Genomic DNA, 272,594 nt, shown 5'->3' on the forward strand with positions numbered 1-272,594 from the left:
AAGATGTTAGTAGCATACAACAGGTGTGTCTTTCAAGCAGTTCAATGAACAAATGGAAATCACTTCAGCCTAATATTTAGATGAACTTTAAATTAAGCTTGTGTAAAGTCAAACGCTTTAATGACTTGTTTATTATCCCTAAGATGGTATAATATTATTATTTAATTTTTTTCGTATATATTTTTGGTTTAGTGGAGAGAGTGGCTCTGGTAAAACTGAGGCGACAAAACTAGTCCTTCGTTACCTAGCAGCAATTCAGCACACGAGCAATGTTGCACAACAGGTATGTACATGTTGACTTTTACATTATAAACATTGTTATACTTAGCTTAATATATTTAACCTACAAAAAACATTTAAACTTGTATCTTATTTTTAACTTGTTTTTCACCTGACTCATCAAAGATTGAGGTAGTGTGGCCCCATTGCATGACTTGTGCTTCTCCACTTGTAATTAGTAGAGCTGTAGCTGTTTATAGTGGTTGATTGCTTTGCTTGTAATTTTTTGTTATTGTTTTTTGTTTGCTTTAAAAATTTATCATTAGTCACTTTCAGAATTTATAGCTTTATTCTTTTTTTTCCCTTTTTGGAGTGGTTGTCTTTTAAGTAACATGTAGCAGTAAATCTTTTATGATTCTTTGAAGTGTTATTTTCTCCTTTTCCCTTGAAGATACTTGAGGCAGCTCCTCTGATGGAATCTTTTGGAAATGCCAAAACTGTGCGAAATGATAATTCAAGTCGCTTTGGAAAATACATTGAAGTGTTTTTAGAAAAGTAAGTGTAATAAAACACATGTTTACAGTTTTTTTCCCACTAACCTTATATTTTATATATTCTTTATTTTATTTAAGCGGAGTGATCAGTGGTGCCATAACCTCCCAGTATCTGCTGGAGAAGTCTCGTATTGTCTTTCAGGTAACATACTTTGTCTGGGGCTTACCTAAGTAACTTTATGCTGTGTGTCATTTATTCATGTTGAAGTGATGTACTTGTTCTTCAAGGCCAAAGATGAGAGGAACTATCACATCTTTTACGAGATGCTGGCAGGTCTTCCATCACAACAAAAGCGAGCTTTCTATCTACAGGGTGCTGAGACGTACTATTACCTCAATCAGGTACACCTAGACACATCTACAGTTTACAAAGTTTAGGAACAACTGTCTGAAATGTATCGTGTTGCTTCTTGTAAAGGGAGGGGATTGTGGGATTACAGGAAAAAATGATGCAGAAGATTACCGTCGACTTGTAGCTGCCATGGAAATCCTTCACTTTGCTCCTGAGGACCAGTCTTCCATCTTCAGAGTTCTCGCTTCTATTCTGCACCTGGGCAACATCTTCTTTCAAAGACATGACGTAAGTATGTCTATTTGGTTTGTCATACTATTTAATGCTGCCTCTTGTGTTTAAATGGCACATCTGTTTACTGGTGCATTGTAGGCTGATGGCCAGGAGGTGGCGACAGTGATCAGTGCCCAAGAGATCAGAGTGGTGTCTGAGCTTCTACAAATCTCCCCTGAAGGGCTGCAGAAAGCCATCACATACAAAGTCACGGTCTGTATGCCAGTGGTCCATTTTTGTTAGTTCTTGTACTACACATGATGTCAGATTGTTTGAATCATGTTCTTTTTGCACATTTCAGGACACTATGAGGGATAGGATTTTCACACCACTTACTGTAGAGAGTGCTATTGATGCCAGGTAAAAAAGAACACATTTGGACAGCTTCAGGTGGTGCTATCATTAGCCATTTGAGCTTTAGTCCGTTTCTTTGGTCTCAGAGATGCAGTTGCCAAGATCCTGTACTCACTGCTCTTCCACTGGATAACTGAGAAGATTAACTCTCAGGTGTACCCCCATCAACACACACTCTCCATCTCTATCCTGGACATTTATGGCTTTGAGGTACGACTTAATACAGTTTAAAAATGTCATTATTATTTGTGTGTGCGTGTGTGCCTTTAAATTTCAATCTAATAAATATTTAAAACAGGACTTGGCCTTCAACAGTTTTGAGCAGTTATGTATCAACTATGCAAATGAGTACCTGCAATTTTTCTTCAATCGGATCATTTTCAGAGAAGAACAGGTAATAAAACAAGTTATTGCATGCATATCTGATTTTCTTTTACGCAAAAGGGCCCATATTACACACCATGTTGTTTCTTCATCAAAGACACATCTGGAGTATTGTTTCATTCACACTTGTTTAACATACAAACCCTACATATTTAGGATGAGATCTTCTTTCAGACAGAAAACACAGTTCCACCTTGTGATGTTTTGTGGTAATATAGGAAGGGCTCCACTGTGTTTATAAATGCCATATGTGGTCACTCAAATGATTTTGTCAATTTTAGTCCTGGTAAAGGTAAAAGGAGCTGTTAACTTGAAAACTGTTACTACATGATGTGACAGAACATTTTGAGCTTTGGAGATGTAGACACACTAATAATGAAGGATTACTGAAATATGTGTGAATGAAACAAAACTCATGGTATGTTTTTGAGAAGCTAACACCATTATAACATGAATAATTTAGCAAAACTGTGCTTTAATGAGTTTTTGTTTTTATTTTCAGGAAGAATATAGCAGGGAACAAGTCCCTTGGCAAGACATTCCTTTCAGTGACAACCAACCCTGCATTGACCTTATTGCTGCAAAGCCTCATGGGATATTGAGAATATTAGATGATCAAAGCTGTTTTCCACAGGTAGAGAGAAAAAAATATAAACTTAAGAAAATTTATTTTTTTATTTCATACTAATAATATTTAATTGAAATTGCTTGTCAGGCAACAGACCACACCTTTCTACAAAAATGTCATTATCACCACGTCCACAACCCACTGTACATTAAGCCAAAAATGCCCACTCCTGAGTTTAGTATCAAACATTACGCTGGCCGGGTCACTTATCAGGTAGTAGTCACATCGTATTCATTCATCTTTTTGAGGTTGAGGTATATTAAATATTTTTTGTTTGTAATTTTCTCTGTTCTTGATTCAGGTTCATAAGTTTCTTGATAAGAACTATGACCAGGTCCGGCAAGATGTTCTTGATCTGTTCATTCAAAGCAAGAACAAGGTAAATCTAAGGTTAACATGTGTACAGTGCATAACTCAAATGTAACTGGGTCATATAAATGTGTGATACCTGTGTGTAGATGGTGTCCAACATCTTTGTGGCACACCAGGAGCTCATAGGCCAACAAAAGGGTCACAAGAGGAAGAGCAGCACAGTCACACGAAAATACCAAGCTTCCACAGTCAGCAGCAAGTTCCAGCAATCCCTCCTGGAGCTGGTGGAGAAGATGGAGAGGTAGGGGACATTTATTTAACAATTTAGAATTTAGTTTGAAGTTTGTTTGAAGTGTACATTTCTTTATTGTTGCTTTTTATTGTTCAGGTGCAATCCTTTTTTTGTGCGCTGTATTAAGCCAAATAATCTGAAGGTAGTGTATTGGATCATTATATATTGTTTAATTTACTTTTTATTTGCGAGTTCACCAGCTTTTTTTATAGGAACCAAGTGTGTTTGAAGATGAACTGGTCAGTCACCAGCTTAGACATTCTGGTATCCTAGAGACAATTAGGATCCGGAGAGAGGGATATCCTATCAGAATGCAATTTGATGTGTTTCTCTTTAGGTATTATGCATATATGTGGAATTATTCACAACTCTCTCTCTCCCTTTTTTTAAAATCTAATCCTATGTTTCTGGTTATTGTGAAGGTACAAGTCTCTGGTGGGGGTGCATCAGATTCCTGCAGCCAGTGGAGAGAACTGTGTGCTAATGTTGAGTAAACTGTGCCCTCTCCGACCGGGTTTATACCATGTGGGGGTCACAAAGGCAAGTCTTATTTTTCATTTACACGAGGAAATACATGTGTGTGGGGGGTTTTATTTAAATCTAATATTTGCTGGACTTGTGCCTCTAATCTCTAGATCTTTCTGAAAGAAGACATTTATCAGTTGTTGGAGTGTAAGCGAGAGCGCTCCCGTCACCTCGCTGCTCTCACTCTGCAGCGCTACACTCGCATGTTCTTCGTCCGAAAACGCTACAAAGAGTTCCGCAACAAAATGATCCGGCTCCAGGCCCGCTGCAGAGGCTATCTCGCCAGGTACTTCACTGCTTATTATTGCTTCACTATAAAGTAACATGTTTGTGTGCAGATGTGAATGTAAATGATGATTGGTTTTCCAGGAAGCGCTATATGAAAATGAGAGAAAGTCTGGTTCGTTTCCGATCCTTGATCCATATGTATGTGAATCGCAAACAATACATCAAGGTACATGAAGAAATATCATTTCTGATGATAATTCACAAATCAGACACATTTTTAATGTGTTATATTTGAATTAACGTTGCTTTATTTTATGTATTTGCAGAGAAGGTTTGAGGCAAAAAGGAGGGCACAAGAGGAAAGACGGAAAAGAGAATTGGTAAAAAAAAAAAAAAGGGACATTGGAAAACAGTGAATAGTCAATAACAGTCAATAATATTTTTGATTTCTTTAGGAGCTGACCAAACGGGAGGTGGTTAATGTCACACACCTGGTGATCCCTGCAGAGCTTGGCGCGCTGCTGCAGACAGCAGGAGGTTAATGTAGATGCATATGTCTCATTATAAAAGAATTTGTGATAAATTAGACTGATACAGCTATTGGATATATTTAACAGAACAGTACATGTTACAGAACTATTTTTCAAATCCAATGGTTTTTTAACATCCTGTACCATTTTATTTTTGTTTGTCTCCAGCCAGAAGGGAGCTGCACTCGGACTGTCTGGCTCTCCTTCAGGCTCCTCATATTCAGGAACAAACTCAACTCACTCTGCCTTTGGACATCAATAATTTCACTTTCTATCGCTATGTACAGATTCACTTCAAGGTAACTTTTTGTTTAAATATTCTTGTGAACCAAGCTTTACACACTTTGTATCACATGCTGCTATATATATTTTATGTTTCTTTCTAGCAACCAAAGTTTGGTATGTTGATGGCCCCTTTGGAGACTCCTTTAACCCGAGTGGAAGAGGATCTTAAAGAAGAAGCTCTCCAGCTCTTTATTATGGTAATGTGTGGTCTGCACTATAGAATTTAAATGCTCTCCTCTTTTTGTTTATTATCTCCTCTTAATCTTGCATTTGCAAGGTATTACGCTTCATGGGGGACCCTCATTTGAATGGAGCCCAGGAGAATATGTTTGGGAATTACATCATCCAGAGAGGAATTGTCTCACCAGGTGTTCGCGATGAGATCTTTGCTCAGGTGGTCAACCAGGTTTGGAGAAACATCAACCCTGACAACGCTGAGAGAGGCTGGCTGCTGCTGCTGGGATGTGTGTGCAGCTTTACCCCTTCTGCCAAGATGGACAAATATCTGCTCAAGTAGGAGATTTCATATGTTTAAAAGAAAATTGTCCTTTATGGATTTTTGCTAATACAGCTTTTTCCCGCCAGGTTTGTGTCTGACCATGCCCCTGCTGGTTACCAGGCCATGCTGCAGCACAGGTTGATCCAGGGTGGTCAGAAGACTCAGTTCAGCTCTGGAGATGGCACAGAGACCGCCCGCACTTACCCGCTGTCCCTGCTGGAGTGGACGGCCAATAGAAAGAAGGCCAACATGGCGCTACACGTGCACTGCTTTGACGGTGAGCCACGCAAGCAGTATGGAAACCACGTTATAATTTATGCTCTTTTAAAAGGTGTTCTGAGTCTCACTTACTATCCAAGAACAATGCAGGTGTCTTGTTAAACGTATTTTGTCATATCATATTTAGTAAACAGTCTTTTCCAACTCCAGTACTCGGTTTGCCACAAGCACTTATGCGGGTATCAGTTACTCCACAAAGTCATTGATTATTTATTGCCTGTCAGGATCAGGTGATATCGGCTCTCTGCTTTTAAACTCCACATGTCAAAACATTTCAAATTTAACTACTATACAGAAATATTGTTTTGTTTTTTTCAGGTGGGTCATTCTTATGTCCGGTTCACTCATGGACCAGTGGGGAGGACTTGGCGGGAGATATTTTGAGACACAGGTGCCAAGACAGTTTTGAAAAAGCAATTTGGGCACATGCAGTTACTATTATTTGTAAATGACTTTTGAATGACATGTTATTATAGGGGTGTGTCTGACTGGTGGAAGGGGAGCTCAGTGTTGATGAAGGAGCATGGTCAGTGGGTTGAGCTGGCTGGACACGATTATGTGATGGACCTAATTGCAGACCTGGAGCTTCCCTCTCACTTTCCCAAACAGAAGAGTTACTTCATAATCAGCACAGACGACCCAACAAAAATCAGAGCTAATGCTGGCCTGTAAGAGCTACACAATATAAAAATTACCTACAAAGAAATGCATGTAAATGTTTAAAAATAATATACATTTGTTTGCCTTTCAGTGCAATGGTTGGCAGTGGCTTTGACTCAGATGAAGAAATTTCTCCTTTCTCAGCCCCAGGTGGGAGTAGACCAGCTCGTAGCCTGCCGGACTCTGATGGTTACTACAGTCATGGTGCATACTTTGCAAATACATTTCTAAGTTAAACAATATAAAGTAGCTAGTGTGTTTTAAAATTAGCAGTATTTTTCAATATATATATATATGTGTTTTTGGCAACAGAATCTGACGGCTTCAGTGATGGTCAAACTCAGAGAGGCATGGACCGCTATTTGGACTCTCTGTTTGACCCGGTTCTGTCCGATAGTAGTGCAGTAAGTACACCTACTATAGACTATTGAGGTTTTTCCTCCTTTGTAAATTTTATGCTGCCCCAAACCTCTTCTTTTCATTTTTAAGAAGCAGATGTTATATTTTTAATATTTGCAACATAGAGTGCCTCATCAAGTTTTGTATCATAATAAGTTGTAAACTCAAATTTAAAGTTCAGAGACAATTTAAGCGATATGTTATTCTAAGTATCATGCCACTTATTTGAGGCCTACATTTGTATTATTACTTTTCCTACCAATTTTATTTACATGCTTCCTTTGCACACATTATTTTCATGTCCCCTGAAAAACAAAACAAAACAAAAAAACATAAAACAAACACGTTTTAGAGAGGCCAGGTGCTCATTAGGACCACAATGGGAAAACTTCACTTATAAACATTAAAAAGAAAAAAATCAGGCACTCCAACTAGCCAACGTGTTTCGGCAGTGTGGGCCTTCTTCAGACCATATCTACACAATCGGAATGCCTCAGATGTTTTCTTTTTAATAAAACAAACTTATAATGTTTTCAATACTATGCCATTTTAGCTGTACTGGCCTAGTGTTATGTTACTGAAGTAGCTATAGGTATCACCGATGGCAGATAGTATAACAGTAATCTGGCAAGTATTTAGATGTGTGTTTGTCCAGTCCAGTTAAGCTCCCTGTATGTGAATGGAGTAAAGAGATGATAGACGGGTTAGTCACGTGACCTTGCCTGTGTAGGTGTATGAATGGAACAGACTTTATCACCCGGTTAGAAGGATGATTGGGTTACCAAGCCTCATACCGTATCTGACTTGTACAGCAGGCAGAGTACATGAGCAAGTGTTTTAAACTGAAGAAGTATGAACCACACAAGGAACAGTGGCTTTTTGTGGATATATTTTTGAGGACCTTTGATATGAAATGACATCAAATTTAGACATACGTTTTGTAAGTAAGTGAGTTATTCTGTTTGGTGTGATCGATTTGTCATCTGATTAATTAGGAGGATAAGTTTCACAAATGGAACAAATGTTTTTAAACCCAGCCAGCACTCACAGGGTTTAGTTTTCGAAAATATGTTATTTAATGTGAAAAGTAATCTTAACCAATGCAGCTTACTGCAAAAAAACTGGTAATTTGTAAATTTTATGAAAGGCAAGTTTATTTGTAAAGCACAATTTGTACACAAACTAATTCAATGTGCTTTTTAATAAAAACAATTAAAACTAAAATTAAACATAATATTTATTATAAGAGAATAGTGCAGCTAAATTCCTCCCAGTCGTTCTGTGTTATGTAATGAAATATATGTGTGCACTTCAGGAGATGGAAAGATCTTTGTCAGCCAGAATGAAAGGAGGAGGTGGTATTGGCATCACAGAGGAGGAGAGAGGAAACAGAGCACCCACTCGGCCGTACCCACCAGGAATACACCCCGGAGGTAAACGCGTAGGATTGTTTTTCTTCTGCACTAAAATATTTAGCTTGCTCAATGAATTGTAAAACCACAAGTTTACACCGAATTTGTCATTAATTTCACAAAGTTATTGGTTGTTCAACTTAATCCATGTAATGTGTTTTGTTACTGATGATACTCAACAGGCAGCACAGTGTAAGGTGTAAAGGGCCAGTTATACAGCTGGCCAAACTTAATCTGTTGCTTAGAGGCTGTAATGAGCAGTCTGGCTACATCCATAATGTATGGGCAGTCATTCACTGTAACCACAGATGACTCATTTAACCTTGGCTCATAGGGATCTATCATTGTCTGTCTCCTTCTTTCTCTTCTGACTCTTCTTTGAAGCAAGTGATCCAGTAGTTTGAAACCTGGCTAACTAATTTGTTCATTTTGTAGCATTTTGTGCACTAGAGAGATCATTTCAGATAGCTTTTTTGGTATATTCCAAACAATGTCTACAGGAGAAAGACATAATTTTTTTGTATATTGTAAACATACTATGCATATCATACTGTTTCATATACAATTCCTTTATTTTTTAATTATGTTTATGATCTTGATGATATCAACTTGAAAAGGCAGGGACCAGACCAATTAAAATCTGATAAAAGTTTTAAAGCTTAGAAGCTTAATTGATCACTAATACTGAGTTGTTACCTGTGGGTCCTCAAGCTGTGCCAGTGCTCCCAGTAGCAGGAGGAATGATGCCACCCATTCCCACCATGCCAATCCCCTCCCACCACCACCACCATGAACAATACCATCAACAGCAACAGCAGCCGCCACCGGAGCCAGAGCCGCCCCAGTACCACCAGTACAACAGACCACAGCCTTCCCGCCAGAGGACTCTCACTTCTGACACCCCTCCCTCTCATGTCTCTCCCTCCTCATCACCCACCCGAGCACGCCCCTCTGCGGCAGCTCAGGTCCTGGACACTGATGTCAGTAGTGTGCCTGGGCTGTCAGGAATGGGTGCCCTCCCCTCCTCGTCTGTAGTCCCTGGGTTACCTGTGATGTCAGGTGTGCCAGGTACAAACCCAGGTTGTCCTGCATGTTTGGCCTGAAGGCGTGGTGACGTGCTCTTCACAAAATGATTTAATTGAATGAACAGTGTTTTGTATGTGTGATCGTTTTTAAATACACTGGCAAGATAATGTTTGTTAAACCTTTAAAACTGTGTGTCTTTGGGTTAACTAAAATCTGAGATCCCATCTTTGCTTAATTTATGTCTGCCTTGACCAGTATCTATATCATTACTGAATACACTGATGAACATTTAATTCCAACCCTATTAATCAATGCTTAACCCTCTTCAGCAGCCATCCCAAACACATTTTTCCTAAAGCAATGCATCAGATTTTCTTATTCTTCAGACATTTCTGTGCCCATATACCACATTTTATTTCAGATAACATGAAATGGTTTCAATAATTATTTAATTCTATTCATCAGACTGAGTTTGCAATTAACTTTCTTGTATAAAATCAAATAAGGCAGATATTTTTTATATTACCCTTATATAGAACCCTTCTCAGAACACAATTTATAGAACTCATATTTTTTTCGCCTCACTCATATTTTTTGTCATAAATGTGTTTTGTCTGCATCAGAACAAACAGTGCTGACACAACAGCAGCAAGCCATCATCAACCAGCAAGCTATAATCTTGGTATGTTACTATCTTCAAATGGTGAATAACGAGGATTATTATTTACTTATTTGTTCTAAAAAATATTCATGCTATGATTTTGTTGTAGGCTCAGCAGATGACTATGCAGGCCATGGCAATTCAGCAGCAGATGTTGTCATCCTTTCCTCCTGCTACACCAGCTCCTCAGTCACCTCCCACTCACCATCACACGTACTCTCCACAGCGCTCCTACACAGCCAGCCCTGTCAGTAAACAATATTCAACCATATTACACTGACTGCTCTTATGACAGTCTGACCATTTCACACTTTGATGTTTGCAGACAAAAGACAGTGAAGGGTCACCTACCAGGAGGACAAGTATGCTAGAGAAAAATTGCTTATTTTTGTTGTTTTCTGAACATTTTCAAACCATGTATTAATCTTTGTCCAGGTCCAACACGCGGTCCTCCTCCTGAGGATGTGGTGCGCTCTAGTCCTAATAACACGCAGCGCATGGAGCCCAGCCATGACATCAAAGACATCATCAAACAGCATCAGCCAGCGGGCTCAACCACCTCCGCTGGGTCAGCTACGCAAAAGATCTACTGATACTTTGCAGTAACATCACGCTGGGGGTGTTATACATCTATCTCTAATGTTGGAATGTTGCCATGGCCACACATCAGTAAACACAGCCTGATGAGGTTTAAGATACAGAAAATACAAAGTGGATTTAAATAACATATTTTCAGCAGCCTCTAATCAATACAAGCGATCATGTTCTTTTGTTTTGATTTTCAACAAAAAGTTGAGTGTGACTAATTGAAAAACTGTTGGCTAATGCTAGGGTAGCGTGCTTATGTTCCCTCATTTCTAAGTTTTTTTTTTTTCCTTCCAAAATTAGGCTCTAAATTCCCACATTTCCTTCATCATCAATTTGGATCAGAATTTATCCCCATTTCTCCCAATTTGGTCGTCAATTACTCCCAAACTATTGTCCAGTATTGTAATGTAGAGGTCACGGTGCAAAGGATCCTAGGTTGAAATAGCTCTGAATCATCCCTGTAAATGCAGTATAAAAATAAAAATGACTTGATTTAGAGTTTAATTTTGAGAAAAATCTTAGAAATAAGGGAACATAGGGCTGATCCCAGTGCTAGGTAGCTTGTGACTGTAATGTTATTTGAGAGGGAATTAACACACATATCAGATCACCCCTTGCATTTCCCGCTAAATTAGTTTTTTTTGGTCAGATTATGTGGAAAAAAAACATCAGATTAAAGCCTAACAACGCCTCTGACAAAGTAGTGTCTACAGTCAGCGTCACACTCCCAGGAAATGTTAATGACATCAGCTGCAAAGTATTAATACAATCACTCGTACAAAGGAGTTTTGTAAAGCTTAATGTTTTTGTGATTTTTTTTTTTATTTTAGAAAAGGTGATGGGAAGGGTTTCACAAAAAAGCCAGACCCTCACGATGAAGCAATGGAGATCCTCAAAGACCAGATGGCAAACCCACCACAACCGGTATATATAACATTTTTTCTTTCATTTATTGTTTGCTTATTTACATACATTAAATAAAGGGGTTTAGAACATTGCAGTCAAATCAGATAATACAATTTGTCTAACTATCACACAGTCATGTTACTGGACATTTGCCTACCACAAAAAATACACAATATTATTAACAAATATTCCAATTATCACTATTTTACTCCTATTTACTGTACATATGCACAAAGCACAGCAAGCCTAAAATAGTTTTTCTTATAGACTCCAAGAAAACCATCACCCACTCAACAAAAAGAAGATGGATTAAAAGTCACAAAACCAACCAAGGCACAATCTAATGGCATCACTACTGTACCTGTCAGCCCCGCCCCTCCTCCAGGTGAGCTCATGTTAACTGTGTGGGAGATTAGCAAAAACAAGCAAAATCTGCACTATTCTTCTGTTTATCCAGTCTCCAGAGAGCTGCCTATTGAAGACGAGGCCGTTCAGACTCAACTCCACAGTCGGACCAGTGAGGATTATTACACTTACACCAATGTGCCGTGGAAACTCTACATGAGGAAAGAGGTATTGCTTCTGATCTAGTTTTGAATTTATATATTATGTTAAAAGTTCTTGAACAAGTTACCATTATTAATTTAAAATTTTGTCTGCAGGTGTTTTATCCTAAAGAGACATTCAACAACCCCCTGGTTTTGGATATGTTATTTAAACAGGTGATAATTCTGTTTTTGATTTATTATATATGTAGTTAATGATATGATTAACTGAGATTCAGGAGCAGGACCACGCCTCAGCCACCCTCTCCTCTCACCAGCGAACCACAACTCAACTCTAATTTCCCAGAAGCCTATATGTAGCAGCCTTTCCCATCATCCCAGTTTGTCTCGGCTAACTCGACCCCACCTTCCCATCCCCTATTTTGTTCATCTTTCAGTCATAAGACCTGTACAAGGGGGTCCCGTTCCGACTGGGCCAATTGCAGATTGAGACGGAGCCCCCACCCATAGTCTCAACCCAGCCATCTCTGCCCCACTTCGTACATTATCAATAAACTTCTTCACACTATGTTGTTGTTGGCGTGGTCCTAGCTAGTGAATCAGTGTTCTATGGCAGATAATATGGCCCGCAATATAATTATACTTGGCCCGTGAGCTCATATCAAATATGTATTAGAGGTGGCCTGCCGGCTACCGTGCCAGTATAGTGCATGCACCGTTAATACTACTACTAATACTACTACTTTGATGAACTTTTATTTAAGAAGAGATGTCAAGTATTTGTATCTACTTTGGACACATGTGCATCCGAGTAAATCATAGTCTAGCAAACTGAGCTTGGATGAATGTTTTCTTTATGACTTTTGACTGTTCATAGTTGAAAGATTGAATTTTCATTGAAGCAAGTTGTTATTTTTGACTGGTTGTTGCCTTTTGAAAAAATAAATAAATAAATAAATAAATAAAAGGAGTTCAAAAGCTACAGGTAGGCTATAGAGACATTGTTTATTTAAAATGTTATTATTATTTTATATTATTCTTGTTTTGGATTCAATGTTTAAGCAAAACTATTATGAAACATTTATTTTAATAAGATAAGGTTTAACATTACATATCTTGAAAGAAGAGAAAACATGCAGATGTTGGAAATTTTTCAATAAATATTTCGTTTGGCGCACGACTTAGTCCCAGTTTTTAATTTTGGCCTCTGTGGATTTGAGTTTGACACCCCTGTTCTATGGTGATTAATGGTTTTGCTTCCATATTTATCTTTGCATAGGTTGTGCATGATACTCAATCAGAGGCCTGTATTCGTATCACTCAAGAGGAGAGACAGAAGATGAGAGATCTTTTTGGTATAATCAGTTCCTTTCTTGGCTCAGTTTAAAAAAAAAAAAAGCAAAAAAACTTTCCTTTATTATTGTAATTTTTCCCACAACAGCTCAACACAAAATAGATCAACCATCGGAAAAGCATGACGACAATGTGAAGAAGAAAGTGGTTACGATGGCGAAAGATTCATGGGAGATTTATTTTTCTAGACTGTTCCCAGCTTCTGTGAGTTTATCATTACATTTGCTAAACAAACCATACGCTTTAAACTTAAATACGTGTGCATGTTTTCAGGGAAGTGTAGGAACAGGGGTACAAGTGCTCTCCGTCTCTCATAAAGGCATCAAACTGTTGAAGATGGTGAGGAGCAGCTCTAATGCCCCAGACTACTTCAGAGTACTACGACCGTACAGGTGACTGACCCTCGGGTGACCAAATGTTTTGAACTTTGATCTCTTTGTCTCACATCCTTCCTGTTTTTGTGCCTCACTTCCTCTGCAGTTACTCGGACATCCTGTTTGTATCCATTCCGTCTAATAATATGTTGGAGTTCAACTTGACCAACGAGAAGCTGATCCTGTTCTCTGCCAAAGCCCCACAAGTCAAACACATGATTGACTATTTCCTCACAGAGCTTAAGAAGGTCAGATAAGTTTTAAATGTGAACAATTAAAAACATAATTTATTAAACAAAACAATAATAGATGGAATAATTGAAATATTAGCTGTGGCTTCAGATTACCTCACCTCACTGTATATAGGGCCTATATTTTTATGTGAGTAAGCTTACTATTATTGACTATCATTGTACTGTCTGCATTTTTTGTAAGAGTGTGTTCAGTTGCCTTATCAGTATAAAAGTTTAGGTTCAATGTTTATTGATTTTCCTTTTAGACATAATCATGTAACCAATAAGAAAAAACTGCCTTGTGTCCCCAATCTGGGAGTCATTTTCACCTTCACAATCACAATCGTATAAGTCACCAAAACAATATTTTTTTATGAATGTGATTTGGTTATGTGATTATGGTTGGTATTAGGGATGTAACAATAACTGAAATATTGTGATATTGTATCATCAAAGTTCTCACAATAATATCGTGGACCCTCACAATATATTGAATTACAAGTCTCTTTGCTTAAATTAAGAATTATGGTGCAGCAATAGAGCAAAAGACAGAGGGAACTACATAGACCATAATCCTTTGCTTCATTTCAGTGCAGACTACATGAAGAAATGGTTCTGTTCTAAGTACTTTTAAGTCTTAGTTTTTTGGGTTAAGTTTTGTCAAGGCATTTTCAGAGGAAAAAGTTGCATATTAACAGTTTTGTTCGCAGCTTCCACAAAATATCACAATAAATATCGTACCTTGAGATATATATTGTGAAAATATCGTACCGAGATATTTAGATATTGTTACATCCCTAATTGTGAGCCTCCCCTCTATATCGTGAGCTTTCCCACGATATTGCAATAAATATCGTACCGTGAGGTTCATACCATTTGATTTTACTGTTTTGTCATTTCCAAGTTTTTAAATAATCTTGTTTTTTCAGGATTCCGAGTATGTAGTAGCTGTAAGAAACTACATCACTGAAGACAGGAATCTCCTCAGCTTCCACAAAGGAGACATCATCAAACTCCAGAACATGAACGGCCTTGACGCTGGTGAGACACACGTTTCTTATTGGTGCTTGTCCAATGCTTCTCTTTGCTTAACGCTCTGCTTCTGTCACTGTCTGTTCAGGCAAGTCTTACGGCTGCATAGTAAGAAAAAAGGTCATGCTTCTAGAGGAGTTAAAGAGGGACACTCCAGAGTTTGGTGGGTTTGTGTTTGTGTGCTTTTAGGGCTGTGTCGGCTTTGCTGTGCTGTGCTTTTCTCCTCGGTTTTGCTCACATTCTATGCTTTTTAATAAGCTATTGAAATGTATGTTTGCTTTAAAAACATTTTATTTAAACCCTTATTACAAACATGAAATGAGTAAGAATGGATAAAAAAGGAACCTGACTGGTACTTACTATTAGTTCCATTACCCCAAATATCCATTATAGGAAATCTTTATGACTGTAACCTCGGGCTTTGATGTTAATATATGAGGACCACCACTAATTATAGCAGTGACACCTGTGGGAAATATGTACAAAATGTTTGCAAAATAAATCAGTAATTATTTGGACATTTCATGCAGTAAATCTTTAGTTGTTCAACAACTTCTCTGTGCTGGCTTATAGGATGGAGATTTGGAGCTGTTTTTGGGAAGTCAGGAGTGTTCCCCAGTGAATATGTGCGTCCTGTGGCTGCCCCAGACTTTCTGGTGCTGCCTCCAGAGAGAGTGGAACCTCGGGACAGACAGGGGCGGGTCGCTGCATCTGCTGCTGTTGCTGTGGCGTTGGGTTCAGCAGTAGCAGCTCATGAGCTTGACATCTCCACTGAGGTCCATAACATTTTTTACTCATGAACACAGTATTATGATGTACAGTATGTTGGCTTTCTACATAACAAATTTCACGTTAATAAATATAAACTTGATCTACTTAGGCGGAGATGTTTGTAGAAAGCAGTGACCTGGATGATCTGCCTGTGCACAGCAGTCAGTATAACATGTCTGAGTTTGCCAAGAAGTACTTCAGAGAGGCGCAGAGGAACAGGTCAGATGCAAATGCACCTGCTTCAACAACATATGTCACTAAATCACAACTAAACTGTTTTATGAATTGCCCACAGTGATCAGAAAGCCAAGAAAGGAAAGGAGATTAGAGACCCAGCAGATATGGTCAAATTCTCAAAGGTAAACGAGACTTTTTACACATACTGAATATGCCTCTTATAATCTGTGTTAATGTTGCCCTTATTTTATTAGTCCCCAATACATGAATCCCTGATCGACTTCTCTGACAGTGGAATGAACCGAGTGGCTACAGATATCTTTTTAGGTGAGTGAAGTGTATTAAAAATAGAAATTCAATGAATACAGCTGAATAGAATTTTAAACAGTGTTCAATGTTCAGCCATAATGAAGTTTATGGGAGATTATCCACTAAAAGGCCTGACAGAACAGGAGGTCGTTACCACTATTCTGAAGGTAATTGGTAATTATAAAATCTATTCTAATTCTAATTATATACTTATAATTCACAAAATAATTAATAAATTGTCACCAGCTAAGTGGGGACCATGGCCTGATAAAGGATGAAGCATATTGCCAAGTGATGAAGCAAGTTACTGCCAACACCAGCTCCAAACCGTAAGAACAACAACTCATTACAATATCTGACCTCAAAACACAAGAAAAATGTGCATTCTGAAGATTTTTGTTTTGTATTTGTGGGTTTAGGGAAAGCTGTCAGAAGGGGTGGAGGCTGCTGTACATTCTGACAGCTTTTCATCGCTGCTCTGACGTCATGAAGCCTTTCCTCATGAAGTTTCTATTGGATGCATGTTCTGGTCCTGGTGTTCAGTACCAAGGTACAACAAAAACAAACAGAAATTGAAATAGGATAGGGGCAGATTCTTAAAGTACAGTGATTACTATGTGTTTGTTATAGGTATTGCAAAGGCTTGTGAGCAGAATCTGCGGAGAACTTTCCAGTATGGTGGACGTATCCAATATCCAAACAACATGGAAATCAAAGCTATGCTGGTATGTCCGCTTTTTTGTTTTTTTTCCCTCTCAAGTCATTTCTAATTTATTTCCTTTTTGTTTTGTGGGTTTGCAGGCAGGGAGGAGCTCCAAGAGGCAACTTTTCCTGCTGCCTGGGGGGATTGAGAGACACCTAAAAATCAAGACATGCTCTGTATGATACATGATCCACATTCTGATATAAATAATAAATGATTTTTGATGAATACCTTAATTATTTAACGGAACTTGTTTTAGGTTGCTTTGGATGTCATTGAAGAGCTTTGTTTTGAGATGGAGCTGCACAGGGAGGAAGCTTTGGATGAATATGCTGTTTTTTTAGTCACGCACAAAGGTATAAAAGACAAACAAATGAATCATTGATGTTCTGATGTTTAATATTGCACTCCATTGCGTTATATAGGTCAGAATGTGCGGCCCCTAAACAAGCGCGAGTACATCCTTGATATTACTACCGAAGGAGAGACGGTGGATGCCAACTACAGTCTGTGGTTCAGAAGAGTCATATGGAGTTTACCGCTAAAGCTGGACAATGAGCTTTATGTCATGATGCATTACAACCAGGTACGTGCTATAAATGTTTACGTTGGAATACTTTCTGTTGCATTGTCTTGATTTTTTATTTATTTTTTTGCTGTTTTAGGTGTTGCCAGACTACTTGAAAGCTTTGTTAAGTGTGGTCCCTCAAAGTAATGTGACTGATCAGCATCTTCAGCAGATAGCAAGATTATCAGCCCTACAGCATCGTGCCAAAGATACCATCTACCTGCCAACTCTGTAAGCACATATTTTAAACATGTAAAACCCTTGACCAGTGGTTTTTAAACTTTTCACGTCAAGTATGACCCAAGAAAAGCACAATTCGATCAAAAGCAATGGCAGTTTCTCATTTAAATAGCTCAACTAGGTGAAAAATGATCATGATGACAGTGAGGACTAACCCAAATGTGAATATAAATATGAACTTGCACTATGTAACTTTACTCCTTGGAGATGCTTTACCTGGAATGTTCCGCAGTATGGAATTAAACATGTATATTTGGAATTTGCTCATTCACAGGAGTCTTATTACTCAGAAATACCTTGAAAATCATGCCTTCTTACTGTACGTGGACATGCCTCTGACTTGTAACAAAGCCTGGTGGTATAATAATGTATAATAATGCCATAATGTGGTATTCCAGGCAAACCAACAAGATCTTTGTAGCGGACCAAACAGAAAGGCAAAGACAAGGTATAAAAATTTGTTTGAATTTAATAAATTCAAAATCAAATGTAATTTAACAAAGGCTCAAATTAGGTAAATCATTAACAAAAAAAACAGGCCCAACTGGAGAAATATAAATCACACTGAACAGAACGAAACTAACCCAACCAGACAAAGAACAGTGGTGTTTAAATACATGAGGCCCAACTAAAACTGAACACAAGAGGGGGGAATTACACTAAATAATTAATTAAAACTACTAACTTAATCAAAGTAACAAGAAGGCAAACAAGTATAATACAGAAAATAAGTGATAATAAAGTGACCTTAAAACAAACTAGACAAACAAACTTAGTAAAACTAAATTAAACAGTGCTCCCCCCTTTGTTTGGCGTTGATGGTCTGCCAAAGGTCCTCCGTCTAACCACTCGAACAAAACGAAAAATAACAAGTGTAAGTATATAATTCAGATTTATATTAACTAAAATGTGTGCACCCAAATTAGAGTATAAGTCTAAATAAATGAATTAAATTATGTACCTGAAATAAAATGAAATGAAATAATACTGACACTGTGGAGTTGTGGCAGAGGTATCCACCACAATCCTAATGGTGACAAGCAGGTGGCGGACCCTTTAACAGAAATGTCACACAGTGCTGCTATAAATTAAACCAAACTGTACCACGGTTTGAGAACCACTGTTAAAGTTAAAAATTTGTGCCTACTCTTATTCCTGGTTTTGTGTTTTTTACTGTAATTGGATTTTTCTGCAGCCGCGACGTGCAGGAGTCTGTCCCCCCACAGTTTTACTCGAAACAAGGTTCACAGCCTTGGTTGAACATGGTGACTCAGCACATGCAGCATGTCCAGCCATTAACCCCACACCAGGCCAGAGCTCAATTTTTGGGTAAATGTCTTTTTCTTTTGAGTCAGAAAGTGGAGATACAGACTAATACAAATGCTATACTTTTTCCTCCACCAATTTCATGTTATCTTTCTTTTTCTGCCATAATTCCCATTTTGTCCACATGACCTGATCCACTGATTTCTTATCCAGCTGTACTTTCTGTCATTTCTTTCACCCCATTGTTTCTTACCTATACAATATTAGTTGAATTTTATATACTGATTAGTTAAATGTATAATCCCTATAGCAGTAAGGATTGTGAACTGTATGAACTTCATCATATCATTTCTTTTTCTTTATCCTCAGGCCTGGTCAGTGCCTTCCCGATGTTTGGCTCCTCGTTTTTCTACATTCAGAGTTCCAGCTCTGCTTCTGTCCAAGCCCCTTGCATCCTGGCGGTAAATCTGAACGGACTGCACTTCCTCCACAAAGATACTCACGTAAGAAAACTTTTAGCACAGTATATAAAATATTACATAGAAGTTCGTATATATTTTAGGTCAGGAATTTGGCACCCCCTGTTGGACTTATGATGACCATCTACAACTCTTCATAAGAAAAATTCAGGACAAAACTGGACAAAATTTACAGAATTACACAGGGATTACACAGACATCCTTAGTTTGGATACTAATACATGCATGCAACATTTTCGTTTTTTACACCTCTTCTTTTGACTTTATTACATTTAAAAAATCATATTGTAACTCTTTTAAAACTAGGAGGCTATGGTGCGTTTCCCTCTGAAAGAAGTCCAATCAACCCGGACCCAGAGACCCACTTCTGGCTCCAGTTTTCCGTATGTCGATATCCTGATTGGAGACCTGTTAAATCAGAGGATCACACAGCTGCAGCTAGAGCAGGTACATGTTTTAATGTAGAAGTATTGTTCCTTTTAGTGTTCATTCAGGTCTACTACATTTGTTACTTTTTTCATCTAGGGCTTGGAGTTATGTCGAGTCATTGCAATGCACATGGAAAACCTGCTGTCAGTGAGAGAAAAGAGACTTACCCTGCCCCCGAGTGAGATCACCCTGCTGTAGCACATCTCTTGCATATCTACCTCTAAACTAGACTCATATTTTAAAAGTGCATTATCATTCACAAAATTTGCCTCTGGTTTATATGTATGAAGGAGAGGAGTTATTGCATTCACTAATTCACTAAATTAGATTATTTTGCACAGGTTAGTTAACTTAAAGTGTATTTAATCTGTAAATATGATTTGGAAAAAGGCTGTATATAAAAATGTGTATCTAGGGTAAAATGTAAAATGAATTTTATAGTGCCTTGTTTACTTGTTATTGTTTCTCCTAAATGTATATTTCTGTATTTTACTACAAAATGTTCATATTAAAATACATTCGTTTCATTATATGCAGCGGAACACCCGTTTGTAGGCTCACGTTTATTTTCTTGTATCAAAGGGTGTGTGCGTTTAGTCGGTGTACCCCGCGCTTCAAATCGAGCACCCCTCGAGTTGCTCTCTGTGTGTGGGTGTTTCTGAATAATTGGGAGCAGATTTCTTCACACTCATTGGTTCACAATGACGGGGTCCGTGTGAACCGAGTGGAAGGGGGCTGTGGTCAAACCCACTGCGACCCAAGCAGCTTTAGAAGGGGAAAGAGGAGGGCAAAGAGGAAGGCAGTGAGTCGATCCGAGCCGAGCCGCAGCCCCGAACAGCAGCAGCAGCAGCAGCGTCTCCGCAGCAGCAGCAGCAGCAGCTCCCCAGCCCCGCTCCAGCTGCATGGGCTAGTCTGTTAGCAGCTTAGCATCGCCCTCCAGAGCACCACAGCCTTTTCAGTCACCGAGAAGCCCGGACTATCTCACCCGGGTGGTCCTCTCTTTCACCCGCAGCTGTATTTTCCTGCCCCGGCCTCAAAATGATGAAGTTTAGGTTTCGTCGGCAGGGCACAGACCCGCAGAGAGAGAAGATAAAACAGGAGCTTTTCGCCTTCAACAAGGTAAAGTAACGGGACAGCACCGGGGAGAGGGGCTCTAACTCCACTCCTCTGCCCCTTTAACTCAAACAAGGCCTATTATTGTGTCATACAGTACAATAAGTTATGTTAGAGGCAACTTTACTGAGCAGGTAAATGCCTCCTCTCCACTTCAGAACTCAAATTAGCATTAAGTGGCTAAATGGGCATGCATGTGTTTTGTGGATATGTTCGTATGGTCCATTGGTTTTCACGGTGTGTTAATGACCCCAAATGGGCAGCAGAAGAAGAGCACATTTATGCAATCTGAGCTAACTAGCATTAGATTGTGTTATGAGGGGATTACCAAACCTCACATTTGCAGGATTAGGTCCTCAGAGCGTTTCAGCGGTTTGATGCCTCATTGATATCATGACCTAAATCCCACACATTAGTTAAAATGGCTGTCAATCTGAGGTTCACTCGCACTGACCACTGCTGACCCTGACTCTAGACATCATATTATCCACATGTACTTCATTGTCCAGGTTGTTCTGTGCTGATTCCCTGAGCACTATCACAGCCTGCATGTTGATACCTGCTGCTAAACTGGTTTGGGGAACACAAAGGTCATTGACAAAACTCATTGTTGGTTGTGGGGGTGTATTGGTATCTGTGTATCGCATTACAGTTGCTGGTGAAAGGATGTGCTGCCAACTATATCTACTGAGGTGACCGGTGGCCTTGACCTTAGGTGAGGCCACTGTCTGTCTGCACTCTGTGTCACCGTGTAGAAAGTGGAGCACTGTGTTACAGCATAGAGATGTGTCAAAGTTAAGTACACTTCTACATCTGCATCGGTAATGCAAACTGTATCATTAACAATATGTTTTCAATGACTGGACAAGCATATTTTCAACATGGTGCACTAAGCAGACTGAAATTTCATTTGGAAAACTAATCTCATTCATTTTATAACACTTTTTGAAGTCTAAACTACAAGGTTAGCAGTTTTCTCTTTATTTAGACAGAATATTTTATTGTTTTCAGTGAATAATTGAAGCTTTTTTGACCCATTTTAATTTTGATCTTGCAGTCCTTTTATTTTTATCCAAAGTTGCTCTGCATGGGTGTACATTCTCTTTCTAAAATAAACAATTTGGGATAGTAAATTGAGCTTCTTTGCCTTTTGGTTTACTGCTGTCCATTCTTGGTGCAGTTATGTGTTGCAATGTGCTGGGTCACACACACAGTTTAGGGTCTGACACCAGCTGCCACAACTATCAGAGGTGGTCTCTCAGCAGGAGTGCTACTTTGATGTCACTTTATCGGTCTCTGCTAATGTGCATGTGAACGCTCCAGTCTAGACTTAAAAGAGGAAAGGGTTAATGTTTTATGTCCATCTCTAATTTTTCAACCCCAAATGGTCCCAAAGCTCTGTGAGGGGTCTAAGAAGTTTTAAGAAACCCTCTCACATTCTAGGTTGAGTGAGTGTTGCATTTTAGTAAGTATTCTGATTGTGATGAGATTTGGTTTTCATGTTTTTTTTCTGCTTATTTACTCAATCAAAGTTCTATTCAAAGTGATTCATGTTTGAGTAATTTTGAGTAATCTCCTGCAATCAAGACGCCATTGCTCCATTGTGCCTCCGATGGATAGCTACAGATCATTCTAGTGAGCAGCAGCATTTTTTTTTCCATGTGTACCAAAATGTCAATGTGATGCTGCTGAATCCAATCCATACCAACAATTAACAAAATGAAATTGGAGAATGAAGTAAGTACAGAGCAGTGGGTGTGTAATGATGGTGGTGAACACTGGCAATATGGTGTCTTGAAAATAAGTGATTAAAGATTGCTCAAAGATTGCTCAAACATTCATGAATCATTTCAATTACAACTTGTGGGTAAATGGTGTGGGGAGACCACTATAACATGATTAAAACCTCTGAAAAATCAATTTTGCATAATAGGTCTGCTTTAAAAATCTGCTGCTTGCTTCCAGAATAATTTCATGTACTTGTCTTACATCAATATTGCAATTTTTAAAATGCTGAGAATATTTAGTGACCCATGTCTTCTTTAAAAGCAAAGTTCAGTTCCCAGAGCACATTTAAACACATCCTGGAGCGTTAACTTTTGAGGGAAGGCTGAAATATTAATTGGTTAACCAAGACTGGAATCCCATTTACATGCATATTTAGGGTTATCTGGTTGTATACACCACATTAAGGCAAAATAGACAATAGTTACTTTTTTGTTGTTGTTTTTTTTGTGCAAAGAATCAAATTGCAGTTGAATTCTGAGTGCAAAATACTGCAGTTGAAGCCCTACTTGTGGAGTTTATTCCTGTTATTTTTAGATTTGTACACATTCTCCAGCTGGTTTTCTCTCTCTTAAAACAAACCCAAGCAAAAGTCGTGAATTTATGTTAATCCCATTTTACAAGGTCATGCGTCTGCCATCAGAGCTTTTAGGAACTTTCCTCCAACTTTACTTCAAGAATCCTCCCATTGAGACGCCTCGCTGGTTAAATAGTCTGACAGCACAGGGCACAAACGCACGCACACAGGGACATCTTAGTAGGAATGCAAAGATGTCCAAATCTGATGGTACAATATGCATCTCACAGTATGATATTTATTGTGATATTTTGGCCACTTTAAGAGAAACGCAGATTTTTCCTTTCAAAATACCTTCAATTTTGTATGTTAAATTGTCCAAATCCAAAGGTTATTTCATCATGCTGTCTGCACTGAAACCGAGCAAAGGATTATGGTCTACGCAGTTTCCACAGTTTGTTTTAAAGGGCCCATATTACGTTGTTTTCTGATCTCATCAAAAACACGACCTGCAGCTGTGTTTTGTTTTATTCACACATGTTTAACACACAAACCCTCCAAACAAAACACAACTCCAGGTATGTTTCTGATGAGGTAACAACATTATAACATGGCTAAAAACTCACAAGTGGCAATTTTGTGTAATATAGGACCTTTCAACTGCTACAACAAAACAAAGCAGCTTGTAATTTAGTATATTTTGACAGCCCCACGATATTATTATGATTTTTGGGCGAGAGCAAAACGATATCACAACATTTCGGTTATTCTTACATCCTTACATCTTAGCAAAGTAAAAATATATTGCACTTTTATGTAGGGGTGTAACGATATCCAAGTCTCATGATACGATATCGTCACAGTATGAACCTCACGGTACTATATTTATTGCGATATCAAGGGAAAGCTCACGATATGGTGGCGAGGCTCACAATTAGGAATGTAACAATATCTAAATCTCTCCATACGATATTTTCACGATACACATCTCACAGTACGATATTTATTGCGGTATTTTGATTTAATCCAAAAAACTAAGACTTAAAAATGCTTAGAACTGTTATTTCTTCTTGTAGTCTACGCTGAAATGGTGCAAAGGATCATGGTCTATGTAGTTCCCTCTGTCTGTTTTTTAGCTATTGCTGCACCGTAACTCTTTAATTTAAGCAAAGAGACTTCACAAGAGAGATCACAATATATTGTGATGGCCCACGATATTATTATGAGAACTTTTGCGATACGATATCACGATATTTCGGTTATTGTTACATCCCTACTTTTACCCTACTTTTATGCATTGAACTGTCTCTCATGTGTCTTGTTTGTCTCTCCTGCAGACAGTGGAGCATGGATTCCCTCACCAGCCCAGCGCTTTGGCTTTTGACCCCAAGCTGCAACTCATGGCCATCGGTACCAAGTCAGGAGCCATCAAAGTGTATCCTTCTGGTTTGTCATCAACTTTTGCATCTGTTCTGCTGTTTGAAGAGCTAATACATATGGGCCTTTATGGACTGTGACTGAATCCACTTGAGTTTGTTAGTCTATACTCAGGCATCGGCTGAATACTAGTTGGTAGTGACAGACAGTACCAATTAAATGTGTGCAATGAGCAAGCTGCACTGTAATTTTAACCCATCAGAAAGCATAGGCACACCTTAGACCTCAGGGTTTAGCTTGGTAAACTGTAGTAAAGTAAATATTAATTGTTTTATACATTTATTTCTATGGGCATGTTCAGAAGTTACCATGAAGACACAACGCACTGTCAAAAATGTTTTAACATTATCTGAAAACTCAAGAAAATATACAAAATAGATTCAAACAACACTTTTTCAGTGATCAATATGAGCATTCTTGGTTGTGTTGAGGAGTTGTCTAAAGCTGAGCAATTAATTGAATTTTGATTGTAATTTTGATTTGTGTGTTTTGTTTGGACGATCTCCAAACTCATATAATAGAGTTGGAATGATTAACAAAGTTTATTTTGGGATATTTTTATAGGTATAGTTATTTTATTTTTTTGTTATAGAGATTGTAGAACAGCTAGATATAGTTTATTTATGTTTTTCTATGCCTTATTTCATATTCAACCAGGATTAAATCCAGGACGAGAACTGTACTAAAAGAAGACTAAACCAGAACTAAACTAGGACTGGAACAAGACTAAACCAGGACTAGACTAGGACTAGACTAGGACTAAACAAGGACTAAACCAAGATTTAAACCCAGAAATGAACCCAGGGCTAAACCCAGGGCTAAACCCAGGGCTAAACCCAGGGCTAAACCCAGGATTAAACCAGTATGGTATATTTTATCCATTTTATGGTTTATTCACTGCAAAACTGCTCTAAGGTACATATTTGTAGCCTATATTTATTTTCAATTTGAAAGTTTTGCATAAATTATCAATAACAAAGTGTTTTGGTTTTTTTTTTAGAGAGAGAAATGCTGAATAAATGCATCGCGTAACAAAAAATAATAATTTGAATAATTGTGATTTCAATATTGACCCAAATAATCACAATAATGATTTTTTTTTCTATAATCGAGGAGCCCTATGTCCAGCTATCTTGACATTGTTGGCTCAGTGTTAAGACATTTGCCTGAAAACCTATAGGCTGGAGGTTCAGTGAACTCCAACCAGCTGTTGTTGTTGTTGTGTCCTTGGGCAAGACTTGTCAATCCCCTGGCTAATTTATGATTTTAATATGTAGTAGTGTATAGTAAGTGGTGGTAATAGATTTGGCAGTCAGATTTGGTCAGTTAGTGCCAGGGCAGCTGTGGCTTCAGAAGTATAGAGACTATGAACAATACATGGAATTGTATATTAATGTATTGAGTATCTGGAAAAGTGCTTTTTAAGACTAATTATTATTAGGTGTGTAACAATAACCAAAATATCGTGATATCTTTCAATAATATTGTGGACCATTACAATATATCGAATCACAAGTTTCTTTGCTTAAATTCTTTGTTATGGCTCAGCAATTGCTAAAAAAACAGAGTGAACTACATCGATAATATGATAATTTGCTCCGTTTTGGTGCAAACTACACGAAGAAATGGCAGTTATAAGCACTTTTAGTCACTCTTAGTTTCTTGAATTAAGTAGCATATTTGCAATTTTGTTAGCCTCCACAAAATATCTTAATAAATACTGCACAGTGAGATGTATATCGTGAAAATATACCGTGAGATTTGTATACTGTTGCATCCCTAATTATTATTATTAACTATGCCAGTGCTAATTATAACTACTCTTATCAAACCACTACATGCTTTGATTTGGGATCATTACAAAAAAAAAATTAATTAGACTCTTCACTTCCTGTTATTGATTCATGCAGGAACTTTTTATGGCCATGTGAAATCCAACATCCGAACTAAACCTCACATATCTGCTCGATTATCACAAATGCATTATGACTTTGTGGCCAGACCAGTTGGAATGTTCCCCCAGCCCCCATGGTAAGACTGCGCCTTTAAAGAAGAACACAGGATGGAACATTGGGTAACAGTTAGTGCGCGGAGATGAGTGCTAGTTTGGCCTCTGCGGTAAACCATCATTTGGCCCGGCGTGTCACTTGTGTCAAAAATTCCAGAAAGTTAGATGAGCTCATGCCCTGTCCACGCCACATACGCCTGGTGACATTATTGATCGGCTGGCTCCATTAGTTTCTCGGGGGATGGTTCAAACGCTGTGGCATCAAAATATGGTTAAAAATGCCAGATTTGATCACTTTGTTTACATATTACAATAACAATATCTTTTTATATGTTCATTTTTTAATTGTGATTTTTCAGACAAGCCTTGCGATTGCGATTAGATTTTCAATTTGTGTTTTATTAATAATGTTCTGTTTTAAAGTTCACATTTTAATCGCATGCAAGATAAGTGACAATCTAATACTGGAAACACATGTACTTTAGAACACGTTTGTACAAATCTAAACTACAGGTTCAGCACTAGAACAAGACAGGATATTTTGTTGTTTGTGAGGGAAATTATGGTAGTTACAACAAATTGCACTCTACATGATTCAAATTGCTATTTTAATTCAATTTTTCTGAATCTTGTCTTCAGGTTTAATTCAAAACAAAACAAAAAAATCCCCAAATTACTTAGTTTAGTGTCAAGATAGAAACTTAAAGGAGCCATATTCTGATAAATCAATATTCAGCATCTTTAATTTATTAGTTTATTGCGAGTTGTTTGATTCATGCATGTTCAAATAATCCTGTATTGTGCTCGGAAAATGTCTGTCTCTACCCATTGTTGTGTATTTATTTGTTTACTATACAGTTTTGAGTGCAGTAAGTCAATATACCAACCTATTTCTATTCTTAAACTCTTTTGGAACAATATTGCAGATTACAATTAACTAAATTTAATAGCGTAATATGTCAGTGAACAGTGGCTAAACTAAAACCAAAACAAGCCTAACTTCACAGCTACAAAATTAAGAAAATAAACGTTGAACCGTAGCTTTATTTAGCTTCTTGCTGTATGCTTAATGCGTTACCTAAGAGCTTGATAGCATTCATTTGCAGTATATTGTGCTTCTGCCATACTGGAATGCTTTGTCGATTATGAGGTGAAACGATGCATGCTTTAAGGTGAAATTGTGGTATTTGGAGATCCTTTTGAGGTTCTAGCGTTGTGCTCGGCTCACATGGTTCAGGTTTGTCTCGCGTGTCTGACTTGGGGAATGTGTTAAGTGCAGAGTGCGTAGTTGGAATGAATGCCACAGACCTCTCCGTGTTTTTAAATGCACGTTCAAAACAACAGCGTGCATTCTGGAGAGGGTACATGTTTATCTGTGCTACATGCTGGTAATGCATTAGTCTGGAGAATGGACTCTCTTTCCCTCGCTTTCCCACTCGCTTTCTCACAGACAGACGGAGGGAGAGAGCCAGGCCGTACCAGGCACTTGGGAAGCAGCCGGAGGAGGAGGAGGAGGTGGTGGAGGAGGAGGGCAGATAAACAGTGGCACTGAAGAGCAGGGAGTGTGAAAAGATGGAGGAGGCTAAAGTACATCCATGCTACTCTGCCTGCTCTACGCTTTGACTGATAACTTGGAGCAGTTAGTTAGTCTACTCTTTACCTCACTCACATCTGCTGCTGGAATTTCGAAAAAGAATGTCGGAATGTACTATATCCTCAGGGAATATACATACTGAACAAATTCATATTTTTTTTTAGTCTACTAGAGCTGTAGGGGTTTAGTCGATAAATCCGTTGATGGACATTTAGTTGATCAATCGGTAAATGTTTTATTAGTTGACTGACTGCTAATTATTTTATTGGGATTATAAAGTTTTTATAAACCCAATAACAGAAAGAAGAAGTGAGTTTTGGGTTGAATCAAGTGTTTAATTAGCCAGGCTGGTGCTACCTAGTGCCTCCGCTCAATTTCATTTCTCTCCAGCAACTAGGTCAGGAATCAAAATACAATAGATGCAAAAACCCCGCAAGTGCAAGTTCGGGCATCAGCCTTTCAGTGAAGAGCCATATATTCAGTGTTGTCAACAATTGCCGAGACTGGGGATTTAAAGCTGGAAGAAAGAGAATGTTTGGTGAATTTCATCAAGGTGAAATACGTTATTGCCCTTCTTCCTACGGGATTTGAGAAAAGCTTAATATACCAGTTAGCCCCTTTAGCGGCGCATTATATATGTCACGACCAAATAGCAGCAATTGGTTAAATAAAAAAAGTACTTGCCTACCGTCGAGCGAATGAATTCTAACACGGCGAGGTCAGACAGTTTCTACGAAGTGAAACAAAGTGAAACTGGATGATGAATCAGGCTAGTGTTTAATAGGGATTTGCAAAAATATTGATAATATCGTTCAATGTGATGATGTAGTATCGATATCGATGTATCCCCAAGAGTATTTTTTGGTATATTTTACAAAATTATTTTGTTACAACCACAGTTTTGTTGCTTGTTTAGAGGAAGAAACTAATTTCTGCAATACATTTGACATTTTCACTGTTATGATAATTAAAACGTGTGTGTTTCATATTCACTTTGCACAAGAAGTGATTTAACAATGACTTTTAGTATCACAGCAATCATTCAGCCTTGATTTTTTTATTGAACTGTATCAAGTCAATTAGAAATATATCGTATCAAATCGAAAGTGCACTGTATTGAGATATGTATCGTATTGCGACCTATGTATCGTATCGGCAACTTCTTAATAATACCCAGCCCTCGTGTTTAATCTCCATTTTTGCACCTGAAGACACTGTTTACTTGTATCTTTCTGTGCGCATAGTTATTGCTGTGTTTTGTAAGTGCAGTTTCAGATCTTAGAGATGCAAGAGAATTTTTGTAAACCTTGCCCGACTGACTAATTGATGCACAGAGCCTCTTCACCCGACAGTAGTAAAAAGTTAATGCAAATTGCACTGAAATGCATTGCCTGGAAAGACGATTTAAGCAGCCATCTGATATTCTAATGCTATCACGTCATGACTTTTATGTGCGTAATTTGCAGTGGTTTATTAATAAACTAGATCATTATTTATTTTATAGCTCATACAAAAACAATAATTGACCAAAGTGCTGAACAAGCTAAACACAAATTACACCATCAGAACATGATAAGCAATGTTCAAACTAGTACTAACATGTCGATTAATTAAAGATTATTGCTTGCTTGTGGTGAACCTCAGGTGAAAATTAAGAAATGGTTTATGGCTTTTTTCGTTTATTAGCACTAGTTTTTACATTAAAATATTTTAGCACCATGTTGTAATGGTATTTTGTTGGTAATTTTTGCAAGCATAGACCTGATGATGGCATAATTTTGTTTGATAGATACATTTTGTTCAAGATGAGTAGCAACTAGCAAGACAGAAAAAACTCTAAAGGTGTAATTTCTTGAGAGATGGGCTGTTACCATAATGAAAGGACTTTTGGGTTATCAAGCTTAGAAATGCTCAAAATTGTACAGCAGTGTGGCAGCTTGCGTATAGTTCCATATACCGTACATTTACTGACAGTTTTGTGACCATAAGTGCTGGCTTGGGTTTTGCCTCTACACTTCATCGGTACTGTACTCCGAAAAGGGTTTGACCGAGACTTTTATTGACACAGTTACAAAGAGTCTGGAACATTTTTCAACATCCGTGGTCTTTCTTTGACTCAAATCCTGGCCCGCTTTCATGCTCTTGTTCACATGAGATTTGTTTTTCGATTTTTTGCTAACTTAAGTTTCTTCCCCCTATTCTTTTCTTTACATGTTCTTTCAGTGTTTACAAAGTCAGCGTCATGTTACACCATGAGAGTTTTGGCCCAGACCACAGAGGGGGGTCAGTAGAGAGGATGGGGACAATGTGGAGTTTTGGGTGTTGTTGTGGAGAGACGGCTGGAGGGGGGTTTTGGAGAAGGAGAGAGATAGAGTGGATGGAGGGGGGAGAGAAAGAGAGGAGGGGGTTGTTCTTGAGGAGTCTGTCTCTGGTGGAATGCATGTTGCGCTGCCCTGGGTTAACCCTCCCCATGCGTCGCGATGTGCAGATTGAGTGAGTAAGGGCTTTGTTGCGGAGTCTAGTCTTAATAAAGAAGGCCTTTGAGTTGCTCGTTTCCATGGCAACCACCGCATTCGCCTGGGATGAGAGACGCTTGTAGACATGAAGATTTTGAAACTAAAAAACGAGAACTCTTACGATAAAAATTTGACGTTTTGTCTTAATTTTGGTCAAGTTAAGTGTTGGTTTTCGGGCATTTTTAACTCATGATGTGTGGTTAGAACTGACGGCAAAAACTATGGTTCATGTACAAAAAAAATTATAATATTGACTAGAGGTAACTTTTCACAATGCTTACCTGAATGTTATGCAACTGTTATTCATTCAGTTTGCTACGGAAAAGCTTTGCACAAACAGAGACTGAAAGCTTATGCTATTGCAATGGTTTTATTGATCTTTAGGCAATATCCTGGAAATTGGGACTTGGTATTTTGAAGTGTTTTTGAATAGCATTACTGGAATTAGTGCTTCTATCCCTATACCATTTATCTTGTGAGAAAGTTGGCCTGTGCCTTCTCCACAAAATTAATGACATTGCTACAGTACCAATAATTGTTTTTTGATGCTTACCTCAGACTAAATTTTTAGATAAAGTATATGGACCTTTTGTAAGATCTGGATATTCACATTATTCCGGAAGTTACCTTGGAAGACCTGCTTGAACATCACCCTGGCTTGAAAGTCCCAGCTCGTGTGTCCCATTCTCTCAGCGGGAAGGACAATATGACAATAAATAATGAATATAATCTGGAGACATCCACCTGTGATGGGGAGTGTATGAGATAGACACTGGTCTGCTGCGTAATGGGAGGCAAATGAAATGAGGCGCAGAGAAAACGTGTGATAAAACCGGATGAGACTCCAGGTCTAAATCAGCCAGCAAATAGTCAGTTTCTATTCTATTATTACATCCAATTAAAGGCCCAACCAAAGAGCTGTTGTGTACAGAGTGATGGTGCTTTGGAACACGCTCCCCCAAACCTTAACTGTTCACAAGCATCAACCAAGTTTTAAAGAAAAATTAAAAGAAATTTAAAGAAATATATTGGAAATTGTACATAATTATATTTAGTCACTACTTATGCATTGTAATTTATTGGATATAGTTGTAGTAGTGTAGTGTAGTGTAGTGTAGTATACTATGGAACAGGACTGTATGAACTTATGTGTGAACTTTTTTGTTATTATAATGGAACATTTTATTGTAAATTATGCCAACTTAAACCCAGGAAGAATAGTCTTTACCCCAGTAAAGACTAATGGGGATGCAGTAAATAAATAAATACATAATTAGAGGCAAAAGTGGACTTTTCCCATAGACTTTACTAAAAATGTTCATTTTAAAAGTTTGAAATCTTGCTCAGTAAGGATGTAACAATAATTGAAAGTTCTCACAATAATATCGTGGGCCATCACAATATATTGAAGTAGAAGTCTCTTTGCTTAAATTAAGAGTTATGGTGCAGAAAGAAAGAGCGAACTACATAGACTATGGTCCTTTGCTTCATTTCAGTTTAGATTACAAGAAGAAATAACACGTCTAAGCACTTTTAAGTCTTAGTTCTTTGGATTAAGTCTTGTCAAGGCATTTTAATAGTAAAAAGGAGCATATTAACAGTTTTAGCTGTTTATCCTCCACAAAATATCACAATAAATATCATACCGTGAGATGAATTTTGTGAAAATATTGTACAGAGAGATTTGGATATTGTTACATCCATACATGAGCCTACCTCCATATCGTGAGCTTTCCCACGATATCGCATAAATATCGTACCGTAAGGTTCATACCGTGATGATATGTATCGTGACACTTGGATAATGTTACACCCCTATTGCTAAGGCCTAATTGATAAACTGCTGTAATCAACACATTTTGCAGAATGGTACCAAATTGCTAACTATTTAGAATGTATTATTACCATTTATATTTTTTCTCTTTGTTATTATATTATATTGTGATGTGTGAGCTACTGTGTCCAAATAATTTCCCTTGTGAATCAATAAAGTTTGTCTGAATCTAAGTCTAATTAACGTCCAACATGCTCTTGATATTAGAATTTTTTTGAAAAGTCTACAAGAAAAATGAATGGGGAAAGCGAATAGAAAATTGACTTTGAAGTGGGTGGGACTGCTGAGCTCCTTGTACTCATGATGGATGTTCTAGTCTTTTCTTTTCCCCCCTAAGAGCCTTATTACATATAAACACTTCACAAACAGGTCCCACTTGTACAAAATAATCCTTGCCTTGTCATGTCCAGTAAATCAGTACGTGCTGAATCACACCAAAACCATGGCGACCTCGGGGCTAGTATCATGATTTCTCCACACTGCTAATATTTGCACACAGAGCGTACGTGTATTGCTCACACTGTCTGTCTCCTGTCGGCTACAAACCGATCTTAGTCTCTGTCACATTGTGGATAAATCTGGACTTTTGCACCATGACTCACAATGACCTCAAAAATATCTAAAATGACACCACCCTCCAATATGGCCAGCTGAAATTTCCATTGTTTTAGTCTTCAGGGTTTTTATAGAACACTTTTATTGCTTGTTTGGCCTAATTTTTTTCAGTTGTAATTAAATGACTTTGTGTTGTTCGTGTCACGTTTGGCAGTGTATTTTTATATTGCTTCACATTAATTTGTTTGGAGACTGCGGGTTGTTCTGCAGACTTCATTAGTTTTAAGTGGATGTTACATTTATATTGTAGCATTTAAGGATGAGCTATATATCTGTTTTGGTTCTGGTATATTGAAAATTTTGCCAATATTTGCCACCTTTATTTTGTATTTCCTCATAGTATGTATTGTTAAATAAGTAGGTTGAATGTATTGATGCTTTACTGTAGGCTTTGCTCTGTCTGAGACTTTATTAGACTTCAATCTGTGTTTTATTTTAACACAATCTGACCATAAAGAACTGACTTGCTGGAACTACGACAAGTGAGCTGTCAAACAAGTCTCTCTCAAATAAAATTACATTCACAAGCTAGCTCGTGTTATCCAGCAGTTTTTGAGTTATTCACTATTGTGGCTCAAAATCAAACTCAAGTCAAACAGGACCGTAAACTCTCGAATTGATGACAGGCTCCTAAAAATGTGTAATTTTTTTCTTCAGTTTTTTACACTTTTTTCACAGTGTTTGCTAATGTGTGCATTGTGCAGGGTTCCCACAGTCATGGAAATCCTGGAAAAGTCATGGATATTGAAAATGTAATTTTCCAGACCTGGAAAAGTCATGGAATTTAAGGCTACGTTTATATGATGACAGTCTGAACAGAAGATGCAAAAGTGGCGTCGCGTCTTCACGTTTTATTCCGCGTTTAGACGAGGAAATCTGCGTGATTACGGTGGCAAAGTGTGTGGAATTTGATTGGGTATGCATGCCAGGCGGCGAGGTGGTGATGCAGGTGAGCAGATCTGACCAGAGTTTTGCTTCTTGGGCAGTGTAGACGGAAACGCTACGGCAGAGCGGATTCAACTTTTCCACCCTGGAGGCTGGTTTCAGATTTTTGCGTTTTTAAGCATCAAAAACACCATTACTGTCTAAACTACCGTTACTTCTGATAAAATATTTTGACGTTTTTACCCGCAAGCATTCTCGTGTAAACAGGCTTTTAGTATCTGTTTCACGCAACTACAGCGTTCTGTTAAGTTATCATTAGACTATTATGAATGTGAATGAATATTCTGAATGTGTGCGCCTTTTGTTAAAAAGAGACGACAATAAATGCACTGACAGTATTTTCAATGTTAATAAACTATAATACAAAACCATAAGGTGAGTGGAAAGGGTTAACATTTCATATTCAGCCCTAAAAGTATGATCAATTCATGTAGGGTGCCATAAAGTCATGGAAAAGTTTAGAAATTTTGTCAGTAAAAAAGAGTGGGAACCCTGATTGTGTCACCGTGGTAACCCCTGAACATTCCACCATTAGAGATGCACGCAGAACTCCCCCTGCACAATGTCTCTGCAAAGTATCAGTAGAAAGTGTGGAGTGGGTGTATGTGGGAGGTGCCATCTCAAGAGCATGTAAATGAGCTGGTATTGTTTCTTCAGTGGGTGGGTGGAGATGTTTAGTTTATTTTGGGTTGAAGAGGTTTAAATTGCACCCATGCAGGACAAGAAGAATTTGGATAAAAGGATTAGAAATTAATGCGTAAACCAACACAAATCAAATGCTTTTCAAAGAGTGATTTAGAATTCCCAAACTGCCGGATTAGACTGTTTATTTACAAGAGAAATTTATTGATCTCACAGTGGAGACATGAACTTGCCAGGGCTTCCCCTTTTCCCTTCTGCTGCTAGGTCACGACCCCCACGTTAAAGACCCCTGATTTAAAGTCCACTATTTATCTGCGCTGTGCAAACTTGAACTTCTCCCTGGCTGCACTGGTCTGACTTTGTGTGTGGTCATCTCCTGCTCTCATCCCCATCTTCCTGTCCACTGTGCACGTTTTATCTTCACGAGCACCTCATAGATTTATGTATGTGTGCGCGTGTGCATGTGTGTGTGCGAGGGAGGCGGGCTGGCTGCTGCCGACGTGTCCCTGGGAGGACAATGCCTTCTGTTAGTCCGTATTCAGACCGTGAAATCGCTTTATCCTGGCTAACGCTCGCTCTCTCTGCCTCAGCGGGCAATCATTCTCGCACTAGTGTGTATGTGGAGGGAGGAGACATTGATTCAGTGATTACAAGTTACTGTAGGCTTCTTTTGTCTGAGTTTCAGCCTCTTCTTGGGAGTGCTGCTGCGTCATATCTTTGCATATCACTCCCTCAGAACAGTTTGTGTGTACAGAAGACTTGGCTGAATGAATCCGCTACTACCTTTCCGTGTTTTTGGTTCTTCTTGTTCGAGCATGCAAAAGATACTGGCTTTTGATGTTATGAAAGCCGCTTTTGATTGGGAGATTGGATCTTTTTGCCAGGCACTGACCCAACTGCCTGTAGGGTCTGGCGTTCCTGAATTATGGTTATAGCTGTTTCTGGCAAAGCGTCCTGAGAATTTGCACCCTTTGCTGTCATCTTTTATAAAAATTTTTCCCTTTATCGTTAGAATTTGTGATTTGTTTAATGCTTTTCCTCCCACAATACTTATTTTACAGCACATATGTGGTATGTGATTTGTAAAAGACTCACTGCAGAATACATCATTGTCATTTTTGCCCTACATTTTTACTCAATGAGTTAGTCAGTCCTTTTTGATCTATTTTTATTCATTGTTAAGTGATGCAATACTCGTTGCCAATGTAGAAAATAATAAATAAAATTAAATGGTAATAACTTAAAAAGCAACAACAATTAGGCACTATCTGATTTTTATTGTCTAAAAAAAAAAAAAATCCTTTTAAATGGTTTGCAGTGGTCCACAGTTATTCCTCGCTTGTCTTATCCATTCCGATCATCCTACACAGTAATTATTCATGGCAATGGATTTATAAGTGCTTTTCACAACTTTCAGGGACCAGAGCAGAGTTGGCTTTCACAGCAAAGCTAACTACAACTAGCATGCTAACAGCACACTTCCTGATTATTGGACGATAAAACTCTCTCTAATTTGATGCAAACAGTCATTTTGACATCAAGAGCTGCTTATTCAATATATCTGCGCTGGGAAAAGACACATTTTGCTCAAATACAAGGAAAAGAAATCTGACACTAGCCAGGCTGGTGCCACCTAGTGCCTCCACTCAATTCATTTCTACTCAGTGACTAGGTCAGGAATCGGAATACACTAGACGGTTTACAAGAACCTCGGAAGTGTGAGTCCGGGCACCAGCCAATCAGCAACAAGCCATACATTCTGTGTTGGCAATGATTCCCGAGATCGAGGATTTAAAGTCGAAACAAAGAGAATGTTTGCTGAATTTTATCAAGGGGAAAGACGTTATTGCTCTTCTTCCGACGGGATTTGGGAAAAGCTTAATATACCAGTTAGCCCTGTTAGCGGCGCATTACATACTTCACGACCAAATAGCGATTGGTTAAATAAAAAAGTACCCGCCTACCGTCGAGCGAACAAATTCTAATGCTGCGAGGTCAGACAGTTTCCACGAAGTGAAACCAGCTGATGAATCAGGCTAATCCGATACAGGCCCTTTAACAGAACTTATAATAGGCAGTCTGAGTATATAAAGAAACTCAGTAAGGGCACTAATATGTTTGTCCAATACAGTTCACAGTGCGGACTTGGTAAGCCCCTGTGGCCTGGCGAGGATTTGACTGAGCTTTGCAGTTTACAGTGAGAACCCAGGGGGACTCCAGGTGACATCACAACTGGGAAATCCCTCAACAGCTGCGGTGAGGTCTGACATCACCAACAGGAAGTGTCCCAAAATGTGCTCCCGAGTTTGTATTTCCTCTAAATGTAAAGACTGTTCCTGCAATACCCCCTGTCAGCTACTTTGCAGTCTTATGGAAATAGTCTGAAACCCGAGAAGCTAATGATGTGATTGCAGTCGGGACCAAGCCAAATGTCAAGGCTCCCCTGACAAAGACCTAAATAGTTATTAGTGGTCTTTTTTACTCCAGATTGTGACAGCTCCTCTACCATGCTTTTACACTAAAGACCAGTGTGTGTAGTTTGGTGATGACTGAGCAGCGGTGGTTGCTACATAGCTGTAGTGCACTCACAAACCACTGTTGTCTGCGCCGAGTTAAATGCACTGCATTGTTTCTTTGCCACAATCAAGAGGTCAGATTTGTGAGTCGAGGTTTTTGCTTCAGAACAGTCTTGTCACAATATAAACATTTCAAATAGGGGTCGACCCAAATGTTTAATCCAGAGCACTAATAGCCGATCAGCTCTGCCGATATTTTTGGGCTGATGTGTAGTGCGTAGTGCCCCCCCCCAACACGCACGCACACACACACGGACACACACACAAATTATGTAATTTAAATTTACTAAAAACTCAACAAAAGCTCTTTTTTCACCACAAACCAATAAGAGAGCAGTGTAGTCACGTTTTCTTTACTTATCTATTTTCACAAAAGTTTTACTAAAGCTTTATGAGTATTTTTAAGCTGCAGGTCACCCAAAACAAAATATCGGTCTGTGCTGGAGATTTAAGGCTGATGGCAAATATGTTAAAAAGTCAAAATATTGTCCCGATATATAATTCTTAACATAAACTTGTAGTACTTTATTTTATATCACCATTTAGTCTTATGTTTGTGTAATCCCTCAGTGGTCCATGAGCGTATAATAGTCTATGTGGTCTTATACTTAATTCAGTTCAAAATCATTTAAAAGCTATAGGAAAGGTTAATTTCTGCCCTGTGAATGTGACATTTTTAGTACTGATACCAGCTTAAATGAGCATCTAGTTTTGATGTTTTAATAGCGATTATTATCTGATTTTCAATACTAAACAACCCTAAGGCAATATACACAATATGCTAATTTTCTATAGCTCTAGAACAACAGTGTACTGTGAGTTTGTAGGCGTAGTTTCGAAGTTTGTTGTGTTTAGCTTGCCCTGTCAAGTCGGTAGAATGTCACTACTTGTGGCATTTAGATTTAAATTTCTGTCTCAACTTTCTGAACATATTGCTGGTTCGTGACCTTTGAGCGAATGTGTTCCTCGCACCTCCACCCCAGCTGTCTGTGCCATGTTTTACTGCAGTGAATAAAACCTGCCTATGGGAAGTGACAGTGCTCAGGAATTTTACTATAAACATATCAGTGGCCTCAAGGGAGCACTTAACTCTTTATCCATCAAATCTAGTTGAAATTTAACCAGTTTTAATGCTGGAATGTATTTATCAAAAACTATTGTTGCACCTCTTTGCAACATACTGTTTTGGCATTTTTATCTGCATTTTTATCCACATTCCTGTAGCCTAATGTAAGCAGCGCAGGGGTGGAAGGTAACAAAGTACAAAAGTTAAAGTACTCTACCGAAGTTTTTTTTTTTTTTTTTTTTGATATCTGCACTTTTAAATTTCACAGTGGATACCTTTTTACTTTTACTTCACTATATTTGAAAGCAGGTATCTGTACTTTATACTCCATTACTTTTTTTTAACTGGACTACTACCGGTTTGAGGGACTATTTTATTTGTGACTGTATCTCTATAAATAAAAATTACAAGACAAATTATGAAATCAATTTGAGTCGCTTCTTTGGAACAAAAATTGGCACAAAAATTGGCACAGTTCTTCATTAAATAGCTTTAGAGTTCCAAAATCAGTGTGGAATACTTGTACTTTTTTTTTACTTTTAAACAGCTACTTCAATACCTTTACTTTATTTGTATAGAACTTGTACTTCAGTTTTCATGTGATACTTTTACTCAAGTCCTTTTTTGCTACTGTGAGTACTTTTTCCACCACTTAGCAGCGTACCAAAGTGTGTCTTCTGACAGTGTGTGGTTGTGCATAGCTGACATTTTATCCAAACATTATCTAATCATGTAAATACTATCTCTATATTGTTTTTAGTCAAACAGTTAAGCTTGATTTAGTAAGCTAACAAAAGAGAGGGCCCGTAATGAATATGCACATACGCAGCAGTGGTTTGGCCAACTGCGTCATCTGCTGCTGGTAATTACCCAGGGCTTATTTGCAGCGTTCTAATTTCTCCCCCTTTTATGACTCTCAAGCTCTATTCACTTTGTTTATAGCTAGAAATCAACACTTTTAATAGGCTCACTCCCATTTTCTATGTCTGCTTTTAACTGGGTATCTTCACTGACTGTAATGTCTCAGATACAAAATATTTATTTAAACCAGTTTTTAGTTTTCAGAGTTTATTCAAGCACTATTCATTTTGTTTATAGCTACAAATTAACGCTTTTAAATGTCTCCCTCCCATTTTCGGCTTTTAACTGGTTATCTTGTGTGCTTCTTACTGTATTTAACATCTAAAATACTAAATATTTGGGAAAACCACTTTGTTTTTAGATTTCATTCAAGCACTATTCGCTGTTTATAGCTAGAAATAAACACTTTTAATAGGCTCACTCCAATTTTCGGCTTTTAACTAGTTATCTTGTGTGCTCCTTACTGAAATCTTAAGTACAAAATATTTATTCAAACCACTATCTTTTTAGATTTGATTCAAGCACTGTTCACTTTGTTCACTTTTAATTGGGTGTCTTGTGTGCTAAATGGAAAAAAAAAATCAAGATGACAAATTATTTATGCCAGATTTGAGGATCTCCAAACTCAAGTTGTTGCTAGTTCAATATAGATCAAATTCTTAAGATTATACGGTAAAAAAGCAATTGGTCCATGCCCTTAACCACATTCCTATAGATATGGAGCCCCAGGTGTGGAGTTCACCGGTCTGCACAAAGATACCACTGCTGTTACTCAAATTCACTTTCTGCCCGGGCAGGTAAGCGCTTTCACATAGCTGTTTTAAATGCATTGAAAAAGCTTAATAAAAAATTACTTGACTCTGTTTCAATTTGTCAGGGTCGTCTGCTGTCCCTGCTGGATGACAACACCATCCACCTGTGGGAGCTTGCAGCAGGAGCGTCTAAAGAAATGGGCGGGGTTAAACGACAGGGCGTGGTTTGTTTGCAGGAAGTTGGAAGCTACATGCTCCCAGGGCGGCCGGGCATCGAGAGTTGCAGGTGAGGAAATGGTCACGCTTGGAAATGGAAACACAACGTGGTCACTATCCAGAGAAAAACCCTCTAAATCTTCCAAATTGTTTTCTTTGTCCCTTCAGTGCCACCCGGGTGACGGTCCTGCTGCTGTTGAGGACATGTGACTTGCTGTGTGTCGGTACAGAGGGAGGCGGCGTTTATGTTCTGGAGGTTCCCAGTCTCATACTAAAGGAAAGCCAGACGTTACCACAGGATCAGGTGGTACATAGGTGAGAAATACTGTATTTTATTCTTTTTCTTTTCACAAAATATCAGTTTCTGCTGTTAATAATGGTGTGGTCAACAAATTTGAGCTCCTTATATCTGTTCACATACACAAAGTTACAAAGGTTTAGAACACCACACTTTTTCCAGTTTTTTACTGCTGACTAAAACGTACTCTAAACTTTTGATTCATGAAAGTAGCCACCTTTGGCAGATATTTGGCAGATTTGGCAGAGATTTGGCAGCTGAACGCACTCGTGACATTCTTTTTATAATAGAAATCAAATATTCTTCAGAAAGTTCTTCCCAAGTCTGTTGCAGAAGTTCCCATAAATGTGTGGCACTTTTTCAAGCTTACCATCTTTCTCTTTTTTTCCTGAGGTAGTTTTGGCAGAGCTTGGACTTGTATTTTGTTATCTTTTATATTTTTTTAACCTCTGGCTGTTCAGTACTTACCTTTGTAACATTTCAAGCTCTTCATTGGACTGGAATGACTTGAATTGCAGTAAATAACTGGAAAAATTAGGGTGTTCTAAAACTTTTGACCAGTAGTGTATTTATATTGTATTTATTGACACTGTGTTGCTAATAGTACTACAAAATAACACACAAGCATTCTTTGGTGTCTTTGTTGCACCTCATTTTAATGTGAGCTTATGATTTGCTCATTTAGTTTCACTTTGTCGACAGCAGTTGGGCTTGATTCCCACATGGAGTGCATTTGCTTCATGTCTTTTCTAATCTCTCCTCTCTAGCGTACTTATAGGATAAATTTATGCTTGTGAGCTTTAAGCCATGTTCTAATGTTATTTATTACCTCATATAAAACATACCTCGAGATCTGTTTTCTTTCTTTCACACATGTTTGAATAACCCAGCTCCAGAGCTCAAAATACTTTCTTCCACTTTGTGATGTCATGTAATGGTACTTTTAAAGTTAGCAGCCACCTTTTTATCTTTTGTTTAGTAATTGGAAAGGCTGAAATCATCCAAATGATTCTAGTGAAGGTGTATGGAGTTTGAAAACACAGTGGAGCCAATCCTGTATTATCACAGGGTACAACGCAGTATTTTCTGTTTGAGAGAAGAACATGTTAAACTTGTGAAGGAAACAAAACAAAATTTCAGGTATGTTTGTGATAAGGAAACAACGTTATAACATAGATCAGAAAATAACATAATGTAAGCCTTTTTAAAAGCACAAAACCCTGAAAGAAAACTGAAACAAAATGGAAGAAATCGCCCACCATTAATAGATCGAGCTCCAGTTAAAACAGCCTTAAAACCTTTTATTAACCTAGTAAATGTCTCTTACATCAGAGCAGAGCAGAATAGTGTAGCTGAAACCACTATTCTTGGTCTGTCTGTCAGAGTGTCTTCCTTTTTGTAAACACTAATTTCCTCCTTTGACCTCTCCAGCTGAGCAGGTCATGCTCATGTTTAAGTTCAAAGACTGAAAGCATTTGACCTGTAACTGCTCAGGTCCACGTGAATTTATTGCACAAACATGATAAAAGCCTTTGCTATTTCAAAGTGATTACATTAAATCAACTTTCAATTGTCAGTTCTTGCACAATAACTGGCAGCATATCAGACATCAGCTGTGTTATTTTTTCTCCCCCTTTTCCCCAAACCTCTCATTAACTCGGCTTGTGGTGAAGGCGGGCAGAACAGAGGGTTAATGAGCACCCTGATAACGCCTTGTGTGCAAATCGATGAGGAGGACACTGTGGCTTTGTACCATTTGCCAAAAAACGCAATGTTCCGGTGGAGGAAGTGTCGGACTTGAATCTCCAATGTACACACACACATTCAGACGCACTGGCCGGGGCTCATCACCAGAGCGATGCGGCAGGATGCAGGATTCCCTAAAAATACTTGAGGGACAGAGACAATGGAGGGCTTTGTTGGGAATGTTTCAGCCTCTGTGCTTCCGGAGAGATTGAACCCGGGCAGGGCAGTCAGACATCAGTGTGTATATGTATATGTGTGTGTGTGTTAGAATCCCATTTAAATGTCCAACAAAGTGCAATCTTCACTTGTTTGTGCGAAGGCTCGACAATCATAATTTTCCTGTCCATCTGAGTGGATCCTCTGGGCGTGTCTCTCTCCACATTCTTCCTCTGCCTCAGAGGAATGTCTCGTTCACATTCTCCAGGAGTTCATGTTGTTGCTTTTTGTTATCCTTTCATATCTATCTGCACATGGTTGGAAACCCAAGTCCCTCCGCAGGAAGCTTCGTCCTATCAGTGGTTTTATTTACCCCTCCCTCTTTCCCAGCCCGTGTATCTTTTATAATGGACAGATGTTTTGTCAGAATGCACGTAGGCAAAGGATGAAAAAATACTCTCATAGATTGATCTATTAGTTAGCAATTATAGTTTGAAGTATTATACAAATTTTTGTGCAATGTGGCACAAATGTTAGCCTAATTCATCAGTCACTTTCACTTTGTGGAAACCATTTGACCTCGCAGCATTAGGATTTGTTCGCTCGACGGTAGGCGGGTACTTTTTTTATTTAACCAATCGCTGCTATTTGGTCGTGACGTATGTAATGTGCCAAATCCTGTAGGAAGAAGGACAATAACGTCTTTACCTTTGATAAGATTCACCAAACATTCTCTTTGTTCCGGCTTTAAATCCTCAACCTTGGGAATCGTTGCCAACACAGAATGTATGGCTTCGTATACATCCATCTCAACCACTTTGTTTACTGTTGTGCTGTACCACAAAAGGGACCCAGACAGGCGCTTGAGTTTGACGTCATTGCTTCACAGCTCTTCACTGATTGGCCGGTGCACCCTCTACAAAATCTGGGGTTCTTGCAAAACTGTCTAGTGTATTCCTGATCTAGTCACTGAAGAGAAATGAAATTGAATGGAGGCAATAGATGGTGCAAGCCTGGCTACACAAATGCCAATTTGTCACAAACGAATAGTCTGTATTACCATTAAAATGGGCTGAGGTTCGTATATCAGGGTTGCCAGGTGGGTGTTTGCTTTGGTTTGTTTGGGAGCTTCACCTCTTGGCTTCTGCTCAAAACTCAATGCTGCTCTGTCATTGGTCTGCCAGCTACTTTGTAAAATATTGTTCCATCTAACGCTACTTTACTCTGCCTATACTACTTTTTGACTTTTAAAACTCCCTCATGGACTACCACTGTTTTTCTGCACTATAAAGCATAAAATAATTGTTTAGAAAAGTTCTATACAAATAAAGCTTATTATTACTACCACTGGATGACCTCATGCAGTGAAACCATGTGGAACAACATATGATTTGCAGTGTAGACTCAGTTTAACATGATCCCAGAGTTTGTCATGTTTCCTTAATTTACAGATTAAAAACGGGTATTAATTGTGTTTTTGTCTGTGTTTTTTAGTCTTCCAGAGGACTACAGATGTGGAAAGTCATTGGGGCCTGTTGAGTCTCTTCAGGAACATCCTCAGCATCCAGAGAAGATCCTGATTGGCTACAGCCGTGGCCTGGTCGTGCTATGGGACCTGAGCGAGCGCAAAATAGAGCAGCTGTTTTTGGGGAATAAGGTATTTCTTTTAGATATAGCACATAGTCAAAGACAGACACACAACTCAACTCATATTTGTGATGGGTAAATGTGTCTGGGATGCGCAGACAATTCAAATATGCCCTGTCAGGAGAACTGCTTTTTAATAGTTTGTGTGCTTGTCTCTGCAGCAATTGGAGAGTCTAGTGTGGGAACGCTCGGGTAACTTGTTTGTCAGTTCACATAACGATGGAAGTTACTCTGTTTGGCCTGTTACCAACGGCAACACCTGCAGCCAGCAGCCGGTCTCCTCCACAACGCCGTACGGTGAGAACTCTGACATAAAGCGGAAAGGAGTTAATTATGCTTTCTGTAATAGCTGCAGCTCATTCACAATTAATGCGTCTGGGCCTGACAATGATAAAGAACCAGACCAGGAATAGTGAAGTCACACATTAATAATAACCACATTATGCCAGGTTTAAAATCTTTTTTTGCAATGTAATATTTTTTAAGGCTATTTAGATTCTCACTGTGTTTTGTTGTCACTTTAGGGCCATTTCCCTGCAAAGCTATTAACAAGATTTTATGGAGGACAACACAGACGGGGTAAGCCAATTTTCCAAAGCTTTGATTTCTATTGGATCTATTTCTACTGTTTGGGAGCCTGTAATCTGCTTTGCTCCATGGTGATGTTGTTGCTTTGCCTGGAATGTTACACAGTATGGCATTAAATTTAAACTTTAGAAAAAATCATCTTAGTCTTTTTGTTATTAAAAAACACTTGTAGTTTGATAAATGCAAGATGCCATAAAGTTGAATATTCCAGGTAGACATCTGTGCGGGACAGAATTTTCAGTCCTGCTCCCGCCTGCACCCACAAAGAATTGTGATTTTCAGTTCCACTCCTGCCTGGATCTGCGATATTTTTTCCTGCTCCTGCCCGCAAAACCTGCAAGATGGGGACATTCGCTTTCTTAAACTCGGAGAAGCGGAAAGGAATTGTCTAAAAAGTGTGAAATGTGTTTTTACCACATATGCAAATTTAGGCTGCTTAAAATGCTTTTTATTAATGCCAAATAAAATATGCAGCAGAAATGATGTATGATAGGTATACATTCATCATTTGTATATTTTACTTGACACTCATTTAGTTTGCGGGACTCGCGGGTCCTGCATCCCGCCTCCGCCTGCAATGAGCTTTTAAAATGTGTCCCGTGCTGCACTGTTTTGCGTCGGGAGTGCAGGGCTCTAATTTCAGGCAAAGCAACATCTAACATCTCCAAGGCATGTGGCACACCCTCTACCCGAAAAGTTATATTGTGCACCGTTTAAAATCGCAGTTATATGTAAATTCTGATCAGCAGTTAACATGTGCTATGCTGATGCAGGTCCCCAGTGTTGTTGTACAGTGGAGGGATGCCTCGAGCCAGCTACGGCGATCGCCACTGTTTGACCATTCAGCAAGACAAAGAACACGTCACACTGGACTTCACATCTAGAGTCATTGATTTCTTCACCGTTCACAGTACAGAGCCAGAGAATGGTAAGAATATAGAGTATTTTAGTGAAAATTAGGGCTGTAGCCAGTTAAAGAAATTATTGGTTGACTATAGACATGTCCTGACAATCAATTAGTCAACTAAAAAGGGGCGTGACAAAAGCTCTTAAAGCCATTATCCATCTTTATGTATCAGTAACTGTGCTAACAAGGATACAGTTCCTGCAAAAACAGCGATTAATGCTGAAAGTACAAGGAGCAATGTATTTATATAAAGACAGATTCAACTTGTGAATCATAAGTTGAATCTTCCTTTTTCCATATAAATACCAAAAAAAGATCTTTATTTAGTTAACTCAATCACAGACTAACTTCTCCTTTCTGCTTTTGTACCAAATAAATCCTAAATAAAACGATAATTCAACTATTAAAAATTTAGTTCGACTAAGACTCCCTCAATATTAAGAAATCATGAAATACAAAATATTAGGGGTGTGCAAAAATATCAGAATTTCGATATATCGTATAGTTTAATGTGAAGATAAAGTATAAATATTGGGGGCTGCTGTATTGCTATATCACCAAGAGTATTTTTTGGTAAATTTTACTAAATTATTTTGTTACAGAGCTAGAGTTTTGTTGCTTGTTTAGAGAAAGGAATCTTGTTTATGCAACACATTTGACACATTCACTGTTTTGATGATTAAAACCTGTGTGTTTCATATTAACTTTGCACAAAATGTGGATTAACAAAGACTTTTAGTATCACAGCCATGATTTAGTCTTTATTTTTTATTGAACTGTATCAAATCGATTTGAAATTTACTGTATTGAATCAAAAATGCACTGTATCGAGGTATGTATCATATCAGCAACTTCTTAATGATACCCAGCCCTACTAAGTATATATTTTATTGTCTTGTCAGAATTCGATGACCCTACAGCGCTGGTAGTGTTACTAGAAGAGGAGCTGGTTGTCATAGACCTTCAGACGCCCGGCTGGCCCACCCTCCCCACGCCGTACCTGGCCCCCCTGCACTCCTCCGCCATCACCTGCTCCTGTCACATTGCAAATGTGCCCCCCAAACTCTGGGAGAGGCTGCTCAATGCGGGCAAAGCACAACAGAGCCGCCAGCAGACGACCAAGGTGGGAACAAGATTTGGTTTTGACTGCCCAGTTAGATTTATACAACTTGCATTACTCATGTATTACTTGGTGTTTATATTTGGCTTCGTAGAGCTTAGACGTGCTTAGAAGTTACTGTACTCCCACATAGACTACATACATTATTCTTTATACTGTTACTAGAGGTGGGGAATATTTCAAAATATCAATAATATTCTGAATGTTGTTTTGAAGATGAGTTAAATCTGGATATCAAGTATAGTGTTTGTAATTAAAAAAAATCTGCAAAAAGAGCTTATCAAAAACAAAAATTAAAAAGATATGTTGTAATTGTCTAATAAGGCTATAAAGTGATATTTCAGCACATTTGTGGGGGGTAAGTTTTGGGGTAATTTCTTTGCGTCATTTTACATTTATCTGATACTTAAACCTTAAAAATATGCATTAGTTAGTGTTATATCGACATAAAAATATCTGAATATTGTCAAAAAATAAAGTCAGCCCTGTTACTGTAAACCTTGCAAGTTTAATAAAAGCTCTGATTGTGTTAATATTACTTTGCAACATAATATGCAGTGTTGAATTTCTATTTTGTATGTCTCTACTGGTCCATGAGCCCAGCATGAATATTTCATACTGTTTTGTTTATGCTTTATGGATATATCAGATAACTATTCAGCTTAACATGAGAAGGACACCTTACCCACTGTATGGCCAGTAGCCTGATATGAAATATGATAATGGCCCTTGTACTGGCTGTGTCCTGTGCATTAAGTAGATTGTTTTGGTTGTGAATGTAGTGCTGTATGAGCTTGCCAACTGGAAATGTTTCAACTATGAAGAGCCTAGTCTAATCGTCAGTGCATGGATAATGTGTTAAGTGTAGGAGCAGGTGAGGGCAGTTATCTGCTTTGCACATCCGTGTTTTAATTATCCAATATTCAAGTCTGGTGGCAGTGGTACTATGGATTCAATTGTAGCCATGCCTTTGTGCTCCTATGGCTTCTGTGAATGAACGTGCTGTGACTTGTCAATATCCAACTATAAATTATTTGCAGACATGGGTAGTACTCAGATTTACATCTTTTTAAAGAAACGTTGCTTCTCAAAATACTTTTCTTGTGGCATACTTTTTCTCCTACTAGTAATATTTTTTGTTGAAGGAACAGTACTCTTACTTGAGTTAAAATTTTTGGTTACTCGTCCCACTGTGAGCAAGTCGACAAGTGAAATAAACTTCATGTAGTAGTAGTACTTTTATTTGGTCATTTTGCAGCACTACAAAACAAAACATAACATAGGCTACAATCCTATAGATCATGACTGAAAGGGTTTAGGCCGAAGTAAAATGTACTTATAATGCCTGCACCTATTAAACAATGACAGAATTCCAAGAAAAAAAACAGTGTATGAACAGCAAGTTAACATTTACAGTTTCACTTATGACTTACTGTATATAGACAGTAGACAAATATAATTGAAAGCAAACACAATTAAATGCAGAATTCATTCATTCGGAAGCTCTATATCTTTCAAAACATAATACTTTATACTCTTTTAAAGGCTTCTACAGTGTTCGATTTTTTATAATCATCACTCAGGTTATTCCATAAACTAATCTCTCTAACAGAAATGCAGTCACTTTTTTTCCTAGTTCATTTTTTTACCTGTTCCTCTAAGGTTATACTGACTCTCTCAGCTCAAATAACTCCTGTAAACAAGGAGGAAGCAGATGATTATAGGCCTTGTACGTCACTACAGCTGTACTCAGGTCAACAGGATGAAAAAATCTAAGTCATTTTTACTTTTTTGTGATTTGAACATTTGTGTTTTTTTGTTTTTTTTTATCTTTGTGTAGCTTTGGAAAACTTTAAATGCACATAAACGTCAGATTATCAATCAAATGTTATGGCCTGGCAGTTACGCGACTAGTAGTTTTCACAAATATTTTTTACTCTTACTTGATCAATTTCTTGGACCACAACTTTGTACTTCTGCTTGAGTAATATTATTATGTTGAAATCAGTCTTACTTGAGTACAATTTTTGGCTACTCTATCCACCTTTGAGTATTTATTGGCATAGAAAATTAGGTATGACAGACCAAGGTTATAGATCTTTGAAAAAACACCATCTGATCTCTTGTGTGAAACTACTCAAGTCAAGTCTAATATGTGTAATGTTTCTATTTCACTCCTTATTTTCCCAAAGGTATGGCATTCTATAGCTTGTTTACATATGTGTGAAATGTTCTATTCTTGTAGAGCTGGCCCATATGCGGAGGGAAAAACCTGGCACCCCTGCCTAAGCAACAAGAGCTGCTATTGACCGGGTATGTGGATACAAAAAAAGCAGGTGGAATTATTTCAGTGTGCGCAGATCTGGCACACATTTGATTCTAGTTAGAAAGTGGAAGTGACTAAACGCATTTGATTAAACCCACATGAATCTTCTTTGCAACCCCTAATCTACTTTAGGAATTGCTTTAAACGAGATGCAACTAGCAGGAATAAACACGTAATCGATTAGCTAATGTTTCCAAGCTTATATTATCTTCTCTTCTCCACAGTCACGAGGATGGTACGGTGAGGTTTTGGGATGCTTCTGGCGTGGCCCTCACCCCTCTGTACAAACTGAGCACAGCAAACGTCTTCCACACAGACTGCGACCCCTGTGACGACCCCCATGACCCCTGCGACGACCCCGACATGCAGCAAGAGGAGGAGTGGCCCCCCTTCAGAAAGGTACTGAAAACTCCACAAATAAATGCAAATGGGTAGATTTTACTTGGACACGGTTGATTTTTGTGTGGAAATCCTTGAGGCAAGTAGTGTCAAGTTAGATTTGACTTTTCCCAAAACCAGATGCTATTTTGATTGAATTGCATGTGTTTTCACAACAACACATTTTCAGCCAAGTTATTTACAATTAGGGATGTGCAAAAATATAGATATATCGTATTGCTTAATGTGATGACTAGAGATGTAACAATAACCGAAATATCGTGATATCGTATCGTCAAAGTTCTCACAATAATATCATGGACCATCACAATATATGGAATTACAAGTCTCTTTGCTTAAATTAAGAGTTATGGTGCAGGAATAGCTAAAAAACGACAGAGGGAACTACATAGACCATGATCCTTTGCTCCATTTTAGAAATAACAGTTCTAAGTTTTAGTTTTTTGGATTAAGTCTTGTCAAGGCATTTTAAGAGGAAAAAGTAGCATATTAACAGTTTGTTAGACTCCACAAAATATCGCAATAAATGTTGTACCGTGAGATGTATATCTTGAAAATATCAAGAGATTTGAATATTGTTGCATCCCTAATCATGAGCCTCCCCACCATATCGTGAGCTTTCCTACGATATCGCAATAAATATTGTACCGTGAGGGTCATACCGTGACGATATTGTATTGTGAGACTGGGAAATTGTTACACCCCTAGTGATAATACAGTATCAATATCGGAGAGTGTTGTACTGATATATCGTTAAGTATTTTTTGGTATAATTTAGTAAATTATTTAGTTACGGCGCTACAGTTTTGTTGCTTGTTTAGAGGAATGAAACTTGTTTATGCAACACATTTGACACATTTTCACATTTTGATGATTAAAATATTTGTGTTTCATCTGAACTTTGCACAAGAAGTGGTTTAACAACGATTTTTAGAATCACAGCCATCATTCAGCCTTTATTTTTTATTGAATCGTGTCAAATTGATTTGAAATACATCGTATCGAATCAAAAGTGCACTGTATCGAGATATGTATTGTATCCTGGCCTATGTATCGAGGTATGAATCGTATTGGCAACTTCTTAATGATACCCAGCCCTATTTACAATGTCACAAAGTTCTAATGTTTAGGTAGAGGTCCATATTCCTCCAAATGGCCTAGAAGTAGATTGATCCCTGATGTAGCTTGATCAGGAGTACTTGGCAAGAGGATTTTGTGCATGAGTACTTGATAGTGTTGTCACGATACTAAAATTTCGAACACGATTTCGATACTAAGGAATAGACTCTATACTCAATGCCAATTTCAATACCACGATGAAAATTAAAACACTCTCTTTAGACAATAGAATTTGCAGAAAGTTCCACGACAGATTTCAAAACGCGTTGTAGGTCAACTTTAGGAAGAGGGTCTTTTTCATTACAAACTGGAGAATGAAAACAATATGGAACAGTGACTCCAGTACATCTGTGGCCTGGTTTTCTCCCATCTGTTCTGGAGAGCGCCGCAGACAAACCCGCCCCTCACATTTCACATTCTGCTTTCCTGGCCCACTTTTCCGTGCACAACTGCAGCTAAGCGATGCCCATCAAGAAGCAAAAAACTATAAGTGTAAGCAGTCTGTCTGAGCTGGAGGCTACAAAATGATGAGTCAGGAAGCAAGACACTTTGAATATGAACAAGTAGCGTCTCTTGTGTTGTGTTCGCTTCAGGTAATTCTGTGTAACTGTTTTGCTAACAAGTTTGGTTTTCATGTACATACCAGTTTCGCTAACTTGCGGTTCAGTCCTGTTGTGGCTTCCCCCCACCTTTTCCCATGTATTCTGCGGTTACCGAGCTACATGTTCAGGAATGCGGCCCTCGTATGGGATAAAGAACTTTTCCCTTTTTTCCGTTCTTCATAATGAAAACCAGACCCATCATCCCACTCTTTTCTGACCAGCCTCTCTCTCCTTCTCTCCCAAGTACGAGCAGGAATCTCGGCTGTGTGCGAGAGACAGATTGATGCACGTGTTTTGCTGAGGTTTTATTATCGCGAGTCAAGAGGCTGCCCCGGAGTTTGGAGGAGAATGAAAGCAGTGTAAGAGAAGGGAGGAGTGTCAGGAAGATGTTAGCTTGGCGCAATAAAATTGTGCCAAAGGAAAAATAAACAATCTTTGCATACCTGTCAAACGTCCATAAGTCTTCCTGTTTTTTTTTTTTTGTGGTAAATCTCTTGTCTTCCACCCTGAAGTCATTTGCTTAAAGCTTTGGTATGTTTTGTGTTAGTAGATTTCCCCTTGATGTGAGCCAAGTTTAGAAATGAACTTCAGTGATTATGTAAACGTCAAATAAACATGTTCAAGTTTATTCAAATTAATTTAAAGGTACAGTATTTAACTTTTGGGAGGTAGGAGGTGGGTGAAGTTAAAACCATACGTTTGGCAAAATATTTATACTGTGGCTTTAAATTACCTATATTGCGCTATTTTCTTGTCAAATTTATATCAATGATCTGCTTGAATTGTGTAAAAGCATGTGGTTTGGAGCAGAGGTCAGATTTTGGAGAAAGAAAAGTAAAACATTGTGTTAGATGGAATTGATTTAAGAGTCTATTGTTAATGTTCACTGTTGAGGAAAAAGCCAAAGTGGAAAGATATGAAACATGACCTTCTGATTATACATACATTCACTTTAGTCCGGAGGTTTCCATCAGCACTGCCATTGTCGTTCAGGTTGTATTATTTTGCACTAGGCTTCTGATCTTGATGGAAAATGTGGACTACAAAGCTGTTTTAAAACTTCCCATAGAATCGGTGCATTTGACCTGTTGGTGCACACAAACACTGTACATTTTATGTCAATCAACCTACTTAAATCATACTTTAACAGCAAAAGTTTTCTCAAATTCTCCATTGAAATGATTAGGGTTTCCACTTAACTTAAAGAGAGCGCAGTTTAGTAGCATTTGGAAGCAAAAGTGGGCAGGGAGGAATAAGGTCAATTAGTCAGGCTGGCACCACCTAGTGTCTTCGCTCAATTTCATTTCTCTCCAGCAACTAGGTCAGGAATCAAAATACAATAGACGGTTTGCATGAACCCCGGCCATGTGAGTCCGGGCACCAGCCAATCAGCGAAGAGCCATACATTCTGTGTTGGCAACGATTCCCGAGATCGAGGATTTAAAGCCGGAACAAAGAGAATGTTTGGTGAATTTTATCAAGGAGAAAGATGTTATTGCCCTTCTTCCCACGGGATTTGGGAAAAGCTTAATTTACCAGTTAGTCCCGTTTGCGGCGCATTACATACGTCACAACCAAATAGCAGCAATTGGTAAAATTAAAAAAGTACCCGCCTACCGTTGAGCGAACGAATCCTAATGCTGCAAGGTACAGCCAACAAGATGAATCAGGCTAAAGGTCAATAGCACTAAAAAGAAAATATATTTTTGTTGTTGGTTGACCTGTCATTTCATTACTTGAAGTCATTGCAGAGTGGGTTTACTTTTAATATTTCTTGAGCACAATGGAAAAAAGGAAGAAGCCATGTGAGTCAGAAGTTTAGACATCAGTTTCTGTTGAATTTATGGAGTTTGTTCTGGAAATGACTGTGACGGATGTTTTTGAAACCGCCTTAACAACAGATCATCTTTTGGTCATTTCATTATACGTAATGTCACATTCTCTTGACTTTAAATTCAAAATGTTAGATCCTCTCAGTGTGTAATGCAGTTTAAGACTACACTGAAAACTCACCTCTTCTCCCTGGCATTTAGTTTTTATTGTAGTTTTCACATGTTATCTATATATGTGTATGTAACTGTTTCTTCTATTTTGTTGACTTGTATGTGAAGCACTATGTTCAGCTGAAGTTGTTTTAAATGTGCTATATAAAATAAACTTGAATTGAATTGAAAATGTACCTGTACTATTTATGCAGGTCGGCTGTTTTGACCCATACAGCGATGACCCCAGACTCGGCATCCAGAAGATCAGTCTGTGCAAGTACAGCAACAAACTTGTGGTGGCTGGCACTGCTGGACAGGTAAGAAGTTTGTCTAATTTAAGAGCTATTTATGTGCATTTGTTATATGTTATAATGTTGTTTCCTCATTAAAAAAACACACCCAGAGTTGTGTTTTGTTTCATTCACACACGTTATACACACAATTCTTGCATAGTTAGGCAATTTAAAACTACAATAAGTGCTCCACTGTGTTTTTCAACTCCATGCACCTTCACTCGAATTATTTGGATAAATACAACCCTTGAATTTTCAATCTCTAATCTAAACAAAATGTGAAATATTGCTGTTAACTTCTGTTTTAAGCTTTGGAGATGTAGACTACTAATAAATGATTACGCAAACATGTGTGAATGAAACAAAACACAACTCCAGGTATAGGTTTTGGATTAAGTAACGACTTTCTAACATGATTTAAAGCTCATAAGAGTTTTGTGCAATATAATTTAATTTAGACAAATGTTACAGAAGTACAAATGTTTTTACAGGTGATAGTTCTGGGGCTGAGTGACGAGCGCTCGGATCACCTGGTGGACGTGGCTGTAGTGGACTTGCTTCAGGATAGGGAGGGCTTCACGTGGAAAGGACATGACCGGTTGGACCCACGGCTCAAACCTCCTCCCTTCCCTCCCGGGTTTCAGCCTCTTGGTGCTGGTGCAGTGTATGCCCCCAGCCTCTGTCACTGCGGTGGCTCTACACGCAGAGTGGAACCTCATCGCCTTTGGGACAAGCCACGGGTTCGGCCTCTTCGACTACCAGAGAAGGAACGCAGTGCTGGCCAGGTGAGCACAGAATATCTTCAATACATTTTTTTTACAGCGCCTATTTTGGACTTTTTTTAATCTGTGTTATAATTTCCTCATCATAAACATACCTAGAAGTGTGTTTTGTTTCATTCACACATGTTTAACACAAACCCTGCATATTAAGGCTGAGTTCTTCTCTGAAAAGAAAACACTCAGTGATGTCATGTGGTAATACAGGAATATTTATGTAAATTATTGTGTGGGAGGATGGGTGATGCAGGCTTGTTGGCTGTACATTGGACAGAATCATACTGACAACTGTAAGGAGGTTCAATTACATGCATGGATGACATTTAAAATCTCTTCAGGCTTGTTTTTGATGAGGGAACAATGTTATAACATGAAAGCCAGAAAGTCAATTTTGCATAATACTCTCTTTAACATGTCCTATCTCAGCATAAATTAACTAAGTGATCGCATTATTCTGTCAAAAAGCACAGAATTTTTAACCATATGATGAAAAAATAGCTTGTAAATCTACTATTAAAAAAACAGAATTAATTTGCCCTTAAAATTATTTAGCCCTCTGTCTGCTATAATATTCTGCAGTCGTTTCCACAACAAATCGCCAAACATCACTGTTGTGTTCCAGGTGTACACTTCATCCAAACGACTCCCTGGCCATGGAAGGTCCCCTCTCCAGAGTCAAGTCTTTAAAGAAATCCTTACGACAGAGCTTCAGGCGCATCCGCAAGAGTCGGGTCTCCGGAAAGAAACGTGCCATCACCACACCAACAAGCAAGGTAAAGAATGGTTGCTTTAGTGTTATATATTCGAAAGATTCTGTTAAAAAAAAAGTTTGAAAGTGTAATTGTAACACTTTCAAACTTTTTTAACAGAATTATTATAAAAAATGTTTTGTTTAGAATGGACAAAGTTTATAATATAATCATCTTTTTATTGTTAAGGTTCAAGAGGCCAATGCAGCTTTAGCAGAGCAGGAGGATGTGGCTCCGATCCAGAGGAGAATCGAACCGCGCTCAGCAGACGACTCTCTCACAGGAGTGGTCCGCTGTCTTTGCTTTGCAGACACTTTCCTACGAGACGGTACAGCAAACTCAGTCAGACAGAACAAAAGCTTTTGACTAGAGTAGTTTGTCTTGTTTTATAATTGAACTGGGACCTAACAAACTGAAATGCTGCTGATGCTTTTTCAGTAATATCCAAGAAATAATTTTTGGCATATTTTGTCAATTATGATTTGGAATCTATTTGTACGTTTGGATTAGTGGCAATGGCATTTTCTTTTCTAGACAACAGACAACAAGTCTACACAGTCAGAAGCATATTAATATGGATTGAATTTCAGCAGAAAAAGCATCCATCATTTTAAGTCTTGTTCTCTTGTCTTGTCCCAGGCACGCACCACGGCCCTACCCTGTGGGCGGGCACTAACTCGGGCAGCGTGTACGCCTATGCCCTGGAGGTCCCTGGGGTGGGAGTGGCACGAGTGGGTGAGAGGGGAGGGCCCAGCGATAATAACGCGTGTGTGGAGGCCGTGCTCGGAAAAGAGATCCAGCTGATGCACCGCGCCCCTGTGGTCTCCATCAGTGTTCTGGACGGGAGGGGCAAGCCTCTACCAGACCCGTACGAGGCCTCCCAGGACCTGGCCATAGCTCCAGACATGACCAACGCTCACTCTGTCCTCATCGCCTCAGAGGAGCAGCTCAAGGTAGCACTTGTTGAAGCACTTATAACTCTTTTCCATCAACAACACAATGTCCTTTTCTAATGTTTTTGCCTACTTTGAAATGCCATATTTGTTTTATTCAGACTGACAAGATAATGCATCATACATTCATTTTTCCTTTAATTTGGTTTAGTGAAAAGCAAAGAAATGCTCTCTATTGGAAATGCGTGCAACAATATCTATATGTCATATTTCAAATCTGACAGTAACTTTAGAAAAATAACCAACTTTTTTCAAATAACAATATTGTTAAATGTTGGTTAGCCTGAAACACAGACCTGTTCTCAGAAAACAATAAATTTTATGCCCTGGTGTTAACAGTTCATCCGATTAGGGCTGCACAGTATTGGGAAATTGGTTGTAAAAGACTATAAATTATTTTATTATATCTTTTTGAGTTTAATAAAACAAAAAATGCTTCAATTTACTAATGATACTCTGTCCGAAGACAAAACAAGGATGAACCAAAGCTATTTTTGAACTACTAGTAAATAAATACAACTGATCTTTATTAATGATTGTTGTTAACATATTCTTTAAAAAAAAAAAAAGCAGTGTATTTTTGTCAGAGGAAGAACTTTGGTGGTGTCACTATATGTTAAGTATGTTGCGATATTCATTATTGCATCTGTCAAAATCACAATTGATACTTGTTGAGTAGAAACAAAGTTGGCAGACTTGGTCTTCATCAGCGCTGATGGAGTGAGCAGCAGGTGTGGCCATTTATAAGGTTCATGAACAGAGACACGTGATGATTAAAACTAAATATCCAAAAATACTACACATGCTGAATCCAAGTATATTGACAACGTACCATTCATAACACAACAGATAAAAAAAAACACTGTTCTGTATAAGTTGGCGTATAGTCAATGATGCATATATCCCTTACATAGCACACTTCAAGAATTGTATTCAATCAACATCATCACAAGTAGAAAGCAGAAATTTTATAAGAAAGGTTATTAAAAATACACGGGTATTTGGTCACCAATTGTCAAGACATTGAAACTTGTCATTTCTTGACAATTGGCAGTAATTAAGAAAGCATATGTGTAGAAGCTTAATAGTTCCAATAGTTGTGGAAGCAGCTTTATAGTTCAGATAGTTTGTGTGAGCAGCTTTGTAGTTCAAAAAGTTCAAATAGTTTATATAGTTCAAATCGATTAAATGGTTCATATAGTTCATAGGGACAATCAATACTTTTGCATTATATTGTGCAGCCCTAATTCTGACCAATTCTTAACAGTTACTAACAAACAGCATATTAAAACAATTCTCTGCTTTCTCCAGGTGTTCTCTCTGCCCAAAGTCAGTGCTAAGACGAAGTTCAAGCTGACGGCGCATGAGGGCTGTCGGGTGAGGAAGGTGGCCCTGGTTGTGTTCAGCTCCACGGCTCAGGAGGACTACAGTGAACACACCCTGGTCTGCCTCACCAACCTGGGAGACATGCACCTTTTCAACATCCCAGCCCTCCGACCGCAGGTACCACGCGGCAAGCATCTAACACGGCTGATTCTGGTGCTGCTTTCAGTTTGTAATTTACGTTTATAAATGTGTTTGTAGGTGCGCTACGACTGCATACGTAAGGAAGACATCAGTGGAATTGCGTCTTGTGTGTTTACAAAGAACGGGCAAGGTGAGTTATGACTTTTTACTCATCCATCCATGCATGATGTAGTCACATTAAAAGTACACTATGTAACTTTTCTAGTGAAGGTCGGCTATCTGTTTATTGTTTCTGGGATGTTTGGAATGCTCCATAATATGGTAATTAATGTTCAATCCAATCCAACTTTATTTGTATAGCACATTTTATAAACAAGACAGGTTTCGAAAGTGCTTCTCATAGCAATTTAAAACAATTTACTTTCAAAAAAATCAACAGAATTATGTTTCTACCATGAAGAAACTAATAGAATCAATCAATAAAATAATAATAAAATCAATGAACAAAAATAATAAAATCAATGCAAAAAGCAGTACTAAAAATAAAATGAAATGGATAAAAACAATAAATAAAATAAATAAAACTCACGCGGTGTTAAAAGCCAGAGAATAAAAGTGGGTCTTAAGACGAGACTTAAAACACTCCACTGTTGGCTCTGTTTGGACGTGGAGTTTGTAGTTTCTATTTTTTCAGTTTTAGGCAAGAATTACATGGCAAAAAAATATAAAAAATTCTGATTTTGATTGAGTCACTTCTCCACAGATCTGATCTCTAACTTGGCCTCCCTGTGTCATCTGCTTGTCTCCCTGGAAATAGATTTGTTTAAATTTTCTAGGCAAAGCAATAAAACATCTGCCAGAAAAGTTACGCTGTACACCTTTTAAAAGTTATAATTGATTAAATTTCTTTTCAATTTCTCTTCCCAGGTTTCTACTTGATCTCGCCGTCAGAGTATGAGAGATTTTCCCTTTCAGCTAAAGTTATCACAGAACCACTCTGCTCGATTCATCTGGACCGACCACTAGAGCTCACCCACAACAGGTCAGAACCATTATCAACATTTACTTTTAAAGGGGTCGTACTCATTTGTTTCATAAAAGAAAGTACAATTTGTGCCCCAGTACTGATTTATCGTCACAATAAGACGGCTATGGGCTCTGTATGTCTAATTCTAAAGCATTTTTAACATTTGGATACTAGTGCACTGTTGGCATGCTTGCAGGATTGTTTAAAATTGCTGTCTTCAAATATTTAAGGCAGTAAAAAGTGGTTTCAGAGCCTTTAAATGACAATGTGGAAATTACTTTTCTGTGCAAATCCCCATGACTACCCTTGGGCAATTTACATGGTGAGGTTTAGCTACGGTTACTGCGGGTACCCAGAGTTGTACTACACATTTCTCTTGACATGATAACAAGTAAATAGATACTTGTTCTCTTGATGTTGTATTTTCTATGTGGGTTTTAAAATAAATCTTGGTTTTGTACGTCTCTGCAGGGACGGTAAACTGAAGGCCAATGGAACCCACAAGAACCAGCTGGGACAGGCTGAGGGTGGGTACACTCCACATTCCTCTGCTCTTAGTTGGTACCACTTCATCAATTTTCTCTCTTTCTGACCCCCTCCAGCCCCACCAGCCTTTGTAGGGTTCCCCCACGGTCTCCATGACAACCATTCAGCATGACCCAGTTGCCTCTGGCCCAGCCGCTCCGTCCTGGCGGGGGATAATGGTTGTTGTGGAGACCGAAGCAGATTGAATTTGTGTCCAGTCACCAACAGTGTGACTCGTCCGTGCATGTAGACTTTGTGTGATTTTTACTGTTGGGACACTTTCTGAATCATCAGTAAAGTAGAATTCTATGTGCAATAACAGAAAAGGAAAACTAAATATAACATTCTAAGCCAAGAGACCGATAATTTACATTGAGTGGGCAGTGTTTTAACCTGGGAGCACATCCAGAAAAGTAGCTGATCCAAACACCTGACTTTTTGGCTGATGGTTGCTTCTAAAAAAAGAGACTCATCTTTATCAATCACTGTAGGAACTTGCAGTGGAATGGAGCCTGGTCTGAAAAAGCCCTAGTACACTTTAGTTAATGGGACAAGTCTGATCAGTAATTGCTTTTTGGTAAGCTAGATATTGGCCTACTGCTTTGGTTGCTTTGGCAACATTTTCAGCCCAGTGGTTTATAAGTGCAAACAAACTGGGTTTTTAGTATCTGTATGTAGGGCACGGTCATGTGGCCAATTTTATATATATATATATACACGCACGCACGCACTATATGTAACTGACAATATACTTTAGGCTGCTTAACGGTGGCCTTTATACTGAAAAAATACTTAAATGATGCTCAACAGTGAGCATCTGCTCCTGTTCTGGAAGTCAATTTTCTACAAATTTTTCCCAGAGACTTAAAAAAATGTATATATATTGAGAGTTCAAAGACATCGCTGAAGCTGACCATCTACGTGTTAACTAATCTCTATAACATGGTTATAGGTTTAGTACAAAAAGCACATAAAACACAGGATTTGGGGAAATGCCTTAACTTTATAATAGTTTATCAAGTTTCAGAAATAGATTTTAAATAAAATGGTAGGTCTGGTGGTCATTAGTTAACACATATCTGATTAGCCAAGTACAAGCTTTCAAAATTTTAATCTTTTTTTGGGAAAGTCTATGGAAAAATGAATGAGAAATTTACTTCCAGATACAGGGGGCGTGAGGTCACTGTTGAACTATAAAAGTATCATTTATTAGTGCTTGATTTGAAGCAGTATTTGTCTTGATTTGTGTATATTCTGACTGTCTTAAAACAAGATTTACCAGTACAACAAGTACTAGTACATGTTCCTTATTTCATGTCCATCTGCTATGCTATGATGCCATGGCATCTGTCTCCTTATTGCAAGAGAGAAAATGCTTGTCATTTTGTTATTTCAAGTAAAACAAGACATTTTAAGCTTGTTCTACTGGCCAATCTTTATTTTAAGACAGTCAAAATGTACTCAAATGAAGATAAATACTAGATGAGTTGAACACATTAACTTCTTTATCTTGTTTAAGATTGTATGTTATGTAGTACTTTTTTTTATGGGCAAATTAAGTTAAAGTAGGTTCTGTTTTTATTCCTCATGTCTCATCTCTTTCATTAGATTTCATATTCCCAAATATATCACAATGTTTCACTAGTGATAAGATATAGAACAGTCCTGTCTGCATGAAACAAAAACTTCCATTCAGTCGCACTGGCATCACTTTTATCATATTTAAATGCCATAAGACAAAAAATAAATTGTCCAGCATATATAGATTTTCTGTTTGGATATTTCTTTCAAGCAAGTGAAGCTTTCTGATACCTTTTTAGCTCCTCTCCTAAGATTGTAACATTGTGAAATCAAACCCACCCTTTTGTGCCTCTTCTAGGACAAACAGTGGAGCCTCTGAGTGGCCTGTCCTCTCCGGTGCTGGACACTCCTCTGGACTCTCCCCTGAGCTGTGCTGACCTCACCCTGGACACCACCGGGGATCTGACAGCAGAGGACGTCAGAGACTTCCTCACGTATGACCAAATAATAATAACCTTACCTTCAAATAAACAACAAATACTATAGGCATGAGATAAGAAAGCAGTGCTATCATTACAACAAAAATATATAAAAAATACATAAATTGAAATTGAAGTGCCCAGCCTTTTCCTCATAAATAAGTAATATTTTTTTCCCTCCCAGAAAGTGTATTATAAAAGCAGAAATCAGACTGGCAGACGCTGTCCTCATCCAATTAGAAAACATTTTCTTTATTGCAAAGTTTATCCATGTGAGTCACTCGCTGTATGAGGCTGATTCACTGTGCAGGGCTGGTCCATCCTGTTTCACTTTCTGTCTGAAAAAGCAGTTCTAAAGCTGTGCTAGTTCAGAAATAATTCTTGCTGACGTGGTTTGTGAGAGCTATGGACTTCTTGGATAGATGTACATACATCTTCATTTTTTCATCATTTGAAAATCAGGTTCCATCTTTAAACAAAAATGTATAGATTAAAATTATGAACTCAGTCTCACACTTGAATCACTATAAATTATGTCTTAAGTCTTGTCTCGTCTTGTTCTCATGGACTCAATCTCATGTCTCGTCCTGTGGGAATTGTGTCTCACTTCATCTTAATGTACAACACTGGCTAATGGCCAGGTAGATAATGCACACCATAAATCTGATTGTTATCGGATTTCTGGAGATTATTGCAATGTCATGTAAACAGATGTAGAGTAATCTGATTTCTTTGGTTTTGATTGTTCACACCTGTGGAATAAAGGGCAAGATAATGTGGGAAAAACAGAAATGAAAGCGAAAATGTTAAAGTTTCTGTATGTCAAACACACCAAAAATCAGATCTAATATTGGGTTATGTGATTATTCTAGTAATCAGATTTTTGGTGTCACGTAAACATACACGGTGACTAATTCTAACGTCTGTTTTCAGGACGGTGGACGAGGCCGAGCATAATCTGAAGAACATCACAGAAGAGGATGGGCGATCTCCTGGTATCCTCATTAACTGAACAGGTGATGAAGTGGACTTAAAAACACATCATCTTTTATAGAGGGCTGTACCTGCGCAGAAGAACACCGTAACACGCACGGCACATGTCTCCAGCACCTGTTTCTAATGGAGCCGATCCAGAACACACTTCAAAGCCTCCGCTGTCTGTCTGCTCTCTGCATTCCTACTCTTTGTCTTTTAAGAACTACCTTGGAAAAAACATTAAGTAATCAAGCGTAGTTTAATTTTGTGTTTCACATAATCATAATCATATTTAAGTGCTAAAAACTGACGTAGCTTTCCCTAGTTTGACAATTTCAATGAAGTGTAACATTTTACTTCCTGGTTGGACATTGGCAGCAGATGTGACATGCATAAAGATATTTCATAACTTCTGCCTACAACGAGACTGTAAACAAGGGCTAAAGGCTGCCACACACTGCAGGAGAATTTGCCCAATTTTGGCTGCAATTTGCTTCTTCCCGAGTGCAATTTTGAAACTCCTGCGCTCCTTGTGTGTGGTGTCAGTGTGACTCTGAGCGGCTCTGTCAGATTGTAACCACCAGACCACGGTAACAGCCAATAAAACAGAGCGTCAGGGGCAGAGGAGTGACAGACACAGATGCACATGATACAAACTTGTACACAAAAGTGCAGCATCTCATCCACATTACCCATTTGCAAATAATGACATCCAGTCCACAAAACCGTGCTATTAATTCAGTTTGAGGTGTTATTTAAAAGTAAAAAGTCAAGAGTAGTTCCTCAGGTGTGTCTGTTTACATCTATACAGCGCACAGATCGAGCTGAAACTGCAGATTCTACTTCCTGTGTACTTTATCGCCAATCTTTTATGCTTTAAAAATCCATTATCTGAAGTTTTGCACCACATTTCACAAATAATAATTACACAGTTTTGACTTGTATCTAAACTAAAAGTGCAGTGCTCTGATCTTTTGAACACTTCAAAGTGAGTCATTTTGCTGTAGACAGGAAACAGCAGGTCACAACTTTATATCCTGTGGTCCGCAGACAGATCCCGCTGCAGTCTTTGCGTTTTGGAGATTTTAAGTCTCTTAATATTCTCCTCGTGTCTGTGGTGTGCACTTTTTGATGCTCATTTAAAAATCGTTTAAGACCGAAAAATCCTGTAGTGTGTGGCGGCCTTTAATCTTGTCTAGAATTTTCAGAATTTAATTTTTTTGTTATGTGAAGACATTTATGTGAATTGTCCCTGCATTTTGGACAGAACTGTGTTTATCAGTGACTAGAGGTGTAACGATATCCAAGTCTCATGATACGATATCGTCACAGTATGAACGCTACGATACGGTACGATATTTATTGCGATATCATGTGAAAGCTCACGATTAGGGATGTAACAATATCCAAATCTCTCGGTACGATATTTTCACGACATACATCTCACGGTACGATATTTATTGCAATATTTTGTGGAGCTAACAATAGTGTTAATATGCTACTTTTTCCTCGTAAAATGAACTTGACAAGACTTAATCCAAAGAACTAAGACTTAAAAGTGCTTAGAACTGTTATTTCTTCTTGTAGTCTGCACTGAAATGGAGCAAAGGATCATGGTCTATGTAGTTCCCTCTGTCTTTTTTTTTTAGCTATTGCTGCACCATAACTCTTAATTTAAGCAAAGAGACTTGTAATTCGATATATAATTCGATATATTGTGATGGTCCACGATATTATTGTGAGAACTTTGACGATATGATATCACGATATTGCGGTTATTGTTTGATAGACACATTCCTTTGTACAGTTAAGAGCTACAGTATTTTTTTTATTTACTTTTCTTTTTTTTTTTCCTTTCAACTTTTTTTTTTTTATACAAACTTACCACTTGACCACTGTAAAAATATCCCACTAAACAAAGTACTAATTATAAAAACATGAAAACCTGTCATATGCACTTTATTGCAATTCAGAAAGGAATTTGAATGTTTACATAATAATAACACGGTGTTTAAAATTCCTGTCTGGTTCTGCAGTGGGATGAATAAGGACAGATAAAGTGTGTAAAGTTCTATCTGAGTTGAGTTCGACTTCAACAATCGAGCTTTATGTTGAGGCTGCACAAAGTATTCTGTGTGTCTGTGTGGAAGATGGAAAGTGCCTTGTGTGTTGGAATCCAGAGCGTCTCTTTTACTTATTCATTCATTCAGACGTGTTTACGCTCTGTCATAAATCAGGAGTGATGCAGTGTTTGCTGACACCATTATATATACTATTCTCTTTGTGTACATTCTTCTTCTGCTACTCTTTCGCCCTCTGCTGGTTTCACACGGGAAATGCAGGCCGCTTTGAATTGTGATACTTTTTTTATCTGACATACTACTACTACTGCTACTGCTACTATTACTATTACTATTACTACTACTACTACTATTATTACTACTATTACTATTACTACTACTACTACTACTACTACTACTACTACTACTACTACTACTACTACTACTACTACTACTACTACTACTACTACTACTACTACTACTACTATTACTACTATTACTACTACTACTACTGACCACTACTACTACTACTACTATTACTACTATTACTACTATTACTACTACTACGACCACTACTACTACTACTACCAATACTACTACCACCATCACTTCTACTACTACAACTCTTACCGCTACTACTACTACTACTACTACTACTACTACTACTACTACTACTACTACTACTACTACTACTACTACTACTACTACTACTACTACTACTGCCAGTACTACTACTGCCAGTACTACTACTACTACTACTACTACTACTACTACTACTACTACTACTACTGCCAGTACTACTACTACTACTACTACTACTACTACTACTACTACTACTGCCAGTACTACTACTACTACTACTACTACTGCCAGTACTACTACTACTACTACTACTACTGCCAGTACTACTACTACTACTACTACTACTACTGCCAGTACTACTACTACTACTACTACTGCCAGTACTACTACTACTACTACTACTGCCAGTACTACTACTACTACTACTACTACTACTACTGCCAGTACTACTACTACTACTACTACTACTACTACTACTACTGCCAGTACTACTACTACTACTACTACTGCCAGTACTACTACTACTACTACTGCCAGTACTACTACTGCTACTATCACTGCTACTACTACCACTAGCAGTACTGCGTATGCTGCTGCTACTACTACTACTAGTACTATTACTACTACTACTATTGCTATTTCTAGTGATAATAACACATTGGATTTATCACCCAAATCACATTATTCATTCACGCCGTAGTCAGTGGTGGAAAAATACAACCACAGCTGTCCGGTGGTTGACTGATGGACTACTACTACTACTACTACTACTACTGCTGCTACTATTGGTACTAATCTTAATACTACTGCTACAATACTATTACTACTGCTTACTACTACTGTATTCTCTTGAATTAATATACCTATCGATACAAATCAGAAACAATCAAGAAAGACATACTGTGAGTTAAAGACAAAGTGTTTTAACCTGTGCTTTCTTTTTTTTTTTTTTTTTTTTTTTGTTTCAGTATTGCGTGTGGAGTGATCTGACCGGACTGAACGTGTGCTGGATTTCCCATCAGCCCACTGTGAACGCCACTGCACTGGGACACACCGAACACAACGCGGCGCCTTTTCAAACGAACACACGTCACCACACTGAGGCGTAGGCACTCACAGCTGCAGACGAACTGGATCATGGGAATTGTAGTCCGCTGTACCACTGACTGGAACATAAACCCCCCGCTGTGGACTACATTTCAGCTTCCGAGACTGAACTTCCCGTGTTTTTGTCCAGGGTTTTACGGTGCACACTCACGCGCGGTTGTGACGGACTCTGGTGCACGCTGCTTACACATCACCACCGCTCGATAAAAAAATAAGGGAGGAGGACTGATCCAAGTATTACATATTGTAGCATCTCCCTTATCTGTGCCAATATGAATATTATCTATTGCCTTACCCAGTCTGTAATGGGCCCCACTTAAAAAACAAAAAACAAAAACAACTCATTTGGTGTTGACACGTTGCCAAACCTGCTTGATAAAACTGTCGAACCACGATTAATGCATTATGTTTTGTATAGCTTTCTTGGGAATGTAGACGTATATTTTATTAACGCAGATGTCTTTAAAAAAAAAAAAAAAAAAAATCCACCGGGTGAATACAAAGGTACTGTTAGGCTGGTTCTCACAGGCTTTGAGAAGTTGGGAAATTATCGCAAATTTGAGTGTGAAACGCAATTTAAACTCAATATTAAGGCCAGTCCTGAAGCTTTTTTAAATATAGTTTAATCTTGCGTACGATGGTTTGGTACTTAAGGCATGGTCAGCGCAGAGAATTATAACGGGACTCAGGGAAGTGTGAAAGAGGAAGCAGTCATCAAGCATTCTGTGTAATATGATCAGCATTCACCCATGTTTTTATATAAAGAAAAGTTTTACTATGTGTTAATGGGATACACAATTATATATTATAGGTTATTCGCAATGAAAAAGACAGGTTAAAGACCAAGCCGACGATAGTTAAGTTAGTCGAATTAAAGCTTTTAATCATAAAATGAGCAAAGGGACCTCACTACTAACTGATGTAGCTCAATGTTTACTTGGTGTTAACACAGAGTATTATATTAACATGCTTATTCTGATCATGCTATAACTGGCACAATGATGTTTTTTGTTTTTTTTTAAATTCCACAATACAATGACTTTGTTTCTACTTTGTCATTCAGTTTGTAGGATTTTAATGGTGTTTATTTAGCTTTTTGGCTGAACAATTGTGAATGTTAATAAAATTATTTACTCTGACAGGAGTGTTTTGTGTTTTCATTATTATTATTTGGCAGTACTTGAGGTACTCGAAATACACAATTATCATAAATGCAATAGTTCCAGAGCCACAAAACTTTTCGAAGTGCAGTATATAATCTAATTGAATTTTTAAATGAAATTGGTTCTTTTTTCTGTAAAAAACCCAGAATGGACTGGCTACTGACAAATTATTGAAAAACAAAAAAAACAGTACCACCTATTTTAAATAATTGAAAATAATATACTGATTGATACTAAACCTAGTATTGAAGCCAGATACTAATTGAAGCAAGTATCAATGCTAAAATTACCCATTCATAGGACATAAATGGACCTTTCCTGAATAGCTTTAGAATGATCTTGAGCTTTATCAGAAGTATAAAACTGTAGTATAAACTACAGGGTTCCCACTGGCGCAGATTGGCAGCCTCACTTCTGTCAGTCTGCCCCAGGGCAGCAGTGGCTACAACAGTTGTTTAACACCACCGGGTGTGGAGTGAATGAATATTGCTCTGTTAAGTGTCTTTGAGTGTCCAAAAAAACGCTATATAATACTTATGCAATATTATTTTCACTGACAAATTTCATTTAAAAATTTTTCCATGATTTTTCATGACCTAAAGTGAATTTTCCATGACTTTACAGCATTCTATATGTGTAGAATTGATCATGCTTATAGTGCTAAATATGAAACGTTAACTCTTGCCACTCACCTTATGGTTTTGTATTATAGTTTTTTTTAACATTCATGATACTGTCAGTGCATTTATTGTTGTCTTTTAAATAAAAGGCACATACGTTCGGAAATAAACATAATAGCCTAATGATAACTTAACAGAACGCTGTAATGAAAGATGCTAAAATTCCATGACTTTTCCAAAACTTTCATTGAGTTTTCACTTTCCATGACTTTTCCAGGATTTCCATGATCGTGAGAGCCCTGAAACTAGTAAACGCCCATAGACCTCTATGGAACCTACCTGGACAACTGAGGGGTTACACAGATATAAGGCCACAGGATAATATAAAAGCATTGATTTGTGTCGTGTTGTAAATCAGATTCTACTGCCTATAAAGAAATATACCGGAATTTCTCATGTGATAGCATTTAATATAAAATACATAAATAAAGCATCTGCAGGTGTCACCAGGAGCATGTGCACATTTCTGTATACATCTGTATGAGCAGTCCACGCACTCAAGCATCGAGTCACCAAAAATAGACTTTTGAAAATACACAAGTAACCATTCAGGACGAGTACTGTGTGGGCTGACCACAAGGGGGCTGTATTCCCAACAACGGAGGTTCGGTTCATGCCATGTAAAAGAAAACAAAATACGCTTATACGCTGATAAAAAGTCTCCCAGAATTACATGACAATTTACAGAACTTGAAGCATTTTGGTTTGGAAAAAATATCTGGCCTTGAATGATTGCACATAATGATTTCCCTACAATCATAAAACAGGATGTCTTACAATCTCACATTTAAAGGTGCAATGTGTAACTTTTCTAGTGGAGAGCTGTTGACCTGCCGTTTCCATGGAGATGTTAAAGCTTTGTAGCACAATACGACATGCTCCGTCTCGCCTGTATCCAACTTCGAGTGTTTTTATTGCAGCAAAAAACATTATAAACGAGTAACATCACCATGGAGACAAGTAGGTGGCAGCCCCTCGATCAGAAAGTTCCATAGTGCATCTTTAAATTCAAAGTCGAATAAGGTGAGAAGAGCAACGAGACGAGAGAAGGCCACGAGACAAAACATGAACACAACAGAGAAATTAGACTCAATTAGACAAGACACATTCATTAGAAAAAATATAGTGCCGCTTTGTAACCCACGACTCTCTGACGGAGGAAAACCGCACGACCGGTGGCTTCGTATTTGTTCTGCTGCACACAATGGCACAAAAAACATTAGCGGTGAGCAGTAAGCCACTTTCAAATTAAACATTATTATTAAAGCGATCACTCAGCGAAGGCAAAGATCGATATGTTCAAAGATTCTGGTAACACTACAAAAATACACTATAATTAGTCTTAATAAAGCTAGTTTGTTAAAGGGACAGTTCGGAATTTTGGACAATTTTGGACATTTCCTAGTTATTCCATGCGACCTCTGTAAAGACAAGGACTGGATGGAATATTTTAAAAAAGTGTCTCCACACGTCTCCAACATTCTGACTAACTCGGAAATGAGGTCCTACGTCCAAAATTCCGAATTGTTCCTTTAAGAATGATTCAGGTTTAATAAGTACTTAATTAATACTTTAACTTCTAACTCCTTAAAAATAAATATAAAATAGTTACTACGCCTGAATTAGGGCTGTGCCAAAATACTGATACACTACTACTACATTACTAGTATCACCAAATTTAGTATCACAATGGTTATCTTGGGCCACTGCATCAAAATCCCTTTTTTTTTGTATATTTCAGAAAATTATTGTATGACATTGGTACAGTTTTGTTGCTTGTTTAGAAAAAGTTTCAATTATTCAATGTTTTAACGAATAAGATGGGTGTATTTTAACTTTGCGCAGGTAAATATAAATGAAATATATCGATTACTTCATGTGTCGTCATATCAAAATGATCGTAAAGTGAGTTTAGTATCAAGCATCACATGGAATCTTGAGGGACCATGTGATTCCTGTGCCTGAATCATTCTTAAACCATTTGTTTATTATAATTATTTATGCTTTTAAGGCTAATTAAGCTGTAGTTATTATAACATGATACCAAGAATCTGCTCCCATCGTGTCCGTACGGCGTAGGTACACATTAGACCCATCTCAGCAGTACAGCGTGGTTCCCCATAGACATCATCTTCAGTAAAAACAGCATGGCAGCCAGAATCTGTGTGTTTGTTGTGATGGAAGTGTTCTTGTGCATCTGTGAGCGATATGTTGTTGTTGTTGTTGTTGTTGATAAAGTGTGTTTATGCCAGAGGGGTCTTGAACGCTCCCCAGGCGTGGAAGCAGCGCGTGAAGCAGTGAGGCTCGTTCCCCTTCCGCACCAGGCGCAGCTTCCTCGGGTGCTCCGTGTCCTTGGAGCGCATGTGCTGGATGTAGACCTAAGGAGGAAAAGAAAGATATGGGTTAGTTCAGCGTTTCTCATTTATCGGCAAAAGTCAAGCGGCTTATCAGCGTGAGAGGCGTGTAATGTCTTTTAGCAATGCCGTAATTTATTTGGCTTTATGTTGTCCGCTGCCAACATTTTTAGACACTCTCACAGTCCTGCACTGAGTCGCGTACCCGGCTGAAACAGGTGGGATTTAACGTTATGGAATTTTACGGGCGAGTATGCGGGCGGGTAGTGATTACCCACAGGCGGGTCAGGACTAAATCAGGACTACACCAGGTCTAAACCAGGACTACACCAGGACTACACCAGGTCTAAACCAGGTCTAAACCAGGACTACACCAGGACTACACCAGGACTAACACCAGGTCTAAACCAGGTCTAAACCAGGACTAAACCAGGACTACACCAGGACTACACCAGGACTACTCCAGGACTACACAAGGACTACACAAGGACTACACAAGGACTACACCAGGACTACGCCAGGTCTACGCCAGGTCTACGCCAGGTCTACGCCAGGTCTACGCCAGGACTACGCCAGGTCTACGCCAGGACTACGCCAGGACTACGCCAGGACTACGCCAGGACTACGCCAGGACTACGCCAGGACTAAACCAGGACTAAACCAGGACTACACCAGGACTAAACCAGGACTACACCAGGACTACACCAGGATTAATCTTGAATTTAAGAGAGAGAGAACCCCGAGGCCGCACAGCAGGGTGTCCACAGCGCGATTGGGCGACGGCTAGCGTTTAGTACCGTGGGGCGTGGTTCTCTGTACCGTTCCTTTTGCCCGCGGTCACCCAACAGTCTATGCGGGCGCACCTCTGAGCCCGTCCCAACAGTGACTCCTGGTTCAGTCCTGGTTCAGTCTGTGGCGTGTGCGGTGCAAAAGTGCAGCATCTCGATCAATGTTTCTTCTGCTCAGTAAATAATGCCTGTGAAGTGATGACAGTCGAGTCGCGTATTCGTAATGAAGAAATGAAGAAATCGTAACCGTTTCATTTCATTTCGTGATTGTAATTCCTGAAGACGTAACTTTTCAATTCGTGTTCTGATGGATGCTTCAATTAGAATGATTTTAATTTGTGTGTGATTTATAACAGGCATGGGCAGGTAACGGGTGGAATGTTAACGGGTGCGGGCGGGTGCGGTGCTGTTCTGCGTGGGTGCGGGCGGGTGCGGCTCTCCAAAAATGGACCAATGCAGGACTCTGACTGGTCTTTCCTCGTTTCCCACCATAGTCACAGTGAAGCCGAGTGCTACATACACTTAAGAAAAAAAAATAAAAATAGAAACGTCTCACCTGGCAAGCTTTGAGACTGAGTTTGATCTCCACTTGGCTTGTCTGTGTACCGACCCACATGTATACCTAAAAAACAAATAAAAAAACACAAAGTATAAGCCCCATAGTGTAAAATACATACTGCAGTGTTTCCCATTAATATAAACTCTGTCAACACTTGCCATTTTACCTAGTGACAATACTTTTTACAGTAAATAACTTAAATGTTTAATCTGTCAGAAAGTTGCTTCCTTCACATAAATACTTCCTGAATTTTAATAGAATTTTGGGTCATGACGACATAGATAAAGGAAGTCCGTTTTACAAGTGATACTTCCTGTAATTTTGACAACTATATTACCACATGCACTATGTTCCACTGTGATAAGTTATAAAAGCTTTATGGTTGACAGGATGAAACAATTTGAACCTTTGTGCACTTCCTCCTCAGACAGAATTTAGTTTTTCTCATTTTTTGGGTCTATTCTTTGAACATACCAGATTTTATTCATTGTTTAATGTTTAATCCTTCCAATTACATTCAAACGTCAAATTATAAATAACAATTACACGTGAAGTTAATCTTACTCGTGTAGTAGTTTTCTCAAATCCTTTGTTGGTAATTTATTGGACCATTACCTTATACTTAAGTAAGAGTAACGTTACTTCAAAATAAAATTGCTCTAGTTAAAGTATATTTTTGGCTGCTCTACCCATCTCTTCTTCCAGGATTAAATAGCAACATAAATGCTGAACAACTTGTCTGAGATAAAACTACTAAAATGAAAGTTCTTGCCACAAAGAACTGAAATAGGCTCAAACTATTTCAGTACCTCTTTCCCGTTGTCCAGCAGCATGATGTCATCGTCTGCCAAGTCGTCCTGACAGAAATCTGAACACTTCTCAGATACAGAGAAATAACCCTTTTCATTGGAGCACCTGGAAGATCATAGTAATGTTAAAGCTATGAGTCAATTTAGAGTTTTTTTTTGTGAGGAAATCGCTGGAGTGAGAGCTCACCTAAAGAGTCTGGCGTATTTCATATAATCTGCGTCTTCGTCGTATTCCTTCTGGGATCCGATGCCGACCCAGAAGAAGTTCTCGGGTTCCTCCCCTTCATTGATTACCTTACAAAGACATTAAAAAGGTCAAATTAGCTGGCATAATAACTCACTCTAACATGTACACACAAAGGAATAATCTTTATTCCTTTTAAAAATATGTATCAAACATGTAAAGTAACCAAAAATTAAAGAAAATAAAAAGAAAATGATCATTAACAGAAACTTCAAGGTGGGAAATTGATTCATTTTGGAGGGAAACTTAAACATCACAAAACGTATCAGTCCATTTAAGCATATTTATGATGGATTGCTGAAATATTGTCTGGATATTGCCATCAGAGTAATGCTAAAAATCTATTCAAACGTTTGTCAATATCGCCCACCTCTAATCAAAACTATATCTTAGCGTACCTGTTTACTGTACGTATCGTCAAACATGCTGTTCATGATGTCCTCTGCCAGTTTAGCCTCGTCTGGGTCTGCAGCTCTGCCCACCCACGTGTAAACAATACCCTGATTGTCTGTGCTCTCAAATGGTACCTGCACACAGCAACAAAGCATTTATCAAACAAATATACAACATGAAACATTCAGCCTTTCACGAGAATTACTATATTAGCTTATCTTTCAGTATTAACACTTGATGCATCAGCAAACACTGCCAAAAAAGTTTTAGATAGTCTGAAAACTCAAGAAAAAATACAAAATGAATTTAAACAACAGATTTTCAGGAGCCTGTGAACAATGCGAGTGTTTGCGGTCCTGTTCAGGTCTTTGATTTTCAACAAAAAAGGTGAGTGACTTGAGCGAGAGAGACTTGTTTAACACTATAATCATCTCACCTTCCCGTTATAGTTCCAACTAAGTCACTTCTTTATGGTCAGATTGTGTTGAAATAAAGCTCAGATTAAAGTCTCTAAAGCTTCAGACAAAGCAGAACCTACAGTAAGCATCACACCCCAGGGAATGTTAATGACTTCAGCTGCACAATATTTATCATCAGTACTTTTTCTTTGTACTAAAGGGGGATATTTGTTATTTTTCTATGCTACAATAAGATTTGAGCTGGAGTGGGTTGGACAAATAACTTCTATGACTCATTTTAAAGGCAAATTAACTAGAGCAGGGATCTCCAGCCTTTTTTCCTCCAGTGAGCTACTTTATAGATCAAAAAAGGTCAGAGAGCTACTAATTTTAGTGCTTGCAAGAAATTTAGTACATATAAGAGCCAAAGCAAGCCTTGGATGGCGAACAGTTAAATGTCTGTAAAATATAAACTATTATCCACGTATTAATGCACAAAGTCAGGCATCAAAATAACACATTTAGAACAATAATTAATTGAATTTTAGTTTTTCAACGAAATACACATATTGTAAATCATAAAGCCCTTGGCAAGCTACTTTGAAGGGGAGAGGGGAGAGCTACAGGCTGGAGACTCCTGAACTAGTGTGAGTGTTTCATTTTGCTATGTATTTATTGCAGCTCATGTTTTATGTACAAGTAGAATACAGGGTTCCCAGAGTCATGGAAATCCTGGAAACGTCATGGAAATCGAAAATGCCATCGTTAAGTTATTATTAGGCTATTATGATTATTTCTGAATGTTTGCGCCTTTTGTTTAAAAGAGATGACAATAAATGCACTGACAGGATTTTTAATGTTAAAAAAACTATAATACCAAACCATAAGGTGAGAGGAAAGGGTTAACATTTCATATTTAGCCCTAAAAGTATCATCAATTCTATGCATGAAGGTGAAAAATTCATGGAAAAGTTTTGAAATTCTGGCAGTGAAAAGGCGTGGGAACTCTGAGAATATTTATTTTGTGCCTAGTTCTGCTTTAGGGTGGTTGTGTCAGAGGCATAAATTAGTTTCAGTCTTATCATTTATGGTCTACATTTCCTTCAACAATATATGGCACAGGAAAATTTGTGATCGTGACAGGCCTATTAATAATAAAATAACGATGTGTGTGAAGTCCAACCTTGAGAATGAAGCAAAACTCTGAGTTGAGATTACTTGAGTCTGTCCCAATCTGAATAGTTCTAGAAAAGTAGAAAAAAAAAAGATTCATTTGAACTTTACTCTGTTAATGATGCTTTGTGATAGTGTGCATTGGTAAAAACTATAATCTAACCTGGTGCAAAGTGCGCTGCCGTTGGTGCGGATGTGGTACAGAGAAGGCTGAGCCGAGTCGATCTTCTGTTTCCTTTTGCCTTTGTGGATGATGAACTTTCTTTTAAAGTGAGACAGGAACTTGAGGTTTTCCTGCTGCTGGGTCATCCTCACCACCTAAACAGCAGAATCCACAGATCAATTACGACAGGTTCCATCCACAAGGGCCAGAACAATGAAAAATTAGGACTGTTGACATAGTGATTAATAATTTATAGTGGAATTAAACACTGAATCTAATCATTTTTTGATAATATTAGGGCAAACTAGGTAAATTTGAAGCTTTCTGGTCAAAAACAGTCTGCTATTTCAAGTACTATGTGACAAAACGCAGAACTGCCCTGATTACAGTCTGGTCTTTCAGATTACAAACAGCAAGCAGCAGGGATGGAGTTTGAAGTGTGGATACCTGTTAGACTAATCACACCTGCTCACTCTTTTCTTTTACTCCTCCTGGTACTGCCCATTTTATCAGTTCTATCTGAAATCAACCAAAAACACAATAAATATACTTTACCTTTAACTTTCCAGGGAAGAGGCTCTCAAACTTCTTCTGCAGGGAGAAGGTGAAGGTGAGCCAGCCCATGTTGGAGGCCTGTCTGCCCTGCCAGAAGTACACCACACACTGGAAGTCTTCCTCAGGCTGCTTATCCTCCTCCTCTTCTTCACCTCCTGCACCTGCACCTGTGCCCTCTCCCTCTCCCTCCTTCTTCTCCTTGTCCTTCTCATCCTCCTCGTACTCAACTGGGACCCAATATCTACGGAGACAAATATTACACAACCATTATTTTCTGTAAACATAAACATGACCTGAGGGAAATACAGCTCTTTGAAGCGATTTCACTTAACGGCGTTCTACACTCTTACCTGCACAGGAACACATAGCAGTCCTGTGTGAAGAAGTGACCAAACTCCTCCTCTGGCAGACGTGCAAACTTCTTTCCCTCCAGCACAAAGCCCTCCATTCCATCCAGGTCCTCGTTCCACTCCTCCATCAACTGCTCCGCCTGCACACAGCAATGTACAGTATAGTGAAGCAAGATGTACCAAGAAAAGGCTAAAAATAAAGACTGCGGTGATGTTACCTCAGTGAGTGGCATGGGTGGTTGTCTGGGGAGGAACAGAGCTGTGAGGTCGGCTTTCATCTGATCCTTCTGCTCCGCATCCTTTTTCACCTAAGCAAAGACATAACATTTATGAAATACTAACATTTTTGAATTTTACACTGAAATAGTCAGCAAAATACTAGCACTGGCCATATTTACATGCTCAAAATCTCTTTATTATCTGATTTTTTGAGTTTAATTGCAGTTCTTCCTGATTGTGCACTTTGTGAAAGAAAAAATGAAGGAAAATGAAAAGATTGAAAGAGTTTGTACTTTGTCTTCCAAATACAAAAGTACTGCTAAAAATTTGCTAATTAACTTGCACAGGGTTAGAGTCACCAGGGTTAGGGTTGTTTTGGATAAACACAATAATAATCAGATCTAATTACTGGCCAATCTGATATTTACTGTCCACATAAATGTACTCACTGAACACTGAACATCACTGAACATGTATTTTGTAACAGCAGAACCAGGTGCATCTTAACTGACCTTGCCCTGCAGGTTGTCTTTCTGTTGGACTGTTTCTGCTGCTCTGGTGTAATCCACCTTCAGCACGTCGTCCCAGTTCTTGAACTTAGACTTAAACACCTATAAAACATTTAAATTAGTACAATTTGAAACCTATAACCCTCTGCACTTGTCTTGCCGTGTACACAGTAGCAGTACCTGGGTCTCTGTGCCCTCGAGGTTGCGTGTGACACAGGCGTGCTTAGGCCGGTGGAGCATAGAGCAGATCTCCTGACCCAGTTTTAAGGCGGCAGCTCTGACCAGGCGCGGAGACTTCCTCCCAATCCAGATGAACACATCAGACCAACAGTCCAGAATGTACACGCACTTTGTGTCCAGCAAAGACTGCAGCTACACAGAGAGAGAGGGGGGGAGTACAATGAGCCAGGCTATTAAAACATGTGAAAGGAAAAGTGACATTTTTCTAACCTATAACAATAATAATACATTTAAAATAATATCTAACTTCGTAAGTAATGTGAAGAGCATATATAGTTTAATTTGTATACATCGTGCTATCTTAATTCTGAATTTTTGCCTCTAAGGGGATGTAAGTGCTTTGCCTGAAATGGTTGAGTATGTCATTAAACTTATATATCTCCATGGAGGCATGCAGGAGACAAATTTCAGGTAAAATGTTTGAGCAATAAAAACAACTGTAATTGAATAAATACAATACAGATATGTTTAATGCTGTACTGTGGACCATTTTAAGCATAATAATAACATTTCCAGGGTGACAAGCAGAAATGTTAAACTCTGTTATAACAAATGTACATACCAGTCTAAGCTCAGGTAAAGTGTCTAGTTTGACTTTGTGGTCTTTGTGTTCAACAGACAGCTTGTAGTTGATCTGTGGCAGCTCCAAGTATCCAAGCCCAAGACCCACCTACAAAAAAAATTAACGAAATGAAAAAGGCCAAAACATATATTTATTATAAAGTAAAAACTGATTGATTACCTTGTAGAGTTTGGGTCTCATGGAAGAGAAATCATCTGGTACGTGTTTCTTGATCTCCTCTGGTTGTCCTCCCATCACCTCCCAGAAGTTTGGGGGCTCCTGGTTCTGCATCAGAGTGATGATCTCAGCTTTGCCCTTGCGCTCGTTTTTATTAATCTTCTCTGCAAATAACCTGAGGGGTGAGCAGAGGGATTTAGATGGAGAGTTAGGTTAATGCTTTGTTATGGAAACTCCACAGTGGAAGGAATGTGAGATTGCTCTGTGGTCTGATTTGCAACTTGCCTCGCTTTTGTAGTGCCGCTAAGTGTAGCATTGGCCCCTCTCCAGACGAAGATCTCTAGTCCAGTGTCCAACAAGAAGACAAAGCTGAAAAGAAATCAAATATATATATTTAAAAAGTGCTTTAAATATGAGTTTAAAAAGGTATATATATTATAAGAAATGAAAGATTGTGTGACAGTTAGAGATGCGCGGATTGCGGTTACAACCGTGGTATCCGCGGTTAATCCGCGGTTAATCCGCGGGTCGGGCGGATGACGTGACGAAAAATTATATTTTAATTAAATTCGGGCGGGTGGCGGATTCACTACTCAAATAAAAAACTTTGAACTCGGAGCAAATGGGAGGAGACCGAGCGGATGGCGGGCAGGTGCTGTTTTGAAAAACTGTGGTTGCAAATGGATAGCGGGCGGATGATGAGTTTTGCGATGCGGTTGCGGATGAAAAAGTAGCCCATCCGCGCATCTCTAGTGACAGTGCAACAATTACCGAGGATCAAGCGAGGAACCCTTGGCAGGAACAGACTCCAATTTGATGTTTTTCTTGCCATAAACGCGATACAACCTTTTAGAAGATAGAAAATAGATGTATTAGAGGATGCATTAATTGCTAATACATTACATATTTAGATCACCATGTTATCATTTTGTTAAAATGCTAAATTCGTTGAAAAAATAAAATAAAATAAATAAATAAAAAATAGTATCAGATGACAACTACTATTGCTACTGCACATTGCATCAGGTTTGTGAAGTTGTACACAGTTTTGTATATTTATGAAAAACTGGAGTATGGGAGCATGCATTATATACACTTGTGAGGATTGTACTACAAAGTTAAATTACTCAAACATGCATGGATGACATATAAAACCTCTCCAGTCATGTTTTTGATAAAGGAACATCAATAGAACATGGTAGAAAGCTTTAAAAAGTCATAAAAAGTCAATTTTGTATAATATCCCCTCTTTAAAACAAATTTATAATATCCCTTCTTCACATGTTAATTAAGTATTACCTGACTGTATAATGTGTATCCTCCACGGTGAAGAATCCACTCGCTGTCCCTCCCTCAATGTACGATATCTCATTATGAAACACCTACAAAAAAAAATCTTTAATGATAAATTCTATGGAGTATTTATACATTTTTCGCATTAGTTGTACATACAGCGCTGAACTCCTCGCTCTCGTCCCCCATCTCCTCTCTTATTGTCCGACATTCTGCTCCGAGGAAGTTTCTCAAGTTGACCGCGTGGATAGCGGCTCCGGCCTTTTTGTCCAGAGTGGATTCCTGACCGATCCAATAATAGATGTGCCAATTCAGTGCCCCGTTATCGTCCAGGAAGGTCTATAAATACACGAAAAACAGACAGTATAAATACCCATGTTAAATGTATCCAAAATTCTAACAGTGTAGAACAGTGTTTCTCAAACTGGTGGTACACAAGCTCCTTTAGTTGGAACTTTGACCACTCTTCAGTTTGTGAGTTTGCCTAATTTGGAGTTAATATTATCTACTTTTTTGTCTGCCTTTGGATAATTTCTTATTTAGGGCTACAATAAATTAGTAAATTTTTAGAAGATTTGGCCCAAGGTTAGACCTGGTGTAGGCCTGGTGGTACACGAAAAGCCAAATATTTTCTTCTATAGTACTTAGTGTGAAAGGTTTGAGACAGTCTCGTGTAGAATAACAGATACCTTGAGAACAATATAGCAGTCGGCTTCATAGAATTTGCCGTGGAACGTTTCGTCGACCTGAATAGGGATGAAGTTCTCAATCTGCCACACTGATACGCCAGGAATCTAGAGGAAAACAAGAAAGTAAAATAACAAAAAAATAAATACTAGTAATCTCCACTAGGGCACTTGGGATTACCTGTCCCACATCCTCCAGAAAGAACTCAGAATAGTCCAACTGGGGCTTCTCCAAACTCTGGTCCCAGCGGCGGATTTTCAGGTCGGCGTATTTGAGATCTCCGTTCTCCTCCATGTTCTTTTTCTCCTGTGCCACGTCACTCATGCCTTTCAACACCTGTTTGGCTTGGTCGTCTTGGGAATTGTCCTTTCTTCTTCTTAACCTCATCTTTCTTGCCAAGTGATCTCGCGGACTTGCTCCTGGATAAAATAATATGTTTGAAATTACAATAAGACTTCTAGTTGCTTTCTAGTTCTTCGATTAATTGCATTAGATAGTATTGTATGGAATTGTAAGTTTTCTCAGACACTATATAGTAGGATTGTCAAAAATACCCAAAATCAGACATTAGAAAGATCTTGAGCTGTATCAGAACAAGTATAAGACCACATAAACTAGTAATATAAAGAAAGTATTATCATTTAATGTTGAAAATCACATTCTATTGCCAAAAGAAAAAGTTTTTAATTATCATTGTGGTGTCGGAAGAGGAATCCTTAGTATCAAAATTTGCTTGAATTTTTTGTATCGTGACAACACTACAACACAGAAATGTCACATAGATTATTTTTAAACTGTAACATGAAAAAATAAAATAAAATAATTAGTCCTCATGCCCACCTCCCCCGGCAGCTGCCACAGTAGCAGGTGAAGCTCCAGCCAGACGGAGCTGGTTCTGCAGGGAGAAGTCAATATTGTACCACTCTGCTCCCCGATCCACTGGTTTGGGTGGCATCACTAGATTTGGATTTTCTCGCACATCCAGAACCTAAAATAAGATAAAATAAATAAAGATAAATAAATAAAAATACACTATTTATATTATGTTGTATAAGAATAAATACTGTAGATTGCTGCTGTACCTCCAAATCGGTCAAAAAGTGAATGGCTTCTGGCAGTGTTACCAGACGATTTTTATTAAGAACCAATTTCTTCAGCTTTCCGCACCTGAACAATGGAAAAACAATACAGATTAATCCATTTCAGGCAAATATGTTGTCAGTATAATGATACTGTATTTAGTCCTGACCTGCAGAGGCCTTCAGGAATAAGCTCCAAGTTGTTGTTGGCTGCCATGAACTCTGTGAGACTGGACAGTTTGCCCACACCAGGAGGGACACCATCAAAGTCCAGCTTGTTTGAGTTTACATACAGTTTCTTGAGCTTGGCCAATTTACAGATGGCTGACTGGATTAAAAAACACAAAAAGAATGTCATAAAAAAGGCTACAGGATTTATATCAATATAATAGGTCAATACAAAAGCACGTACTGGCAGAGAGGTGAGCTGGTTGCGACTCAGGTTGAGAGTTTCTAGCTGTGTCCACTGGTCGATGCAAAGAGAGAGCTCAGAAATTTGGTTACTGCTTAAGTTGAGTCTTTTCAAACTGCCCAGAGAATAGAGGCACTCCGGCACCCGGGTCAGGTCATTACACGACAGGTCAACATCTGAGGAAAAGTAGTGCAATATTGACACTCAAGACAGTGTTCTGGTGAGATAATTAGAAAAATATAAGACATTACCGTATATATTAGTGAGCTTTTTAAGGTATCAGTAAATTAAATTGCATGTTTTTAATTGTCCTTTAAAAGCTGGGATATCAAGATGTTATGTTATGTATTTTGGATCAAATATTTACCATATTGGATATATGTTTGCACAAATTATATAATTTAGTTTTAAATATTGAATTTCTGTGTTGAATCGTAATCTTACATGCCAAAGCACACTATAAAGTCAGTCAAAAAGTACAAGTGACCTTTCATTATGTACTTAAACATACAAAGAGGAATGAACTTTGAACTTTGCATGCTTCTGTCTTACGTTATTATTAATATTGTTTTATTCAGAAAATAAACAGCCACTTATTTCACTTATAAACACATCAAACATATTACCTGCTAAATGCGTCAGGGCCTCCAGGCTGGTTGGCATATTGCTCTGTGTCCTCTGGGTGTTCCGCAAGTGTAGAGTCTGTAGCGCCACCATGGCCGGCAACTGTCTGCTCGCACAAATATATTCCCACACTGTAACCAACAAAACCTATACCAGCATAACATGTCTGGAGCACTTTTTCATACCGTAGCTGTGCATGCATGAGGGGGTTGTTGTTCAGGATGAGTGTCTGCAGATGCACCAGGCGTCTCATCTGAGGAGGCAGGCTGTCCAGCTTGTTGTCGCTCAGGTCTAGATAGAGGAGGTCTGTCAGGTTGATGAACAGCTGATTGGGGATAGAGTCGATGCTGTTGTGGCTTAAATTCAGAACCAGCATGTTCCTGCTGTTCTCCAGGTCTCGGGGGATCTCTGTCAGCTGATTAAAGCTCAGATCCTTCAGGGGAAAGATATTGTGTAAATTATATTAGACAGAAATATGAGTGATTATTATTATTATTATTATATTTTTTTGTAGATTTTTACATACCAGCACAGAGAGGTCATCGAGTTGGAAGATGTCATCCGGGACACCAGAGTTTTTCAAGTTGTTCGCTCGAGCCACCACCGCCTGTAGTAACATAAATTGTTTAGGAGACCAATATACAAATGTGAATTGACAACAAAATGTAAATGGAAAAATAGAATTCACAATACCCTTAAGTTTGGCAAGCCGGACAGTTCCCCGTGTAACGTGGTGAGGCTGTTGTGACTCACTGAAAGGTGCTCCTTAATATCAGAGAAGACATATGTTAAGTTAAATAGTATCTGGGGACATATGATTGTTTTTAGTGTTATCATGATAGATTGATACTGCATCAGATATTCAATTTCAAAATTCTGATATAGTCCTATTATAAACAATCTCCTTTACGATCTCAAAAATACAGTGATTATTCCTATAGTTAATTTCTAAAGCACTGTAAAAACATGTTGCAGCCTTGTATTCCTTCTGATGTAAATCAGAAGAATTCTCAATTCAGAATTCTCAAACTATTCCGGAAATATCTAAAAAAAAATTATTTTTTTTTCAGATAACCATTCTCAAATGAGTATGTAGTTTAAATTATTTGGTATTACTTGAGTCTGGGTATCTAATTTCTAAAAACTTTACTTTCACAGTGTGTTGATGTCATACTTTCAGATGTGGTGCAAGTAGTAACAAGCAACAAAATTCTGCATTTTAATAGTTCATTTTAGTTGTCCCCCATCTGTATTAAACCGTATTGGTCCATAGAATAATAGATATGATGAGGACAACCCATGATAACAGAATAATCCCATTTAGAAGCACTGATGCTCTTTCTGCGCATGAGATAATCCCATCACTCCTGTAAATCATTGGTAGCCGACAGAGAAGATATTCTTCATCTTCCTCCACAGAACTCCCAGTCTCTGTGGCTCACCACACACTTACCAGCTTCTGCAGAGAGGCCAGCTCTTCTGGGAGGTAACACAGTCCTGTTCTGTTGAGCTTCAGCCATCGCAGACTGCTCATACTTTTGACATGTTCAGGGAAATAACCACCCTATAAAAGGCAAAAATGATAAGTTAAGAATTCACTATCAGTATCGAACAACAAAATCAAAATGACTTCATTGACTGTTGTTGTTATTCTGAGAAACAGCTCAGATGGGCAGGACATAGTTCACAATGTTATTTTCAGCGCAATGGATTTTTCTTATTTACTTTTGTTGCTCAATAGCATCATTACTAGTAGGAGCCAGGAGACACAGTAAGTTGATTACTCATAAAAAGTAACTTCATTTGCCTCCACTGTAAAACTGGATCATGATGTAAGCTGACAAATTGTTCAGTGGCACAGACAGAACACACCCAAATGGCCCCAGCTGTCATTGTTGTTCTGAACGCTGTTGTGTGAAGTAAAACCAAGCACTAAAAGTACAACGAGAGCTCACAAAAGAGTAATACAGGTAATAGACCATTATTACAGTGTCATGTTTGTTATTCATCATGATTTACAGCTTGGTCAGAGTTAAAACGTGATCTTTGAAAAGTTGGGCAACATACAAGTCTCGTATTCGCTTCACCACTGTAGTCAGAATGGTGTACGATTTAACTATTTATATTATGAAGCAAAAAGGCGATTTCAACATCAACTGAACTTGGCTCCCACTTCACAATTTGACAACCTACCAGCTAACGCCCAATGCTAGTCATGAGCTAAGCTAGCTAGTGTTTTGGTTTTGTTATCTTGTTCATATTACGAGTGAACAGTTAACTTTAGCTTAGGCTAGGTGTGTGGTATAAACAAAACATGAAGGATTAATAGCAGGAATATAAAAAAATACCTTAAAGTCATTTCCACTCAGGTCTACCCCCCTGATAAAGGGAAGGACTCCGGTGGCAGCCATTTCTCCAGCACCAAGACGTCAGCTGCTCTCGGGCTATTTTGGTCCAGTGCACAAGCCTACCGCGGCAGGGTGCTGTGCGGCTGCTAGAGCACGGATTACACCGATCACACCGATCACACCCACACCAGCCTGAGAGCAGATCTTCTTCTGTCTGCAGACACGTTTGAGATGCAACACTGCCACCTCCCGCTTTGGAATAAGAGAAAAGGCAAGGAAATTGTGTCTTCGGACGCCCCCCAGTGGTGGACAATGTGTGTGCACAACTACAAGACACCGGCTATATATGATATTATTATTATTATTGTCAGTGTTGGGGAGTAACAGATTACATGTACCGGAGTTACGTAAGCAGAGTACAAATTATGAGTAACTGTATTCAGTTACAGTTACTGTTTCAGTGAGTGGTAATTGGATTACAGTTACTTTAGTTGAAATAAATGGATTACACGGCAGTATTTTCCTGTTTTCACATTTTGGGCTATATCCCCCTTTATTTTTAATTTTTTTTTTAATTTTTAGTAATTCCACTCATTGCCGAAAACTAAACCAGGTCTAAACTAGATCTTAACCAGATCTAAACTAGATCTAAACCAGGTCTAAACTAGATCTAAACCAGGTCTAAACCAGGTCTACAGTAAAACCAGGTCTAAACCTGGACAAAACCAGGACTAAAACCAGGTCTAAACTAGAGCTAAACTACGTCTAAAACCAGGTCTAAAACCAGGTCTAAACCAGGACTAAATCAGAACAAAAACAGGACTAAAACAAAAACAGGACTAAAACAAGATTAAAACAGGACTAAAACAGGACTAAAACAGGACTAAATCATGCTGCATGGACGTGTCTCCTCCTCTTCTATCAATAATATTTTTAATACAGTTCATAAAGTCTGGACTTTTTATTTTCTTTTAGCAGACAAAACTTCTTATCTTACGATATCCTAGTCTTTGCTTCTCTACAGCAAATCAAGTAATCCAAAGTATTCAGATTACGTTCTTCACCTAAAGTAATTTAATGGATTCTGTTACAAACTACATTTTGGGGTGTGTAATCTGTCTAATGTTGTCTGTAGGGGAATACATTTTAAAAGTAACTTTCCCAACACTGATTATTGTATTGTATTATTGTGACTATTTGTCAAATACAAGTAACAAACAAAAGCGGTGAGCAAACTCAGAACTAAACGTAACTCAAATAATCACCTTTGGGCACCGTGGGTATGTAGTTTATGCAGTACAAATCAATGTCTATGACCAGAGCTGAATTTCCAAGATTTATTTTCCAGTTTAGGCAAGCAACAAGGGATACATGTTGAAGGCCTACTCCTGCTGCCTCACCTCTCGACTGGTAAAAACCATAGGCCCACCCAGGTGCACACTGGCTACTTGTCCTACCCTCCTTTATCCCCTAGGTGACCCAAATTAAATCAAAAACAAAAAAGGTGCTAACGTAAATAATACCAACTAAGACTAAGAAATTAGCAAGAATAATTTTAACATAGCAAAAATATCTTATGCAAATAAAAAAAAACTAAATGAGTAAACTAATTAACAAACAAAAATAATAAACTATTTTTAGAATCAACAAAATAAGCAATAGCTCCTACAATTATCATTATCATTATTATTATTATTTATTTATTTTATTATAGATCCATGCTGCTGCCCTGTTTCACTTCATAGAAACCTCACAGCGTTAGAATTCGTTCGCTCAACGGTTGGCGGGTACTTTTTAAAATTTAACCAATCGCTGCTATTTGGTCGTGACGTATGTAATGCGGTGCTAACAGGGCTAACAGGTATATTAAGCTTTTCCCAAATCCCATAGGCATAGGCATAGAGCAATAGCGTCTTTCCCCAGGTGCCAGGGTTTGGATTTAATGAACGCAACTTTAACACTTTTACTTTAGTCTTTACACACCATGTGCCAGAGTGGCCTGAGTCTGCGCACGACACGAAGCCTACTGTTCGAACCTGACCAGAACCCTAAATTTTCCCTACATTTTTGACATTCACAGACAGTCTGGCGCAATAATAGTTTTGCTTCAGGTGCTTTGTGGAGTGGGTAAGACTGTTTTTAGTGGCAGGATAACTATGGCCATTGACATGCACTAGCCTAGCACCAGCGACCTCTGCAAATACAAGAACTGGATGGAATATTTAAAAAAGTGTCTCCACACGTCTCCAACACTCTGGATCACTAGGTAATGAGGTCCTATGTCCAAAATTCCAGACTGTCCCTTTAACATTCAAAATACTGTCAGTGCATTTATTGTCCTCTCTTTTAAACAAAAGGAGCAGACGTTAGAAAATAATCAAAAAAGCCTATTGATAACTTAACAGAACGTTGTAGAAAGAGATACAAAAATTCCATGAATTTTCCAGGCCTGGAAAATTAAATTTTCAATTTCCATGCCTTTTCCAGTATTTCCATGACTGTGGAAACCCTGATTTTTGATGAGGAACAATATTATAACATGGTAGAAAGCTCAAAATGGACTAGAAGTGGATTTTGCATAGCCCTTCTTAATAAATACCAGACCAAGCAAACCTTTCCATAAAGAAAGCCAGTTGGCATGTCCTCCACCAGAAGAATTACGCTATGCACCTTTAATTCCTAAACTGAGATCCAGTTAGTTAGTTTTAATATGGATTTGCCAGTTTTTTAGCTAATCAACATTGGCTGAAAAACAAGCAGAAATCCAGATAGCAAAAAGCCTTGAAAAGCACCAACACATGATAATTTCCACACTTCCATTGTCCACAACAGGATAATTCTGTTCCAAGGCCAGTGCTAATTTCCCGTTTTAACCACTACATGTTGATTATGGGTTGAAAAAGACTACCTAATTTCTGCCAGTATGACAGACAGGAAAATTACACATAATACCAAAACGTTATTTAAGCCAACACATGTTCCACAGATGCAAATATACACGATAATTAGTCGTACACAATTAATTCATTATGGCCGTCCAGTCTATATGAACATGTTAGTATTAATTTGCTAGGATTAAAAGGGATGAGATGTAGCCTACGCCTTGGGACAGCCACTATCTTACATGGCTAATTAAAATTGTACGTCTTTCATGGTATTAGGTCGTGATGATATATATACCTTTAGTCAAAGAGTAATGATACATTATTTTTTTGTATTTTCTTTAGGGTGAGTGTCTTGCTGCTGGTTCACATGCATCCCCAAAGGCTACAGTGGAAAGATGAAGGCTCAAGCCATTAACCATCTCATCAGAGATTTGCAGGTATGTCATGAAATGGTTAAATGTAGAACTGAAATATAACCTCACCAATAATTTTGTAACTGACTAACTGAATTTTATATATGTGCTAAGTAGTTGTAATTTTTGCCTTAATCTCAGTCTGTTTTCATGATTAATGGCATTTAGGTGTTTTGGTTCTTGTGGGTCTTGCATTTAAAAATGATCTTTTCTAAGGGGCTAAATTTTTTTCAAATTACCCTTCAAGTTATTTATTTGAATGATTCCTGTATACAAAAACATACAGCTGATGCAACAGAAAAACCTTGTTAATAGGAACAAACAAATAATGATATATGCACCGTAATATATTTACTATACATTTACTTTTTAATTTTTAAATATTGCATAGCCCGTTTTGCAAGGTGGTTACTTGAATATGCTATATTTATTCTATATTTAATTTTACAGATCGGTATGGACAGATTTCTTGCTGGTTGAGCCTGTACGGCCTTTCTACCTGTGACTGAAGTGGGACTGAATTTGGTGAACACTTCAAGGCACTTGAAGTAACTTGAAGTAATTCTCTGTTCTAGACAATCTAAAAACAGGGTGTAAGTTTACAAATGTGTGCATTGTGCCACCACGGCTGAACATTTTGCCATACACATACATGCTACTGTTACTTTTATGAGGTATTAACTGTGAAAACATAACACAACATATTTAGATCACCATGTTACCTTTTATCGTTGGTTATATTCATCAAAAATAACACGTTCACTTTTTTTAAAATTTTATTTATGTTTTTGTTTTTTGATGCACTGAGTCCTGCCTGTCTTTGCCCCTTCAGAGTGCTTTTACAACACCGGAGAAATAAATAATTCACAAAATCTACCTGACCAATTTACTCATAGCCACATTAGGAAATCGAAACATTGCATCTTTTGCCATAGTGAAGAAGAATCCATCCCCCACCTCTTTTACCACTGTAAATACTCAAAGGAACTATGATTAAATTTAGAAATGCTTATCCAAGAAAAAACAGAATGTCAAAATTCATCTGAACTGCTCAAGCATAATAACCTATTTCCATCATAAACAATATAAAATTCAATATTTAGTAAACCTCTTCATTCTGTTTGGGAAATTTCACATCCGTAAGTCCAAATTCTCCCATTCCAGACCCCTGTTCAAAATCCTTACACTAGACATCCGAAACTATCTTCAAACACTGGAAACTATTTCTAATATTAAATCTATTAAAACACTAACAATTATAGAAGAATTAGGAATTTATTTTTAGCCACTTCCTCAGTTTCTTGTATTGATTGATTGATTGAGTTATTTATTTATTTATTTATTTATTTGTATGCATTATCTGCCTCAATTTAAGTTTACATGTATGTCAACTTTGTTTTTGACTTGTTTTGGTTTTAATCTATATGTTTATGTGTGTGTTTGTTTGTTTCTTTCTTTCTCTTCACCGTCCACTCCTGCCATAACTGTGAACTGGACTTTGTATTGATGCAACAACAATCCCACCTGCACTTTATACTGGGTATACCTTTGTTGTTTTGTTACTGTAATAAAAAAAGTAAAAAACAAACAAACAAACAAACAAAAAAAACCCCAGAGAAATACAGCTAAAATACATGCTTCAAACATGCTTGGATGGCGTCTAAAACCTCTTCAGGCATGTTTTTGTTGAGGGAACAACGTTGTAAGATGGTACAGCTCCACAAGTATATAATACCTTTTTTTTTTAAGTACCTCCTTTCTTATCCTGGCCTCCATGTTGCTATTACACGACAACTACCATGGGAACATGGAGCTTATGGAGCGCCCCTGCATTAAACTACGTCTCAAATAGCTTCAGCTGTTTTAGAGATCGTTACCAGTCTGAGTTCATCTACTTGCTGCCTGGACATGTTACCCACTAGATTTCTAAAGTCTGTCCTCAACAGTTTACTTTCACCACTCACTCACATAGTGAACATGTCACTTCAATCTGGAACATTCCCAAACGCGTTGAAAACTGCGGTCATTAAGCCTCTCCTAAAGAAGAGCAGTCTTGATGCCACAGTACTGAACAATTTCCGACCCATCTCAAATCTGCCGTTTTTTTGGCAAAGTCCTTGAAAAAGCTGTTTACCAACAGCTTACGAACTTTCTCCAAATGAACAACTCCTTTGATGTTTTCCAGTCAGGTTTTAGAGCCCACCACAGCACTGAGACTGCTCTTATCAAGGTGACAAATGACATCCGCCTGAACACTGATGCAGGCAAAGTCTCAGTCTTGATCCTGTTAGATCTTAGTGCTGATTTGACACTGTCGATCATGGGATCCTCTTACAGAGACTAGAGGACTGGGTGGGCATCTCTGGTACTGTACTAAACTGGTTCAAGTCCTATCTAGAAGACAGGAAGTATTTTGTTGAAATTGGAAACTGTGTCTCAGATCACATGGCCCTGACCTGTGGGGTGCCTCAGGGGTCAATCCTGGGCCCCCTGTTGTTCAATCTCTACATGCTGCCATTAGGCCAGTTAATAAGCAGCAATAATGTGTCCTACCCCAATTATGCAGATGACACTCAGATCTACGTCTCTCTGGCAGCAGGAGACTATGGACCAGTGGACTCACTTGGTCACTGTATCCAACAGATCAGTGTGTGGATGCAAAACAACTTTCTCCAGCTAAACTCTGACAAGACTGAAGTCATAGTCTTTGGTCCACAGAAACAAAGGGACAGTGTCAGCAGTCACCTCCAGTCTCTCTCTCTAAAACCTTCAAATCAGGCAAGAAATCTAGGGGTAATAATGGACTCAGACTTGAACTTTAACAGCCACATCAAATCAATAACATCTGCAGCCTTTTACCATCTAAAAAAACATAGCAAAAATCAAAGGTTTACTGTCTAAAGTAGACTTGGAGAAACTTATCCATGCGTTTGTCTCCAGTAGGTTAGACTACTGTAATGGTCTGCTCACTGGTCTCTCAAAACGAGCTGTGAGACAGCTGCAGAACATCCAGAATGCTGCAGCTCGGGTCCTTACTCGAACTAGGAAGTACGAGCACATAAGTCCTGTGCTCAGGTCTCTGCACTGGCTTCCTGTGCCTCAGAGAATAGACTTTAAAGCAGCTCTGCTTGTGTACAAGTCTCTCCATGGCCGAGCACCAAAGTACATCTGTGACATGTTAGTGTCATATGAACCATCTCGCACTCTGAGGACCTCAGGGACCGGCCTCCTGCTGGTGCCCAGAATCAGGACTAAACAAGGGGAGTCAGCGTTTCAGGTTCATGCAGCTAAAACCTGGAACAGTCTTCCTGAACATGTGAGACAGGCCTCTTCTGTGACGCTGTTTAAATCCAGGCTCAAAACATTTCTGTTTAACTGTGCATATAACTGAAAGGTTTTCATTCCGCACTCTTCTTTCCAATTTATGTCTCTCTTTTAAAATTTTAATCTTCATGATTATTTATGTTTTGATTTGTTTTTATTATGATTTTAATGTATTTCTTATTCTGTAAAGCGCTTTGAATTACTTTGTGTACGAATTGTGCTATACAAATAAACTTGCCTTGCCTTGCCTTGCCTAGATGTCTGACTGATGTTTTGTTTGCGCCTATTACACTTGAAATCTCCAAATGACGAGAAGTGAGTTTTCACCTATCCTATAAATAAAACAAATATATAAAATAAATAAATCAAGAAATAAAATAACATGTATCATTTTAAGTTACATATAAATACATATTTTATAAAATATTTATATTGTATTACATACATTATGTATTATTTATTATATATTTATATGTATATTTATATATACGGTCTATGGGGGTGTCTACAAAATAAAGTTGGTTTCCAAAAAGCGTATAAACGGTACACTATAGACTTGTTTAAACAAATGTATGATCTGTGTATTATTTTGAAGGATTGTAACCGGAAATGCGCTGTATTTTCAGTAGTGTATGACATCATTCAGTGCGAGCAGTCAGCTGTCCTGCTAAAGCTCCCCCGGTTAGCTAACCGCCGATAAAAGCCGATATATTCTAGTTATTTAACATAATGGACAAAACTCCCACAAGATACAACGTGCAGTTATATATTTATGATTTATCACGGGGGATGGCTCGCAGTCTGAGTCCCATCATGTTAGGTGAGTTCCACACTCCTCCGATGCTGTGGCCTCTTGGATATTGAAGTGATAATGATAATAACAACCCGGCTCCATGACTGCTGAGCCGGTTACACAAGATTCACATCTATTGTTCATTAATTTATGTTTTGTGACATCGCTGAACATTATCAATAGAATGAGATCAATCAAATGAGAACAATTGCTTTTGCTTTGTTTAGATTTAACTCCAACATTTAGTTTTGTGGTGCATTTAATAACATATCTTATTTATATTTCAGGAAAGCAACTCGATGGTATATGGTGAGTAGGTCCCTATTACTTGACTGAATTCATTTTAGTCATTTTCTACACATTTTCTCTGTAATATGTGGTATTTTTTATGATTGCATAATTGTAACACATTGTTATCTTTCAGGCATACCGCTATAGTGGCATATGGTGATGAGTTTTTCTTTGGTGGAGAGGGAATTTCTAGCTGTTCACCGGTAAGGATATAATTGATGAAGCAAAAATATCACATTTATACTATACATTTATACTACTCCTGTAATACACAAAATGTATCTTGCCAGCTTTAAGTCATGTTATAATGTTAGCTCCTCAAAAATATCCCTGGAGTTGTGTTTTGTTTCATTCACACGTTTGAGTAAGCTGTTATTATTAGTCCGTCTACATCTCTAAATGCGCCGTTCCACCTTCTGATGCCATGAAGCTGTAGTTTTCAAGTTAACAGCAAACTTTTACCTTTAGTTCTGTAGAGAATGGCAATTCCAGGGCTGAAATTACCCATATGATTGAGCATTGATGAATGATGAATGAGAACTTCCTGTATATCCAAATGACATTACAAATTTGAGAGAAGGACTCAGCCTAAATGTTCAGGGATTGTGTGCTAAACATGTGAATGAAACAAAACACAACTCCATGTCTGTTTTTGATGAGGAAACAACATTATAACTTAGATCAGAAAATAGTATAATACTGGTCCCTTAATATTAAGGGTCAGGATCTCTTTATTTTTATTTGGTGTCCCTTTTAACACACACTACTGTATATTCCACCATAATGTGAACTCCTGGCCAAGACACAATCCTTTACTGCCATAGGACTACATGTTCAACGCAATCTGGAAACCATTTGTCTGTGATTCAATTATAATTTTGATTAATCACATATAAGAACAACACTTGACTTTTTCTGTCCATGTTCATATGTGTCTCTGCTTTTGTGTACAGGGTGGGACCATGTTGGGTCCTCCGGATACAGTTGTCGAGCTCGGAGAAACTGAAGTATCAGAGGAAATCTTCATGGACTATCTTTCCTCATTGGGAGAAAGCACATACAGGTATTTTATCATTTGAAAAGGCCCATGTCACGTTATTTTATGATGTATGTCATAGTGTTGTTTCCTCATTGCAAACATTCCTGGAGTTGTGTTTTGTTTCATTCACACTTTTCTTCTCTCACACTGAAAACACTGTTCCACCTTGTGATGTCTTATGTTAATGCGTGAAGATTCATTAGAATCATCTGGATAATTCCAGCTCTGGATTTTCCCATCTCTACTGAACTAAAGATAAAATGTAGCTATTACCTTGAAAACGTCCGCTTCATGACATCACAAGTTGGGTCAAAGCATTTTCCGCTTTGGAGATGTAGTTACTCAAACATGGCAAAAGGAGAAATTCAGTTTGTCAACTGGACAAAAGATTATTTACCTGGACGAATGAGGGATTTTACACATATCTTACTCAAACGTGAATGAAATAAAACACAACTCAACAACAACGTGACATGGTTTAAAGGTCAGAAGAGTCCTTTAATAAATTTACTTTTCTTGTGTCTTTTGGTATTTTAAGTTTGACTACTTCCTAATATGTGTTTTAGAGGTGACAAATATCGCCTTTTTGAGCACAACTGCAACACCTTTACCAATGAAGTATCCCAGTTCCTGACCGGAAGAACAATACCTTCTTATATCACTGACCTTCCATCTGAAGTCCTTTCCACGTGAGTATGGACTGCTTTTTGATTCAAATAAATGTTTTAAATCACACCTCCAGTTGCCCAAATGATTAGCAGCAATTAACAGACTTACAAAGACTGGATGTAGATGCAGTGTTATTCTAATATTTGCTCTTGTCTCCATAGACCATTTGGCCAAATGCTGCGGCCTATTCTGAATTCCATTCATATTGCCCCTCCTGGAGGAAATGTCATCAATGAACGAAGAAACGTCTGACAAGAAAGGTGCAGCAGGGCCAAGAGTTCAAGGTTACTTCCAGTGTAATCAATCAAAATAAGAATATATATCTTTAGTTTTTTATTGTTTGGGTCATCACAGCAAACCATAAAAAATTTGCCAATTTTATATTTGTACCAATATTTTAATTTCAAATGTTGAAGTTTCTTCCCCACTACACTATTGACTACAATGGAAGTAATCTTCAAACTATTTGATGTATTACATTTCAAAGATGCAGATTGTTGAACGATGGGACCATTGTGATTCAGTTCTATTACAGCATTTCCTGTATCCACACATTGTCCCTTTTTAGTTCCTTTGTGCAATATTTTAAAGCATTGTATGTTAGGCAATCACATGACACCGGAGGCTATCAATATTATTTATTTATTTATTGCTATTAATATTATTGATTTATTTATCACCATCTTATATTATACTGACTGCTTTTGCCAATTTTATAATTTTATTAAAAAGTAGGCTCTATTGTTTCAAGGACAAATTGTTTTTCAGTAGCCCCAGAGTGTGTTCCAGACCTGAACACTTCTGTGCCTTCATTTTATTCTTGACTACAGTGCTTTCCTATGAAGTTGGCCAACACAGATATCAGTGTGTATGAAGCTATTTATGTCTATCAATGCAAACTATTTTGATTTATTAGTTTTAAAATTATATTATTTATAATTTATTTATTACAGTTCACAGTGCAATGCAGATGCTATGAACCCAAAAACGCTGGGATGTTGTGTAAAATGTTAAACTAAAATAAATCTTAAACTTTGATCTTAAGTGGTCCCAAAAGAAACATAAAAGATGCCTGTCAGTATTAATACCTGATTTATTACAGTTTAAATACATTTTATAACACGTCAATGCCCCAACGTTTTTGAAATATAAGTTTTTATGTTCGAGAATCGCCTGTCTAACACTCCAATCTCGAAGCGCCATGCCATAAATACACGAACACATCTCCTCACTCAAACTCAATGGTCTTTGCATCTTAAACAATGTGAGGGATTACCGGATACACATTATAAAAAGACAACCAGGAGATTACAGCGTGATTAAAGCCAGCATTACCCATCTTCAGCCTCCTGCAATAACTATACCCAGCTCCACAACACCGATCCGCACACTAGAACAATGAATGTGCAAATGTGTCTAAACTGCATTGAGTACATTGTCAAAGCTCAGGTGACGTGATTTTTGCCTTGTGATTTAGCTGTTCTGCTAACACACATGCTAACAACCTACCTGACCACTGAAATGTATTACTGCACAACCCTTGTTCTCTACTTGTAACATCACATTTGAACCTTTCCTATTCTTTGTTTAAGATATTTGACCATAGATGTTTTGTGTATATTGTTTGTACCTTTGTGTAATTGTTTTTGTATTTGTAAAGCTCTATAAATCCACTGACTGCAAAACTAATGATTTGTTTTTATTGATTTTAATTTCATTTAGTTGACACAGGTTTCAGAACACTAAAAACAAATAGGGAGAAAAAAAGTTATGATGTTAAATTTTAAAATCAAGAGCAAGCATGAACACTATATATAAATTACACGATTACACAAAAATAAATAAAGAGCTAAACAGTCATGCAGTTCTCTGAATGTCCACAAAGAGGCAATATTGCTTTTCCCACATGTCTTTGTATAATACATGAAAGGTTCTCTCATTTGCTGTCAGTCTGCATCATGGCCTAATTTATTTATTTGCCTGTTATTTGTGAACATTGCTCTAACACATAATCTAATCTCCAATTTGTATCTTAATCAGTTTTGTGTTAACTGTTTGTAGCACTGGGATAGTTCTGGATTTCCTTTGGGATCAATAAAGTATCTATCTTTCCATCTATCTATTGTTTCACAGTCCTCTTGCACTCTTCTGACAACAATTTTTCATCATGCACTCTTCTGACAAAATGTTTCATCGTGCACTCTTTTGACAAGGAAGCAAAAGGATTTGAGGCAGACCTGGTCTTTGGCCCCCTCCACCTGCAGCAATAATAAATGCACACAGTTGGTCCTTGCCCTTCACCACCACTTGCTGAATCAGCTGAGTTACTGTAAGAATAATGTGACATTTGACAACCGTTAACCTTTTTCTTCACTTAAATGCTTCCATTAGACAGGGCCACAGTTGGGATATGACTCTTCCTCATATCGCTCTGACCCTCCTGCTGTGGGGTCACCCCCTGTACCACAGAGGTGACTCAACAGCTCCTATAGGCTTCAATCTCAGTCCTGTTAAGTCATCCATTTAATCTACTCGTGGTAAGGCTAGATGTGGAAGACGAAAAAGACAAGCCTGTTGTCCACTGCTACTGGGAACTACTACTAGTACTACTACTACTACTACAACTACTACTACTACTGCTACTTTTTAAAGACAGTGCAGTATAGTGTATTTACATTGTTGGCATGTTGTAGATTCTCTCTTTATAACACTACTACATTACAGTGACCACTTAAGCCTATATTGTTTAAGTTTAATACATTCATCAATAATTACAAAACACAATTAACAATTCTGAAAGCCATTAGTTGTAGAGCTTTGCTCACATCAACCACTTCTCCTGCCAGAGATTCAATCACATTGAAATAGGGCTGTGCACAAGTGAATTGATAAATCACAGATTAATCAAAATCCTGTGAAGCCTATCTTATTTGGTCTCCCAGCATATCAGAATATAGACACAGTCAAAATTTATAGCCTAGGTCTACATAGGCTATTATAATAATACGTACAAATTTTTTTTTCTGTTTAAAAATACATATGAATGAACAGGCAATTTTATTTTTTTACACAGTCAGACAAACCCCCTGTGAATAAATATCATGGACTTACCACTTTTTTTTTCCTGGTTCACTATTTAAATGGAAAAAATAAACAAGTACCTTAAATAAAATAAAAAAATCATAATCATAGTAATAATTTTCTGATAAAAAGGACTAATCAGTCAACTGTGTAAGCCCCTCCCACTGTTCGGTGTTTGAATTTGGTTTAAATTCAGGAAAGTGCCGTACTTGCTGGTGCTTTGGCAACCAGTAGGCATAAGTTCCAGAACAGTCCTGTCTCAGTTCATTTGCTCCTTGACTCCCATAGAGACAAGTCACATAGACACCTTGCTCCACTTGAACTCTCACTAAATCGTAAAAATCTTTAACTCGCTTCTCAGAAAGCACAGCAGAAGCATTTCAACATTTCTGGTTGAAGTTTTAGTGAGTTTATTAACTTACAATAGAAAGGGAAGACATTGACTTTGACCTTGTCCTGATAGCCTTGCAAGCAATTTTTACTGGAGGTAATTAGCTTAGTCTTACTGTAGTATAAACTAGCTTTTGTCTTAATAGATTTTGGTGATGAATGGAAAAAGAAAAAAAAAATCTCAAAAATGAAATTATTTTCATTTTGTTTGAGACCAGCACACTGTCTGTTAGCCTGTTTTAGTGTTTCTAAACCATATTTCAAACCTTAACCTGAAAAAATACAGATGATAGTATTTTTCCATGAAGTTACAATTTGTGTTGCACTGGGGCCTTGACCTAAACATTGAACAATGTGTAATGTGTGAAAAAAATTATTTGCCCTTAGTTTTGCAAAAAATATTAATTTAAGAGTTCCCCATTCTGACTGTAGCAGTGATACTAATTTTGGATATTCTGTGTACTCTCAGGTGACTACACTACAGAGCTGATAATGCCAAGGGTTCTGCCGATCATACGTGTTCAGATTGGTCCATTTGGGGGTTGGGATCCTGTAGTGCCACCTATGCCCCAGGTTGGTGGTACCCCTCAGAAGTATTGGCTGGATGAGGAGAATCATCTCCATCAATCTGACATTGAAGACGAGAATGGTCCTGTGGAGTTGGATGATGAAGCTCCAGCAGAGCCGCCTGCAGCACAAGGTTTGGTTTATTCTCAATTCTAGAAATCTGAAACAAAACAAAACAAAAAAACTTTGGTCTGATAAAAATGGCTAACCAGTCAACTGTGTAAGCCCCGCCCACTTTTCAGTGTTCTGATTTGGGCAACTGTTATACTTGTCTGTGTCTTGGCAACTGACATGTCAGTCGTCTAGTTTCAGTCCAGTCCAGTCTCAGCCCATTTACTCCTTGAGACTCATAGAGACAGGTTGCACACACCTCTTGCTTTGAGCAAACTTCAGATACTCTCCCAAACTCGAACAGATCTTCAAATCACTTCTCGAAAAGCACAGCAGAAGCATTTCTGACTGAAGTTTTTGTGAGTTTATAAATTTTAAGCAGAAACAGAAAGAACAAGCAATTAGTACAAACTGACTAAAATGGATTGTGTGTGATATCGTCAATAAAATCCATGCAAGGGATTTATTGAAAATTACAAGTAATAGTTGTTGTCACATGTCATGTTGCACTGGGGCTTTGACCTAAGCACTGAGCAATGTTCCACCCATCGCTTGACTATGCCCAGAGAAATAGTCCCTCCAGTGTGTCCTGGGCTTTCCCTGGGGCTCCTTCAGGTGGGACATGCCTGGAACACCTCCCGAGGAAGGCACCCAGGAGGCATCAGGAACAGATGCCCGAGCCACCTCTACTCCAAACTCCTCCTGTGTGACTGAGCTCCTTACCCAACTCCTTACCGAAATGTTGAATGTGTGAAAAAAATAATTTTACAAAAAACAGATGCATTCCATTTTTCTCCATCCTGACTATAGCTAGACTGTAGCAGTGATACAAATTTTGCAAACTGTATTTCTTCTCAGGTGACTTCGCTGATGTGCAGGCAATCCTGAGATTTCTGCAGGTTGCACCTCCTCAGATCGGTTCCTTTGTGGATCGGTCAAATCCTATTGCTATAGATCCTATAGATCCTTACAACTTTGAAGCTCATCTGTTTTGGCTGGAAGAGGAGTATCATTTCAATGCTCAATCTGACACTGAAGATGAGAATGGTCCTGTGGAGTCGTATGATCAAGTTCCAGCAGAGCCCCTCGCAGCACAAGGTTCGGTTTGTTCTTAATTCTACAAATCTAAATACACCTTAAAATTGTGGAAAGTGTCCACAACCACTATAAGTATTGGTAAATAATACATTTATATTTTATACTTTTATTTAGGAATGAGTCAGAAGAGACCAAGGGAGGAGGACAGTGATGACGGTGAAGAGGACATGTCACAACTAGTCAGTTGACGAGGAGGACACTGATTGAGCCCCGGGTCGCCTAGGCCTTTTTATGTGGAGTTTGCATGTTATTCCTGTGTCTGGGTGGGTTTCTTCTAGGCATTCCATGGCAAAGGAGAAATTCAATTTCTCCGATGAACAAATGTTTATTTAGGTTGAAAACTTTTCGCAGCTCATCCAAACTGCTTCTTCAGTTTTGGTCAGAATGCTGGTGGACATTGCTTTATAATTGTTTGCAGGAAGGAGCTAACTACACACTACGGGTGCGCTCCATTCAAATCGGCCCACCAAAAAACAAATTGAGGTCCGGGGGGGGGGGGGGGGGAGTGTGAATCAACAAAGCAACATTGGTAATTTTGGTCTGAGTTGTCTGTGTGGGAAACTTCCTGAAGACCTCTACCTGGAGCTGCCAGCCTATAGTTACTGCACAGTCTAAGAAAGACAATGTGCTCTCCTTGGCATCGTCACTAATGAATTTAATGTTAGGATCTACAGAATGAATATGTTTGTTATTAGATTCTTTTTTCAGACCATGAGTTTTCATACCTGACAATTTTGACTTCTCACTAGTGGTCTTTCTCAGAGTGTTCACATGATGTTGCTGTGATGTGTCCGGTCAGCTGATTTATACAGGTTTGGGTGCTGTCTTCCTACCAGTGGAGGCAGGATGAAGAAGTCAGACAGCATATGGCTCAGTCCGACTTCTCAGGACAGTATCCCAAGTGTGTGAGAGTAAAAAATCCCCCTCGTCTCAGTTGATAGTCCGTTCTGTATTTCAGTTGCCTCTTTAATCCAGTAATGATGTTTGTTGTCCTCTGTCCCAATGATGTTTGCTCCGTCCCAGTCCATAATGTGGTTCTCAGTGGTCAGAGATGGCTGATTTGAGTTGTTCCTGTTCTGCTTTGTGTTTTGTTGCTCGTGTGCACGCCTTTGGTCTTTTCTTCTCGCATTCTGTCCTATGTTCCTTTTTTCGTGTACTGAACGCCCTCCCTGTTTCCCCAATGTATGTTTTATTGCAAGACATGCAGGGTATTTCGTATTTGACATTACATTTATGCTCCGGTTCTATTTTATCTTCTGGGTGCACGAGTAGTTAGTTGCATGAGTTTTCTGTACGGTTTCACTGATGTGTTGATATTGTTTTTTCTCATTGCCCTCTGCACTTTTTCTGTTATGCCCCTGATGTACAGTAATGTTGCCATATCTGTTCTCTTTTTTCAGTTTTATTTTTTGTTTTTCTGGCTGTTTTTCTTTCTTTCTGACCTGTTGTTTTCCTTTGTTTATTGCCCATTTTGGATATTGTCATTGCCTCAGAGCATTGTGGACGTGTCTGTCTTCTTCCTGTTTGTCTTGTTCATCTGTTATAATGTTGGTTCTGTCAAATAATGTTCCTACAACGGAGAGTTTGTGGGCTGTGGGATGTTCCGATGTCCATGAGAGATACTGGTGAGTGTGAGTTGTTTTTCTGTGTATTTTTATTTTGATGCTGTGTGTAATGTTCATGTCCATAAAATGTAATGTTTGCTTCTTCTTCATGTGTGAATTGGATGTTACCAGTGCTGTCTATTGTGTTTAGGTGTCTGTTAGCTCCTGTGTGTGTCCCTATTTGATCTTTTCCAGTGTGTCGTCCACGTACCTTTTCCACATAGTGAGTCCACATTTTGTTGGTGCTGTGTTTATGACCTTCTCCTCAAGGTCCTCCATGAAGTTCTCACTCATGATGGCCGATAGGGGATCCTCCATGGCGAAACCCTCTTTCTGACTGTATGTTTTTTCCGTTATACTGCATTTGAAGTATATGGATGTGGATACAAAATGAAGGAGCTGGGTTATGTCTTGGACGGCCATGTTGGTTTGTTTCTGTAGTGTTTTATCTGTCAGGAAGCAGCTCTCGACTGTGTAAAGTAACGTTAATAGGAGTTTTTGTGAACAGGGATACCACATCGTGGGATATAGGGTGACCAAACGTCCGTTTTTCCCCGTTTTTTTTTATAAAGTGGTGCAAATGTCCGGGGTTTCAGTATCGTTCATTGGGGGCATTAAACTGAGCGTCTCTCGTAGCGTCTGTGACTCAGAAGGAGCGAGACACAAACAGTCGGTCAGTCTGCAACATACCGAAGTACAAATGCGCATTTAACAGTGACTTGTACAAGAAATTCTCCGTTTTCCGTCCTGGTCGGGACAAGTGTGAGTCCATGTGCACAGGTTGTGAGGTGAGAGGACAGTGTCCCTCGTTTATCGCGGGGGTTACGTTCTAAAAATAACCCGCGATAGGTGAAATCCGCGAAGTAGTCTGCTTTATATTTTACAAATATTATATCTGTTTTAAGGCTGTAAAACCCCTCAGCACACACTTTATACACTTTTCTCAGACAGGACAGGTGCAACCCTTTTTACTTCCTTCTTAAAACTTGTTGCTGCTGTCGTCCTTATGTTATTTTCCTCCTTCTTTATGTAACAAACTGAATATTCATTTATTCCGTAATGGAGCCCAACAGCGCAGAGTCCTGCACGGGTCCATTTTTGGAGACTCCAGTACAACACCGCATCTGCGCAGACAGGACCGCACCTGCCCATTAACCCGAGATTATATCAAACTTTCGCGCTGCCTACGCCACGGACTGAACCAACACTAAACCAGGACTAACCCAGGACTGATTCCAGGACTGAAGAGGAGGACTAATCCACGACTGAACTAGGACTAAAACAGGACTAAACCAGGACTAAACCTGAACTGAAACAGGACTCACCGGGACGGGCTTGGAGGTGACCACAGGAGAAAAGGTGTCCGGGTTTTCACAAACGGAAATATGGTCACCCTAATGCGATATCAATATTTCATTGGTTTGTACTTTGATGGTTTTCAGTTCCTGGGCCAGTTGTTTTGAATTCTTTATAAGTTCTACTAACGTTTTTGATCAATTATAGGTTACTGAGCCTATGCTGTGTACTATGGGTCGAAGTGGGGTGTCCTTTTTGTGTATTCTGTGCGTGCCATATATTCACAGGTGTGATATTTGCAGTTGGTATTAGATAGATGTATGTTTCTTTGTCTTGTTCTTTTTTCCTTCCTCTAACAGGGGCTTTAGGAGCGTTTTTAACACCTTTTTCTTTTCCTCAGTTGGGTCTTTCCTAATGTTTGTATGTACTTGTGTCTTTTAGCATGTTTTCCATCTGTTGTTCATATTTTTCTCTGTCCATAACCACTGTAGCTCTTCCTTTATCTGTGTTTATTATTGTGATCGTTTTGTCCTTGGCTAATGCGTGTATTGCCTTTCTTTTGTCTTTATTTACGTTCTCTGGTGGCAATTTGGCTGTTTTGAGAATCCCTGCTATTTCGTTCCTGAGTTCTGCTTTCTTTCCTTGGTCTTTTATTGATTGGCATGCTAGTTCAGCAGCGAGTATGTATTCTTCGTATTTTTTCTGGGTAGTTCAATCCACGGGATAAGTTTAGTTTAGTTCTGTCTGTGAAAGGGGGACCTTTGATACATTTTTCACCCATTTATCATCGCATTGTTTTTATTCTTTTAGTCTAGTTTTTTGTTTCTTTAAATATCCTTTTGTGTGTCTGTAGTGGTTGTTGTGTTGTTAATTTTTGCATGTCTTTGTCAGGTTAGAACTTGCTTGCAAAATTGGCTATGCTCATTTTAAGTTTATTGTTTATGTCATCTACCTTATTTTGTAGTGCATCTTATTCTCTCTTTCAGCAGTGCGAGGCGTGCTCATTTTATCATTTTCCCTGTGTTCTGGGTTGGGATGGGAGTCTTGAGGTCCAGACGGGGTGTAATATGAAAAACATCAACAGTCAACATCAACATCGTCAACAGTTATTGGTGAGTTTTAACTTTTCAAAGTAACGTTTTGATCCTCAACATTAAGTGACTTAGAGTAAGATGATGAAGTCATGTCAAAACAATTAAATGAAAAACCTACTTCAAAATAAGAGGAGTTATCTCATAACAGACACAACATAAATGAGTGGCCCGACTGACTTTTTGCCTACCAGCCACTGCGCACATGCGGAAAAGCCGGATGTAAACAAAAACATATTCTCTTGTCCCGGCAAAGCAGGTTGTGGAAACATGCCTTTTTCGATTCCAGTTGTTCTCATTTCCAGCATTCTTGGACACATTGTTGTCCATGACTTGAGCATAATAGTCAAATAAACAATAAACTTAAAATAAGCATGGCCAATTTTGCTAGCAGGTTTCAACTGGACGAAGACACGTGAAAATTAACAACACAACTACTACGGCCACGTGAAAGGATATTTAAAGAAACAAAAACTAGACATGTTAAAGAATTAGACTAATGCTAGTCATTACATTTTCATCTTTCGTACCTTGACAGTTGTGGATAAATTCCTTATGGGCAGAATATGTCCTTTGTTGACCATGTTGGATGAAGACTGGTGATGGGGCAGATTTATGAAGCTGGTGGAAAAAGATGCGAGACATTTCCACCACTATTTTGCCATAGAAAAGCATTAACATAAGTGATGTTTTCCCTACATCGCAGCACTTCCGGCTGTTGTGAAAAAGGTCTATTTGCCCCTATAACTGCTAGTCTCGTGAGCATCATTTGACTGGAGCCAAATGCTATGGGTGACGTCACACTTCCTTAGTCCACTCCTTTTTACAGGCTTTGCTCTAAACTAAAGTATATTACTATGTATAAAAATATAGAGAGATGTTCTGGACTGCCAGGATAAGCCCTAATTGGAATAGATGGAGAAAAAGGTGCATACAAGACCCATTACATGTGGTTAAACTTCCTTCACTGCACCTTTCAAACAGTCCTCCACAAAACTATCCTAGCTCCTGCTCTCTTCCTCTCTGCCTCCTCTCCTTATTAGCCCCTGTGTGACTGCCCGTGCACCCTCAGGCCTCCAGCTGAGTGCAGGGAGCAGCTGGCCAGGTCACCATTTTGTGCTGCCTGTCTATGGGGTGCCCAGACCCCTCCAACGGACATGGCCATGCATAAATCCATAGATGAATAAATACTCGAAGACACATGACCCTCTGTTACCCTGGTCACCATCCAAGGCCTTTACCCAGAATGCCCTTCGGTCGACCATCTGGACATTGTGTCACTGTACTGTTGTACTCTATGTACTACCTGCACTGTTATACTATATTCCTTGAAATTGACTATTGTGAGCTTTTATCCATGTTATAATGTTGTTAATTCATCAGAAACATACCCGAAGTTGTGTTTTTGTTTTATTCACACATGTTTGAGTAACCCTTTATTATTAATCTGTCTATGTCTCCAATGCTCAAAATCTGCTGTTACACCTTGAGCTATCTTTTTCCTTTGGTTCAGAGGTTGGTAAATCCCAGAGATGGGACCAAGTCATTGTTTTGCAAGTCTCAAGTAAGTCTCCAGTCTTTTACCTCAAGTCCGAGTCAAGTTCCAAGTCAAATACATGCAAGTCCAAGTTGAGTCCCCAGTCATCTGATTTGAGCTACAGGTCATTTCAAGTCTTTAAACCATTTTTGCCACGTATGTGAATTTTTAAATTAATTGTTCTTAAAAAGTCATGGTATATTTATATACGAGCATTTATATAAGAGTTGTAGAAATGCAAATTTTTCCTTTTTAAATGTCTTGTCAAGATCTTAGTGTGAATCATTTCGGTCAGAACTGAAAGAATTCAAATTTAAGAGTGCTTTATAACAATAATTGTCATGTGTCTGCACTGAAATGGAAGGATCATGTTCTATGTAGTTCCCTCTGTTTTACTGTATTGTACTGTATATTGTTGCATTGAATTGTATATTACTGTAGTACATACCATCTCACAGTACATCACAGTACTTCACATTACTTCAGTTACATCCAAAGTAACAAACAGAGAAGTGGAAGGGACATTTTCCAGTTTGTTCCTGTAAAATCAAAAACCAAATTATCAACAGAAAAGAGAAAACTATTTTCTAAAAACATGTTTTTTAAGGAGAAGCACCAAGTCTTCTCAAGTCACAGGCCTCAAGTCAGAGTCAAGTCCCAAGTCATTGCCCTTCAAGTCCAAGTCGAGTCCCAAGTCTTATTCCATTATATCAAGTCAAGTCTCAGGTCCTAAAAATAGTGACTCAAGTTTGACTTGAGTCCAAGTCACGACTTGCAAGTCCCAACCTCTGGTAATTTCAAGGCTGAAATTATTCAAATTATTTTAGTAAAGGAGTCTGGACTATAAAAAACACAGTGGAGCACTTCCTGTATTACCACATTACATTACAAGGAGTGTTTTCTGTTTGAGAGAAGAACTCAGACTAAATTTGCAGGGTTTGTGTGTTAAACGTGTGAATGAAACAAAACGATACTCCAGTTATGTTTTTGATAAGGAAATAATATATATAACATAGATAAGGACTCACTTGGATTAATCTTCTATTTTTCTATTTCCAGATTTACAAACAAGTACAGGAGCCACCAGCACTAATTACACAAGAGCTTTTTCAGTCGGAACAGGTAAGCTCCGAAGCAATTGTGTTTGAGGAAATTGCTTTTGTCCACAAACTTCCAAAGCCCAATCGATCTAAGGTCCCATTCAATAAAGAGTCAGAGTACACATCCAGTCTCCTTTTGCCAAGCTATTTGTATCACTTCAGGAAAAACCTAAAATGTCACTATGGTGTTCCCTCACTGTAATGATGAATGACCTATGTAAGGAACAAAACAACAGTGGAGCTAAAAGGACATGGCTTGTTAGTATTTTGTTTATTTTCCAAAAGGCTGGTTTATTTTGAGTAATATGTATTGACAAAGGAAAGAATAATAGTGGTTGTGTTAATGATCAAACATGTAATATATGAGGGGTTTTCTTGTTTTGTTTTTCAGATTGCTAAATGGGCTAGATACCGTCATCGGAAGAAGGCTTGTTTTAGTTGCTTTTGGGGAGAGAAGAGAGCCCTCGCCAACTGGCACCTCTTATTAAGGTAAAATCTGCACAGCACACAGGGCCTCCTCTGGGACAACTTTACAATAAGGACCAATAATAGACTGAGCACAGACAATGCCACAGTCTATTGTGTTGTTCCTGCTCCCAAATAGCAGCAGAAACAGTCAATTTTAGCTAGTAAGTCTGGTATTTCTAATACAGCGCAACACTTCTATTTGACCTATAAACTATTTGACTTAAAAAGTATACTAACTTGTAAGATTAGTGATTTTTCTACTATATATTATATTTTCTACAATTGATTTAATAAAAAAAAAAAAATCTGAATACAGTGCATTGGGTCATGACATATAACAGTAGAGTATGTTCACCAGTGTCATGTAAATATGTATGAGAATGATTTTTTAATGGTCTTACAGTCTTTGGAGGTCACATATTTAAATGGCCTTTTGTATTTTACTATTCTGTGACTCTTCCTGTGGTGCGAAGTAAGTAAAGTCACAACTTCAAAATAATTGTCATTATTGATTTGTAAATTTTTTTGTCAAATTGATTTAGCTCAGCAGTGTCTCCAACTCCAACTTTGAAGTGGAGTATTAGCTCTTTACACACATTTGCTCTTTCATGTCAAAAGCTGATTTCATTAAAAACAAAAAAGAGGTTTTTCAGCGGCATGGTGGCTAAGTGGCTAGCACTCGTGCCTCACAGCAAGAAGGTTCTGAAGAGGTCTGAACCTCTGGGGTCGCCTTTCTGTGCATAGTTTGCAAGTTGTAACGCTGGCTAGATGGGTTTAATCTGGGGACTCTCATTTTCCCCCATTAACCAAAACATGTACCATAGGTACAATGTTCCAGCTAACGTAATACTGACCAAGCCTAGCAACAAGATCACGGAGATGGGTCTGAGAGCACTGCGCTGCCTAGCTCACTGCAGAGGACAAATTTCCCTACGGGGACAATCAAGAGTACATTACCTTCCTAAACCAAACCAATAAGTACACAGATGCATAAATGTGAACATGCAGAGAAAAGGTTTTATAAGGTCCAGGCGGCTACAGTGACCCCAGCCCTGTGACTTTACAGATGAGCTGAGTTTAGCCTCCAGCGAGCCTACTGACAGTGCAGTGACCAAAAGAAACACAGGCAGAGACAGAGAGAGAGAGAGAAAAGAATAGAGAGAGAACTTTAAGTCAAGAGTCAGAAGGAAGAACACACAATTGCACAGCCAAAGAAAGGAAGAATGGACACCAACAATATTTAATATTGTTTTGCAATGAATCTAGATTCATAAAACCTTATTTTTTAAACAAATGCAGCAATTGTTTTTCTTTTGCTAGGACTGGGACGATAACACAAGAAATGCAAAAGATTTTTTCCCCCATTTTGATGATCACCATTTACAGCCTTATTCTGGTTAAAATTACTTTCAATATCAATTTCACAAATGAGTCCTATAGTTTAGTCAGTCACATGCTTTTATTACTACAAGGTTGGCTGCAGACTTCTCATTTAAAAAGCCTTTTAAAAAAGGCCACCATTGGCTGATCATTGGTTTGAACCAATGAAATCTTGATTGATTTAAGTAGCACGGCTCTACTTTTTCCTATAGGGTCCAGTTATGATAAGATGTTTTCCTTTCTCTTTATGTGGAAAGTGCATGGTCTCTCCTGGAAGCAAAGGGGTGCAGTGCTTGGCTGGGAAATGCTCTAGCTCATCTTTGACTTTGTATTCTGTTGCTGTCAAGTGGTATTCTTTTAATTGGAGCCAAGCTAAGCTGAGAGCAGCAGTCAACCTGACCTCAAAATAACAGATAGGCCCACTAAACCGCCCACACAAACACGGGATAACAGAGCACACGGGAAAGAGGAGGAACAAAGTCTCCAGCAATGAGTAGAAACACAATGTGATAACAGTTAAACAAAATGTAAAGAATTGAACCCGTGCAGTATTTTTAACCCAGTCTCCAGGCAAACACAGTGTGAGCACCATTTCTACATCTTAAGATACAAGTTTACGGTCAAGAGGAGTGCATTGCTCTAAGATTATCCCATTATTTTATGTTTTATACAAACTTTCAAATGGGATTTTAACACCTAAACTCTGCCCACAACCACATTTCAGTAGCTTAGTGTTTGTCCACTGATCTGAAGGGTGGTGGTTCGAATCTTGCTGTTGACATAAACATCATTAGTTGAGTGGTCAGATCCATTGATCCACTTGTGATATCATGTGGTAATACAGGAAATACTCCACACAACTTCTCTAAAGTCATTTGGATACTTTCAGCCCTGAAATCACCAATCAACATTATAAGGTGGAACAGAGCATTTTGAGCTTTGGAGATGTAGACAGATAGCCAAGCTGGCGCCACCTAGGGCTTCCGCTCAGTTTCATTTCTCTCCAGTGACTAGGTCAGGAATCGGAAGAGACCGTGTACCGGCCAATCAGCGAAGAGCTGTGAAGCCATTACATCAAACTCAAGCTCCTGTCTGGGTCCCTTTTGTGGTACAGCACAACAGTAAACAAAGCGGTCGAGATGGATGTAGACGAAACCATACATTCTGTGTTGGTAATGATTTCCGAGATTGAGGATTTAAAGCTGAAACAAAGAGAATGTTTGGTGAATTTTATATGGGATTTGGTGCATTACATACATCACGACCAAATAGCAGCGAATGATTAAATAAAAAAAGTACCTGCCTACTGTCGAGCAAACGAATCCTAATGCTACAAGGTCATATGGTTTCCACAAAGTGAAATTGGCTGATGAATCAGGCAAGTAGACAAACTAATAATAAAGGATTACTCAAGCTTGTGTGAACAAAACACAACTCTGGGCATGTTTTTGGTTAGGTAACAGCATTTGAACTCAGTGTAAAGCTCACAAGAGTAAATTTTGTAAAATAGGACTTCTGCAACCAAATGCTTGTAATCACAAACACTGTCTGATGTCACATAGTACTTGAAATTGCAGTGGCCACTAGAGGCGGCACACACTCAGTTTCTGACCAGAAAGTGCAAATTTAGCTAGTTAGTTTAAAATAGCAAAACAGTAACACATAATTAGTAATTACTATTTGTGAAATTGATTCTTTTGTACTTGTCAAAAAATATGAAAAAAGTTAAGTCCAGCTTTTTTAACAATTGCCTCAAGATGCCTCAAAATGGGTGATTTGCCTGTAACAGTTCTTGCGTCAGAAAATATTTATCAATGAATGGTCTATTTTCAGAATCCCAAAATGAAAGCAGCCTCCTGAAATCTCCCTGCTTTGTATCTAAATGACGCCGATAATGTGGTGGAGCGCTTTGTTGTTTCTCTTTCAGCAAATCACAAAGACGACTGATTTAGAGCGAAAGTGATGGGGATCGAATTCTGCGGCTCACAGGGAGAGGCGAGCCGACTAAGTGAAATAAGCACGAGTAATAAATTCATTCAGGCACTCACAGGGGGCAGATGTATTGCCCAGAGAGGTTGATTAAAAGGAGGAGCCTGTCGAGGGGAAACTCAACAAAGACTGGTGCTTTGTTAGTCCCAGTGACGCAGCCGTAAAATGGAAGAATCTAATGTGAATCTGAACTGTCTAAAAAGAATGGTGAGGGAAAATGGCTGCAGTTTTTTTTTGTTTTAGGCTGTTAAAGTGCCTATGACAGCTTAGACAGCTCATTTTATTAAAACACAGTTAAGATTATTATAGTTATGATTTTTGCACAGACATTCCCACTCATTTTCCCAATTTGGCTATTTTTTAGGTTTAAAATTGTACTCCCTGGTTAGAAATAGTTATATCACATTAGGTAATTTCATAAATCTTATCTAGCAAAACCCATCTAATGTAAACAAAAATGACTATCTGACAAATACAAATGTAAGAATTGCAAGTGCCCACATCTGCCAATAACTGTTGATGATGTTGACGTTGTCTTGGTTGATATGGACACTTTTTGCCTACCAAAATGGCTGTCGGCCTGGATGTGACATCATCGTGTTTTCTCGTATCAGCTCCATGGATATATTAAAATAACTGGATAGGGTATTGCTCCTTGTAGCTGCCTCCAGTTGATGTAGTGGCCACTCACTGAAACTACAGTGGAAAAAATCCCCTGGGCTGAGAGAGGATTTTTTTCATAGAGCACAATGTAATCACAAACTGCTCGTGTTTGGCTCATAGGGCACTTACAACTTTCAAATATGTTAGATTTTATGGTGATTTTTACCTTCTTTTACTTTTCATAAACTTTTTCTCAGCTCAAAATCCTTCAGTTGTCTTAAAAACGCTTTATAATTGTTAGCTCCGGCTCCGCTCTGCTCCAGTCTAGTTTCTCTTACTCCGATTGGTCAAAACGATCATGTGATACACGAGACGGCGCTCCGTGCATTCGTTCGTATGCATTTGCGTGTGCCTGTGGGAGAAAAGAGCACTACTGGGCATGATCGGTTGGCCCACAGCCACTGGAAGTACCTCGCTGGGCTAAAGGCTAATCTGGGATCGTGCGCCATTGAGCCCATTGACTTGAATGGGCTCCCATTTTGAAACCCTTGACCTTGGCTTGATCAGCTCTATTTACAATGTGTTTGTGGGAGGAGTTTAGGTTTATTAAAAAGTGCACTATGTTACTTTTTGGATGGGGGTTTCTGTGGATATATCAATGCTCTGCCTGGAATGTTCCAAAGTATCATACTACCAATTTTATTTATAAAGCACTTTAAAAACTTTACCAAGCTGTAAAAGTGCTGTACACAAACACAGGATAGACAAGGACAATGGCAGTACAACACAAAACACAAAACAACTACAAAAAACATAGAAAACAATAAGATACTCAACAACAACAAATGTACACCTCACTTGTTAAAAGCCAGTGAAAAAAAAGGTGCATAAGGGTGGATCAAGTCAGCGAGGTAGGAGGGCGCTAGGCCATGCAAACACTTAAAGGTAAATAAAAGACATTTTAAAATTAACTCTAAAAAGTATGTAAAGATCTCAACCTTACATTTATTAAATTACAGATGGGGTTATAACTCAAAAATACCTACAGAAACAGGCATTCTGACTGTGAGCAGGGTCGCCTCTCCACAGATCTGACCTGTAACTTAGTCTGGTGTGGTTTCCATGATTATAGAAAGGTTTAATGCCATAGTGTGAAACATTCCAGACAAAGCAACAACATCTCCATGGAGAAAAGCATTTGACTGGCCCTCCACCATTAAAGTTACACAATGCACTTTTACATTTGCTTCCCACTATAAATTTCCTGGCTTATTTATAAAGATAGTAAGACGACATTTTATTTGTAATGGGAAATGTTACATTGCTGTGCTCATGTTTTTGTGTATCAAATCAAATCCTTATTTTGAAAATGAGAAAGAAGCCCAAAATGCAAAATTCTCGATATTAGCAAGTATATTAACCAACAATAATAAATATTAGAACTCACTGTTTTTCTGTAGTTTTTTTTTCAGTATTGGGGAAAAAAGAGCTCTAAAAACAAAAACAAAAAAAACACAGGTGTCACATCCTGAATCACTTGTAGTCATCTCATTGTCCCTTGTGTCGTTCCAGGTCCCAGGTGGTTTGCAGTGCGGGGCAGATCTTGTGGTCAAGTGTCACAGAAGATGGATGGCTTTACTTCGGACTACAACCACAGAGTATAGAGGTACACTTCTTGTGCAGATATGTGTTCTAATACTCATTACCACAAAGATTTACCGCTACAGTCTTGAGATCACGCTCTGAACATGGTCACATTAAAACCATCCCTCGCACATAGATTATTAAGTAAATACAGCGAGGGCAATCTCTGTAAATGGACCTAAGTTTAATTAATAGGGTGAAGACAGTGTGTTCATCATCTTTATGTGTACTTTACGCCCACTCTCCTCCAATCGTTTGTCCTTTAGAGGAGATATATTGATTTTTGCCCTTTTATCAAGTGATTCCATCTCAGTTTAATTATTTACATTATATAGTCGGTAGCACTTCATAACAACTACACCTTTCTTAGCCTTAAGCATGAACAGACGTAATGCATAATGAACATGAATACACGTTTATTGAGAATGATTCAGTGTTTGTAACTACCAGCAACAAACTTATCTATCTCGCATTTAATAAACTTGTCTATCTTATTAGCTTTTTATCAAATACCTTGAAAAACATGTATCTTTACTGTGAGGAGATCGTGTCTCCACAGATCTGACCTGTACCTTGACTTTTTAATTACACCTCCTTGTTTTCATGAAGATAGATATGTTTAAGCACAAGTGTGGAACATTCCAGGCAAAGCAATGACATCTCCATGGAGACAAACCCTAATCTGGCTCTCACCAGATTGACATGTGAGTCCCTCTGAATAGAGTTTTACATCAAGCTGGGACGGCTCTTGCTGAAAGTGATCAGAGCCAATGATCAGAATATTCAAACACCCACGTTGATTTGTCAAAGGGTTCCAACAGCCGATCAAGCCGAGAAGTAATCAAACTTTATTTAAATCCAGTTGAGAGAGAAGCACACAGGTCTTACTTGTCCACAGATGCACAAAACACTTCCCTCTGCACTTTTTTCGAAAACAAAATATGGTAGTATGAATTTCCGCTGAAGTAGGTCTGTCAGCATTGCCAGGTTTGTTTTGGTTGCTGCTCTGTGCACATGCAAATAAATCAGCTGGACCTGAACAAGACAGATTGTCAAGAGCTGAACAAAAATTGCAAAAATTCATCCTGTTTGGCCCCTTTAAGAGGGTATTATTTGAATCATTCTCAATAAACTATTTGTTCATTATGTGTGAAAGATCCCTCAGTCGTCCAGGTAGAATCCAAGCAAAGGAGAAATTCGTTTTGTCGAGTGGACAAAAGTTTATTTGGTCGAATACGTTTCGCAGCTCAACCAGTGAACAAACTGAATTTCTCCTTTGCTATTTGTTCATTATGAATTAAGTCTTTGTCCATGCTTTATTAAGGCTATTAAAATGTAGTTATACAGTGGTACATATAGTCTAAATATGTATGTGCATAGCATATTGTTAATAAACTCATAGTCAGTGTTTTTATAAAATTGTGATGTGTGTATTCAAAGCTGTGATTCAGCAGCTAATGTCAGTCTGACCACATACTTAAGCAGTTGTCTGTACCTCCCTCGTCTCAATAGGCCCACAGTGTAGAGGAGGGCACCACATTATTGTCTCAAAGCAGGAGATTTGCCGTCAGATTAGAGGCGCGGCGCACTGTGAGATTTAGACAGATAGATGGAGAAAGGGAGAGCTGCTCTCAGGAGACCTGCACTTTAATTGAGTTTATGAAGCGCTGGACAGAGCAGATTGATGGGGGACATCCATCTAATAGCACCGTAATCTCTCGGGGACTCTCTCTCCCGCCATCTTTCACCTGCGCTTTGTCACCGATTCTTCCTCCTTTCACATATAACATAGTGGTCTGCCTGCGCCCTGTGCCCTCTATGAATATGTGTCTTCTGCTCTTGGGCCCCTCTATAACTCCACTGGACCGTTATGTTTAAGTGTATACTGTCAGCCTGATAAGTTGAGCTGAACTGTACTGTGAGGTTTGAGTGCTTCTGTGAGACTGATCACATTTGTGGTTATGCGTACTCATGTTCAAGTTGCTGAAATACTGAGATAATTCAAATTCTACTCCTACTTTTTATCAGTGCACTAATGAGGTGTCTGCTAGGTGTCCTCGATTATGAAAAAAAAAAGCAATAATCATAACTTTAATTGGAATATGATTAATGGTACAGCCTATGCATTTTTAATACCCTACTTTTAATTATAAGCCGACGTAAAATTTCCTTTACCATTTGCTGTTATGTCCTGGTTATACAAATATTCTTCTATAGGCAAGCAACAAACTGCCAAAACAAACCTAAATGTAATTGTAAAATATGCTTACAGTGAACGAGAGCTTGTCCAAAAAGAACAGTATAACGTAGTCAGCACTTCCTGAGCCCACCGTGGCCTGTTTTCTGCTCTCCTCTGTCCAGTCGTCCACAGCATTAGGTGGATTAACCTCCTCTTCCTCTCCTCTCCCTCTCCTCATTCTCTCCTCTTCCTCCCCTCTTCCTCTCTGCCTCTGCTGCAGCTCTAGGCTTTCCTTTGGCTCCTCTCCAGTCCCTAGACAGGCTCGGCCTCACCACAGCTTATGTTACGATGTGCTATTTTTTCACAATACATAAGACTCTTTACCATGCTGTGACTAATAGGGCTGCTCAATTTTGGAAAGACATCAAATTGCAATTTTCCTGAAAATTATTATGATTAGATTTGCAGTATCTGTTTAAAATCCCTGTATTTCTTAGTTTCATTACATAAAATTGACTCTAGTAACGCATTATTATTAGTCGCAAACAGTAGTTTTCAAGTTGATGGCTACCTTTTACTTTTAGTTCAGTAGAGTAGCAATTCCAGGGGTGAATTTACTCAAATGATTCTAGTGAAGGTGTATGGAGTTAAAAAACACAATGGAGCTTCCTGTATTGCCACATGAAATCACAAGTGTGTTCTGTGTGTTGAGAGAAAAACTTAGCCTGAATATGCAGGGTTTGTGTGTTAGACATGTGTGAATGAAAGAAAACACAACTGTGGGTTATGTTTTTGTTGCCTGATTCATCAGACAGTTTCACTTCGTAGAAACCGTCTGACCTCACAGCATTAGGATTCGTTCACTCAACGGTAGGCGGGTACTTTATTATTAAACGACTCACTGCTATTTGGTCATGACGTATGTAATGTGCCACTAACGGGGCTAACTGGAATATTAAGATTTTTCCAAATCTCGTAGGAAGAAGGGCAATAACGTCTTTCCCCCTGATAAAATTCACCAAACATTCTATTTGTTCCGGCTTTAAATCCTCGATCTCTTCGCTGATTGGCTGGTACCCGAACTCACACTTCTGGGGTTCTTGCAAACCACATTTTGCCAACCTGGCCAGCCTGGCTTGTGTTTTTGATGAGGAAATAACATTACAACATAACGTAGATTTAAAAATTGTGTGATATGGGTCCTTTTAGGTCCGTGTACCATTTGTTCTTATGTATTTCAATTAAGAATGAAAAACAATAAAATGGGAAAACAGTTTGTTTTATTATTCCGTTTTAGTGTCAAACAAAGAACAGATTTCAACCTCTATTTCCAATATTTAATTTAAAGTCTATTTCAGATAACACCAATTAAAAACAGTCTCAATGCCTGTTTCAGTTTGGATATTCTATTCTCTCTGGTTTATTTGCCCCGGAAGTTCTGCTGCTAGAAGGACTTACCTGAAAAATCATTGCAATTTTGTAGACAAACATAGCAACGCATTTCCTTTCGTGTTCTAGAAAGTAATAGTTGAACTCCATGACGAGAAATGGGAAAGCAGTGATATACTCCTTTGTTTTTTATTATAGATCCATAAGATGCAGCATAACTTCCGGGGCAAATAAACAAGAGAGAATAAAATATCAATATTAAGATAGGCATGGAGACTGTTATTTGAAGTAAACTTTAAATTAAACATTCAGGGTATCCACAGGTTTGACTACCCCAAATTTAAGACCTTTTTAAGACCTTTTTAAGACCACTTAAATGAAAATTAAGACCAACATCACACTCATTATGCTGGCGAAAAACACCAGATTCATTTCTAATAATGACCAACCAACTTGAACCTACACTTCCCCATGATCCACCCAAAAAAACAAGACTTAATTTAGGAACATGAAATTTAAGACCTTTTTAAGACTTTTAAGACCCCGCTGCTACCCTGAACATTGGAAATAGTGGTTGAAATGTGTTTTTATGTTTCACACTAAAATGAAATAATGAAATACCAAACTGTTTCTCCATTTTATTGTATTTCGTTCTTAATTGAAATTCAAAAGAACGACTCTTTTCTGTTCATACACATTTTGTTTGTAGAGGTCAACCTGATAATTCTTTAAAGACAGGATATTTAGTTTTTTGCACAAGGCATTCTATTCCATCTCAATCATTTCAGCCTTTATTATGAAGCGATAGTTTCTAAACAAAGCATTTTAATCCTATATGCTCAGTTGTTTTCACGATTCATAATATTAGCATGAGACATTTGACTTTATATAAAATTACCTCTATTGTCACGGCTATTCTTTAACTAAGAGTAAATCCTTGTATTCATTGAGCTGTATTTTAGTGTTGCTAAACCAGATTTTTGCCTGGCTGTTTGGGCATTATACCTGCAGTGAGGGACTTTGTATTGCAGCCGGGCCTTATCTGTTCCTGGCAGGTGTCTATAAAAACATTCTGGGCAGGATTCAGAGGTAGGCTGCTCAAATGTCACCAGAGCCTCCATTCACACTGGGAGGAATATGAATTAGCGGAACGTTTTCTGCTGAAACCTATTTGCGTGTTTGTGCAATGTGTCCTACTTTTTTGTCATTTTTGCATTTGCTAAATTGTTCATTATAATTAAGATGTTTGTCGTTAGCATATAAAGTGGCGTTGTGTAATTTTGCGGGGAAAACATTTCATTTCTGATGATTTTTGCTAATTATGTTTTCAAGTGAGTTCAGTTCATAAAGCACATTTGTAGATATCAGGAGAATTAAAGGAGCACTATGGAACTTTCTAGTGGAGGGTCTGTTATTGCTTGTGTCAGTGGAAATGTTATTGCTTTGCCTGTAATGTTCCACAGCATAGCTTTAAGCTTTCTTACATTTTATTCAATTACAGGGGGTTTTAGATAATGCCATACTGTGGAACATTCTAAGCAAAGCAATAACACCTCAAAAAAGAAAAGCACGTGACAGTAGAAATTAGGGATGGTTTATCGGTTATGACATCAAGATTTTCACAGATATCGGTTTGATAAATACATTTTGTTATTGTTTTCACAAAAGGGTGGAGTTAATTTGGAAACTTCAATATAACTTAACCCTTCCAGACAGATGGTTTTGTAGACGATACTGGGGAATATGCTTTATATAACTTCGCATAACTTTCCAACCATAAAAGATAGAAACTTACTCCTTAAAAAGCCGAGACTTGTGGCGTTCCAAGCATATTTCCGGCATTATCCTACATCACACACTCACCGTCTGATGACATAGGGAAAACGAGTGTCCAATAAGAATTTTATTTTCCACTAAACTCATGCACTCCATTCATTTTCACGGGCCCAAACTTTGCCAAAGAGTGTAGTGAGTCAAGATGGTCGACTGCTCTGAGCGTCTGTGTTCGTAACAGTTTAAAAAGCTGGTTTAAGTGCAGTTATTTCTCGAAAATGACAAATTACGCATCTTGGTTTGTGTAATTGCGCATCCCATGCTATATTTATTTGAAAGGTTTATTTCACTCAAAATGTACACATACAAATGTAATATACACCATGGAAATGCAGGAAGTGATGTAACTTCCCACATGTTTCCTTGAAAGTAATGGGACCATTGCAGTTTTTTTGTTTTTGTTTTGAGGACAATAAGGATTTTTAGTTTACTTACAGACTTGATATTTTGCACTTTTGTATCTAAGGCCCTAAATTAAGTATTTTTTATGTCCAAAAAGTTGTCTATGTGTTTTATATGAAAGTGTGAATTTTATTTTCCTTTTTTTTCATTTGTCTTTCTGGTCCTATAACTTTTATTACAGCCATATGACACAACTACAGCAGGCAGACTGTGAAATAACAGGTTGTACTGACAAAAAGGACATGTAGCACTTCATTAGAGGGTAAAAGCGAGAGTTTTAATAGCAAAATTAAGAAAAAAATCCAGGTGAAGACAAATGTACTAAAACTGCCCTTAGGTCTGGAAGGGTTAACATAAATTTTATTCTTGCAATGGCTTTAAAAGCTTAATTGGTAAATGGGATCGACCACACAGAAAGACAAATATCAGTATCGGCTCAGAAAATCTATACTGGACCATCCCTACTAGAAAGTTATTTTGTGCACCTTTAACACTTGAGAAAAGATCTGAAAACTGTGAAACTTAATACAATACTTCCATACATTACAATAAGCTGAGAGGATATTGTGTTATTTGGAGAGAACATTCTATTATCTAAAAAATAATTATTGATGTAATACTAGAGAGGACTATACAGGGGGATATGGGATGCAGTAATAGTAGCAATAGTAGTAGGAGAAATCCATTGTGCTTTGCGGCGTTTGGCTCTCTGCTCTCTGCTCTGTTTGATGGATTGGGTCCAAAAGCCTTGAGTCACACAAATGAACTGTGACATCTATGACAGCTGGAGATGGAGCCCATTGCTATGCCTCAAACAAGCATGATCTTACATTTATGTTACTGCTTCTCTATGTGCATACATTCGTTTCTTTGCACTGTGTTGCTTATAAGTGTGTAGAAATGTAGAGCAGGGAGGTATTGTCAAAAATGAATAACGATAATTAGATAATAAGTTTGCAGTCCATCAAAAAAGTGCTACAACTTGCCTAAAATGTGTTGTTTAATGTTTATGTATTGCTCAAAAATGTAATGGTATGTCATATTATACAGAAAAATACAGAAATATCTCTTGAGAAAAAGTCATTTATATATATTTTTTGCAGATTTTGTAAATTTTCTATAATTATAGGCAATATTATCCATAGTCTAATTAGGAATAGTCCAATATGGAGTAATAAAAGAGATCTGATATGTGTCCATAGCTGTTGTAGCTGATAAATAATATTTGTCCAGCTCATGGTGCCTAAGATGAAAGTTAAAACCAGACAGTTATTTTCTGGCTTTTAACACCACATAAGTTGTGTGGTCCTCTGTGTCTTTTATTTATTTTATTTATTTTTATGTATTTTATTGGTTTTATTTATTTATTGCTATTGTATTTTTTTCTCTTATTTTATTTTTCTGGTTTTATTGTTTTAGGACTAGTTTGGTTAAATCTGAGCATTTATTTGATCATTATTATTAATTTATTAGTATGTATTTGTGCAGCACTTTGGAAACTGTGAAATGCGCTATATAAATAAAGTGGGTTGGATTTGTAGATACCGATATTAAGATTTTAAATCCATATTAAGGGCCAAATTTATGTTAAGTTATAGGGAAGTTCACAAATTAACTTTTTGCTTTATATAAAAATAACAAAATGTACTTATCCGGGACATTCTGTACGTTGAGATTTTTACTCTTTTAGTTTGCTCAAAAAGACAAACTGGGACTGACACATGGGCACACAAAGCCTGGGGCAGTGCAGAAAAAGTATTGGTGTCACAAATATCAGCGAAATGTTCAAAATCAGACCAATGCTATAATCTGGAGAAATAGTTCCATATCACTAAACAATCCCTTATTTTAACCTTGCATAATTTTTTACACAATATAGACATTATTATTATTAGACTGTATTATCTTCTTGCTTAATGCTACTTCACATCCAAAGCAATCACGAGCAACTGTGATTGAATGTAGACTTGACTTTCATGTATTTGGCCTAGTTCCAGAGAAGACGTGTGTAAACAACTTTGCCACAATTTAATCTTTTAGTTTAATGAGAAATGTGCTCCCTTTTAGCCCACGCTGTATCTATCACACATTGTTAGCTTAATGCGCATGTAGTTTTAAACACAAAGTCGTGATCCGGTGACATACACTCTCATGTTGCTCTCATGTTTGTCCCCGCTGCATGACATCACACACTTAGGGGCTCTTACCGACGCGGCGCCGGCTCATCGCTCACCTAGACCGTTCCAGATGATGTCACGATCAGTTAGGAAGCAACACGGAGATATCGGGCTGTAAAAAAAAAGAGTTTAAACTAACTTCTTAAAAGAAATTTCTCAAACTCACAATTTTGTTCATGTCTGAGTATCAACAGACGCAAACATTGTATTTATTTGTTGTTTTGTATGCATGAAAATCCAGTATATATCCCTTCAAACCCTTAAAAAACAGTGGGCAATTTAGTGTGGTTTACAGAGATTGACGTCGCCCAGTCTGCTCTAGAAAAAGCCCTTATTTTAGCTGAGTCATCGACAGTTCGCAGCAGACATGTAGCGCCGCATACATATATACACAACATAGCAATCCAATGCAACCTATTGCCACCAATATCAAATGATCATGAACAACACAATTTAGTATTTTTTTACATATGCAAAAGCTATACACTGAAAACCTCCTTCTCATCTTTCAGTTATTGTGTTGGCGAAGCACTTTGTTACAATGCAATATTTGAACATTAATACATGAGTGCATGTAAACCAGACAACGTAAGTTAGCATCACAAGCGCAAACACATCTTGTGAAAATTGGGCCATGACTCTAAAATCTGGAAGCACTTTAAATGTTCAGTCAGTCAAATGAACTTTATTTTTACAAGTGCACAATCTTTGAAAAACACAGTACAAAAACAGACAAAACAATTGAACCATACACAGGAATCTATATTGCTAGGGATCATGGAGCCCAAGTATGTCTATCAGGTCGCATTCAGAATACCTGATAGCATACTTTACTGTTTAATATAGAGGAAGTCTTACGAACAACAGTCAGTTCGAGCGAGTGACGTCTGTCAGCGCTGAGAGATATCTGTGACCCAAAACTCTAGTGGGTCCGCTCAGTGCGTCCTTATTCAAGTGCATTGGTGCGCTGTTACACCACACTTCAATGCAGAGATTTAAGAAGTGTCAGTGTGGCCTCTCTCTGTCTGGTATTTAGAATTGAGCACATCCCATAGACACTTTTCTAAGGAACTCGACCTTATAAGCCACTGAATGTTGGCTAACTGGGGAACTATAAAGAGTATTTGATATTTAGCTCTTTGCAGTTATTTACAAAGTTTGGAACTGGGAGTGTTTATGTCAAATTGTCTTTTTTTTTGGTTACCATCAGTCTGATGAGTCATTGCATTTATGGCACTAAATAAAACTCTACAGTGAGTTGTGTCTCCAAAAGTGTCCATGGGGAGGTACTGCATACTGTGTGTATGTGTAGAAGTATATGGTGTGTGTCCTTGTTTGAGCTTTTGCCTGTAGCCTGTCTGCTGCATCCTCAGGGTGCGTTGTTGACTGTCACTTCTCTATTGTCCCAGAGTCACTACTGACACTCTGTTATGAGTTTACAGTTGTTTGTGCAGAACCAGGGAGCGTGGTGAAATAATGACACTGCCAACACTAAGCGGACATACACACAGGCAATATGTCCCTCCACCAACGGCAGGTGTTTGAGGGAAAAGATGACCCCTAATATTGTCTCTCTTATGTTATAACCTGTTTAGATTATTTTGCTGTAGCCTGTATTCATTTTACACAACCTTCAACCACAGAATGACGCAGTGATTTAATGTATGGACTTATTGCTTACATTGCATATTGCTTGTTTAGTATTAAGTTTTGTTTTATTGACGCTTAAATATTCTCTTGCTTCCTTCACATTGATGTCATTCTGGCAACCATCCAAGTATTAATGTTTGCCCTCCATGTGCCGTACCTGTCATCCACTGCCTTAGTAAGTATGCTTTTAGAATGGACGGAGGTAAAGAAAACATGTCTCCGCCGCAGAGATTTCTTAGTTTCATTAATTATTATTGATAAGCAGGGGACTTAGATGCAGTGAGCATCCTTCTGAAGAAAGTGCTCCAACAGCAGAGTGGATCTGTGCCATAGCAAAGCGACTGGGCTTATGTGAAAGTGGCAGATGGAGGCAGTAAATCTCCCGATGTGAATAATATATTGTGAAGCATCTGGCCATTCATGAGCCTGTGTTGTACGTGTGATAGAAGCATGCTCAGAGTGTATGAGCTCTGATAGTCCTCTGGGAGTACCTCTGGTGGGCACACAGCCGCTGTGTACAATCAGACCGAAAAGTGGCTTGTACACAGCACTCAAACTGTTATTAACACTACAGAGCTCTAAGGTCGAGCATTATGGACGAGCAAATATGAGTTCAATAGAGAGAAAAGCACTAAATGTGTGTGTATGTGTGTGTGTGCGCGATAAACTCCACTGTATGATTAGCTTCACCACCTGTCTGCTGTCCTCTGCCTTTGCCAAGCATATGCTCTGTGTGCAGGGAAACAAATGAAGGTGAGTTTATCAGGGCCTGAGCCAGACTCTGAACCACTGTGCTGCTCAGGCTCAAACAAATAGCCCTACGCACCAGGGAAAGCACTGTCACTTCTGTTTAAGGGCTTATCATTGCTGCCTTATAATTGTGTTGTATATTGTATGATAGCAGTTAGATTCTTTGTTGTTGACCCAGTGTGTTCTGTCTTGTTGGCTTCATCTTGTTGACGTGAGATATTGTACTGACAGGATTTTATGCACTCTAAATGTTTCTGTCGTTTTGAGTAACAACAGCCCTTTGGAGAAAGACAGAAACATCACCAGTGACTGAAGACTTTTTTTTTGAGATTATAACTTTTGGACTCAGCTCTAACATGCATGCACTCTTTCACATCTAACCTTTTTTGTCGACGTTTAAAAGTAGGCTATAGACTCGTCTGGGAAAATACTTTGATGATTGTAAATAGAGACACATCACTATCAGTACACATACATTATGTATGCTACAAACTTGAAAAGAGTATAAGTAGTACAAATGCTGATGTACAAAGATTTGTGTCTAATAGATATCACTACGGTCACTACACAACTGTTGAGCCTTGTGTACTTGTGTGTACTTTGTCAGGTCCTCTTTGGGCCCTCCAGTGTTTGATATCTCACTCCTGGAGCGTTCAGGGCCAGTGGAAGCTGACCACACATTGAGACTGTCTCCTCGTTCCTCCTCCTCGCTCCTCCTGTTCAGTCAGAGGTGCATGTGTGCTGGTGCAGGGGCCGCGCTGCCTTACACAGCTGCTACAGATTGTCATAGAGGTGTGAGCACAGCAGCCTCACACTGTGACCGGACACTCAATTATTTAGCACAGCCTCCTGGTTCAAAGAGTTATCTGCTCATGGCTCCATCCAGGCTCTAAAACACACCTCCTCATGTTCATACACTGAGAATATGATGATACTGGCTGCCTTGGATAAAGTGTCCCTTACACAGTGACCTCCGTCTTACTGTTGGTGGGCAGTCCTTTGTGCTTGGGGTGCATGAGCGGTGAGTGACCATACCCCAGCGGCTGTGAGAAGAGCTCAGGGAGGGTCTCGATGCTGAACTGCCTTTTGTTGGAGTAAATCTGACGTCTGTTGTGTGGGTGCATGGCCTGGTGCTGCTGAGGCATGGGGTGATGCAGCGCCCCCATGTGGCTGTGCTGAATATGAGTCTTGCTGGGGTCCCAGGCTTTGAACGCAGAGCTGGTGGTGAGTGGGTGGGTGTTGGTCTTGGAGATCTTGGGCTTGGGGATCTGTGAGGCATTGATGGTGATGGCGAGGGGGGCGTGGATGTCAGGGGGAGGCAGGAAGGGCTTGTCCTTGGGGTGGAAGTTGATTGGCTGGAAAGTGGGCGGGGACTGGCGGTGTGCGTACTCCAGCATTGGGTAGCTTTTGTAGTAGTCTCTTGTAGTTGTATCTGCATCAAAGAGAGAACAAGGTCACATCATTAGTGTTAAAGATCTTATTGTATGCAAAACTGTGGACTGTGGTGTTTTCAGTTTGAGAGAAAATCCGTGTATCATTCGTTCATTAATTTTTCAAAATAACACAAAAAATAAGATCATGAAAAAAAAAAAAACAACAGTTTTCTTCATTATTTGAGTCCAAAACCAAAATGAAAAAACTGATAATGATTTGTTTTTTCAATTTTCCTGTTTCATCCAATTTGAACCCTTATGGACTGAACCAGGACTAAACCAGAACTAAACCAGTCTCAGTCCTGGTCTCGGTCCCGGTCTGGTCTCAGGCTCAGTCCCAGTCTGGTCCCGGTCTCAGTCTTGGTCTCAGTCCTGATCTTGTCTTGGTCTGGTTCCGGTCTCAGTCCCGATCTCGGTCCTGGTCCCGGTCCCGGTCCCGGTCTCGGTCTCGGTCCTAGTCCCGGTCTCAGTCCTGGTCTTGGTCCTGGTCTGGTTCTGGTCTCAGTCCCAGTCTGGTCCCAGTCTCAGTCCTGTTCACCCGACAGTCTACACAGGTTCACCTCTGGGCCCGTCCCGACACTCCTGGTTTAGTCCTGGTTTAGTCCTGGTTTAGTCCTGGTTTAGTTCTGATTTAGTCCTGGTTCAGTCCTGGTTCCGTCCTGGTTCAGTCCGAATGCAGTGCAAAAGTCCGGCATCTCAGTTTAAGTCATGGAAATGGGAAACGGCCGTTATCCGTTTTTTCCATTATTCATTTAAACACAAAATAGAAAATTTTGATTTTGGAGACAAATAATGAAGAAAATAGTTTTCTTATTTTTTGTTTTGAATGAAATGAATGAACAAATGATACCTGGACTAAAGAAGAATATAGCCTAACTTTGCAGGACTTTTAAATGTGTGGGAATGAAACAAAACATAACTTCAGGTATGTTTTTCGATGGGGATACACCATTATAACATAAATCTGGAAATGGCATAATATGGATCCTTTAAATCTTACGCTGAATGAAAAATATCTGAATTGTTTTCCGTCAGACAACTTTTAAGGTTTTAAAGTTTCATTACTTTTGAAAGTTAGAAGTTGATGATGTTTGGGGTGCATGATAAAAAAAAGAGCTATAATATATAACTTTTGAAATCCATCAGAAATCTCCTAAAACATGCCTGGAAATGTCTCAGAGGTACCACCAAACAGTAAATGAACTGTAAAATTAACCACAGTGCAGAAATGTCACCTTATACCTCGTTTGTTTGAAATATTTCATTGCGAGTCTCTTTTCTGTTTATCACAAATTTTATTGCAGCGTTATGAAAGGTTTCTTATATTTATATCTATGTGAACATTTTTAATTCAAATATTATCTGTAATAACTATCAATATAAACTTCTCATATCCTATGTATGAAGTCTATTAGTGTTATCACTAGGGATGTAACGATATCCAAAACTCATGGTACGATATTATCACTATATTCATCTCATGGTTTGACATTTATTGCGATATTTTGGAGAAGTTATTGTAGATAAGGTATTTTAAAAGCGATACATATCCTAACAAGACGCAGCAAGAAGCAAATCAATACTGTCATAATTCCAAGAATTAAAGTAAAAAATAATTTCTTCATGTTGTCTGCACTGAAATGAATCATGGGATATGTAGTTCCCTATGTTTCTTAGCCGTTACTATAAAACCAAGCATTTAAGCAAATTAAGGTATGATTCAATATATTGCGGCAGCCCATGATATTATTGAGAGACCTTTGACGATACGATATCACAATATTTTGGTTATTGTTACATCCCTAGTTGTCACTATACTAAAATTTCAAACTCAATTTTGGTGCTAAGGAACAGACTTCATTCTGAAACCACTATGATAATAAAAAACACTCTCCTTTCTGCTTTCTTTAGACAATAGAATATCATTTTCAATATTTAATCACAGTACTTTCTTTTATATCACCATGCAGTCTTATATCTTTGTAATCCCTCAGTCATCCAGAGTGTTTACTAGTCTGTGTGGTCTTATATTTGTTATGATACAGCTCAAGATCATTCTAAAGCTTTTCAGGAAGGGTTCATTTCTGTCCTATGAATGTGACTCTTTGTATTGATGCTTGTACAAATGGTATCTAGTTACAATACTAGTTCTGATATTGATTAGTATCTGATTTTTGATGCTTTTGATGAGAGTATAATATGTACCACCCACTTCTAAAATATTGCGCAGAATAAACTTTGCATAAATAGTTGATTGACTCCCAAAACAGCTGCTGGTGCTGTCGGTTTGAGTGTCCGCTCACATGTGGCCAGCAGGAGCACCTGACAGCCTTGTCCTCTGTGCTTCTCTGTTTCAACAACTCCCCATCTGCCACCCATTTATTCACCAACTTCTACACCTCGTGTCCTTTTAAATCACTTTGGTGTATAGTTTGTGCACAGAGAAGTTCAGCCACCCAGCTAAAGGTCTTTTATTACACAAAATGGATTCTTATGAGATTTAAGCCACGGCAGAATGTTGTTGCTTCCTCTAAAACAAACCTGGAGTTGTGTTTTGTTTCATTCACACAGGTTTGAGTAATCCTTTATTATTAGTTTGTCTACATCTCCATATTTTAAAATGCTCTCTTCCACCCTGTGATGCCTTTAGTTCACTACAATCCATGTATCATTCTTTCATTCGTGTTTCAAAATAAAACCAAAAATAATAAAATGAAAAAACAATTTTCTTCATTATTTGTCTCCAAAACCAAAATGAAAAAAACTGATAATGATTCATTTTTTCAGTTTTCGATTTTGTGTTAAAATGAATAATTTAAAAATTAATAATGACCGTTTATCATTTCCGTGACTTAAACTGCGATGCCAGACTTTTGTACCGCATACAGACTGAACCAGGACTGAACCAGGATTAAACCAGGACTAAATCAGGCTTAAACCAGGACTAAACCAGAACTGAAGTAGGACTAAACCAGGACTAAACCAGGCCTAAACCAGGACTAAACCAGGACTAAAACAGGTCTAAACCAGGACTAAACCAGTACAAAACCAGTCTCAGTCCTGGTCTCAGTCCCGCTCTGGTCCTGGTCTGGTCCCGGTCTCAGTCCTGGTCTGGTCCCGGTCTGGTCCTGGTCTCAGTCCCGGTCTCAGTCCCGGTCTGGTCCCAGCCTCAGTTAGTTCTGATCACTCGACAGTCTACGTGGGTGCACCTCCAAGACTCTGTCCTGATTCAGTCCTGGTTTAGACCTGGTTTAGACCTGTTTTAGTCCTGTTTTAGTCCTGGTTCAGTCCTGGGTCAGTCCATATGCGGAGCAAAAGTCCAGCATAGCAGTTTAAGTCACGGAAACGGGAAACCATTATTCATTTAAACACAAAATCAAAAACTCAAAAAACAAATCGTTATCCATTTTTGCATTTTGGTTTTGGAGACAAATAATGAAGAAAATAGTTGTTTTTTTGTTTTCTTATTTTTGGTTTTATGTTGAAAAACTATTGATACACGGATTCACTAGAGATTAGCAGTGCCAGGTCTGAAATGTTCTAAATGAGTCGAGTGAAGGTTTATGGAGTTTAAAAACACTGTTATTTATTATTTTGGTATCAGTAGTGGCATTGCCTTTTCTTTAATTTCGAAATAGAGTGAAATAGTATCGTGACAACTCTACTGTTTTAAATTTTACTTCTATACTTCAGCAGTATTTTTAAAAGAGAACAACAGTCTTCTCTCCCCTCCCCTGTTCTTCATCGGCTCATCTTTGTATGTAAGTATATTTATTACATACTAGCTGCATTATTGATTATGTGGAGGACAGGGAGAGGGCAGTGTATGAAAGAGTGGGCTTGGCATCACTTCAAAACTGAATTGCTCATAGTCCATCTTAAGCCTTGTACATTTCATTAAGCTTCGACTGCAGTGTTCCGGGTACCTGCAGCATTAGCTGGCACACGCTCAGCTCTCGTAGTGTGCCCTAGCCATGACTTTGTGAACACAGCGAGGGATGTTTTGGGCACCGGACTTTACTGCACAGCTGTAATTTCTAAACATGTGTGAAACGATGATTGGATGATACAGTCTGTTAAGTCCAGACACTGTAAAAGATTATATTGTGTTAAAATGACTTTGACTAGGTTCGATTTAATACTTGTATGACCTTGATGAGTTTTAAATATGGATACTGGGAACAATTTTAATTTTGGTGTATTTACAATCAAGCTGGTTGTTTAATTCAAAGCAGAATATGATCGGCACTTGAGGTTGCCAGATCCTATGATTAAAACTAGCTTGCTTTATTATACAATTTGTCCTGATTATTATTTAGAAACCAGTACATGTTGTAGTTGTTACCTTTAATCTTGAAATTAGTGATGGAAAGCTGCCAATTGGGTCTAATTGTTTTATCAAAGAAGCCAGATAACCATGGTCTATCAAATACATGAAAATCACCTACTGTAGTTAAAGGGACAGTCTGGAATTTTGGACATAAGACCTCATTTCCTAGTGAGCCAGACGTGTTTAGATACTTTTAAAAATATTCCATCCAGTCCTTGTATTTGCAGAGGTCGCTGGTGCTAGGCTAGTGCATATCAATGGTCATAGTTATCCTGCCACTAAAACAGTCTTATCCACTCCACAAAACACCCGAAGCAAATCTATTATTATGCCAGACTGTCGATGTTAATGTGAGAATGAGAGAATAGTTTTAGAAGTTAAACCAACCTTGAAAGATTTATGTCTGAGCAGCAGCAGCGAGTTGTACTTCCTGATAGAAAGCTTGGCAGTGGCGGATTGATATATGAGAAAATAGTCCCTCAACATGCAATGATTCATGCGATGCAAGGTTAGGTTTATTTCAAACATTATTCTTTATTCTGGACTGTCCCTTTAATACTACTCAAATTAAAGATAAAGTTTGGAACTTTCTGAAAGGGGTACCTCATCTGCAGGTTTCCATGGAACTAAAAATAAAGGCTTTGCTTTAATTTTAGTCTGTTATTTGGCTAAACAATTACACACTGTGGCTTTGAGTGCTTTCACACCAAATTGGGACTAAACAGGAACTTATGCTGAACTAAACTTTGACTAGACAAGGACTTAATTAAGACTAGAACAGAAACAAGTCAGGGAATCACTCCTAAACTATATTAATCTTTATACACTACTGGTCAAAAGTTAGAACACCTTAATTTTTCCAGTTATTTATTGCAGTTCAAGTCGTGTAAGTCCAATGAAGAGCTTGAAATGGTAAAAAGGTAAAAACTGAACAGCCAGAGGTGAAAAAAGATAAAACACAAGTCCAAGCTTTGCCAAAACTACCTCAGAAAAAAAGAACAAGATGGTAAAGCCTAAAAACACGGAGTGACCAGCACAGCCTCCAGACTTAAACACCGTCTAGCTGGTTTGGGATGAAGTGGACAGAAGAGTGAAAGCCAAGCAACCTACAAGTGCCACACATTTATGGCAACTTCTGCAACAGACTTGGGAAGAACTTTCTGAAGAATATATGAATGAAGACTATATATTTCTATTGTAAAAAGAATGAGCCATGAGTGTGTTCAGCTGTTATATCTGCCAAAGGTGGACACTTTCATGAACCAAAAGTTTAGAATATGTTTTGGTCAACAATAAACAGTAAAAAAAAAAATGGAAAAAGTGTGGTGTTGTAAAACTTCTGACTGGTAGTGCATCTTTTACAGTGTAATTGACCTTCATTAGGGCTAAACAATTTTGGAAAAAAATCTAGTTGCAATTTTTCCTACAGCATTACGGTTTACGATTTACAACTGATGCTTTTCTCATAGGATTCTGTTCAAAGTTCACATTTTAAAGGAACATAATAAAGACATATGAGACAAAGCTGAAATCTAGACTGCATTTTAAATTGAAAAAGACATGATAATCTGGAAACATGCGATCTGAATAACTACAGTCCTTATCATTTGCTAATTGCGACTACTCAAATCACAATTTCAATTCGACTGCACTATATCAGGAGTCCCCAACCTGTAGCTCTCCACCCCATACCAAGTAGCTCGCCAAGGTATTTCTGAATTATACATATTGTGCTGAAAAGGTAAAATCTGATTAATTACCATTGTAAATCTACCATATTAATGCCCAGTTTTGCGCACTAATAAATAAATAATGGTTTATATTCTATCTATCTAACAGTGTCTATTAAAGCTGTGGCCCTTATATATACTACATTTATTGCAACTTTTAAAATAAGTTGCTCTTTGACATTTTTATTTTGTAAAGTTAGCTCACCAGAGAAAAAGGTTAGAGACTCTTGCACTATATCTCGCCTGTCTAGTCCGCATTGATTCCACTGTTCCACTATAGTATGCGTTGGCAGTAATAAGTGATTATAGTATCTGTCACTGATGTATCGTGGTTGGACAGTGCCTCTCTTGTGTGTTGTGGCCATCGTGTGCACGTCTCATGTTCATGTGTCAGACAGTCGCTCCTCATCAGCTTCAGTGTGTCTGCTCCGATCACATAATGACACTTCTCCTCCACTACTCGGCCCTTATGGCATCATCATCACGAGCCGTATAAAAAGTCCTTCTGAAGAGTTCAAACTAGAATTTAAATATTATGGAAAAATGAAATGAAAGAAGACGTTGTGCTTTTGTCAGCTGTATAGTTATGATGTGACACCTGCAGATAGTTATGTTAAAATTTGGGTATTTTAAATTGCAATATAAATGACCAAAATACCAAAGTACAGAGCAGTGGGTGTATACCGGTGGTGTTGAAAACTTTACCTGAGAAATGATCATTCGTGTATCATTCGTTGATTTGTTTTTCAAAATAAAACCAAAAATAGGTAAATAAAAAAAAAAACTATTTTCTTCATTATTTGTCTCCAAAACCAAATGAAAAAACAGAAAATGACTTGTTTTTTCAGTTTTCGATTTTGTGTTTAAATGAATAATGGAAAGAGTTTCCCATTTCCGTGACTTAAACTGCAATGCTGGATTGAACCAGGACTACACCAGGGCTAAAATAGAACTAAACCAAGACTGAACCAGGACTAAAACAGGTCTGAACCAGGTCTGAACCAGGACTAAAGGAGGACTAAACCCGGACTAAAACAGGTCTGAACCAGGACTGAACCAGGACTAAACCAGGTCTGAACCAGGATTGAAGCAGGTCTAAACCGGGGCTAAACCAGGTCTAAACCAGGTCTAAACCAGGTCTAAACTAGGACTAAACTGCTCTGAGTCCTGGCCTCAGTCCCAGTCTAGTCCCAGTCTCAGTCCTAATCACCTGACAGTGTACGCGTCCCGGTCTGGTCTTGGGCTGGTCCTGGTCTCAGTCCCGGTCTCAGTCCCGGTCTCAGTCCCGGTCTCAGTCCCGGTCTCAGTCCTGGTCTCAGTCCCGGTCTGGTCCCGGTCTCAGTCCTGATCACCCAACAGTCTCCAGCACCTCCAGGCCCGTCCCGACACTCAGTCTTGGTTCAGTTCTGGTGTAGTCCTTGTTTAGTCCTGTTTTAGTCCTGTTTTAGTCCTGGTTCAGTCCGTATGCGGCGCAAAAGTCCGGCATCTCAGTTTAAGTCACGGAAACGGGAAACGGCCCTTGTCCGTTTTTTCCATTATTCATTTAAACACAAAATCCCCAAACCCCAAATCATTATCCGTTTTTACATTTTGGTTTTGGAGACAAATAATGAAGAAAATAGTTGTTTTTTTGTTTTTCTTGTTTTTGGTTTTATTTTGAAAAACAAATGAACGAATGATACATGGATTAATGACGTTTACAATACAGGAGTGTAAAGATTACTCACACATGAGTCAAGTTAAATAAAACTTTGAGACAGTAAATGAGAAGGGAAAATGACTATAACACTGCTAAAAGCTCTAAAAAGTCAATTTTGCATAATAAAATAAGATTCCCAGAGTAAATTTTTAACACGTCCAGAAGCAAATATATAATCACTATTACCCGATGACTTGGGGACAAAGAGCCATGGGAACAGACGCGCGCTCCTGGAATAATAGCAGATTTGATAAAAGTCCCCTTGGTGCCAGGATATTCAAATCTTTGTAAGGGACATTATACTTGCAAAATATGTTCAGCCTTCATGATTTGATAATTGTGACCATTCAAACCCTGACTGATTAATCTTGCAGTTCCTGTATTTGCAACTGAACTGATGTTTACCCTTCAAAATAACTACAAAATAACAAAAACTATTAAGCCTCCATTGATTAAATCATGATAATGGTGACTAGTTGACTGATACAATAATCATAGTTGTATTAGGATTGTTAACTGGACTATTACAGACTCAAAAATATAACACATGCCTGAAGACACCGTATTTTAATTTAATCCACAATTTACAATAAGAATAATCGTTTGACCAGTCTGATTGAAAGAAAACTGTTGACTAGTCCAACGTTTCCCAAACTTTTTTTTCTGGGGACCCATATTTTAGAAGTCACAAACCTTTGCGACCCAAGTCAATAGACATTATTTGTAAATCAAAAAATAAAGGTGGATTTGACCATTACTGAACAATAATGAGGATATTTTATTGCTGATTGAGTGATCATGTCTCTCTGAACAATTAGTATTACTCAAGTTTTAAACTGTGAAAAACAGTAACTGTCTGTCTATTGTTATTGTCGGTTGAAAGAAATTAAATTGAGCAGAGTCATTAGGTGGTGCCAGCCTGGTTAGTCTTTTATGTTAATCCCGTGTAAATGTGTGTACTGTAATACTGTGTAAAAATAGAAGAAAAATGTCTTATCAAAAATGAGTTGTGATGTGAGCTTTCCAAAAGATCTGATTTGGTCATAAACGTATCACTCGCTCAACTTGTTTCGATCACGCTAACTATAGTGTACAGTTCGCTGATGAACAAGTGGTCCGTTTTTATTATGGGAGGAGGTCTGATGAGAGCCGCACTCATAAAAAATCCATTCTCTTAATAGGATTCTGGCCCCGCTCCTGTGTGCTCCGGAGCATGTACTCCACTGTAGTTAGTAATCTCTCCCCACCTGACTCAGGCTGATCTGTGCACTGTGCTGTAGTACTGTAGTGTACCGTATAGTTATAGTGTGTACTCACCCAGAGCTTTGAGGGACGTGTACTTATTGAAGCCCATTCCCAGGTTGTTGTGGGGGTGAGACAAGGCCATGGCCGGGCCCATGGGAGACAGAGACGCATTGTTCAAGTGGTTGTGCTCTGAGGAGAGAAGAGGACACAGACGAGAAGAGGAGCATTAGCAAACAATGTAAAGCTACAGAGCATCTTCAATCATTTGTTTGCTCGTGTTTACTACCTCTTTGACCTTCATACTCTGAGTAACCCTCAACTTTTGGTTCAAACACGACACAAGAGCCTATACTGCGCTATTTTCTGATCTATGCCATACTGTTTCCTCATCACAAATATGCCTGGAGTTTTGTTTTTTTTTCATTCACACATGTTTAACACGCTAACCCTGCATATTTAGGTTCTTCTGTCAAAGTTTTTCTGTCAAACTGATGTCATGTGGTAATGCAAGAAGTGCTCCACTGTGTTTTTAAACCCCATACACCTTCACCAGTGTCAGTCTCTACTAAACAAAAGGTAAAAGGTAGTTGTTAACTTTAAAACTACCGCTGGAACAGAGCATTTTAAGCTTTGGAGGTGTAGACAGACTAATAATACTCAAGGGTTACTCAAACGTGTGAGAATGAAACGAAACACAGCTCCGGATATGTTTTTGATGCAGTAGGTGTTCCTCTATGTTTTTTTTTTCACGTTTGAGATTTTACCGAAGGAATTTCAAACAGTACTGGTGGTAACAAAGATAAAGCCCACAGTCTCTCAGCGGAAAACTCTTATGGAATGAAGCAAAGAAGAGGAAGTAACGGAGGAGCAGCGAGCCAGGGATGTGACACCGGCCCTGACTGATTGAATTAGAAATGGATCCGCGCTTTGCCGTGTAATTGATATGCGATGGTGACACCATGGTGAGGACCCCCCAGAGCGAAGAGGAGAGCCACAAATGTGCATTGTAATTTAATGCACGCACACCCACTCATTCATCCAGCAACACCTTCAAAATACATATTTCAGTGAATGACCTTCAACAGAGCGAAAGATGAAATGACTTTTTAGAGAAGGCGCAGGCTTCGGTCTGTTTGCATGGTAACCGGGTGCACAGGATTGTAACGGGGCTTAGAAGTGGATATGAGAAACAGATAAGGAACAAAAGCCAGTTTGAGATAGGGCTGCATAATTTTAGACAAAAATCGAACTGCGATTTGCTATCAATGTTTAAAAAGTAGGATTCTGTTCAGTGAGCATATTGTAAACAACCCCAGGCCAGGAGTTTTAAAGAAGATTTTTGTCTGCTATATATGTAGTTACATCTATGGCACCATGTTATAAAACTACAGTGCCCAGTGGGAGCTGACGTCTGTGTACACGTCATCACATCAAAGAGCCAAGAAGATGTTGGCAGATGGGTAGCTGCTCATCACGCTAACAAGTTTTTAAAAATATATTTATAGCAAAATGTCTACGTGATACTGCTGAATCTTTTGTGTAACAACGATAAATTAAAATTGGAGAACAAAGTAAGAGGGGTGGGCATGTACCGGTGGCGGTGAAACAACGGTTGATTAGCTTGAACACCATATAAAGATGGTTCAAACGTGTGTGAATCACTCTAAGTACAACTTCGAGAGGGTAAATGAGAAGTGGAAACAACTATAACATGGTTAAAAGCTCTAAAATATGGATTTTGTATAATAAGTCAACTTTTACATTGGAGAAAAGATATAATTTGAACTCATAAAAGCATTTCTGAAATGTTTTTAAAGAACTTAACTACAGGTACAACAACACTTCTACAAAAAGACCAGATTTTGATTTGATTCCAGTATATTGTACAGCACTAAGTGGAGATACGGTACATGGGCAGAACTAATTGGATTTTCCAAGCATGGTATAAATTAAGGGAGAGTAAGCTTTTTTAACAATTAATGATCTTTTCGTAGCAATTCTATTTCTTGAAGCGAGCAGCACTGGTCTGTAACAAGCAAAGAACTGACTTGTGAGTGAACCGGATCCTCACAACGTTTGATTGGTGATGAATATATTGTAAATTATGCTTTTTGTTCAGAGCTTGTCAAATGTCCCACTGCATGACAATATTGAGTTGTTTTTGCTTAATTTTTCACTAGACCTTAATGCACCAAGAAGTGCAAAGTAAAAATTCAAATCACGTTCATTAAGTTAAAGCAGGAGAAAGCGCCTGTGCGTGAATATAATGAATTTCACTGGAATATGCATGATCTCGCTCAGACAAAAGGAGTGAACTAGTTTTTGGGACCTCTAGGCGTAATATGTGTGTTCACGTGCACTGTGGCTTACACGTGCATACTCTTTGTTCTCGTGCACACTCTGGCGTGCACGTGCGCGCTCTCTGCCAGCATGCATTTGTTTTGTTTCGTTTGTTTGGGGGTGCTCTGGTTTTCTCTGCCTCTGTGAGTGTGCAGATGCAGTTCTGCTGGTGATGTCCTAATTCAGCCAGGCTCAACATCAAAGAGCTGAATACAGTCTTCTCTTCTATAGAGTCATTCTTTCTCTCATCCATGGAACAAATGACATTATTGACCAGAGGTTTTCCATGAGTAAAACACATGCAATCTTAAGAGTTGAGGATGTTCAAATCAGGCGAACAACGCTAACTTCAGGGCTGTGGGTTTTTGAAGTGAAGCTGTGTGGGCACTGGGCAGTCATTAATAACATTTCCTAATTAGTTTTTCTTACTTTGTGTTTAGAGCAGACATGTCCAAACTATGACCCGGGGGCTAAATGTGGCCCTCAGATCAATTTGTCTTGGTCCTCAGGCTTCCAGGTGAATTGGCCTAAATTACCTGCAGCAGAACTTTTTACTTCTGTTTTTTTTAAATTTATTTATTTTTATTAATCTTTTTTTAAACCTTGATAGAGACGATGTTAAATATTTAGTGTGTGCTGTGGAGGATTTAAGCTTGAACTAAGGACTGATGGCTCATTCTAACCTGTTGAAAAAGCACATATTTCAGTCCCTGATTGTCTGTGTTTTGATGTGGCCCTATATGAAAAAAGTTTGGATGCCCCAGGCTTAGAGGAATGCAATCCAAATTCTGCTCACATTTTATAAATTTGTCTCAGTGACAAATTTCAAAGTGTGATATATTTTATTACAAAAAATATTGGGACAAATGATATGATATGAAGCGTTGAAGCCAAGAGAAAATCAGCTGCAATAACTACACAATGAAATTATAGTAGTAACTATAAACCATGAAAAACAAGCGAGTTCATTTTAAACAAGTTGCAGCGGCCCAACTACAGTAATTATCAACAACTAACATGCTAACAGTGCACTAGCCTCACTTTGAAGATGAACAATTGCTTCATAATTAGACGGAAACTGCACACCGAGGTCTAATTTTAAGAGCTGCATTTACAAGTGGAAAAACAGATTGCACTTTATTATATGAATTAAACTGGGTACAGCTTGTTCCATTCAAACCTCTACAGTTCAAATTATAAAGTACAACAAATAAAAATCTTCACTAATGAATATGAAAAAGATGAGCCCTAAAACAATGTTCATATTATTACAGATCTAGTTTTTATATTATTTTACATATATTTTTAATCTTTCTTGCCCTTGTCTCCATGGAGATGTTATTGTTTTATCTGGAATGTCCCAGTGTGGCATTACATATATTCATCTCGCATTTACTCAATAACATGGGTTTTTATTGACCTAAAAACTTGCATTCGTACTGTGGGTGAGATCTGACATGTAGCTTGTCCCTGCGGTGTCACCTGCTTTCTCCATAGAGATACATAACTATAAAGCCGTACTGTGGAAAATTCCAGGCAATATCTCCATGGAGAGAAACTGATGACAGAAAAGTTACACATTGCACCTTCATGGAGCCTTTGACATCTCTGTGGTGCACTCTTCTAGCTGAGAATATGTGACTCTGGTGTAATAAACTCCCCTCTGTTGACTGGCTGTGTGCTCAGGCAGATTGCTGTAAGTTTTTACTGGCCGTGTTTACAGACATATAAAGAGTCTGACAAAATGGCTGCAAGCAGGAGCTGATTGTGTTGCCTGGGTCCTCGCGCTGCTCTTTCTGTGTTCAATGGACTAAAATGACTTATTCCGATGCAGTCTCCGTGGGCCTATGTGAAGGGTAAACCAGGGCTTATCCCAGGATAACACCATTACTTCCAGCCTTTAGCTCAGCCTTCCCGCTCCATTGTACTGGGTGACTGCAGATCTTCTATGTTACATCATTGAGAGGACAGCTATGTACTTAAATGCATAGTGACAGGGCTTTTGTTTGTTGGGAAAGGAGAGCGTATAACACAGACAGGGGAGTTAGAATAGAGTAGCTGGGATAATACAATGTGAAATAAATATCAGATTTTCAGCACCATGGACAGTGACTCTAGTATCGTTTGATGCAAGCAGGTTGTACGTGACCATTTTCAGCTCAGTTTGATACTATCTGAGGGATCATGCCTTGGATCATGCCCTTGTACTTAAAAAATACAATACAAATCTGAAAAAGAAAAAATACAACAACTACTACTATTACTACTACTACTACTACTACTACTACTACTACTACTACTAAACAACTACAACAACTAATACAACTACTCCAACTACTACCACAACAACAACTACCACTGCTACTACTACTACACCTACTACCACAACGACTACAACAACTACTACTACAACAACTACTACTAAAACAACTCCAATAACTACAACAACTACTACAGCTACAACAACTACAACAGCTACTACTATTACTACTACTACTACTACAACTACAACAACAGTAACTACTACTACTACTACAACTACAACTACTACAACTATAACAACAACAACTACAACAACTACAACAAGAACTACAACAACAATAATTACAACAACAACTACTACTACTACTGCTGCTGCTACTAATACTACTACAACTATAACAACAACAACTACAACTACAACAACTACTACTACAACACAACCACTACAACTACAACAACCACTACTACTACTACTACAACTACAACTACTACAACTATAACAACAACAACTACAACAAGAACTACAACAATAATAATTACAACAACAACTACTACTACTACTACTACTGCTACTAATACTACTACAACTATAACAACAACCACAACAACAAGTACAACTATTACAACAACTACAACATCTACACAACTATTACAACAACAACCACCACCAACCAACAACTAACAACAACAAAAAGCTACAAAAAGCCACAAATACAAAATATAACACAAAATTTCACAAAATTTAGTAGAACTTTTTTATGAAATCTACATGGACTCTTTTTTGCCTTGTTACAAGTTCCTAAATCTCATGTTTAGTGAGATCTGCTTCAGCCTTGACATGCGTACTGTCAAGACCCAACAAATTGTCAATCTGCTGTCTATCAGTCCATCCCCAGGGATACCGGCTCCACCTATTCTTATATTTACCCCAAATAATTCAGCCACAATTTGAAATCTGACTGTCTTCTGTACAGAGCTTGTTCCCACTTAAAATGAGAGTAGATCAGACAGAAACCAATACTCCAGAGCCTCATCTTCACAAAGAGTCCAGACATTTGTTTGTGATCAGCAGGGTACAGAAACAGACTGTCTGAACTGAGAGTCATTTTAGTTTTAGGAAAAATAGTCTGGAATGGTAACTGAAAATATGATCTGTTATCTATTTTCAGTTATAATTTGCAATTAACTTCAACTGCAGCCCCTTGGTTCTGCTCAGTGGATTCTTCTTTTTAGTTTGCATGATATTTATTGATAAGATTTGTTCACCATTATTATACTTTCATTATCTTAAATAGTTGTTTATATTTGGTTGGTTGGGTTTTGAATTCCCCTTGTCCTTTTCACACTGTCTAAATCTCCATCTTCTGCGGGAAACCTTTGACCATTGCAACTTAACATTTATGATTCCTGAGATATTAAGTTAAACAGTGTATTTTATGTTGTGAGAATAGTAAAAACATGTAAAATTGCTGTAAAAACAAGAAAACAAAGGGATGAAGCCAAATTTAAGAATGGATAAACAGACTACACCAGGAAATTCCAGACAACATGAGACAAAAAGTGAAACTATTAAGCAGTAATAGTATTGAATGAGTTTGTTTCCGTGTATCTTCCGAGTGCTGGTGTGTGTATGTGTGTATTATCTGGTAGTAACAGGTAGCCTTCCTCCTCTACTTAGGCAGCTGCTGAATAATTGAAGCACTGTGAGTGTTGAACACAGACTATCATCACAGAGGCCAAGCGGGCCCTGGGGCTTTTCTAACAAATCTATGAAATCCACCCAAATGCTGACAAAGCCTCTTTATACTTCACCTCAGATTCATTCAATTTTCAAGCACTTTATCTTCACTTATAGTATCTTTACGTAATATAGTCTTATAAGCTGCAATGCTTTAGGTAAGACTCACTTTATGTGACTGCGACTAGGGATTGTATTTGAGTTATTAGAGATGTAATGATATTCAGATCTCTTAATATATTTTCACGATATGCATCTCATGGTGCGATAATCATTTAGATATTTTGTAGAGGCTAATAGAATTGTGAATACTCTACTTTTTCCTTTTAAAATGCCTTGACAAGCCTTTGGTTTTGTCAAAATCTAAAGAATTAAGATTTAAAATGTTAATTTAATAAGTTATTACTTTATGGACGTTGATCTGTATTTCCCTGTGTTTTTTTTTTTTTTTCTTTTTAGCTATCGTTGCACCAAAACAATTCACTTATGCAAAGAGCCTTGTAATTTGATACTCGATATTGTGATTTGGCCACAATATTATTTTGATGATATCACAATATTTCAGTTATTGTTTTCAGATATCAGAGGATATTTTATTGGCCTGATATTGAAAATTTAACAGATTTAATATTTGACACCAATATTTTTATACTTTAGACTTTTTTGAGACTTTAGACTTTTTTTCGGCACTGCTCAAATGTATTCAGACTGAGCAGACTAAATGAGTGAAAATATGAATTTATATCCCAGATAGATACATTTTGTTATTATTTTTTACAAAAGCGACAAGTTAATTTATAAACTTCAAACTTTACTATAACTGTATTTAATATGGGTATATAAGGCAAATACTTGATTGAACTACAGAAGTGCTATAGTGTAGCATCAGCAAATCTCTACCACGATTAAGTTTTCTACAGTCTTAAACTTTAAACCACTGGTCAGCAGGGAGGACCATTTTTCACCAGAGTTTTTGAAAAAGAGCATGTTTCCAGTGCTGGGTTAATTATTTATGTATGCATGCAGATATGGAGTGAGGCCATGGGTTGTGCATATTTGCGTCTTTCTGAAATATTACTGAAGAGACCTTTGATGGTGCAGAAAAAAGGCAATAAAGGATGAAAGTGAGAAGAAGGCAGAGCTGATTCCACTCAGAGAATATGGGAGGTGGGGACGCCAGCAGAAACACACAAGAGCTTTTGCTAGTGAGAAAATGATGATGAGAGACTGTGGCACATTTTGTAGCCAATGTGATAATTATAGCTATCTCTGAATATTTTCTTCACGTGTATACAGTCATTTGCACGTACAGGACTGGTTTATTCTAAGGTGACTAAAGTGGCAAGGACTAATCAAAGGCTTAACCAGGACTAAATCAGGAATAAACCAGGCCTGAACCAAGACTAAAGCTATTTTTATATGATGACGGTGTGAACAGAAGACGCAAAAATGGCATCAGGTCATCACTGTTTTTTCCACGTTTAGACAAGTGTTTTCAGGAGGAAATCTGTGTGCATACAGTGACGCAAAAGTGTGTGGAATTCAATATGCATGCCAGGCGGCTAGGTGATGACGCTAAGTGGTGGTGATGTGTGGTGACGTAAACGTGTACACGATGTGAGCAGATCTAACCAGAGTTTTGCATCTTGGGCAGTGTAGATGGAAAGTACAACTATTCAGCTTTTCCACTCTGTAGGGTGGTTTCAGATTTTTGCATTTTTAAGCCCCAAAAATGCAGTCACCGTTTAAACGAAAGGCACTTTCGATCAAATATTTTGTCTTTTTACATGCAAGCATTAAACAGGTCCGAAATCAGGGCTAAACCAGAACTACCATGGACTTAACCAAAATGTTCTATTCCACCTTGTAATGTCATGCAGCAGTAATTTTCAAGATAAAACCCTTTTTCCTTTTTTCAGTAAAGATTGACAGAGGTGACATCATCCAAAAGATTTTAGTGAAGGTATATGGAGTTTAAAAACACAGTGGAGCACTTCCTGTATTACCAGTGTTTTCTTTTTGAGAGAAGAACTTAGCCTTAATATGTAGGATTTGTGTGTTAAATGTGTGAATGAAACAAAACAAAATGGTTTTGACGAGGAAACCATATTATATCATATGGAAATAGCATAATATAGATGATTTAAGGACTAAACTAGGACTATAGAGTGCACCATAAAATGAGGACTAAACCATCACTTAAATCAGGGCATTACTCAACAAGGTTTAAACCAGGTCTAATTGGGGATTAAAACCGGACTAAACAATCATTTTCCTTCGCTTGTATAGAGTGGTATGCATACAGGACTAGTCTCATTCCTATTCCCAAAGTGAGTGCACTATAAAACCTGGAGGCAGCCCCTCTGTCCTTCATTCAGCAGCCCCATTACAGCTCCTGGAACAGGGAGAGCCACTGGGAATTTTAATAGAGGGCCTATAGTGGAGGAGAAATGGTTTAGAATGGTCTCCACGTACAGAAACAATAGACACGCATTTGGTTTATATCAGTCTTATGGCGATTCGGTGTTTTGTCAAATACAAGTTATAACAAAAGGAGTGGAACAGAAGGTGAAAAATATGAGTTTTCTAATGACGTTTGATGTCGTTTTAATTACAGAACCACCAATGGACAATGTGATTATGAAATTACTTTTGATTCAGTGCATCGCTCCACAATAGATACAGTCAATTTCTAAGTGTAATGAGCCTGCCCAAAAACCTGGAATAAACTAATGCAAACACAGGGAGAACAAGCAAACTACTCACAGAAATGCTCCAGAGGTTACGGAACTGGCCTAACCATTATGCCAGTATTTATCCATTTTGCCATTATCTAGTTGGTAATATTATAATTTTTTTGTAAATCATCTTGAATCTTGAATGCACACTTGGGTTCTTTTTAAAGACAATACAGTAGGAGGTGTATTTACTTTGTTGACATGTACTGTATTGTCTTTAAAAAGAACCCAAGAAGTTAAAGTACATAGAGAAGACAAACTGAATGCTTTTGGACTTTTGAAAAGAAGGCTGACTAATCTACGACTAATCTACGACTAATCTAACTCTGAAAAAAAACAACAACAACGCATTATAACTAATAATGTGTTGCTGTTTTTGTCTATGGATTTTGATACTACAACTTTAAGCATTTGCTGATACCAGTGTTAAGGCTGATAACATTTTTTTTCCTTTATACAAAAATAAAATAAGACAAAACTGATCCAAATGTGATATGTAGCTGTTATTTATGGGCGACAGTAGCTCAGTTGGTGTAGTGTTTATCCAGCGATCCAAAGGATAGCAGTTCGAATCCCACACTCGGCCTCATTGGTTGAGCGTTCACATCCACCCACCTACAGGTTGGCATTGCAGTTCCACCTCCCACATGTGTTGTGTCCTTAGGCAAGACACATAACCCATCTTGCTCCCATTGTACACTGACAGACAACTTACTTTGCAGTATAGTATTTATATGAAGAAATACACATATTACTTTCACATTAAAGATTTTAAGTATAACTGAATATAAAGGTATATTTATTTAATGTCTTAAGACCCTGAGAGGTTGGATTATAAAATAAAATATATTTATTAACTAAATCGCAATGAAAACATACATTGTTACTGCCTTTTACCTTTGCACGACTCATTTTTTCTCATGATACAAAAGCAGAGTACAGTAACTGCTAAATAAAGGCCAATGGTCAATTTTGAGCTCAATATTTTTCACAATATTTATTCACATGATAAAGAAGGTTTCAAATACCCCCAAAATGACATTAACTCAATTTTTTACCAAACATGATGTTACAGCGTTCTGCCTTTCTAGGGTAGTATATAAAAATGTGGCGATGTCAACCAGGATATCGTCTTAATTGATATTTGGAAATGAATATCCAATCCAGCAAATTTTTACTTGACACATCTCTACGAGTCATACTTCTGGGTTCTGCATTGTCCTGCTGTTGAACACTACCTTCTCTCATAGGGCACAGCTCCTGTTTACTGGACATGCATCAATTACACGCACACGTGATCCGCCCAGAGCACTGCGGAGCTCTTTTCCCCCATCGCTGCAAACTCCGGCCTCCTTTGTCCTGACAACATGGAGCCAACTCTTCTCCGCTGCTCCCAAAGCGTGAATCTCCTGCCTGCGCGCCCACCCACCATGCCTAACGCTGATTGATGCTCCGTCATACAAGAGCTCACACACAAAGCCTATGTACAGAGCCCGTTCACAGTTTGACCTTCAAGTCAACCTTTCTGCCAGCCAACTCCACAACAGCCTGTAGTGTTTGTGACTCCCCCTCGTTAATATGGTGAGGCTGGGGTCATTCACTCGGGCTATGGCCACCTGGGACACTGGGAGTTGGGGGTGGTGGAGTCTTGAGTCCATGTTCTGTTCAGACTGCTAATTGGCTACTGTATCCTGCAGTGGAGGACGGACAAGAGAGAGGAAGAAAGCTGATTTATCATGGGGCGAAGAGCATCTAAAGGAAATATGAAACAGATGGTGTTTTATAAAGAAATATGATATGAAAATCAAAAACGTGTCACAAATCAACCTGCAGTAAACTACATTTGAATAATAACACACTTGCTTTCAGAAAGTAACAGAATGTAATTATAAAACAACATAACAAGAAAAGACCAAAGACCTCCAGCTAGACATTTTTCTCTGCTCTCTCAGAGTTGGTTGAACAACAAAATCCATACCTCACAATAGAGTTCATTAATCCTGAGGTTCCTAAACATATGCACCACCTGACTGTCGCCTGACTGCCGATTTCGAGCCGAGGAGGATGGCAAGCATAAAAACAGTCTTTTTCGTTCTAGCTACGGTGTTTCAAGTTTGTCTATGGTTTGTTTAAACTGTTTTCCACAATAGTGTCACATGACCAATGTCACGAACCCAGTAAATCAGGAAGGCGCAAGTCACAGTGACGTGGTCCAATAAGGATGGCAACTAGAGCTCCTAAGTCAGCGTATCAACGTTTTCAGGCGTGTACACGGTGCTAGATCAGATCCATAATCAGATGAATTCGTGGGAGCTAGCAGCACCAGATCGTTCCATCTCTGGAGTCGTTTCCATCGGATTAGTGTGGACGAACACTGCATCCATAACAAAAACAACTCGAATACGTTCTAGTGTGGATGGGGCCTTTATAAGACAAATAATGTCATCTGTTTCTTCTAAACATTCAGACTTCACTGTTATTAGTTGAATGGAGCTGTCACTCACTCAGAGCCCTACAGATGCCAGCCTATAAGAGAAGTGGGTGGGAAAATTATAGCTGCAAATACAGAAATGCTTCATTTCAATTTGATGTTACACCAAAATAGCAGATCGTCACAGGGATAAGAACACTATTCAGTTTTTAATCACCATATTGCCCTATTCTATTGTAGATCTTATAATATGCAAAACTTTAATTGCTTAACAGTGTTCTTCTCTCACAAAAAACAAGAGCTGTGTTTTGTATAATTCATATTTGCATACTTCAGTCTGTCCTTCTCTCCAGAGTCCTCTGTCTTCAGCTGGTAATCCTAAAGTGTTCCTTAAAGTCCAGTCACCTTCAGCAAACATTTTTCACTTCAGATCCTTCACTTTACAGCTTTACAACTTGATTTAAACAGCTTCACTCTTGAAAGCGCTGTACCTGATTTTTATTGTCTTAGAAGAATGAGACCAGAGCGGAATTTTGACATCACTGCAAAACTATCAACAACCAGCATGCTAACACGCACTTTCTGACAGTTCACAGTGGACTTATTTTGACCTCAAGAGATGATTACACAATAATTCTGTTCTGAAGCAAGTAGGGATGTAATGATATTCAAATCTCACGGTACGATATTATCACGATATGCATCTCAGAGTACGGGTACAGGGCCATTTTGAATCCTTGCAGTTTGTAGTTATAAATGGTGCGGCACAGTGGCTGAGTGGCTAGCACTCATGCCTCATAGCAAGAAGGGTTCTGGGTTTGATCCCCGGGTCGCCTGGGCCTTTCTGTGTGGAGTTTGCATGTTTCTCCCCGTGTCTGGATGGGTTTCCTCCGGGTGCTCCAGTTTCCCCCATCAACCCAAAACATGCTACAGGTCTCCATGAACAGTTGATAGTCAAGGTCAGTTAAATACAATCAATTCAATCATTGTGTGTCCTTAGGCAAGATACTTCACCCACATTGCCTAGTATGAAAGTGGTGTGTGTGAGTGATGGTGGTGGTTGGAGGGACTGATGGTGCCGATTGGCATGGCAGCCGTGCTTCTTTCGGTGTGCCCCAGGGCAGCTGTGGCTACAAGAGTAGCTTACCATCATATAGAGTGAATGAATGCTGAATAATGCTCTGTAAAGCGTCTTTGGGGACAGAAAATGTCTGTGAAAAGCACTATATAAATAAAGACTTACATAAATCATAATGTCAGGCAAACATACAAGAAACCATTTTAAGGATCTTATATGACCTAAAAGTGACTTTTGTGAGCTTAAAGTCATGTCGGAATGTTACCTCTTCAAAAACATACCCAGAGTTGTTTTGTTTCATTCACATGTTTCAGTAACACATTATTAGTCTGTCATCTATTCATCCAAAGCATGTAATGTTACAGCTTGTGATGTCATGTAGGGGTAGTTTTCAAGTTAACAGCTCCTTTTACCTTCATTTCAGTAGAGTTGGGCAATTCCAGTAGCCAGGCTGGCGCCACGTAGTGCCTCCGCTCAATGTCATTTCGCTATAGCAACTAGGTCAGGAATCGAAATACACTGGACCGTTTGCAAAAACCCCGGAAGTGCGAGTTCGGGCACCAGCCAATCAGTGAAGAGCCATACATTCTGTGTTGGCAACGATTCCCGAGATCGAAGATTTAAAGCCGGAACAAAGAATGTTCTGTGAATTTTATCAAGGGGAAAGACGTTATTGCCCTTCTTCCTATGGGATTTAGGAAAAGCTTAATATACCAGTTAGCCCCATTAGCGGCACATTACATATGTCACGACCAAATAGCAGCAATTGGTTAAATGAAAAAAGTACCCACCTACCATCGAGCGAACGAATTCTAATGCTGTGAGGTCAGACGGTTTCACTTTGTAGAAACAGTTTGTAGAAACAATCAGGCTAGAATCCCAAGGCTGAAATAATCCAAATAATCCTAGTGAGCATGTATGGAGTTTAAAAACAGAGTGGAGCACTTCCTGTATAACCACGTGAGAGTAGAACCTGGCTTAAATATGTCGGGTTTGTGTGTTTGACATGTGTTAATGGGACAAAACACATCTCCAGGCAGGTTTTTGATAAGTAAACAACACTGTAACATAGCTCAGAAAATACCTTTACGCACTGTGCCTCATATCCTTCTCTCTATGTATTTTACCTCTCTACTCTACCTTAGCTCAACGCTGTTCTGTCTTTATTTCGTTTTCCGTTCCCCTTAGGACGTGATTTGTGGATTCTGTCATTTCGTGGCAGCTGGCTCCTCTGTCTGGGCCCTTCTCCCAGGAATAAAGACGCAGACAGGAAGTGGGGTACAAACCGAGAAAGAATGGAAGTACATAATGGCCCAGACACCTTTTGAATAATCACGCCTCGACGCCTTGTTTCTGGAATGTAGGCCACCGCGCTGAAAAATGTACAGCAAAGACCCAGGTTCGCTTTTATGAATGAACGGCCATTCTTAAAAGTACTCGGTGAAACTTGTTATAGCTGCCAACTTGCTACTAGGGTTACCAAAAGTACCCAAAATCTGATGCTAATCGATTCTAAAACCAGTATCGAAAACAGATATGTAATTTAAGTATCGATACTGACCTTTCTAGGAGCAGTTTTGAACTTTGAACTATTAACACCATTTGGTAACTGAAAGGTTCTAAATTACGCAAAAAAAAATACTTACTTACTTTAGCCATGTTAAAAGGACAGGCTGAATTTTGGACATAGGACCTCATTTCCGAGTTAGCCAGAGTGTTGGAGACGTGTGGAGACACTTTTTAAAATATTTCATCCAGTCCTTGTATTTGCAGAGGTCACTGGTGCTAGACTAGTGCACGTCAATGGCCATATTTATCCTGCCACTAAAAACAGTCTTACTCACTCCACAAAACACCCGAAACAAATCTATTCTTACTAAAGACTGTCTGTCCAAATGTCTGTGTTGATAGAATAATGTTTGAAATAAAACTATCCTTGCATCGCATGAATCGTTGAATGTTGAGGGACTATTTTCTCATATATCAGTCCGCCACTGCCAAGCTTTCTATCAGGAAGTACAACTCACTGCTGCTGCTCAGACATAAATCCTTCAAATGCAAGATTGGTGTTACTTCTAAAATTATTTTATCAACACAGACATTTACCTCGACAGTCTGGTGTAATAATAGATTTTGCTTCGGGTATTTTGTGGAGTGTTTTAGCAGCAGGATAACTATGACCATTGACATGCACTAGTCTAGCACCAGCGACCTCTGCAAATACAAGGACTGGATGGAATATTTAAAAAAGTGTCTCCCCACGTCTTCAACACTCTGGCTCACTAGGAAATAAGGGCCTATGTCCAAAATTTGGAACTGTGCCTTTAAAATTTTGTTACCTCTTCAAAAACATACCCAGAGTTGTGTTTTGTTTCAGTCATACATGTTTGAGTAACTTTTTATTATTACTCTGACTACATCTCCAAAGCTCAAAATGCTCTGTTCCGTTAAAAACACTGTGGAGCACTTCCACTATTGCCACATGACATCACAAAACTCACCCTAAATATGCAGGGTTTGTGTGTTAAACATGTGTGAATGAAACAAAACATAACTCCAGGTCTCTTTTTGACGAGGAAACAACATTATAGCATAACTCATTAATATGGGCCCTTAAAGAAAGCACTTTTATTTTGCACAGTAAATTACATTCTATTGTCTAAGTGGTATCAAAACTGGTATTGAATATGAAACATTTTTCTTAGTAAGAGCTACACAATTAATCATAATCAAATTTAAATCACAATTAACAAATCAAAAAGGCTGTTTCCTCTACAAAAAAAAAAAAAACTATCCTGTGTTATTCTGCAAAAAAGCTGTACGAACGTGCTCTGAAATGTGATTCTTGCATTAGTTTATCAGCTCATATTTCACTCTTTTTGTCAGTTCTTCTGGACGTGTTTAAAATGTGAACTTTGAACAGAATCCTATTATTAAAACATAAATCGCAAATTTAATCGCAATAGATATTTAGCCCCAGATCATTCAGGCCTTAACAGAAAAATCGAGTTTGGAGTTTTAGTATTATGACAACACTACTACTGACAAAATATGTGTCTAACTCATTACAGTGCAGAATTACCAATGCAGGAGATTCAATTCATCATCACAGGTTTGGCTAATCTTAGGGCCATGACATTTGTGCACCTGACTTGAGCTAATTGTGTAGTAGTTAATTACACGGCGCCTTAGCTACGGACTGTCAAAAGGAACAGTGACGAATGAGACTCGCGTTTTTGCTCTTTGTCCAAGCAATTAACCTTTGTGTGTCTTTTTTATTCACTCTGATTCACACTGTGTCCTGAAGCGCTATCATGTACCCAACAGATCCCTGAATTTGGATGGGATTCTTAACAAACTGAGAATGGGTAGATTCAAAGTGCACGTATGATTGTCCACGTGGGGGTGTTGGTTTAAGTGGACTAGAGCGTGTGGACTTGGTTGGACAAATAGAAAGACCAGATTGAGGGCATGAACCGGGCCGTCCCTCCTGAGCATGGGACTCTCAGCCAGGTGTTGAATCTTTCAGTGTACTGTCATTTTAATTCAGTTTAATTCAGGCTCATTTTCAAATTTTATGTTGTTTATTATAGCACTTTATTGACAGTTTAAAAGGTGCAGATTACACTATTTTCTGACCTATGTTAATGTTTCCTTATCAAAAAACTTCGCAGGAGTTGTGTTATTTTTCATTCACACATGTTTAACACACAAACCCTGCATATTTACAATGTGTTCTTCTCTCAAACAGAAAACACTATGGTACAGAAAGAGCTCCACTGTGTTTTTAAATGCCATACACACAGCTAAAACTTGCAGGATTAAAATTTCAGGGTAAAATATTGTTTTATTGTTTTTAACACAAAAAGTGTTATTTTAACTATTTGAAAGTCAAATGGGGGTTCGCGTTGGGGTCATTTGCCAGAGTTGATATGGTTGAAGTTAATTCAACTTCCCCTAGTGTTCATTCAACTTCCCTTAGTGTTAATTTGGCACCTCTCACCCACCACATCAAACTCCCACGAGAGAAGACCAATTTGAACCAGTTTTGTACATAATTTCATCTTTTACAATGTTTTAAAGAAAATAAAGGCTTGACATAATTTACACTTTACAGTGTGTAGTTACGACTCCCCAAAATGTTAATTAAATTCAAATAAAGTGTAAAAATAAAACACCTCTGTGTGTTGTTTAGCTAAATCAGGATAACCCTACAAAGCGTTATCCGTTTACTCTCAAAACATTACTATAACTCTTGATTTCGGGGTTTAACAGCAACTTTGGTCCAGTGTTACTTAATTTATTTTCAAAAATGTTAAATTAACTGTAGAACAGTTTGGGTGGCGGTAGCTCAGTTGGTAGAGCATTCACCTACTGATCTGAAGGTTGGCGGTTTGATTCCAGCTCTCGACATAAACATCACAGGTTGAGCAGTCAGATCCACTGACCCACAGGTTGGCTGGTGTGATTTCAGCTCCCACAGATGAATGCTGTCGTTGTGTCCTTGGCCAAGACACTTAACCCACCTTGCCCACAGTGTCTGCGTACACTGGTGTGTGAATGTGAGTGGTTCCTTGTTGTAAAGTGCTTTGAGTGCCTTTAAGGCCATAGCGCTATAGAAAAATGTGACCATTTGCCATTGGACTGATATAAACCCTGAGAAAATGTTTAAATTGATCCTGTGAGAGTCAATTTTAACACTCTACTTAGCTGTGTTTGGATAATTTAAAACCTGGAATTGCTCATCTCTGTTGAACAAATGGTAAAAGGTTATAATGAAAATTACCACTTCTTGACATCACAAGGAGGAACAGAGCATTTTGAGCTTTGGAGAAATAATGTGTGAATGAAACAAAACGCAATTCCAGGTATTATTTTAGAGGTGGTAACAAAACTTTATAACATGGTTTAAAGCTCACAAGAGTCAATCTTGCATAATATGGGGCCTTTAACAAGCATACTTAAAAAAATATGCTCTTTTTCCTGATGGGTGTACTGTGCCCCATTTACACACGGAGATGATATTTAGTTAGTGGGTTTTTTTTTTGCTCAAAATACCTTTAAAAACATACCTTGTTACTTTAGTGGGATCACCTCTTCATAAATCTGACCTGTCAATTGGCCTGTTGCTGTCATCTGCCGTTCCCATGGAGATTAATAAACTTAATGTTGTACCATGCAACACCAAAGCAAAAACATCTCAAATTCTGCCTGGAGACGAGCAGATAGAAAAGTTACACAGTACACCTTGAATTTTTATGCCACTTTGCGCCATTTCTGTGCGTGACAAATACATGTTTTTTTCATTCATCTGTGTTTTCCACCATGAACCTCTTTTCGTGAACCTTGCATCCTGTTATGATAATAATACACTCAAGTCAATTTAGCTCCAGCGCGCCGCCGCACACACGGAGCTTTGTGAAGGCAGCAATGTGATTTCATATGCCAAGGTCACTCTGCTGACATTTGTAACATGTGATTCAGCTTGTTATTGATGGAGACGGGCTGGTGAAGTGTACCTCCTCGGGGCGCATTATAAAACACACACACACACTCATAATGCTCTGCTCTACATACATATACACACAGGCCAAGTGTATGAGCAATCACACGGCATACTCACTGGTTTTGCATATAGTTAAAGCATCCATATTACACTATTTTCTGATCTATAATGTTGTTTCTTCATCACAAACATAGCTGGAGTTGTGTTTTGTTTCATTCACACATGTTTAACACGCAATTCCTGCATATTTAAGCTGAGTTCTTCTCTCAAACGAAAAACAAACGCCTTCTCTAGAATCATTTGGATGAATTCAGACCTGGAATTGTCAATCTCTACTGAACTTAATGTAAAAGGGAGCTTGGAAGCTACCCCGACGTGACATAACAAGGTGGAACAGAGCATTTTGAGCTTTGAGGATGTAGAGTAGACAGACTAATAATAAATGGTGACTCCAACATGTGTGAATGAAACAAAACACAGCTCCATGTATGTTTTTGATGCGATAGCAGCATTATAACATGGTTTAAAGCTCACAAGAGTCAATTTTGCTGAAAGGGACAGTTTGGAATTTTGGACATAGGGCCTCATTTCCTAGTGAGTGTTGGAGATGCGTGGAAATTTTTTTAACATATTCCATCCAGTCCTTGTATTTGCAGAGGTCCCTGGTGCTAGGCTACTGCATGTCAATGGCCATAGTTATCCTGTCACTAAAAACAGTCTTACCCACACCACAAAACACCCGAAGCAAAAGAATTATTACACCAGACTGTCGATGTAAATGTCTGTTGATAGAATAATGTTTGAAATAAAACTAACCTTGCATCACGTGAATTGTCGCATGTTGAGGGACAATTTTCTCATATATCAGTCCGCTGCTACCAAGCTCTATCAGGAAGTACAACTCTCTGCTGCTGCTCAGACATAAATCCTTCAAATGCAAGGTTGGTTTTACTTCTAAAATTATTCTATCGACACAGACATTCACATCAACAGTCTGGAGTAATAATAGATTTGTTTTAGTGGCAGGCTAACTATGGCCATTGACATGCACTAGCCTAGCACCAGTGACCTCTGCAAATACAAGGACTGGATGGAATTTTTAAAAAAAAGTGTCTCCACACATCTCCAACACTCTGACTCACTAGGAAATGAGGTCCTATATCCAAAATTCCGGACTGTTCCTTTAATATAAGACCTTTAACAGTTGGTTATGGCCTGGCTAGCATCGACGCATACAAGACATATTCTCTTCTGCTTGACATTTCTGGCACTGTGCAGATGGTAAATGTATTCAGTCCAGTGACATTTCACACAGTCTCTGACAATAGATTAAATAAACACTAGATCCGTCAAAGAGAATGAGGGGAAGACACTGCACTCTCCACGGCTCTTTTAAGTCTTACTACTTTAAACCTTTGATTTGTCTTTCCATTTCATCTTTTTCTTTTGCATAAATATTCATACATTTATGCCACAGTATTGTCCTAATTTTAAAAGGTCTACCATGTAACTTTTCTTGTCTCCATCTACAAGTATTGGTATTAAACATATATCCTTAATTTATTCATTTACAGGTGTTGTTACTGCTCAAAAATACCTTGGAATGGGCACAATGCAGCTGAAGTAATCAACATTCCCTTGGGGTGTATTTCTAACTAAAAGCACTGCTCTGTTACTCAAATTAGGCTTAATCTGAGCTTTATTTTAACACACAAAGAGCTGACATAGTTGGAAGTACAAAAAGGTGAGGTGATTTGTGTGTTTAAACAAGATTCTCAGACAGTGTCACAGGCCAGCTAGCAATTATTCACTTAGTGACTCTCATCTTTTTGTTGAACATTACTCACCTAAACAGGACCATGAACTCAACCACAAATAGGGTGACCAGATTTTCATAATAAAAAACTGGGACACCCTCGGTTTGGGTTGGTTGGTAATAATAAAACTGTGAAACGAGTGTGTAATTAAGAGAAAATTGTTATGCACTCGTCTAATGTGAGTCAGTATAGTCACATTTTCTTTGTGTTTTGGTCATTTTTAAACAGCTTTTCTGTATTTTAGTAAAACAAATGACAGTTTATGCTGCTCTTTACTGTTGGCAGGAATCAAATTGGTCAAAAATAGGGACACCAGGGACATTTCTTGTATAAAACTGGGACAAATCAATGGTTTTGGATAAACTGGGACTGTGCCAGATAAATAGAGATGACTGCAGTGTTTCCCTCAGTGCTTTATAGCCTTGACTAGGTCTCTACGAACGTCCGCTCTGATGTTTGTTCTACCCTACTTTATATATGAGTATACAGGATTTAGTTTTTGATCTTGTTTACACATGATCTTGAATTACATTGTTGACCCGTCCTGATAAACCATTTGAGATACCATCACAAATGACATGATGTATGATTGTGTTATGCAGCGCCTTCTCTCCGTTCCTCTCCTCTCTCCCTCGTTCTTCTGTAGCTGTTGGTTCCTGCGTGGTGGCCAACCCTCTGGCCTGTCTTTGATCCCCCATAATGCATTGTGATAGCTGTGTCAGCGCTGGGCTGATCTCAGAGACTCTCTCAGATCAATAGCACAGTGTCATGATGGCTGTGTTCTCTGGTGGCCTCCTCCCTTCTCTCACTCTCTCTTTCTGTCTCTCTCTCCTCTGATCTTATATTCTGTGCATTTCCTTCCTCCTCAAAAGACATATGGAGATTTCTCCTATATTATTTTATGCCGCCTATTATTTCAAATTGGATGTCTTCCTCATAAAAAAAACAAAACAAAAAACTTTGTAGGATATAGTCTATTATATTATTATTTTTAGTTTTATTCAGATTGAGGAAGATTTTTTGTATTATTCTGACTTTTATTTTGTTAATTTCTGCTTGTTGTTGGTAGAAATGGCACCAATAAGATAAATAAAAAATGTGAAAAACAGAACTACTTCATTGTAAACGGTTTGCAGTGGTCCAACGTTGTACCTTATGCATTTGAACATCCCAATTCTTCGCTGTGTTGAGTTTAGGAGCGCTTTCAGAGATCAGACCAACATTTTGCCATCACAGTAAAGCCAATAACAAGTAGCATGCCAACGTACACTTCCTGATTATCAGACAATAAAACACTTTTTAATCAAACGCAAACAGCATATTTTGACCTCAAGAGCTGCTTATACAAAATATCTGTACCAGTCCAAGACGAGTTTAGCTCAAAAAGATGATGAAACAATCTGTTCTATTTGTACATTGGCAGTGCACAACAATGCATTAACCAGTCATCAGTCACAGGAGAGATGCTGGTGCCAGGTTATAGCGTGAATACTAATTTACACCTGCAGTCCCCGAGTAGGTTGATGGAAATACTGAAAATATGGATTCAGTGTATGTACTAACAAGTAGAGACATTGGTCACAAATAAATTAAACATTACCTAATGTCACACTGTTCAAATACTATTCTAAAAACAATAAAGCCAAAAATGTTGAGATTCTACTAGAAAAACTTGTCATACTTTGTCATTTTATATGATAATGAATACATGAAAAGGTACTGAATAACATTCCTCATTCATACATAGTGGTACTTACAAATTTTAAAGGTATTTCAGTGTTTCCCACAAACCAAGTAGTTCTCCTGTAAGACGCGCCAGTTTTCTTATAGAAATTATGTTAAAGGAAGACCTGTATTTTAAGTTTCATGTTGAGAATTACCTACCAAAATTGATGTTAAGTTAGTTAGTTTTTATCTGAACTTACGATTCTTTGACATTCTAGGAATGAATTACAAAAAAAAAAAAACAAAAACAAATAAATCTTGAGGTTTTTTATTTCAAATACTTCACTCAAAATCAAGCTCAAACAATATTAACTTGTTTTTGTTTTTAAATAATTATTTTTTGGTTAAACAAAATAAACAGTATAATGTAACAATTATATAATACAGTAATACAAATTATATAAATAATACTAATTAGACCTAAGAAACTACTAAAGGCAGAGATGAGGACTTGCAAGTCGAGATTTGGACTCAAGTCAGACTTGAGTCACAATTTTTAGGACTTGAGACTTGATTTGATAACATGGACTAAGACTTTGGACTCGACACAGACTTGAAGGTGAGTGACTTGGGACTTAACTCGGACTTGAGGCCTGTGACTTGAGAAGCACTTTTAAATCTGAATTCTTTCTATTCTGACAGTAATGATTCACACTAAGATCTTGTCAAGACATTTAAAAAGGAAAAATTTACATTTTTACATCTCTTATATACTCAATAAATACTCATATATAAATATACTGTGACTTTTTAAAGTACAATTTAGCTTAAAATTCATATAAACTGCAAAAATCTAAGCTTTATTTGGTACTTTACTTTAAACACTTGAAATGACTTGAAGCTCAAAGCAGACGACTTGGACTTGACTTGGACATATGGGCCAGTGACTCGAGACTTGACTTGGACATTCCTATCTTTGACTTGGGACTTGACTTGGACTTGAGGTCAAAGACTTGAGACTTACTTGAGACTTGCACGTCTGACTAAAGGTACAACCAGGCAACAAAATGAAATACTGAAACAGCATTTACCTATTTGGTGCATAGCTTAGACGCCCTATCGGGACATTTCATTTTTTGTAGCTTTCTGAAAAATAACTCCAGTTCCCGATCATAAGGGACCTCCTCGGGTTCTGGCCCATTTATTGCACGAGGGGGAGCTTGGGCCAGGCTACCCCCAGACCACGCCGAGCTTCGTTACAGTTCCGAGTGTCGAGACGGGCCCTGAGGTGTGACCGCAGGCGAAAGGACTGGCACAGAGCGGAGTCCACTCTCTCTGTATGTATAATCGAACCTACTCCGTCTGTTATCTATTGTCTGTAAGTGTAAGATTGACATGACGGAAACAGTTGTCACTTATTTAAAAATGTCAGTTTATGAATCACTGCTCATTGCTCATGTTTTAGTAGTTAAAGCTGTGAGAGTGATTCTTTTTCTCTGTAGTTTCGTGACTGTCAGCTATGCAAAGATGGGGACCTGTGTCATATTGTGCTACATTTCTGACAGCTCAGACAGCCTCCAGATGTAGTTACGCTAAAACATGATGGCGGGTCTGTCCTTGTTGTGTGGAGGTGGACTTGGCAGACTGGACCGCAGCATGTTGGCGCATATGGTGAGTGTGTGCGCGTGCCTGTGTGTGTGTGAGAGAGGACAGTGTGTGGGCAGCGTGTGTGACTGACATTCAATTCATGTTTCATCATTCACTCAATCCTCACACAGTTGTAATGGCAGATTAGATGAGGTTTTGAAGATCTGGGAGTTGCACAATTACTTATTTTTACTTTGCAGAACATCAGCATGGCCCCAGAAAAACACAAGGTCCAAAAGTTATCTCCAAGTTATAAACAAGTACAGAAAATTTGATTACTTCTGTACACTGTTGATCTCTTTATGGAGGTTTCTGTGGGCGACGTGGTAAAAAAAAGTTCCATACAGACTACAAATCAATTTTCAAGCCTCCCAGAGAAAGGGTATAGTCTTGTTTTACTGGTGCAAATGAACAATGAACATTTTACACAAATCAGCCTTTGCTTTATGTAATATTTTGGCTGCAAAATTTTCTATAGTTCAACAATCACAGTGGAAGTCAACAGAAGGATCAATGACGTACCAAACAAAATACCTCGTCTTGTTTTCCATAAAAACTTCTAGATGTGTACATGTTCTGAAATGTGATTCTTCTATTAATTTGTCAGTTCATATTGCAACTTTCAAGTATTTTTTGGATTTCCGGACGCGTTTAAAATGTCAAATTTGCATTGATTAAAAACGCAGAATCAAATTACTTGATCTGAATTAGATATTTTTCCATAACTGTTCAGCTCTAGTGGACAAATGAACTGCAGTTTATCAAACCTATAATAGTTTCTCTTCACATCTTTACCAAAAAGTTACACATTGCACCTTTAACGTTGAAGGTCTGTCACCTGCTTGTTTCTATGGAGATGTCATTGCTCTGTCTGGAATGTTCCACAGTATGACATTAAACAGCTCTACCTTACATTTATTCAATTACAGGTGGTTTTATTGCTAAAAATATCTTGAAAAACATTCATTTTGACTTTGGGTTGTCTTTTCGCAGATCTGACCTGTAACTTGCTCTGGTTTGGTCTCCATGAAGATAAAAAGGTTTAACACCGTACTGTGTGTATTCACAATGAATAACATTCACAGAGAAAAAAGCATTTGACAGATCCTTCACCAGAAAAGTTACATAATGCACCTTTAATGCATTATTTATAAACCTTCAAACTCTGAAGTTTTATGATTTAGTCGACCTTTACACTTTGAAAATCATGTTCAAAGTAAACAACAAACTCTTGTCAAAATCATTACAGAACATGTTCAAAATCTGAAATAGCCAAGATGATTCAGAGGTAAGGCCACATTTATGAAAAAGAAAATCTGAATAAACATCATGAAATTTTGTGTATATGTTAAAGGGGTGGAGCTCTGGAACAACTGTACAGGAAACCTAAAATTCTGCACCACTTTCTTCCATTTTATAAAGAAGATTAAATGTTTAATTCTGGGCAGATACATGAATTATGATGCTTACTTTGTGCTGTAGTACTTTGTTGTACTGTTACTGATTTGTTTATTTCCTTTTACTGTATTTATGAATATACAACGTGACACTTCGAGAAAGGAATAAAGGGTAAAGGCATAATAAGATCAAGCTTCAGCCTACACCTTTTCGGTCTGTGTATGTTAAATTACCTCCCTAGTGCCTCCGCTCAATTTCATTTCTCTCTCACAAATCAGAATACACTAGACAGTTTGCAAGAGCCCTGGAAATTGTAGACCGCACCAATCAGAGAAGAGCTGTGAAGCCATGACGTCAAACTCAAGCGCCTGTCTGTGTCCCTTTTGTGGTACAGCACAACAGTAAACAAAGCGGTCGAGATGGATGTAGACGAAGACATACATTCTGTGTTGGCAACGATTCCTGAGATCGAGGATTTAAAGCCGGAACAAAGAGAATATTTGGTGAATTTTATCAAGGGGAAAGATGTTATTGCCCTTCTTCCTATGGGATTTGGCGCATTACATACGTCACGACCAAATAGCAGCGATTGATTAAATAAAAAAAGTACACGCCTAATGTCGAGCAAACAAATCCTAATGCTGCGAGGTCAGACGGTTTCCACAAAGTGAAACCGGTTGAAGTTAAATGTGACTGTCTGTGGAATAATGTCAGAAAATACCTGTGACTGAAATAAATTAATCAGTCAAACAATGTCTAAAAGCAGAGCAGATTCAGGGCAAATGCAGTGTTTCCGTGGTAACAAACACTGTGCCTTCCTTATCAATAATCTATACCTGTACAGTAGACTTGCCCGTGGCCCTGTCCCCCCCGTCGCCCCCGTCGCCCCCGTCCCTCCTGTTGTCTCGTGCGCACGTAGAGGAGAGATGGTCATTGGTGTGCACAGTGGCCTGCAGTGCTCCCACAGCACATGGGCTGTCATAGCACACTCCTGGGAGGATCATGCATGGCTGAGTGTGATTAGGTTAAACACGCTCCGGGAGTGATGTGATGTGAGGTGGCACTGGGATGCACAACACACACACACTCTCACACATACACACTCACACACACATACACACGTAGATACACACATCTATTTTGGTGGGCTTTGTGGACTGGGAGATTTGCAGTCTTTCTAGCTGCGTTGATCCCAGTGTGAACTTAGGTGTGGTGTCTGGAAAGCTTGGATTTTGATGGACTGGACAAAGAAAGCACAACGTTTTGGAAAATTGTGTTATAGTAAAATTATAGAGCTAGGCAACATGGAAAAGAAATTAATGTTTGTTTTTTTAATGTTATTTTATTTTGTCTTTCCAAGCTCAAAACAAAATGGCTCGTATTGATTTTAAGAACATGAATTACAGACTTTAATAGTCTTTTTTAATGAATTGAAGTAATTTAAACCAATTTTTGCCCTCTTAGATCTGAACTCTAAACCACATTTACTGACAGACATCGGCTTTATACCATCCGAATGAAAAAAATAAATCATATCACTGACGATCTCTCAATTTTTCAATTAAATGGCCAGTCCTACATCATTGGCCAATGAAATTATATTGTATAACGCAATCATTCTTTCTGGTGGAGGGTCTGTAAAAAGGTTCACAATATGGTGTTAAACCTTTCGATCGTCATGGAGAACAAACCAAACCAAGTTACAGGTCAGATCTGTGGAGAGGCATCCCTGCTCACAGTCAGAATTCCAGTTTTTCTAGGTATTTTTGAGCTATAAAACCACCTGTAATTGAATAAATGTAAGGTAGAGCTGTTTAATGTCATACTGTGGAACATTCCAGGCAGAGCATCTCCATAGAAACAAGCAGGTGACAGACCCACAGCCAAAAAGTTAAACAATGCACCTTTGAATAGTTCATACAGTTTTTTTTTTCTCTTTACAGAGCCTGTAATTGATGTGAATATTCAAAATGTCAACATCTTTTTCATCCATGTGTAAGTCGTTATAGATTTAGTTATAAATTTATCTTCATATTATGGTATTGCATTGAGAATAATAAAAAAGATTCAGTTTGTGCCTGTTTTAAACAAGTTCAGAAGCATTAAAATTGCATTACCCAATTCATTTTCAAACCACAAGCTTTCACAGACCCTTTGGCACTTTGCTGTTATTCACATTAGAGCTGTACTTGTTTAATGGGTTGATGGTGTTTTAGTCGGCCAAAATGAGTATAGGCCAACTAATTATTTTATTTAGATTATAAGGATTTTTATGAGACAACAGCAGACGTGAGTAAGTTAGCTGAAGATCTGGTATTTTTTGGTATTTATAGGTCATGTAAAATAGCTGTTTCATCTGGTCATTTGGTTTAATCTGTCTTGTTTCCTTTAACTTTTATTCTTACATAAATAGTTGTTTTTGCATGAACTCCCTGTGCAGATGTAGTTCTGTGAGTGCAGTTTGGCCCAGATACAAGAATATCTTCCTTAATTCACATGCATGACTTTTTTTGCAGAGTTTTAGAACAACTTTTGAATACCAAGTGAAGCAGGTTTGACCGCCAACACTCTCAGTTCTAGCGGCACTTTTGGCTCATACAGGTGGGTGATATTGCCAAAAATTGGATTATACCGATGACAATATTCAGACGATATTGTGGCCATCCATCAGAAATGCGCTAAAACATGGCTGTGTCAGTGTTATGGTTGTATCACACAAAAAGGAAGTGCACTGTAAACTTCACTAAACAATGGAATTTTGTTTTATTGTTTTGTTATTACTTTTAATCAGATTTGACCAGGTTTAGGCCGTATACTTGATATTCAAATTTTTTATATTTCTAAAACAACAACTGATATTATCCACTCTTGATTCATTTTCGCTTCTACTTGTATTTCTATTTAGTTTAACTGAACATACTGCACCTCCTTAAAATGATAGAATAAAACTTAAAACGTATTTTCATTTCAACATTGTTATTGAATATGGCATAATTTTTCATAATGTGACCAAAACTATCTGCTTGAGTGAGATTATCAGGGATTTCTTACAGATTTACTGCAATCTGTTGTTCAAATACTGAAATACGGGCAAGACTTTCTATATTCTATTAAAAAATGTACTCTTATAAGTTTTAAGACAAGTTAGAATGTTGTTACCTTGTCAAAAACATAGCTGGAGCTGTGTTTTGTTTCATTCACACATGTTTAAGTAATCCTTTATTATAACTCTCTACATTTCCAACACTCAAAATGCTCTATTCCACCTCGTGCTGTCATGAAGTGGTAGTTTTTAAGTTAACAGGCACTTTTTACTTTTAGTTCTGCACAGATTGGCAATTCCTGAGCACCTCCTGTATTACCACAGGACATCACAAGCTATAACAAGGTCTTTTCTATTTGTTTGGGAGAAGAGCTCAGCCTAACGTTATGTTTACACTGAAACAAATCAGCGTATCATTGTATCAGAAACGATTTGCGTCCAGACGTGTTGTTTCTGTGTCTGAAGCCACCTGAAATGCTCGTCACATAACTAGGCTGGCTTCACGTCGTTACAACATCCCAATGTCACATGGGTGTTAAAAACAAGAAAGTGGAGTACCATGTCTGAAGTTGCAGCAGCTGATTTCGAGCCGAGGAAGATGGCAAGTGTGAAAACAGTCTTTCTAGTTCTAGCTACTCTGTTTCCCGTTTGTCTATGGTTTGTTTAAACTGTTTTCCGCAATAGTGTCACATGACCGATGTCACAAACTCAGCGAATCAGAAAGGTGCAAGTCACAGTGACGTGGTCCAATAAGGACGGCAACTAGAGCTCCTACATCAGCGTATCAACGTTTTCAGGCGTCCATACAGTGCCAGATCAGATCAGTACTAGATGAATTCGTAGGAGTTGGCGGCACCAGATTGTTCCATCTCTGGAGCCGTTTTCTATCGGATTAGTGTGGATGACTCGAATACGTACTAGTGTGGATGGGGCCTAAACATGTAGGGTTTGTGTGTTAAACAGGTGTGAATGAAACATAACAGAACTCCAGGAAACAACATTATAACATAGATCAGAAAATAGTGCACTACGGGTATCAGTATATTCACCCTACAAGCTTTGATTTCACATTCAATAACTCTATGTAACTTCCCATTTTAATTCTTACAAAAAAGTGGATGATTTGTTTTGTACCGAAACAGCTTAATAACAAAATTACTGTTGTTCCAGACCTGTCTATCAGCATTGTTGTGTGTGTTAGGACTATAAAAATATTCTGTGAACATGAGGAAAAAGAACTTTAGAAATTCCCAGGAAGCATTCTGTTGTGATTGTGGGGAAACATTATTCTATTCATAATCAAATGTGTTGCGCTGTTCACTCTTCTGGCATATTTCTGTCCTACTTTTGCTTTTGCTTTTTTTTTTTTCTCAAACCGCCCCCTCAGTTCTGTCTCATCTGGCTTCCCACTAGTCAGCATACATACATACAGCGACACCAGTGGCTTTAAAGGTCCTATATTACACAAAATTGACTCTTGTGAGCTATAAGTCGTGTTGGAACGTTGTTACCTCCTCAAATACAAACCCGGAGTTGTGTTTTGTTTCATTCACACATGTTTGATTGATTCTTTATTATTAGTCGATATCATGAAGCAGTAGTTTACAACTTAGCAACCAAATTTTACCTTCAGTTCAGTAGAGATTGGAGATTCCAGGGCTGAAATGATCCAAACAATTCATCAGAATGCCTTTATTTGTCTTCACATGTACTAGACATACAAAGGAATTGAAATGGGACCTGCCACCCCACCTGGACATTACAAACACACAAGACCAAGACACAAGACCTGACCCAATTCTAGAGAAGGTGGAGTTTAAAAACACAGTGGAGCGCTTCCTGCACTGACACTTGACATCGCAAACTGGACAAGTGTTTTCTGTTTGAGAGAAGAACCTAAATATGCAGGGTTTGTGTGTTAAACATGAAGCCTAACACAACTCCAGGTATGTTTGAGATGAGGAAACAACATTATAACATAGATCAGAAAATAGTGTAATATGGGTCCATTTAAAAAGACTGTCTGGAATTTTGGACATAGGACCTAATTTCTTAGTTAGCCAGAGTGTTGGAGACGTGTGGAGACACTTTTAAAAAAATATTTCATCCAGTCCTTAAATATTCCATCCAGTCCTTGTAACACCCGAAGCAAAACAATTATAACACCAGACTATCGATGTGAATGTCTGTGTCGATAGAATAATTTTAGAAGTAAAACCAACCTTGCATTTGAAGGATTTATGTCTGAGCAGCAGGAGCAAGTTGTACTAATAGAAAGCTTGACAGCAGCGGACTGATGTATGAGAAAATAATCCTTCAACATGCGATGATTCATGCGATGCAAGGTTAGTTTTACTTCAAACATTATTCTATCAACACAGACATTTACATCGACAGTCTGGTGTAATAATAGATTTTCTTCAGGTGTTTTGTGGAGTGGATAAGACTGTTTTTAGTGGCAGGATAACTATGGCCATTGACATGCACTAGCCTAGCACCAGGGACCTCTGCAAATACAAGGACTGGATGGAATATTTTAAAAAGTGTCTCCACATGTCTCCAACACTCTGGCTCACTAGGAAATGAGGTCCTATGTCCAAAATTCTGGACTGTCACTTTAACTGGTAAACTTCTGTAACACGGGGTATTCCTTATTACTGGAGAAGAGGAGAGTCAGAAATTGCACTTGGTCCTTCCCACTTGCTCCATAGCCAATACTATCAGTTAGCCTGCAGCCGTTGGGGATTATCCATGCTATTTAATGTATAGCCACGTACTGCACCTCACTCCAGAGAGCACACTTCTGTTCACTTTGTCACACTGGCCTCCTTCCATGAAATCCCCTTCCCCTCTTCTCCAGTGCCTCAGTGCCCGGCTATAATGACACGCTCTTTCTGATCACACGGCTGGAAAAAGACCTTTAAATCAAATCAGTGCAGTTATTTTATTTGTGTATGTGCGTGTTTAACATTGTCCAGTGTGATAATAATATAGAGACTTGGAAGGTTGCTTTGGTTTGTTATTATGGGTTTAGCATAAGTCTGTCACGATAATTACCATATCGACTTATCGTTCAATATATGTAAAATGGGACAATGTATTTTTGGTGTTCAATATTTATTGTGTGTAAAAGTGGTGAGATTTTTGTTTGTTGTAATACGTTTGAGCTGTAGATAGTTGAATAAGTAACTTCTACAGCTAATTAAAGGTTATTTTGTGATTTATTTGTTGCAATTTAGGATTTTTAATGATACAGACTATTTAAAAATGGTTAAGTGGGATTATCCTGCTTAGTTATATGTATTTATTGTACATAATGTAGATGAATGAAATGTGAAATGTGGGACCTGTCTCTCAAATCTGCAAAACAAATTTACCTATGGGTATGAATAAAGCAACCTAGCCTAACCTAGTTGTTTTTATGTGACATAAAGTCGCTCCAATATTATAATTTCTCTGTAAGCAATACATCATGCTTTGAAATTTGTTATCTTGACAGGCCTAGTGAGTCAATGTTGTTATAATTTAGGCTAAAAGATACATGTTAAAAGTAGAGATTGACGAATATCAGTTGGATGATAAATCTGGCTGATATTTGAACTTTTTAGAGAATCCGATATCCACCTTAAATGTCCAGTACAGGCTGATATTTTGTTTTGGCTCACCTGCTGCCTAGAGAGTAAACACAAAGCTTAATTTAAACACTTAAATGCAAATAAATAATTATATCATTTGGTGAAAATAAGCTAAATTGAGTTCAGAGGCAGCACTACTATTAGGCAACAATAGGTGGCCTCTTAGAGCCCTTGAACCTGGAGGGGCCCCCAACCAATTGCCCTCAGTGCCACTAATGGCCGAGGCCTCAGAGCAATTTGATTTTCTCTCAATTTGACATTAAATACGAGCAGTTTTGCTTTTAAACAAAAAACACCATCAAAATAGGATCTGATTGTCAAGTCTATTTTAACTGTCAAAGCATTCCTCACTTTCATGGACTAGTCAGCCTGACCCTGATTTGAAAACAATCATAATTGTAATGAATGTAAACAAAAATTTAATTGTACTAGCAAAAAATAAAACTATTTTCAGCTCTGGTTTTCTAGTAGGCGACTAAACTAATGAGACAAGTTTCTAATACACCCTAATTTAAATAAAGATGTGCGTGTCCCATGAACATTGGGGAAAAACAGGCAATAAATTTAAAAAAAATACCAAAACCCCCCCAACAAAACTGTGCATTATAATGAGGGCCTCAAACTCAAGTTCACCTAGGGCCCTCAAATTGCTAACTCCGCCACTGAAAATACTGGCAGATCTTATCGGTAAACAGTTGCTCTGGATTCTAAACAATCAGAACTCTGCAAATTTCTCTGATCTGGCCAAGATTTTAAAACTTATATCAGATTAGTCATATTGTTTTCGGATTTATTATCTACTTACTAATTCTGAGATGCTTAATTCTAGTCTAGAAGTAGTTTATTTTAACATAACTTGTCAAGTAAAATGATCTTGCTGCGTAGAGAGATCATTTCACTACTTTTAAGTCATTTTCAGATAGATTTAAGTGTTTATATCTTAAATTTTGGCTAAGCTTTGTTGCAGTGTATTGGCATTGGTCATGAAAAAACAAAAAAACATATCAGTTGATCTCTATTTTTTAATCATAATAATCAACTATTTTTTGTATATTGAGACTACCAGTAAAAAATGTTGTTATAGGGATTATGCAACTTTAAAGCCCAGGCCTTTTTTGCTTTTTTAAAATTTTTTATTATTATTTTTAAATCCATGCTCTTTGCTGCTGTTTTAGCCTAATTTAAACTTCTTTACTTATGCAACATGAACTACCAAGACCAGAGTATTAAAAAAATAGTTAAAAGGCCCGAATAATGCATTACCCCACAAGAATACATCTCTGAGAACTTTCTAAATAGCACAGCCATTTTGTGAGATCAAGTTAATGAAACATGTCGATCCATAACGGCCGGATCACTGCAGGCAAAGATGCTGCAGCCACAACACAACCACCCACTGCTTCTGTTCTTCCTTCTCCTCCTTTTCCTCCTCCTCCTCTTCCTCTTCCCCTCTTCTCACAGCACACGCATGTAAAAACGCATGTACCCCGCCCCCTTCATCCCCCCGAACACTCTGAGACGCATTTACTGTCACTGCCAATGCGCCGCGTCATTTGTCTCCATCGACGACGCCTGCACCGCGAATCGCCCGTTCCGCACTTTCCCCGGCGGCTGGATTTTTCGCGGTTATCCATGATGAGAGCTCCTACGCGGGAGATATGTCCTTCAGCACACGAAATAAATATGCACATACTAGGCCTGTCACCATAATTACTGTATTGACTTCAGTACATGAAAGCTGGATCTATATATTTTGGGGGTCAGTATTTATCGTGGGTGTTTATTCTTTGACTTTTTTCTGTAATATGATTCTATTTTAGCTGTGGAAGGTTGAATTGCGAACCAAAACTACAATTTAATTACTTAATGGTATAACTTTCTTGTGCAGGGTCCATCAAATGATTGTATTAAACCTTTCTATCTTCATGGAGACCAAACTAGACCAAGTTAGAGGTCACTTCTATGGAGAGGCGACCCCGCTCACAGTCAGAATACCTGTTTTTCTTGGTATTTTTGAGAAATAAAACACCTCTAGTTGAATAAATGTAAGGTAGAGCTGTTTGTCATACTGCGGTTCATGTTTTTTAATAATATTGTACGTTTAGGAGAAGTTTTCGGGGAATAATTCTGTTTCATAGTTTGGTCTAGTATAGGCCTGTCACAAAAATTACTTTATAGACTTCAATACATGAAAGCTGGAACAGTATATTTTGGGACTCAGTATTTATCGTGTGTGCACTTTCTTTGCAATAAGACAGAGATTTTTGGCCATTTTTATGTAATGATGTAATATTTGAGCTGTGGAGAGTAGAATAAATAACTTCTATGATTGATGATCTGTTCATTTTGACATTTATTTGTTGCAGCTAAAGCTATTTTAAAGTGCTTATATTTCTGTTTTCTGATGTATGTTATGTTCTTTCATCTTCAAAAACAGACCTGGAGTTGTGTTTTGTTTCATTCACACATGTTTAACACACAAACCTTACATATTTAGTAGGGGTGTAACCAAGTCTCACGAAACAATATCGTTGCGCTATGAATTTCACGATATGATATTTATTGGTCACGATATGGTGGGGAGGCTCACGATTAGAGATGTAACAATATCCAGACCTCTCAGTACGATATTTCCACGATACACATTTCACAGAACAATATTTATTGCAGTATTTGTGGAGGTGAACAAAACTGTTAATATGCTTCTTTTTCCTCTTAAAATGCCTTGACAAAACTTAATCCAAAGAACTAAGACTTAAAAGTGCTTAGAACTGTTATTTCTTCTTGTAGTCAACACTGAAATGGAACAAAGGATCATTTTTTTAGCTATTGCTGCACTATAACTCTTAATTTAAGCAAAGAGACATGTAATTCAATATATTGTGATGGTCCATGATATTATTGTGAGAACTTTGACGATGCAATATCATGATATTTCGGTTATTGTTACATCTCTAGTATTTAGGCTGAGTTCCACCTTGTGATGTCATGTGGTAACACAAGAAGTACTCCACAGTGTTTTTAAACTTGGTACACCTTCTCTAGAATTATTTGGACAATTTCAGCCCTGGAATAGCCAAACTCTACTGAACTAAAGGTAAAAGTTAGTTGTTAACTTGATAACTACCACTAAACAAAACAACGTCACAAGGTCAAACAGAACATTTTGAGCTTTGAAGATGTAGATAAATTAATAATAAAATGTTACTCAAACATGTAAATGAAACAAAACACAACTCCAGGTATGTTTTTGATGAGATAACAACATTATAACATGACTTAAAAAGTGTCAATTTAGGACCTTTAATGATACAGTATTTGATATATCGTGCTTCAACGTTTGTTACCATGTAGACAAATAACGCTTTAGTATTTCCTATAGCCTCTCGGATGCATACAATTGCTACGCTGAATCTGGTAGCTGTTATTTTATTCAAAACCAGCTCTGACCTTGTCCTTGGCGTGCACGGTTCTCCATCCTTTGATCGATACGTGATTCGTTAACCCTGGCTGCTGACCCAGAGCTCTGCAAAACACTAGTAATTACCCAATAATTCCAATCATGGCCTCGACCCCCTGCTCGGTTTTCACTCATTATTTCGTGGCTAACTAACGCTTTAAGCCAGCTCATCTTACCAATTAGTTTGCATTCTGGACTGTCTTCAATTGGGGAAAAAAAGATACAAAAATGTGGCCAATACTGTGAAAATATCGTACTTTTTTCTGAACTATGAGTGCAACTTTTCTTCAATTGTTGCTGCATTGTGATCATTTTAAGCGTATACGAAATTCCGACATCACAAACTGCAGACGGCGAGATTCGGAGCGGAAGAAAACAGAGGAAGCGAGAGGGGAGGGGACACCGAGATGACAGAAAAAGAGAGGGAGAAAGAGAGAGAGAGAAAGGGAGAGAGACCTCAAGGGAAAGCAGGCGGGGAGACAGAAAGAGGCCAGAGCGTGAGAGGAGATATAGCGGCTAATGAGAGGGGCTCCACACTGAAGTGCCTCAGGATTAACGCTGCGAATTTCACCTGAATCCTCCATTTTGAAAACTCTCTCCCTTTCTCTCTCTCTATTCTGCAGTTTGTCATGCCGTGAATGAGCAGAATATGCATGTAATGGATCCAAAAAGGATTTCTGCAAGTAAATCTGGAATGTAAGCAAAGGAACAATGGAAGGAAGAATGCGTAATGATTAGAAAGTAGGACATTTAAAGAGGAAGTCATAATCACAGTAAATTACAGGTAGTTAAAAGTAAAAAAATAAAAAATAAAAATAATAATAACAGTGCATTTTTTTAAGTATTGCTGTGAGATTGGCATATAATCTTTGAAAATCAAGATTGAGTTGACAGGCGCATTAAAGCTGCTGATTTTCAAACCACAAAACTAAATTTTAATTAACTAATTAAAAAAACATCTCCCCATTTTCAAATGACAAATGAGGTGGATTAGTCAAAAAATTAACAGACAAAATATTACACTGGGATGAAAAACCTGGCAGATTTCTGCAGAATGAGCGACACGTCTAAACTGTTAATCAGGGAGAGAGATAAATGTGATTTTATTTATAAATGATAGGTGGCCAATGAGCTCCTTCCTTTTACCTGCATCACTGAATAAAGCTATGCTGAAAAAAAAATAACTTGAAAGATTCACTAGAAAAAATCTTCGTAACAATTGCACTAGGACTTTTAAGTACATCAGTTACAAAATACTTGTCAGTATTAAGTAAAATGTACCACCATGATTAACAGTCATGAATTTCCTGAGTAATTGTTATTTATTTTTTTTTTTTAAGTTAGAACTCATATTAAAGTAAATAAATATATACAATATTGCCATAATTAATTACATTGCTGTGATGAAATAATTAAATAAATATTAGATGCCTAGTATTTACTGATGTATAATAAATGGTACATTTTATATAATGCTTTTCCACCTTCAAGGCACGCAAAGCACTGTACAACAAGGAACGACTCACCCATTCACACACATTCATATTCATATTTAGGTGGGCTAAGTGTCTTGCCCAAGGACACAACAACAGCATTCATTTGTGGGAGTTGGAATTACACTGCCAACCTGTGGGTTAGAGGATGTGACGGCTCTAACAATTACGTTTTTGTTTTTTTTATGTTGAGAGCGGGATTCGAACCACCAACGAGTGGACAAATGCTCTTACCAACTGAGCTACTGCCGCCCCAGCCCAAAAACATAGCCGGCGAGTGCAGGGACATATCTAGAAGGACCTTGGTATTACTTACTATTTCTGGGTTCGTGAGTAGCGACTGTAAAACCTTTAAAAAGTATTGGTGATTATATAGTAGAAGTTACTCATCAAACACAATACACTACAACTACATACAGTATATTTTGTTTATTGCTATTAAATAAGTTGTAGTTCTCACAGAATTATGTTATTTCAATGTAAAAATGACACCAATTTGCTTTAATATATTTTACCACCCACACAGAAGTTATTTTTTTCAGTGTACTCCGATTGCGTGTTCCTTTGGTTTGTCTTGAGAAGCAGTGGAGGGCGTGGGAACCAGACTGATACCTCTGTTTTAAAAAATATAGATGAACATCATTCTTGATTTTCTAAAGTTTTAGTAATAGTAGTTTTAGTCATTCACAATTCTACCCCACGGGGACAAGACATTCTGTTGTTTGAATAGAGCAGAACCAAAGTAAACGGTAAGTGTGACCGTCTTTTCCAATTCACATCAGTTTTATAGCCTCCCTCTCTCTTTAGGCGTAGCAGTTTTTATCTCAATCCATTCTGAAGTGCTACTGTGAAATCACCCCTCTGCACTCTGCATAATAACCCCACTCTGCTAATAAGAAACTCAGGAGTAACTGGTTTCATAATAAACCTTGATTTCACAATTTTGCAATTTTTCACATCACCGATTATTAAAAACACAATGAATCAAATTACTTAGTTTAATTGCCCACAGTTGTAAACGAGCAGAACATCGTCTTCTACACGAGCAGCAGCAGTGGAGCTCATTTGCTTTACCTCTGGCACATGGCCACGTTTTCTCCTTGTTTTCATGCACATTAAGGCATACAACGGGCTGGCATCTGGGTTGATCTATTGCCACTGCCATCTTTAGTTAAACATGTTTGGAGTAAGTAAGAGCCAGAGTCAATTGCGTGTGTTTTTGGCTGTAGAGGGTCACCTAAAGCACCTGTCAAGCACCACCTAGGCCATACTTTGTGTATAATGAGGAGACCCGAAATCTTAAAGTGCGTCTGACAGACTTCAATATTCTCTAATTTTGACTTAATTTGCTGCGATTGTAACTATTGCAAATATAAATTATAGTTTTACAACAATCAAGAAGCAATTTGTGAAAGAAAAGCTGAAAAATATGTTGAATATTAAAGGAAGCAGAAAGTTAAAAAATATTTCTGACGTCACACTAGGGAAAATTTTATCCAAAAGATCAGCACATTTTTAAACAATCAACTAAATAAAGTTGTTTTCTTATATTTGTTTTTATCAGATAATAAAGGTAACAGTTATGGAAGGCCCTAGTGTGATTTCACAACTTTAATCATTAAGTCAAAAATGTAACTGTTTTATTTATTTTATGCTTAATTTATTTAATGTGTTAATTTATATTGTGCCTACTCTGTGCAGCACTCTGGAGACTTTGTGCTGGTAAAATGTGCTATACAAATAAAGTTGGATTGGATTGGAGTGCAAAAACTACAGAATTTATAGAGTGATTATCAGACTATGTTTCTTGCCGCTCTACTGTGCATGTGGCCTGCAGAAAGAGCTACTGTCTTGTCTGGTATCATGTCAGTGTCTTGTAGGAGTTCAGGCTCTCTGGGGGAACGGGCCATCAGGTATGAGTGGATGTCCGGCCATTTCGAGCCATTTCTTCTTGCCATTTACCGACTTGCCTGCATTTAACAAATCACACGTGCATCCACTGTGTTTTTAAATGGACAGTTTTGGACATGTAATTTCCTAATGAGCCAGAGTGTTGGAGACATGTGGATTTGCAGAGGTCGCTGGTGCTAGGCTAGTACAAGTCAAAGGTCATAGTTATCCTGCCACTAAAAACAGTCTTACCCACTCCACAAAACACCTGAAGCAAAGCTGTTAATATTCCAAACTGTCGATGTCAATGTCTGTGTCAATAGAATAATTTTAGAAGTAAAACCAACCTTGCATTTGAAGGATTTATGTCTGAGCAGCAGCAGCGAATTGTACTTCCTGATAGAAAACTTAGCAGCAGTGGACTGATATATGAGAAAATAGTCCCTCAACATGCGACGATTCATGCGATGCAAGGTTAGTTTTATTTCAAACATTATTCTATCAACACAGACTTTTACATCGACAGTCTGGCGTAATAATAGATTTGCTTTGGGTGCTTTGTGGAGTGGGTAAGACCAGCACCAGCGACCTCTGCAAATAAAAGGACTGGATGGAATATTTTAAAAAGTGTCTCCACATGTCTCCACTCTGGCTCACTAGGAAATGAGGCCCTATGTCCAAAATTCTGGACTGTCCCTTTAAACAAATAATCAGACTACAGGGCATAGCAAGCAGCATTTTCATGTGTTTTTATTATTGGAAAAAAGCCAATTTGACATTTTATGACCCAATTATCTTTTCTTTTTTTTTATAATAACGAGCAACTACAGAGCAATGGCGAAGATGGAGGTTGAAAACAGACATTTGAGCACTTGAAATAAAGACAATACAGGATTATTCAAACATGTATGAATCAATCAAACTCCACCTTTGAGTATGTTAATGATGAGGGAACGCCGTAACAACATTAAACCTTTGTAAAAGTCCTTTTTACATGATCTGCTTCTGCTTTGCTTTGCCTGCAGCATCTCTCCTTAATAAACCGCTTCATATAGAACAGTCTGGTCCTGTCACTCACTCCTCGGCACACACAGCCACAGCAGCGAGACGAGGGGGCCACCTGACAGCAGCGCTCACGCCTCGATGCATGCTCCCAACATGGCAACCGGCGCGCATATGCTAACGCGAACCTATGAAAAATATACTTCACTCTCCCCCGTCTCCCGCCCGCCTCGCTCCGATCTAATTGCCACCGGCCCCATGTGTCTCGTAGTGTGACGTACATGTAAACAAACACTCATTCTTCTTCCACGCAGATGTCATCCCCCTCTCCGCTGCGCTCTACTGTACGCCTTTTCACTTAACAGCGCCCCGAAGGCTCCCACGGCAACCATCTCCCTGTTTTGATTTTAATGTCACACCAATTCGATCTCCTCTCCCAAACCTCTTCCTCCTCTTCTCTTCTTTCTCCGCCTCCTCTCCTCCTTTCTTTTTTTCTCATGTTTTTATTTCTCTATCCCCCTCGTGCAGGCCAACAACATGCAAATTATGCCCCACAAATGCAAATCCCCCCATAACTCGCAGGAGACCCCCGTTGGAGAGTATAGAACGGATAAACCAGCCGCGTATCTTTTTGTAGCAGAGGAGTCTATTGTTTGAAGGTTACCTGTGAGAACCGCTGAACAAACAGGAAATACTGTGTGCTTGAATTGGGCAATGCAACGGCTCTTATTTCAACATGTGTTATTTAGAGAATATTTTCCTAATGATTTTCAATAGATTCAGACTCAACGCTATTCTTAAAGGGTCCATATTGCTCTATTTTCCGATCTATGTTCTAATGTTTTCTCGTTACAAACATAGCTGGAGTTGTTTTGTCATTCACACATACAGTACGTAACACATAAATCCTACATATTTAGGCTTCTTTAGTTCTTCTTTCTAACTAAAAGGAAGTGCTCCACTGTATTTTTAAACTCCACACGCCTTCACTAGGATCAGTTGGATAATTTCAGCCCTGAAATTTGCAATCTCTATGGAACTAAAGGTAAAAAGAAGTTGTTAATGTGAAAACTGTTGCTTCAGAGCATTTTGAGCTTTGGAGATGTAGAGAAATTAATAATAAACATAAGAAAAAATAAATATGTTTTTGATGAATGATCTAACATGGCTTAAAGCTCACAACAGTCAATTTTCTATTATATACAGTGGGGCGCCAGTCGTAAAAACTGTTGCTGTATCCTTAGGCAAGACACTTCACCCACATTGCCCAGTATGAAAGTGGTGGTCGGAGGGGCCGATAGTGCAGATTGGCAGCCTCACTTCCGTCAGTCAGCCCCAGGACAACTGTGGTTACAATAGTAGTTTACCACCAGTGCGTATGGAGTGAATGAATAATGCTCTGTAAAGTGTCTTTGAGTGTCCAAAAAACTGCTGTATAAAACTGATCATTACATCAACATCATTATTATTATATAGGACCCTTAAAATGCTCCTGCTCCTGATTTTTAATGTTTTAAAAACTTGGAAAACTGAACTTGCTTTTCTTATTTATTATTATTATTTTTTTATTTGTAGTGGTCCAGATTTATTCTTTACTTACCGTATGCATTCAAAGCATCCTATTTATTCACCGTGATCCCAATAATTCACAGCGAGGAGTTTATAGATTCAGTCGTAACACTATTCTTAGAGGTGCTGTACCAGATTTTTACAGCCTTATAAACGAGTTAATTTTGAATGGTTTGCAATGGTCCAAAGTTGTTTCTCACTTACTGTAAGCATGAAGTCTTCCTCGTTTTCCATATATGGGAGCTTCCATTGTTTTCGTTAAGTCATATACAACTGACATCTAGTATTCCCTGTTCTATTTGAGCTTGTACAGCAGCCACGAGTTTCATATATGTATTTTTACCTTACATGTATATTCTGTGTACCAAGGTTTCATGTGTACACACGCCCATTCTGCTTATTATTAGAAAACTATAAATACTGATGGTTTTCTTTTGTCTGGGCCTCCCTGGGCTGCTCGAGAAGATGTAACATGGAACATCCTGATGTCATTAAACTTCTTTTACGTAACTATTCATCTGGTTATGGACTCAATTCTTATCAACCAGATTCTCCCGATAACTTACCTTAGGCTTTTCAATCATCCTAATTATTCCCCACGATGAGCTTATGTATGTTGCATGTTTCACAACTTTCAGAGATGAGAGTTTACTGTTACAGTGAAGTCTGCAACAATTATCATGCTAGCAGTGCACTTCCTGATTATCAGACAATAAAACGCTTTATGATTAGTCGCAGACAGAATCTTACTTTGATCTCAAGAGCTGCTTATACAATACAATCTGATAGGGCATCTGTGAAATATGTGGGGGGAAAAAAAAATCAGGTCTAAGCTCTTGAAATGGTTCCTGCAGAATAAAATAATGTGTTTGAACAGATTTGCGTGTTTGCCCATTGGGTTATGTAATTGAGGGAAATCCTTACAGATCAGAGTGCTGTTTTTAGTGCGCTGTCCGTGGTGCTGAAATCAGCTGATGGCAGATAATGGCTGCAGGTTTGTGGGCCTCAGCTGTGAGTGTGCAAGGAGTTTTTCTTTTTTCTCCACTCCTCCACCATCTGCTCCTCACCCTGTTACACTCTGGTTTCATGTTTACATCCATTGCATGTTAAAGATATCATACGGGATGTTAATAGCTGTGCCGGTGCCTTATACAAAATTCTGTTTGGTGGACCTTATTGTGAAGCTACAACTTGACTCACATACAGGACATTATCTGTTAGAATTCTGGAGCAAGAAAGACTAAAAAGGGACTATGTTGTGCTCGACTGTAGCTAGCCCATACACCTTTATCAGACTTTTTCATTGTGCTCAAATTACCTCCAGTGAGCCATTTATCTATTTGACTCTATTCAACAGGCCAATTCTCAGTGTGCCAACAGATGCGGTTCTGCTGGTGTTTTGCCAACTAAGGCTTTGATTTTTGTAAAAGAAAAATAGTGCATGAGTTTAAGTTGTACTACAAGACATACTACCCTTGATTCCATTGAGCTCAAGGCTACATTTTATGATGGCGGTCTGAACAGAAGATGCAAAAGTGGCATCACGTCTTCACTTTTTATTCCGCGTTTGGACAAGTGTTTTCAGGAAATCTGCGTGCATAAGGTGAAGCAAAAGTGTGTGAAATTCGATTGGTTATGCTTGTATTAAAGCAACAAGGGCATCTTTGGACATACAGAAGCTTTCACGACATGTATTTTCATCAGCTACTTCTTCCACATAGTTGTCCCACCATCAACTGGTTCTCCCAGGTCTTGTCCATAGTCGTCTGGCTGGCCTGCGACGAGCTGGTGCATCCAGAATTTGACAGAGGTAATTGCAGATTCACTAATAGTATCTCTGCATATTCTGTACATTTGTTAGGATGCCTCCTGTAAGTTTAGTAGAGTTGTCAGAGCAGCTTGAAAGTTTGAGGCATGGAAATTATCTGACATATTTGTTTCTGTGTACTGTATGTATGTATGTGATGTAAACACGTACACAATGTGAGCAGATCTGACCAGAGTTTTGCGTCTTGGGCAGTGTAGACGGAAACGCTACGGAGGAGTGTATTCAACTTTTCCACTCTGTAGGGTGGTTTCAGATTTTTACTTTTTTGCGCCCCAAAAACACCGTCACAGTCTAAACGAAAGGCATTTCTGATAAAATATTATGTCATTTCTACCCGCAAGCGTTCTCGTGTAAACAGGCCCTTAAGCTGTGCTATCATGCCTCCTCAGAAACATACCTGGAGTTGTATTTTGTTTCATTCACAGTAACCACAGTAACCCTTTATTATTAGTCTGTCTATATTTCCAAAGCCCTGAATGCTCTTCTCCAACTTGTGGAAGCTTTTACCTCTAGTTCAGTAGAGATTGGCGATTTTAGGGTGGAAATTATCCAACTGATTCTAGTTAAGGTGTATGGGGTTTAAAAGCACATTGGAGCTCCATGTATGGTTGAACAGAGGGTTTTTTGTTTTCTAATGCAAATGCACACATTAGATTAAAAATGTGTTACTTAAAGTGTGAAATATCTGAGCAGACTTTAAAAATACATATTCTCAGACCTGGCTAACTGTTGGACTCTTTAGTGGATGTGCAGACTCAGCCTATAGCTTCAAACAGCACTGCATGTTGTACTTCTTCTGAATACTGGCCATGTTTTGGAGTTGTGTTGCTTTGTGCTCTGACCACTTGTTTGTAGTGTGTCCATGTGCAGTGTGCAGAGCCGGTCACTGAGCCGGTCACTGTCCTCGGGGCTCGTCCACACCAGAGCAGAGCAGAGGCTGACCAGCTGTCCCCCTCACAGCCAGCAACATGTCCACTCCTCCATCCACTCTCTCCATTTGGAACACCTCCCACTTCTTTTTTCTGTGGCCATTTGCTTCATAATACATTTTAGTTGTCCTCTTTTCTGGCATTGACATGTTTATAAAGCTGAAGTTTCTTTTACCCACTAAGACATGTACTTTTTTATTTCAACAACAGAGATACTCGTGATAGTGACACTGGTATTGGGCCTGATCCAGACTCTGCATTGTGTTTAGAGTTGGTTAAGGATTATGTTATTGTAAAAGTTGTTGTAAAATTAAATATCCTATATTATGCAAAATTGACTCTTGCAAGGTTTAAGGCATTTTAGAATGTTATCTCATCAAAAACATACCTAGAGATGTGCTTCTTTCATTTCATTTTGTTTTATTCACACATGTTTGAGTCACACTATTATTAGTCTGCATACATTTCCAAAGCTCAAAATACTCTATTCCAACTTGTGATGTCATGAAGCGTCCAGGGCTGAAATTGTCCAAATGATTCTAGTGAAAATGTATGTAAAAATGAGTTTAAAAACACAGTGGAGCACTTCTTGTATTACAACATGTGAAGAAACTGGCCCGACGTGGTCAAAGTAGGAGGCAGACGACAGCAAAAAGTGTCTTTAACCAGACAAACTTTATTTAAAACAGACTTCTGGAGTTACAAAAGTACAAATAAACAGAAAGTAAGTAACTCAAATCAAAAGCGCCAAACAATCTGCACAGAAGTCTCTCTCAACTGATGACGCCTACTTTGCTTTTATACCCCGCCCAGCAGGAAGTACCTCCCACAGGTGAGTATCAGTTCCAGGTAACTCTTCAAAGCAAAGCTAAGATTTGTTTTCACGGGCCCAAGTCCCATTTTTTAAAATCAAAATGCTTAATATAATCTAAACTGTGTGTTAAAAATAAACTGTAAAAATCAAATACACAAAAATTAAACAGAACTTAAACTAGTTCTCCCCTCCACATGGTCCAGCCCACGACCTCCTCCAAAGTTTTAAAAATGGCTGACATGAGGCACGCCTTCTCTTTTGTCTGGACCATGTGGAGCTGCAGGTAAATATGGTGAATGGAAACTGAAATGACTCAACACATTGTTCATTTAAATATGTGTTATTTGTTATGTGATAAATTAACCAAAACTAAAAATTATTCTAACTGTATGGCTGGATATTGAGAATAACAAAGCATGAAATTTAAATAATGCGAGTTTAAAATGGGACAAAGGCTCACTTTGTCGCACAACATGACATCATAAGGTGAAAGAGAGTGTTAAATATGCAAGATTTGTGTGTTAAACATGTGTGAATGAAAAAAAACCAAACACAACTCTGGGTATGTTTTTGCTGAGGAAATAACTTTATAACAGATCAGAAAATGATGTAACATGGTCAGTTTTAAAATTTCTGCATCGTCAGACAAGGAACAACCCCAACTGTGTCCCTGTTTTGTTGTGTGTGAATGATCTTATATAGTAGATAAATTATGTCACGTGCATCTGTCAAATAATTTTCAAATCCAGCAGAAGATATAACAAATTCTCTGAAGGTTAACAAAAGGAAAATATAGTCTTTTTCATTCAGCCCCGTCTGTTGTCAAATCAAACATATTTTCTTGTGTCGATTATCCAGTGAACCGTAAACATGAGCTGCAAGGTCAGACCACCAGAGCGGACTAAAGAGGAGACAAGCTTACACAACAGCTACTACGAGCAGAGCCGCTAAGAGAAGAAAGATTTGTCATAAAGAGAGAGACGGGAGGTCAGAAGAACAATGGAGAACAAGGGAGAACTAGAGCCAAAGTCAGAGGACGCTAATGGGAGGGCGGAGAGCGGGATTAGATGAGGTTAGAGGAGACGCGCCGCTTTAATGGAAAGACATCAGAAGACGGAGACATGACAGGGCACGCAGTAGACCAGGGACAATCAGAGGGACGGACCTGCTCAGTGCTATATAAGGACACATTCACACTTGCATATTCAGGGTTGCAGATTCTTGTTTTATGGTGCTATTTTGAGGACTAAAGACCAAAGATAGACCGATATTTTGACTTTTTTTATCATCTGCTATCGACCTTAAATCTCCAGCACAGGTCGATATTTTGTTTTGGTCCATCTACTGTTTTAAAAATACACACAAAGCCTTATCTTAAAACTTTAATATGATGAGATAGCTGCACAAAACTTGACTACTTTGCTCTTTTAAATACACACACAATTATTAGGCAAGTGGGTATTTTGGCCATGCATATTCCTTAACTCCAAGCTGTATAAAATGAGCAAAATGAGCCAAAAAAGAGATTTAATAGACTCTGAAAAGTCAAAAATTGTAAAAAGTCTTTCAGAAGGATGCAGCACTTTTGAAACTGCAAAGATACTAAATGTCTTGTTGCAAATAGTCAATATTGTCACAAGAAACGTGTTGAGAAAAAGGCAGAGATTTAAGAAGAGTCAAACATGAAGCTACCAGGAACCCATTATCCTCCAGCGCTGTCATATTCCATATATTGCAGCCTACCTGGAGTGCTCAGAAGTACAAAGTGTTCGGTGCTCAGAGACATGGCCAAGATAAGGAAGGCTGAAACAAGATGACCACGGAACAAGAAACATAAGCGGAAACGTCAGGACTGAGCCAAGAAATATCTGAAGATAGATTTTTCAAGGGTTTTAATGACTGATGAGACGAGAGTGACTCTTGACGGACCAGATGGATGGAAACTTGGCTGGATCAGTAATGGTCACAGAGCTCCACTTTGACTCAGACGCCAGTAAGGTGCAGGTGGGGTACTGGTATGGGCTGGTATTATCAAAGGTAAGCTTGTTGGACCTTTTCGGGTTGAAGATGGACTCAAAACGAGCTCCAAAACCTGCAGTCAGTTTTTAGAAGACACTTTTTTCAAGCAGTGGCACAGGAAAAGTCTGCATCTTTCAAGAGGGCCGTGATTTTTATGCAGGACAATGCTCCTTCACATGCGTCTTTTTGCTAGGTAAGACCTTAAAGATGAAAAAATAATGCCACGGCCCCCTTTCTCACCTGACCTAAACCTTATTGAGAACCTGTGGGCCTTTCTTATTTCTTATATTTACAGTGAAGGAAAATGGTCCACCTCTCTTAACAGTGTCTGAGAGGCTGTGGTTGCCGCTGCACAAAAAGTTGATTTCTTTAAATGTTTATTTGTAAATGTTAAGTTGCTTACGACAGATGAAAACAAACAAGTGAGAATGGAAAATGTCATTTTTTTAAATTGATTTTTGGATTGACCCAGAGCACTGTAGTTGGTTAATTATAAAATTAATCCTCATAAATACAACTTGCCTAATAACACATGAAAAAGAAACACATCATTTGATCTCTACTCTAGGCTAATCTAATATTTTTGTTTTGAATTGTTAATTTCCATGGCAACAATAGTAGGTTTTCATCATTCAGACACACATAAATATTAGTTTTATCATGATATTAAAAATCCAAACTTGATTTCAACACTAAGCTAAAGGCTGTTAAAAAGAAACAAACAAAAAACTTGATTTTTAGGCAACAGACAATTCAACAATAGATTCTGTAACACAAAATAATTATACTTTCATTAATATCACCATGGGGCCTTTAGTGCTGACATAGATCCTGACCATTCTAAAACAATTCAAGAAAGTTCAAATGATTTTACTTGTTCAATTTTAGTATCGATTAGTATCTGTGTATTGATGCTTTTGACAGCCTTAGCACATAAACACCAAATCACAATTGAGAGTAGACTAAACCTAAAACTAAACACAGACTAGACCATGATTTATCAGGGTCATAAAAGGTGTTAACTCTACAAGAGCAGCATTTTGATGAGTCTGCGTGTCGTTACCACACCTTTGTCTGTCTCCGTCTACTAAGAATTCTTGTTTGGTTGGTTCTAGGTCTGAACAATGCATCAAAATTAATTGCAATTAGAAAATCACTAAGGCTGCAATTACTGGAGATACAAAATGTCCTCTACAAAGAACTATGTGTAGCTGTAAAACATGCAAGTACTAGGCCTGTATACCTCCTGGACATTGTCAAAATCACAACAAACAGAGGATTTATTGTATTAAGTCTTACATTAATATATTTCAATTTTCTCAACACTGATTAAATTATGAAACATCTTTTATCACAATTCTTCTGCTAACACCAGTCATTTTGTATATTCAACATGCACTTTCAGAGACAATTTTCTGTAGATGTGACATGTGATGATGGTTGTTATAGTGACTGCTGCCCTTTCTAACCTCAAATTATTCTGGCAATTACCTTTGACCTCTGGCAACAAGACTGCTGCAAAAAATTATACAGTTAGCTGTTGTTGGAACACGCAGCACAACCATGTTCAAATTGTATAAATCCGTTTTCTTCATTCCTATGCATAACTTAAAGGTCTTATATCATGCAAAATTGACTTCTGTGAGTTTTTAGCCATGTTATGTCACCTAATTAAAATCTACCTGGAACTGTGTTTTGCTTCATTTACACATGTTTCATCCTTTAGTATTAGTCTGTCTACATCTCCAAACCTCAAAATGTTTTATTCCACCTCATGATGTAGCAGTTTTCGGGATGCAACGATATCCAAATCTCACAATATATTTTCACGGTAAACATCTCACGGTACTCTATTAACTGCGAGACTAACAAAATTGTGAATATGCTACTTTTTCCTCTTAAACCCTCACGCTCTCCTCGGGGTCACATAGACCCGAAAATTATTATTTTTTCCTTCCCGCTCTCTTGGGGCGGGTCAGTCAGTTCCAAAAATGTATTTTCTCACCTGGCGAGAATTTATTTGAAAATAAATGTTGGGTTTGATTGACCCGCCCCAAGAGAGCGGGAAGGAAAAAACTAAATTCTTCAGGTCTATGTGACCCTGAGGAGAGCGTGAGGGTTTTTAAAATGCCTTGACAAGACTTAATTCAAAGAACTAAGATTTAAAAGTGCTTAGAACAATTATTTCTTCATGTAGTTTGCACCAAAACAGAGCAAAAGATCATGGTCGATGTAGTTCCCTCTGATTTTTTAGCTATTGCTGCACCATAACAATGAATTTAAGCAGAGAAACTTGTGATTCGATATTATTATTGTGAGAACTTTAACGATACAATATCATGATATTTTGGTTATTGTTACACCCCTAAGCAGTAGTTTTCAAGTTCACAGCTACGTTTTACCTTTAGTTCAGTAGAGATGAGGCTGAAATTATCCGAATGATGGACAGTGTTTTGAGCTATGGAGATGTAGACAGACTAATAATAAAGAATTACTCAAACATGTGAATGAAACAAAACACAACTTCAGGTATTTGAGGGAGTAATAACAACAAGTAACAACAAGAAGAATCCATTTTGTGTAATATAAGACCTTAATATGCCGTATTGTGGATTATTCCAGGCAGTACAATAACATTTCCATGAAGACAAGCAAGTGGCAATAAGCAAACTCCACCAGAAAAGTTAGACAGTGCACCTTTAAGACAGTAAAACTCAGTCACACAAACAATTCAAGCTCCTTTTTCCTTCTCAACAGAAAAAAAATGTGTAAGTTGCAGAACACAAATTGCCTTCATTTTCGAGAGGACCGTGGAGCTTATGAGAGCGGTTTGGGGTGAGGAATGGGACACGTATTGTTTAATGTGATGCAGGAGGAGGATAAAAGCATTGCCTTTTGTCTATGCGAGCGTGGCGGTGGTAACAGCATGAGAAATGAACAAACTCCAGAACGCCATCATTTATGCATGAAACAGCGCATATATGAAAGATTCTCACAGCTTTTATGTTTGTCCAAATAACCTCCTTAGAGAGAGTCATGTTTATTAATATGGTGTAGCTGTGTGGACACGTTGGGTGGTATAACAGTTTAGAAAGTCATCCCCGAGCCAAGACCTGCTACTTGTACTTTAAGGAGGAAGTATGTGTTGAGTACGAGTATAAACTATTTAGAACATCCGTTGTAAGATGACTGTGTAGTCTGTGTAATTTTTATTTATTAATTGTATGTGATGTTGGAGTAGCCCTTTTTATTCATATTACCTTTTCATGTAGTCAGCTTCACAATTCCACAAGGACTTGAAAAACACTTTGAGGTCCAAACCATAGACTGAATATATAAATGGACATACAGTAGCTAATCCTCTAGTCGCCGCGTTCCAGATAGGAAGTATTTATGGAGGGGTTCTGGTGTCCTATCGATTTGAGCTCCCCAGTGCTACTGCGCATGCAAATGACCCCCAAGCGCTATTACAGTTTAAATGCACGTCGATTTGAGCTCGACGTGGTGTAACAAGTCACATTTTAAAAGTGTATTGGTTTTATTGTATGTTTTGACCAGTTGTGAACAATGACATATTCGTGTTAGATTTGCAGCAAAATACCTACATTAGATGAGTGAATAATTTGGATTTAATGTTTGTTTTTATCGTTATAATTTTTATTACGTCAGATTTTATTTTGTTTCCATGTGTAGAAAACGTTGCAACTTTGTTTATAAATGTGTTGTATAAATAAAATATCACTATATTATATAGTATGAAATTCACACTGTAGCCTATGATATTAAACATTAATTATATATTTAACTCTATTTAATATAAAGATTTCAGTGTTTCCCTTCCAGTTCCAGTGGGAGGCTTATTTAAAAGAAGATATATGTCTGTCGAAATGAGCTACCTCCTAACTAAATTCATATAAATGAGTGAATAATGGTGATTCTGTGGTGGGAGATTTATTCGATGGCTAAATTGGTCTATCGATATGTGCTGCCTTTAGTCGGAGCCCTATTTGAGCATATTCATATAAATTAGTTGAAATTGTACATAACTAAGATATAGTTTGATCACTGTGTGCAAACAGCGTCTCTAATCCAAAGAAATATGTTGTAAAATTGGGATGATTAGCTTTTGGATCTATACAACAGTAAACGGAAAAATGTAAGGTAGCTTATTTTGACGGAGTAACGTGAATTGTCACTGTCGATTTAGGCTGCTGGTAGCTCATTTCGACGGGGCAGCCCATTTCAACAGAACACCGGCTCTATCAACTCTGTTTCCAGTGGACTTGACATTGGAAAATTGTCACACCTCTCTCTCTCTCATTTTGGTAATAAGGACCTGGCTCCAAATTCACTCCTGTAACCGCTGAGCTTCATTTGTCTGGAACCGATCGCCATGGGTGACCTCACACTCCCTTAGTCCACTTCTTTATACAGTCTATACTCCAAACTAAGTCCAAAAGTGCAATAGGCCTAGACTGAATCTTGGCTGAATGAAGAGTAAACAACCAGGACAAACCATGACCATAAATCAGAACACAAATTGACCTAAATAGACTTATAAATTGAGTCTGGAACTGTAAAAAAGTTTGAGTACTACCACTATAAGCATCATTTGTACCAGTTGTCGCTGCATCACCTACTACAAAGCACCAACAGTAAAGTAAATTGCATGTTTTAGCACTAGCAAAATTAAATGAGCTGACCAAGTTTGTATAAAGTCCATCTGTTCAAGTACCTATAATGTACCCGAAGTCCTCTGAATGCATTCCTAAAATCAAAATTCTTCTTACACCACTTTTAGGGGCCAAAGCAGAGTTTGCATCATGGGTAATGCTGACAAATCATAGCCTGTTTACAAGAGACTTGAGTGTGCAAACAAGACTTCAGGCCTGTCCTTTCGTCTGGCGGTCAGCCCAAATAAAATATCTGCTACCAATTATATATCTGTCTATTTTTACTGCTAACGGAGCTGCTGCTGGGTTTGTGATCACAGCGCGCAGTTGTTGGATTTTTCTGCTGCTTTCTTAAGTTACAATGCCTGGATCATTCTTAAAGGTGCATTATGGAACTTTTTGTTTGGGGGTCTGTCACCTCCTTCTTTCTGTAGTTATTTTCCACTGCTCTACCTTACATTTATTCAATTACAAGTGGTTTTATAGTTCAAAAACACCTAGAAAAACAGACTGACTGAGCAGGGTTGCCTCTCCACAGATGTGACCTCTAGTTTGATCTCCATGAAGATAGGAAGGTTTAATCCCATGCTGTGAAACATTGCAGACACTAGTAAAGTTACACAATGTATCTTCAATAACCTAATTTTTCATTGTGAAGTCAGTCTTTGTTTACGTTTTTTAAGGCTGTAAATGGTGTAGTTGTTATAAAATGTTGCCCCAATTTTGCTGAACAGTAAAAATGACCCAGTTTAACTAAAGGGCCATTTCTTTTTTATTCTTTAGAAATGGCAGCCGTGTTACAAATGAAGGAAGTGGTGCGTCTGAACCCTTGGAGGACACAGAGGGTTAGAGTGAGAGTGCTGTAAGTGTGTGAGAAGAAGACAGATGGGTCACAGTGCTCCCTCAGTGGGGCCGGACTGGAGCAGGGCTAATTACAGCTTAATTAAATACAAGCGCCCGGTCCCATAAGGATAGCGAATGTGTAACTGTGAGCAGGGCCGGGTATCGTTAAGATGGTGTTAATATGATACATATCTGGATACGTAGGCCACGATACGATACACTTTTCAATACAGTGAGCTTTCGATTCAATACGATTCAGTATTCAGTGAAAAAACATCTAAATCATGGCGTGATACTAAAAGTTTACTAAATCCACTAAGTTAATGTGCAGAGTTAATATGAAAAAACACCAATTTTACTCAAAACAGTGAAAATGTCAACACAACTGCAACTCTTATACAAAATAATTTAGTAAAATACAGCAAAACTTTAGAGAGCAGTGTAGGGACAAGTGTCGGGACCAGCCTCATATACAAAGTTGAAAAAGCTGAGGCTCAAAAAATACAAAATAAATAAAAGCCTTTCATACCACATGCTAGATAAAGTTAAAATCACACCAACATGTTTCAGGCTTTCGGCTTTCATCAGGGCATCAGGGCCAAAACGTGCTGCCGTGATTTTTGCGTGAATTATTTTGTACTTTATGAGTGTCTCAGCTTTTTCAACTTTGTCATTTAGGGCCTGTTTACACGAGAACGATTGCAGGTAAAAGCGACAAAATATTTTATCGGAAGTGCCTTTCGTTTAGATGGTGACGGCGTTTTTGGGGCATAAAAACGCAAAAATCTGAAACCACCCTCCAGAGTGGAAAAGCTGAATACACTCCGCCATAGTGTTTTCGTTTACACTGTCCAAGACGCAAAACTCTAGTCAGATCTGCTCACGTCGCGTACACGTTTACGTCGCGTACACGTTTATGTCACGTACATCAACACCTAACCTCCTGGCATGCATACCCAATCGAATTTCTCACACTTTTGCATCACCATATGCACACAGATTTTCTCCCGACGCCACTTTTGCGTCTTCTGTTCAGACCGTCATCGCCTTAGTAAAATATACTTAAAAATACTCTTAGCGATCGATATTGATACAGCAGCCCACGATATCGATTCTGTATCATCAAATTAAACGATGACTGTGAGTGTGTGTAACTGACCAGTGTTTGAGCGCAGGGCCCGTGCAGAGATGCCGTTGGTCCCTATAGGATGATGGACGCCTCCTCCGTCCAAAACCCCCGCCTCTCCTGGCTGCTTGAGCAACTCCGTCAGAGTCCTGCAAAGAGAGAGAGATTTTACAAACATTTTAGCATTTTTACTCTACAAACACTTTCACGGCAAATTTAACAACAATAATAAAAGCTGATACAGAGATGGAGAGGGCGAGTGAGTTGATCAATGAAAATTAAAATGTGCGATTCCCACACAGTCTTAACACAGTGAGAAACAGATGGTCCCTCTCTATAAACCGAAACTGCTCAGAGTGTGTTTCAAATGGAGCACAAAGAAACTGTCTGGAGCTTTGCCAAGTTGGAGTGTCAATCATGTACAAAAAGATATTACATCTTTGTACTGTTTGATGCTTTTTTTTTTGTAACAACTTGTGCAAAACTGCAGCACAGACCGGAAAAGACCATGCATGTTTTCTCTCATAGGACAGCCTAACACAATCAATAATCAATGAGTTTATTTAGTTCAATGTGATACTTTTAACATGCTAGTCATTTAAATCTGGATTTTGGTTGTCGAAATTGTTTCAAAATCAGAACTCGGCAAGGTCAAATCAAGGTCAAATTCTGATTCATTCTTAAATTTTTATATAGTATATGGTTAAAATGTTTAGGGTAACTGATATTTTGCAGCTGATGTTGTTAATATTCCCTGGGTGTGTGGGGCTAACTGTATGCACTGCTTTGTCTGAAGCTTTGTTACTCAGGGTAGACTTTAATCTGAGCTCTGTTTTAACACAATCTGGCCATAGAGAACTGACTCTGTAAAAGTTCAAGTTACTCTTATATACATTAACATACAGTCCATGGCATTTAATAGTAAGGTTACGCTTTTATTTTGGTGACTTCCTGTGTGAGAGGAAGTGACTTGATAGAGTGAAATGACACAAAGTAAACATAGCAACGTTAACGGTGAAAAACAAAAGCTACAGTGAAAAGTTATGTAAAAAATCTAAAGATAGCAGCAGTCGACAGGGGAACAAGGTTTGTTTTATTTGTGATTGTATATTTGAGCTTCTTGTAATTTGTACTGAATTAATGTTAAAATATGATTAACTGTTAAGCAATGTAATGAGCGAGTGATATGGTAATCCTATGGTAATTTCTGTTATTTTGTTCTTGTCTAGCTCTTACGTTGGTTCTATGACACGGCAAGGAAAAGATTAAAAGTCATTTAACCATCAGTTCTTGCCTTCTCAATTCGACTAGAAAACAGGATCATGAATGTCTGTATTGATCAGACTCCTGTAAATGTGTTGTTTAAATCCACTTTGTATTTTTTGGTAAGCTTTCAGACCTAAAAATCTAAATCTTCAAATCTAAAAATCTAAAACTAAAAACATTGTCACTGCAGAGTATCAATACAAGAAAACACGATAACGTCGCGTTCAGGCCGGCAGCCATTTTAGTAGGCAAAAATCGTCTGTATCAACAAGTCAACATCAACATTTTCAACAGTTATCGGCGTATAACATCAGCAATCGTGATACAACAATACAACTTCAACAAACATCATACAGCAGTACAGCATCAACATTGTCAACAGTTATCGGCGAGTTTTAATGTTTCAAAGTAACGTTTTTAATCCTCAACATTCATTGACTTAGAGTAAGATGATGAAGTCATGTCAAAACAATTAAATGCAAAATCTACTTCAAAATAAGACAAGTTATCTCATGACAGACATACGCAACACAACAGTCAACACAAACGAGCAGCGTTACTGACTTTTTGTCTACCAGTCACTGCGCACGTGTGGAAAAGCCGAATGTAAACAAAAACAATGTTTTCTCCTATTCTCTGTCAGAGTTGTTGAAGTTTTGCTTATTGCTGCATATATATTGCTGTGTTGTCTTTATATTTGGGCATATTTTTTTCTGCATTGTTAGAATAGTTGCAACAGTTGACGTCAGGGCAGTTTACAAGATTTTCTTTCTGCGTATTTGAGCAGAATGTTTCTTGCCCCAGATATATCATATTGTATAAGCAGCTTTTAAGATTAATATAAAGCTGTGTGGGAACTTTTATTTATCAAATATTTTATTATATTGGAAGTTAGTTGCTAGTAGAAGTGCTGGTCTCTCTGAAAGTTGTGAAATGCTTATAAACTAATCACTTTGAAAAAATAGATCCTATGATTGCATAATATAAGTGAGGAATAACTTTGGATCGCTGCAAACTGTTTAAAATGATCTAGTTCTGTTATTCACATTTTAAAACAGTAAAAATCTGGTACAGCGCCTGGAATAGCTCGCTGAAAAATGTGTAACTTCAAAAATTGTAAAGAGACAAAAAGATAATGTTGACATACACCAAAAAACCCAAGCCAGTTTCATATATTTGTAATAGAAACACAACTCTGTAAACACGTTCTTGTATCTTTCAAAAAGTGATGGCCGATTGTTATCTCCCCACACCTACAATCCGTCACATTAACAAGCCCTCGGAGCCGATTGCGTCAGCGTTCACAAGGACATTACCGCCACACAGTCAACTAATCTGAGCTGACCCAGGCGCTGCCACGAGGAGAACCAGGCATATTTCCTCTCTGTTAATTGCACTGTTGAGGGCTTTCAAAATACACCACAGCAATTGTCTTTTTATTAGCCCGCTGTGAAACGACGGCCATGAGAGCGCCGAGCATGAAGAAGCTGCACCATAAAATGAATTCAACACCGCCGCATTAAATCTGCAGCTATTTTTAAGCTCTTTGGTGCTAAAACGCCTGCTAATGTTTACCACTGCTGCAACCACTATATACCGCCATTACATATGCTGTTTTTAAGAGCACGCTGCAAAAGTGAATACCTGTAAAAGTGGGAGTTCAAATGGATCGTACTCAGAAGCCAAGTCTTGTGTTTAATAATAACACATTCAATTATATAACACTTTTTGGACCAAGTATATAATTTGACGGTTGCTCAGTTGGCAGAGTTTTATCCACTGATCCGACAATTGCGGTTTGAATCCTGCTCCTGACATAAACATCGAGTGTTCAGATTAGGGCTGGATATCATTCAAAAGTTGCAGATACGATGCATATCTCCATACAGTGAGCTTATGATTTGATATGATTCAATAAAAATAAAGCCTAGATGTGATATTAAGTCAAAGTTAGTAAAACATATTTTAATCATCAAAACAGTGAAAATGTCAAATGTGTTGCATTAACGAGTTTCCTTCCTCTGAACAAGCTACGGAACTGTTAGCTAATCTGGCGCCACCTAGTGCCTCCGCACAATTTCATTTCTCTCCAGTGACTAGGTCAGGAATACACTAGACGGTTTACAAGAACCCCAGAAGTTGTATGTAGACCACGCATCGGCCAATCAGTGAAGAGCTGTGAAGCCATGACGTCAAACTCTCAAATGTCAAAGCGCCTGTCTATGTCCCTTTTGTGGTAGAGCACAACAGTAAACAAAGTGGTCGAGATGGATGCAGACGAAGTCATACATTCTGTACTGGCAACAATTTTCGAGATCGAGGATTTAAAGCCGGAAAAAAGAGAATGTTTAGTGAATTTTATCAGGGGGAAAATCGTTATTCCTTTCTTCCTACGGGATTTGGAGCATTACATACGTCACAACCAAATAGCAGTGATTGGTTAAATAAAAAAAGTACTCGCCTACCGTCGAGCGAACAAATCCTAATGCTGCGAGGTCAGACGGTTTCTAGGAAGTGAAACCGGCTGATGAATCAGGCTACACAACTGTTGCCCTATAACAAAATAATTCAGTAAAATATACCAAAAAAATACTCTTGGCGATATATTGATACAGCAGCCCACAATACTGATACTGTATTATCACATTAAATGATATGATATATATCAATATTTACATATTTTAGTTAAATCTCCTGACCCACAGATAGACGGTGTAATTTCAGCTCTCACAGAGGAATGCTGTCATTGTGTCCTTGGGCAAGACACTTAACCGGCCTCATCTAGTGTTTGCATACACTTTTGAGTGTGTGAATGGCTCTTTGTGAAAAAAGCTGCTGTATATAAAATTTTAACAATTCATTCAACTCGTACTCAGTGGTGGTAAGATACTATTGTAGCCACAGCTGCCCTGGGGTAGACTGATTGAAGTGAGGTTGCCAATCAGCCCCTCCAACTACCAACACTCATGCACATTCTACTTTTGTACTAGTTGGGTGAAATGTCTTGCCTAAGGACACTACAACAGCTCTGACATCCACTGTATACCAAATCTGCCATCCAAATCCTTTTAAATTGGTTAATTACATAAATCAAATCTTTCTTGATGGATAGATTGTCAAGCTTGAATTTAACAAAAAAGGAGCAAATTATATTTAAACCTTTACAATGACGCTAATGGACATGGCTAATAAAATCTGAACAGTACAAGTTTTAAAAGGACGACCAAGGACAACACCGGGACACACTGTACCCATATATTTTGCGTTTTACACTGGCAAGCCAATCCACTTTGTCTAGTAGCTCTCTCATTAAAGTTTGTCCACTCGTTTTGCTTTCCCCAGCAGCCAAAATGCATCAGTCTTTCTCCCATCCACAGCCCTCACCCCCTCAGAATGCTTAGCACTAACAGCCAGGCGAGCTTGTTATCTCCCCTCACCATCTCAGAGGAAACATCTCTTTTTCTAATCCCTTCTGTCTAATCTGCTCAACTTCATGCATCCAGCTCTCTTGCTGTTGCTGGTAGGCCTGTATATCTCTCTACAACTTATCTTCAACCATTTTTTTTTCCTATTAATCCTCATGATCTGCTCTTATGTGCCCTCCCAGGCCCTTCGCCCCTTTGGCCCACTTTCCTTTAACTATTCTCGGTTTTTTCTTTGCTCTATGTTGTCCTCCCTGTGGTCACTGTCACATAAACTTGGTTCAGTTGAAATGATCCGCGTCAAAACAAGAGGCAAAAAATGTCTTACAAAAACATACTAACAAATGTTAACTAAGGAATAACTCAGGAATAATTAAGGATCAATCTAAGTGTAATTTTGAAATTATCCAAGACTGCAAATCTCCATTTCTAAAATCTAGAGACATATATAGTATATTTACTTTATATGTATATGTTGTCAAAGACATAAGGAAGAATATATCAATAACTCAAATTGGACAAAAATGTCATATAGAACCCTATAACTTTCAATCAACAACCACAATCAACAACCAGAACAGATATTTGGTAATGTTTATTTGACGTTCATTGTAACATTTGGGAGAAAGCACCAACATGTAGATCTTCTTGACTCTCCTCCTTCTCTTGTTGGTGAAGTTGGTTTTCATGGCTCCTGACATCTGCACATCCATCTCCAAGGTTCCTTCAGTCTCTTCAGATGCGTAATCCTGAAGATTTTTCAATGCTGTTGATTGAACTTCATCTTAAATTGTCAGGTTTTGATCCATTGAGCCATTGATCAGTTTCAATTCTCTCCAGCGACTAGGTCAGGAATCACAATAGATGGTTTGCAAAAACCCCAGAAGTGCGAGTTCGGGCAACAGCCAATCAGCGAAGAGCCATACATTCTGTGTTGGCAACAATTTCTGAGATGGAGGATTTAAAGCCAGAACAAAGACATTATTGTCCTCCTTCCTACGAGGCTTACCGTCGAGAGAACAAATTCTAACACTGCGAGGTCAGACAGTTTCCATGAAGTAAAACCGGCTGAATCAGACTAGAAGCTAACTACACTGAAACTACTACACACCTTCTTGTTCACAGTTTCTGTTGGTGAGCCTGGCCTATTGAACTGCACTGCAAGTGGGGAGTCATATTGGCATAATCATTTAGTCCCCTGATGGGTGCTTTCACACCCCTGGACCTGACCTGGCTATCCCTTTTGCTTTCTTTGTTCTGATTTAGGTCTGAGGATGTAGTTGTAAATGATGTTGATGGCACTCACTGCAGTCTTCACTACACTAAATGGTGTTTTGTCCTTTGGGTGGACCAGTTTCTGTCTTAAAGTGTTTGTGTCTTAAAGTTTGACACTGCTTCTGTGACTTCAGTTTTTCAGACATCTTCTTTTTCCTGTTTTGCGTTTTTGTGTTTTGTTGTCTTTTCCCACCAGCTTTGGTCGGTTTGGTCGGGTCATTTTGGGCAGATGTAACACAGTTGGAATTATCTTTGACATCATGTGGGACTTTTGGATCCTCTTTGAATACAACTATAGGCTCCTTGGTCTCTTGAATATGTGTGTTCAGATATCTATGGTCATTTGGAGAATCTGTATTAGTGACCATCTTCAGCCACTTTTTTTTTAGATGTCTCCTCTTTCCCTTTTGCTTTTTCCTAATAACTTTTTTCTTTTTTGAATAGTGCTCATTGATTTTACTAGTAAGTGGCAGTGGTTTGCCAGTTGATGAGGGGACACCTTCAGCATTACAATTAACAGTGTGTGGTTGCTCTTTTAACTCTAATGGGTCCTCCTTGTCCTGATCTTGAGCATTGATTATCTCTTCAGGTTTGAGTGGCTCAATAGGAAGTTTAAGTGCTTAAAGAATCAAGGATCTACAACAAGGCAACATGTCTTTCAGGAGTAGAGGACAGAACGGTCATCACATTATATATTAATTATTATTCAGGCACCTTATTTCAGACATGTGCGGCTAAGCCATGTGCAGAAATGCATTTGTGGAAGATTGTGGTATCATTTTCTTGATGAGTCTAATAATATGACAATAGCTTATCTTTCTCACAAGGATTAGGCACAAATGAGTCCTTCTCAGCCTGAATGCAGATCTAGATCAATGCTGACACAGTCATTCATTGTGCATAATGAATGTATATTCATTCTAAATGTGACAAATGTAATTGGAGGCACTTGCACACTGCAGCCCTCCTGCCATAGTCGATTTAACACATGATCTAAAGCAGGCCTAAACCAAGGAGCTAAATGTGCACTTAGCAGAGCCCTGGGCTGTGCACTTATGAGCAGCCCAAACTAAAGTCCATTTCACCATATTAGGATGATGTGGATTTGATGTTTGTTCAGTTCAATTCTAACATATCCTTTACCCCGCACTTACTGCATTTATACAATTGTGTCTAATACAAACTGTGAAAAATTGAATGTTCTCATTTTGTTATGGTCAGAGTGCAGCACAACTCCAATAATGAAGCCCTTTTGTCTGTTCACGGTAATTCTGTTAAGGGCACCGCTTTGTGCTGTTGTTGTCTGCACCGTGTGTTTTATTGCTTTCACATCAGCAGCCCACAGTCACTAAATCAGACAATACGTTGAGAATTGTTCTGCCGAAATCTTATCCCAGTGCACTTCCTCTGTGGGGAGTGAGCCCTGCGTTTGGAGCCTGAATCACTCCTCACTGTCACAGCAGGTTAGTGTATATTACAGGACCCCCAACAGATAATTCCAGGGGCCCGGGGCCGAGCATGGATCTGAGCACGCACACAAACCCACTCATTTCGCATGACAATGCTGAAAACTATTATTCCACTTCCCACATGGAGCACTGCGTCAATGGCCTACACAAGAGAACACTTCACTACCTCATAGACATGCAGATTATCACTTGTGTACACTGTAATGGCCTACACTGGCCACATATCCTACAAAACTGAACTGACAAATAGGAGAAAAGTCAAAGGGGATATATTTGGAAGGTTAAAAATGTTAAAAACAGAGACATTTTTCCTTTTCTTGCAATGGGGAATTTGGCTATAGAGATGGAGAGGTGGGGTTATATAGTTCTGCAGTTCTACTAGTAGTTGTCTTAACATTATTACAGTTTAATAATAAAAAATAATGCATTAGTCTTACATAGCAAAAATTGCTTCACAATTGAATTCATTACTCTTTACCTCCCCATAATGATATGTAAGAATGAGCTACTGTTTACAACCACTATCACTCCCTCTCACAACACACTCATACACACACATATTTTTGCGAGATGGGTGAAAAGTCTTGCCCAAGGACACAACAAAATTATCCATTAGATCAGAGTTAGGATTGAACGACTATGGGTGACCGAAACCACTGACTCACACGTTAGTCGTTCCACCAAAGCATAGTTAATAATAATAATGCATCAGTTTTATATAGCCCTTTTTTGGACACTCAAAGATGCTTTACAGAGCATTATTCATTCACTCCATACCCAGTGGTGGTAAGCTACTACCATAGCCACAGCTGCCCTGGGGCAGACTGATGGAAGCGAGGCTGCCAATCTGTGCCATCGGCCCCTCTGACCACCACCGTCACTCACACACACACCACTTTCATACTTGGCAATGAGGGTGAAGTGCCTTGCCTAAGGACACAACAACAGTTTTTACAACTGGCGCCCCACTGTGGCACCTGATTTTCCCAGCAGTCTCCTATCCAAGTACCAACCAGGCCTGGCCCTGCTTAGCTTCTGAGATCTGACAGGATCAGGCTTTGACAAGCCGGTATGGCTTAAGATCATTATATTTCAGATTTTACTCAAAATATTGCCTAGCTTTTTCTAGTTTTTAAATTTTAATGACATTTATAATTTTACATCATTGTTGGAGATGGGCAGAATATGTGACTTAGATAGACGTAATTTCATAAATGTTACCTCGCAATCATAACGTAAATGAGATACAAAACTTTTCTATAATGCACAATAGTTATGTTTAGACTAACGCAACACGATTATATGGTTAAATGAAGGTTTAAAGGTACTGTGAGCTTAAGCCATGTTATAATGTTGTTACCTCCTCAAAAACAGACCTAGAGTTGTGCTTTGTTTCATTCCCACATGTTTGAGTAATCCTTTATTATTAATATCTCTACATCTCCAAATCGCAAAGTGCTCTGTTGTTGAGTCCAAGTGCGTTCATTCATTGACTCTCAGGGGCCCCCAGTACCACAGCCCTCCCCCACTCGTATACATTATGTGCCAGATAGTTCACCCTGGTAGGCTTGGTCCGGAGCCTGAATCTGTCTCCCACCCTGCTTTACTCCTATTAGAGCTGACAGCTGCCAAATAATGTCCCTTGGCATGGCTGCGCTCTCGCCATGCCAGGCCCTGTCTGTGCTCATAGCCACTCAAGAATGCGTGTTTGCATCTCCATAACTGAATAGGGAACTCTGAGAAGACAGATAAAATCATATTCTCAAGAGCCACTCCAGTGCTCTTAGACTTAATCATAAAAAACATACTTATGCACAGTTGATTCAAATCTTGCTGTAATTAAGTAGCTCAACGTGCTGTAAGTTCAAAAACACAACAGTGGTGTGAGATTCTCAAGCAGCAGCATCTAAATCTATAGCATTGTTTCCCAAAGACTGGGTCGCGCCCCTCAGGTAGGTCACAAGAGATTTTTTTTTTTTTGGGTCGCCTTGTCACTATCTACATGTAGGTCTGAAATATACAGTTCTGACACATGAGACATCATTATTTTATTGACTATTTTGTTCCAATATTGCTGGTTCAATTTAATGCTGAAAAGAAAAAGAAATGGGCTACATTTAATGTCCAAATAGGTGACTTATGGATCCTTTTATTGTTGGTTCAATTACTGTTTTTCATAGTTTAAAACTTGAGTAATACTAATTGTTCAGAGAGAAACGATCACTCAGTCAACAATAAAATATCCTCATTAATGTTCAATAATGGTCAAATCCACCTTTATTTTGTGATTTACGAATAATGTCTATTGACTTGGGTTTTGTGAAGGTTTGTGACTTTTAAAATATGGGTCCCCAGAAAAAAAAGTTTGGGAAACACTGATCTATGGCGTCATATTGTGCCATAGTCTGTAATGGACATAGCTAAGCCCGGCTCCATCGACTGTTTCCCATTGACTTTTACATTGTCACCCCTCTCTCTGTCACTGCTGCTGTGAGCCTCATTATTTTGGTTTTACAATTTTTAACCATCTCTACATGATCCCAGTGCTTTTATTTCACTATTTTGTCTGCAAATGATACGGAACTTGGCTCTAAATTCTATAACTGCAAGCCACGGTGAGCTTCATTTGATTGGAGCTGAACTCTATGGGTAACGTCGCACTCACTTAGTTAATTTCTTTATACAGACTATGTATTGTGCATTATTCATTCAAGGTTTCTGAATTACTTTTTGGAGCTCATTGCGTTGCATCTTAAAGTCATTAAAACCATTGCAGCCTTGATTTATTTGCTAAATAAATGCCAGAGGGTGTCAGGTGCACTGCAAATTGAAGCAGTTTAAAGCAGTTTTAACTATAGCTTCTACCTTCAAAGTTGAGATACATTTTAGCGAAGGCAATTTGAGTGTAGTGATAGTGTGTGGATTCTGGTTCAGTCCTAGTTCTGTATGCGGCAAAAGTCCGGCATCGCAGTTTAAGTCATGGAAATGGGAAACAGCCATCAGTTTTTTCCATTATTCATTTAAACCCAAAATTGAAAATCATTATCTGTTTTTTCATTTTGGTTTTGGAGACAAATAATAAATAGATGTTTTTTTGTTTTCTTATTTTTGGTTTTTATTTTGTAAAACGAATGAACAAATGATATACAGATTTGTAAAAACATGAGTATCAGGTGATTATGGGATTGTCAGGTCACTAGGGATTAGGTCATGGAAATGTAAAAACCTTTACTAACACCAAACTCTCTGAATGATGAAGTAGCTTGGCATAAACCAACATTTATTTCTATAGATTTAATTGAAATGACTTATTTTTCTTTTGCAGTCATGATAATTATTTTTACTTATGATTTTGTGACCCATATAATAATGGTTTATCAGTGTATTAATCAATTTGCTTACTATACATCAGCCACTTATTGTACTTAACAGTGTTGAAATATCGATATATCGTATTGTTTAATGTGATGATACAGTATCAGTATATTGTGAGCTGCTGTATCGATATATCGCCAAGAGTATTTATTGGTATATTATACTAAATTATTTTGTTACTGCGCTACAGTTTTGTTGCTTGTTGCAGAGGAAGGAAACTTGTTAATGCAACGCGTTTGACATTTTGTTTTGATGATTGAAATGGATGCGTTTTATATGAAGTTTGTACGAGAAGTGGTTTAACAAAGACTTTTAGTATCACATCCTTGATTTAGCCTTTATTTATTGAACCATATCAATTTGAAATATATCGTATCGAATTGTAAGCTCATTATATCACCTATGTATCGGCAACTTCTGAATGACACCGAGCTCTGACAGTGTTGTAGCCTTGTATTTTTGCTCTATGTGCACAGTGCTGTTAGATTTAAGTCTATTTATCTAGATTTTTGGTCACATGTTTCTATTCTGCGCTCCTTGAACATCTGAGAAGGACTGAGGATGTAGCAGACATGTGAACATGTGAAGCAGGTAAACAAAAGCTCATGTTTAATTAAAAAAAAGGAACTACTCCAAGAGCTTTGAGAGGCATTATTATTAACTAAGTATGTTTTAATGGAAAACATTGAAACATGGTTGAAAGCTCAAAAGGCCAGTTGGGGCTGAACGATTTGGAAAAATATCTGATTGTGATTTTTCTGACAAGCATTGGGATTGCTGCAGTAAGATTTGAGATTTATGTTTTAATAATACCATTCTGTTCAACATTCACATTTTAAACGCGTCCAGAGAATTTGACAAAGAGACTGAAATATGAGCAGACAAACGAAGGCAAGAATCACATTTCAGAACATGTTTGTACAGATCTAAACTACAGGGTTAGCAGTTTTTATGGTGACGATATTTTGCCGTTTTTGGAGAAAGTGCTGGTACTTGCAGCGATTTGCAAATTGTGTCCACTCAAATTACAATTACAATTTGATTCTGTTTAATCTTGCAGCCCTAATATAGTACATAGGATCTCTTTTTTTTTTTTTTTCCAGATCACTTTCATGTGCTCTAAGAAAAATCACTTTGGTTTTCGTTTTTGATCCCATTTCTCAGTCTATTCCCATAAGGACTTTTTCTATACCGGTTCCAGTGAGCTTGAGGAGCAGATCCAAAGAACAGCTCCAGTCTTACGTGAGCACTACAGGCTGAATGTGCTGTTGGCAGGATGTCGCTTGGTAAAGATGATGTCACACACACGACCATATGTCAGGCTCTGAGTCACCGTCTGCCCTCATTATTTGGTATTTTATTTTAGAAAGAAAGCACAAAAAAACAAACATGCACTCTCTCTCTCCATACCTCTGTGTCTCTCTGTTGCTCTCTCTCCATATCCCTATCTCTCTCTCTATCCCTTTCTCTCCATATCCCTCTCTCTCTTTCTCTCTCTCCATGTCCTGCGCTCTTGCTCTCTCCATCTCTACCTCTCTCTCTACCCCTCTCTCTCCATTCCTCTCTCTCTCCATATCACTCTCTCTCTCTCTCTCTAGCCCCCTTTCTCTCTACATATCTCTCTCTCTCCATCTCTCTCTCTCTAGCCCTCTCTCTCTCCATTTCTTTGTGTCTCTCTGTTGCTCTCTCTCCATATCCCTCTCTCTCTTTTTCTCTCTCCATGTCCTGCGCTCTCGCTCTCTCCATCTCTACCTCTCTCTCCATATCTTTCTCTCTCTCTCTCTCTAGCTCCCTCTCTCTCTCTCCATATCTCTCTATCCCTCTCTCTCCATATCTCTCTTTCTCTCCATTTCTCTCTCTCTCTCTCCCTCTCTCTCTCGCCATATCTCTCTCCATCTCTCTTTCTCTCTCTCCCTCTCTCTCCATCTCTCTCTCCCTCTCTCTCTCCATATCTCTCTCTCTCTCTCTATCCCTCCCTCTTTCTCCATATCTCCATCTCTCTTTCTATGCCTCTGTCTCTCTCTCCATATCGCAATCTCTCTCTCCATATCCTTCTTTCTCTCTCTCTCTCTCTCTCTCTAACTCCCCTCTCTATATATTTCTATCATACCTCTCTCCATATCCCTCTTTCTCTTTCTGTTTATCTCTGTCTTTTCTTTCTCTCTGCCTTTCTTTCTCTATATTTTTATTGCTCTATCACTCTACCTCTATCTCTCTATATCTCTCTGTCTCTCAATATATACATTATATCTCTCCGTCTCTTACTCTCTCCCTTTCTCTCTCTTTCTCTATCTCTATATTTATCTCTATCTATTTATCTGTCTTTTGCTTTCTCTCTACCTCTCTCTATCTATCTCTATATATATCTCTCTCTGTCTCTCTATTTATGCAGTATATCTCTCTTACTCTCTCTTTCCATCTCTTTCACACGCTCTCTCTCCATTTCTGTGTTTCCCTCTTCTGCGTTTTCACTCTCACGCTCTCTCTCTTTCCCTTTCTCTCCTTCTCCTCGGAGGAAGTGTTGTTGTCACGCGTTCATGTGGGTGACGCACACAGCAGAGCCCCCGCTCGCGTTCTCTCCCATACACTCCCATACGGGGCCACGCTCACGTACACAGAGTTTGTCAGCGGGCCCCAGTCTGCAGAGATATTGACGACACAATGGGACGTGGCCGGCTGCAATCATAACCTCATCCATCACCTGCCCATGATGGACAGACCCGTATTGATCTGGTATTAGAACAAATCCATACGTGTCTAAATGGTTTATCGTGGAAATGCTTGAAAATATGGAAGGTGATTTCATGTTTATGGCTTTTGTGACTTTATCTGTATAACAATGAAAATGCTGTCAACAAAATGTACTATTTATTTTGTAAAGCCCATAGAGGCATTATTAGACGTGAACATAGGACTACAACATGAGCCATAATCAAATAAAATTCACAATTTCCAAAGCGCAAAGGCTGCACTTATTTAGGTTAGGCAACGCAATGTCCCTGGGCTGCAATAAACCTATACAGACCTCTACAATAAATGTTCTGAAATACATGTAAATACTGTATTAGTTTTGCAGTTCATATTTCAGTCTTCTCTCAAATGTTAAAGAAAACACTGTGCTTGAGTCTGCTGTTTAGTTCACCTATGACGCCTGCGGGTCATTGTGTTTGGACATTTTAAATTGCAATATTGAGCCAAAATGACATATTAAAAAACAATTCCACTGACTTCCACGTTAGAAAATGGCAATGCCCAATGGGATCTGACATTCATTGCAGTGGACAAATCTGTGTATCATTCGTTCATTTGCTTTTCTATTTGTGCCCAAAATCAAATTGAAAAAACAGATAACGATTTATTTATTTTATTTTTTTCAGTTCAGTTTTGTGTTTAAGTGATTAATGACGTTAACGGCTGTTTCCCGTTTCCGTGACTTAAACTGCGATGCCAGACTTTTGCGCCGCATACGGACTGAACCAAGACTGAACCAAGACTAAACAAGGACTAAAACAGGACTAAAGCCGGACTAAAACAGGACTAAAACAGGACTAAAACAGGACTAAAACAGGACTGAGTGGCGTAACAGGCCTGGAGGTGGACCCATGTAGACCATCGGGTGATCGCAGGTGATCGGGGCTAAGCGCAGCCGTCACCCGATCTCGCATTGTGGACACCCTGCTCCACGGGCTTAGGCTCCCATCTCTCTCTCTCTCTCTCTCTCTCAAGTCCAAAATTAGTCCTGTCTTAAACCTGATTTAGACCTGGTTTGGTTCCTGGTTTAGTCCTGGTTAGTCCTGGTTTAGTCCTGGTTAAGACCTGGCTTAGTATTGGTTCAGTCCTGGTTGAGTTCTGGTTCAGTCCTGGTTTAGACCTGTTTTAGTCCTGTTTTAGTCCTGTTTTAGTCCTGTTTTAGTCCTGGTTCAGTCCTGGGATCAGTCCTGGTTCAGTCCATATGGGGCACAAAAGTTCGGCATCGCAGTTTAAGTCACTGAAGCGGGAAACGGCCTTCATTCCTTTTTCCCATTATTCATTTAAACACAAAATCAAAAACTGAAATAACAAATCGTTATCTAATTTTTTGGTTTTGGAGACAAACAATGCAGACAATTGTTGTTTTTTCTCTTTTCTTATTTTTGGTTTTATTTTGAAGAACAAATGAACGAATGGGGGTGGTGGTGGTGAAAACAGGGTTGATAGACTTGAATACAGGAGAATAAAGATTACTCAGACATGCATGAATCACGCTAAATACAACTTTGAGAGGGTAAAAGAGAAGGGGAAACAACATAAACATAAACAGAAAGCTCTGAAAGTTGATTTAGCATAGTAAGTCCACTTTTATTGTCATCCACAAACTCAGTCTTGATTTAAGAACATAAGTTGCACATCCAATCACAATTCTCACGTTTATCTGCCCCAAAATGTTGATATTTTTGCAAAGTCATTCAGGCCTACAGGTCCGTAAAGCTTAAAATAGGACGAAGAGTGAGCGGAGACATTCAACAAAGTCATAGTGTGTTACTTTGAATGCATGCACTCAGTATTGCTTTCCAACACACCGCCGTACATAACGCGATCCATCAGTCGACAACGCCTCTGACACAGACATCACCGGGTTATAGATGGTTGACCTGCACCCACTACACCCCTGCTCCTGTCACATAAACATGTCACGGTCATGGCAACGTTGACGAACAAGCAATACCCCAACTGTCTGCCTCCAACCCTCCGTCCGCCGAGGCACAGGCGAGGTGCACAGTGGGATGACCTTGAACGGGACACTGACACGGATGGCAAGGTGGGCGGGTGTGGATGGCGGGATGGCGGCGGAGAGGAAAAGAAAGGGGGGGCACCCAAGGGAGAGATTGATGGCGAGATGACAGGTTGTGTTTTCCAAATGTGACAGGCTCGTCTAGATGGGTGCTATTTATGGCCAAGGGGCTGCAGCTGGACTCTCCTATCAGCGATCACGGCCGCCGCTTGATTAGACGCTCACGGAGGGTGTGCAGTGTTTAGAAATGGGATCAGAAGTCCATTCTTCTAAGGTGGACTGGCTGGATTCTGATATTGTTGTTGACTTAGTGGCCAGAACTGTCTATTCTAAAGCCAGCATTAGAATAGCGAATGTCATTGATTCCATGTAGATGAACGAGTCTTGAGAGATGTCTATTTATTTATTTATTTATTTATTTCACCCCTCTGTATACTATGGCAAAATTCCATTCTAGATTCATTATTTTGGGAAGAAATATCCAAACTTATGACGCCCTATGTTGAACCTTAAAGAAGACCTATTGTGCTCGTGTCTGCTCTATAGCAATAACGTATGACATCTGTGGATCATTAGGTTCAGTTTTGCACATTTTACTGTCCCGTTGAGGGCTTTCCTGACCTGGGACATGTCAAAGAACTGAGGCTACTTTTATATGATGACTGTCTGAAGAGAAGACGCAAAAGTGGCATCGCGTCTTTACTTTTATTCTGTGTTTAGACAAGCTTTTTCATGCATACAGTGAAGCAAAAGTGTGTGTAATTCGATTGGGCATGCAAGCCAGGCGACTAGGTGGTGACGCTAGGTGGTGATGTATGTGACGTAAACGCGTACACAACGTGAGCAGATCTGACCAGAGTTTTGCATCTTGGGCATAAACCGTATATATGAGTGGACATGGCTAACTCTCTAGCTGTCACATGCCAAATAGGAAGTTCGCCAGGAGGCTCTTCTGGCTCCTTTTGACACTGGCTCCAATTGACTTACATTATGAGCTTGTCGGCCCTCTCTCTGTGACTGCTGCTGTGAGTCTCATCATTTTGGTCTTAAAATGTTTATATTAACCTGCTCTACATGATCCTGAATTTTTTTTCTGCTATTTTGTCCGTCAAAAAAATCCCATTCATAACATAAAACCTGGCTCCAGATTTGCTCCTGTAACTGTTAGCATCGCGAGCCTCATTTGAGCAGTGCTGAACGCTATGGGTGACGTCACACTCGCTTAGTCCACTTGTTTTATACACTGTGGTTTTGGGCAATATAGACAAAAACAGTTTCAGATTTTTGCATTTTTAAGCCCCAAAAACACCGTTACCGTCTAAACGAAAGGCACTTCCGATAAAATATTTTGTCGTTTTTACCCACATGCGTTCTCGTGTAAACAGGCCCTGATTGAAGGCCTCCCTCCCGGTGATTCCAATCAACTGGCCTGGTTCGATACAGACCTGTAAATGCCAAGAGTAACATTACACTACACTTTCTACCAGCTGTATCATGTGATCTGGATGAACCTGTGTTGTGATTTGCCCATGAGGAGGGGCGGGGTTTCAGAAAGTGCCTGAAGACAACTCATAATAGCTAATTACTTTCTATAAAAACTCCATTGGGACAAAAGTATTAAAAGGGCAGTTCTGCTCTCAGCCTGATTATGGCTGACTCTGATTCTGAGGAGATGATAAGTTAAGTATTTGTTTTGATTTTGCATCATCCTTTCATGTATTTCATGTTTTTATCCATTGGCTTTACTCTTTATCCAATTTTCTGTAAGGTACATGTTTTTAGCTTTAAAACTTCTGCGTTAGCAAACTGAGGTGACCATTGGGAGCTGACATTGCTGTGAACGTCATCACAACAAAGAGTCTGCACCTCCAATGGATCGCTGCAGATCACACTAGCAAGTAATTGTTTAGTTTTTTTTCTCTGTTGTATGGAAATGACTAGCCTGATTCATCAACCGGTTTCACTTTGGAAACTTTCTGACCTGGCAGCTTTAGGATTTGTTTGCTCAACAGTAGGCGGGTACTTGTTTTGATCTAACCAATCGCTCATGGGTATATTAAGCTTTTCCCGTAGGAAGAAGGGCAATAATGTCTTTCACTTTGATAAAATTCACCAAAGATTCTTTTTGTTCAGGCTTTAAATCCTCGATCTTGGGAATCGTTGCGAAACACAGAATGTATGGTTCTTTGATGATTGGCTGGTACCCGGACTCACAATTCCGGGTTTATTGTAAACCTTCTAATGTATTCTGATTCCTGACATAGTTGCTGGAGAGAAATGAAATTGAGCGGAGGCACTAGGTGGCTAGAAAATGACTATACAATGCACCAAATCCTATGCTTATCACTGATTAAGAAAATAAAATTGGAGAATGAAGTAAGTAGAGTAAGAGCGGTGGGTTCTGGTGGAGGTGAATGCAAGGATTGTTTGTCAATATGGCATCTTGAAAATAAGCTTAAAGATTATTCAAACGTGCACGAATCACTCCAAATACAACTCTGAGAGAGAAAATGATGAGCGGAAATACTAACATGGCTAAAAGCTCTAAAAAGTTGAATTTTTGCATAATAGGTCTTTTTTTAAAGTACTTTCAGCTGACAACAGTCACAAATTTGGTGTGGAATAATGGCACCACTTTCTGAAATTTTCATGAAAAAAAAAAAAAAGATTTCACTTTTGTTTATTTGAGCTGACAGAGAACACATTGAACAAGTACAAATTTAAATACACCCTCTTAAGATGTCCCTCTCATTTTGCACCAGTAGCTTCATTCATGGTACAGGCAGGTCTTGCTCATGAACACAACAACAGTAAATTCTAGCAGAGGGCCACCAGTTGTCAGGTTGTGCGTAAACACCTGAGTTATCGCTACCGCAAAGAGTCCTATTGCCTGGATGAAAGCCCCGGGACCCTTTTTGTAAACTCTAAATGAATTTTTTTTCTGTTCCTGTCATAGCTTCGTCTGATCACTGTTTTCTACGCCAGAACAAATGGACCATAGAGATTCTATTTGATCAGTTAATTCCATTTGAAGCTCGTACAATATACTGCAACACAAAGCAAAAGAACAGAGGCCAGTCATCCCCGCTTTAGCTCACGCTTCTCTCTGGCACTCACGCAGCTCCTCCCTTCAGCCCGCATTCAGATCAAAGTTCAGCTACAATATGGAGTCTGTCATTTCCCAGAGCTCACCGACGTACAGCTACAGGCTCATTTATGCTCTACGTTCTCTGCGATGTTCTGTCCGTCATTTGGTCCATTTCCTCAGAATATGATAACAGAGCTATACATACGCTAACCACTGGGGGCAGTAGTGAACACAGCTCGATAGTGGAGGTTACAGTTTTTAAAAAGCGACTAGAATCAGCTGCAAAACAAATAAATGCTTCAATCATCTAATTTTCCTTGACGTGATCTAAAAATTGCCATGGATGCATACATGTTTATTTGTTTTTTGGTCAATTTTCTACTTAACTTGTCCCTTTAGTGCCCATGTTTGTTTGGAATGGTTCAGAGTATGGCATTAAAACTTCCTATCTTCATAGAGACCAAACTGGACCAAGTCGAATGCCCGTTTTTCTAGGTATTTTTGAGCTTTAATATCACCTGTAATTGAAGAAATTTAAGGTAGAGCTGTTTAATATCATACTATAGGACTTTCCAGGCAGAGCAATGACATGTCCATAGAAACAAGCGATCAAAAAGTTACATAGTGCACCTTTAAGAGTACAAAGCTACTACTGTCATGTATTTGAATATGATACTTGATCCAATTGAAGCCACTAAAGCTCTCGTTCGGTCTTTTGTGGAGCTGCTGTAGTGATGGAGTGGCTCCCTTCTATAAGGGTCACTCCAATGACTCGAATTCATCAAACTGTCCCCCCTGACCACCCACCCCATCCAACACACGTGACATCTGGCCCCTATAACTACTATAATCTGGCTTATCTTAACAAATCTTCTCGCTTATAAGTTATCCTCCATTTGTTGAAAGCTTTCACTTGCTAAAATGTTTTTCTGAGCAAGATTACTTTTCCCTACTTACTTAAAGATGAAGTGTTACATTTCCAATATAGATTAAACCTACTTATCAAAAAGGAGATAAGCAGGTTACAGCACTACACTACATTACAGTCCAGATCTGTGGAGAGTCACCCCTATTCACAGAAGAAGTTATTGTATTTCTTGAGCAGTAAAAACACTTGTTATGAATAAATACTTGATGGAAAAGTTTAAAGTCATACCGTGGAGCATTCTAAGCAAAGCAATTACATCTTTATGAACAAGCAGGGGGCAACCTTCTTCCATAAGTTGCCCAGTGCAACTTTAAACAACCCTTCAGCCTTTTAGATTATAATGTATGTATATAACACAAATGTATGCAAACATTTGTGTTATAATCCATATTTTGTACTTAATAAGACCTAATAAGTCTTAAAATGTATTTATTAATAGTAATAATAGATTTTATTGCACTTTACATTTTTCAATTTAATACAATTTCAACTATATGTATTTGTTTTGAAAAGACTGTTCTTAAAAGTACATTTTTGAAAACTAAAGTACTATATAGAGCATACACTTTTTAATGTCTGATAGTTGGAGTTTGGGGATGCTATATTTTTTCTGGTTGCAAAGAATGTTAGCCAGGCTGGTGCCACCTAGTGCCTCTGCTCAATTTCATTTCTCTCCAGCGACTAAGTCAGGAATTGGAATACACCAGATGGTTTGCAAGAATCCCGTAATATGTAGACCATGCTCCGGCCAATCAGCAAAGAGCTGTGAAGCCATGACATCAAACTCAAGCGCCTGTCTGGGTCCCTTTTGTGGTGCAGCACAACAGTAAACAAAGCGGTCGAGATGGATGTAGACGAAGCCATACATTCTGTGTTGGCAGCGATTCCCAAGATCGAGGATTTAAAGCCAGAACAAAGAGAATGTTTGGTGAATTTTATCAAGGGGAAAGACGTTATTACCCTTCTTCCTATGGGATTTAGCGCATTACGTATGTCACGGCTAAATAGCAGCGATTGGTGAAATAAAAAAATGTATGCGCCTACCGTCCAGCGAATGAATCCTAATGCTGTGAGGTCAGACAGTTTCCATGAAGTGAAACCGACTGATAAATCAGGCTAATAGAATGTAACATCAGAAGCAATACTAGAACTATGTAAACTTGATTATTATTTGAGTATATTTGACTCTATTGAAATAGGCCTAAAAGAACAATTATTTGGTCTTGAACATTACAGTGTGTTTTTAGTAATATTGCGTTATCAAACTCTATCTATTCTCTATTATCTATCGGCTTCTTTGACTTCTTCATTCAGTCATTGCATCCAGGCAGTTTCATATGTTTTTTTTTTTTTCTGTAATTGATTTAGTTCAGTTCACTTCCCTTATCATATGTCATATTGGTAAATCACTATTGACACAAAACATTCCTGAAAGCCCTTGATTCTGAGTGCAAAACATAAAAAGACAAAAGCCCAGATAGAGAAACATGCAGGTGGACTTTTCTCCCGCAGGCACATTTTGTTCTTTGTATGACCCCAGCCTCCTCGTGCCACTGGGAGAAGCTGTTACGAGCAGTGGGCAGATCTATGCTGGCTTTATCGTGGAACTTTAGGGGGTTGGTGGGTAAAACTTTATTCACCTGAGCAAACCAGGACTTAGAAAACCCAGATATGAATGTTGGCTGATTTCTTGATTTTATTTGGGTGATCCATGAAGTTCCTCTATGTTTTTAAAGTCCTTTTTGACACCTTCACTAGAATCATTTGGATGATTTCAGCCCTGGAATTGCTGATCTCTATTGAAGAATACTGAAGAATATAGAGCTATCCTAGATAAAAACGTTTTATTATATACAACTCACTGGTAATGCCCTACATCACCTACTATATTGAGATTTGGGGCAATACACATAAGACTAATACAAATCCAAACTTTACCTTGAAAAAAAGGCAATAAAAGGAATCACATTATTAACTTATAATGAACCAACCAATGCGTTATTTATAAAGCTTCAAACTCTGAAATTTTACGATTTAGTCAACCTTTACACTTTGAAAATCATGTTCAAAGTAAACAACAATCTCTTTTCAAAATCATTACAGAATATGTTCAAAATCTGGAATAGCCAATATGAGCTCAGAGGTACGGCCATGTTTATCAAAAAGAAAATCAGAACAAACATCATGAAAGTTTGTGTATATGTTAAAGGGGTGACGCTCTGGAACAGCTGTATAGAAGACCTAAAATTGTGCACCACTCTCTTCCATTTTAAAAATAAGTTTAAATGTTTAACTCTGGGCAGATACATGAATTATGATACTTAGTTTGTGCTGTAGTACTTTGTTGTACTATTATAATATAAATATACTGGTTTGAAGATGATGCTCTGACAAGGGAATAAAGGGTAAAAGCATAATAATCTCAAGATTCAGGATACAGTGGTCCCTCGTTTATCACGGGGGTTACGTTCTAAAATAATCTGCGATAGGTGAGTAGTCAGCTTTATATTTTACAATAATTATATCTGTTTTAAGGCTGTAAAACCCCTCACCACACACTTTATACACTTTTCTCAGACAGTACAGTTAACCCTTTTTGCATCCATGTTAAAACTTATTGCTGTTATCGTCCTTTTGTTATTTTCATCCTTTATTTGACGAACCGAAGATTAATTTATTCCGTAATGGAGCCCTACAGCGCAAAGTCCTGCACGGGTCCATTTTTGGAGGCCTACACCCGCACAGTACAACACCACACCCGCCCGTTAACCTGAGATTATATCAAACTTTTGTGCTGCCTATGCCACGGACTGAACCAAGACTAAACCAGGACTAACCCAGGACTAACCTAGGACTGATTCCAGGACTGAGACAATCAATCAAAAACGGTAAAAGGTAGGTTAATTTAAAACTACCACTACATGACATCATAAGGTGGAACAGAGCATTTTGAGATTTAGAGACGTAGACAGACTAATAACAAATAATAAAGTGTAACTGAAACATGTGTGAATGAAACAAAACACATCTCCAGGTTTGTTTTTGATGAGGTTACAACATTTTAACATAACTTAAAGCTCACAAGAGTGAATTTTGTGTAATAAAGCACCTTTTATGGGACACTTTATTGTCCCCATAAGGAAATATCGTATATCCTCTGTATTTTATCCATCCCTAAACACCACAGGAAGTACAAAAGCTAAAAGTATTTTTATTAGGCCTATATAATGCATAATAGGATCTTTTTTAAAAACGCTTTCTCCATTTTAACAATTCGCTTGCATCTTCTTCTTCGTATTATTACCAGCCATAAAATGATGTAAGCTTGTCTGTCTTGTTAACAACTCTATTACTCCGAAGCCGATCCCCTAACCCACCCCTTTATTTTTCACGCTCGCCTCCGCCTCTTCACACACCGCCTTGTCCTAGTCTACCTCCCCGAATTACGTGTGCTGTTTAGGCGCGCTTAGCTTCACCTGTCAGCTCCGATCAGGCCCGTGGAGCTGTGGCATGACAAACTGGCCTCTGGTTCACATACACACTCGTACACTCCTGCGCACACACACACATACACATACGCACACACACTTTTAACATTTCCACAACTGTTCTCCGCAAGCCTCTTTCACGGTTTTGTGTTCAAGGGTGGGGTCAAAAGCACGACTCGTAGACAGGCTTAGGTTCTAAAACAGGGGTCATCAAACTAAGGTCCGTGAGCCGACTCTGGCCCTCCACGCCCCTTTGACCGGACCCCCAACCCTTTTGCCCCCACCACTTGAACTGGTCCTATGAGGCAATCCTCAGAAGTTGTTACAATTTATTTATTTTTATTACTTTTGGCAAATAATAACACGTCTATATCTTGTATTTTGTTGATTTTCTCAATTAAAAAGCGATATTTATATGAAGTGCTTATATTTATATTTAAATTATTATATGACGTATTTACATTTGCTGCCAAATTTTCGTCACCTGACAAGCTCGAGATCAAACAGTGACAGTTAACGCAAGCTCAGAGTTCTGTAGTGCAGTTAAGCACAGCAAAATGACTCGTGTTAAAGTACAAAACTTGACAGAGAGTGCCAAGTTTTCAAAGAACAGTGGACGACAGGTTATTTTTTTGTTCAATGTAACGACTGTGCAGTTTGTCTGATATGTAAAGAAAGTGTGGCGGTTTTCAAAGAATATAATCTGCGTCGTCAGGGTCATTCAATTCTGTTGGCCCCCATCACAGTCACGAGCGATAATGTGGCCTCCATAGAAAAAAGTTTGGTGACCCCTGTTCTAAACGGTTAACTCATCAAAAACATACCCAGAGTTGTGTTTTGTTTCATTCACACATGTTTGAGTAATCCACTATTATTAGTCTATCTACGTCTCCAAAGCTCAAAACGCTGGGTTCCAACTTGTCATGTCATAGTAGAAGTGGTAGCTTTCTAGTTTCTAGTTCGTCTTACCTTTACCTCTTACACATGACTTCACAAGGTGGAGTGTTTTCTGACTGAGAGAAGAACTTGACCTAAATATGCAGGTTTTGTGTATTAAAAGTGTTTAAATCAGGGTTCTCCAACCTGTAGCTCGGGCGCTACCAGAAGCTCTCCACCCCCTTCCAAGTAGCTTACCAAAGAATCCCTAAATTATACGTATTGGGCTGAATAACTCCAATTTGAATGATTAAATGACTATTTCCGTTGTAAATGTGTCATTTGGTGTCTAATTTTTGCACTGATTACTGGATAATGGGTTATGTTTTATATCATCGAACTGCACCCCATCTACAACTTGCCATGGCTCTTTTAGTGACCGCTAAAATTAGTAGCTCTCTAGCATTTTCGTTTACAAAAAGTAGCTCACAGGAGGAAAAAGGTTGGAGACCCCTGGTTTAAATGAAACAAAACACAACTCCAGGTAAGTTTTTGAGGAGACAGTATTATAACATAGATCAGAAAACAATGTAATAGAGCGTCTTTTAATATGTCTATGTCGCCAAAAATCTCTGGTCTTTTCCTTAAAATATATATTCATTTGTAACTTGTGGTAAACGGAACACAGACTGTAGCTTTTGTAGAGAGCTTTATTACTGCACAACAACGACTATTTTATTCTGAAGTAATGGTAAAGTAAAAGTAGGAGTTAAAAATATTTTGGGTGAAGAGTAATCACATTTGCAAATGTCTGACAATCCGTTTGATTTATAGGTAGGTAAGATAGAACTGTTTAATGTCACACTTTGGATCATTCCAAGTGGAGCAATGACAATAAAAACAAGCAGGTGACAGACAACCAAACAAACAGTTACATTGTGCACCGTTAAAAATGATTTACTGAGGTTGTTTTGCTTTGTATGAGAGGTATAAAGTAGTTTGAATATTATCCTTTATTGCAGTATAACTCTGTACCAGTATATGCACTTCAGCATTTGTTATGGTGACAGGCCTAGTGCTGCTCACCTCTGAAGACAAGTCCTGCAGCTCGATACGTCACCAATTCATCACTAAATCGACTGCAGTGTTGAGACAGCATTCTCGTTATAACATCACAGCAGTAGCTTCAGAAGTGCAAGTGGGGCTCTAGAACTTTATTTACCATGACAAAGTGACAATGCTTGCTCTCAGCCTCTTGTGTGAGGCCCTCGCTCAGTCAGAGAAGTCGCTCATCAGGAAAGAACTGCTAATTTATAAGTGCCTCTAAAGACTACGCTGAACGCTGTTTTACCTGGAATCACGGCGACTGCAGTTCTGTCAATATGTGCAAATTGGTTTTAATATAGAGGTCTAGAGTTAAGTTAAACTCTAAAATGTTTGGCCAAGTCCATTTTCTACAATAGTGTGAGTAATGCATGGTCATCCATATTTATTGTATGTATTATGCAAACACACAGAGCCTGGCCCTGTGGAATTGGGGTCATTTTATTCTCGAGCCCTGCTGCAAGCTGGCATTCTGAAAGACGTTTTCCAAGAGTCTATAAATCAGGCTTGACGGTGTTATTGTTTTTGAATAAAGCTCGGTAATTATCATTTTACACCTTTGCCACTTCCATTTAGTGACATAGGAACAAGCCCGTATGTAGTTCTGTGGTCAAAATGCCTGGTCAATGAGAGTAGAGGGTTGTTCTGCAGACACATGTGGACTCCTACACAAAGGAAGAAGCGGCATTGATTTGACTTGGCTTGCACTAGCTCTCTGAGAAGAAGACCATAAATCCACTTAATGACTGGCGATATTAGCATGGGCTAAGCTGAGATGCTCATCACTTAATGGGAAAGGCAGAGGGAGAGACAGGGAGATGGATGGTCAGAGGCAGGCAAACATCAGACTAGGCAACAGTGCTAAAGGAACAGAAACAGCAAACTGGTCAAGTATTTTTTCCTACATTTTTTACACTGCACATTTATGTGGACAATCCACATTTATATGTACAATGCAACACTGTTTAACAATCTGTAATAACATGGAGCTCTGACATAATATACTCAAACAACCTGTAATAACATGCAATTTAAAGGTGCGTCGTATAACTTTTCAGTTTGTTTTTTTCAGTATTTTTGAGCTATAAAAACACCAGTAATTCAAGAAATGCAAGATAGAGCAGTTTAATGTCATACTGAGGAACATTTCAAGCAGAGCAATGACATATCCATAGAAACAAGCAGCTGACAGACCCCCAACCAAAAAGTTACACAGTGCACCTATTGAGAAACGAATATTTCCTTCCCTCCATTTTCCGAAATAACATTGTGGACATAGCATCGTTTTCAAAAATGTTTTCGTTTACAACAACCTGCATGCGCCATCAAGCGCCATCATATCTACCCCAAGCTTCTGGGCGGAACCTGGATTAGATTCAAACTTGTACCGTTTATTTCATTACAGTTGTAAATATTACTCAAAAATATCTTGAAAAACATGCATTACTGAGCGGGCTTGCCCCTCCACAGATCTGTTAAAGAAGTGGCAAAATTGCTGACCCCGAGCCTTCATTTGTCTCTGGTCATGGATATGATACATCATCTGTGTGTGCAAATGCAAACACATGAAAAGCATTTGCACCAGAAGAAATGCAACAGCTGCTCTGAATGCTCCACCATCATCATCATAGCAAAAGGTAAACACTGGTCGCACTTTTGGCAAACTCACTTTATCTCACTTTACACGCAAATGCAAAACCGTAGTCTTCAGAGAATCTCTACTCTAGCTGGAGGTTTTAGAAAGATTCGTTTTCAGAGGCGAATTGGCTGTTTGCATGTAAAAGATGGGTACAAACGAAGGGAAATGTCTCAGTTTATAAAAATACCCATGTACATGTAAATGCGGCCTGTATAACAACCTGTAACAACTTGTGACTTCATGTAAATAAAACATATTATATGCAGTTATACAATATGACTATCTAACATGTAACACTAATGCAACACACTATATAACTATAACGATCTGCAACCCAAACATAATCCATAATATCAACTATAACAACCTTTAATATGCAACTTTAATGTAACACACTGTTAAACAATGTATAATAAAATGTAACTCAAACAAAATACACTGTAACAGCCTAAAATAACATGTAACTCTTACAATGACAGTAACCACTAATAGCAACATGTAACTCTAATGAAGTATAACAACCTATAACAGATCATCTGAATGTAAGACACCCTGTAACCACCTGTAACATGTTGACCCATGTTACTGCACATCATGAAACATTTATATTTAAGGACACAAGAGACCAAGCTCATTTTTTCAGTTTTGTGTTTTTTGGTCAGATTGGTCTTTGAATATCTAAGCTTTCATGTGGAAACAACTAAATTACCTACTCTGCTCTGAAAGATGTTTTAATGTTGAATTTAATCAGCGTGCCTCCATAGATTTATATGGGACATTGTAAATTTAAAGGCCGTTTTCTCAAAATGTATTTTCCCTTCGTAGGGACACATGGATCATCCTTTAAAGCAGCACCTATATACACCAAATTTAACAGTCTTGTACTTAACAAGATTTTGACAAAATGTACAGAAGGATTATTGAATGTCTAATTACAAGTCTGATTTCTTCAAGTTTTTACTCCAGAAAATTAGATACATTTTGATATTTAGGCAAATTTTCAGTCAGATCTAGTTTACTCAAATGCTAAATAAGATATGCATAATCCTCGTTATATATTTTTTATTATCTAATATCTCAGCAAAAGGAAGAACGAAGTTTAAACCTGACTCTTTTCATGTTTCTGTTTGGAAAATGGTCATAACATGATGAAAAACTTGTGATATATATTTTTCTTACATTTATGTGAGTAAACTACAAAAGAAGTTTCAAAATTATATCTCTAAATTTAATAGTTTTTTTGTGTTCACCTGTAGTGTTTTCCCGTAATCAGGTAGAAACAGTGTATTAAGTGAAATCTAAAAGTTTCACCAAAGACTTACACACAAAAATAATGGATTATTACTTCACAGGGTAATTTATATTTCAACTGAGCAGTATTTAAAAAGCTGCATTCCTCCCCAGTCTGTTGTCTGGCTCTGAGAAGCGCTGGATGCTGTTTACACTGTGGAAGTCCCTTGAAGTGAGTGTTTCTAGTGCCACAGAGAAAGCACAGCCACTGGCAAACAATGTGTGACGCTACAGTCTACCCTATGAAGCACAAGTCTGTCAATTACCTCTCAAAACATTCCCACCAACATCAAATGAGTTGCTATTTGACTTTTTTCTCTGTAGTTTTGTCGAAATGTGCATTGTTATTGCCACAGTTCGGTCTCTATGTATTCTGCAGGCAGTCCGGAGCTGCTCTCTCAGGATTTATCACTCTCATTTGTACTTCAGGTCAGAGATGGAACACAAGGCTCTATGGACAGAATAGCAATGTCTTATACTTTGTCACCGGGGCGCAAAAACAACAGCAAACTTAGTTGTTTAAGCAATTTTGTGTTATCAGATTGGATTTACTTTGGGGGACTTTTTATGGTCCATTACAGACAAAAACTCATGCCAGCTCATTTTGTTGGCAGTAAAAGACCAATTTTAACACCGTAAAACTGAAAATAAACTTCAGTGTTTTTGTTGAGATATTCGCCCAAATTCTATCGATCTCTCCGTTTATTGTATGGGTGATGTTTTATGTATTATGCAAAATCAGCTTTTTTGAGCTTGTATATAGTTGTTTCCCTTCATCATTTACTCAGGCGAAGTTGTATTTGGAGAGTTTTGTGGATGTTTGTGCAATCTTTAATCACTTATTTTCACGACGCCATATTGCCGATCGATCCCCGGCGTACACCCGCACTTCTGTACTTACGTCATTCTCCAATTTTATTTTCTTAATCAGCTCTCCATAAGACTCTTTGGTGTGATGACATTTGCAGTGACATCAGCTCTCATCGGGCACTGCATTTTTCACTTGTTTCTTTTATTTAGCCATTTTAGATGAATATTGCGACATAATGATCCACGGGTGTCATATTATAGCTATACTAGAGCACACACAAGCACAATAGGTCTTCTTTAATGATGAATTTATAGGGACAACTCTGAAGTGACTGATTCTGCTGTCTATGGTAGAGATGAGGGGTTACTGCTTTAACTGTAATGACAAGGTTATGGAGGGGAAATTACAGTGCATTTATAGCTATGTGATTAGTAGTTAGTGCCATGCATGTTTAATATGCATTATTCTAATGATGATAGCTTAATTAATTGAATAATCGCCAGCTTGACCTGGTATATATACAAACTCCAAAACAAGAGAAGAGGTCTTTCTAGTCTTTTTGATCAAATAAAATGAAAAAAGTCTGTAAGGGCCTGTTTACATGAGAAAGCTAGTGGGTAAAAATGACAAAATATTTTATCGGAAGTGCCTTTTATTTAGATAGTGACACCGTTTTGGGGGTTTAAAAACGCAAATATCTGAAACCACCCTCCAGAGTAGAAAAGTGGAATATGCTCCGCCGTAGCGTTTCCATCTACACTGCCCAAGACGCAAAACTCTGGTCAGATCTGCTCACGTTGTGTACATGCTTACGTCACATACATACAGTACACAGAAACAAACATGTCGGATCATTTCCATGCATTGGACCTTTAAGCTGCACTGGCACCTCTAATAAACTTACAGGAGGCATCAAACAAATGTACAGAATATGCAGAGATACTATTAGTGAACAGAGAAGGATCTCCAATCACCTCTGTCAAATTCTGGATGCACCAGTTTGTCACTGGTGAACCAGACGGATATGGACAGGACCTGGAGAACCAGTCGATGGTGGGACAACTTTGTGGAAGGAGTAGATGATGAAAATGCGTGGCGTGAAATCTTCCATATGTCCAAAGATGCTCTTATCTAAGTACAGGCATACCCAATCGAAAATCCACACACTTTTGTGTCACCATATGCACGCAGGTTTCCTCCTGAAAACACTCGTCAAAGGCAGAATAAGATGTGAAGACGAGATACCTAAGAATACTACATTAAAATAACCTCAAGCTGTCTTCTGGACATATTTAATTTTTATTAGTCACCAAAATATATCTGTACTTTTACCTTTAGTCTAATCACTGATTTCTTTTTTTCTTCAGTTTAGTCAGCAAAAACATGACATCTTTTAGTTGACAATATTAATTCCAGTCCAAAGCTAATATAAAAAGTTATATAAGTTAATATTGGATCATGGTAAATGGTCTCATTTTTATAAAGCATCAAAGAACCTCACCCCGTCAGACACACACTCATACACCAGAGTACACAGACAATAGGGGTGAGGTGGGTTAAGTGTCTTGCCCAAGGACACAACAACTTCAAACTGCAGGATTTAAACCGCCAACCTTTGGATCAGTGGGCGAACGCTCAACCAACTGAGCTCCTGTCGCCCATACGTATAATACGACCTTTACAGTTCTGCGTCATTAGTGATGTACTGTGGACTATTTATATGTACAAATCTGGAATCGCACCAACCTTCCTCTTTTTGTGTTTGGCTCTCCCATGACTGTCCCCAGAGCCGCTCTCCTCCTCCCTCCCTCCCTCCGCCCCTCCCTCCTTCCCCCTCACCCATCTCTCATCTCGCGTTATGTAACCGTGTTTGTATCTTCATGCTCTACTTTTCAGAAACAGCCAGGCACCCCATTATCTGTTAACCGCTCCCCTCTCTAGGATACTTTTGTTTTATTATTCATGTCACAACGCACACTTACGCCTTGTTTAGGAGACCCGTCATCTCGTGGCATTTACCGCACCGTGTTCAAAACTACCGCGGCGTAATTGTTAATTGCTTTGGAGCTGAGAATCGTGTGAAAGACTCAAATCTCCAGAGTGGACACGGTTTCAGATAGCTTTAAAAATGAATGATTTCTTGCTAGACAATAAATACGGGGTTGCGGAGCTGTAGCAGAGATAGATTACACTGGGGAGAAGGGGGGAGAGGAGAGAAAAGATTGTGTAAAACAGCCAGCAGAGGTGATAGATGGCCCGAAAGATGGCTTAGGAAAGGAGAGAGTGCCCGCATCAGGTAAGTTGTATTTTGACCATCACGACTGTCACTTCGGAATGAGAAATCTTACTTCCCCTGTCATTTTCAATTCACTTTGTGTTATGTCACGGTGCCCACGGGGGACTGTTGTATTGTTTTCAAGGGCAGAAAGTCAAAAATCTGTTTCCTCTGGCTTCCCCTGGTTCCACGGTGGTATAAAGCTTGGTATGTGAGCCCTGTTTTGAAGTGTTGGTGCCACGTTGGTGTAATTAGGACATGCCCATATTGACTGTTGTCTCTCTGCCAGTTGTAACTCAGGACATAATGAGAGGAGCAGGCTAAACGTCCAAACTGTTTAATCATATGTAATACATTCTAATTCATCACTGATACGTTTTGAAATTTGAAGTGGATATGACAGGCTACTAATTTTTTATGTTACTCACGTAGTTAATTTGCATAAAAAAGCATTCTTCTTCACTCCTCTTCCTTGTTTTTTTTTTTTTTCTAGTTTTGAAAATGCTGGGGAAGCAGATGTAACATATGTAGAGGTAATTCTATGTTACTAGGGATGTAACAATATCCAAATGTCTATGTACGATATTTATCACGATGTGCATCTCACGGTACGATATTTATTGCGATATTTTGGAGTGGTAAATATATTTCTACATAGGACACTTTTTTGCTTTTAAAATAACTTGAAAAGATTTTGGTGTGAATTATTACTGTCAGAATCCCAAGAATTCAAGTAAAAAACATATTTTTTTCCTGTTGTCTGTGCTGAAATTAATCATGGGACACCTAATTCCCAATGTTTATAAACTGTTCCTACTAAAGAACAATGCATTTAAGCAAAGGAACTTATAAATCAATATATTGTGACAGCTCTCAATATTATTATCAGACTTCTGATGATACGATGACATGATATTTTGTAGGGATGTAACACTAATTGAAATATCGGGATATCTTAGCATCGAAGTTGTCACAATAATATTGTGGACCATCACAATATATTGAATTACAAGTCTCTTTGCTTAAATTAAGAGTTATGGTGCAACAATAGCTAAAAAAAGACAGACAGAACAACATAGACCATGATCCTTCATCCTTCCTTCAGTGTAGACTACAAGAAGAAATAACAGTTCTAAGCACTTTTAAGTCTTAGTTCTTTAGATTAAGTCTTGTCAAGGCATTTTAAGAGGAAAAAGTAGCGTATTAACAGTTTTGTTTGCCTCCACAATATATTGCAATAACTATACCGTGAGATGTATATCGTGAAAGTATCGTACTGAGAGATTGGATATTGTTACATCCCTAATAATGAGCCTCCCCACCATATGATGAGTTTTCCCAAGATATCGCAATAAATATCGTACCGTGAGGTTCATACCGTGAAGATATCGTATCGTGAGACTTGGATATCGTTACACTCCTAATATTTTGTTATTGTTAAATCCCTAACTGTTACCTATAGTAACCATAATGCAAGGACCAACACTTTAATGTACTCAGATTACTTTTTCACTAACAGTAATTTTACAAGTTACAATTCAAAATAAGTAAATAGTACAATTACAATAATTAGATTACAGTTACTTGCCCTAGTAAACTTTAGTTATTTTTTCCCTGCCAAAAATTCATAGATTTGTGTCGTAAAACAGTAAAAAAAATATATAAACAGGAGCACAACATGTCCTCTGCTGGTGTCAGACACAAATCAGATGTGAACCAAAACAATACAAATATTGGTTTAAGGAGGACTGTGCACGTCGCCTCTGCTTGGCTCCATCACAGAAAGTGTCGTTAGTGTCAAGAATTAATGCTTTTTATAAGTTGTTTTATGAGCTGTATGTTTCCTTTTTTTTTTTTAAGTAACTTATAGTAATCAGTTATCAAATTAAACCAAGCTAAAATAAAGTAGTAAGAGTTATAATTAGATTGCTTTTAAAAGGAGGAATCAGTAGTCAGTAATCTGCAAATTAGCATTGGATCTGACAAAAAAAAAAAATGAACAGAACACCTCTATTTTGTTAAACAGCTAGAAAAATAAATTATTTGCATGTAAATTGTATTGCATTTTGGAAGTAGTTTTCAGCATTGATGAACTAGGTAGAGGTATTCTGTTTTAGAACACTACTTTATGTGTTTTTCTTTACATTTTTTCTTCCACAAACAGCAATTTAACTAAAGCTATGATAAAATCTTTCCCACAAGTACTATCCCACAATAAACATTAAAACCTGCCATATGCACTTTGACTGCAACTTCCCATATTGCAAACTGCATTAAACCTGGAGCATACTTGAAGTTGCAGTCCGCTTCACACCAGGTTTGAAAATCTGTGAACAGCTGACGTAGATAAACATTGGAAAGAGTTGTCTGTGGGGCATTAGGGAGCCGGGCACGTCTCCAGAGCTGATCGGAGGCTTCCAAACTTTTTAGGTAATGGTAGTGCTGGCTCCACGAGGGACGAATTAAGTGTGGTATCAGGCAATGAGCTAAATCACAATAGATAATGACATAATAAAACAGAAAAGCACAAAGAGAGACCTCCGCCAAGGCATTTGACCAGTGATCCAAACCCACTTAAAACAAAGTCAAGAAAAAAATGACCACAGAGGGATAGAGAACTGTTCATTCTTGTATGAGTACAACAGTAAAGGGCTCATGAACTCCAGCTGCATTTGTGTTTTAATCAGGAAGACAGAGAAAAAAGGGGCTAAGAGACGTTCAGAGACAAAAATATTGAAATATCGATATATAGATATATTTAATGTGATGATACAGTATCGATATCATGGGCTGCTGTATTGATATATTATCAAGAGTATTTTTTTTTATATTTTACTAAATTATTTTGTTGCAGTGATACAGTTTTGTTGGTTGTTTAATGGAAGGAAACTCGTTTATGCTACACATTTGATATTTTCACTGTTTTGATGATTAAAATGTTTGTGTTTCATATTCACTTTGCACAAGAAGTGGTTTAATGAAGACTTGTAGTACCTTTTTTTTAATTGAACCGCATCGAATCGATTTGAAATATGTTGTACTGAATCAAAAGTGCACTGTACTGAGATATGTATTGTATTGCAGCCTATGTATCAAGGTAATTATCGTATCAGCAACTTTTTAATGATACCCAGGCCTACTACAATACTACTATAATTGCCAATAATAGGCATTATCATACATATAACTACAATTAAAGCAAATAAGAGACATCTCGTGTACGTTTAGCATTTGTTTTCCAGCCACAAGTTATTTGTTTTCTACAGTGCAAAAAAGTACATTTTAACTTTCACTTTTAAAGGCCCATGTAACGCTATTTTCTCATCTATATTATACAGTAATGTTTCCTCATCAAAAACATATCTGGGGTTTTGTTTTGTGTTGTTTCATTCACATGTGTTTAGCAGTTTTTAAACTCCATACATCTTCACTAGAATCATTTGGATAATTTCAGCCCTGGAATTGCCACTCTCTATTGAACGAAAGGTAAAAGGAGCTGTTAACTTGAAAACTACCACCGAACAGAGTATTTTGAGCTTTGGAGATGTAGACAGACTAATAGTAAAGAATTACTCAAACATGCGAGAATGAAACAAAATACAAAAACTCACAAGAATCCGTTTTGTGTAATATAGGACCTTTAATTGTTTGATTTTAAAAATATATCAATCAGTATTAAAATTTTTCATAAATTCAGAACAAAAATTGAGATAATATCAGTCTTTTTGCTGTACAGCCCACCTCTAGTTTTGATAGTTTTGATAGAGAACCACACTGTGAGGAAACAACAGACACTGCACTGAAACAATTACCTTCCTTGTAACCACATAGCTGCTTCAAACTACCTCCCCCTTTCTCTCCTTTTGTTGCTCTTGACAGTGGTTCTTGTTAAATATGGTCCTCGTGTGTGGAGAGGGGGCTGATGGGAGCTTAAAAGGAAAAAAAAGAGCGTGTTTTATCGACTGTAAAGGCCCTGAAGCCCTGAGGTCTCATCAATCATATTACGCCCTCACCACAACCAAGCAAAGCTCCAATTAGCTGTAGCCAAACATGCTTATATCAGGCAAAACACACCACATGTCCATCTATCTCTTCTATCTATTGTATAATTTACACTGTTCTTATTCATAATGAATAAGAATATATTTTTTAAAAACAAATTCAAGTCCAGAGAGTATAGTATAATGTTTAAAGGTCCTATATTACGCCAAGTTGACTCTTGAGAGATTTAAGCCATGTTATAATGCTGTTACCTCGTCAAAAACATACCCTGAGTTGTGTTTTGTTTCATTTATATATGTTTGAGTTATCTTTTATTATTTGTTTGCCTACATCTCTAAAGTTCAGAATGTTGTGTTCCATCTTGTGATGTCATGCAGTGTTAGCTTTCAAATGAACAGGTTTACCTTTTACCATTTGTTCATTAGATCTTGGCAATTCCAGAACTGAAATTATCTAAATGATTCTAGTGAATGTGTAGACATGTCAAACTCAGGCCCAGGGGCCAAATTTGGCCCACGATATAATTATATTTGACCCGTGAGATCATATCAAATATGCATTAGAGCTGGCCCGCCGGCTACAGATAGGCTATAGAGACATTATTTATTTAAAATGTTGTTATTATTTCTATATTATGCTTGTTCTGGATTCAATGTTTAAGCAAAACTATTATTAAACGTTTATTTTAACAAGAAAAGGTTCAACATTGCATATCTCAAAAGAAGAGAAAACATGCAGATGTTGTTGAATTTTTTTTATAAGTATTTGTCTGGCCCATGACTTAGTCCCAGTTTTTAATTTTGGGCCTCTGTGAATTTGAGTTTGACACGCCTGGTGTATGGAGTTTAAAAACACAGTGGCACACTTTCTGTATTCTCACATGACATCACACGGTGGAACAGACTGTTTTCTGTATGAGAGAAGCCTAAATATGCAGAGATTGTGTGTGAATGAAATGAAACACAACTACAGATATGTTAATGATAACACAGATCAAAAAATAGTATAATATGTTCCCTTTAAAATATAGTATAAATCTGGGCTGCCAGGTACTCCATACTGACATTAAAGTGTAGTACATGGCCTACAGGTACCATTCAAAGCTGGTTTACTTCAAGTATTCTTCCCTCTTCACACATCAATATCATAGGCTCTTGGGGGAATGTCAAGTGTACCAACATGAAAATAATGGATTGAACCTGTGACCCCAAGGTCAATGGGCAACTCTCACAGCCTCAATAGACCAACGCCGCCCACTCAGAGAATACACTGTAAAGAATCACAGTTCTGTTGGTATTATATGGACCAGATGCACAGGCTCTATACCACACCTGGGCATTGTACAGCTCCCTCTAACCGGCCCATTTAAGCTCATTTGGAATTACAAAATAAACATATTTTATAATTTTACCTCATTCATGGACTAAAGCAACATTGCTTTTATTTTAGAGGTGTTTTTTTTTTTTTTGTAAGGCAACCTCACTTTTTCATTGCTTAGTCATAATATAAAGTCTTACCAGCTCATCAAAACAACGCTATTTACTGCTTTTTATAACGAAATACAGTTAATATTATGCAGAGTTGAGTTAAACATTTTGACCCGGCCCTCCACAATAGTTTCTATTTCTCATGTGGCCCCATGGGAAAAAAGAATTACTCACCCCTTTTAGTACTTTTTATCCATGTAGTTGAGCAATACTTGTTTTGCCTCAGTACAGATAAATTGTAAAACTTGCAGCTGTGGTAGAAATTAAACTGCGAAAAACTCTGCTCTGGCCTCTTAAAGTTAAGTGAAAAGTAATAATAAACTCATTGTAGTGAATAATTGGGATGCTGGGAGTGGGGATTAACTCTGGACCGCTTCAAAACATTTAAAATGAACTAGTTTTCTTCTCTTTTTTTTTTCTTTACATTTTGAAGACGATAAAAATAAAATGTTTTCTCTTTGTTATTATATTATATTGATCAATAAAGATTGTCTAAGTTTAAGTCTAAAATCAGATACAAAATCTAGTATCTATCAAAGTATGTTAAATTTCAGAATTGGTTTATTTAGTGGCCTTTTCTACAGATTAGAAACTGTACCAGCTTGATGCCATTATGCGTGACATATTACATAAACAACAATTTTTAAATAAACTGTATATAATTAGGAACCAAACAGCATAATTGACATGATATTTCAGAAATTGTTAATTAATTTTATGTTAATTTGCACTTAATTGAGCTTCTCAGACAGCAATGTATTTTTACACTTCAAATGATAATGGTCACATTTTTATGCAGCTCTTTTCCACCTTCAAGACGCTTTACATCAAGGAACCACTCACCCATTCACACGCATTCATACACCAGAGTACACAGAGTACACGGCGGGAGAGGAGGGTTAGGTGTCTTACCCAAGGACACAACAACAGCATTTATTTGTGGGAACTGGAATCACGTTGCCAATTTGTGAGTTGGATTTCATTCCTCAACTAAAGATGTTTCTGTCGAGAGTGGGATTTGAATCTTCTAATGAGGATCAAAATAAACAATAAACAACTGCATTTTTAAAAATTAATTGCCTCAAGTGGAGGAGTTCAAGTATCTCGGGGTCTTGTTCATGAGTGAGGGGAGGATGGAGCGTGAGATTGACAGGCGGATCGATGCAGCGTCGGCAGTGATGCGGTCGCTGTACCGTACCGTTAGGGTGAAGAAGGAGCTGAGCCGAAAGGCAAAGCTCTCGATTTACCGGTCAATCTATGTTTCTGCCCTCACTATGGTCACGAGCTTTGGGTAATGACCGAAAGGACGAGACTGCGGATACAAGCGGTCAAAATGAGTTTCCTCCGCAGGGTGGCTCGGCGCTCCCTTAGAAAGAGGGTGAGGAGCTCAGTCACACGGGAGCTCGGAATAGACCCGGTGCTCCTCCACATTGAGAGGCTTGGGCATCTGTTCCGGATGCCTCCTGGGCGCCTCCCAACAGTAGGAGGCCTCGGGGAAGACCCAGGACACGCTCGAGGGTCTCTCGGCTGGCCTGGGAACGCCTCAGGGCCCCCCGGAGGAGCTGGAGCAAGTGTCAGGAGTGGAGGAAGTGTGGGCTTAGACTGCTGCCCCCGGGACCCCACCCCAGATAAGCGGAAGAAAATCGATGGACGGATGATCATTTTAAACACCATATTGTTGTATAGTCTGTTCATATGACCAATTACTAGCCCTTGATATGAAATGAAAAAATGACTACTGTCATTTGCATTGGTCTTATAAGACAATCATGTTACTGTATGTGCAAGCACTTTCTTTCCCTGTTTATTACAACTTTTGAGTTTATTGTTTTGTGTTGTTGTTTTTTTCTCTTCATAAGTTTTAACCTTGCTCTCATCTCTCCGTAGAGCTCTGGAGTGAAGATGAATTACCCCTCTTCCAGCCCAAAAGGTGAGAAACACTGTCAGGCCTCCACATGAAAAAGGATCTGCTTTGTGCGACCTGCCAGCACAACTCTGCGTCTGCATTTCTATTGTTTTGTAAAACTTTAAAAGAGCAGATTGTGTCACCAAAAATCAAACTGAGCCTCAAGTTGATAAATGCACAGTGCAAAGATGAAGTAGAGGATCTTTAAAGGGCTCATACTACACTCTTTTCTTTTTTTATAATGTTGTTTCCTCATCGAAAGCACACCTGGAGTTGTGTTTTGTTTCATTCACACATGTTCAACACACAAACCCTGCATATATTTTTCTGCCTCAAGGTGGAACAGAACATTTTTGAGTTTTGGAGATGTAGTCAGACTAATAATAAGCGTTACTCAAACATGTGTGAATGAAATAAAATACAACTCCAGGTCTCTTTTTGTTGAGGTGACAACATTATAACACGGCTTAAAACGCCCAAGAGTCAGGTTGGTTTATTTTTTAAGTGATAGTGCGGGATCCTAGTCCTGTGCTTTCTAAATCTAAGAGGGTGAGTGATGTTGTAGTCATTTTTATGGAAAGGGAGAAAACGGTGATAAAAACATGATAAGAGAGCTTTGTGAAGGCTGCTGGTTGGATGTGGGCTGAGATAAATGGTAGTTGGAGAGAGCCGTTCTCCTGTTTAATGACTGCATGCTGCCGGAGATGCGATGGTGTTTTGAGATAAAGTGAAACATGAACACAGAGACAATGGAAGCGCATGAGAGAGGATGGGGAAAAGATTTGATAGATTTTTTTTGTAAACTGTTCTTGTCATTTTTCAAAATCGGGCATAAGACGCTATCACAGTTTTCTGAATTTTTTTAACGAAACAAAGCAAGACAGTCAGTACTATTTAAAAAGTAAGCTCAACATATTTTTGCATTTTAAAGTGTTTTGTTTCATTCACATATGTTCCAGTAATCCTTTATTATCAGTCTATTGACATCTCCAAAGCTCATAACGGTCTGTTCCACTTAGTGATGTCATGGAGCGGTAGTTTTCAAGTTAACAGCCCCTTTTATCTCTTGTTCAAGGGGGATGGGCAATTCTAGGCTGAAATCATCCAAATGATTCTAATAAAGGTGTATGGAGTTTAAAAACACAGTGGCGTACTTCCTTTGGTGCCACATGACATCACAAGGTGGAACGGAGTGTATTCTGTTTTGGGAGAAGAACTCTAATCTTATTTTTGGTTTTATATTGAAAAAGAAATGAACGATACACACGGATTGCCTTGCTATGGATTTTAACTCTATCATCTGGTATAGTATTGGTTATTGTACAAAGCAGTAAGCCAAATATATACTGTCCTAATAATGCATCTAGAATGGGACCTATAACCTGGTCTAAACACCCGAAAATGCAATTTCCTGAATGTCACTGTATTCTATCAGCGTTACTTTTGTCGGACTAACTGCAAACCACAGAAAAATCTAACCGCTCAGAAAAATACCTCTAATTTTAGCCCACTGAAGACACGTTAAGTTGTTTCGGTGGTAAATACAGCCTCTGAGTTCTTCATATGTTTTGTTTTCTTTCATTCATCTCGTGTGCTCCGTGACAGTGGTGACGTCTCTCTTCTGTGAAAGGTCAATACATGTTTATCAGGCTGTTTCGTTTGACGGCGAAAATGTGCAGTGGGTTATAATTGGCACACACGAAAAAAGCATCTGAAAGCGTCCAGAGGTAGAATTATGATTTGCCGATATTATTTGAGGGAGTGAGTGACATTTATGATTTTGGTCCAAGAAGCCAAGAAACCGCAGACTATAATGAATGGCAAAATGCAGCGAAACCATGAAAACTCAGTCTCTACTATGCAATAAGAGCCAGTGGTAGAATGTAACAAAGTAAAAGTATTTTTTTTTTATCACAGTTTGACACATCTGTAGTTTGAACAAAAATATACAAATAAAAACACTAGGAAAAACAGAATAGATTGTTTCTATTGAACAAATCTAAAATATGCATGACATACTTACTCAAAGTACATTTTTAAACAGGTACTTTCATACTTTTACTTGAGCAGATTTTTCTTGTGGTACTTTTATTTTATTTGAGTAATTTTTTGCTCTAGTATCTCTACTGTTGCTTAAAGGTGCACTGTTTAACTTTTCTGGTGGAGGGTCTATCAAATACTTTTCATTTTGTCTTCATGGACACCAAACCAGGTCAAGTTACAGATCAGATCTGTGGAAAGGCGACCCCCGCTCAGTCAGAATACCTGTTTTTAAAGGACATTTTGAGTTATAAAACCACCTGTAATTGAATAAACGTAAGGTAGAGGTGTTTAAGGTCACACCGTAGAACATTCCAAGCAGGTGACGGACCCTCAGCCTAAAAGTTACATAGTGCACCTTTATGTAAAAAAAAAAAAAAAAAGTATTAGTTTTTCCATCATATGAGCTGAGGAGAGCAAGACATCCAAACGCAACCAAGCTAGTTTAGCCTGCTACCGCGCGCTCCAGCAAACAGCTACATATAAGCATTTGATTTTCTGTCACAGCGACTTGGGGTCCGCGTCAATCTTCAGCGGGGACGAGACCATTACCAGGATCAGTGGAGTGAGGATGGAGCGCCCGGCTGGACACCATGTTCCCAAAGACAGCACAGTTTAAAGGCAGCGCTGCTCTCGTACATGGGTGAAAACGCTTAAGAAGGAGCACAGTTAGTGATACTACGAAGAATCCTGAGACGACCCTGGACTGCGATGGTAAAGATGGGTTAAAATGTCTGTGAATATACGCTGGTTTACATTTTTTAGTTACTAGATTACTTCTCTGTACCTTAGACTTGGAATTTAAAGTTCTGTTTACTGCTTAAATATTGTGTTTGGAATGTCATATGATGAAACTGAACGAACCAAAATTCTCTCATTTTGCGTTGGTAGCATTTTAGGTAAATGCCACACCCCTGGCCACACCCATTAACAGTGTTGGGGAGTAACAGATTACATGTACTGGAGTTAAGTAATCAGAGTACAAATTACTGTACTGTATTCAGTTACATTTACTGTTTCAATGAGTGGTAATTGGATTACAGTTACTTTGTTGAAATAAATGGATTACATGGTGGTATTTTCCTGTTTTCACATTTTGAGGTAAACCAGGACTAAAACCTGGACTAAAACCAGGACTACACCAGGACTAAACCAGGTCTAAACCAGGTCTAAACCATGTCTAAACCAGGATTAAACCAGGACTAAAACAGGATTTAACAGGACTAAACCATGCTGTGCAGATCGTGTCTCCTCCTCTTCTATCAATAATATTTTTAATTTGGTTAAGTAAAGTCTGGGCTTTTTATTGTCTTTTAGCAGACAAAACTTCTTATGTTACGATTTCCTAGTCTTTGCTTCTCTACAGCAAATCAAGTAATCCAAAGTATTCAGATTACGTTACTCACCTTAAGTAACTTAATGAATTATGTTACAAACTACATTTTGGGGTATGTAATCTGTAACCTTCCCAACACTTCCCATTAATTAAGTAAAATAATTCACTTCACTTCAGCAAATTTCTGAGGAAATTTAGTTAGTTTAGTTAGAAAGTTAGGAAGGCAGGAAGGTGGCCAGTGACCCAACCCATGTTCTTCACAGTCAGATTGAGTTGATGACGTCAGGCAGAAGGTTGATGATTATTTTAGTAGTTTATCATTTTATTATTGTTGTTATTATTATGTATTTGTGCAGCACTTTGGAAACTGTTTGGATTGGATTGGATTGAAGGTTCAGGGTCCCAAACATGAACCAGTCTAGCACCAACGACCTCTGCAAATACAAGGACTGGATGGAATATTTAAAGAAGTGTCTCCACACATCTGTAACATTCTGGCAACTAGGAAATGAGGTCCAATGTCCAAAATTCCAGACTGTCCCTTTAAGTCATGTTAGAATTTGTTACCTCTTCCCAGAGTTGTGTTTTGTTTTGATTCACAAATCCTTTATTATTAGTCCATCTTCATCTTCTATCGACATCTTCAAAGTGCAAAATGCTTCACCTTGTCATGCCATGAAGCTGTAGTTTAAGTTAACAGCTACTTTTTACCTTTTGTTCAGTAGATCTTGCCAATTTCAGGACTGAAAATACACAAATGAAAAGGACTCAAACTGTAAACTGAACAGATTCAAACATTCTTTTGTGCCATTAGGTGTTAATCTGCTAAACTCAGATTGTGCAGTTAAAAAATAAAAGTAAAAGGCTTAGGGAATGTGCAATCAAAACTGCACATTTGTCAAGGGAATGTGCAATCAAAACTACACATAGGTCAAGGGAATGTGCAATCAAAACTGCACATAAGCTTAGGGAATGTGTAATCAAAACTGCACATAGGCTTAGGGAGTGTACAATTATTAATAGAATACAAGATTGCGAAGGGTTTGCCTGTAAAAAGTGACTTAAAGGTCCTGTTGGTGCATCACTCGTGGTCATACTTGGTCTTTGGTGGTGTTTGTGTGGTGCTTTTGTTGTTGTGTTGTCCTGTCTTCGTGATAAAGTACGCGATCTTCTGTCCTAAGACAAATTTCCCCCATGAGAGACAATAAAGGATTAGCTTATCTTTATTAAAATTAGTTGTCTAACCTGTCATAGACACTTTAAAGTGGGACTAAAGATCTAAACTCTGCCCACAACCACACTGCAAATAGAGCTGCTAAACTGGGCAGGACCTGTAGGAGTAAAGAAGATGAATGAGAGAAGAGGAGGGCTGGAGTCTGGATATATGAGAGACACTGTGATTGGTCTAACAGGTATCAACCTTTCAAACTCAGCCCCTGCAGAGAGGGCATTTGTTTTAGTGTTCAGTTCCAGGAGGAGCTAATTTACCATCTAATGTCATCACAAGATGGAACCAAGTGTTTTGATCTCTGGAGAAGGATGTAAACAAAACATGCAGGATTACTCAAGCATGTGTCAGAACAACAACACAGCAAGACTCATCGCTCCAGGTCTATTTACCATAATATAGCACAGTATTTAACATATAGTCTCATTACACAACTTCAACCCAGTTATTACGCAAACTTGTGAGCTTTAAAGGGACAGTCTGGAATTTCGGACATAGCACCTCATTTCCTATTGAGCCAGAGTGTTGGAGACGTGTGGAGACACTTTTTTAAATAATTCATCCAGTCCTTGTATTTGCAGAGGTCGCTGGTGGTAGGCTAGGTTAGTTATCCTGCCTCTAAAAACAGTCTTATCCACTCCACAAAACACCCGAAGCAAAACAATTATTACACCAGACTGTCGATGTGAATGTCTGTGTTGAGAGAATAATTTTAGAAGTAAAACCAACCTTGCATTTGAATGATCTATGTCTGAGCAGCAGCAGCAGCAGGGAGTTGTACTTCCTGATAGAAAGCTTGGCAGCAGTGGACTGGTATCTCCTAAAATTCTGCTGCTACTATTATGTTATTACGCTCAAGTCATGGACTTTTAATGGATGTGTCAAGAAATTCCAGAAATTATAACAACTGGAATCAAAAAGGGCACGTTTCCGTAACCATCTCCGGTTCAACTTGCGTTGCCGGGACAAGGGAATTATACCACCCAGCCTGGACCGCAAAAATTCCATCCCAACTCAGAATGTGGAGAAAATTGTAAAAGGAGCACGCCTCGCACTGCTGAAAGTGAGAATAAGATGCACTACAATCTGAAAAAAGAACCCAATAACATAAAATTCCACTGCTGCTGAGAAAATAGTCCCTCAACATGCGACGATTCATGCGATGCAAGGTTAGTTTTATTTCAAACATTATTCTATCGACACAGACATTTACATCGACAGTCTGGCGCAATAATAGATTTGCTTTGGGTGTTTTGTTTAGTGGGTAAGACTGTTTTTAGTGGCAGGATAACTATGGCCATTGACATGCACTAGCCTAGCACCAGTGACCTCTGCAAATACAAGGAATGGATGGAATATGTTAAAAAGTCCAACACTCTGACTCACTAGGAAATGAGGCCCTATGCGCAAAAATCTGGACTGTTCCTTTAAGCCATGTTAGATTGTTGTTACCTCTTCCCGGAGTTGTGTTTGGTACAGCTACTTTTTTACCTTTTGTTCAGTAGATCTTGGCAATTCCAGAGCTGAAATTATCCAAATGATTCTAGTGGTGTCTAGAGTTTAAAACAATTCTTGTATTACCTGATGACATCACAAGGTGGAACAATGTTTTCTATATGAGAGAAGAACTGTTTAAATATGCAGGGTTTGTGTGTTAAACATGTGTGAGTGAAACAAAACACAACTCCAGGTGTGTTTTTGGTGAGGACACAACCTTATAACATAGATCAGAAAATAGTGTAATATTCTTTACTAAGATATTTTTTAGTCCAACACACTTTCTATCTCAATCCTGTGCTTAAATCATCCAATGCCCAAACTCATTTAAAAAATTTTCTGAGTCAAAACATCCTAAAATCTCGTCATGCTTCCCCCTCATCGCCCCACTTCACTCGTTTCTCTACATTTCACTTTCCATTACTGCCGCACACTAAAAAATCCCACTTTAACTTACTTAAATGAAATGTTTCAAGTGGTAAAACCCAATTAAATGATCTTGTTTCACATTAACATGGCACGCAGATCTAATGGCTGCTTTTACTCAAATTTATTCTGTAATTTAATGAAAGCGTTCTCTCATATCTAATGTAGTGTATAGTGTTCACTGAAAAAAAAATGGTTGGCTGAAGATGAATGCAGTTTTCCATTACTTAAAGAGCCCATATTACACTATTACTATTTGATCTATGCTATAATGTTGTTTCTTCATCACAAACATGCCTGGAGTTGTGTTTTGTTTCATGCACATATGTTTAACACACACACGCTGCATATTTAGTCTGTGTTCTTCTCCCAAATGCAAACACTGTTCCACCTTGTGATGTCATATGGTAATACATATGATGGTAATACTGTGTTTTTAAACTCCATACAGCTTCACTAGAATCATTTAGATGATTTCAGCCCTGGAATAGCCAATCTCTACTAAGCCAAAGGTAAAAGGTGCTAACTTGAAAACTACAGCATCATGACATCACAAGGTAGAACAGAGCATTTTGAGCTTTGAAGATGACAGAATAATAATAATGGATTACTCAAGCATGCAACTCCAGGTATGTTTTTGATGAGGTAACAACTAGGGATTGGCAAGATTAGTCAACTAATTGATAATTGATCATCAAGAATTTCGTCAGTCACATTCATTTTTAATCAACAAACTGAATGTAGGTTGCTGTGCGTAGCGTAAGGAGACGAGGCTGCGTCTGACAGCGCAACACTGGAGTTGCGACCTCACAGTCCCATGTTTTGGCTCTGGCTCCTCCTTGGAGATCACTGTACCACTCAAGGAGTGCGTTTACATGTGCATCAGTGTCCTGGATATGATCAGGTTTTTTGAGTATCCTGGTTTCAACATGGTGCATATACACGCAGTATCCCAACATAAAGTTGGGTGTGCATGTTTCCAAAAGACAAACACTTTTCAGTCTTTTCATCACAACAGTAGCCAAAATAAATGAAGTGACCAACATAAAGTGAGTGAAATGACTGTTAAATAAAGAGCTGTACTAAACCTGTACATGTATGAAACACGAAGCATCTCCAACACAAATATACACACAGAACACACTCACCATCATCTTCATCCACATCCCTCTGTCACAGAAAGAACACCATATTCTACTGAGTCGTGTCCTTTAGTCCACCAGAAGCTGAACCGCATCAATACAAAATTTAATCAAATGCCCATCCCTACTAACAACATTATAATTAATTGTACGTTTATTTTATTAAGGAAAAGCCCCTTGAGGTGAGTCACCTCGTTTTCGAGGGGGATCCTTATCATCCAAAGAATACAACAAGTCACAAAAATACAAACAACCAAAACAAAACAATACAAAAACAAAACAACATATCTAATAAACAGAAACACAGAACGATAAGACAAAATGCATAGACACAGCCATTAAACATAAACATAGAGAAACATTAATATAACAACCAAACAGATCCCTCAACCAAACATGGTATAAGGCTCACAAGAGTCGATTTTGCGTAATATAGGACCTTTAAAGTTCCCATATTGCACTATTTTTTACCCTTTTTGCGTAATATAGGACCTTTAAAACACAAGTATATGCGGGTAATCTCAGATGCCCTGGAGTCTGAACCCTGCACCAACAGCTGAATGGAAGAACTTGGAGACTGCAGTGATCTGTCTTTGTTCACTTTCCTGCACTGAAGCGTGCTGTGGAGTTCTAATAGTTCGACTGCCACAGGACTTTAACCACACACAAACGCATAAAACGCACATAAATAACACAGACAACCAAAACCCCCAAACTATTGAGGAGCTGTGGACTGAAGCCAGGCTGGTTGATCTGTGCGTCATCAGAAAAGTGTTCTGTTTTGCAGAGATGAGAGAAGAAACGCAATCAGGCGGAGGCGCTAATGAAGAATGGAAAATTACCTCGGCTAGTATCTACGTCTAAGTGCGCAAGGACTGAAGAAAGACTCAAATAATTGCCGTGTTTTGGAATTCCGGGATCAAAGAAAGGAAGCGGATGTTTTTATTTCAGATTGGTTGCTCGGGGTGTAGTGAATGCCGTGTTGCTAAAAATGATCTTGCTGGTTGGCTTAGATTGTGAAACTCTAACTCGCTTAAAGGCGTTCTACCTGATTAGTCTTTTACTTCAGAATTACTTCAGTTTTAACAGTTTGCAGTAGTCCAAAGTTATTCCTCATTTACCTTATGCATTGTGAACATCCTGATTATTCAGTGTTGAGTTTATGACCTATTCACAACTTTCAGAGTTGAAAGTTTCAGAGCACAGTGCATGCTAACATACACTTCCTGATTATTGGACAATAAAACACTTTACAATTAGATGCAGACACACAGCTGATTTAAAGGGCCCATATTATGCTGTTTTCTGATCTATGTTATCAGGCTGTTTCCTTGTCAAAAACATACCTGAAGTTGTGTTTTGTTTAATTCACATATGTTTAACAATCAACCCTGCATATTTAGGCTGAGTTCTTCTCTCAAACGGAAGACATGCTGTTCCACCTTGTGATGTCATGTGGTAATATAGGTAATACAGTGCTCCACAGTGTTTTTAAACTCCACATGCCTTCACTATAATCATTTGGATAATTTCAGCACTGGAATTGCCATTCTTTACTGAAAAAAGGTAAAGGGTAGATGCACAGCGTCGGTGTGGTTGTGAGTAGAATGTAGAAAATCCAGATATGTTTCAACTATGACAGTGTTGTAGTGTAAAATGAGTAGTTGTTGATCCACAGTGTTGATGTCAAACACTTACAAAGTCTGTGCTTTGAATGTCACACTACATCAGCGTTGGGCTTTTGTAACGTTTCCAGTGGGAGAGGTACAGCCGGCAGCCATTTCACATACGAGCTGGACTGCACTGGGAGAGGGGCACGTGTAAGGAGACCTAATGTATACATTTTGAAATGTCTTGGTAGTATGATTGTATGATGTGCTTAATTTTAATACAAGTTACACTGAAATGGAACTTTGTGGTAGTTTTCATTATTTTACTATTTACTATTATGAAGTGGGTTGATCGCAGCATTGACACTATTTAGTGAAGAAAGACCTACTATTGAATAGTGTAACATGAAGAACACTTTACACTATTTCTACTTCATAAGGTGTTAAAGCATATCAATATACTGTTATTCATTTTTCACTGTACACTAGTGTAAAAAATCTAATCTTAATCAGTGTCAAATTAAACTCTGAGTATGGTTACATTACTTTACCAGTGTACATTTTGGAAAGTTTAGTTTTACCTCATTCTAGTGTAGACCCAATATGACATGGTAAACGTGTTAAAATTAACAATACATGAGTTGGATTAAGACTCTTGAATTTGCTGTGTGTTAACTTGAAAACTACCACTTCATGACATCACAGGTTGGAACAGAGCATTTTGAGCATTGAAGATGTAGACAGACTAATAACAAAGGGTCACTCAAACATGTGTGAATGAAACAAAGCACAACTCCACATTTGTTTTTGATGAGGAGTCACAATTGTGTAATATAGGACCTGCTTTATGTATATGTACTTGGGCAAGGCAAATACGAAAAATTGGGGACCAGGCCATGAAGAGCCCATTTCCTCGATTCATCTCTTGTTTTAACATATTTTTTTCTATTTCAAATCATTACAAAATCCTCTATCGCACATTTTAGTCACACCACTCAAACCCTATCGTACCCTCATTTCCCATAGGCACCAATTTCCACAAAAGGATTCTTCAATGTCGACTACACATCTATCTGCTATTAACCCAATTCGTCATTCCCTTTCAGCCGCTCCTGTCCTGCTCAAATTGCACGCGTTTATGGGCGGGCTCTAAACACCTGTCAGATCTGGTGATGAAAAGCGAAACCATGGCCTGGCGAATAAAGCAAATGGAATATCTGTGGACAATACAGTAAAGGAATAGAGAGGAGAATGAAAGGGGCTGTTCAGGTCCCCAGTGGCTCATTCAATCTGCTGTGCCCTTGAACACATAGCTGCTTAGCGGAATAACTTATGATAAGTGCTACAATAGTGCAATAGGGAATGAGAGGGCGCGGGTGTGAGGAAGGGTTCACTATTGTTGTTTATTTTTATTTGTGGTGAGGAGGTTAGGCTGTTTTTAGCGAGTAAGAAGAGAATAAGGGCGACAAAGAAAGTCACCGTCTGAGGTTTTTGTTTTCAAAGCTGTGATAGGAATTATTTGGGGTGAAATGGCAGCGCTATTTCTGCAGATTTTTATGGTTAAAAAAGAGGCACCTGGTTGTTGCGGTCAGTTCACAGTGGTACAAATTACATTAAATTCTGAACTCATCCTGGCATCTGATTATTTCACAACTTTCAGACACCAATTCAGAGTTTTGCTATTACGATAAAGCAAACAACAAAAACTAGCATGTTAACACCACACTTTCTGATTCCCTGACAATGATAGGGTTTAGAATTCGATGCCGACAAGCGCTACTAAAGTATCTCTTCGCAAAAGCAAACCCACCCCCAAAACAAAACCGGTACAGCCAATGGAAATTTCTCTTAAAATCATTAGGACAATCCAGGAAGCTCCTCTGTGTTTCACATTGGTGCAGCTCAATTATGGCAAAATTCATAATAGATAAAAGATATAGATAGACAGAGAGAGATGGATATTAGGGATGTAACGATATCCAAATCTCACGGTACGATATTTATTGCGATATTTTGAAGAGGCTGATATAACTGTAGATGGGACACTTTTATGCTTTTAAAATACCTTGACAAGATTTTGGTGTGAATTATTTCTGTCATAATACCTAGAATTCAAGTACAAAACATATCTCTGCACTGAAATGAATCATGGGATATGTAGTTTCTGATGTTCATAAGCTGTTGCAACTATAAAACCATGCATTTAAGCAAAGGAACTTGTGATTCGATATATTGTGACAGCCCACGGTATTATTGTGAGACTTTTCGCGATATGATATCACAATATTTTGGTTATGGATATAGATATAAAGATATAGATATAGATAGATATAGAGATATAGATATAAATATAGATAAAAAAAACTCTTCCTCACGATCTGCTCCAGTATGTTTTTAAACTCGTTACCTTCACCAATCTCTAGATACTAACTTGAAAACTACAACTACATGACATTTTGATCTTTGGAGATGTAGTCAGACTATTAAAAAAGAATTACTCAAATATGTGTGAACGTAACAAAACACAACTTCTCGCATGTTTTTGATGAGGTAACAGCATTATAACAAGCTCGCTAGAATCCATTTGATGTAATATAGGACCTTTAAATTTCATATTGTCACATCTGAACCCTGAACTGAAAGCTTTACGTCTGAGCACTTGATACTTGCCATTTGGAAAGAACGCATATTTGTGATTAGGTTTTCAGCAGGCGCAGATGAATCCGGTGTACAATGTAATTTATGCTTTGGCACCTGACACCTTGTTTGTTTACGCTGCCGGCTACATATTCTTTTATTGCCTCTGAATTAATACACTTTGTACTGTGCTCTGAGTGACTGCGTGTATTACTTTTAATAATAATAATACATATGCAGAATAGCTTATCTAATGTTGTTTATATGGGATTCAAGGCATAATCAGAGAAAGCAGCATTGTATTCTGTTGTTTCTAATACTTAAAGGTACAAAATTGACTGTTGTGAGCTTTAAGTCATCTTGCATTGTTAGCTCATCAGAAACAGTTTATCCTGTTTCTGATGAGCTTGACTACGCCCCTCCGGACCACGTGAATCCTTGCAAAACTACGGTTGTCACATGGAATCTCCTCACTTTTTCTCTATGCACGTAATCTTCCCCCGCTCCTCACTTTCTCACTTTCGCCAGTACCGCCTGCGGGAAACACAGAGAAACAAACCTGGAGTTGTGCTTTGTTTGTTTCATTCACACATGTTTGAGTAATCAGTTATTATTAGTAGTAGCTCAGTTGGTAGAGCATTCGCCCACTGATCTGAAGGTTGGCGGTTCTAATCCAGCTCTCAACATAAACATCACAGGTTGAGTGGTCAGATCCACTGACCCACAGGTTGGCTGGTGTGATTCCAGCTTCCACAGATGAATGCTGCCTTTGTGTCCTTGGGCAAGACACTTAACCCACTTTGCCCACAGTGTCTGCGTACACTGGTGTGTGAATGGGTGAATGGTTCCTTGTTGTAAAGTGCTTTGAGTGCCTTGAAGGTGGAAAAGCTCTATAGAAAAATGTGACCATTTACCATTAGTCTGTCTACAGCTCCAAAGCTCAGAATGCTAGATTTCACCTTGTGATGTCATGAAGTGGTAGTTTACAAGTTAGCAGCTGCCTTTTACTTTTTGTTTAGAAGAGATTGAAAATTCCAGGGTTGAAATGAACTATCCAAATTATTCTAGTGAAGGTGTATAGACTTTAACCCCTTAAAGCCTGAATTTATATAGATGTATATAAAAATGTTTTGTATGTGTTTTTGCCTTGCAGTAGATGATAAATTAAGATGAGATTATTAATTGAACTATAACAAAAAATATATATATATAAATAATAGAAATTTGGGTATGTTGTAAATTTGCGACAACTAGAAACAAGTGCTTGCCAAAGGTTCCTAGGGAGGTCCTGCATCTGCACTAACCGGGACTGGGAGAACGCAGCCGCTATCTGGACATATAGCTTGATCCAAAGGGTTTGTCGCATATTTGTGACAGTCGGTGTTATGGGGTTAAAAACATAGTGAAAAACGTCTGTATTGCCACATGACAAGGAGGAACAGAGTTTTTTTGTTGTTGTTGTTTTAGAGAAAAACTCACCTGAAATATGCAGGGTTTGTGTTTTAAACATGTGAGAATGAAACAAAACACAACTCCAGGTATGTTTGTGAGGGAAACAGCTGGAAAGTTCCACTGGCTGTAAAGTCCCCAAGCTGGAAAGTCCCCCTGAACTGTACCCTTTATGAAACTAAGTTAGTTAATCTATATCTATATTTAAAAAAATGTTTTGTCATTATATATATTGTACACATGCAATTTACAATTTCTCTCAACACATTTGTTAATACATACAAAAAAAACATGTAAAAATTATGTGGTCTCAACAGTGAAGCAACTATTTCAGGATTTTATCTTACATATTTCGATGAAATACACAGTTAAGGCCTTTCTAAAAGTGATTCTGAATGTTTTTTGAATACATTCTGTAGCTTTCTATGTATCTAGGCTTAGGGAATGTGCAATAATTATAACTAAAACTGCACATAGGCTTAGGGAATGTGCAATAATTAATAGAACAGAAGAATGCAAGGGCCTGTTAAGGATAATTTAAGGGTCCTGTTGGTGCATCACTCGTGGTCATACTGGTCTCATATTTACTTTGTTTTATGGTGTTTGTTTATGTGCTGCTTTGTGTTGTGTTGTCCTGTTTTTTGATAAAACATGTTACCCCTGTCCCAAGACAAATTTCTCCCATGGGAGACAATAAAGGATTATCTTATCTTATCTTATCTTATCTTATCTTATCTTATCTTATCTTGGTGTGTGTAAAGTCGACTAAAGGCCTGCGAGAATGTCCCCCCTTTCCCGGGCACAGCAGTTACCCATATGCCGCCCAAGAGAAGGGGGCGCCCGGAGGGAGGAGAGGAACGTTCAAGCCGAGAGAATGGGACGTTCGAGCTAGGACTTTCAAGCCAGGGGGACGCTCGAGCCGATATTTGTTTGTGATGAGGAAAAAACATTATAACAATAATATAACACATAGATCAGAAAATAGTGTAATATGGTTTCAGTTCATTATTCACAGCTACATGAGTTTGCACATGCTTTCCACAACTTTCAGAGATGAAGTTTTTCTGTCACTGTAAAGCTAACTAACATGCTGACCACGCACTTCCTGATTTTCAAACGATAAAATGCTTTACAGTTGGATGTAGGCGGTACAAAGCGGACTTCAAAAGCTCCTTATACAATATATGTGTGCTGGGGCAAGAAAAATGTTCAAATACAAAGGGGAAAAAAATCGGCTACAGGCCCTTTAAGATTTAATACAAGTCATCCTTTCTTCCTTTGCACTCCTCTTCCCTCTTAGTACGAGTTCAAGACACGTTAATTAAGGCCTCTAATTCCCCTCACTGAATCATGTATCAAAGACTAAAATCCATTTTTCATTGCGGTAGATGCAGCGGACGAGAAGACAGACGGAGGGAGGGAAGAAAACAAAAAGTGGAGCGGACTCATGGGAGCGGAGGAGCAGAGCGGCGTAATGAGAGGTTTGTGTGTGTGTGCGTGTGCGCGTGTGTGTCTTTGGAGAGTGTACGACCCCCACGGTTACACAACATTACCACCTAAATGCCCAAGCGGATTCGTTTATTTGTGGAGCGCAAACACTGCTCAGATGCAGGCAGGAGAGGAAGAGCAGTTTTGTGTGTAAATAGATGGATTCTATTGTTCATATCCCAAGCTTCAGATGTGTGCTGCGTAGTGTTGTCACAGTACGGCAATTTCAGACTCGATTTTTTTACTCTAGGGGGTGATACAGTATAATTATCATGGGCTGCTGTATCGATATATCGCCAAGATTTTTTTTTGTGACCACACGACCATTTTGTTGCTTATTTAGAGGAATGAAACTTGCTTTTACAATAATACTTGTCATATTCACTGTTTAAATTATTAAAATAGAGTATCGTGTGTAATATATCGCTTATCACATGTATCGCCACATTGTGATAATATAAAATCATGAGTTATGTATTGTGTAGCGTATCACATTGTGAGGGACCATGTGATTCCCAGCCCTATTAGATTTACTACTCAAAACCAATTACGACACCACAATGAAAAAAAATATATAAAAAATCTTTCTTTAGATAATAGAATGTGATTTTCAGAATAAAATGGTTGTACTTTCTTTTATATTACCATGTAGTGTTATCTGTGTAATCCCTCAGTGGTCCAGGTCTGTTCCATTGTGTCCATAGGCGTATACTAGTCTAAGTCTATATACTTGTTCTGATACAGCTCAAGGTCATTCTAAAGCTTCAGGAAAGGTTCATTTTTGTCCTGTGATTGTGCCGTTTTAGAATCGATTCTTGCTCAAATGAGTATCTGATTTTTGGTGCTTCTGACAACCCTAGCGCCGCAGATAAAAATGTATGTAAGATAATGATTCTTCAAGATAAACATGTATACTGTTTCAATTTTATGTCTATGTGAAACAACAGGTGCTATTATTAGATAATAAAGCTTATAACAGTGGAAAAGTGGCATACTAGCGCTAGGTGAGTGAGAATATTTACAGTTGGACTATTGAATTGTGAGTGAGTTTAAAAAGTTAGTAAGTGTTATTTACTCCCACAAACGCTATAGCAGTTTGTGTACGTTGGCAATTTTGTTTTTCATCGCCTTCATTATGTAAACTTTTTTTTCTTAAAGCTATACCTGATTTTTGATTTTCCAAACATGACATAGTTGAATTTGAACTTGACATCCTCGTGCCTGTTTTGGCCCTGATCTGAGCCCAGTTTAGTCCTGGTCTAGCCCATAGATCTATTAAAATAAGTGAGTGCCGCCCTGATTGGTCAGAGTGTTCACGTGGTACATGGGACCACGCTCCTTGCGCACGTTTGCCTGTGCCCATGTGGTTGACGAGCCCTAGGTGAGAAGGTGAGAGAAATGCGCCATTGTTCTTGACCCAATCACTTTAATGGGCGGGCTGGGTCTTGGTCTAGCTCTGGTTCAGTTCTGGGTTTAATCTGTTTAATCCCAGTTTTTAAGAGGTATTTCTGACCTTCCCAAAGCCCCTATACATAATTATTCTTGAAATATATTACTTTATATGCGTCTCTAAAATACATGCACACTTTCTTTTGAGTCTTGACCAATGAAATGGTACTTAAAAATTTAACAGTCAGCAATGCACAAATTAGTACTTTTTCACTCTTGTTTTGTAGACTTTTTGTTGTACATACATGTGTTGACTTATCGTGTCCTTCCCTGTTTCGTCTCTCACCTCTGCACTGAGCTCATGTGTCCCTGTCACTTGTCTTCTGTCTCTCGTGAGCTTTCACCTCAGCTCTGACGCAAGAGCCCCTCCTCTTCCTCTTCTTCCTCCCACTCCTCCTCCTCTTCTGCTCTGCCCCGGTGTCTTATTTATACCTGTCTGGGGGAGTGTTTTTGTCCTGGAAGGTCAAAGTGAGTGCATAAACATAACCCGTTCAGTGGCTATGGGACACCTCATCAACATCAGCCATGACTTCAGAGGCAGCAAACGTCAGAACAGACTCATTTGCTTCTGTTAAGCCTGTTACATTACAACAAAAATATACAATGCTTGAAGAATGCAATATTAAAAGACTCTATCTGCTTTTAACCATGAGTGAGGAACATGTTTGAGTCTGAACTCTAGCCCCGCCCACTTAGTCCTTTTTACTAGAGATGCACCAATCCAGTTTTTCAGTTTCTATACTAATTTCATTACAATGTCAGCTGATAGCAGTGCAGAGACTGAAAACAGCATTTATTTCCTTAAAAATAAAATAAGACAAGCTGATTCAAACGTGTTATGTAGCTGTTATCTCAAGTAACACCAGAACAAATGGGTATAAACACAAATTCAAACATTGAGACTTTCTGGACCAAATATGACCACTAAATAGTCTTACTGCAATCATTTATATTTCAGACGATATTTGGAATAGCCGATATCCAATGCAAATTTTTCAGTATTGGTGCCAATATCCAGTACGAGTATCATATCGGTACACTCCTACTTTTTACCACGTTGATATTGCACCATGACACAGAAAGAACTGTCTGGGATCGTCTTGTGTAGCTGTTTCCACGTGTTCCCCCATTAATCTCAACTTTCTTTGTGTTTTGTTCACTCTTGAAAATGCACCAGGATAGATTGAGCTGTCTGGTTTAGTGTCTGGCAGTGGTTTCCCATGATTCTCACCAAACATTGTTCCTGATTGGATAAAAACCAGTTGCCCTGTCAGTAGTTTCTCTGTAGTTATTACCCAGCAAAATGCTTTGTAAAATGCCTAGGTCTTGTCTTTCAATCGCTTTGTTTGTCTCATTTAACTACATTTACAATACTCTGATAATATAAAATGTATTTATCACAACCAGAAGAAATGACAATCAGGTACAGACCTTTTGAATACACTTTCAATGTTTAAAGGTGAACTGTGTAACTTTTCAGATGCACATTATTGTCTCATTGAAGATGTGGATATTGAAGAAACACAAGATGGATATGTTTTATGCCTTATTGTATAACGTTCCAGTCAAAGCAGTAACATACCCATGGAGACTAGCAGATGGCTGACTCCCCTCTAGTACAGTTACATAGTGCAGTTTCACATAAATGCTCTTTGGAGTTTTGCACTGTTATTGAGTGAAAAGTCTCCTTTGGCTTTCACAGTTTAAATTGTTTCCCCCCTAACTGCTCTTTAGACTTTATTGATCTGTGAGGAAATGACTTACTTAATTACATTAGCACCAAAATAACTCTTGGACACAAACAAGATTATAGTTAAACTACTCAAAGACTAAGGGGGATTGGGTATTGTACTTCTGCAGGATTTTTAAGCTCAGGTCAAACTGCATATAAGCCAATGGGCCAGTCCGTCACAGGCAGTTTGATACAAGCAACCTAGATGAAGGGGAATATTAAGAGGAGCTTGAATGAATCCACCGCGGATACTCTCCTCCTGCAGGAGTCACGTGCTGTTGCTCAACGTCAGAGCAGTGCGACTTCACGACCATTAGCACCTCTGTGTGAGTCATGAAGGATCATGGCCCTGGGCTGACCCCTCACATACAGTGTGCACCGACACAGAGGCAGGGCTCCACACAACAGGTGTGACTAACTCAATACAGCCAATATAGAAGTGAATGGAAAATACAGTTTTGGCGGCAGACATGTTATATAGAAATTCATTAAATTCAAATTTATCACTCTTCATAGCCATGCCATTGTTATTGCACACAGATGTTTTATGATTCAGTACGTTGAATTGTAACTGTATACTCTTGCCTTGCTTGAGTGTGAATCACACACCAATAATCTCTTTTGTTCCAAACTTAAGACACTGTCTGTGATGTGTGTCTTACCTGGAGTTGGTCATGTCCGTCTGGCCTCCCTGGCTCTTCTCCAGGCCCAGCTTGGTGAATATTCCCACCAGGACCATGATGGCCACCACTCCGCAGATGATGTAGACGATCATGTGTGTGCGGTCACGGTAGGGCTCCTCCTGCACCTCTGTGACCGGGGGCGCGGGGCGGCCCGTGTTAGCCCACACTGGGGTGTCATAGTTGGAGCAGGACGTCTGGTCCAGGCTGTGCACTTTGAACTGGCAGCAGAAGCGGTAGAAGCAGGAGCCACAACAGAAGCTGTAGATGCCTGCGTTACAGTTGAACGGAGGGTCCCACTGGCCCATCACGTCGTAATAGCCCCAGCAGCGGTTGGTGCTGGTGGGGGCCGTCTGCTCCTCAGTGTCCGCTGTGGGGGTGGGCAGGGCTGCGTCTGTGAGCCGCTGAGAGCTCTCAGTTTGATTATTGGGCATGGCCTGTGCCAGTGCCCCTCTGGACCTCTGACTCCAGCCCCCTAGAGAGGTCATCCCGAGCACTGCGGCCAGGGTGAGGCTAACCAGCACCGAGCTCAGGTTAGGGGCCATAATAGACTTCATTGGCTGCAGTTTTTCAGCTGTTTGTGTACGTGTGTGGAAATGCCAAAAATAAAAACTTCCCACGAGTGTGTCTGACTAAGAAGTCAATGAGTACACAACCAGAATAATTTCAGTCATAAGCAAAGGGAGTACACGGCTTTTCAGTGAGGCCTCTGTTGTTCCATTAGAAAACAAAGGCGCTCTTTTCCGTTGGAGGTGTTCAAGCTGTCATCAGGAAACAGACCAATGAGTCAAAGAAATCAATCTGGCTCTCAGCATGTTCTTAACAGGGAGGAATGTGTCCCCAGGGAGCCACTCACATGCACACAGTGTGGGGGCGTGTGTACATGAGAGCCAACATAAACAAACACTGCACTATTGAGAAAGTGTCACCTTTTATAAAGCCATATGTCATCCACAGACAGCAGAGGCAGTGCACACAGCTCCAAAAGCACAAATCCACTTACGCTCGCAGGTTACATGTGAACTTTGTCTGTGACGTCCGGCTAGTAGGTCAATAATCCGTAAACGTAGCCACTGATTCCTGCCAGCAAAAGAAAAATAAAGTTTCAGAACAGACTCTTGAATAAGTAGAAGATGAGTTAATATTAAAAAAAAGTATGTCCAGTCTCGAGTTATTCCGCCTCTGAGTTTAACCGACCATGCTCCAACTCTCACTCTCTCTCAGCTCTTTCAGTTTAGAGGTGCACATCCTTCCCTTCCTCCTCAGTGCACTAGAGCATTTGTCTGTATCACACGGTTAGTCCCAGATTCTCTGTGTATGTCAGAGCTATCAACAGTATCAGCAGTAGTCCATTGTCCACGCGCTCTGCTCACATGTGCCTATAGTGCGGTCCGCCTGCTCTGGCTCACACCTCCTCTGCTGTGTGCGCTCCCTGGTCTCTCCTGCAGCTGTTGCTCTGCTCCCCTGTCCTGTCCTGTCCTCTCCTATGTTGTCCTATGTGCTGTGTGCTGTGGGGGTCCAGGAGCGTCCCGGGACCAGCGCTCTGTCCCTCACTCTGCCCTGAGAGCAGGAGCAGGAGGGGGGGCTGCAGACGCTCAGAGCTGACTGCTGTTGCTTTTTGTGCGTTCACAGATTCACTGAGACTTCACTAGAGCGGACTGTCCCACATAACGGATTTTTGGCTGCATTCTTTCTTTTGTCTCCACTTTGTTGACTTGGTGATACAAATGTAGTGTTTTGTCCTGTCTTACCTCACAGAGATGTGAGCAGGGAGAGCAGCCTGTGGGCTCTACACGTGCACTGCTCCGGCTCATAGGACCACACAGACAAGTGGAGATGCGACAGCGCAGCGGCGCACGGGGAAAGCTCCTGTTTTCAAAAGAAGCCCCTCTGGAAATAAAGGACTGCAGCAAAGAAGACTTGTTCTCCAAATAGAGATTTGCTCTGGTCAAATCTGACCTTTTGGAAAAGGAAAAAAACTGGCAGAAAGCTCAGTGCATTAATATGCAACAGTTTCAGGAAAATGCTGCATATTAATTCCCCATTTTTCCTGCAGTAAATGAGTTTTGCTGACACTTAGTCCTTGTCCGTCTGCAGCTTCTCTGAAAACAGGCATAATTTGATATATATGTATAGGAGTTTTATATATATATCATATGTATGTGTTTTCACTGGTGCTCTGCTTTGGGCGTCAGTTATTCCGTGGTTGCGTTGCCGTGGTTCCTGTGAGTAAATCCAGCGTTTGTTCCGTAGCTCCGTGTGGTCCTGCTGTCTGCTCCCCTCACTGCTGCTGCTGCTGCTACTGCTGCCACTGCTGCTGCTGCTGGGCTGTGCAGGACTCAATGACGGGCTCTCGCACACACATCCACTGAGGCGCGCGTTCACTCCTCCCTCCGCCGCTCACTCGCTCCCCTCCCTCCATCTCTCTTTCTCTCTCTCGTTCTCTCTCTCTCACCTTCAACAAATGCGCCCAGCTCTTTCTCTCCACCTCATATGTCACTGACACTTCTTTTCCATTGTTGCTTCTTTTTCTATTCCCCTTTTTCACTCACTTCTTTTCTACCTGCATGTTTTAAGATCAACTTAACCTTCTGAGATTGTCTACATGTTTTCACAGTTTTGTTTTTACTTCTCCCTTTTAAAAACAGCCCAGAGAGCACCATGTTTGTGGATGCAGCATTGTCACTTAAATTCCATTGTGGTTCAAATATCTGTAGTAACATGAATACTCTCAAAATGTATTTCTGTTACCGTTATTAAACAAAACAAAACAATTAATTCTATTGTTGTCGCTCTGTAAATGGGCCACTTGCATATATTTCGCTTGTCTTTTTGATTTATCCAACATTTGAATTCACGTCTTTCAATATTGTCACAGATTTGCTCAGCACACGCAACAAAAATCTTTCCTGACGCCACAACAGATATATTTTTAGATCATACACCTCCTTTTGATATCAGCACTTCCTTCCTGTGTGAGAAGGAGGCTGTCTTCTCTGTGCTGCCGTTTGCTTTGCCGCACTTTTCAATCTTTGTGTGCGCACCAACACGTGTGCCACTGCAGTCTAAGAGCTCTGATTTAGGAGACAGGGGGAGAGAGGGAGGAGGCAGCGAGAGAATGAGGGAGAGATAAACACTGCAAGACAGGAAGGAAGAGCGGAGTGAAAGAGGAATTAGGAACGAGGGAGCGGGATTATGGAGGGGGGGAACGAAAGAAAGACAGTGTGGGACAGATACAGGACACAAAACAAGAATGCAGTTTTTTGTATGACTACATTGAAATGAAAAACTACTAAAAACTACACTGAAATGAAACATGTCTACAGGTGCTTTTTGACTCAGGAAATACTGATGAGCTGTTAACATTGTTTTCATGTAGTTTTCTTTTCATTTAATTACTCTTATTTGGATTTGAGTGATACGGGAATGTTGGAGTAATCATGCAAGAGTCAAGTGCTCAAACAATTTTCATCTACCCCCTATCCTCACCCATAACTATCTACTTTTTTTGTTTATTTGTTTTTTAAAGCTTCCATCTGCAAGCGTATTTGATTGTTTTGTTTTTTTTTTGTTTTTTTTTTGGCAGACATTCTGTCAACCCGGCACACTATCAGACTGCAGTAATGTAGACAGCACCTAGTGGCGATATGTGAGAATACAACAGGGGCAGGTCTGCCAGTTGAACTACATACAACTTTAATGCTGCCAGCGACTAGATCAGGAATCGGAATACACTAGACCAGACATGTCAAATTCAGGTCCGGGGTCCAAATTTGGCCCGCGATATAATTATATTTGGCTCGCGAGATCATATCAAATATGTATTAGAGTTTGCCCGCTGGCTACAGATAAACTATTGTTTATTTTTTTACTATTTTATATTATTTTGTTCTGGATTTAGTATTTAAGCAAAACTATTATTAAACATTTATTTGAATAAGAAAAGGTTTAACATTACATATCATGAAAGAAGAGAAAACATGCAGATGTTTTCAGTAATTGAAATTTTTCTGTAAATATTTTGTTTGGCCCACGACTTAGTCCCAGTTTTTAATTTCGGTTATCTGTGAATTTGAGTTTGACCTATCTGCACTAGATGGTTTGCAAGAACTTTGGAAGTGCGAGTCTGGGCACCAGCCAATCAGCAAAGAGTCATACATTCTGTGTTGACAACAATTTCTGAGATCGAGGATTTAAAGCTGTAACAAAATAGAATGTTTGGTGAATTTTATCAATGGGAAATACGTTACTGTCCTTCTTCCTACGGGATTTGGGAAAAGCTTAATATACCAGTTAGCCCCGTTAGCAGCACATTACATATGTCACGACTAAATAGCAGCTATTGGTTAAATAAATAAAAAAAGTACCCGCCTACTGTCAAGCAAACGAATTCTAATGCTGCGAAGTCAGGCGGTTTCCACAAAGTGAAACCGGCTGATGGATCAGGATACTTTAATGCAGGGTTTAGGTCAAACAAAAAGGTTTTTAAAAAAAAATTCAAATTTTGCAGTTTTTATTATGAAGTAATTTCAGATAGTTTGGTTTACAATGCAGAAATGAAGGAGGATCACCTCACAGCACAAAAAGTTCCTTCGGCTCCTGGGCAATGTGGCTTCTTTCTGTGCAGGATTTCCCTTCCATTTTTTGTTTTTCTGTGCCTTTCCCTTTGTTTCCTCCGGGCACTCTGTTTTTCCTCATTCACCTAAATCCTCCAAATAAAGTAGTCGTGACCAAGCCTCAAAATGGCGATGGGTCCCTGGGTGCCGCTCACAGGTTGCCTCAACAGCTCTGAAGGATGGGTCAAATACAGAGCATCATTTAAGCTCATGAACTTAGTCTAAATATAAATGTTAAACATGTGTGAATGAAACAAAACACAACTCCTGGTATGTCTGCGAACACAGATGAGACACAGATGAGAAAACAGCATAATGAGATTTAACCTTTATGTATTTTGTAAACAAGTAAAAGATAAGCGTCGAAATGCTTCAAAAATGCTTCAAACGTGAACTAGATTTTGAGATTTCACAAAAAAAATTCCCCTGCGTATAAAGTGGTAACGTGCAGCCCGGCCCACGTGCATAAGAAAGAACTCAATATTTGATAGCTTCAAAATATTCCACTGTTTTGCATAAAGAGTTAAGACATTTTTACGATTCCCTGTCCTCATTTTTAAAGCCCTCTTTTGTCCTCCCCCACTTTTTGTGTCAGTGCAGTTAGTGTTGTTGTTCTGTCTACAAGCAACCATCTCTCTTCTCTTGTTCTCTCTCTCTCTCTCTCTGTTTCTCTTTTTTCTTTCTGTTTCTCTCTGCGCTCATTTTTCTTTTCTCTCTCTCCTTCTGTTGCTCTTGCTTTTCTCTCTGTCTTGCTCTGTTTCCCTCTCTCTCCCTCTCTGTCTCTCTCTCATGCTCTTTTTTCTTTCTCTCTCTTGTTCTTTCCTCTTCCTTGCTCTTCTCTCCCTCTTTCGCTCATTCCCTCTTTCTTACACTCTTTCTGTTTCTCTCTATTGCCTCTTTCTCTTTCTTCTTCTTTCTTTCTTTTCTTTTTCTTTTTATCTCTCACTCTTTTTTCTCTTTTCTCTCTCTCCTTCTGTTGCACTCACTTTTTGCTCTTTTTTCTTTCTCTCGGTCTCTCCTCTTTCTTGCTCTTCTCTCTCTCTCTCTTCCTCTCTCTCACACTCTGTCTCTCTCTCTCATTTTTTTTCTCTCTTTCTTGCTCTTTTTTCTATCTTTCACTTACTCCCTCTCTCTCACACTCTCTCTTTTCTCTTTCTTTCTTTCTTTCTCTCTCTCATTCTTTTTATCTCTCGCTTTTTCTCTTTTCTCTCTCTCCTTCTATTGCAGTTGCTTTTCTCCCTTTCTCTCTCCCTCACACTCACTTTCTCTCTCGTGCTCTTCTCTCATTCTCTTTCCTCTTTCTTGCTCTTTTCTCTCACTCGCTCTCTCTTCCTCTCTCTCTCACTTGCTCTCTCTTTTTCTCTCATCTCTTTTCTCTCTTTCTAGCTGTTTTTTCTCTCTCTTTCAGTCACTCCCTTTCTCTCTCACACACTCTCTGTCTCTCTCTCTCTCACTCATTTCTCTTTCTCTCTGTTGCTTTTCTGTCTCTTGTTCTCTTTTGTCTCTTCTCTCTCTCTCTCGCCATCTCTCTCTTGCTCTCTCCCACTCTTACCCCCTTCCTTCATGTCTCTATCTCTGTCTCTCTTTTCCACTTCTCTCTCTCTCTCTCTCTCTCTCTCTCTCTCTCATCTCTGTCATCATCTCTTTCTCTCTTGTTCTCTCTCATGTTATATCTTTCCTCCCCTCCTCCTCTCTTCTCTTTCTCTCTGTCTGCCTTTCTCTTCCGCTTTTCTCTCCTCTCTCTTGCTCTCTCCCACATTCTCTCTCTCACTCTTGCCTCCCCTTCTTCTCTCTTTTCTCTCTCTCTCTCTCACCATCTCTTGCTCATGCTCTCTCACATTTGACCCCCTTTCTTTCCTCCTTCTTCTCTTTCTCTGTCTTTCTGTCTCTCTCTTCTGCTTTTCTCTCTGTCTGTCTCTCTCTATGGCCATCTCTCTCTCTCTTTCTCTCTCTCTCTCTCATGCTCTCTCTCACTCTTGCCCCTCCCTTCTTCCATCTTCTCTCTCTATCTCTCTCTCCCACTTTTCTCTCTCTCTTTCTCTCGCCATCTCTCTCTCTTGCTCTCTCCCACTCTTACCCCCTTCCTTTCTTCCTTCTTCTCTTTCTCTCTCTCTGTCTCTCTTTTCCACTTCTCTCTCTCTCTCTGTCTCTCTCTCTTTCATTCTCTCTCATCATCTCTCTCTCTCTTGTTCTCTCTCATGCCGTATCTTTCCTACCGTCCTTCTCTCTTTCTCTCTCTTTCTGTCTCTCTTCTGCTTTTCTCTCTGTCTGTCTCTCTCTATGGCCATCTCTCTCTCTCTCTTTCTCTCTCTCACACTTGCCCCTCCCTTCTTCCTTCTTCTCTTTCTCTCTCTCTCTATCTCTCCCTCCCATTTTTCTCTTTCTTTCTCTTGCCATCTCTCTCTCTCTCTTGCAGTCTCTCTCTCATGCTCTTTCTCACTCTTGCCCCACCTCCTTCTCTCTTCTCTTTCTCTCTCTCACTCTCTTTTCTCTCTCTTTTTTCGCTCATGGCCTAAATTTGGTCCAGATCTCTGTCAAAGTGCGGGGGGAGTTCTATCAAGTAAAACACTCGTAAGAACACGAGAGAGACTTGTGTATATATATTCAAATAGACTGTGCCATGACTTCACAATATGGCGTGCGCCCCAAATCGGATAATCCTCTCTTCCGCCCCCGTAGTCTGACTTTAAAGTGTCCTCAGCATATTCTGGAGCGGTGTGTGTAAATTGGAGAAAATAGAAAGAAATAAAACTTGTTTAGTCTGGCCCCGTCTTGAGATAAACACATCACTGTCAGTAGATTTTTGAAAGAACGCAAGAGAGAGAGAAAGAGAGAGAGGACAGGCGGATGGGGGGGATGATGGAGGAGGAGATGCGTTCCCGGGGATAGATAGATAGAGGGGAGAGGGAAACAAATTGCGTATCAGTCTAAATCATTTCACTGACTTTCTGTCTGGGGAACAGGCCTGACTTTTTATATGTGTATCTCAATACTTGTGCTAGAGGAGCTGAGGAATGCATAAGTAGTGAAGGCAGTGACTGTAGATTGACAGTATTGATTGCAGTATTGACGAGAGACTACAGAGGCGTATCACCTGCTGTACTTTGAAATGTAATGATACAGGGTAAGAGTAAAATTGTAATGGAAATATGCTTTTAAAGGGACAGTGCCAAATTTTAGGCACAGGACCTCATTTTCTAGTGAGCCAGAGTGCTGGAAACGTGTGGAGACACTTTTTGAAATATTCCATCCAGTCCTTGTATTTGCAGAGGTCGCTGGTGCTAGGCTAGTGCATGTCAATGGCCATAGTTAGCCTGCCACTAAAAACAGTCTTACCCACTCCAGAAAACACCCGAAGAAAAACTGTCATTATGCCAGATTGAATGTCTGTGTCGATAGAATCATTTCAGAAGTAAAACTAATCTTGCATTTGAAGGATTTGTGTTTGAGCAGCAGCAGCGAGTTGTACTTCCTGATAGAAAGCTTGGCAGTGGTGGACTGATATATGAGAAAATAGTCCCTGAACATAGGGTTGAGCAGTAATACGGTATTACTGTATCCCGTGGTATCAGAAAGTAGCAACGGTATCAGTTTCATTACCGTCATTAACAAAATCTGCAGTGCGTAAGATTATAATTTATTGATACTGAAATTTATTTGCTCAGCATAAATTAATATGTGGTTGTATTTTCAATGTAATGGTATCACGATTTAAAACTAATAATATCTATAATGTTTCTTTTAACTGCGTGGGGAGTTGACGTTCGATTAGTTTCGTTCCATTGTCACGTGACGCTCATAAGGGAGACCGAGACAAGATGGCAAGTCAGGCCACAAGTGAGTTGGTGCCCCCCAAAAAATACTAGTACTTCTGCAATTTGGCAGCATTTTGGCTTCAGGTGCACATTTGTTTTGGTTTTACAGAAATGAAACATAAAACAACATGGCTCATTTGCATAAACTCTAAAGTGCTGATTAAAAGCAGCTCGCTCCTTGTGCTGCTGATGCGTTCAGCTTCTGCTGGACTAAAGGACACAACTCAGTGAAATATGTGTGTTCTTTTTGTGACGTGAGGGGTATTCTGCTGATGGTGAGTCTGTTCTGTGCTTCTATCGTGTTCATGTGAAACTTTTCAAAGATTATAAGTCTGCAGATCATATGCATAGACCGTATAGCAGTGTGGCTTCGTAGCTTACCAAAGTCATACTAAAACATTTCGGTAATACAGTACTACCGTATACCCTGGTAAAATCCTGAGGTGGTTTAATGGTATCAAAATTTGGATACCGCCCAACCCTACCTCAATGTGTGACGATTCATGCAATGGAAGGGTAGTTTTATTTTAAACATTATTCTATTGACGCAGACATTTGCATTGACAGTCTGGTGTAATAATTGTTTTGCTCTGGTGTTTTGTGGTGTGGGTAAGACTGTTTTTAGTAGCAGGCTAACTATGGCCATTGACATGCACTAGCCTAGCACCAGCGACCTCTGCAAATACAAGGACTGGATGAAATATTTACAAAAGTGTCTCCACATGTCTCCAACACTCTGGCTCACTAGGAAATGAGGTCCTATGTCCAAAATTCCAAACTGTCCCTTTAAAGACCTTATATGGCACAAAACTGACTTGTGAGCTTTTAACTATTTTAGAACATTGTTACCTCCTCAAAAACAAAGTTGTGTTTTGTTTCATTTCCGCATGTTTGAGTAACCCTTTATTATTTCTCTGTCTACATCCCCAATGCTCTGCTGTTGTACATATGTTTACAGTGATAAGAAGTGTATTTAGTTGAACTCAGTAACTTGCACCATTTGCACATTTTGTGTTTAGCATACCCCATGTTCAGATAAAAGGGGATGGAGAATGAGGAGTATAATGCAAAACAGATTTTTTTCTACCATGTGATAATGTTGTTCCCTTATCAAAAACATGCAGGCAGGTTTTATATGTCATCCATGCATGCTTGTGTATTTTAGAGATTTCTCGTAGGTTCTATTCAAACACTCCTTATGGTTAACTCTAAGATTCTGTTCCCACATGACAATTCTCCATAAATATAGAAAAGCAGGAAACAAAACTTTACACAGCAACTTAACAAAACACAGACAACACACAGCAGACTTATTTTGAATCTAAGAGCCGCTATTCCAATATATCTGTACTAGACTAAAACAATTTTTCTTTATTACATCACAAAAAATGAAGTACAGCCCATTTCTGCACAAATATCTGTCTGCCAAACATAATATAAGATCAAAAAATGCCTCAGCAACATTTGAAGCTCCATCCGTAACAATCAATATCATTAAAATACACACAATCTGAGTGGAGTTTTACCCAGTCCCCAGCTTCTTTTCTTTCATGTTTCATTTGATGCTTCGCTTCCCTCTTTGCTTTGGCTGTCTCTGGTTCCCTCTGTGCGGCGGACCCCCCTCGGCTCTCGGCTCTCGGCTCTTCAGAGTGTACGGATACGGTCGTGAAAGGGGAGCCGGTGTCTAACCTCGCTGTGAAACAATGTAGGTCAGTTTGAAAGCCCAAGACAAAAATCTATGGGGAATTCTCCGGTTTCCTGTTGTGAATTGATCCAGGTATTATTAGTCCGTAGTTTTCTTTTTTTTTATTATTATGATGTGTATTTGATTTCAATACGGTATAAATAGCGTGCTAAATGTTCTCAGTGACCCCACCACTCATTCTGTGCCAAGTTATTTCAGATTGATTGAACGATAATAGAATACATAGTGATGGGCATTACAGTGCAGTTAATTCTGACGTACCCAGTGTAGGTGGTATTGACAAAGCATTAAATGGCCCATATTATGTTGTTTTTCTGATTCCTCATCACAAACATATCTGGTGTTCTGATGAAGAAAAGAGGTAGAGAGCTTCACTGGGTCATAAATAAGTTTAAAAATAGCAGTACAGGAGGGTTAAACTTGTAATCTTAAAAGAAAGTTGCCCTTACTAAAAAATGTAAAAGTGGGCAAGGTGCAAACCCGAGGCACTCTGACTGAATATATTAAAAGTACTTTATGACATGGAGGGACACATACCTGGTGTTTTGTTGTGTTTCATTCACACATGTTTAACACACAAACACAGCAACACTCAGTTCCACCCATAGATTGTATATATGAGCCGTCATGTGCCAAATAGGATGTTTGCCAGGAGGCTTTTCCAGCTCCTTCTGACTCTGGCTCCATTTGATTTACATTAGGATCTTGTCGCCCCTCTCTCTGTAAAAGCCGCAGTGAGCCTCATCATTTTGGTCTTAAAATGTTCATATTAATCCGTTCTACATGATCCTGATTTTTTTTTTTTTTTCCCTATGTTGTCCGTCGAAAAAATCCTATTCTTAACGTTGATCCTGGCTCCAGATTCACCCCTGTAACCATGAGCATCAGGAGCTTCATTTGAGTGGGACTGAATGGGTGACGTCACACTCGTTTAGTCCACTTCTTTTATACAGTCTATGGTTTCATCTTGTGTCATGAAGTAATACAGGAAGTGCTCCACTGTGTAAACTCCATACGTCTTCACTTGAATCATTTGGGTGGTTTCAGCCCCAGAACCAAAACAAAAAGTAAAAGGTAGATGTTAACTTTGAAAACTCTTGCTTCATGATATCACAAGATGGAGCAGAGCATTTTGAGGTTTGGAGATGTAGACAGACTAATAATAATGGATTATTCAAATATGTGTGAATGAAACAAAACACAACTCAAGGTTTTTTTTTGTTTGTTTGTTTGTTTTTGAGACGGTAACAGCATTATAACAAGGCTAAAAACTCACGAGAGAATAATATAGGACCTTTAGTATTTTAGGATAGTCTCCTGATAATAATAATAGTACAGACTGTTTACAAGAGATTAATTTGTTAAAGAAGACTGACTGGGTTTGAGCCTGTTATATAGTTATATTTGACACCCATGGATCATTGTGTTATAATTTGCACATTTTATATAGCAACATTCATCTTAAACAACTAAATAAATGAAACAAGTCTGCTGAAAAATTGTGGTGCCCAAAGGAAGCTGACGTCATCGTAAATGTCATCACAACAAAGAGTCGGTGCCTCCGATGGATAGCTGCAAGTGAGTAGCAATATTTTTTCCCATTTGTATCAAAATGAATTACAAGTATCACAGAGGAAGAAAATAAAATTGGAGAACTAAGTAAGTACAGAGCAGTGGGTGTGTGCCATTGGAAATGTGAATTAATCGGCGATATGGCATCTTGCAAATAAGCCATTAAAGATCAATCCAGATACAACTTTAAGAGAGTAAATGAGAATACAGCTTTAATTAAATATTATGTGGTCTCTTGCCATATCTTGCCATGAATATCAAGTTGGTTATTGATGCACCAACAAGTCAAATATCAGTATCATGGCAATAAAAAAAATCTATATTGAACTCAGAGTACAGCACCACACCCGCCCGTTAACATCCCTGTGCCTGTGATAAATCGTGGTCAGCCCGTTATTCTGACAGCCCAATAATCCAGGACTAAACCAGGACTGAACCTACATCGTATCATTAGCGGATTATAAATATATACACACAACAACAGCAGAGTCAATCACCAGGACTACACCAGGACTGGACCAGGACTAAACCAGGTTTAAACCAGGACTAAACCAGGACTGAACCTACGGCGTGTCATTAGCAGATTATAAATATATACACACTGCAACCACAGAGCCCATCGCCAGGACTACACCAGGAGTGGACCAGGACTGAACCAGGACTTAACCAGGTCTAAACCAGGACTAAACCAGGACTCAACCAGTCCCATTAGCATAAATATATACATGCTGCAACCGTCGAGCCGATCACCAGGACTAAACCAGGAGCGGACCAGGTCTAAACCAGGACTGAACCAGGACTTAACCAGGACTGAACCAGGTACAAACTAGGTCCAAACCAGGTCTAAACCAGGTCTAAACCAGGACTAAACCAGGACTTAACCAGGACTAAACTAGGACTGAACCAGGTCTAAACCAGGTCTAAACCAGGACTAAACCAGGTCCAAACCAGGTCTAAACCAGGACTAAACCAGGACTAAACCAGGTCTAAACCAGGTCCAAACCAGGTCCAAACCAGGACTAAACCAGGACTAAACCAGGACTAATCCAGGAGCACAGCCGCCGTGCCGATCTCTTCCACTTATGTTTTTTGTAATAAATACACTAAAGTCTCTCTCAGTCTCGTCCATGTTTCCAGGAAAAGACTGAGAAATGACACTTGCTTCCAGGGCAACTAACGTCCCGGACATCCATCAAGTATTTTTCTCCCATTCGTCGTTCATTTGATTCATCTGATCCGCTCGTGTGTAATCACTACCCATAAAATTTCAGAAAGTTAAAACCCGCTCATTTCAGCAACTATTTGCAGGTGCCCGACCCCGTGCAGGACTCTGATTGGACTATCTTGTAAATGTCTTGGTTTCACGTTAAAAAATATTGCATGGAAAAGATGAATTGTCTTTATCAGATACGTACGTGCTATAGATGATTCACATTTTGCATACTTTCAAAACAAAACTCCACTTCACCTAATTTTATTCTACTGTATGTACATTGTCTATTGTTTGGCCTTCTGATATTGTCTAAACACTCGCCTGCAGAGGTCAGCTGATGAATCTTGCATGTGAAAGAGAACAGTCCTCTTGTGTTTGCCGTACAATTAACTGTCAATCACGCAAAACACATGCAAAGCAGCTGGGATCGGCTCCTGTCCACCTCCCCCCATAATCAATACAAAATGAATGAATGAATAAATTACGCGTGTTAATAATCGCGTGTATTGATTTGCTTGTGCAGGCAAATCTGATTGAATTTCCCCTCAGTGCATTCAAACGTTAAACTCATCAACTTTGCTAGCACTGTAGTGAAAAGCTCTGTGATATTTCGCTCACAGTTGAGAGGCGTCATGGCGGACATCTGCGGAGACTGATCAATGATTTAGCCTCCCATCCTCTTCCTCCCTTTCAACCAGTGTTGGAATGTAATAAAGTACTAAAGTAAAAGTACAAGAAGTTAGGTTTAAGTGAGGCATCTGTACTTTGTGTCACTACATTAACTGTACTTTCTACTCTTGGCTGAAATGTAAAAAAACACATTTCTTTATGGCTTGAAACCTGCTGAAATGACATATATTTTGCACATTTAATTTGAGTTAACGTCCCAACTTTAAGCGAACCAAATACACAAAAACAGCTAGAATTCAAAATCATTACATTTGATAGACAGATACTCAAATTCTGTACTTTTACTTAAGTTAGGGTGACCAGACTTTCAAAATAAATAAATTAAAAAAAAGGGACATCCCTATGGAAGTATAGATGTGCCACAAATTTTGAATTTCAATATTTCGTGATGAATGAAATAATTTGAATAAAAAATTGTTGAAATGGAAATAATTGGGGGAAAAAAGCATTAACATGTGATAATTGGGTATGATTTTACTTTACTTTTCAGCATATTTAATTTAGACTGACAAAATTCAAGTTGAAATTCAAATAAAAAAAAAAAAAAAAAGAAAAAAATGAAGTTGCCACATTCAGATTAAAAAATAAATAAATAAATAAAAATCATTTCAGAAATTCGGATCGAAAAACATGTAATAAATGTTTTCTCAAATTGAATTTTTAAAATCTGAATCTAGCAACTTGAGTTTTTTTTTTTTTTTCATAATTTCTCAACTTGAATTTTTTTCCATCAGAATTTCTCAACTTGAATTTCTCATCTTGAATTGAATGTCAGTCTGAATTAAAGATGCTGAAAAGTAATGCAAAATCATACCCACCTATCACATGTTAATGCTTTTTCCCCCCTAATTATTTCCATTTCAACTACTACTACTACTACTACTACTACTACTACTATTTTTTATTCAGGTTATTTCATTCATCATGAAATATTCTAATTCAAAACTTCAGGCACATCTGTACTTCCAAACATCCCTGTTTTGGGTTGGTTAATAATAATACAATTGTGAAACAAGTGCGTAATTAGGAGAATTGTTATGTACTGTACTTGGCACTAATGTGAATCAGTATAATCACATTTTCTTTGTGTTTTGGTCATTTTTAAGCAGCTTTTCTGTATTTTACCTAAACAAATGACAATTCATGCCATTTTTTTATTGTTGGGAAGAATCAGATTGGTCAAAAATAGGGACACCTGGGACATGTCGCTGGCTTTGGATAAATCTGCTGGGACAGGGGACACAGGGTGAAATTTGGGACTGTCCCGGGGAAATAGGGACGTAACTTAAGTAACAAAATTGAGTACTTCATCCATCGCCTCTTTCAAGCGATTTACATGTTTGACTACACAGTATTATCTCCCACCGGCAAAGACAAGCCTTTAACCCTGCACCTGCCCTGTCAAGTACGATCCTGACATGTCATCAGATAATACATGTAAATTAGGATGAGCCGCACGCTATCGGGACAGGTGAGCGGTTACCTAGCCCCGCTGTTAGCCGTGTGGATTAGCGGCTGCTGCTCACCGGGGAGCTTGTGTCTTTATTAGATTGGCCGTGTCAGTTTCATCCATGGTCCCCCGCGGTGCCATTTGTGGACTCTGTGTGTTCCATCAGGACTAAAGCTGCAGTAAGTCAACCCGGATGCTGGGAGATGAGATCTGTCCACGCTCAGGCTGTTCACGGATGGATGGAGGGATGGAGGGATTGGGGAAGAGGTCAGGTGGAGGTGAAACTAGACATGTGCTCTATAGTATGTTTGACTCAAGCAATATGTATGTAGGTAAAGAGGGATTCTGGCTGTTAGCTGAGACTTGGACTGGAGTGAATTGCATTTTATCAGTTAAATAAATGTCACACTATGTTTTTTTTTCTATGAAGAACTCATTGTTTTGTAACCAGATCTACTCCGATACTGATTTCTGTACTACAGCTTTAAGTATTTGTTGATACCCGATATCAAATGATACCAGTGTAGAGCCTGAAATAGCATGTATTTTGTATTTTCCATTAAAAGTAAAATAAAATTAGACAAAGCTGATCCAAATGTGTGATGTAGCTGCTGTTTATCTCAAGTAACTACAGCAGTAACTGTGATTCTGGGCCAACTACATCAATTTATATGCCCTATTGGGATATCAGCTGCACCAATATTTGGAAGCAGATATCCAGTCCAGCAACATTTTTAATATTGCTGCCAATATCTTATACCAGTGTCGAATGGCTGTATTCCTGCTCTAGGACAGATAGCACATAACATAGACCTGCAGTGCTGTTTATACAATATGTATTGTTACCATACCAGCTTGTCAAAGCCTGATCTCATCAGATCTCAGAAGCTCAGCAGGGCCAAGCCTGGTTAATACTTGGATGGGAGACCACTGGGAATTCCAGGTGCCACAGGGAGGACACCAGTCTCAAAAACTGTTGTTGTGTCCTTAGGCAAGACACTTCACCCACAGTGGTCGGGGGCCAATGGCGGCCTCGCTTCCGTCAGTCTGCCCCAGGGCAGGTGTGGCTACAATAGTAGTTTACTACTGCTGAGTGACTGAATAATGAACTGTAAAGTGCTTTGGGTATCTTGAAAGGTGCTATATAAGTGCAATGAATAATTAATAATTAATTAATATATGAGGGGTGGGCAATTTTTTCTTCCATGGGGCCACATGAGAAAAAGAAAATATTGTGGCGGGCCAGGCCAAAATGCTTAAATCAATTCTACATAATATTCATTGTATTTCTTTATAAAAAAAAGCAGTAAATAGCATTGTTTTGATGAGCTGGTCAGACTGGTAAGAGTTTATGTTATGACTAAGCAATGAAAAAGTGAAGCTGCCTTACAAAAATGTAATTAAAAAACACCTCAAAAATTAAAGCTGACATGGAAATTATCTGTAAAATAATACCAAAACATACAAGAGGACTGTCTAGGTTGGTTTATTATGCTTGCACCAGTCTCTTTACTGATGGACAGAGTTTCTGCAGCAGTGAGCCCAGAGCAGTGAGGTAATAACACTTAAATACTCTCTGAGGTCCAAGCTCTTCCCCAAGAACAGTTTGCATTTAGGTTAGTCTGGCCATTTGGCTTTCTCAGCTCTGAAATTTAACACCTTTACATAGGCATCTGAGTACAAGTCAAGATGATCAAACACTTAAAATGTAACATAACCAGCAGACATGTAAATGGAAAACCCAAAGCCTTCCTGTGAGAGAAAGGATAAGACAAAGAATAGAGTGGCTTTTAACAATTCTTACTTGGACAATGGAAGGAATAACACCCAGTACAAAAATTTCTACCACAGAGCAATACAGCTTTAGTCCACGCATGACGTAAAATTATAAAACATGTTTACTTTGTAATTCCAAACGATCTTAAACAGACCAATCAGAGGCAACCAAAGGGCCCAGGTCTGATATTTATATACATGACCATTTTACCTGGGAAATAATCGGGTACTTAAGCGCTTTATGGTGCGCTTTATTGTAGCTGTAAGGAAATTCACCCTCTGCATTTGACCCATATTCAGTGCGGCAGGGAAAACTGTCAGGAGCAGTGAGCCACATCTTGGGCAAGGTTGACGAAGAGTACCTAGCTGTAGGATTAGCCTGTTGTGCAATGAGCCTCTGTCAGATGTTGAGTGTTCAGTGATGGCCTGCTCTCTCTTTCTCCCTCTCTTTCTCTCTCTCTCCCTCTGGTGAAGTTCTGTGACACAAAGCGGATTTGTACAATCCAGTGGCCTCACTACAGCTCAGCCACGCACACACCAAAGCCCCTAAATGAACATGTTTAATAATCTGTGAAGCGCCTGTCTATAATCCACATATGTATTAGCACATGTAATAGTCCTTAATGAAGTCACTGCTCCTTCTCAGCACGGTGAGCACGATCTGTCCTTGAAGCTCAGTTTAAGGTTAGGTTATTGTGCTCTTTTATAAGAAATTAAAGGTGCGCTGTAACTTTTCTGGTACACGGCACACCACTTTCCTGACTCCATGTTATTTTTTTCCATTCCTCTTTCAGGTCACATCACCAGGCCAGGTTACAGGTCAGGTCTGTGGAGAAGTGGGCCCGTTCACAGTAATAACACATGTTTTTGCTGTAGTTTTGAGAAATAAAAACCCTGTAATCAGTGGTGCAGTGGGGATTTTTTAAGTGGGGGTACGCGATTTGTGGAGTCATCGATGTGATGAATCCTCCCTAAACAAACATAAAGGCGCCAGTGCAGTAAAAATCAGTAATATTTCATGTTTTTTACTCAAAATGATCGGAATCACGGTTTTAACATTACAGAACATAAATCACAGGCTACTACACATGAACCAGGACTGAACCAGTACTGAACTAGAACTGAAACAGGACTAAACCAGGACAGAAGCAGAACTATACCAGGATTAAAACAGAACTGAACCAGGACTAAAACAGGACTAAACCAGGACTAAACCAGGTCTAAACCAGGACTAAACCAGAACTGAACCAGGACTATACCAGGACTAAACCAGAACTGAAACAGGACTAAACCAGAACTGAACCCAGGACTAAACCAGGACTAAACCAGAACTAAACCAGGACTGAACCAGGACTATACCAGGACTAAACCAGAACTGAAACAGGAATGAACCAGGACTAAAACAGGCCAGAACCAGGTCTAAACTAGGACGAAACCAAGACTAAACCAGGACTAAACCAGGACTGAACCGGGACTAAACTTGGACTTGAGAGCGAGAGAGAGAGAGAACCCTGAGCCTGTGGAGTAGGGTGTCCACAAAGCATGACTGGGCAACAGGTGGTTTAGCCTCGTGGGGCATGGAGCTCTGCACTGGTCCTTTCTACGCAGGCACACTTCTGGGCTAGTCCTGACACTCAGTCCAGGTTTAGTCCTGGTTCAGTCCTGGTTTAGTCCGGTTCAGTCCTGGTTCAGTCCTGGTCCCTCATGTCACAGGTCACTATAGGACAGTACTGGAAATATCATGAGCCTATGCAGGTTGTTTTTACCATTGCCAGTAGCTCTGGTTTGACATTTAAGTTGTAAGCTATTTTATAGTTGTAATTTTTTTATATCTCCCACTACACCCCTGCCTGTAATTGAATCGATACAAGATACAGTATATGCGTTTAATTCCCTACTGTGGAACATCCTAGACAAAGCAATAACATCACCATGGAGACAAGCTGATAGAAAACTCTCCACCAGGAAAACACATCAAGTCTGGAATGGTGTTTGCCTGACTTCAAAAACACAGGGGGGCTTTATGGCTGGAAACAAAGGCATCTCTGCGTATGTTTTCCACGAAGATCCAACATTCCACGACATGATTCTCAAAATAGTCTGTAACGTATAATATCCCTCCTCGAATACCAGCCTCCCAAATGTATGACTCATTTTAAGTCCATGGTTGGCGCTGACATCACCAGCTCGCTCTCTTTTCCCTGGAGCTTTTTATGCACCTCTATATTTATCGTCTCATCACACTTACACAAGTATGCGCCGCAGATAACCTACACGGACCCCTTAGCGTACTCGCCCAGACTCATATCCACTGACGAAAACCCCCTTTCCCCCCTGACTTTGTAAATACACGGTACATACTGAAAACCAAATTGCCCATGGGGACGAATATTTTTTCCTGATCTAATCGAAAAAACATTCATGCTGAGATCGCACTATCAAAGTCTGCCCCTTCCTTTTTAATTTGATGCTTGAAACTTCTTCAAAGAGAAATTGGAGTCAAGGAGGCTTACAGCGATGCCCGGGTTAGTAAATCCACACTTTAACAGGAAAGAAGAGGGAGTGTGCAAAGTCAAATGGCTGGCTTTTCCAAATCAAACACTGAAATATTTAAAATTAGCCAAAATTATTCATTCTATCCATTCAAATATTTATCCACATGACCCGACATCTACTGCCTCTGATTTTGACATCGTATTTGAAATGTAGTTGAAAGGATTTTGGGAGCGGGTTATGTAATATACTGGCCACACTTGATAAGCTAGACTGGGACGTTCAGCCATGAATAATATTAAAGGTCCTATATTACATAAAATTGACTCTTGTGAGCTTTAAGGTGTGTTAGAATGTTGTCACCACCTTTGACCTAAGATGCTTTTTGTGATATTATCAAACTATCTTTGTATTTTATGAGAATGTTTTTATATAAATAGCTAACTGTTTCTTGTTTGTTTTTTCTTCACTTCCCTCCTGTTCGTTGGAGGGTTATATGAGCACCTGGGCTGGCACCCATTTTGTATACTGTGGTCCAAAACAAAAAACTCATCTGACGAAGGCTTTTTAATGTTATTTAATGAAATGTTATATATATATATATATATAATATATATATATATATATATATATATATATATATATTGTGCTGTCATGCGATTTAAAAAAATTGAGAGATTAATTAATTATGATCTGTAATTAATTAATCTAATTAATCTAATTTTAATCTCACCTAAAAATTGCTGAGAAAAGCCTTCAATTTGAGGTATTTTCATTTAAATTCATTATTACATTATTGTGGCAGATCAAAAGACTGATATAGAACAAAAAAAAGTGACTTGATAAAGTCATTTATTGTTTAACAAATCTCCCCAAATTGGCTGTTGAGCCCAAGTCTCCATGAATAAGAAACTGTTTGCTGTAAAGTAGCAAAGACGAGGAAATCTGAACATAATAACTTTTGTCTACTTAAAGACAATAAAAAGTCCAGTCTTTCCTTAACCATATTAAAAATATTATTAATAGAGAAATGCTTTATATATATATGAGATCACTGGTTTTAGTCCTGGTTTTAGTCCTGGTTTTAGTCCTACCTGGTTTTAGGTTTTAGTTCTGGTTTTAATTCTGATTTAGTCCTGATTTAGTCCTGGTTTAGTCCTGGTTTAGTCCTGGTTTTAGTTCTGGTTTTAGTCCTGGTTTAGTCCTGGACTGGATTAGTCCTGGTTTTAGTCTTGGTGTTAGTTCTGGATTAGAGGTGCACAGGAGGAAGCGCGGTTTACGCCGCGTACGCGAGAAAATGCAATCCACACGCGGCTCACGGCAGCACGTCGGTGTCCGCGCTGTAACTACGGAAGGAAACGTGGTCCGCGCGTTCTCAGGTTAATGACGATGATGAAGGTGTGTGTTTGTGTGTTTGTGTTTGTGTGTTTATTTGTGTTTGTGTGCGTGTCCCCTCATGTGGCAGGTCACTATAGGACAGTAGTGCAGACATCATGAGTCTATGCAGGTTGTTTTCACCAGTGACATTTAAGTTGTAGGCGATTTTATATTTGTTATTTTCTTTTATATTTCACGTCGGGAGAATAATTTCCAAGACACGAATGCGTTTTTACCTGTGCACTGCTGCCTTTGTTCTACTGGCTCTTCGACGCTGCCAGCATTAACATGATGTGTTACATCGCTCTTACTGCGCGCGTTTTGTGTGGATTTCCAGCAATGAGTGGAATTACCGAAATAAAAAAATTTATAAATGTGTTTTTTTGTGTGTGTGTTGTTGTCCCAACAACACATAAAAACAGATTTTATAATAAAGCAACTCGCATAAAGAAACAGTAAAGTTAGAGATTAAAAATGAGATTATCGCGATTAAAAAACATAACGCACTAAATATGACTGTAATTAATTAATCGCAATTAACGCGATAATTTGACACCCCTAATATATATATTATATATATATATATATATATATATATATATATATATATATATATATATATATATATATATATATATATATATATATATATATATAATATATATATATATATATATATATATTTCCCCCCTCTGACGGGGCAGGGGGAAATGAGCTAACCAGTGTGGTCCTTGGCAAGACCTTCGTGCTACTGCCCACCTCATACAATGATGAGAGAGAAAGAAACGTATGACATGCCGCTCAGACGCGCCCGGCCAACAAGTCTGCATCAGGTGCTGGGAACCAGGGCACCTTGATGAAAAATTGGCTACTGGAACACGGCGGAAATGGGCAGATGCGAGAACAAGGCTCTGTTGGAATGCTACTACTACAGTAACCCTAGCAGAGGGTTACATGAACAGGATTGGGAGAAATGGTTATACGATACCCACAGTCCAAGCTAACGGCCAAACAACTAGTAGCTCAGTGTTCCAACATCCACAAACGGCAACTGCTATCACAACTAGAGATTGATGAGGTACAACACAAATGCCACGGAAGGGGGAACCAGTGTGCCAGGTCAGAGGGATTGACACCAACTCCCCAACCAGAGATTGGGTACGAAACCCCAATAAGTATCACGCTGAGCAAGGCAGCGACTGACCTGAAGATAAGATCATGGCCCGAATGAACACAAGGCAACCCCGATGCCGGTTACAGAGGCTAAGTGAATACCATCTGAAAGTCTCCTAGACGATGTGAATGCAGCACTGACATGATCCCTACCACAACAATCACTGAAACCAATGAGCTGATATACACTTCAGCAGCAGTGATCCTAGATTGTTGGGCTATAAGACAACCATGGAGCCATCGATACAATACCCACCATGGCAAAGACGGTTTTAGAGTAAAAATCAAGAGGTCGGAAGAAGTGAGCCAACTTTCAGAGGCCCAGAAAGGTGCAATGAAAAAGCAAGTGCCCAAGAGGTACAACCAGTTGCCCATACCTGAAGCACTCGAAACTGCCAAAAACAAAGGCTCCAAGCCTTGGCCAGCCGCCTAAAGAGTACACACGAGATAACGAGGCCAGACGAAAAACCGCTGTTCTAACACAACCGCGAAAGTGTACGCTCAGTGGCAGGTAAATACAGCAGAGCATACCCACCAAGGCTGGAGACTGAGAGTACTGGAAAGGCATATGGGAAAGGGAGGCATCACATAACACCGATGCACAGTGGCTGTGGATCTGAAGAAGACCACACAACCTCCCTGAACAAACCAGTCACCATCACATGGCAGACATCCAGGGAAGAGTCTCAGGTATGAAAAACTGGACCGCAACCGGGCCCCTGACATATCCATGCGTACTGGCTAAAGAAGCTCACTCCCCCCACGACGCCTGGCAGCACAAATGAACAGCTGCTAAGGATGGGACTCACCCTGAATGGTTAACCAAGGCGTACGATCCTGATCCTAAAGGATCCCTCAAAGGGTGTCCCATCCAACTATCGGCCAATAACCTTCTCTCCACAACATGGAAGCTCATGTCAGGCATCATTGCGGCTAAGATAAGTGGCACATGAATCAATACATGAGTGCAGCACAGAAGGGTATCGGCAAAAACACAGGGAGCCAAACACCAACTCCTGGTTGACCGAACAGTCGCCCGACTGCAGAACCGTAAGACCAACCTGTGCACTGCCGGATTGATTACAGAAAGCCTACGACTCAATGCCACACACATGGATCACTGAGTGCTGAAGCGTACAATATCAACAGGACTCTAAGGGCGTTCATTGCGAACTCGATGGTTTGGAAAACCACCCTTGAAGCCAAGGGAAGCCACTTGCACATGTTCCATCAAATGTGGCATATACCAAGGAGACTCACTGTCCCCACTCTGTTCTGCATAGGCCTGAACCCTCTCAGCCAAATAATCGACCCATGCTAGGATACCGACTCAGAAACGGGCCACCATCAGTCACCTCCTCTACATGGATGACATCAAGCTGTACGCTAAGAGTGACGAGACATCGACTCACTGATCACACCACAAGGATCTACAGTACAACATGGGATGTCATTCGGCTGAGAAATGTAGCAGGATGGTGACAAAGAGAGGAAGGTAGTCCACACAGAGGGGGTCATCCAGAGGGAACAAGCAGACGTGAGGACAGCTACAAGTACTTGGTATCCCACAAGCAATGGCAACCTCGAAGAGGCAAACAAGGAAAGCGGCTACGCCAAATACCTGCAAAGAGTGAGGCAAGTCCTTAGAGCCAGCTCAATGGAAGAACAAGGTGCAGGCAATCAACAGCTACGCCTGCCAGTGATCAGATACCCTGCAGGATTGTAAGCTGGCCAAAGGAGGGAGATACAGACCACAGATGTTAAGACACGAAAGCTCCTGACCATGCATGGAGGGTTCCATCCCAAATCCAGCACCTGAGACTGTACGCAGGCCGGAAGGAAGGGGGCTGAGACTAGTGAGTGTGGAACCACTGTCCAGGATGAAACATCCAAGCTCCTTGAGTACATCAAGGACAAGGCCCCGGCAGATGAGGTGCTCAGAGAATGTCTCAGACAGTGGGTCCAGAGGAAGAGTGCTGGAGGGACCATCATGGCAGGACAAACCCCTACATGGGCGTACCACCGGAACATAACTGAAGTGGCTGATATCAAGAAATCCTACCAATGGCTTGAAGGGCTGGTCTGAAGGACAGCACAGAGGCACTGATCCTGGCTGCTCAGGACAGGCCCTGGGCACTCGAGCAATAGAGGCCCAGATCTACCACACCAACAAGACCACGGTGTAGACTGTGCAAAGAGGCTCCTGAGACAGTCCAGCACATAACTGCGGGTGTAAGATGCTGGCAGGGAAAGCATACATGGAGCGACATAACCAAGTGGCGGGCATAGTGTACAGAAACATCTGTGCAGAGTACGGGCTGGAAACCCAGGATCAAGGTGGAAACACCTCCAAAGGTTGTGGAGAATGACCGAGCCAAGATCCTGTGGACTTCCAGATACAGACTGACAGAATGGTGATGGCGAACCATCCAGACATAGTGTGGTGGATAAGAAACAGAGCAGAGCCGTGTGGTTGACATCGCAATACCAAGCGATGGTAATATCAGGAAAAAGGAACACGAGAAGCTAGAGAAATACCAGGGGCTCAAGGAAGAGCTGGAGAGAGCCTGGAAAGTAAAGGCATCAGTGGTGCCTGTGGTGATCGGAGCACTCGGGGCTGTAACCCCCAAACTGGAAGAGTGGCTACAACAGATACCGGGAAAAACAACGGACATCTCAGTCCAGAAAAGTGCAGTACTGGGAACAGCAAAGATACTGCGCAGAACTCTCAAGCTCCAGGCCTCTGGTAGAGGACCCGAGCTCAAATGAGGGTGAGAGAGACCTACCACCGTGGAAGGTGAGAAACAATTTTTTATATATATATATATTGGACATCGGCCAGCTACTTGTGCTATGCATTTTTTTCACTTTTATTTTACTGTTCCTTGCATTTGCACCTCTACAAGGACCTTGGTGTGCGTTTTCTGTTTCATAAGTATGTTGTCACCTCATCAAAAAGTGTTGTGCTTTGTTTCATTCACATATATTTGAGTAAGCCTTTGTTATTAGTCTGTCTACATCTTCAAAGCTCAAAATGCTCTGCTGCACCTTGTGATGTCATGAAGGAGTAGTTTTCAAGTTAACATCTACCATTGTGACCATACCATCTTGTCAATGCCTGATCCCGTCAGATCTCAGAAGCTAAGCAAGGCTGGGCTTGGTTATTACTCGGATGGGAGACTGCTGGGAAAATCAGGTGCCGCAGTGGGGCACCAGTCGTAAAAATGGTTGTTGTGTCCTTAGGCAAGACACTTCACTCACATTGCCTAGTATGAAAGTGGAGTGTGCATGAGTGATGGTGGTGGTTGTAGAGACTGATGACACAGATTGGCAGCTGTGCTTTAGTCAGTCTGCCCCAGTGCAGCTGTGGCTACACTAGTAGTGTACCATCACCGGGTGTGGAGTGAATGAATAATGATCTGTGAAGCGTCTTTGTGTCTGTGAAAAGTGCTATAAATAAAAAAAAAAAAAAAAAAAAACATACTTAAATGTGTGAATGAAACAAAACACAACTCCAGGTATGTTTGTGATGAGGAAATGACATTATGCACAGTGCTAGTGCAGCCTCTGCATGTCAGTGAGTGCATTCTGGTGATTTTAAGCTTTCATGTGAGACACGATCTGTCCATATAGCCTGAATCATCAACTGGTCAGCCTGGGTACTGTCCATATACCGGTACTGAGAAAAATGTGTATGCATCCCCTATATGAAGGTTAAGGCTGTGGCAATCCAGGTTTAGTTGTGATTGTAATACCTTTTTTTTTTATAACAGTAAGAGCTCAGGCTACATCCAGTTCCTTTAAATAATGCATAAAACAACAAATAACACTGAAGTATGTCTTAAGTTTCCATCATCTCTGGTAATTCTCTCTTTGTACACAAGCTGAATACAATAGCGTGTACATTTTGCCTGCGTTGTGACCTCATTATCCTCTCTCTGCTTCCTTGGAATGATCTAACTAAAGCAGCCATCTTCGCAATCACAACCAATCTCCATCAGAACAAGCCTGTACACTGCGTCCGTGAAGAGTGCCATTACATCCCCGAAAAAATGACATCGGCTAGAATTACAATCTATTCAGTGGCCAATTTCCCTCAGTCATTTCCGACAGTTCTGCTAGAATTAAAATGATACGAGAAATATCTTGTCATAACACCACTGAGATAGAATACAATTACGTGAGCTATTTAAGTAATCCAATCTGAAATTACACCTGTCCACCCGTAGAGTATTCTAATGAAGTACCATGTCCTTCAGATTACTGTCAGACATGCATTATTTATAAAACCTCTATCTTCCAACTTATTATTTTTACTGATACTTTTATTATAGTTGTTGAATTAATCATTATATTTCCACCCAATGTCTTTTCTGTTTTTCTCAGGGGAATTTTAATAGAGAGTTGCTGGTTCGATCCCAACTCTCTCCCAGATAGTGTACAATATAAAGCGACTGTGAGTGTACAGTAGAGTGGGAGTTGGCAATGTGAATTAAGTGTTTTGCACAATGACACAACAACAATATCTGTAAAAGTTAAGTTAGCCCTGATATACAGAGTTGTAAGTTTTTATTTTGGTTACTTCCATATGAGTGGAAGTAATGTTAAACGCAAATCTGTTACAATATTTTCTATGTATAATGTTGTTTTCCTCATTAAAAACATTCCTGGAGTTGTGTTTTCTTTCATTCACACATGTTTAACACAGAAATCCTGCTTTTTTCAAACAGAAAACACTATTGCAATGTCATGTAATAATACAGAAAATGCTTTTTAAACTCCACATACTTTCACTAGAATTGTTTGGATATTTTCAGCCCTGGAGTTGCCAACATTTACTAAACAAAAGGTGAAAGGTAGCTGTTGACTTTAAAACTACTTCTACATGACATCACTAGGTGGAACTGAGCATTTTGAGCTTTGGAGATGTACACTAATAATCACGGATTACTCAAATATGAGTGAATTAAACAAAACATAATTGCAGGTGTGTTTTTGATGAGGTAACAACATTATAACATGACTTAAAACTCACAAGAGTAAATTTTTTGTAATACTAGTATTTAAAATATATCACTCATTTTAACAGATCTTTGCCATTTTTTTAGCCTGATTCATTAGCTGGTTTCACTTCGTGGAAACCGTCTGACCTCGCAGCATTAGGATTTGTTCGCTCGACGGTAGGCGGGTGCTTTTTTATTCAACCAATCGCTGCTATTTGGTCGTGACATATGTAATGCGCCAAATTCCATAGGAAGAAGGGCAATAACATCTTTCCCCTTGATAAAATTCACCAAACGTTCTCTTTGTTCTGGCTTTAAATCCTCGATGTTGGGAATCGTTGCCAAAACAGAATGTATGGCTTTGTCTACATCCATCTCGACCGCTTTGTTTACTGTTGTGCTGTACCACAAAAAGGGACCCAGACAGGCGCTTGAGTTTGATGTCATGGCTTCACAGCTCTTCTCTGATTGGCTGGTGCATGGTTTAAGCTGTCTAGTGTATTCTGATTCCTGAACTAGTCACTGGAAAGAAATTAAATTGAGCATAGGCACTAGGTGGCGCAAGCCTGTCTAGCATTTTTTTCCCTAACAACATGAAAATTGGCCCTGCACACACCCGTACCATTAGGATGACACCCTCCGAATTTGAGATCGGCCGGATGAGCGTTTCTAAAGTTACGCATGGAACAGGCAAACAAACAAACAAACAAATACACAGACAGATGTTCATTGCATTAATAAATAAATAGAACCTTTAATATGCAACCTTTTGTTATTAGCAATGGGGAAGCTTTTGGGGAGAGGACAGACCACACACTAAATAAAACCACACTGCGTAACATTTCAGCCAATTAATTTGACTATAAATTCAGTATATTTATGAGTGTTGAACTGTCAGCATGTTGCCCATTACCCCATATTGGAGTTAATTTATTTGTTTTTGGAATATTAACATTTTGGACATTTTCCTACCTGAAAGTTTAAAGAGGAGAAACTGAACCAGACCACATCTGTTAGAAACGGTCCAGTAGCAGATGTGGTTTGGGGTTAGATCTCCCAGTGGAGTCCTCTGCACACACCAATCACAGGATAAACAGCATTTTGTTATTCCCGTAGACCTAGCTGTAGATTTCATTAACACAGAAAGATGAGATGGCCTGGAACAGCTGTAATAGTTGACCATATGGTAAAAATGTGCGTGTTTTAAAAATCGGTCCCAGACTTTAACATTGGCGGTGTTAAGGTTTATCTGTCTCTAATCAATAGTGTATGACTTCCATTATCTTTGTCTTTGGTAATGCAATCAGAACGTAGCCCCCGGAGAAGTGGAGCCCCATCCTTTATCACAGTAATCATCGTGGTAATTGTTATTGATGTAAGAGCAGGGATATTTAAAGCGCACTAGAAGATAATTTAGTCTTTAACTGAACTGCTACAAGAGCGATCACACCTCAATTACATGGGCCGACTGACTGGAGCAGTGGAAGCTGGAGGCTGGTCTCATACACTGGGTTGCCAGATAGTTATTGGGATTGAAGTTGTGTATTGGAATTATGCATGGATTGACTTTACAAAATTTCATAGGCAAAAACTAATCAAACAGTTACTAAAGATGGAATAATAATATTAAAAAGTGTTGCTACTACTGCTAGTGCTTTATGTAGTTTATGAAGTGCGTACTTGAAGTGCCCATATTACGCTATTTTCTGATCTGTGTTATAATTTTGTTTCTGAATTTTGGACATAGTTTCCTAGTGAGCCAGAGTGTTGGAGACGTATGGAGACACTTTTTTAAATATTTCATCCAGTCCTTGTATTTGCAGAGGTCCCTGGTGCTAGGCTAGTGCATGTCAATGGCCATAGTTAGCCTGCCACTAAAAACAGTCTTACCCACTCCATAAAGCACCCGCGGCAAATCTATTATTGCGCCAGGTGTCTGTGTTGATAGAATAATGTTTAAAATAAAACTAACCTTGCATGGCATGAACGTCACATATTGAGGGACTACTTTCTCATATATCAGTCCGCCGCCGTCAAGCTTTCTATCAGGAAGTACAACTCACTGCTGCTGCTCAGAAATCCTTCAAATGCAAGGTTGATTTTACTTCTAAAATTATTCTATCGACACAGACATTTACATCGACAGTCTGGCGTTACAATAGTTTTGCTTCGGGTGCTTTGTGGAGTGGGTAGTGGCAAGATAACTATGGCCATTGACATGCACTAGCCTAGCACCAGCAACCTCTACAAATACAAGGACTGGATGGAATATTTCAAAAAGTGTCTCCACATGTCTCCAACACTCTGGCTCACTAGGAAATGAGGCCCTATGTCCAAAATTCAGAAACAAAATTATAACACAGATCAGAAAATAGCGTAATATGGGCACTTCAAGTACGCACTTCATAAACTACATAAAGCACTAGCAGTAGTAGCAACACTTTTTAATATTATTATTCCATCTTTAGTAACTGTTTGATTAGTTTTTGCCTATGAAATTTTGTAAAGTCAATCCATGCATAATTCCAATACACAACTTCAATCCCAATAACTATCTGGCAACCCAGTGTATGAGACCAGCCTCCAGCTTCCACTGCTCCAGTCAGTCGGCCCATGTAATTGAGGTGTGATCGCTCTTGTAGCAGTTCAGTTAAAGACTAAATTATCTTCTAGTGCGCTTTAAATATCCCTGCTCTTACATCAATAACAATTACCACGATGATTACTGTGATAAAGGATGGGGCTCCACTTCTCCGGGGGCTACGTTCTGATTGCATTACCAAAGACAAAGATAATGGAAGTCATACACTATTGATTAGAGACAGATAAACCTTAACACCGCCAATGTTAAAGTCTGGGACCGATTTTTTAAAACACGCACATTTTTACCATATGGTCAACTATTACAGCTGTTCCAGGCCATCTCATCTTTCTGTGTTAATGAAATCTACAGCTAGGTCTACGGGAATAACAAAATGCTGTTTATCCTGTGATTGGTGTGTGCAGAGGACTCCACTGGGAGATCTAACCCCAAACCACATCTGCTACTGGACCGTTTCTAACAGATGTGGTCTGGTTCAGTTTCTCCTCTTTAAACTTTCAGGTAGGAAAATGTCCAAAATGTTAATATTCCAAAAACAAAATAAATTAACTCCAATATGGGGTAATGGGCAACATGCTGACAGTTCAACACTCATAAATATACTGAATTTATAGTCAAATTAATTGGCTGAAATGTTACGCAGTGTGGTTTTATTTTAGTGTGTGGTCTGTCCTCTCCCCAAAAGCTTCCCCATTGCTAATAACAAAAGGTTGCATATTAAAGGTTCTATTTATTTATTAATGCAATGAACATCTGTCTGTGTATTTGTTTGTTTGTTTGTTTTGCCTGTTCCATGCGTAACTTTAGAAACGCTCATCCGGCCGATCTCAAATTCGGAGGGTGTCATCCTAATGGTACGGGTGTGTGCAGGGCCAATTTTCATGTTGTTAGGGAAAAAAATGCTAGACAGGCTTGCGCCACCTAGTGCCTATGCTCAATTTAATTTCTTTCCAGTGACTAGTTCAGGAATCAGAATACACTAGACAGCTTAAACCATGCACCAGCCAATCAGAGAAGAGCTGTGAAGCCATGACATCAAACTCAAGCGCCTGTCTGGGTCCCTTTTTGTGGTACAGCACAACAGTAAACAAAGCGGTCGAGATGGATGTAGACAAAGCCATACATTCTGTTTTGGCAACGATTCCCAACATCGAGGATTTAAAGCCAGAACAAAGAGAACGTTTGGTGAATTTTATCAAGGGGAAAGATGTTATTGCCCTTCTTCCTATGGAATTTGGCGCATTACATATGTCACGACCAAATAGCAGCGATTGGTTGAATAAAAAAGCACCCGCCTACCGTCGAGCGAACAAATCCTAATGCTGCGAGGTCAGACGGTTTCCACGAAGTGAAACCAGCTAATGAATCAGGCTAAAA

The 272,594-nt window shown here is 38.7% G+C and overlaps 5 protein-coding genes and 1 pseudogene across 5 annotated transcripts in view; 4 read left to right on the forward strand and 2 right to left on the reverse strand.

Annotated features, from left to right (window-relative positions):
- myo15aa (myosin XVAa) overlaps positions 1-20,184 on the forward strand; it is a 21,704-nt gene extending 1,520 nt beyond the window's left edge. Inside the window, 60 exon segments of the mRNA XM_055152543.1 lie at positions 193-283; positions 406-411; positions 671-774; positions 852-915; positions 1,002-1,115; positions 1,192-1,353; positions 1,438-1,551; positions 1,640-1,698; positions 1,779-1,902; positions 1,991-2,086; positions 2,579-2,710; positions 2,792-2,917; positions 3,006-3,083; positions 3,163-3,317; positions 3,405-3,450; positions 3,521-3,645; positions 3,731-3,848; positions 3,944-4,119; positions 4,203-4,287; positions 4,388-4,441; positions 4,517-4,598; positions 4,760-4,890; positions 4,978-5,073; positions 5,154-5,389; positions 5,462-5,652; positions 5,973-6,045; positions 6,131-6,322; positions 6,406-6,518; positions 6,627-6,718; positions 8,029-8,152; positions 9,775-9,833; positions 9,922-10,059; positions 10,138-10,174; positions 10,248-10,393; positions 11,229-11,324; positions 11,574-11,691; positions 11,764-11,879; positions 11,969-12,028; positions 13,092-13,167; positions 13,254-13,369; positions 13,439-13,557; positions 13,646-13,787; positions 14,702-14,813; positions 14,893-14,967; positions 15,378-15,609; positions 15,705-15,794; positions 15,871-15,934; positions 16,007-16,079; positions 16,155-16,228; positions 16,308-16,390; positions 16,481-16,611; positions 16,692-16,786; positions 16,863-16,940; positions 17,024-17,120; positions 17,190-17,350; positions 17,430-17,563; positions 18,768-18,901; positions 19,208-19,341; positions 19,624-19,764; positions 19,843-20,184. Coding sequence (XP_055008518.1) covers positions 193-283; positions 406-411; positions 671-774; positions 852-915; positions 1,002-1,115; positions 1,192-1,353; positions 1,438-1,551; positions 1,640-1,698; positions 1,779-1,902; positions 1,991-2,086; positions 2,579-2,710; positions 2,792-2,917; positions 3,006-3,083; positions 3,163-3,317; positions 3,405-3,450; positions 3,521-3,645; positions 3,731-3,848; positions 3,944-4,119; positions 4,203-4,287; positions 4,388-4,441; positions 4,517-4,598; positions 4,760-4,890; positions 4,978-5,073; positions 5,154-5,389; positions 5,462-5,652; positions 5,973-6,045; positions 6,131-6,322; positions 6,406-6,518; positions 6,627-6,718; positions 8,029-8,152; positions 9,775-9,833; positions 9,922-10,059; positions 10,138-10,174; positions 10,248-10,393; positions 11,229-11,324; positions 11,574-11,691; positions 11,764-11,879; positions 11,969-12,028; positions 13,092-13,167; positions 13,254-13,369; positions 13,439-13,557; positions 13,646-13,787; positions 14,702-14,813; positions 14,893-14,967; positions 15,378-15,609; positions 15,705-15,794; positions 15,871-15,934; positions 16,007-16,079; positions 16,155-16,228; positions 16,308-16,390; positions 16,481-16,611; positions 16,692-16,786; positions 16,863-16,940; positions 17,024-17,120; positions 17,190-17,350; positions 17,430-17,563; positions 18,768-18,901; positions 19,208-19,341; positions 19,624-19,764; positions 19,843-19,944 — 6,592 coding nt within the window. The 3' untranslated portion in view covers positions 19,945-20,184.
- Positions 20,185-20,404: 220 nt separating this feature from the next.
- Positions 20,405-66,772, forward strand: llgl1 (LLGL scribble cell polarity complex component 1). The gene is given in 25 exon segments (XM_055152544.1): positions 20,405-20,865; positions 24,499-24,596; positions 39,971-40,052; positions 40,133-40,293; positions 40,392-40,538; positions 43,918-44,080; positions 44,232-44,367; positions 44,595-44,649; positions 45,432-45,586; positions 46,468-46,688; positions 48,931-48,998; positions 49,236-49,410; positions 53,329-53,433; positions 53,901-54,056; positions 54,058-54,194; positions 54,811-54,961; positions 55,127-55,265; positions 55,577-55,890; positions 57,202-57,393; positions 57,475-57,547; positions 58,285-58,399; positions 58,856-58,911; positions 60,789-60,924; positions 61,843-61,925; positions 65,495-66,772. Coding segments are annotated over 24 exon segments (3,195 nt in total). The 5' UTR covers positions 20,405-20,784; the 3' UTR covers positions 61,922-61,925; positions 65,495-66,772.
- Positions 66,773-67,865: 1,093 nt separating this feature from the next.
- Positions 67,866-83,594, reverse strand: flii (FLII actin remodeling protein). The gene is made up of 30 exons (XM_020919901.2): positions 83,413-83,594; positions 82,518-82,628; positions 81,758-81,829; positions 81,591-81,671; positions 81,250-81,497; positions 81,067-81,170; positions 80,441-80,616; positions 80,199-80,356; positions 80,032-80,116; positions 79,790-79,937; positions 79,130-79,368; positions 78,952-79,056; positions 78,422-78,601; positions 78,269-78,351; positions 77,741-77,815; positions 77,255-77,338; positions 76,973-77,144; positions 76,793-76,900; positions 76,171-76,362; positions 75,994-76,092; positions 75,481-75,570; positions 75,263-75,402; positions 74,913-75,153; positions 74,358-74,512; positions 74,205-74,265; positions 72,629-72,757; positions 72,174-72,280; positions 71,987-72,092; positions 71,175-71,240; positions 67,866-69,854 (listed from the first exon to the last, which is right to left on the reverse strand). Exons 1-30 carry the CDS (start codon positions 83,473-83,475, stop codon positions 69,720-69,722), a joined length of 3,813 nt encoding a protein of 1,270 aa, XP_020775560.1. The 5' UTR covers positions 83,476-83,594; the 3' UTR covers positions 67,866-69,719.
- Positions 83,595-90,676: 7,082 nt separating this feature from the next.
- Positions 90,677-94,515, forward strand: desi1a (desumoylating isopeptidase 1a). The gene is made up of 6 exons (XM_020919948.2): positions 90,677-90,854; positions 91,115-91,136; positions 91,252-91,321; positions 92,072-92,181; positions 92,724-92,846; positions 92,988-94,515. Exons 1-6 carry the CDS (start codon positions 90,764-90,766, stop codon positions 93,076-93,078), a joined length of 507 nt encoding a protein of 168 aa, XP_020775607.1. The 5' UTR covers positions 90,677-90,763; the 3' UTR covers positions 93,079-94,515.
- Positions 94,516-122,124: 27,609 nt separating this feature from the next.
- On the reverse strand, positions 122,125-242,277 carry LOC110155766 (protein shisa-8). Its single transcript, XM_055152956.1, has 4 exons — positions 241,715-242,277; positions 184,580-184,695; positions 131,675-131,791; positions 122,125-122,597 (listed from the first exon to the last, which is right to left on the reverse strand). Exons 1-4 carry the CDS (start codon positions 242,275-242,277, stop codon positions 122,125-122,127), a joined length of 1,269 nt encoding a protein of 422 aa, XP_055008931.1.
- A 24,425-nt stretch (positions 242,278-266,702) lies between these two features.
- LOC129408769 (5S ribosomal RNA) lies at positions 266,703-266,820 on the forward strand (annotated as a pseudogene).
- Positions 266,821-272,594: the final 5,774 nt, after the last annotated feature.

This window comes from Boleophthalmus pectinirostris, unplaced genomic scaffold, assembly GCF_026225935.1.
Source record: "Boleophthalmus pectinirostris isolate CB_2022bp ecotype Guang Dong unplaced genomic scaffold, ASM2622593v1 HiC_scaffold_17, whole genome shotgun sequence".
Taxonomy (NCBI): domain Eukaryota; kingdom Metazoa; phylum Chordata; class Actinopteri; order Gobiiformes; family Gobiidae; genus Boleophthalmus; species Boleophthalmus pectinirostris.

What these genes read in the sequence shown, in the direction of transcription:
- flii (XM_020919901.2), bottom strand. Translation starts at nt 83,475, where the DNA reads ATGGCTGCCACCGGAGTCCTTCCCTTTATCAGGGGGGTAGACCTGAGT. An exon ending in CTCATGCATGCACAGCTACG is followed by an intron (nt 81,171 to 81,249) that starts GTATGAAAAAGT and finishes TTGTGCGAGCAG; the next exon opens with ACAGTTGCCGGCCATGGTGG. An exon ending in CACCCATGCCACTCACTGAG is followed by an intron (nt 75,403 to 75,480) that starts GTAACATCACCG and finishes TGCTGTGTGCAG; the next exon opens with GCGGAGCAGTTGATGGAGGA.
- desi1a (XM_020919948.2), top strand. Translation starts at nt 90,764, where the DNA reads ATGGACAAAACTCCCACAAGATACAACGTGCAGTTATATATTTATGAT. An exon ending in AAGCAACTCGATGGTATATG is followed by an intron (nt 91,137 to 91,251) that starts GTGAGTAGGTCC and finishes GTTATCTTTCAG; the next exon opens with GCATACCGCTATAGTGGCAT. An exon ending in GAATTTCTAGCTGTTCACCG is followed by an intron (nt 91,322 to 92,071) that starts GTAAGGATATAA and finishes TTTTGTGTACAG; the next exon opens with GGTGGGACCATGTTGGGTCC.
- LOC110155766 (XM_055152956.1), bottom strand. Translation starts at nt 242,277, where the DNA reads ATGGCCCCTAACCTGAGCTCGGTGCTGGTTAGCCTCACCCTGGCCGCA. An exon ending in ACGGACATGACCAACTCCAG is followed by an intron (nt 184,696 to 241,714) that starts GTAAGACACACA and finishes CTCTCTTTGCAG; the next exon opens with GACTCTGACGGAGTTGCTCA. An exon ending in GGCCCTGCGCTCAAACACTG is followed by an intron (nt 131,792 to 184,579) that starts GTCAGTTACACA and finishes TTCTCTCCTCAG; the next exon opens with AGCACAACCACTTGAACAAT.